This window comes from Homo sapiens, chromosome 12, assembly GCF_000001405.40.
Source record: "Homo sapiens chromosome 12, GRCh38.p14 Primary Assembly".
Taxonomy (NCBI): Eukaryota; Metazoa; Chordata; class Mammalia; order Primates; family Hominidae; genus Homo; species Homo sapiens.
Genome location: NC_000012.12, coordinates 47,064,520 through 47,337,215, shown reverse-complemented (window position 1 = coordinate 47,337,215; position 272,696 = coordinate 47,064,520). Strand labels below are relative to the sequence as shown.

Below are 272,696 nucleotides of genomic sequence, written 5' to 3'. Positions count from 1 at the left end.
CTGGAAGCAGAGGTTGCAGTGAGCTGAGATCGCACCACTGCACTCCAGCCTGGGCAACAGAATGAGATTCTGTCTCAAAAAAAAAAATTATATATTGTCTAAGTACTATAACATTACCCTAATTGTGTATAGAAAAATTACTAAGACTATTACAAGCAGGGGAGGGTAAAGGGAGGCATAATTTCTATACTTCACTCAAATTGGTAAAATGAAAACTTCAATAGACTGTGATTAGTTGTGCATATATTATGTCACACCTAAAACACCAAAAAATAAAAAGGTTATACAAATACATACACTAAAAAATGCTATAGGTAAATATAAATTGAATTCTAAAAGAGTAACTCTCAGAAAGACAGGAAAGACAAATGAAAACAAAGATCAAACAAAAAACAAAACCAAAAAAATTACAGTAAATGGAAATGGTCTAAATATATCAATTAAAAGATATTGTTACAGTGGATTATAAAACATGACCCAACTATATGCTGTCTACAAGAAACTCACTTCAAATACAATGATATAGGCAAGATGAAAGCAAAAGGATAGAAAAATATATTGTGTAAATATTAATTTTAAAAAGCAAGAGTAGACATATTATTAGGTACACTAGGCTTTAGAAAAAAAAAAATTACCAGAGACAGAGAGGGATATTATATAATGATAAAAGGGTCAGTCCACCAAAAGACATAGTAATCCTAAATGTGTATGCTCCAAACAACAGAGATTCAAAATATGTGAAGCAAAACCAATAAGACTGAAAGAAAAAATAGAGAAATCCACAATTACAGTTGGAGACTTCAACCTACCCCTCTCAACAATTGGCTTAACAACTAGAAAGAAGATCGGGAAGAATATAGGACTCAACAACACCATCAACCAACAAGATCAAATAGACATTTAGAGAACACTATACCAAACAGCAGCAGTACACAGGTTCTCTTCAATGGCCTCTGTATTAGTCCATTTTCACACTGCTGATAAAGACATACCCAAGACTGGGCGATTTATAAAGAAAAAGAAATTTAATGGATTTACAGTTCCACGTGGCTGTGGAGGCCTCACAATCATGGCAGAAGGCAAAAGGCACTTCTTTTTCTTTTTCTTTTTTTTTTTTTGAGATGGAGTCTCACTGTGTCACCCAGGCTGGAGTGCAGTGGCATGATCTTGGCTCACTGCAACCTCTGCCTCCCAGGTTCAAGCAATTCTTCTACCTTAGCCTCCCAAGTAGCTGGGATTACAGGCACCGGTCACCATACCCAGTTAATTTTTGTATTTTTAGTAGAGACGAGGTTTCACCATATTGGCCAGGCTGGTCTTGAACTCCTGACCTCAGGGGATCCACCTGCCTTGGCCTCCCAAAGTGTTGGTGGCAGCAAGAAAGAATAACAGCAGCCGGATGCAGTGGCTCATGCCTGTAATCCCAGCACTTTGTAATCCCAGCACTTTTTTTTTTCTCAAAAAAAAAAAAAAGAAAGAAGGAAATAACAGAACTTGTGCAGGGAAACTCCCCTTTATAAAACCATCAGATCTCATGAGATTTAATTCACTATCAGGAGCACAGCACAGGAAAGACCCGCCCCCATGATTCAATTACCTCTCACTGGGTCCCTCACATGACACACGGGAATTGTGGGAGCTATGATTCAAGATGATATTTGGGTGGGGACACAGCCAAACCATATCAGCCACTAAACATATATTAAGAAAAATGATATCGTGAGAAAACAATCTTAACAAATTATAAAAATTGAAAACTTTTTTTCAATTTCAATTCAACATTTTCAATTTCAAGGTGGGAGGAGTGCTTGAGCCCAAGAGTTCAAGACCTGAGTGACATAGCAAGATCCTGTCTGTATTTTTTTTAAAAAACAAACAACAGGAAAATCTCCAAACACTTGAAAACTAAATACACTTACAAATAACATGTGGGCCAGAGATAAAATATATTAAAATTTAAAAATACATTAAACTAGGCTGGGCGCAGTGACTCACACCTGTAATCCCAGCACTCTGGGAGGCTGAGGCGGGTGGATCACGAAGTCAGGAGATCGAGACCATCCTGGCTAACATGGTGAAACCCCGTCTCTACTAAAAATACAAAAATTAGCTGGGTGTGGTGGCAGGCGTCTGTAGTCCCAGCTACTCGGGAGGCTGAGGCAGGAGAATGGCGTGAACCTGGCAGGCGGAGCTTGCAGTGAGCTGAGATCATGCCACTGCACTCCAGCCTGGGCAACAGAGCAAGACTCTGTCTCAAAAAAAAAAAAATTACACTAAATAAAAATGAGCCTGCAACATATCAAAATCTGTGTGACACAAGTAAAGTAGTGCTGAGGGAGAAATTTAAGGACTAAATGCTTACGTTAGAAAAGAAGTTAAGTCTCCACTCAATAATCTAAGCTTCTACCTCAAGAACCTAAAAAAAGAAATACAAAATAAACCCAAAGCAAACATAAAGAAGAAAATAAACATAATGTGTCCGGAATTGGTGGGTTCTTGGTCTCACTGACTTCAAGAATGAAGCCACAGACCCTCCTGGTGAGTGTTACAGCTCTTAAGGTGGTGCGTCTGGAGTTTGTTCCTTCTGCTGTTCAGATGTGTTCAGAGTTTCTTCCTTCTGGTGGGTTCGTGGTCTTGCTGGCTCAGGTGTGAAGCTGCAGACCTTCGCGGTGAGTGTTACAGCTCTTAAGGCAGCGCGTCTGGAGTTGTTCATTCCTCCCGGTGGGCTCGTGGTCTCGCTGGCTCAGGAGTGAGGCTGCAGACTTTCATGGTGAGTGTTACAGCTCATAAAAGCAGTGTGGACCCAAAGAGTGAGCAGTAGCAAGATTTATTGCAAAGAGTGAAAGAACAAAGCTTTCACAGTGTGGAAGGTGACCTGAGCGGGTTGCCACTGCTGGCTCTGGCAGCCTGCTTTTATTCTCTTATCTGGCCCCACCCACATCCTGCTGATTGGTAGAGCAGAGTGGTCTGTTTTGACAGGGCGCTGATTGGTGCGTTTACAATCCCTGAGCTAGACAAAAAGGTTCTCCACCTCCCCACCAGATTAGCTAGACACAGAGTGTGGACACAAAGGTTCTCCAAGGCCCCACCAGAGTAGCTAGATACAGTGTCAACTGGTGCATTCACAAACCCTGAGCTAGACACAGGGTGCTGATTGGTGCGTTTACAAACTTTGAGCTAGATAGAGTGCCAATTGGTATATTTACAATCCCTGAGCTAGACATAAAGGTTCTCCAAGGCCCCACCAGAGTAGCTAGATACAGAGTGTCCATTGGTGCATTCACAAACCCTGAGCTAGATACCAAGTACTGATTGGGGTATTTACAATCCCTGGGCTAGACATAAAGGTTCTCCACGTCCCCACCAGACTCAGGTGCCCAGCTGGCTTCACCCAGTGGATCCCTCACCAGGACTGGAGGTGGAGCTGCCTGCCAGTCCCGTGCAGTGTGCCCACACTCCTCAGCCTTTGGGTGGTCGATGGGACTGGGTGCCATGGAGCAGGGGGCAGCGCTCATCGGGGAGGCTCGGGCCTCACGGGAGCCCATGGAGGAGGTGGGAGGCTCAGGCATGGCAGCCTGCAGGTCCCAAGCCCTGCCCCGTGGGCAGCTAAGGCCCAGTGAGAAATCGAGGGCAGCGCCGGTGGGCTGGCACTGCTGGGGGACCCAGTACACCCTCCGCAGCCACTGGCCCAGGTGCTAAGCCCCTCATTGCCCGGGGCCGACAGGGCCGGCCAGCTGCTCAGAGTGCAGGGCCCGCCAAGCCCATGCCCACCCGGAACTCCAGCTGGCCCGCAAGGGCGGTGCGCAGCCCCGGTTCCCACTGGCGTCTCTCCCTCCACACCTCCCTGCAAGCTGAGAGAGCAGGCTCCGGCCTTGGCCAGCCCAGAAAGGGGCTCCCACAGTGCAGCAGTGGGCTGAAGGGCTCCTCAAGTGCTGCCAAAGTGGTAGCCCAGGCAGAGGAGGCACAGAGAGCGAGCGAGGGCTGTGAGGACTACCAGCACGCTGTCACCTCTCAATAAGGAAGATGAGAGTAGAAATCAATGAAATTAAACACAGAAAAACAAAAATGTTAACAAAACAAAAACCTGGTTATTTCAAAAGATTAATAAAATTGACAAACCTGTAGCAAGATTTACAAAGAAAACAAGGAAAGAAAACACAAATTACTAATATCAGGAATGAAACAGGCGATATCACTAAAAATCCTGCAAACATCAAAAAATAATAAGTGAACACTACAAACAATTATATACACATTAATCTGACAACTTAGATGGTATGAACTAATTCTGCAAATAACACAAACTACCACAACTCATGCAATATGAAATAGATAATTCAAAAAACCCCATGACTCCTAAGGAAATTGAATTAGTAATTTTACAACTTTCAGAAAAGAAAGCTCCAGACCCGATGGTTTCACTGGAGAATTATACCAAATATTTAAAGAAGAGCAAACACCAATTGTATACAATCTATTGCAGAAATAGAAGAGAAAAGGGTACTTCTCTATTCATTTTATGAAGCTAATATTGCTCTGATACCAAATCCAGAATAGGACAGTCCAAAAAAGAAAAACACAGACCAATATCCCTCTTTAATATACATGTAGAAGTCCTTAACAAAATATTAACAAATAGAATTCAACAAAATAGAAAAAGAATTCTACATTATGTCCAAGTGGAGTTTATTCCAAAGATGCAAGGAGAATTCAACATTTTTTAACATTTCACAGATTTATTCATTTATTTTTATAAATTGTGTGAATTAATTTTTTTTACATGAATAAGTTTTTTAGTGGTGATTTCTGAGTTTCTGGTGCACCCATCACCAGAGCAGTGTACACTGTACCCAGTGTGTAGTCTTTTATCTCTCACCCCCGTCCCACCCTTTCCCCTGAGTCCCCAAAGTCCATTGTATCATTCTTATGCCTTTGCATCCTCATAGTTTAGCTCCCACTTATAAGTGAGAACATACAATGTTTGGTTTTCCATTCTTTTTTTTTTTTGAGATGGAGTCTCACTCTGTCGCCCAGGCTGGAGGGCAGTGGCTCCATCTCGGCTCACTGCAAGCTCCGCCTCCCGGGTTCACGCCATTCTCCTGCCTCAGCCTCCCAAGTAGCTGGGACTACAGGTGCCCGCCACCATGCCAGGCTAATTTGTTGTATTTTTAGTAGAGATGGGGTTTCACCGTGTTAGCCAGGATGGTCTTGATCTCCTGACCTTGTGATCTGCCCGCCTCGGCCTCCCAAAGTGCTGGGATTACAGGTGTAAGCCACTGGACCTGGCCTGGTTTTCCATTCTTGAGTTACTTCACTTAGAATAATGGTCTCCAGTTCCATCCAGGTTGCTGAAAATGCCATTATTTCATTCGTATTTATGCCTGAGTAGTGCAAAGTCAACATCTGAAAGTCAATCAGTGTAATCCATCATATTAACAAGCTAACAAAGAAAAAATTATCTGCTCGTATCAACTGATGCAGAAAAAAAATTTGACAAAATTCAACGCCCATTTATTGTAAAAACAAATACCGAAAGCGCTTAGAAAACCAGGAATGGTGGAGACTTCCTCAACTTAATAAAGAGCATCCACAAAACCCCTGCAGCTAACATCATACTTAATAATCAAAGTTTGAATGCATTCCTTCTAAGATTGGGAACAAGGCAAATATGTCCACTCTCACCACTCTTATTTGGCATAGTGCTGGAAGTTCTAGACTGTGCAATTAGGTAAGAAAAGAAGATAAAAACACGCAAATTGGAACAGAATAAATAAAATTGTTTATATTTGAAGACAACATAATTATTTACATAGAAAATCCCAAGGAATATATAAAAACATTCATAGAACTAATAAATGAGTTCAGTGACATCTCAGGATACAAGATAAACATACAAATAGTAACCATTGTATTTCTATGCACTACCAAAGAACACATGTACACCAAAATTTAAAATAAAATAACATTGGTTGGGCACAGTGGCTCATGCCTCTAATCCCAGCACTTTGGGAGACCAAGGTGGGCAGATCACCATGTCAGGAGATCAAGACTGTCTGGCCAACATGGTGAAACCCCATCTCTACTAAAAATACAAAAATTAGTTGGGCGTGGTGGCACGTGCCTGTAGTCCCAGCTACTCGGGAGGCTGAGGCAGGAGAATTGCTTGAATTCAGAAGGGGAAGGCTGCAGTGAGCCAAGATCACACCACCGCACTCCAGCCTGGGTAACAGAGTGAGACTCTGTCTCAAAAAACACAAAACAAACAAACAAACAAAACATTTATAGTAGTTCAGAAAAAAATAAAATACCTAGGCGTAAACCTAGTAACTCATGTATAGGAAACTTGCAAATGAAAAGTTATGTAATAGTGCTGAAAGAAATCAAAGATCTATATAAATAGAAAGATGTACCATGCTCCTGGAAAACTCAATGTAGTAAAGACGTCAGTTTTCTCCAAATTTATGTATAGGTTTAATCTGATTTCTATCAAAATCTCAGGACAATTTTTTACAGATATAGAGAAGATAAGTCTAAAATTTATATAAAAAGGCAAAGGAACCATGATAGTTCAAATATTTTGAAAAAATAGAATGAAGTGGGAATAATCAGTCTTCCTGTTTTCAAGAATTATTATGTAGCTACATTAATCAAGACTGTGTGGCATTGATGGAAGGATAGACACATAGATCATGAAAAAGGAATAGACCCACACAAATATGCCCAACTGATTTTCAACAAAGTGCGAAAGCAATTCAATGGAGGAAATACAGCCTTTTTAACAGATGGTGCTGGAGTAATTAGATAATCCAAAGGCAAAAACATAAACCTTGACCTAACTGTCACATCTTAATAAAAAGGTAATTCAAAATGGATCACTTGCCTTAAATGTAAAACCTGAAACTGTAAAAAATTTTGAAAACAAAAACATATCAAATATTCGGGATCTTGGACTAGGCAAAAGTTCATAGACTTGACACAAAAACATAATCAATACAAGGGAAAACTGATAAATTAGAATTCATCACAATTAAAAACTTTCCGGTCGGGCGTGGTGGCTCACACCTGTAATCCCAGCACCTTGGGAGGCTGAGGCGGGCAGATCACAAGGTCAGGAGTTTGAGACTAGCCTGACCAACATGGTGAAACGCTGTCTCTACTAAAAATACAAAAATTAGGCAGGTGTGGTGGTGCGCGCCTGTAATCCCAACTACTCAGGAGGCTAGGCAGGAGAATCGCTTGAACCCCGGAGGCAGAGGATGCAGTGAGCCGAGATAATACCACTGCACTCCAGCCTGGGTGACAGAGTGAGACTCCGTCTCCAAAAAAAACAACTTTCTATGCAAAAGATCCAGTTAAAAAGTTGATAAGACAGGCGACTGGAGAAAACCTTTGCAAAACCACACAGTCCTAATATTAGCATTAATGTCTACACTATTAAGAAATCTTACAACTCTACATTAAAAAAACAAACAATCCAATTAGAAAGCAGGCAAAAGACATGAAGAGGCATTTCATTGAAGAGGATACACACATGGCAAATAAGCAAATGAAATGATGTTCAACATCATTAGCCACCAAGGAAATGCAAATTAAAACCATAATGAGATACCACTATGTACCTGTTAGAACGGCTAAAATTAAAAAATCATGATAGCAGCAATTGCTGGAGAGGATGAAGAGAAACTAGATTATTCATACTTCGCTGTTTGGAATGTAAAATGGTAGAGTCCAGAAAACATTTTGGCAGCTTCTTAAAAAACTAGACATGCAACTACTATATGACTCAGAAATTACACTGTCAGGCATTTTTTCCAGAGTAATGAAAACTTGTGTTCACACAAAGACCTGTGCATTAATGTTTATAGCAATTTTATTCACAATGGCCCCAAGCTAGAAGCAATCTATCAGATGGCCTTCAACTGTACATGTTTAAACAAACTGTAGGACATTCATACCAAGAAATACTGCTCAGCAACAAAAAAGAACAAACTATTGACACATGCAACAACCTAGATGAATCTCAGAGAATTATGCTGAGTGATTAGAGCCAATCTCAAAATTACATATTGTATGATTCCATTTGCATGACATTCTTAAAATAACAAAATTATAGAATAAGGAGCAGATTAGTAGCTGCCAGGGGTTAAGGAGGGGATGTAGGTGAGAGGCAAGAGGATGTGGTTATAAAAGAGCAACATAAAAGATCTCCATGGAAAGGCAGGACTGGTGGTTCATGCCTGTGGTCCTAGCTACTGAGGAGGCTGAGGTGAGAGGATCACTTGAACCTGGGAGGTTGAGGTTGCAGTGAGTCATCATTGTGCCTCTGCACTCCAGCCTGGGCAACAGAGGGAGACCCTGTCTCAGAAAAACCTTAATTAAAAAATTCTCTGTAATATATAAATAATTCACAATAAAGTGCATTATTTAAATATTATAGTGTACACCATGGACTACTATGCAGCCATAAAAAGGAATGAGATCGTGTCCTTTGCAGGCACATGGTTGGAGTTGGAAATCATTATCTTCAGCATACTAACACAGGAAGGGTAAACCAAACACCATGTGTTCTCACTTACAAGCGGGAGTTGAATTATGAGAACACATGGAAGGGAACGACACATTCTGGGGCCTCTCAGAGCAGGGTGTGGTTGGAGGAGCATCAGGAAAAATAGCTAATGGATGTTGGGCTTAATACCCAGGTGATGGGATGATCTGTGCAGCAAACCACCATGGCATACATTTACCTGTGTAACAAACCTGCACATCCTGCACGTGTACCCCTGAACTTAAAATACAAGTTGAAGAAAAAAAATATTATGGTGATATGCTTTGTGCCAGGCCATACTCCTGGGCTCAATCCTTAACATTTTAATACTCCTCACCATCAGCTGGGGATGCAGCCTGGACTATGACTGTTACAATGAGAAGGAGCAAAATCTGAGCAATTCTGGGAAGCCAAATCACCCAGGATTTGGGGAATAATGGAAGTGAGGGGAGTGGAAAACAGAAGTGCTGACTCTCTAGTTTCAAGTTAGCATGTCTAGAATAATAGAGATCCATTCAACAGCCTTGATGTAGTTGGGAGGTCTTTTTTAGGAAGGAGAATAAGAAGAAATTAGGTCCCCATGTGCTGATTTTTTCTTATTTTTTTCCTCCTTTGACAACTTTCTGAAATAATGCATCCAGTGTGCCCTGAACATAATGGTAAGAGTTTCTTTAAACCCATTAGCCAATTCTCTTAGCAACTTAGGATGTATGTTATAGAGGTGCCATTTTAAAGATATTTCAATGTTTCCAATATATTTGCTTTTTAAAATATCAATAACTTATTTCACACAATTTCCCTTGCTTATTTTCCTGATATTTTTAAAGCCAAGGGCAGATTTTAACCACAATGTTGTACCTCTGAGGTTTCCAATCATAGCATCATGCTGTTCACCTGTTTCTTTTTGGGGGGCTGTTATCTCTTCTCATGTAGATGAATTAGGAAGAACTCTTCTTTTAAGAATTTTTGGCCATTATTAACAATCTCCCTTTTTCCTTTATTTTTTTAAATTAATTAATTAGGTTTTTTGTTTTGTTTTGTTTTGTTTTTTTGAGATGGAGTCTCTCTCTGTCACCCAGGCTGGAGTGCAGTGGCATGATCTTGGTTCACTGCAACCTCCACTTCCTGAGTTCAAGCGATTCTCCTGCCTCAGCCTCTTGAGTAACTGGGATTATAGGTGTGTGCCATCTCACCCGGCTAATTTTTGTATTTTTAGTAGAGACAGGGTTTTGTCATGTTGGCCAGGCTGGTCTCAAACTCCTGACCTCAGGTGACATACCCACCTTGGCTTCCCAAAGTCCTGGGATTACAGGCGTGAGCGACCATGCCTGGTCTATTTTTTATTTTGAAATGCTCTCACTCCATTCCCCAGGCTGGAGTGCAGTGGTGTGATCATGGCTTACTGCACCTTGACCTCCTGGACTCAAGCAATCCTCCCACCTTGACCTTCCAAGTAACTGGATCTACAGGCAAGGGCCATCGCATCCAGCTAATTTTTTAAATTATTTTTTAGAGATGGAGTCCTGCTATGTTGCCCGGCTGGTCTTGAATTCCTGGCCTCAAGCAATCCTCTTGCTTTGGCCTCCCAAAAGGCTGGGATTACAGGCATGAGCCACTACACCTGGGCAGCTTCTGGTTTTATATCTTTCTTCCACATTTCTGTCAAACTATAATCTTGCTTTGCCTCTCCTTTATTTTTTATTTCAACAATGAAAGATTTTGCTGATTCCTTCTATTTCCACACTGAAAAAGTATTAGTATTTATTATTATTTTTACTTCTTGCCCTTGAGAATAACATGCATACATATGTGTGTGGTGAATATATCCATATAATATATAATATACATTATATGTACATCTTATATATGCATTTTATATATACAAAGTGCACTATGTAAAATATATATAATATATACATATTGCACTTTTCTCTTTTTCTAAATCTCCTTAGAACTAGATGTTTCATATTAAATATCTTGTACAAAACAAATCTCAAAATCATTTTTTCACTAAAATGAAGGATGCCAGAGTGATTATATAGAGCTTTCATTCCTATTCTCAAGTGCTTAGAGAGAGGCCTCTTCTGAACAGCAATGAAATTCAGAAATCTTTGGGATTAAGATGAGGTTTCTGCACAGTCCTGTAGCTGGACCACAGACTCTGCTGTGTACTGAGAGTCTTGTATCTTAATTGTCTGCCCAACCAGTACCCGTCATTAGCACTGATGTGTGTTGGGGCAGTGCCTGTTACAGCTGAAGTGCTCTTGTCCTTTTTCCTAATGAGGCAACCTCAGCATGAAATAGTCTTGCATCACCATCTCTCAAGCTGTAGGAACTCTGACGTATTCATGAGATCTGACTTTGTTTCCACAGAGCTGACCACTGATACAGAGACCAAAATCCCACTCAAATCAACGTAAGTATAGAGCTTATTTTATTTTTAATTACAGAGACAGGGTCTCGCTGTCGCCCAGGCTGGAGTGCAGTGGCGCACTCACAGTTCACTGTAGCCTCAAAATCCTGAGCTTCAGTGATCCTCCCTCTCCGGCTTCCCAAGTAGCTGGGACCACAGGCACACACCACCATACCTGGCTAATGTTTTTTATTTTTGGTACAGAGTCTCGCTGTGTTGGCCAGGCTGGTCTTGAACTCCTGGGCTCAAGTAATCCTCCTGCCTCAGCCTCCTAAAGCACTGGGATTACAGGCATGAGCCACCGTACCCAGCCTAAAGAGCTTATTTTAGAATCCAGAAAGCTTCTGGAATCCAAGGTAAGCAGGGCCCCATGACAGGAACTGGAAACCAGAAAGGTTGCAGCTAAGGTGCTCTCCAGGGTGTCCTCTCTCCTTTGCTTTTTCTGTCCCTTTCTCTCTGGAAACACAAGGCCCTCATATGCATTTTCTCTTGTGCATTCTTTCTCTCTCTCCCTATCTCATTCTCATTCTCTTTCTCTGTAGGCCTATAGTTCAAAATGTCCGCCAGATCACTTGAGGTCAGGAGTTTAAGACCAGCCTGGCCAACATGGTGAAACCCTGTTTCTATTAAAAATACAAAAATTGGCGGGGTGTGGTGGTGTGTGCATGTAATCCCAGCTGCTCGGGAGGCTGAGGCAGGAGAATCACTTGAACCCGGAAGGCGGAGGTTGCAGTGAGCCGAGAACCCAGAAAGCAGAGGATGCACTGCACTCCAGCCTGGGCAACAGAGCAAGAATCCGTCTAAAAAAAAAAGTCCGCCAGCCACATTTCATCATTGCCTTTCTGAACATTTTTCTTCATTTCTTGGAGTTTCAATTCCAAATCCCTGATACCCAAAGAAATTTAGGCCTGAGACTCACATTTCTGGGAAACCTATAGGTAGGCCCCTTCCCTGGGTCTCATGAATGATCCGCTGGGATCTAGGGCTCCTTACTTACCTACAACGGGGAGGGGGTGGGGGGTAAGATAAGATTCTCTGAAGAAAGATGGGTTGATTATTTAAAATATATGTATACTCTCTAAGGATATTTGTTTGTTTATCACATCCTAGTAATACTTTTCAATAAAGCTCAACATTTACTGTGGAGGGAGAAGTTGCTTCCTCACAATTCGGCCTGAGTCAGATGGCGACCCATTACTCCCCCATGCAGCCAAGTCTGTGGGAGCTGCTATGTAACTGCGAGGATTACAGTATTTGGGGAGTTAAGGTACTGGAAAGAGGAATGGGTTGATGGTTGAGAATTCGATCCTTACATCTGAGTGCTGATAAGATCCTAACCCACTGTATGACCTTGGACAAAACAAATAACTTTCTGAGCTTATTTTTTTCTAATTTGTTCAATGTGGAGGCTGGTGTAAATCAGTGGTTCCCAGTTTTTTAGAGTATGAAAACTCTTCTTAATTTCAAAAAATCATGAATACCACATTATAATGGTGTCAATTTCATTGCCCACTGAAAGGAAAAATACCTATAAATACATACGGGTTCTAAGGCTCTTCTAATAACTCCAGAGTCTCTGTGAAATGCTACAGGCTAGAATCATTGATCTAGCTGACATTGAACCCCTTCTGGTGATGATAATCTGGGGCTCAAGTCAGGGGAATTGGGACTCCTTAGAAAACATTCACTTATTCAAAAGGAAAGCTAAATATCGGATCCAAGAACAGCGCTAGAAGTTTTCAAAAGAGATGAAGTAAGGCAGATTCAAGGATCTAAGAATCTGAGCTGAGAAAGAACAGAAGGAAGAATGAACACTAACAACAGTGGAAGGCTGTGGGGCAGCGTGTCGGGAAGCAGAGTTATACAGTGCGGCTCATGCCAGCAAGAGGGTCAGATGCCATGATAACTAAGAAAAGGAAGGCAGAGGGGGAGGTGATTTTGACTCTCAGGCAGGGTGGGCCACCTCTTCTTGACCTAAATATGTTATATAGCAGCATATTAAATATAAAATACTAATATAATATAATTAATAATACACGTTATATTGAATAATACTCACATATAAAACTACCAAGACAGTGTATGTGCATGGTTCATAGTAGGCTAGTTTTTCTCTCCCCTCCTTTGTTACCTTAACATTGAAGTGTTACTTAAAGCCTTCTATTTAAAATTCTGTAAAGATTAGTACCATCTGAGTTGACATCAAGAAGATAGTAGCAATGATTTAGGGTAATTTCCGTGATGTACATACAAGAGTTATGCCCACAGAAAAATTTATTTTTATGACTCATTCAAGCACTGTCCCTTTTGTGTTTTTCAATACTTTGTTTGCTTCATATCAAAAAAAGAGACTGATTCTCAAAGACATTCTGTCTTATAGCATTCTTCCTAAAGTTTTTAGGAGATCTTAACCTGACAGTTTATATTTCCCAGAGTTAAACACATATTCGAGAATTAGGTTGAGAATATAAGGTCAAATTTCGACTCAACATTCATCAAGCTGCACTAAGAAGCAAGACAGGAAAATAAGAAAAATACCTGAAAAATTTTACAGGTTATTAATTGTGTTAGTTTATTTTGCTTTTCTATAAAGGAATACCTGAGACTGGGTAATTTATAAAGAAAAGTGGTAGGAGTTGCCACACTCTTTTTTTTTTTTTTTTTTGAAATGAAATCTCTCTCTTGTCCCCCAGTCTGGAGTGCAATGGGGCAATCTCTGCTCACTGCAACCTCCGCCTAGGGTTCAAGCAATTCTCCTGCCTCAGCCTCCTGAGTAGCTGGGATTACAGGTGTGCACCACCACACACACCTAATTTTTTGTATTTTAAGTAGAGACGGAGGTTTCACCATGTTGGCCAGGCTGGTCTCGAACTCCTGACCTCAGGTGATACGCCCGCCTCAGCCTCCCAAAGTGTTGGGATTACAGGTGTGAGCCACCGCACTCAGCACCACACTCTTTTAAACAACCAGATCTTGTGTGAACTCAGAGTGAGAACTCACTCATTACCATGGGGAGAGCACCAAGCCATTTATGAAGGATCCACCCCCATGACTCAAACAGCTCCCACCAGGCCACACCTCCAGCATTGGGGATTACATTTCAACATGAGATTTGAGGGAACAAAACTTCGAAATTATACCATTAATTCTCAGAATCTTTTTATTATTACTATTTTGATTTCTATATTCTAGCAAACATATCCTTTGGAGAATAGAAACTCCCTCCACTCCTCCAATAAATTCAACTGTAGAAGCTTTAAGAAAAACAGAAATCTTATAAGAAAGTATTGGTCCAAATATAAATCAAACTAAAATGTTGCAGTGTTTCTAGCAATTTATAGTGTGTAAGAAAAAATAGACCCTTCAAGTGTGTTGACAGAGAAATTATATTTCATTTTTTAACGAATCAAATAGTATTATTTGATTCTTCAGTGAATAATGTTCATATATTCATAGCCTGTGAATAATATTAACACATTCTGTTTTTAGTTTTCAGAATCAATCTATAGACAAAGTATGTTTAAGGGACAGAATGTAAATGTTTTAAATCTAAACATTGAAAATTTATTATTATTTTTAATTTTCACTTAATAATTTTACATATTTATGGGGTACACTGTGATTTTCCATACAAGTATAAAATATGTAATAATAAAATCAGGGTAATTAGCATATCTATCACCTCAAACATTAATCATTTCTTTGTGTTGAGAACATTTAAAATCTACTCTTCTAGCTACTTGAAAATATATAGTAAATTGTTGTGATTATAGTCCTGCTATAATGGTATAGAAAACTAGAACTTATTCCTTCTAGCTGTACTTTTGCATCCATCAACTAACCTCTAGCTATTCTCCACTCATTCTACCCTTTCCAGCCTCTAGTAACCACTAATCTACTCTATACTTCCATGAGATCAACTTTTTTAGCTTCTGTATATGAGTGAGAACATGTTGTATTTATGTGCCTGTTCCTGGCTTGTTTCACTTAACATAATATCCTCCAGGCTCATCCATGTTTCCTCAAATGACAGAACTTTGTTCTTTTTTTATAGCTTTGTTCTTTTTTATATTCCATTGTGTATATATACTGCATTTTCTTTTTTCTTTTTGAGATGGAGTCTCGCTCTGTCTCCAGGCTGGAGTGCAGTGGCATGATCTCGGCTCACTGCAACCTCCGCCTCTCGGGTTCGAGTGATTCTTCTGCCTCAGCCTCCCGAGTAGCTGGGACTACAGACGTGCACCACCATGCCCAGCTAATTTTTGTATTTTTAGTAGAGACGGGGTTTCACCATGTTGGTCAGGATGGTCTTGATCTCTTGACCTCATGATCTGCCCGCCTTGGCCTCCCAAAGTGCTAGGATTACAGGCGTGAGCCATGCATTTTCTTTATTCACTCATTTGTTGCTGGGCACTGAGGTTGATTCCATATCTTGGTTATTGTGAATAATGCTGTAATAAACATGGGAGTGCCTATCTCTTTGACATACTGATTTCCTTTCCTTTGGATAAATACCCAGTAGTGGGATTGCTGGATCATATGGTAGTTCTATTTGTAGTTTTTTGAGGAACCTCTATACTGTTTTCCGTAATGGCTGTCTAGAAGGCAGAAGTCAGCTCTTTTGTGGAGGTTCCTCAAATGTCAGTATCTGTAGGTCTTTACCGTGGGATGGTTCTATTTTTCTAGAAAAGGATCTTCTAATATTTTGCCTAAAGGATTTAAGCCAGGTATTGCCAGTGTTCTATAACAAGGGATAAAGATTTGGAATTGGAACTCCAAGAGATGAAGAAAAGTGGTCAGGAGGGTGATATGATGTAATGTTGGGGCTGGCAGACATTGGTTGGTGAACCATGTTCAAGCATGCAGTCAGCATAGAACCATCCAAAATTCAAGAAAACTCTCCAACAGCAAAAAGCAGGAGAAAATAAATAAGTCAGAAAGCTAAAAAATATTAGGGAAATTTTCTAGAATGTAGAGCAATAGTCTTTTTGTCCTACCAAAAGATGTACATAAGAGAGCAAAAATACAGGAGCTCAACATCTGAATAATAGAAGTTCCAGAGAGAATGAACAGAGAAAATAGTGGGGGAAATTGATTAAAGAAACAATTAAGGAAAATTTCCCAAAATAAAGGAAATGTCTCTAGATGAATGAAAAATGAGTCCATCTACCCGGATGTGGTAGCTCATGCCTGTGATCCCAGCCCTTTGGAAGGCCGAGGTGGGTGGGTCACCTGAGGACGGGAGTCCGAGACCAGCCTGGCCAACAAAACCCCATCTCTACAAAAAAATAAAAAAGGTAACCTGGCATGATGGTGTGCACCTGTAGTCCCAGCTACTCGGGAGGCTGAGGCAGGAGAAACTTTTTTTTTTTTGAGACAGAGTCTTGCTCTGTGGCCCAGGCTGAAGTACAATGGCATGATCTTGGCTCACTGCAACCTCCCACTCCTGGGTTCCAGTGATTCTCCTGCCTCAGCCTCCCAAGTAGCTGGGATTACAGGCGTGCACCACCATGCCTAGCTAAATTTTTTTTGTATTTTCAGTAGGGACGAGGTTTCACCATGCTGGCCAGACTGGTCTCAAACTCCTGACCTCAGGTGATCCACTCATCTCAGCCAAAGTGCTGGGATTACAGGTGTGAGCCACTGTGCCTGGACCAGGAGAAACTCTTGAACCCAGGAGGCGGAGGTTGCAGTGAGCTGAGATCGCACCCCTGCACTCCAGCCTGGGCAACAGAGCGAGACTCCATCTCAAAATAATAATAATAATAAATAAATAAATGAAAAACATGTCCATCAAAAAGCCAAATCATTTTGAAATTTCAAAACCCCAGATATAAAGAAAAGATCCCGAAAGCTTCTAGAGAGAAAAAGAAAACCAATTTATGTACAAAGCGCTGGTTCCAAGAATGGCAACATTTGTAGTCCTAACTCTCACAGAGAGTTTTCCTTCTATTTAAGCCTATATTGTTGTTAAACCCCTTTTGCTGAGGGCTCGTCTTCTGAGTTTTATTTCTGAATTCTCCCCTTCACTACCCATTTGCTCTCCTCATTAAAAAATACTCTTACAGAGTTCTATCACATACTCAAAACAGTCTTTTCTCCCCTTACCCTATTTCCAGATCTGACGCTGTGACAGACTAAGTGTATACTGGCCTGGATCTTTCTCCCTTTGCTGGGAGAGCCATTTCTTTAGTCATCATCTGTACTGAGCAGTGGTCAACTGTGAATTTCCTCAGCACATGCCAGCTGAGCTCAGTTACCAGGGTCTCTGCAGAGACTGGCTCCACCTGCCTTTCTGCACCAAGTTGTTGACAACTTCTCTCTTACTCCTTCTTGGAGCCATCTCAGTCCTCTTTGGTGGTCAGAAGGAGATGAAGCTGTCAGTCAGGCAGCAGCTGCCACAACCCACATAATACCAATTCAACCTACAAACACAATCATGAGATTTCTCTTTGCTGGTAACCAGACAATAGGCCCATCCACACTGCAATTCTGTCCAGTTGAGAAGGTGAGGCAACAAAAATCTGCTTAGATTGACAGCAAACACATAAGTATTGTGCCTGAGAAGTTTTTAAGCAGGAAGGCTTGAATTTACATGTTTGTACAAAACCAAAACCCCTTCCTTACTTTGTCTCTCTCTACTCTCTCCATCTTCCCTTTTATTTCCTTAATGATGGTCTTCTAGTTCTACCTACCCTAGGTTCATGTTAGGCTCATAGTACAGGTTCTCTCCTTTATCATTTCATTATTCTATGGAGTTATAGCTGTTCTTGTGTCCTTATGGTCTGCAAATGCCAGAAATTGTTCAAATGGTCACCTCTTGTATCATTTAGCTTCTGCTGCATAACAAATTACCCCAAAACTTAGTGGCTTAATATAACAACCTTTTTTTTTTTTTTATCTCATGATTCTTCAGTCCATTAAGTTAGGCTGGGTTCATCCAAGCAGTTCTGGCCAGGTTGGCTGGGGTTTGGCTGGTTGAGGGGTCTCAACTGAGATCCCTCATCTGTACTTTATGTGGTTTCTCACCTTCCAGCAGGCAATCCTGGGCGTGGTCACATGGTGACGGCATTATTCAAAGAGTGTGCTCTTTGAACACAATATAGGAAGCTGCAAGGCCTCTTGGGGCCTACGCTTGGAACTCATTCAATGCCAGTTCTGTGGTATTCTATTGACCAAAGCATGTGGCAAGGCCATCCCAGATTCAAGGTGACTCTACCCTTTTTTTTTTTTTTTTTTTGGTGAGAAGAAGTCTTGCTCTGTGGCCCAGGCTGGAGTGCAGTGGCAAATCTCGGCTCACTGCAACCTCCACCTCCCGGGTTCCAGCGATTCTCCTGCCTCAGCCTCCTGAGTAGCTGGGACTACAGGTGCATGCCACCTCACCTAACTAATTTTTGTATTTTTTAGTAGAGACAGGGTTTCTCCATGTTGGCCAGGTTGGTCTCGAACTCCTGACCTCAGGTGATCCACCCAGCTGGACTTCCCAAAGTGCTGGTATTACAGGTGTGAGCCACAGCACCCGGCCAACTCTACCTCTTAATGGGAGAAACTACAGAATATTATGGCCATTTTTACAATGTACTGTATTTCAGTAGAGAAAAACTGGGAGTAGGGAAGGAAAAAGATGGACAACTTTTACTTTTCACTTACGGAATTACGTTTTGTTTAAATTTTAAAAATTATGGATGCATATACACTACTTCTACAATAACAATAATGATAACACATTAAAATATGACTCCAAATATTTCTTGTATTATCTTAGTTACACGAGGATAATAATCTAATCCACTGATATTTTGAAGGACCCATGATTTTGAATCAAAACACCTAATTCAGGCTTTGTCTTTGAACCACCTCTAATTATAAGGCTAAATAATGGTAAATTTAATATGAAATCCTCCAGCATGGAGCTTGACACATAGCAAATGTTGGGTAAATCTGAATCTGAATGAGAAGATAGGGGCAAAAAAGATGTATGAATAATATAAAAATAACTTTAAAATCTGTTCTATTTATTTTTTGTTTTGTTTTCTGAGACAAGGTCTTGCTCTGTTACCCAGGCTGGAGTGCAGTGGTGCAATCATAGCTCACTGCAACTCCTGGGCTCAAGGGATCCTCCCACCTCAGCCTCCCAAGTAGCTGGGACCACAGGCACACACCACCAAGCCAGGCTAGTTGTCTTTATTTTTATTTTTAATAGAGACGAGGTCTCCCTGTGATGCCCAGGCTGGTCTTGAACTCCTGAACTTGAGTGATCCTCCTGTATCAGCCTCCCAAAGTGCTGGGATTACAGGCATGAGTCACTGTGCCCAGCCAAAATCTGTTCTATTAATTTAGTGTTTATAAAAACAACTTGCCAGCTTTTATTATGGCAACTTGAACTTTAATGGACAAGAAAAGAGATTTGATTTAACTTCATATACTTGCAGTTTGGACTGTTGGAGAAAATATTAACAGCATGTCCATTGCTGTAATGCAAGCTGGGAATTATAACCTAAGGCAGCATGAAGAGTGTTCTTAAATTCTAGTCCTGCAAGTCACCCATCTAATTAAGAAACCATATATCTTATGATACATGCCAGGAATTCTCCTTAGCTATATCAAGTGGAGCCTTGGGGAGACATCCACAGGAGCTATTTTTCAAAAAACCTTCTTTCTGGCTGGGTGCGGTGGCTCACGCCTGTAATCCCAGCACTTCGGGAGGCCAAGGCGGGCAGGTCACCTGAGGACAGGAGTTCAAGACCAGCCTGGCCAACGTGGTGAAACCCCGTCTGTACTAAAAATACAAAAATTAGCCAGGCATGGTGGCACCTGCCAATAATCCCAGCCACTTGGGAGGCTGAGGCAGGAGAATCAATTGAACCCGGGAGGAGGAGGTGGCAGTGAGGCGAGATCACGCCATTGCACTCCAGCCTGGGCAAAAGAGCGAAACTCCGTCTCAAAACCAAAACCAAAACCAAAACAAACAAACAACAAAACTTCCTTTTTTTAGCAGCTGCAGCACATATTAGCAAGTGGCAGAAAAGTGACCTCTTAATTTTGTTCAATAGACCCCATATTCAGTTTGTTCTTGTGCTTTTACCAGTACTTACTATTTCTCCAAATTAAAAATGGATAAATAGAAGCAATAAAAATATGTTAGAGAAATTCTTGCAGATCTTTTTTGGCTGATTTTCAATCCAGAATATGTTTTCCTAAAGTCTCACAAAGTATTTACAAGAACAGGCCTGCTATTTATTTAATGACCATTCGATGCCATCCTGACCTTTCCCAGGAAGGTCAAAGAGTAGCCTGTTATTTGAATGCCTAATTTAACTGGACAAAGGAAATTGCTTTCATAATTTCTACTTTGGCCTTCCTGATTGAACCAAATGTCAACTTTCCACACAATGTTCCCCAACAAACATTCTTATTCCTAATGCAACCAGATTAGATCAATCTGCATCTGTCTCCATTGTACCCTGGGATTGCATAAACTCTGGATACATATTTATTTTGTGGATTCATTTCCATGTTAATTGGAACGCAGTTTCCTGGAATTTCTTTTCTGAGTATGATAATCTTCTTACAGTCAGCATGATGGAAACAGCTGTGTGCTGTTTACTTTAAGGAGGATGGTGTTCCTTGCTCAGATGATCATTGGATATCCACTTTCTAGATCAAATATTGTATCTCCATTCTTTCTTATAGAATTATTAGAACATGTTAATTTATGGAGGACTTTCAAACTCAATTTTATTAGGCTACTGGTTTGGGGAGAGCATAGTACACAACAAAAATTATTGAAAAGCCATAATATTTAATTAAATCTCTGCTTTCTAAGTAGATTTTTAAAATCAACCTTATTTATTTATTTATTTATTTATTTTTGAAACAGTGTCTTGCTCTGTCACCCAGGCTGGAGTGCAGTGGCACAATCTCGGCTCACTGCAACCTCTGCCTCCTGGGTTCAAGCGATTCTCCTGCCTCAGCCTCCCAAGTAGCTGGGATTATAGGCTCGTGCCACCACGTCCTGCTATTTTTTGTATTTTTAGTAGAGACGGGGGTTCAGCATGTTGGCCAGGCTGGAAATCAACTATTTTTTAATTACAAAAGTTATATATGTAAAGTGCAGAAAATCTGGAAGTTTGACAATCCCACTATTGTTAACATTTTGATGGCTTTCTTTCATAAACACATAATAGATTTTTGTAAGATATTTTTATTCTGAGCAGATAAATACAGTATCAGTCCAAACACTTTTTCACCAGCCATCCGTCTAATCTAACTAAGGAGTTATTAGATGATAAAATAAAGCAGATTATTCAATCCAACATCAAACATGTTCTGAAGATTTACTATGTGCTCCACACTTTCTCCTCTCTGGGATGGGTGAGAAGAGCACAAAAATAAATAAGACACATCCTTGCTTTGTCAACATGATTAGCAACCAAGATAGAGTTGCTTTAGCCTCCACAGGTATATTGCCATTCCAAACACAGTCAGGCTTAATAAATAAAAATAGAATACATATTAGGTAGACAACTCAGTCTCTACCATGTCACCTGAGTTTAGCCATGCATGTCTCTTTAGGGCAACCATTTTATATATAAGAGATGTCTCAGCTTCCCTCCCTGGAAACTCTTCTCTTCCCTCTCTAGGATCAGACACATGCTCTCATCAGTACAGTTAAGGATCAGATGAGAGATGAATTGGGCTTTGTCAATTCCCATTCCCATTGTTGCTTACTATCTTATCAACAAAACTAAAACAAGCTTAAGGAAAAATGTTTCATCTATGTTAATTTTCTCTACTCCTTTTTGTCATAAAAATAAAATAAATTATTTTTCATATTGTCCCTTTCCTGTGTCCTCTTAATCTTTGTTTTTTGCACAAAATTGCAGTATGGTTTACTTTACTTTTGGGGTCCAATCCCAGGCTGAGGTCCTGACCCTTGAAATTCTTGAAAGCAGAGACACTCAACTACTGGCTGTTGTCAGATGCTGTGAGGACCTGAGCAGTTCTGGGTGAAAACCCAGATAGGGAAGTTGTTTCTCCAGTTGATGAACACACTGTAATTCTTATTTGGGACAGAAAAAAAGGTGTAGGAAGATGTTATGACTATGTAACAAATAGAAGCCTGGGCAACACAGGGAGACCACTTCTCTACAAAAATTTTTTAAAAACTCAACTGGGCACGGTGGCTCATGCCTGTAGTCCCAGCTACTCAGGAGGTTGAGTTGGGAGGATTACTTGAGCCTGGGAGGTTGAGGCTGCAGTGATCATGTCACTGTGTCACTGCACTCCAGTCTGGGTGACACAGCAAGAAGACCCTGTCCCCCAAAACAAAACAAAACAAAAACAAACAAACAAACAAAAAACTCAAATAGACCTAGAATGTATTTAAAAGGAAAAGTAGCACCAGTTGGAACTCTGATGGTCAAAAACAAAAACAAAACCCTCATCTGCCTAGGTATACACCCAAAAGAATGAAAACAGAGATTTTAATAGATACTTGAACATCAGTGTTGATAGCAGCATTACTCACCGTAGGCAAAAGATGGGAAACAACCTCACTGCTCTTTGACAGATGAATGGATAAACAAAATGTCATGTAAATATTCATCCTTAAAAATGATGAATTTTTAAAATGATGAATAGTCAGACATGTGCTATAACATGGATGAACCTTGAAAACATCATGCTAAGTGAAATAAGCCAGGCAAGAAGGGACAAATATATGGTTCCACTTATATGGGGTACCTAGAATAGACAAGTTCATAGAGATAGAAAGTTTGATAGAGGTTACCGGGGACTGAGGGACAGGGTGAATGGAAAGTTACTGTATAATGAGCACGGAGTTTGGAATGATGGAAGAGTCCCGGAAATGGATAGTGGTAATGGTTGCATACATTTTGAATGTACTTAATGTCACTGAATTGTGCACTTAAAAGTGGTTACAATGGTTTTATATTATGAATGTTCTCCATCTTAGTACCTATCAACTCTTCCTGCTTGCTACAGGCTTTCCCTTTCTACCCTTAGGCAGGCATGGCTCTCCCTGAGTCAACAATATGCAGCCCCTAGGGTGGCCACAAGCCCAGGATCCCTCCCAGCCTGAAGGAACTGTACTCATATTGCCCTGGGTTGGCAGCCTGGGTTCTCTGCTGAGTTACCCCAAAGTGGTTTCAGGACAGCACAATTATTTATTAAGTAGCTCTGGTGCTGACCTTAAGAAAAAACAGAACAACGAAAGTATTAAGCGTAAAACCTTTCTCTTTTAATGAATGAGTAAATATTCATGTTATTATTCCTAGAAATAAGAACTCTGTCCGCCTGGGTAACATAGTGAGACACCATCTCTACAAAAAAATTAAAAAGCTAGCCAGGCGTGGTGGCATGCGCCTGTAGTCCCAGCTACTTGGGAGGCCTAAGGCAGGAGGATTGCTTGAGCCTGGGAGGTTGAGGCTGCAGTGAGTCATGGTCATGCCACTGCCCTCCAGCCTGGGTGATGCAGCAAGACCTTGTCTCAAAAAAGAAAAAAAAAAAGGAAGAAAGAAAAGAAAAGAAAAAAGAACTCTGAAGACCTTGGGAAAGAATGGTACTTAGTAGTTAGAGTTCTGTATATAAGGAAAATATTTCCAAATGCTCTATGAGGTCTGGAAAGTTATTTCACTAAGTACATTCAAAGTTGCAACAGGAGATCATTTTTTGCTGGATGGTTTTAATAATAATATACAGTGCCCCATGTATAAAGAGCTGTAGCTAATGGCAGCCATAAGGTATGTAAGCACAAAAGGGACATGTGTTTATGCTGAAGGTTTTGATTTCAAAAATAAGGCCATGTTTTAAGTTATTAGAGAGCACGATTCTTATACTATCAAGGTATTACAATGCTTTGGAGATGTCCATTAATTTATGGGCTTTTGGATTCCTGTAAGTGCTTACTTCATAATTCCTGGGTCTATATTTGCCTTGAATATCCATCAATATTCCACAAGTACTTGCTGCAACCCTATCCTCCCTACAAGCTCCCCCAGTACAAACATACAAAATTGATAAGACTCAAGGTCCTCTCTTGCCACAATCAGATCATTAACCTGCGCTGCCAACCAGAGTTTCATGGTTCTTTATTTATTTATTCATTTATAATATCTAGGATTATAGTCTAAGAAGCAGGATTCTCCAAGGAAAATGGTCACACACACACACACACACACACTCTTACATTATCACTGGCTCAGCCGGCTGGGATTAGACTTTAACTCAGGCCCTTTATTAAAATGAAGTTGCAAAAGGCCAATTTCACTTCCTCTTTCCAAGAGGTGTGAGATTCTTGCCACATCCCCAGGCCCCTACATGTTCTGTAGGTAGAAAGAAGCAAAATAATCTCCAATATGTGCAAAGTTCAGAAATCAGGGCTGCCAGAAGACAGACTGGCTATGATGGACTGTCATTTGGTATTACTAAAAAAAAAATCATGGGTCATTTACCAAAATCTCACTTTATATTCAGCTATTTTAGTATCACATTGACAAAGTACAGGGTTAGAAATACAAACAAATTTAGAAATGAGGAGGTAAAGCTAGGGGAAAACTAAAAGGCTAGAGGGTGGTTCATATAAAACCTAATTTAAAAATCTATGAGATTTTAAAATACGTGGGGAGTTTACAATCTAGTCTCCTATATTAACACTTCTGAACATTACACATAGTTAGCCATCAAATATTTATTGAGTTCTTCTAATGTGCCAGCCAATGCTCTAGGTGCTGAATATAGTGAACACACCAGAAAAAGTCCTGCCCTTAAGGAGGTTATAAGGCGGAGATGACAATGAACAAATAAACATACAAGGTGAATAACACATAAAATATATAATAAATGTTAAATAATATAGACTATGAAATATGAACATATATTAATAAACTTTTATTGTTCATTATATATTAATAAAATATATAAATATATTAAATGTTATATAAAATAATGAAAATATACAATAAATCAGGCAAGTATTATGACAAAAATTAAGTAGGATAAAGGGCAGTGGTGTACCTAGTGCATCTGACACCCTGAGCAGATCAATTTTTAAATATCTGCCTCCTTTATATGACAAATTATTATATGAAAAATTATATTAAATAATCGTGAAATGAAACATGCAGCAGAGTCTAAGAGGGCCCCCATGATGCCCACTGGTATGATTTGGGTCTGTGGCCTGCCCAAATCTCATCTTGAATTGTAATCCTCAGTGTTGGAGAAGGGGCCAGGTGGGAGGTGATTGGATCGTGGGGGTGGATTACCCCCTTGCTGTTCTCATGATAGTGAGTGATTTCTTGCAAGATTTGGTTGTTTAAAACTGTGTGGCACCTCCCCGCTCTCTCTTTGTCCTGCTCCTGTCATGTAAGACTTGCCAGTTTCCCCTTCACCTTCTGCCATGATTGAAAGTTTCCTGAAGCTTCTTCAGCCTTGCTTCTTGTACAGCCCGTGGCACTGTGAGCCAATTAAACATCTTTTCTTTACAAATTTCCCAGTCTTAGGCAATCCTTTACAGCCGTGTAAGAACAGACTAATACACCCACCTTATGCTATTCATGTCTTGTGTAAATCCCCTCCCCTTGAGTGTGGGTGAGACTTGTTAATTGCTTCTAACCAGTAGAATATGGCAAAGCTGATGGGATACGATTGTGCAACATAAAATTGTACCCCATCTTGCTTGGAGATGCTCACTCTTGCTAGCTTTTCTGGGTAGTGGGAGGGAGATGGTCTTGATCTCTTGTCCAGGCTGGAGTGCAGTGGCATGATCACAGCTCACTGTAGTCTTGACCCCTTGGGCCCAAGCAATTCTTCCACCTCAGCCTCCCAAGTAGCTGGGACCACAGGTGTGTGCCCCTGGCTATTTTTTTCTATTTTTTGTAGAGTCTCATTATGTTACTTAGGCTGGTATCAAACTCCTGGGCTCAAGTGATCCTCTCACTTTGTCCTCCCAAAGTTTTGGAATTACAGGCATGAGCCACCACACATGGCCTCTTGCTTACTTTAAGAAAGCAAAGGTCATGTTGAGAAAGCCCCATGGCAAGGAGCAGAGGGCAGTCCAAGACCAATATCCAGCAAGAGACTGAGGCCCTCAGTCCAATATCCCATGAGTTACTGAATCTTGTTAACTACTACCTGAGCTTGGAAGTGGATCCTTGCTCAGTCTAACCTCAGCTGACACCTTGATTGCATCCTTGTGAGACCCTGAAGTGGAGGACACAGTCAAGCCATGCCCTGATTCCTGACCCACTAAAACTGTGATTTTGTTTATCTTTTCCAAAAACCAACTTTTTATTTCTTTGATATTCTGTATTTTTTAGTCTCAAGTTCATTTATTTCTGCTCTGATCTTTTTTACTTTCCTTCTGTGTATTTTGGGTCTGTTTTGTTTTTGCTTTCCTAATTCCTTTATGTTTATTTGAAGTATTTCTACTTTTTTGAATAAAAATTATTTATATTTAATTTTATATTTCTTTCTGCTTTTTGATATAGGCATTTATTGCTATAAATTTCCCTCTTACTACTGCTTTTGCTGTATCCCATAGATTTTGGTATATTGTATTTCCATTTTTATTCTTTTCAAGAAATTTTAAAATTTTCTTCTTAATTTCTTCATTGACCCATTGGTGGTTCAGGAGCATGTTGTTTAATTTCCATGTGTTTGGGAAGATTTAGAGGTTCCTCTTGTTATTGATCTCTAGGTTTATTCCACTGTGGTCAGAAAAAACCATTTGATACATGATGTAATTTCTACTTTTTTGAATGTATTCAGACCTTTTTTGTGGCCTAAGATATAATCTATTCAGGAGAATGTTCCATATACTAATGAAAAGAATGTGTATTCTGCAGGATTTGAGTGAAATGTTCTGTAATTGTCATACCTATCCGGTCTACTGTGCTGTGTAGTTCAACTCCAAAGTTTCTTTGTTAATTTTCTGTCAGGATAATCTGTCGGTTTCCTGAGAGTAGAGTGTTAAAGTCCCTTGCTATTAGTGTATTTCAATCCATCTTTTCCTTTAGCTCTATTAATGTTTGCTTTATATACTTAGGGGCCCTAGTGTTGCGTGCATAGATATTTATAATTGTTATATTTTCTTGCTGAATTCACCCCTTTATTATTATTTAGTGACCTTCTTTGTCTCTTTTTGCAGTCTTTGATTTGTAGTCTATTTTATCTAAGTACGGCTACTCCTGCTTTGTTTTGGCTTCCAGTGGTATGAAATATCTTTTCACCCCTTCACTTTCAGTCTGTATGTTTTTGTTTTTGTTTTGAGACAGGGTCTTGCACTGTTGTCCGGGCTGGAGTACAGTGGCATGATCTTGACTCACTGCAACCTCCACCCCCCAGGTTCAAGCGATTCTCCTGCCTCAGCCTCCCTAGTAGCTGGGATTGCAGGCTCCTGCCACCACACCCAGCTAATTTTGTATTTTTTTAGTAGAGACAGGGCTTCACCGTGTTGGCCAGGCTGGTCTCGAACTCCTGACCTCAAGGGATCTACCCATCTCGGCCTCCCAAAGTGCTGGGATTACAGGCCTGAGCCAGCATGCCCAGCCAGTCTGTATGTCTTTTTAGGTGGAATGGGTTTCCTGTAGGCATTATATAGTTGAGTCTCGTTTCTTTATTCATTCATCCACTCTATGCCTTTTAATTGGAGAATTCAGTGAATTTACATTCAGTGTTATTGATAAGGACTCACTGCTGCTATTTTGTTGTTTTCTGATTATTTTGTAATTCCTCCCTTCCTTCTTGCTTTTTTACTGTCTCTCTTTGTGGTTAAGTGACTTTCTCTGGTAGTAAGTTTTAATTTGTTGCTTTTAACTTTTAGTGAATCTATTATAGGTTTTTGCATTGGGGTTACCATGAGGCTTATGAAAAACATTTTATAGATAAAACAAATTATTTTAAGGAGATAACAACTTATCTTAGACCACAAAGAAAAGAATGGAAACACACAAAGCAAAAGCAAAAAAAAAAAAATCTACAACTTCCTTACTCTCACATTTTGACTTTTGTCTTAATTTGCCTCTGTTTATATTGCCTATATTTTAACAGGTTAATGTAGCTATTATTGTTTTGGTAGATGCATCTTTTGGGCTTCATACTAGAGTTATGAGTGGATTGCACTCCACAATTACAGTGTAAGAGTATTCTGGGTTTGTCTACTTACTTAATTTTACCAGTGGGTTTTACACCTTCAAATATTTTATTTCTTCTTTTTTTCTTTCTTTAGTTTTTCTTTCTTTTTTCTTTTCTTTTTTCTCTTTTTATTGCACATTTTGCTTTTAGATTGATTGAAGAACTCCCTTTAGCATTTTTTGTATGACAGGTCTGGTGGTGGTGAATTCTCTTCCCTTTTGCTTATCTGGGAACGACTTTATCTCTCCTTCACAGGTGAAGAATACCCTTGCTGGACACTATTCTTGAATGGTAGTTTTTTTCTTTCAGTACTTCTTTGAAAATGTTATCCTACTCCCTCCTGGCCTGTATGGTTTCCATTGAGAAGTTTATTGCCAGATGAATTGGAAATCCTTTATATGTTACTTGCTTTTCTCTTGCTGCCTTTAGGATCCTCTTTGTCCTTCACCTTTGGGAGTTTATTATATGCCTTGGAGCAGTCTTATTTGAGTCAAATCTTATTTTGTGTTCTCTGACCTTCCAGTACCTGGATATTTATATTTTTCTCAAGTTTGGAAAGTTTTATGTTATTATTTCTTTGATTAAACTTTCTACCCCTTCCCCTTGCTCGACTTTCTCTTAAACACCAATAATTTTTAGATGTGGTCTTTTGAGTTAATTTTATAGGCAATCATCATTCCTTTTCATTCTTTTTTTTCTTTTTTCTCCTCTTACTATATGTTTTCAAATAGCCTGTCTTCTCTGCTATTGAGAGCCTCTAATGAATTTTTCAGTTCACCAAATATTTTTCTAAGTTCCAAAATTTTTGTTTTTCTAAATTATTTAGATTTCTTTGTTAAATTGCTCTGATAAATTTCTGAAATTTGTTTTCCGTGTTATCTTGGCGATCACTGAGTTTCCTTAAAACTGCCGTTTAGGGTCAGTCACTGGTTTCTTGTTTTGTCCATTTGGGGAGACCTTGGTTTCCTGTTTGCTGTTGTTTCTTGTGGATGTATGTCTATGTCTTTACATTGAAGGATTAATTATTTATTCCAGTCTTCTCTGTCTGGCTTGTTTTGATTTTTATTGGCTACAATTGCTTAAAGGTTCTTTATTGCTATGGACTGTCTTCTTTTCAGCTCTAGGTGGCGTCTTTACGCCAGGTTCACCTCAGCTCTAGTAAATGATCAGAGCATGCCCTTTCTGAGTGGCAGAGGTCCCTAAGGGGATATCCTGGCAGTGTAGGAAGGTTGGCTAGAAGTTCGTCCCCAGGAGACCTGTGGAACAAACCTTCTGCAGTATGGTGCTGCTGAACAGTCACTCTGATTTGGTGTCTTGTTTGGCTGATTTACAAAGCAGTTCCCAGGGCAGGGGATGGTAGTCTTCCCTCCCCACCGGTTCTGACTGTTCTCAGGGATATTTCTCTTTTCAGGCACTCACAGTGCTTCCTGTGGCTCTAAGGTAGGGATGGGTCTCTTGCCATGGAACCCAGGATGATGAAGTTGGTTATCCACCTCAACCTCATTTTTTCCAGTGAGAAACTGAGTTGGGGGAAATTATTTCTTGTGCTTGATACCAGTCAGAATGAGGGGAGAGACGTCACAAATGTGGAAGTGTGTCCAGAATTGGTGGGTTCTTGGACTCGCTTACTTCAAGAATGAAGCCGCGGATCCTCGCAGTGAGTGTTGCAGTTCTTAAAGATGGTGTGTCCGGAGTTTGTTCCTTCAGATGTTCAGATGGGTCCGGAGTTTCTTCCTTCTGGTGGGTTCGTGGCTGACATCAGGAGTGAAGCTGCATCCCTTTGTGGTGAGTGTTACAGCTCTTAAAGGCGATGCGTCTGGAGTTATTCCTTCCTCCCGGTGGGTTCATGGTCTTGCTGGCCTCAGGAGTGAAGCTGCAGACCTTCGCGGTGAGTGTTACAGTTCATAAAGGTGGCGTGTCCGGAGTTGTTTGTTCCTCCCATCTGGAATTGTTCGTCCCTCCTGGTGAGTTCGTGGTCTCGCTGGCTTCAGGAGTGAAGCTGCAGACCTTCGTGGTTAGTGTTACAGTTCATAAAGGCAGTGCCAACCCAAAGAGTGAGCAGCAGCAAGATTTATTGCAAAGAGCTAAACCCTCCACAGCGTGCAACGGTACCCGCGTTGTGGCTGCTGGCTTGGGTGACCTGCTTTTATTCCCTTGTATGGCCCCACCCACATCCTGCTGGTTGTTCCATTTTACAGAGAGCTGATTGGTCCATTTTGACAGAGTGCTGATTGGTGCGTTTACAAACCTTTAGCTAGACACAGAGTGCTGATTGTGCTGATTGGTGCGTTTACAGTCCTTTAGCTAGACACAAAAGTTCTCCAAGTCCCCACCCAATTAGCTAGACACAGAGCACTGATTGGTGTGTTTATAAACCTTTAGCTAGACACAGAGTGCTGATTGGTGCATTTACAATCCTTTAGCTAGACACAAAAGTTCTCCAAGTCCCCACCCATCCCAGAAGCCCAGCAGGCTTCACCTTTCACTGGCACTGGCTTGACTTTGCGGCACCTATCCTGGACACTCCGGCAACCCAGAAGGAGCTCGTCCCAGACAACCAAGAGGAAAAGGGGAAGCCAGAAAGAGACAGAGACCCGCCATCGTTGCCAACAACTCGGTGAAGAGGGAATGGCGATCCAAGCAGGGGACCCAGCCTCTGATCAAGCCCAGCAGGCACCAGCCTGCTGCCCGGAGTGCGGGGCCCTCCGAGCCCGTGCCCACCCAGAACCCATGCCGGACTGCAAGCACCGCGCAGCCCCAGCTCTCGTCTGCGCCTCTCCCTCCACACCTCCCTGGAGCAGAGGGAGCCGGCTCCAGCCTCCGCCAGCCCCAGAAAGGGGACCCCACAGCGCAGTGGTGGGCTGAAGGGCTCTTCAAGCACGGCCAGAGCGGACGCCGAGGCCGAGGAGGCCCCGAGAGCTAGCAAGGGCTGCTAGCACATTGTCACCTCTCAGAAGTCCAATTCTCTTACCATCTGCTTAGAGTTTTTCACTTCTTTGTGGCCCTGGGAACTCTTTTTCATATATGAGTTCTGGAATATTTCTGGTGATAATCTTGACATTGTACATTTGGTTTTGGTTTATTGTGGAGGGAGTGAAGTCAGCATGCTTCTATGCTGCCATTTTGGAACTGGAAGTCCTCCTGACCCACAGAAACAGAAATAATAAATGTGTATTCCTTCAGGCTAGTAAGTTTGTAGCACTATTATTACACAGATAAGTAATGATACCGGAGTGCTGGGAAGGGAAGAGGGTGGTCCCTGGCTGGGCCTCTACCCCCAAGGACCTAGGTGAGGACGGTACTCCTGTCTTGGTGCTCAAATGTTGCATTTCCCAAAACTACCCTGGCCTGCCATGCCCCCATCCTGTGCCTATAGAAACCTCCCAGACCTAGCAGGCAGACACAGAAGTGGCTAGACGTCCACAGGAGCACATGGGCGGAGGCACACACAGGCGGCTGGGTGTCAAGTGGAATGCACTGGCACAGGCAATCCAGCAGGCACCCCGATCCGCAGAACAATACGGAGTTTGGCTGGGGCAGTTGGAGGAGAGCCTCGTTGATGAGCGGCCCAACTCCGGGGGAGAACCGTCTCCCTTCTGGATCCCCCATTTGCTGAGAGCCACTTCCACTCAATAAAACCTTGCTCTCATTCTCCAAGTCCACGTGTGATCCAATTCTTCTGGTGCACCAAGGCAAGAAACCCCGGGATACAGAAACCCCGGGATACAGAAATCCCTCTGTCCTTGTGATAACGAAGGGGGTCGAATTGAGCTGATGAACACAAGTCACCTATAGACGGGAAACTAAAAGAGCACCCTATAACACATGCCCGCTGGGGCTTCAGAAGCTGTAAACAATCACTCCTAGACACTGCCCTGGGGTCGGAGCTCTATATAGCCTTCCCATCTCCATTCTCCCTTAGAGGTTTGAGCAGCGGGGCATTGAAGAAGCGAGGCACTCCCCCGTCACACACCCTGTGAGGGGGACGAGGGAACCTTTCCCGTTTCGGTAATACAGAGCACATATTAATAATGGCCAGAAAAGAAAAGCAGACAGTGAAAATTTTGTTTTGTTGGACTTCATATTTATTATCATGCCAGTAAAAAAATTAATAATAAAAAAAGAATAAATAAATAAAGGCCAGGTGCGGTTCCTCATGCCTGTAATCCCAGCACTTTGGGAGGCTGAGATGGGTGGATCACCTGAGGTCAGGAGTTTGAGACCAGCCTGGCCAGCATAGTGAAATCCTGTCTCTACTAAAAATACAAAAAAAAATTAGCTGGGCCTGGTGGCAGGCACCTGTAATCTCAGCTACTTGGGAGGCTGAAGCAGGAGAATGGCTTGAACCCAGGAGACAGAGGTTGCAGTGAGCCGAGATTGTGCCATTGCACTCCAGCCTGGGCAACAAGAGCAAAACTCCGTGTCAAAAAATAATAATAATAATTAATAAATAAATAAGAGATCAAAAAGGAAAAAATTGATTAAATTTTTAAAGCATTAATTTTTTTAAAAAAGAAAAACATATCTATATATTGCTCTGTCACAGGCATGAATAATACTGTAGTTTCTGTTTTTAAGCCTTCTTCAAATTTGTCATTGGCTCTATCAATGGCTTGTTCCTTCTTGCGTGTTCATGTTAAATTCAGAGCATAGCAAGATTTGTCAATTTATATTTGCCTACAGTTGATCCTTACATAGGGATATGTCATACCATGGGGCTTGAGCCTGCCAACTGTACCCAAAACTTGAATGACTCTCAACTATAACAAATTTACTTTTGAAACAAACATGTATAGTCATGTCCACTTGTGTCAGGGCCAGCTGTATAGCTAAAGTTCCCTGAATTAACTTCCAAGTAGAATGCCATCATTTTTCTTAAGGGTTAAGCAATAAAATGTGCTAATTTAAAATGTGCATATTCATGTTTAAAGCTCAAAAGTGACTGTGGCAACTGTTTAGAACTTAGACCAATAGAAAATTTGTTTTTGTTTTTTTCCTTGGGGAAGAGTATTCCATCACTGATGTTGTTTAGAATTCCTGCTGCATAGTGATAATAAAAAGTAGCCTGAATATTAGTCTGAATGTTTTATTATTGTTGGTCTGTACCTGGGGCACACTCCATGAATCCTTGGTGCACTGTGGTGAAAGAGACAGAATAATGAGGGGTGCTGAATGTGCAGGGTGCCCAGACACGGTGTCTCTGATGAGGTCATGTTTGAACAGAGACCTAAAGGGACACAAGGAAGGAACCGTGAATCTACCTGGAGAGAATGATTCCAGCAAGCACAAAGGTTCTGCCTCCAGAATGTGGGTGGTGTGTTTGAGAAACAGCAAGCATCCCTGTGACTGGAGTAGAAGGACTGAGAAGGATATAGGAGGAGGTTAGAGAAGTAACAAGTTAAGTCAGGCATGGTGGCTTATGCCTGTAATTCCAGCACGTTAGGAGGCCATGGCATGAGAATCACTTGAGGCCAGGAGTTTGACACCAGCTTGGGCAACGAAGCAAGACCTTGTCTTTACAAAAAGAGAAAAAGATAATGTTAGCCGGGTATAGTGGCATGTGCCTGTAGATGGAGTGGGAAGACATGAATGTCTGAGCCATGTGGCTCCTGTTCCCATCACATTCCTTTACGCTGGGTGATGCAGGCTCTGGCCTGGTGAAATTACGTTGGATGTCTAGTTGGAAAACCTTGTTTAAGCCAAGTATTTCCTACTTAATAGACTTCATTCCCCAACGTGGAAAATAAGGATAATATAACCTATCTCACGGGGCTATCATGCTTATTAAATGAGATAATGTTTATGGGAGTGCTTTGTAATCTGTGAAGCATCCTGTCAAGGCGTACTCTTATTATTGTTGCTATTGTAGGTTAGGAAAAACATTCTTCTACCCTCTTAGATCTGTAGCTGGCCTAAGAATGAAACGGACATAAGACAGATTAACAGGAGAAAAGCATACAGACTTCATATTTTCGCATTTACACAGGAGTCTTTAAAAAGAAAACAACAGCCCAAAGAAGCTGTTAGGCCCAAAAGCTTCTATACCTTTTTACAAAAAGAATGACAAATTGTGGGGATATGACGAGGCAAGGAGCTTGAATAAGGGGCAATAAATTGTGGGACAGTGACTAGGAAATATATGGGGGAAACTAATGCAAGATATGGATTATTTTAGTAAGTTTGTTTGTGCATGTCCATTTCTGTGTTGATTCCAAGTCTCTGAAAATAAGAACGTTCTTTTCTCTTGATACAGGGAAGGCATCCTTTCCATGATAAATTTGATCACCTGCTTTTAGGTGGAAAGGAGGGCAGAGATCCCTTTCTGCATCTGCTGTTTCTCAATTTCCTTCAGCTCAAAATAATCAATATGCCAAAGCAGCATATTTTGGGGTGGCATATTCTGAATTCCTTCACTATTATGAGAGGCTGATGTTTAAGTGCTCAAGAATCAGGAAAAACTGAGACATTCAAGAGAAGTGCCCTGGATCCTGCAGCCCTCTTCCCATTGATTTCCAGTTCCTTTCCCACACAACCTCTCCTTCAGCAGGAGGCCTTGGTGAAGGTTGGCAGGCAGGGGCTGCTTCTCATCAGCGTGACAGGAGGTGCATCACCACCCACGGTTAACGGTTAACCAAGCTAAACAGTATAAGATAACCTTCATTTGCAAATCTAATGAGCAAAATTACAGGATTCAACTCTAATAGAGGGGGGAAATGAAGCTGAAGATCATTATTTCCACATCTAAGATTAGCAGCTGGAAAATACAGTACATCTGTAAAATGACGGTGTCAGATACCACAGCTTTGCATGACACCAGCACACACACAAAAGAAGAATCACTTCAGAGAGTAGAAGTAGAGGCGGAGTACTCTAGAGGTCACGACAGATGGACACATCTGAGCATCTGCCACATACCAAACCAGGTTACCATGACATTATGTGTTGAAACTACTGATAAAGGTCTTTGGAAAAAAGTCTACTAATACCCCAAAAAACATGAGCTGTCTTTCCATTCTTTTTCTCTTTCATAGGTCAGGAGGATGTGTTCTGTGCCTGAAGAAATACTCCCTTATATAAATCAAGTTGGAAGGATGGAGATGGAAGGAACAAATGTGGGAATAAAAAATTGGGAAGGAATTCACCTCATGGTTTGACTCTGAAACAAAATTGATAAGAGCCTTTCCCCAAAAGACCCCCTTCTTGCCTGGGAACCAGTCTGCCTTTGCAGGACTAACAAATTAGCTACAAAATTAGAAATTATGGTTTAGGGTTCATGAAGCCTCTGACTCCAGAAGTCTGAACCTTCTCAAATTGCTGCTAAAGATAATATCACTATTGTAAAACCTAAGCTTAGTGCTTAAGATATTTTGCAGACTTTGCACTTGATGGATCAGCTGACACCACCCAGACTAGTAATCTGGCTCAGCTAGTTCTACCATCCCACCCAGGAACAGAAGACGGAAAGAAAAACTCACTTCGACCCCCATGATTCCATCTTCAACCTGACCAATCAGCACTCCCCACTTCCCAAGCCCCCACCCACCAAATTATGTTTAAAAACTCTGATCTTCGAAAGCTCTGGGAGACTGCTTTGAGTAATAATACAACTCCTGGCCGGGCGAGGTGGCTCACGCTTTTAATCCCAGCACTTTGGGAGGCCGAGGCGGGCAGATCACCTGAGGTCGGAAGTTTGAGACCAGTCGGACAAACATGGAAAAACCCTGTCTCTACTAAAAATACAAAATTAGCCAGGCGTTGTGGCTCATGCCTGTAATCCCAGCTACTCGGGAAGCTGAGGCAGGAGAATGACTTGAAGCCAGGAGGTGGAGGTTGTGGTGAGCTGAGATCAAACCGTTGCACTCCAGCCTGGACAAGAGTGAAACTCCGTCTCAAAAAAAGAGAGAGAATTAGTAGTTTGCCTAAAATCATACAAGTTGTAAATAGTAGAGATGAAATCCAAACTAGGTAGAATTCATGCTTTTACCACAAAACCATACCAATTCCATTTTTATGTAGTAAAATCAATATATTATTATTTTTAAATGTAATTTAATTCTTTTTTTTGAGACGGAGTCTCGCTCTGTCACCCAGGCTGGAGTGCAGTGGCACAATCTCGGCTCACTGCAAGCTCCACCTCCTGGGTTCATGCCATTTTCCTGCCTCAGCCTCCCGAGTAGCTGGGAATACAGGTGCCCGCCACCACACCCGGCTAATTTTTGTATTTTTAGTAGAGACAGGGGTTTCACCATGTTAGCCAGGATGGTCTCGATCTCGTGACCTCGTGATCCACCCACCTCGGCCTCCTGAAGTGCTGGGATTACAGGCGTGAGCCACTGGGCCTGGCCAAAATCAATATATTTTCATAGAAAATATCTGTCAGGTTGTAGATGCCAAATGTCTACAGTGGATCTGGGTGTGGTGGCACACACCTGTAGTCTCAGCTACTCAAGAGGCTGAATTGAGAGGATCACTTGAGCCCCCAGGAGTTTAAGTCCAGCCTGGGCAATATATAGTAAGACCCCATTTCTTTAAAAAAAAAAAAAAAGTTCACAATGGTTCTAGGGTAGTGAATTTCCAACATTCTTTCTCATCTATTTTTTGATTAAATAAATTTTCTAATTTTGTACTTTTTTTTCTAGACAGTCTCACTCTCTTGCCCAGGCTGGAGTGCAGCAGCATGACCTCTGCTTACTGTAACCTCTGCCCCCAGGGTTCAAGTGATTCTCCTGCCTCAGCCTCCCCAGTAGCAGGGATTACAGATACCTGCCACCACACCTGGCTAATTTTTGTACTTTTTTTTTTTTTAGTAGAGATGAGATTTCACCATATTGGGCTAGGCTGGCCTTGGAACTCCTGACCTCAGGTGATCCACCTGCCTTGGCCTCCCAAGTGCTGGGATACAGGTGTGAGCCACCACACCTGGCCTGATTTTGTACTTTTTAAATAAAAATATTTTATTCTGGTTCTGGGTAAGATGAAATGAGCATACTCCATCCTGTGTCTTCACTAAATGCAGCTGTAAAACCTAGACAGAATGCATGATGTAGGTATGTGATAACTGAAAAGTAAACACTGGCAGGAGGATCTGAAAAGACAAGAATTCAAAGGGCCACTAAATAAGCAATAAGTTTCCCATTTAACCCCGATATCCCTTGAACTCAAATAAGCCTGGAAGGGCATAAACAGAAAGAGTGCAAGAAGACTTTTAGCTCTGCTTAAACAGCAAGAATAAGAATTTCTAATGCTCAGAGAGAAGGGGAAATCTCTGTGTTTTGTTTTTCTTTCCTCTTCCTTTCTCCTCCCTCCTTTTCCTCCTTCTTTCTTCCTTCCTCCTCTTCATCTTCTTCCTCCTCCTCTTCCTCTTCCTCCTCTTCTTCTTCTCTCTTTCTTTTTGTTTTTCTTCCCAGTCCCCCAGCAATGCTGCAGCAGTGATGGGGAGAGGGGCCTAAAACTCTGAAGAAGGGGAAACTTTTCCTTCAGTTGAAGGAGCTAAGATCTCAAGAGAAGGAGACAAACCCCTGTTGTTTTTCCCTTTTTCTCCCTTACCACTACCCTCCCATCTGCACCAAACGCAGGTGCAGTTATGAGAAGTACACAGAAGACAGGAGTAACTGAAGTTCCAGGTTTCTGACCTAAAGACGGAAAGAGTGAAGCCCAGGGAACTTAAAAGTAACAGAGAGATGACATAGAGACAGGAGGTTTAGAACATAACCCCATAAAAATTCCTTATGAACTCCTAGGTTCACTCCTGAACATGGATCTGATTCTAAGCATCATGTCAGTCCTTGGGAATGGAACTAAGTGAGATACCACTATCCAGGTCCCAGAGAGGCCACTAAACAGTGCATACACAGGACATATCTGAATAACACAGCAAAGGGTTTGGAAAGAGAACTGACTCTGAAACTATAACCAACAAAACATGCAACCTTAACCCATTCAAGTCAATTTTTCTGCTAAAACAAAATATCAGCATTATCCATAAGATTTTAAGAAGACCCATAGTCCCATAGCCAACACTCAAAATTTCCAGCATAAAATCCAAAATTACTTAGCATATGAAGAACTAGGAAAATCTCGACTCACATGGGAGAAAACAGTCAACAGATGTCAAAGCCAAGATGACACAGATGTTGAAATTTTCTGACAAAAACTTTAAAGCAGATATTTTTAAATGCTCTAAGAAGTAAAGGAAAATACTATTGAAATGAATAGAACAGTAGAAAATCTCACCAAAGGACTAGAAGATATTTTTAATAACCAAATGGAAATTATAGAACTGAAAAAATACAATAGCTGGGGAAAAAGTTGCAGTGAATGGACTTAACAGAACAGAGATGAAAGAGGAAAGAGTCAAATACATTTGAAATTGGATCAATAGAATTATTCTATCTGAACAACAGAGAAAAAAAAGGAAAGAAACAAACAAACAAAAGAACAGAGACTAGGGACTTCATTGTCCTCAGAGCCAATACTAAAAGGCCTACATTTATATCATTGGTGTTTCAGGAAAAGAGGAGAAAGAGTATAGTGTAAAAAAATTTGAAGAATTAATGGCTGAAAACTCTCCAAATTTGGCAAAAGATGTAAACCTACAGATGCAGGAAGCTCAGTGAATCTGAAACAAGATAAATCCAAAGAAATCTATGCTCAGACACAGCATATCAAATGGCTAAAAATTAAAGACAATAAAAAAAGGCTTGAAAATGGACATAGAAAAATGATACATGATTTACAGAGAAACAATAACTTGAATAACACATTTTTTATCTGAAGCCATAGAAGCCAAAAGGAAGTGGTAGAACATTTTTTAAATGTTGAATTAAAAATAAATTACCTAGAATTCTATATATAGAGAAAATAGTCTCTGGAAATGAAGATGAAATAAAGACATTCTCAGATGAAAGAAAACTAAGAATTTATGGCTGGCAGACCTACTCTGAAATACAGGAAGGAAATGACACCTGAAAAAAGTTTAGAACATCAGGACTAAAAACAAGAGTAACATAAATGGTAAATATCTGGGTAAATATAATAGACTTGAGTTCTTTAAAATATGTTTGATAGTTGAAAGCAAAGATTTAAAAAAATCTAATTGGTCTTAAGCATATATAGATATATTTCATAAAACAGCTACAACACGAAAAGGGAACATAAAAAAATAAGGTGATGAAATTTCTACATTCTACATGAAGTGGTAAAATATAATTTTAAAAAGACTGTTGAGGCTGGGTGCAGTGGCTCATGTCTGTAATCCCAGCACTTTGGGAGGCCAAGGCAGGTGGATCACTTGAGGTCAGGAGTTTGAGATCAGCCTGGCCAACATGGTAAAACCCTGTCTCTACTAAAAATACAACAGTTAGCTGGGTGTGGTGGTGCTTGCCTGTAATCTCAGCTACTTGGGAGGCTGAGGCAGGAGAATTGCTTGAACCTGAGAGGCGGAGGTTGCAGTGAGTCAAGATCACATCACTTGTGCTCCAGCCTGGGTGACAGAGTGAGACTCTGTCTCAAAAATAAATAAATAAGGTCAGGCACGATGACTCACGCCGTAATCCCAGCATTTTGGGAGGCTGAGGCAGGTGAATCATGAGGCCAGCAGTTTGAAACCAGCCTGGCCAACATGGTGAAACCCCGCCTCTACTAAAAATACAAAAAATTAGCTGGGTGTAGTGGCGGGTGCCTGTAATCCCAGCTACTCAGGAGGCTGAGGCAGGAGAATCACTTCAACTTGGGAGGCAGAGGTTGCAGTGAGCCGAGATCGCGCCGCTGCACTCCAGCTTGAGTGACAGAGAGAAACCCTGTCTCAAAAAATAATAATAAATAAATAAATAAAATTTTAAAAAATAAAAAAACTGTTGAAAGTTAGTTATTTATATGTAAGCCCTAGGACAGCTGCTTTAAAAGCTATACAAAGAAATGTAGAAAAAAAATGGTAGATAAATTTAAATGGAATATTATAAAATGTTCAAACAACCCAAGAGAAGGCAGAAGAGAAGAAAGACTCAAAAACAGAGGGAATGAACAGTAAATAAATTAAATGCTAGCCCTAAACCAAAATGTATCTATAGTTACATTAAATGTAAATGGTCTAAACAAAGGCTTGGCAAATTTCTTCTGTAAAAGGCTAAAGAGTAAATTAGGCTTTGTGAGTATACAGGCTTTTACAACCATTCAACTCTGCCACTGTAGCACAAAAGCAGCCATTGGCTATAATGCATAAGTGGATGAGTGCAGCTGTGATCCAATAAAACCTTATTTACAAAAAGAGGTAATGGGCTGGATATGGCTTATAGCTGTAGCTTGCTGACCTCTGTCTAAACATACCAATTAAAAGACAGAGATTTCCAGAATATATGAATAACCATAAACTGTATACTGTCTACAAAAAACTCACTTCAAACATAATGCCATAGGTAGGCTAAAAGTAAAAGGATGGGAAAAGATATACTTTCACTCGCGTCCCTGTGAAGAGACCACCAAATAGGCTTTGTGTGAGCAACAAGGCTGTTTATTTTACCTGGGTACAGGCGGGCTGAGTCCGAAAAGAGAGTCAGTGAAGGGAGATAGGGGTGGGGCCGTTTTATAGGATTTGGGTAGGTAGTGGAAAATTACAGTCCAAGGGGGTTGTTCTCTGGCTGGCAGGGGTGGGGGTCACAAGGTGCTCAGTGGGGGAGCTTTTGATCCAGGATGAGCCAGGAGAAGGAATTTCACAAGGTAATGTCATCAGTTAAGGTAGGAACAGGCCATTTTCACTTCTTTTGTGATTCTTCAGTTACTTCAGGCCATCTAGATGTATACGTGCAGGTCACAGGGGATATGATGGCTTAGCTTGGGCTCAGAGGCCTGACATATACCATGAAAATATTAATCAAAAGAAAGCTGGAAGAAAAAAAAGAAAGCTGGTGTGGATATATTAATATCAGACAAAGCAAACTTCTGAGCAAAATATTACAAATAATAAATAAGAATATTACATAATGATAAAAGGATCAATTCACCAAGAAGACATAATCTTAAATGTGTATGCACCTAACAAGAGTTTCAAAATACATTAAGCAAAAATGGAAAGAACTGAAAGGACAAATATATAAATACACAGTTACATTTAGAGACTTAAATGTTTCTTTCACAGTATAGAGAAAATTAGCAAAAATATGGAAGAGCTAAACAACATTACCAACAAACTGAATATATTTGACATTTATGGAAACTACCCAACAACAAATATTAGTAAAATCAACAAATAGAATTCAGCAAAAGATATTGTGAGGGGAAAATATCTTGGGCCCCCAAAATCACTAAGCTAAAAGGGAAATTCAAGCTGGAAACTGCTCAGGGCAAACCTGCCTCCCATTCTATTCAAGGTCATCCCTTTGCTCACTGAGATAGATGCATATCCTGATTGCCTCCTTCAGAAAGCTTATCAGAAACTCAAAATAATGCAACCATTTGTGTCTCACCTACCTGTGACCTGGAAGCCCCCTCCCTGCTTTGAGTTGTCCCTGACTTTCTGGAGGGAACCAGTGTACTTCTTACATATATTGACTGATGTTTCCTGTCTCCCTAAAACGTGTAAAACCAAGCTGTACCCTGTCCACCTTGGACACATGTTCGTCAGGACTTCCTCAGGCTGTGTCATGGGCACATATCCTCAACCTTGGCAAAATAAACTTTCTAAATTAACTGAGACCTGTCTCAAGTTTGGGGTGTTCACAATGCTAAGAATAATACTTCATGACCAAGTGAATTTTATCTCAGGAATCCAAAGCTGGCTCAATATTCATAATTCAATCAATATACTCCGCCTTATTACATTTTTTTCAACTGCATATGGAACAATAAACAAGATAGACCATATCCTAGGTAATAAAACAAACCTTAACAACTTTAAAAGAATTGAAATCACAAAAAGTATGTTCTATGACCACAGTGGAACAGAACTAGAAATAGATAACAGGAAAATCTTCAAACACTTGGACATAAAAACACTTCTAAGTAGCCCATGAGTCAAAAGAAAATCTTGAGGAAAATTAGAAAAGATCTTAAATGGAACAAAGAAACATATATAACATTAAAATTTGTGAGACTCAAAAATAAAGACTATTTAAAAGGAAACAATGGTGGGATGCAGGTCAAGCAGTGCTTAGAGTGAAATTGTGTCATTAAATGCTTACATTCAAAAAGAATGTGGCCATTAAAAAGAACAAAATCATGTCCTTTGCAGCAACATGGTTGCAGCTGGAGGCCATTATCCTAAGCAAATTAATAATGTAGGAATAGAAAACCAAATACCTCATGTTCTCAGTTATAAGTAGGAGCTGAACATTCAATACACATGGACAGTAGACACTGGGATTTTTAGCAGGGGAAAGGAGGGAGGAATGGGCTTAAAAAACTACCTATTGGGCCCTATACTCAGTACCTGAGGGATGGGACTATTGGTACCCCAAACCTCAGCATCATGTAAACATGTAACAAACCTGCACATGCACCCCTTGAATCCAAAAATTAAAAAAAAATTTTTTTTAAAGAAATTGTTTAAAAAGCAAAAACCCAGAATATTTTTATGATCTCAATTTTATAAAATAAAAGATTTACATGCAAACATGCATGTACACACACTGAGTAAATGGAACAAGCCATCATGTTAACAGTGGTTGTCACTGAAAAAAAAAAAGGTCTTAAATCAGTGATTTAAGCTTCCACCTAAGAAACTAAACACAAAAAGAGCAAGATAAACCCAAAGCAAGTGAAAGAAAGGAAATAATGAAGACGAAAGAAGAAATCAATAAAATTGAAACAGGAAAAAAAAAAACCATAAAGCTGTCTCTTTGGAAACATCAACAAAATAAATAAATTTATTTATTTATTTATTTATTTATTTATTTATTTATTATTTTTTTGAGACAGAGTCTCACTCTGTCACCCAGGCTGGAGTGCAGTGGCGCAGTCTCGGCTGATCGCAACCTCTGCCTCCCAAGCTGAAGTGATTCTCCTCCCTCAGCCTCCTGAGTAGCTGGGATTACAGGCGCCCGCCACTACACCCAGCTAATTTTTTGTATTTTTAGTAGAGGCGGGGTTTCACCATGTTGGCCAGGCTGGTTTCAAACTGCTGGCCTCATGATACCAATATTGACCAAAAGACAGTGAAGGAGAAAGAGAGAAGACACACATTACCAGTGACAAGAATGAAAGAAAGAAGATCATTACAGGCGTCACAGACATTAAAAGGATAGTAAGGAAATACCCGAATGGCTCTGTGTACATGTATGCAGTCATTTAAATAAAAAGGAACAATTCTTTGAAGATCACAGACTACCAAAACTTACTCAAGATGAAATTATAACATAAATTCTCATATATATAAATTGTCATAAATAATATATAATACAAATATAGTGTAGCAGGACAAGCCGCAGACAAAACCCCTTAGACACTGAGTTAAAGGAAGGGCTTTATTTGGCCGGGAGCTTCCGCTTCCGCGAGACTCAGGTTTCCAACAACTGAGCTCCCAGAGTGAGCAATTCCTGTCCCTTTTAAGGGCTCACACCTCTAAGGGGGTCCGCGTGAGAGGATCGTGGTTGATTGAGCAAGCAGGGGGTACGTGACTGGGGGCTGCATGCGCCGGTAATTAGAACGGAACAGAACGGGACAGGGATTTTCACAGTGCTTTTCTATACAATGTCTATAATCTATAGATAACATAACTGATTAGGTCAGGGATCGATCTTTAACTACCAGGCCCAGGGTGTGGCGCCGGGCTGTCTGCTTGTGGATTTCATTTCTGCCTTTTAGCTTTTACTTCTTTCTTTGGAGGCAGAAACTGGGCATAAGACAATATGAGGGGTGGTCTCCTCCCTTAATAGTAAGTTTATATTTATTATGAGAAATTGGCTCATGCAATTACAGAGGCTAAGTACCACCATCAGCCACCTGCGATTTTAAGACTCAGGAAATTTGGTGGAAAATACTGAATTTTTTTCCCTAAGGTCATGACTAAGACAAACATATTCTTTTTTTTTTTTTTTTTTTTTTTTTTGAGACGGAGTTTTGCCTTGTCGCCCAGACTGGAGCGTAACTGAAAGCTCCACCTCCCAGGTTCACGCCATTCTCCTGCCTCAACCTCCTGAGTAGCTGGGACTACTGGCGCCGGGCTAATTTATTTTTATTTTTTATTTTTAGTAGCGACGAGGTTTCACCATGTTAGCCAGGACGGTCTCGATCTCCTGATCTCGTGATCCGCCTGCCTCGGCCTCCCAAAGTGTTGGGATTACAGGCATGAGCCACCGCGCCCGGCCAACCAGCATGTTCTTTAGGAGTGCATATTTAGGTGGCAAAACTCTAAAGCAAAACAACAGTTGATTATTATCCAAGCCGGGATAGCTGTTACCTCTAGGAAAGGTAAGGAAGGGAGGACCTCTGGGGTGTTAAAAATAACTTATTTCTTAACCTAATGGTGGCTTTGTAGGTGCCCATATCACAATTTGTTAAGTTGTACATTTATTTTATGCATTTTTCTGTATTTGATTGTATTTCTCAAAAAAAGTTGAAGAAAAGTGAATTTTTAAAAAACGTTTAATGTTAGTTTTATTAGGAAGAATAATTTAGCACCTTATTCCTCTTAACATTCATATATGCGTATATATATATATATATTTTTTTTTTCTTTCTTTCTTTTTTTTGAGACAGAGTCTCTCTCTGTTGCCCAGGCTGGAGTGCAGTGGTGCAATCTCGGCTCACTGCAACCTCCACCTCCCCGGTTCAAGCGATTCTCCTGCCTCAGCCTCCCAAGTAGCTAGGACTACAGGCGCTTGCCACCATGCCCGGCTAATTTTTTTGCATTTTTAGTAGAGATGGGTTTTCACTTTGTTAGCCAGGATGGTCTCGATCTCCTGACCTTGTGATCTGCCCACCTCAGCTTCCCAAAGTGCTGGGATTACAGGCGTCAGCCACTGCGCCCAGCCACTATATTTTTAATATTAACACAATTAGTAAAGAGTTGAAGTAATGAATTGCCCTCAAGAGCTTTCATTTTATTCAAATCAAGATCATGATTTAGCTACTCAGCATGGAAGAGGAGTCTCAGTTTCCTCGTCTGCACAGTGACGGGCAGGCTAGAAAGTGATGCTGACTGGCTGAGTGGGGCTACAGGACACTGAACATACAATCCCAGTCAGGAAGCTCAGTCTGTTTTCTGCTTCAATCAAAACCCTTTCTGATTAAAGAAAAAGTGTCAAAAATTGGCTTTAATTACCTAAAAGCTTTTTATGTAAGTTCCTTAGAAGATTATTTATAGCAAAGCCATTTAATATCATTAAGATAATTCCATGTGCATTTAAAAAACGTATTTTAAATTCCAGTGATGGCTCAAATTCTCTTTCCTAAGTTTTAAGGTTTGACTTGCTTAAAACAGTGCTTAAAACAAAAATTTGTATTAAGGGGCTAATAGAAATTTTGAAAGGCAAGGATGGATAACAAACTAAGAGTGGCAAAAAATCCTATAATTAATCCTAATTTACATTGGTTCTATGCAGAAAATACAAAACCATGTAGGTAGACTTCAGCAGAAGTGCTCATAAAAACACTTTTTTCTTTCACAGTTGGAAAAATGACTTAAAATTTGAGTTTTATAAATATTTGTTCATTTTAAATTTTTAAAAAGACCTTATTTCGGGGGAGAGTTGAGGGCTTTCTAAAATATATACTATAGCAGACTATCTTTGTGTTTTGTTATGCATGCTCAAGTTTTAAATTTGTATGTAGTAAAATCCAGAATTTGGGGGAAGTGGGGAGGGTTATATGGGTACAAAAACATAGACAGAATGAATAAGACCTAGTATTTGCTAGCACAACAGAGTGACTGCAGCCAAAAATAATTTAATCGTACACTTTAAAATAACTAAGAGTGTAATTGGATTGTTTGTAACACAAAGTATAAATGCTTGAGGTGATGGATACTCCCATTTACCCTGATGCGACTATTACACATTGCATTGCATGCCTGTGTCAAAATATCTCATGGAACCCATAAATGTTAAAGGTAAATACACCTACTATGTACCCACAAAAATTTTTAAGCCTGCAATAAATTGGGTTCCACTTTTTAAAAATCTACAATTCCCAGCCCAGCGCAGTGGCTCACGCCTGTAATCCCAGCACTTTGGGAGGCCGAGGCGGGCGGATCACGAGGTCAGGAGATCAAGACCATCCTGGCTAACACGGTGAAACCCCGTCTCTACTAAAAATATAAAAAAATTAGCCGGGCGTGGTGGCGGGCGCCTGTAGTCCCAGCTACTCGGGAGGCTGCAGCAGAAGAATGGCCTGAACCCGAAGGCAGAGCTTGCAGTGAGCCGAGATCGCACCACTGCACTCCAGCCTGGGCAACAGAGCCAGACTCTGTCTCAAAAAATGAAAAATAAAATAAATAAATCTACAATTCCCTTCTTTGTGATTTTTAAAAAAATCTTTTCTATGCCTAGAAAGTAGTTCCCCATACACATCTCATTCATTGAATTAATCTCATTCATTTACTTAATGAATATTAAGCATCTACTTTGGGGGGCTGAGGCAGGAGGATCACTTGAGGCCAGGAGTTGAAGATGAGCCTGGGCTATTATAGCAAGACCCTGTCTCTACAAAACATTTAAAAATTAGCTAAGCATTGTGGCACATGCCTGTAGTCCTAGCTATTCAGGAGGCTGAAATGGGAGGACTGCTTGAGCCCAGGAGGTTAAGGCTGCAGTGAACCATGATCATGCCACTGCACTCCAGACTGGGCAACAGAGCAAGATGCTGTCTCTTAAAAGAAAAAAAGTGTGTATGTGTGTGTGTGCGTAGATACACTCTCTCTCTCTCTATATATATATATACACATATATACTCTCTCCGTGTTTATATATTTAAAACGTGTGTGTATATATACATTTAAAAATATATATACATTGTAAATATATAGAGACTATATATATATAGAGAGAGAGTGTGTGTGTATATATGTATATATAGAGAGAGAACATCTACTATGTGCAGACACTGTTCTAGGTACATATCAGAAAACAAAACAGACAAAATATCCTGCCTTTGCGGAACTTACTTCAAGAGGAAAGAGACAAAAAACATAATACTCACACCTATATTATATCATATATTAAAAGGTAATAAGGGCTATGTGCAAAATCTAGCACAGGGGGGCTGGGCACAGTGGCTCATGCCTGTAATCCTAGCACTTTGGGGGGCTGAAGTGTGTGAATCGCTTGAGTCCAGGAGTTCGAGACCAGTTTGGGCAACATGGCAAAACCCCGTCTCTACAGAAAAATACAAAAATTAGCCTGGTATGGAAGTGCATGCCTGTGGTTCCAGCTACTTGGGAGGTTGAAGTGTGAGGATCGCTTGAACCCAGCGGGCAGAGGTTGCAGTGAGCTGAGATTGAGCCACTGCACCCCAGCCTGGGGAGACAGAATGAGAGTCCATCTCAAAAGAAACAACCCCCCCCAAAAAAAACTAGTGCAGGGTTATGGACATCACCAGTGCCAGGACAGGAGCGGAGAGGTGGTGGCTTGTTGCAATTATGAACAAAGTGGTGCTCCAATATGGGGTTCACTATATAAAAAAAAAGGGGGCAAGAGTCAACCTCATTTACCTAATTTGAGGAGATGGCATTTGAAGAAGGTTTAAAGGAGATGAGAGAGTAAGCCACATAATTACTTTGGGGAAGAGCATTCTAGGAAAAGGGAACAATATGTGCAAAGCCTTTGAGTACGGAGAGTATCTTTGGAATGTTCAAGAAAAAGCATGGAATCCCCCCTATGTCTGGAGCAGAGTCAACAAAGGGGAGAGTAATCAGAGATGTGGTCAGAAAGATAAGACAGGTCTTTTGTATTACATTGTAAGGAGTCTGACATTCACTCTGAGTAAAATGAGAGCCATTGGAGTGCTCAATTATGTCACTCAGATTTTGACAGGATCACTCTGGCTACTCTTTTGAAGATACAATGTAGCGTTGGGCAAGGTGGGCAAGGTGGCTTACACCAGTAATTCCAGCACCTTGGGAGGCCAGGGCAGGAGGATAGCTTGAGGCCAGGAATTCGAGGCCAGGGATTTTGTAGAGACATAGCGAGTCCTCATCTCTACAAAACTATTTTTAAAATTGGCCAGGCCCGGTGGCAAGTGCCTGTAGCCCTAGCTATTCAGGAGGCTGAGGCAGGAGGATCACTTGAGCCCTGGAGTTCCAGGCTGCGGTGAACTAAGATTGTACCACTGCAGTCCAGCCTGGGCAACAGAGCAACACCTTGTCTTAAAAAAAAAAAAAAAAAGAAAAGAAGAGAAAAGAAAGTAGAATGTAGGAAAACAAGGGTAGAGTGACCTGTTAAGAGGCTATTACAATAATCCATGTGAGATATGATGGTGGGTACCACTGTGCAACTGTGGAGGTGGTGGGAAGTGGTCAGATTTCACGTATATGTTGAAGGGAGAGACAACAGAATTTCCTGATGGAAGGATGGAGTTGTCATCAGCTAAATACTGAAATGAAGAAGAAAATGAGTACAGAGGAGATGAATTAGATTAGATCAGTTTTTGACCTGTTAAGTTGAGATGCCTATTTGACAGTTAAATACAATGTTGAGTAGTGTACTAAGTTAAATAGTGTTGTCCCAAAATTCATATCCACTTAGGTCTTTGCAGATGTAATAGGTTAAAATAAGAAGTCATACCAGATTAGTCCCTAAATCCAATGATTTGTCTTTTTTTTTTTGAGACAGAGTTTTGCTCTTGTCGACCAGGCTGGAGTACAGTGGCGCGATCTAGGCTCACTGCAACCTCTGCTTCCTGGGTTCAAGCGATTCTCCTGCCTCAGCCTCCCAAGTACCTGGGATTACAGGCGTCCGCCACCACACCAGCTAATTTTTCGTATTTTTAGTATGGATGGGGTTTCACCATGTTGGTCAGGCTGGTCTTGAACTCCTGACCTCAGGTGATCCACCTGCCTTGGCCTCCCAAAGTGCTGGGAATACAGGCATGAGCCACTGCGCTCAGCCCATTTGTGTCCTTATAAGAAGACTATGTGAATCCACAGAGACACACAGGGGAGAACTCCATGTAAGGATGAAGGCAGAAATTGGAGTCATGAGTTCTCTAATCAAGCAATGCCAAAGATTGCTAGCAACCACCAGAAACTAGAGGGGAGGTATGGGATAGCTTCTCTCTCAGAGCCTCTGTAAATAACCAGCCCTGATGACACCCTGATTTTTGGATTTCTGGACTTCTGCACTGTAAAAGAGCAAATCTCTGTTTTAAGCCACCAAGTTTGTGGTAATTTGTTATGGTGGCCCTAGGAAACTGACATAAGTAAACAATTGAAAATATGAGGGTGAGGTTTGGGCAAAAGTTCTGGCTGGATTGGAGATATAAATTTGTGAATTGGAACCTTATAAATAGTATTTAAAGCCATGAAATTAAATCTCAAGCAAATTTTTAAAATTTGGAAGAAGAGGAATAGGGAAGGGAAGAGAACCAAGAACTGAACCCTGGAGCCCTCTGTATTAAGATTTTGGGAAGGGCCGGGCACGGTGGCTCGCGCCTGTAATCCCAGCACTTTGGGAGGCCGAGGTGGGCGAATCACGAGGTCAGGAGATCGAGGCCATCCTGGCTAACACGGTGAAACCCTGTCTGTACTAAAAATACACAAAAATTAGCCGGGCATGCTGGCGGGTGCCTGTAGTCCCAGCTACTCAGGAGGCCGAGGCAGGAGAATGGCGTGAACCTGAGAGACAGAGATTGCAGTAAGCCGAGATCTCGCCATTGCACTCCAGCCTGGGTGACAGATAGAGACTCCATCTTAAAAAAAAAAAAAAAAAAAAAAAAAAAGAGTCTGGGAAGATGAGGAGGAACCAGTAAGAAAAGTCACCAATGAGGCAGGAGGATAAAGCACAAGACATGATATCCTAGAAGTCAAATGAAAAAAGTCTTTTTAGACAAAATGCACAAATAAAGCAATTAAATAATGAAGCAACAAAAGAAGCAACAAAAGCGCAGATTTATTGAAGCGAAAGTACACTTCACAGAATGGGAGTGGGCTCAAGCAGGCAGTTCAAGAGCCCCAATTACAATGTTCTTTAGGGTTCTTATTAAGTTAAAAGACTTTGGTAACACCCCTAGGTGCCCTTTAGAGGCCTTCAATTGGATACACGCTATGAAGGATTAGTCCATGACCAATCAAAGGCTGAAGTGAAAACTTCTGTCTTGTTATCACAGGAGTGAAAATGTGCCCTTTGTGCTGCTTAATCTTGCCTAGAACTGGCTGCACCTGCTGTTCTTTTGATTATTCCTTAACCGTTGGTTAGCCTAATTCCCTATTCTCCTGCCCCATGAAGAAAGGAATTGTAAACAGTGACTGTGGCAAAACAATATGATTTTGCTTTAAAAAAGAGCAAACTAGAGTTTCTGGAGGAATTAGTGGAGTCAAGAGAGGGTGATTTTAAAGTGGAAAAAATAACAGCATATTTTTTTGAAAAAGGGACTGAGTTAGGAGAGAGGTGAAAATTGATCCCTGTAGAAGGTACAGGAAATAAGTGATGTCCCATGTAGGAAAGAAGGCATAGGATCTGGGGCTGTGCTGTCCAATATGGAAGTGAGGAACCACGTATGGGTTCTAAGCCTTGAAATGTGGTGAGTCCAAATTGAGACGTGCTGCAAGTATAAAACACAGACCAGATTTAAAAAAGTATGAGGAAAAAAAGTGTGTAAAATATCTTATGAATAATTTTTGTTAATTACATGTTGAAATGATAATATTTTTGATACGTTGAGTTAAACAAAAGATATTAAAATTATTTTTACCTGTTTCTTTTTACCTTTTTTAATATGGATACTAGAATTATTATTTTTTTAATCTTTTTTTTTTTTTTTAAAGACAGAATCCACTCTGTCACCCAGGCTGGAGTGCAGTGGTGCAATCTCAGCTCACTGCAACCTCCACCTCCCAGGTTCAACTGATTCTTGTGCCTCAGCCTCCCCAAGTAGCTGGGATTACAGCTACTTTTGCACCACCACGCCCAGCTAAGTTTTGTATTTTTAGTAGAGACAGGGTTTCACCATGTTGGCCAGGCTGGTCTTGAACTCCTGACCTCAGGTGATCTGCCCTCCTTGGCCTCCTAAAGTGCTGGCATTACAGGTATGAGCCACTGTGCCCAGTCGAATTTTTTTTTTTTTTCTTTTTTGAGGCAGAGTCTCACTTTTTCACCCAGGCTGTGGTGCAGTGGCACTATCTCGGCTCACTGCAACCTCTGCCTCCTGGGATCAAGCTTTCCTCCCACCTGATCCTCCCAACTCAGCCTCCAGAGTAGTTGGGAGTACAGGCAGGCGCTTCCATGCTTGGCTAAATTTTTTTTTTTTTTTTTTTTTGGAGAGACAAGAAGTTTCACCATGTTGCCTATGCTGGCCTTGAACTCCTGGCTCAAGCATCTGCCCACCTTGGCCTCCCAAAGTGCTAAGATTACAGGAGTGAGCCACCGCTGGGTACTAGAAAATGTAAGGCTCCATTTGTGACTCATGTTCTGCTTCTATTGCGCAGAGGTGCTTGAGGGATGATATGAAGGAATTGGCCTTAGGAGCAAAAACAGTTTGTCTAAAATAATGAGAAGGAAGGCAGAATGTAGGGGCATAAACGCTGTTTGCTAAGTAGAGAGGGTGGTGGGTGTTTGAAAATTGCTTCAGTTTTCTCAGTGAATGAGGAAGCAAGGTTTTCCATAAGTTGAATTAAATTCATTTATGTAGAACTTATTTTGGTGTAGAGCATAAGGTAAGGATCTAAATATTTTTCCCTCAAATAATTTACCATTTATCCCAGCACCATTTATTGAGTAAGGTTTCTCCCCCTTTGATGTGTGATGCCTCCTTTTTCCTAGAACAAATTCTGTGATCTGTTTCTGAGCTGTCTGCTCCATCTATGTGACTAGGCTTGCACTTGCCCCTTGTTGATTTAATTATTGCAGCTATATAATACGCTGTGTGTGTTACGACCATCCCTACCATTCCTTCCCTTTCCCTGATACTTCCCGTATATTTGCTCGATACAAGCACAGACAAAATTTTGAGATATTCTGCCAAGTTTTAAAAGTTTAAGATAGATGTATTAATCTAAACTTTCCACATGGACTTTTTAAATACAATTTCAACCTTTATTTTAGATTCAGAGGGTACATGTACAGATTTGTTGCATAATGCTAAGGCTTTTGGGGTGCTGTTGATCCCAGAACCCAGGTAGTAAGCATATTATCCAATAGTTTCTCAAGCTTTCCCACTTCCATCTCCACCCCCTCTAGTAGTCCCTAGTGTGTATTGCTGCCATCTTTATGCCCATGAGTACTTAATGTTTAGCTCCTACTTATAGAACATGTAGTATTTGGTTTTCTGTTTCTGTGTTAATTTGCTTAGGATAATGGCCTCCAGCTGCAACAAAAGAATATAATTTTGTTCTTTTTGTGGCTGCATAGTATTCAATGGTATACGTGTACCACATTTTCTTTATTCAGTCCACTGTTGATGGGCACCTAGGTTGATTCCATGTCTTTGTTATTGTGAATAGTGCTGCAATGAACATATGCATGCATGTATCTTTTTGATAGAACAATGTATTTTCTTTTGGGTGTTGATGAAAAGAGTGAAACTTCATAAAATAGTTGAAGAGATTTATTCTGAGCCACATATAAGTGACCAATGGCCCATGACACAGCCCTCAGGAGATCCTGAGAACATGTGCTCAAAGTGGCTGGGTTATAGCTTGGTTTTATACATTTCAAGGAGACATAGGACATTAATCAATACAAGTAAGATGTATATTGGTTCTGTCCATAAATGCAGGACAACTGCAATTTTAGAGGGTTCCCAAAATCACTCTTTGATTTGGTATTCCCTAGAAACATGGGACTCACCAAAAGCTGTTATAGTCACATTTATGGTTTATTATAAGGAAAGGTTACAGGTTAAGCTTAGCCAAAAAGAGACACATAGGGCAGAGTCCAGAAGGGTTCCAAATGCAGAGCTCCTGTTGTCTTTTCCCCACAAAGTAAGGATACACGGTGGCATCCATGTGTGACAATACAGCAACCAAGAGAGAATCACCAACCAAGAGAGCTCACCTAAGCCTCAGGGTTCAGTTTTTGTTGGAGCTCCATTTCGTGGGCATAAATGATTGACTGGCCACATGGTTGATCTTAGTCTCCAGGCCACCGATACTGGGTGACCCAAAGCCTCCACCCAAAGTCACATTGTTGGTCTTTCAGCTCCAACCCTATGGCTACATGGGAGTGGCCAGTCCCCACCTTAAATTGCACTGACAATCCACTGTGACCCCCATCCCTCGGGCTAAGAAAGACAGTAGAGATTACGTTCCAGAAGCCAAGGACAAAAGGCGGGCTTATTTTGAAGAAGGTTAATTCTTCACCACATAGTAACATTTCTTTGCTTCCTGCATAATTAGAAAGAGAAAAGGGCTTCAGCTCAGAGGCTTTTTTGTTGTTTTTTGAGACTGAGTCTCACTGTGTCGCCCGGGCTGGAGTGCAGTGGTGCAATCTTGGCTCACTGCAACCTCTGCTTCCCAGGTTCAAGTGATTCTCCTGCCTCAACCTCCCGAGTAGCTGGGATTACAGGCACCCGCCACCACACCTGGCTAATTTTTGTATTTTCAGTACAGATGGGGTTTCACCATGTTAGCCAGGCTGGTCTCGAACTCCTAACCTCAGGTGGTCTGCCTGCCTCGGACTCCCAACATGCTGAGATTACAGGCATGAGCCACCACGCCTGGCCAGGCTTAGACTTTTTGAAGAGAGTTCACTTTGGCTGTGCCTGAAGGGTGCTGCTCTTTAATTCTCCAGGGGAAAACGGAACTCACCCCACACTTGGGAAACAGCCCTTAACCAATCAGTAACACAAACAGAATACTCCAGGAGGCCTTGATTCTCTAATCAGCAATCCAAATCACGCTGGGGAAATTACCCTTAATGTGTCATCCAAATTTCATGTAGACCCATTTAAATGTAAAACAAAGATAACAGAGTGTATCCTAGTGAAATGTGCCTCTCTTCCAATCATGCTGCTCTTTCCCTAGCACTCAAAATTTACACCCTGCTGAGAAGTTACCCTACATCACCTTCCCAGTTAGCAAAACTCCCGTCAGAGAAAGTCAACTATTTTTGAAATGCTTTTTCAGTGTGTTTTCAATACAAAGTCTGTTGGTCAATTAATAAGCAGGGAAGACCTGGTTAGTGGCAGGCACTGGACTAACATTGTGGTGAATGCAAAGGCAACAATGTGATCTCCATTCAGGGAGCTGGCAATCTAGAAGGGTGAAGAAAATACACAGACAGATAACCCAAGGGCAGAAGTTGAGAGATGGCACACAGACTTGCAAGCAAAGGAAATGAGACGTTTCTCTCTCAGAGCCTGGGACGCGGGCCTATGCCTTGTCTTCTTCAAGGCTGAGAAGCTTTTCTTTGTGACCTAGTCTTGGAACATTTATTTTACTTTGAAATCAGTCCTTCTTTTGGACATCCCAACCCAAAGTCCAGTGATCCAATGTGAATCAGTTCTACTCATTGGAAGGCGTTTCCATCAGGGTCGGGTTTTCTTAGCCAGTCCTTCCACTGCACATCTTGGAGTTTCAACAGTGCCTGCGGTGGGCAGCTGTGTGCAGAAATGCAACAGGAATTGTGTTGAGTCATGGAGCTTTCTGTGGGAGCTCTGGGGAATAGTGAAGGATAGAGGAGTTCATGTTCCTGGGAAAACAAGACTGAGCACTGAAAACTTAGCAAAGACACTACATTCTCTGCTTATTTAATGGATGATAAAATTCAATTCAAAAGTAGAGAGCGAATCATTTTATTTATTAAATTTCTCATGGGAATTTTCATATTTAATGATTTTTAAGCCAATAAATGGCTTTATTTTTCTAGTAATACAACATGTGGTTAGGGCGGGAGGGGGAGGAGGTTGACTAGGAGCTACTACTACATTAGAAACGAGAGTCTCAGAAGCCTTATCTTAGTCAATATGCAGATCTTGGCAGTCACTGAGCTGCTACTTCAGTTTTTTCATCTGTAAAAAAGCAGCCAAGAGTCCAGGGCACCCACCCCATGGACACATTAACTGTGAACACTGCCAGAACCATTTTTCAATACTGTAATTCTCCTCCTGGTCAGTTTTTGCTCCTAGACAGCTGACAACACGTTTCCTTCCATGGCCTCAGTGTAACTTTTAGATGATTCGCTCAAGCTCATAAACTGACTCAGTCTTACCACCCAACCTCATTTCTCTCCACCCATTGCCAGGATGAATTCTCACCTGTGGTAATGCTCTCCAGCTGGAGGCCACCAGGAACACACTGTATAGGTTGAGTTTACTACTCACAGCCAGGGCAAGCACACACCATGGGGAGCCCTGGGGTGTCTCAGCAAAAGGGTGTTAAAAAAAAAAAGATTTTTTTTTGAGACAGGGTCTTGCTCTGTTGCCCAGGGTGGAGTGCAGTGGCACAATCGTGGCTCACTGCAGCCTTGCCCTCCCAGGTTCAAGTGATCCTCCCACCTCAGCCTCCCAAGTAGCTGAGATTACAAGGTACATACCACCACACCCAGCTAATTTTTGTATTTTTTGTAGAGATGGGGTTTCACCATGTTGCCCAGGATGGTCTCAAACTCCTGGGCTGAAGCGATCCACTCTCCTCGGCCTCCCACAGTGCTGGGCCACTATTTTGGGTCTAAAAAGGATTTGAGGGAGAGTCCAAGGAAGCCAGGCTTTGCTCTGCATTGACTACTATTAGGAAGCTGGGGTAATTCTATGATCAGTATGTTATTTATAGGGAGGGCAGACTAGAGGGAAGCTAAAGCTGCAATTAGTAAATAAGCAACTACCATTCATATTAGCTGAGAGGGAGGATGTTTAGTATTTTGTGGCTTGGACAAGGCTCATGTTTTGTCAGGTTCAGGCAGGAATGCCAAGTGGTCTTGCCTTTATCTTGATCCATCGTAGTCACGGTGTGGCCTTGTCTGATATTGATGTTCTGTGAATTGTTTCCCTTCCACAGAGAACACCAAAGTCTAGCTGTTGGTTCCAGGCCAGCTCAGGGCAACACTGAGGGCTACTGATAGTACCAGGCCAGCTCCTGGATGTCAGGCCTACTTTTCTCCTTAGCAGAGAGGGTCTCCTTGCTATCCTCTGACCATGCTACCTCACGCCAATCCCCAAAGCCAGGAATAGGTGAGGTAAGTAGGGCAAAACACTTGGGAAGAATTCACACTTGGGCACCAGCCCTGTGCAGGCATGGCCCTGAGAGGGAGTGGCTCTGCAAGTTTTGTGCATAACTCCCTTCGCTTGCCTCACCTCTGTCCCACTCTACACAATCCTTTAGTCTGGTCTCTGCCCTTCCTTCTTCATTCTCCCACCCTAAATCCTACCCAACTTCCTCCCAAGATCAGACACAGCTTTCCCTTCTCTTACTGGAAATGCTGCTCTCGTGATCACCATAAGAAGAGAGGTTCAGGCCGGGCATGGTGGCTCACGCCTGTAATCCCAGCACTTTGGGAGGCCAAAGTGAGTGAATCACCTGAGGTCAGGAGTTCGAGACCAGCCTGAGAACAACATGGTGAAACCCTGTCTCTACTAAAAATAAAAATTAGTCAGGCATGGTGGCACGTCCTGTAGTCCCAGATACTTGGGAGGCTGAGGCAGGAGAATTGCTTGAACCTGAGAGGCGGAGTTTGCAGTGAACCAAGATTGTGCCACTGCACTCCAGCCTGGGCAACAGAGTGAGACTCCGTCTCAAAAAAAAAAAAAAAAAAAGAAAAGAAAAAAAGAGCCTCTAAAAAAAAGAAGTGAGTTTATCCAACTCACTATAGATCTTAGCCTGGCTGGTTCTTTTTCAACATTCACATGTATTAAATGTGCCCCTGAGATAGGACTTCCCAGCGCACCATAGCTAAAATACTGGACACCCACCCTCAGTCATTCTCTCTCTTTACCTGGTTTTATTTTTTTCACCCATTGATAACTATCTGAACAATTTTTATTTGTTTACATGTTATTTCATTTCTTTCTTTCTTCTTTTTGAGAGAGAGTCTCGCTCTGTCACCCAGGCTGGAGTGCAGTGACGCAATCTCAGCTCACTGCAAACTCCGCCTCCCGATCTCAAGTGATTCTCATGCCTCAGCCTCCTGAGTAACTGGGATTACAGGTATGTGCCACCACGCTTGGCTAATTTTTGTATTTTTAGTAGAGACAGAGTTTTGCTATGTTGGCCAGGCTGGTCTCGAACTCCTGACCTCAAGTGATCCTCCCGCCTTGGCTTCCCAAAGTGCTGGAATTACAGGCATGAGCCACCACACCCAGCCTGTTTACGTGCTATTTCTTTGTCTCTACCAGCACCCCAATGTTAGTTCTGTGACATAGGCAAGTATTTGCCTGTCTTTTCTGCCCCTGCATCTCCAAGGCTTTGTTGTGTATATGTTTTCAATAGCCAATATGCACTTATTGCAATTATATAAGATATACTAAGTGTATGAGATATACATGTATGAGATATAGTTAATGTTCTCAGTGCATGTGTGGGGGGACAGAGGAGGGATGTTGGAATAGAATAGCAGAATCCTGGCCTCATATATGGTTTATAATCCAAGTTTAATCAGTGCTTGAATGATTTTGGATTAAGCAAATAGGTTTTAGCAGATTAAAAACATGGCCTCACATATAAATACTACTAATTGATGCCTTGATTGCCAATCCCTTGAAAAGATCTAATAACCCCAATTAGACTAATTCAAGTTGCCATATACAATTAGCAATGACACTGTACTTTAGGAAATAGAATTTTTAAAATCAGAAATTTTTCCCTAATTATTTCAAATTCATAAAGTTTTAAAATTATAAATTGATGAGGACTTTATGCAGAATTGAATTTCTGATTCAAGCCTTTCTGAAGAGCTTTAGATGATGAGGCTGGAATGGAAAGAACAATTTTGTGGGGAGGGAGGAGTGTTGAATAAGCTCTCCTTTGTCTGCTTAGGTCCTCCCTTACCCATTGTCATCTTCTGGGACTTTTTACAGTTGTTTGTAGTAAGAGAACTCCCATTTTCATCAGTGGAACTGGACAACTACACTGGTCCAATTCAGGCAAATGGATAGAGTTCACAGCACCAAACCAGGTAGGAGTCAAGCCACAGACTGTCTGTCTTTACTCAGAGATAAGTGGCCATTATCATCCTTGTGCCTCTTTGTACTTTACTTTGACCAAATGATCCCTTTGGCTTTCGACTTACCTGGAATCTGCTGCTTAAACTGGCTAGCCTTTATTGGCATTCAGGATCTGTGGGTGGAAATTGGTTGCTGGTATTTCTGAGATGTGAAAATCCTTACCCACCTACTTTGGTTGAAGTGGTTCTAGATTGCAAAGTATTGAATACGGCCGTTTACTTATATAAAAAATACAATAGAACCTTGTATATACATAGACTACCCTCTGGGGAAGAAGAGGTAGGCTTTGGGAAACAGAGTCAAGGTAGACTTTGACTTATCTCTACTATTTGAATTTTTCATAGTGAGAATATATTTGTATGTTATTTATATAATTAAAATATCTTTAAAAAATAAGTTTAGTTGAGAGACAAAAATAATTAATGTCACGTTCTCAATTCTATATCAAGGCTGGAAATAAGAGAAAAATCCCAATTCTCAGTAAGATTGCACACATTTTAATGAAACAACAAAAGGAGAGACAGGAAGCATTCCTAGAGGTCTCTGGTGAAGAAACCTTCATATTCTTATGAAGGAATGACTCATGGATGACTCATGGTCTGTAGCTCCTTCCCCAGTCACTCCCAATTCTTGACTAAAAATATTTGCATTTCTTCCTAGTGCCATCTTCCTCCCACTCTATGCAGTGCCAGCTTGTGCCACTACCATTTTGTGACCTCCCCTTTCTGCTGCTGACCTGATGTTTATGGGAGATCAATTTTCATTCTCATCCATCACTACCAGTATGTCAGTCACTGTGCCTTCCCAGTCCCTAGCCACTTCTAAAGGAACTAGGTGCACCCACAACTTTCCTGGGGTGACTAAACCTGGCTGGACCCCTAACTCAGGGCAGCCCAGACCTCTAGGCTTGTTAGAAGCCCATGAGATATTCCAGCATGAAAAGCCTTTCCAAACAAGGTAAAGCTGGCTTCAGCAGTCTAATTCTCAGGAACTAGAATTAAGAAACACTGAGAAAATGGAGCAGTATATACTGAGAGTTGTTGAGATACTGCAAAAGAAAGAAGCCTTGAAGAAGAGTGGAGACCATGAGGGGTCATAAGTCACTTAAAGTAGAGAGGGAGCACAATCAAGGGGCGGATAGGCGTTAAGAGAAAGATTGTGAGAAAAAGGTGGGAAAGCCAGTCAATGATGAAAGAGAACCAGAGATGCCCCAAAAAACAAACTTGCAGAGGGTCAGTGGGTCATGTTAATGGTGAGTGGCCTTCCAGAAGACCCAGAAGATCCCACACTCGCACTCCCAGAATTGTCTTGGCATCTAAACAACTTTCTCATTCGTCGCCTTGAGACCTGGCTCTGACAACATTCCTACCCTTTCTGAAAGCTGGTGGTTCTGCTTTTCCTGGGTTTCCTGAGACTTTGTCATGAGCCTGAGATCACTGGCTCCTCTTTTCTAAAGGAATGGACATAGCACATTCTTCATTACTTGAGGTGACCTAAGTCTTATTCTTAAAACCAAGAGAACCTAATTCAAATGGTCAGTCCTCTTACTACAAAAGGCAGAATGGAAACAGCTGAGCAGAGTGGGAAAGCTGTGGCCTTCAAAGCAGACTGGTCTGAGTTTCAATCCAGAACCTGCCAAATGTGAGCTGTGAGACTTTTTGGGCAAGTTATCTAACTATAACACTTCTAAGAGTCGTCCTTTTTATCTTTAAATGGCTCCAGTTCAGAATGGCAGAGTGATCCAACAATGGTTTATATAAGCTGCTGGCCTGATGCCTGACACAGACTTAACACTCAATACAAGTTCATACCTTTCCTTCTTCTCTCTGGATACTTCCTGTCTTGCACAATAAAGCCCAAACTACCCCACCCCTCCAGTGGCAGTAGCTATGGTTAAAATTGTCTGCTTCCTGTCTCACTGGGTTCTGCTGTTTTGTGTTCACACACTTCAAGAGTGAAACTCAATCTGTTCAAAGCTGTAAACATGAACTTTGGGTCAGAGTTCGGTCCCCTTTCATTTAGTATCTACCAAAAGTTAATTAGAAGCACCATAATGCAATCAGTTTTTCAGGGCAGGGTGGTGGTGGGGATTACTTTCTTCATATCTACACTCATTCAGCCTGCCATCAACAAACATTTATTGAGTCACCATTGTGTGTAAAGGTACTATAAAGATAGAAGGATCACAGCATTACACACAACGAAATTGAGGTACACAGTGACCCACAGTAAGTTTATTTCCGGTTTCATTTATTTAAGATTTGCAAATGTGTGTTGTATATTTGAACAATGTAGTAAACATTGTGTGGTAGTGCTTAACTCTATTAACCAGATCTTAACTAGGATTAACTAGGATTTCATCTAAAAGTCTCTTGCAGGCCGGGTATGGTGGCTCACGCCTATAATTCCAGCACTTTGGGAGGCCGAGGCTGGTGGGGTCACTTGAGCCCAGGAGTTTGTGACCAGCCTGGGCAGCCTGACGAAACCCTGTGTCTACTAAAAATACAAAAATTAGCTGGGCATTGTCATGCACACCTATAGTCCCAGCTACTCAGGAGATGGAGGTGGAGGTTGCAGTAAGCCGAGACTGCATCACTGCACTTAAGCCTAAGTGACACAATTAGACTCTGTCTCCAAAAAAAAAAAAAAGTCTCCTGCGTATTGCCATAATGTCTTGCTCCTAGACAGGGCTCATTAAATATCGGTAGGTGAATGACTTAATACCTGTTTCAGATGCTTCAGGAATTAGCAAACATCTGTAACTCTTGCTGAGCTAAACCGGAGTATCATGTAGAAAAATATATAGTAGTAGTATAATTATAGTGGTATTAGATTATCCTAAAATCATAAATTTAAGAGGCATCCAAACACATGTTCTTCCTGAGAAACTAATTCTGCCTATTTTCCCTGCTTGGAGCTTTTTTACCTGCAAGTCTACAGACTATAATTTTTGAAAATAGATCCATATAAATCTTTCTGGAACTATTTATGTAAATGCTTTATTTTCCAGTAATCTCAGAGAATTGGCTTTCTGTACCCTGCTAATCTCCTTCTCTCAAAACAAACCAAACAAAAAGAAAACATGCTCCAGGAAACTGAGCATTCTCTATGATCTAATTAAGCAACACAGAAATATTGACATTCCACAAGTACTGACAATTATTTTTTAGCCTAAAAGACAAGAGTAAGTGTAATTATGTTGCCAGTTTAAGATCTACCTTGGAAAAATACAAACTACACCATCAAGAACTCTGTATCCTGCCTGTAATCCTAGCACTTTGGGAGGTTGAGGAGGGTGGATCACTTGAGCTCAAGTGTTCGAGACCAGCCTATCCAATATGGTGAAACCCTATCCCCACTAAAAATACAAAAATTAGCCAGGCATGGTAGTGGGCATCTATAATCCCAGCTACTCAGGGAGGCTGAGGCAGAAGAATTGCTTTAACCCAGGAAGCAGAGGTTACAGTGAACTGAGATCGTACTAGGCAACAGAGTGAGACTCCATCTCAAAAAAAAACGAAAAACAAAAAACAAAATTAAAAAAAATTATCAAAAATCAATGAGAAAACTTGATTAGTAATTAACTCTTTCTGCCACCAAAATGTCAGGGGTATAGTCTATGTCCCATTGCTCGCTACACAGAAAGCCAATCACTGATACAATGAGTATTGCCAGGGAAGAAAGGTTTTATTTAGGTGACGTGAGCCAGGGAGATGGGAAATAAGTCTCAAATCCGTCTCTCCAACTGACTAAAGTTGGGGATTTATATATCAGGGAAGGAATGTAACTATGAGCAGGAAAACAGAAATCAGGGAGGAGTAAGGAAGAGGTGATGGTCAATAGGAAGCACGCAGTCAGTTTGGGAATCATGATGGGTGAGGGATCTGGCATCTCATTGTCTGGATGCAGTGATCTGGTGAGTTTCAGTTCCTTGATACTATCTGAGAAGGCCTGATGATGATTTCCTGAGAAAGGAACTCAGATTGTAAGTTTCAAGCTTTAAGACCAGGAGGGTCAATTTCTATGTTTATTTTAAAAGACTGAAAACATCAGTTCTATGGGAAAATTAGACTGGTTTCATTTCTACTGCACACAAATGTTTCTCCCAGATACATATGTTAGGAAAGTCAGTATAAATCCCAACTTGTGTATGAAGTAATATACCTTCTGCAAGAAAGTCTCTCCTTTAAGTAATGGAAACTTAGACAATGTAGAAACCTAAGCCTAAAATAGCATTTATATTCTTTGGAAGCACTTGTCATCTGTGATGTGATATACAATATATTTCCGTACCTTTGCCTAGAAAGTTGGCCAGAACCCATTTAAATGTTGTTGGTTTAAAAAACGAAATGACAGGCTGGGTGTGGTGGCTCACGCCTATAATCCCGGAACTTTGGGAGGCCGAGGCAGGCAGTTCACCTGAGATTGGGACTTCGAGACCAGCCTGACCAACATGGAGAAACTCCATCTCTACTAAAAATACAAAATTAGCTGGGCGTGGTGATGCATGCCTATAATCCCAGCTACTAGGGAGGCTGAGGCAGGAGAATTGCTTGAACCCAGGAGGCAGAGGTTGCGGTGAGCCGAGATCACACCATTGCACTCCAGCCTGGACAGCAAGAGCGAAACTGCGTCTCAAAAAAAAAAAAAAAAAAAAAAAAAAAAAGATAGACTTATTTTTCACATTGAAACCCTTCAAGTTCTGCAGCAAGGAGAAATCCAAAATAGCTTGCCTAGGGGGCATCGAAATGCCAATACCCAATGGAAGAAAATATCTCATCAAGAAAAAGGTCAAGTTAAACCAGGAAAATGGGAGATGGAATCTAATTACCGTCTCCTAACTCAACATTTAATCATTAGGTAAGTACCATAAGAGAAGATAATGGATGAAAAGGAACATCATAAAGAGAAAGAATCAAAATTACCAAAAATTGTTTAAGAAAGAGAATGACTAGAATCATCCTTTAGGATCCACACCACGAATCAGGTGGCATCATAGTGCACATTATAATGAAATGCAGTTACTTCTCATGATTAAAGGACTTGGAGTGGGGACCCAGACATACTACTTTCTCCAACTTCATTTCATTTTAAGACACAATTTTCTTCCATCATCATTAAACATTTAAGAAATTATTGTGTGTTTTATAATAAGAGAGGTCAGAATGTCTACCTGCTGGCACACTGAGGCTTTTCCTTCTACTTCGGCTGCTATTGTTCTTTTCTTTTCTTTGAAAAAAGACCTGTTCTGTTTCCTTTGGCAATCATTCCTGTACTGTCCTAGGTTTGGCATGCTTCCTGTGACTCCGGCCTGTCTAAAGCGATTCCAGAGGGCAGATCAGTCTTACACTCTCTTCCCCACTTTTCTCAGCTCCTCGAGGACAGCCTGAGTATGTTATGGCTTTCGACAGACAGAGATGTCAATCAAACAGCTCAGCCACCTAGGCTCTCCTCTCATTATTAGGGATGTTTTCCCTCCAGAATCCTCACTCTTATCTTGCTGTGTCTCAGGCAACAGTGATGCCATCTTTTCCACCAAGAAGTCATACACTGAACCTTGAGTTTTTCCCTGAAGTCTCTTTTTTTCTCAGAATTGTTTTATGTTCTTTTGAGTAGCCTTGAATAACAGCAGCATGTGTACCTGTTGATTGTGCTGTCTTTATGGGGCTTCTCCTTGGAGCTCCTTTTGAGCTTAACAGAGAGTCTCTATATAGAAAGAATCACTGTGCACAGAAAGATACACTGGCTGGCACCATGAAGAGCTCTGTGAAAAAGCAGCCTTTATTTTTGTTCAGTGAGATTAATCTGATTAATTCTAACGCTATTATGTTTAAAAACAGCTCATCAAGAAGACAAGCAGAATGATGTACGTTTGATGGCATTTTGGAGTTGCAAAACATATTCACAACACTCCCAGGAAACTGAAGCTCAGAAAGCAGTCCTATCTCCAAATTGCTAGATTTTTCACTACATTGGACCATATAGAGGTCCTTTCCTCCTCAGAGAGTTCTCAGTGAGCACTCTTGTTTATTTCTCTCTGCCTAGGTGTGGTTATTAATTAATTAATTAGTTCAATGATTTGCTAATTTATTCATTCAATACCAGCTCCCAAAGCCCCCTGTTCATTCCCAAAAGGATTTAGGGTGGACGGTTATTATTCATGAAGAAAAACAAAAGGACAATCTTGTTACTCAGCATTTTCTTCACAGAATCCTCTGTCTCAGTGCTGGGTATCTGCTCCTTATCTCTGCCAGCCAAAGAGCAGAGCCTGTTCTTTGGCAATTGCCTTTGCCTTTCTCTTCTGGGCAGCTTTGAAGTATCTGGTTAGAACAGTGCCTGGATGCCTCTCCCACTTCTACTGCTTCACTCTGAAGATAAATGGTTTGTAAGTATCTCCTTTGAGCTGAAAGCCCCCATGTGCAAAACATCTTATAAAGAAAAAGAAATTTCAAGCAGCTTCCCACTGGCTTTCCCTAGAAACGATTAAGTGTCCGTGCATTTAAAATGAATCTACATGATGGCAGGATGTGACACTGGCTGGGTCCATCAGAGCTTGTTCACAGAAACGACTGATACGTAGAAATTTCTCCATACATTCCCCACGAAGCACGCACTTGTTTTTCATGTATACTAACCCTGGAATGACTGCTTTTACAGAAATATATGGCCTTCTTTACCCAGCCTCTTTCAATTGCCATTGTGAGTTCTAAATTCCTCCTGCCTGAGATCTAACTGTGCCATACAGCTTTTTTTCATTTCCCTCATCTGCTCAGGAAAATGCTCCTAGTGTTTCTAGGGAACTTTTCTGATTAGAAGGATTCAAACAAAGAAAATGGCTCAGTTGATAAACATGACCATCTTCCACTTCAAAATGGACATACTCTTTGCCATATGTCGGGAATTATGGAGAGATTCTTTATCATCCCATTATACTCAGCTGTTGTTTACTTTTTGTGAATCGAATGTTGACAATTATAGTCTGAGGTTTTTTTTAACAGCATATGCTGAACATGATAAAATATTTAGAACAACTTACTTTGGACTTATAATTATGCTACATCTTTCAGCCCTTTTATGACTAAATTAGAACATTTAGTAATGTTTGGTGACAACTCCCACACTTTGTAAGCACCACAGAAAAAATATAATTTATTTAATTGGTTTTCATTTGGAAGGGAAATAACCCCATTTCAAGCATCTCAGTGTTAGAAAAGACACTGTATATTCCCCACAAAAATACACAGATGCTCATACATTTGGGGAATTAACATATATCTTCCACAAGGAAACTTAGGAAGGTTATTTCATCATTAATTTACAGCCATTCCTTTTACCTACATATTTTTGCAGAATCACTATTAGTCACCTCCTCTTTCCATCACGTATTCTTTACAGAAGCCCTGAACTTCAGACAGAGACGAGGCTGTTAAATTCTTGTGGGTTTCCAGTGCCACCACAGACAGACTAAATGGCATAATTCATTCAGTAAGTATTTAAGGAGTGCCTACCCTATGCCAGGTCTGTGCTGGGCACTGGGATTCTGAGATGAACTAAATATGGTCCTTTCTTCAAAGTGTTCATAACTTAAAGGCAGAGACAAAGAAGAAAATGCACAATTAAAATTCTGTAGAGAAGAGGGGACTCAGAAGGGCATCTAACTTGGCCAGGATGAGAGAATAGGGGTGAAGCAGGGCAACTGAGAAATATTACCAAGAGTAAGTGACTCTTGAGTGGGTAAAGGGGAGAGAGGAGCTTCATGCAGCGATACCCCCCATTCAAAGGCATGAAGGCAGGAGAAGGCTCCCCTGAGTCAGTGGTAGCCATTAGTTCGGGGTTGGGGAAAAGAGGTGAAGAGATTCAGACTAAGAAGTTAGGTACAGAATAGATGGTGCTGGGCTTTGCACTTGAGCTTCACACTGAAGGCAGTAGGGAGCCCATGAAAGATTCTGCATTTTCTCTGGTTTGTGATCCAGGAGGGGTAGACAGGAGCTGGACAGAGGGCAGTCTATGCCAGATAAACCTGGACCAGGATCAAGGCAGAGCATTGCAGAGGAAAGGACAGATATGAGTAGCCATTTAAGGTGAATCAAATATGTTTTGTTTTGTTTGTTTGTTTGTTTGAGACGGAGTCTCGCTCTGTCGCCCAGGCTGGAGTGCAGTGCGTGATCTTGGCTCATTGCAAGCTCTGCCTCCCGGGTTCACGCCATTCTCCCTCCTCAGCCTCCCGAGTAGCTGGGATTACAGGCACCCGCCACCACGCTTGGCTAATTTTGTTTTTGTATTTTTAGTAGAAATGGGGTTTCACTGTGTTAGCCAGGATGTTCTCGATCTCCTGACCTCGTGATCTGCCCGCCTGGGCCTCCCAAAGTGCTGGGATTACAGGCGTGAGCCACCGCGCCTGGCCGATCAAATATGTTTTAAATGTAGATAATCTTACTTGCAGGGAAGCCCAGGCAGAAAAACTGGAGAAAAGAAAAACATGCCTCATTCCCTTCCTATGACATCCTGTTGTGTCTGAGCTTTATTACTACAAGGTGGGGACACAGACTTTTCTAATGATAGTGGGCTATTTAGCACTTAACTTTAATCAGACCTGGTGCTGAGGCACTTTACATGGAAGGGGATCAGAATATGCCACCCCAAAATATGCCACTTTAGTGTAAGGATTATTTTCAGCTGGAAGCAATTGAGAATCAACAGATGCAGAAAGAGTTCTTTCCTCTCCCCTTATCTGACTAAAAGCAGGGCACAAATTTGCCTTTGTGAAGGTGTTTCCTCTGTGCCAGTAAGGGAAGAACAACCCATCACCAGAGTCTAACCACTTCTTTGAGTTTCACTCCTTTTTTGTGAACTCCTGTGCATGTAAATATTAATAAAAATTTTGTGTCTGCTCTTTTGTTAGTCTGTCTTTTGTTAGGTTAATTTGCACGCCCCCAGCAAAAGAAGAGAGTAGAGGAAAAATTTTTCCTCCCCAACAACATACATCATCTCACTGAACCCTTATCCCTCTTAGTGCGGAAGGTACATACCCCATTTTTTAGATCCAAAAACAAAACTAAGGGATGTTAAGGGGCTGGTCCAAGGTCACGTAGCTAACAGGTGGCAGAGCTGGGATTTGTACCCATGCCTACACGACCACACAGCCTGAACATCCAGCAACTATCCTGCAATTCCAGTGTGTAGGAAACACAGTCTAACAGAGTTAGCAGACAGGGATTGGAGCAGCGTAAAATCCATATTCTAATTCTAGCCCCATTACTATCAACAAAATATTAATCATGTAAATATTTGTGTTGTTCTTTATAGTTCTGATAATAAAGTCATTGCTTCAGTGGTATGACCTTGAGTAAATCGTGTAACCCATCTGTGTCTTAATGTTTTCCCATGAATCAGCACATGGCTTTTAAATTCTTACTATGTTTTAAGTCCTATTCTAATTGGAAGACTGTAATCTTTTATTTTGTTTGAAATAAAATAGCAATGATTTTCACCCTCTTTGTGAGCCCACAAACAAAACAGTAGATATTTAAATTCTGTGGTTACAAGAAAATAAAACAGAAAGAAGTCCTTTCAGTTCTGCTAAATGCAAAATGAACATATATGCAGGCCAGGTGGGGAAGAGATGGGCTGCATTTTTGTCTTGGGCATTAACCAATGTAACTAAGTGGTCAATTGCTATAATTTGAAACAGGAAGGGAAGCAGAAGAACTCCTGTTGATGCTGTTATTTTAAGTAGGTGCATGGTCTATCCTTATCTGGGTAACTTGACTGTCTCAGGCTTGACTAAGCTGCAAGTTCCAAGTTGGTCATATTAACACTGTTTACCTAATCTCAAAGCTCTGAGTGGTCACCGAGGGAGTCCCTAGGAGAGTCATTGTTGATAGAGAGGGTGAGGAGGGAGTAAACTGTAGTTCCCCAGGCTTTTGGACAAGGCTTTTGTTGAGGGGATTCAGAGAATGGTGGGAGCAGAAGAGAGCCAGTGGAATGGAGACAGAGCTGAGGTGGGGAAGAAAGATGGAGCAAGACATAGCAGCTGCTGGCCAGGCACGGTAGCTCATGACTGTAATCCCAGCACTTTGCGAGGCCAAGGCAGGTGGATCACCTGAGATCAGCAGTCCGAGACCAGCCTGGCCAACATGGTGAAACCCCGTATCTACTAAAAATACAAAAAAACTAGCTGGGCGTGGCGGCGGGCGCCTGTAAACCCAGCTACTTGGGAGGCTGAGACAGGAAGAGGTTGCAGTGAGCCAAGATTGCGCCATTGCACTCCAGCTTGGGCGACAAGAGTGAAACTCCATCGCAAAAAAATAAAACAAACAAACAAAACGACATAGCAGCTGCTGCAGGAGAGAAATTTCAAAAAGTGGTGATGAGACATTTAGAAAGGTTTGGGTGTATGATATGTAAATTTCTCTTTCGTCTACAAACAAAATTGCAACAAAACTCTGCCTGGTTAAATGTTGTGCTGGTTATTTGACTGTTTGCCTCCAGATCCATCCTTTGTGTCTGCTCTGTATGTCTGACTGTTGCAAGCTATGATACCCAGGCTCTCTTGACCACCTGTTTTAGCCTCACTTAACCAGCGAGAGGTACTGTTGGAGATTGGAGGTTGGGAGGAAAGGGGAAGCCAAAGTATTTCTTGTCCTCTTTTTCTGCCATGGGAGGCATATCTGGCAGTAGCTGCCCTCCTCTGTGGCTCCAGCTCTTGCCTGAATATTTCTGTTATAATGCTAGTGTCTATCAAGGGACCCCCAGATCCTTCCTTTGTCTCTCCAGTCTTAAGGGTGGGTGGTGGCTTCCCACTTGCTAATCTTTGGGATGCCTCATCTACCCTAGTGACTATTTTAGCTCCTCTAACACCTTTATAATTAATTCTTCGTATTTAATATCTTCTATTTAATAACCTGATGGGACCCTGATCAATACAGAGGAGACGTACCTTTTTTCCTCTCCTGGTTTCTATAACGAGGGAGTTCTCCAAGCACATGTTTTGTTTCCCTTAGCCCTTTTATTCATCCCACCCCTAGGGCTCTGGAGTGAGTAATTGGATGGTAATTTTGGAAGAATCGCTGAGCATGTTGGGTCAGCTTTGCTGCTTCCTATTAGGAGTGGGCATTCCAAGAATGCACAGTATCTCTCTGTATTGCAAGTCTTGCCTGGGCAGGCCTGCTCTAGCCTAGCAAATGCCTGACTATGGGCAAGTCTGTCTGATTTTAGCCCACTTGACCACCAGACCTAAAACCTAGTCTTCTAGCCTGGCCTCTGCCGGTAACAAAGGTGATCCCCATTTGCTCTACCTTTGTTTTATTTCTTCAACTTGTTCAGGATGCAAGTGAGCAAGAAGAGTGCCATTTATTGTGGCTCCCTCCTTCAGAGACTTTAACATTATTCATCAATTCTTTCGGAACTGGATTTATGATTTTTTAAATATGCTATAGTAACAGAGAAGGCCTAAAGGTAGGGGTGTGTGGACTGAGCTGGTGAGACAATGCTTCCCTCCTTAGCAATTTCTGGGACTCGCCAGTTGATCCCACATGTGTCCATGGATCAGCCCTGCTTATTGCTTACTTCCCAACTGCACTCTGTCTCACCTAACAGGACTACAGTGGTGCCATTGAGCTAGAATATTATTCTCAATGGCCAGATGCTTTAACCAAAATTAATGTCTGCTCATGCAGTTGGAATCCTACCATATGATGTTGCTGTTGGAAGTAAAGGCCTGCTGTACTTCAGTGTCAGTAAGATTGACTTCCAGTTGTTTCCTTATGATTCCTGAAACCACTGTCATCCCTAGCTCCCAAGGCAAGACCTTCCTCCCTCGTGCAGAATTCTTCCATGGTCATCCCCATCATTCTTCCTGTAATCTGGCTGCTTTGGAACCACCTGGCATGATTTGAACACAAGCATACATGTCTAGTCCCCTCAGATGTATGTGGTTCAGATTTTTTCTCCCTAGGAGCGCCTCAGATTCTATATAACTCAGGGGCTCAACGTATATACCAGGGGAGGGTTGTCCCTACACTGCGCTCTCCAGAAGCATCAAGTCTCAGCTATAACCTCGTGTCTATATATATATATATATATAGTATATATATTTTGTTTTTTTGAGACAGAGTTTCACTCTTGTTGCCCAAGCTGGAGTGCGATGGCGCAATCTCAGCTCACTGCAACCTCCACCTCCCAGGTTCAAGCGATTCTCCTGCATCAGCCTCCCAAGTAGCTGGGATTACAGGCACGTGCCACCATGCCCAGCTAATTTTTTTGTATTTTTAGTAGAAATGGAGTTTCACCATGTTAGCCAGGTGGCCAAGATCACGCCATTGCACTCCAGCCTGAGCAACAAAAGTGAAACTCTGTCTCAAAAAAAAAAAAAGGCATATTTCTTCAGTTGTATTTGAATACCACGATGGGGTCAGGATTCTGGGACAAGAAGTAGCCAAACTGAGAAACAGATTAGGACCCTGCTGCCGAGGATGTACTTCAGCCCCAAGCATGATGGAATTGATGGAATTGAGGTCATTTATAACAATCCTACACAGAAGCACTGCAGGTTGACTTAGAGCCACTTGCATTTATAATGAAATTTCAGTGATAGGGAACCACTGAGAATGTGGTGGACTCTTTCTTCCTTCTTTATTGTATCCTTGTGGAGCACCAGTGCGTGGCACCCAATATGGGAGTAACCAGTGACGAAGGAATGAATGAAGTTTTAGAGAATTTCTAAGCAGATCATATAGCTCTCATAAAGAAGACAACCATGTTTGGTGCAGCAGTCTAAGACCATTTATTTTTAAAATGCCGATTTAGCCCTTTTCTTCTTGTTTCTAAAACCCTAATTTTTCTTCTGCCATTTTAAATATTTGTCCTGTTATGTTTACCACCTTTCTCCCTCTTATCTATGGGCAACAAACTCCTTGTTATGTGACATGATTAAAGAACATGGATTTTCTTTTGGTTAATGGATTCCAGAAAGAATGGAGCAACTCCTTCTGCTACTATCATCCTCCCTGTTCTTAGGCAAGTTGTTTAACCTCTCCGGGACTTATATTTCTCACTCTTAAGTGACATTAGTAAGAGGAATTCTATGGATCTCCTGCAAGGCATGAGTGGAAGACAAAAAAACAGTTGGAAACGCTTTCTTATTAGCTGGTTGTTGTGGCACACACGTGCAGCCTCAGCTACTCACTCAGGAGGCTGAGGTGGGAGGATTGCTTGAGCCTGGGGAGTTGAGGCTTCAGCGAGCTGTAATAGTGCCACTGCACTCTAGCCTGGGCAACAGAGTGAGACCCCATCTGAATGAAGGAAGGAAGGGAGGAAAGAAACACTTTCTTGAAAGTTAAGCCAGGTGCAGGGGCTCACACTTGTGATCCCAGAACTTCGGGAAGTGGAGGCAGGGAGATGGCTTGAGGCCAGGAGTCCCAGACCAGCCTGGAAAACATAGCAAGTTGCTCCATCTCTACACAATAAAGTCAGCAGAGTGTGGTGGTATGTCTGTGTAGTCCTAGCTACTCAGGAGGCTGAGGCAGGAGGGTCGCTTGAGCTCAGGAGTTCTAGGCTGCAGTGAGCTAGGATCGCACCATTGCACTCCAGCTTGGGCAACACAGGGAGACCCTGTCTCTAAAACAAAACAAAAAGAAAGAAAAAAGAAAGTTAAAGGCCCTGTATTTTATATGCAGATCATTATCACCAATGTAACCACAAAGGGACAAGTGTGATCACCAGTACAGTGAGAGCCAGATATAATATGGTTTTCTTCTTTGAGGTCCGTAGGCCCCCAGAGTTCCTGTGTATATACCTTGGTCATCAGAATCTCCTTTGAATGAGAGACACAGAAAAACATATTCAAGAGAGAAATAGAGATGAAAAAAGGTGCGATTCTGATAATGGTTCAGGAAGGAAACACCTTTCTTTGGATGTAAATTGGGGTTACCTGGGAGCTGAGGAGAGAGTTTCCTGTGTGACTCCCAAGATCTTTTGGGCAGGTTTGTGTGATGTGGCCTTGTCCTTATAGTAAGGAGGATAAGAACAACTGGGAAAGAAACATTAAAGATATGTGTGAGGGTGGGGAAATTGATGGTGTGATAATGATAATGACAGCTACTATTTATCTAATGGCTACCAAATGCCAGGCACTTTATTCAGTTTTGTACTACATTTATCTCTCATCTTCCCACTGCACTATGAGTTAGGTGTTATGATTCTTCGCAGATCAGGGTATAGGTTGAGACAGGGTTCTTAACTTGCCCAAAGTCATAAAACTACTAAATGGCAGAACCATGATGAACCCAGACAAATTTAACTGTTTTTGTTTTTGTTTTTTGCTTAGCTAGACTAATGTTTGCAAGTTCCAAGGGAAGGTGAGAGCCACTAGTCTTTGAAAGGAAGATAGAGGAGAAAAGAATGACAGGATGGCGAGGACTCCGAGACGTGTTCTAATGGCCTCCAGGCCTCCAGAGGGAAGGAGCTGAGTCTGTCTTTCCACTGTCATATCCTCAGCACCCAGTCCAGTTCTGACAAAAGTTAAGTGTTCAATAAACATGTGTTGAGTGAGTGAGTAAATAAGTGAAGGAAAAAATAAATACATTGTCACAGAGACTTTTTGAAGGGTAGAGAAGAGAAAATGAGAAAGTTTGGGTTGATTTTGTATGTTGCATGTCTTTAGAAGAGATATGAAGGGGTGAGAAAAAGTAGGTAAGATTCTGAAAAGCCATATGGGGAATGCAATAGAGAAGTCAACTAAAGATGAAAGCAAGAAGAGATGAGCAGTGACAATAACCCTCTAGAAGTTTGCATGAATTTGTCAATTGTTTCTGAGTAGGACTCTCTTCATCATGGGGCTATAGAAAGGGATTTAGAGTTTCTTTCTATTTCATATAATAATCTGTTATCACTACCATTAATTTTTTTTTTTTTTTTGAGACCAGGTCTCTCACTCTATCTCCCAGACTGGAGTGCAGTGGCGTGGTCTCGGCTCACCTCAACCTCTGCCTCCCAGGCTCAAGTGGTTCTTCTGCCTCAGCCTCCTTCTACCATTAGCTTATTTTTTTTTTTTTTGAGATGGAGTCTCACTCTGTTGCCCATGCTGGAGTACAGTGACACGATCTTGGCTCACTGCAGCCTCCTGCCTCGGCTTCCCGAGTAGCTGGGATTACAGGCTCCAGCCACCACTCCCAGCTAATTTTTGTATTTTTAGTAGAGATGGGGTTGCGCCATGTTGGCCAGGTAGGTCTCAAACCACTGAACTCAAGTGATCCTCCTGCCCTGGCCTCCCAAAGTGCTGGGATTATAGGCGTGGGCTACTGCGCCAGGCCCGAACTACCATTAATTTTTTAAAAACTCACTAATTAAAAATCTGTCATGGCTAGGCACAGTGGCTCAGGCCTGTAATCCTAGCCCTTTGGGAGGCTGAGGCAGGGGGATCACCTGAGGTCAGGGGTTCGAGACCAGCCTGGCGAACATGGTGAAACCCCCATCTCTACTAAAAATACAAAAATTAGCCGGGTGTGGTGGTGCGCACCTGTAATCCCAGCTACTTGGGAGGCTGAGGTAGGAGAATTGCTTGAACCCGGGAGGCGGAGATTGCACTGAGCCGAGATCATGCCACTGCACTCAGCTTGGGTAACAGAGCAAGACCCTGTCTCAAAACAACAACAACAACAACAACAAACCTGTCACATGCAACATAATTCAACATATTTTATAAAATGAGGATGTTGAGATTACAGTCTCAGTTAAGTGGTTGAAGAAACTCACGAGTAGTGCCCCAGAGTTCTAGGAGTCAAATTAGGTGTGCTTTAACTGCACATCTTTAAATGTCTATTTAAATAATAATTATTGCTATATATATTTTCAATTTCACCCATAAATATTTCAGTATATGTCTATAAATGGTAGAGACTCTTTTTAAAAACATAACTATTATATAATTTTCACACCAAAAAGAAATTAAGGCTGGGCACGGTGGCTCACACCTGTAATCCCAATGACTTGGGAGGCTGAGGTGGGAGGATCATTTGAGCCCAGGAGTTTAAGACCAGCCTGGGCAAGATGGTGAGACTGTGTCTTGACAAAAAGTTTTTAAAAATTAGCCAGGTATGGTGGTATGTGCTTGTGGTCCCAGCTACTCAGGAGGCTGAGATGGGAGGATTGCTTGAACCCAGGAATTTGGGGCTGCAGTGAGCTATGATTGTGTCACTACACTCCAGCCTGGACAATGGAATGAGACCCTGTCTCTAAAAACAAATGAAGAAACAAACAAAAAACACAAAGAAACAAGAAATTTAAATGACTTTAATGACATCAAGCATCCAGTGAATGTTCAAATTTCCCCAATGTTTATTTTTTTAACAGATATGCTATCAAATCGGAATCCAAATATGATGTACACATACATTGTAATTAGTTTATATGAATCTTTTGATCTATAAGTCCTCTCTCTCATTGTCTCTATTTATGTGTGATGGAAATGAAGTCTTCTGTCTGTTGAGTTCCCCAGTCTGGATTTTGCTGATTACATCCCCAGGTGTCATATAACATGTTCCTCTGGTCTCTTGTGTTATCTGAAAATGGAATTTGATTCTAGAAGCTTGAAGAGATTTGACTTTTCTAGCAAGAAGCCTTCATAAGCTCCAGGAGCGGTGGCTCATACCTGTAGTTCCAGCACTTTGGGAGGCTGAGGTAGGCGGATTACTTGAGGTTAGGAGTTTGAGACCAGCCTGACCAACATGGTGAAACCCCGTCTCTACTGAAAACACAAAAATTAGCCGGGCATAATGGCAGGTGCCTGCAATCCCAGCTACTCGTGAGGCTGAGGCAGGAGAATCACTCACACCTGGGAGGCGGAGGTTGCAGTGAACCAAGATCGCGCCACTGCACTCCAGCCTGGGTGACAGAGCAAGTCTCCATCTCACACACACACAAAAAAAAAAAGAAAGAAAGAAAGAAAAAATAATCCTTCATAAGAGGTAATGTATGCTTCTATCAGGAAGAACGTAAAGCCTGGACATCTCTTTTTTGAGAAGTTGGCATCCACTGATGGTCATGGTCTAGGTTTATTATTTCATCAGAGGCTGCAAAATGATAATATTCTAATTCTATCACTCATTCATTTATTAGCTAAAATTCTGTTCAAGAGAGAGATTCTTCTCATCTACTAGTTAACCTGAGGTATAGTTTATATATGTAAACACAGGACAAATGTTTTACTCTTCCTTTTTGACTTTTTTTTTTAAGTAGGTTGGCTCTCTAGCATCTGCCAGAGGTTACCAGCAACAAGTACAGATTCTGTACACAGCCAAACTTCCTGGGATCAGAATCCCAGTTTGGCCAGTTGCTAGCCAGATAATTGTGAGCTAGGCTTTTTTTTTTTTTTTTTTTTTTTTTGCATGTCTCTTGAATCATATGAGCTAGGCTTTTAAATCTTCTGAGTCTCACCTTCCCCATTTGTAAATTGGTGATACTCAATGGTATCTTCATCCAAGGTTTATTTTGAGGATTAAATGAGAATATATTGAGAGACACCCTCATTTGAATATATGTATATGTTAGTGTTATATATATTAGAGAGAATATATGTGTGCATGTGTGTGTCCATATATGTTAAAGAAAGCCTTGGCACATAGTAACACTTATATTGAGCACAGAGTAAGCCCAATGTAATGTTGGCTGTCATTAGCGTTGTTATTATTGTTCTTTTTAAGTAGTCGTGGGTGGATTCTAGGCAATGGTATTTTGTAAAAAGACCCCAAATGATTCTACCATGAAGCCAGGGTGGAGAATCCCAATATTGTGAGGTTAAAAAAAATAATGTTTACAAAGTAGGAGAATGAGATGACTCTATCTGTGTTTTTTTTAAAGCCAGCGTGGAGATTGACTCTCTGCTCCTTCGCTCACTAATCGTGTGAGCTTCTACAAGTGAATTAACCTCTCTAAGCCTCAGTTTCTCCATCAGAAATAAGTCTAATAGTGCACATCTCATAGAGTGGCTGTGAGGATTATCAGTTCTGCACAACGCCTGACACAGGGTCAGTGCTCAGTAAGTGTTAGCTGCAATGTGTTAAAAACTGCAGCACAAGGGGGCCGCGCACGGTGGCTCACACCTGTAATCCCAGCACTTTGGGAAGCTGAGGTGGGAAGATCACAAGGTCAGGAGATCAAGACCATCCTGGCTAACACGGTGAAACCCTGTTTCTACTAAAGATACAAAAAATTAGCTGGACGTGGTGGTGGGTGCCTGTAGTCCCAGCTACTTGGGAGGCTGAGGCAGGAGAATGGTGTGAACCCGGGAGGTGAAGCTCGCAGTGAGCCGAGATCGCACCACTGCCCTCCAACCTGGGCGACAAGACTCCGTCTCAAAAAAGAAAAAAAGAAAGAAAGAAAGAAAAACTGCAGCACAGGCCAGAGTCTGTGTTCAAATGACACTTCTCTCTGTGCCTAAGTTTTTCTCTCCACATAACTGGTTTGTTCTGTCTTTTCACCCTTTCTTTATTTAAAACAGAAAGGTAAGCACTAGGAGTTTGAGAAAAATATATTCCATACAAACACCTAAAATGGAAAGGTATCTGTGCTGGGTGTGGTTAACAGCTGGGTGAACTTATGCTCCAGTAGTTCATGGTAGAACATTTTAATTGAAATGGTATTTTAAAGGGAGAATCTTCAAATTGGCTAAGCAAATAAATAAAGGCCATCTGAACAGCTCAGTGCCCAAGTCCAGATGGATTTTCTGTTATATTATTTGTACTTCCTGCTTTATCAAATATTTCATCCCTCTTCCTGTTTCGCGGCTTTAAGTCATTTTTTTGTTGTTATCTACACACTATAAATTCTGGGCATTTCATTTGAGATGCTGTGCTTTAAAAAGAATGTATTTTGTTCTCCCAATATCATAATTCATCATTCATAAAGACAACAGACAAGATAGTCTTTAAGACACAGATGCTAAGGAATGAATTATTGATCAAACCATAAACAAGTTGAAAGATAAAACATATTCGACAAAGCAATTTTAAAAAGTCTTTTCCAAATCTTTCATACTCCAACCCTAGAGATCTATCAGTAATAGAGAAAAATGCCATATATACAAGTAAGACCAACTGGAATAATCAGAGGCCATATTTTTTAAGGCAGTGGTTCCCAATCTTTCCAGCACTGAGATCCCCTTTTATGGTTTTCCCTCCCAAAAGGCCCTGTGTTTTGAAAAGCTGAATGCACCGAACTACATTTATCAATATTTAATTTCTTTCCCCATGTTTTATTAATCAAAGGCATCTAGAACTGTCAAGCAGAACACCCAATCAGTATGAGACAATCTGGGCTACTAGACTGAATTGCTATAATTCTAGCTAAAAGCAAGAAAATATTTGAACTGAAACCATCTTTAATCTGAAAATAGACGTTGTATTTTCTGTCCTGGATGAAGAATGTGGATGACAATCCTGACATTCAGGGCCTTTCCATTTTTGGTTCCAATCTAAAATTGAAACAAAAATTTTGGTAGCAGAATAATGTATCCCCAAAGATGTCTATGTCGTAATCTCAGGAGCCTATCAATATGTTGTTTCCTGGCAAAAGGGAATAAAGATTGCAGGTGGAATTACAGTTGCTAATGTAAAATGAGGAGATTACCCTGGATCATCGGCGGACCCAACGTAATTTACAAGTGTCCTTAAACGTGGAAGCAGGGGGCAGAAGATGTGATGTGATGTGAGAAAGACTCCACCAGCCATTGCTGGCTTTGAAAATGAAAGGGAGTTACAAGCCAAGGAATGTGAGCAGCTTTCACCTGGAAAAGGCAGGAAAATGAATTCTCCTGTAGGGCCTGCAGGAAGGAACACAGCTCTGCTGATGCCTTGATTTTAGCCCAGGGAGGCCCTTAGAGTTCTGACCTCCAGAACTGTAAAATGATAAATTTGTGTTGTCTTAAGCCACTCAGCTTGTGGCAATTTGGTTTTTTGTTTTATTTAATTAATTAATTAATTTATTTATTTTATTAGATGGAGTTTCACTCTTGTTGCCCAGCCTGGAGTGCAATGGTGCAATCTCGGCTCACTGCAACTTCCACTTCCCGGGTTCAGGCGATTCTCCTGCCTCAGCCTCCCAAGTAGCTGGGATTACAGGTGGCTGCCACCATGCCCAGCTAATTTTTTGTATTTTTTGTAGAGACAGGGTTTCCCCATGTTGGCCAGGCTGGTCTTGAACTTCTTACCTCAAGTGATCCACCCAGCTTGGCCTCCCAAAGTGTTGAGATTACAGGCGTGAGCCACTGCACCCAGCTTTTTTGTTTGTTTGTTTGTTTGTTTGTTTGAGATGGTCTTGCTCTGTCATCCAGGCTGGAGTGCAGTGGCACATCATAGCTTACTGCAGCCTCAACCTCCCAGGCCCAAGTGATCCTCCGGCCTCAGCCTCTCAAGTAGCTGGGACCACAGGTATGTGCCACAATGCTTGGCTAGTTTTTTTAAAATTTTTGTAGAGATGGGGTTTCCCTGTGTTGCCCAGGTTGATCTTGAGCTGGGCTCAAGCAATCTGCATGCCTCGGCCTCCCAAAGTGCTAGGATTATAGACATGAGCCACCATGCCCAGCCAGCAATTTGTTATAGCAACCAAGAAAACTAATACATACCCTCTTTCCCCAAATCAATTGACCTTTACTCCCCTCCATGGGCCCCTTGTTCTGGCCCAAGTAATGTCTTCAGTGGTCCCTAGACATGCCTTTTTACCTACTTCTGGATCTTTATGTGTGCCCTCTGTCATTTGGATATCCCACCTCCTCATGTTGGCAGAGGCAAATTCGGTCCATCTTTCAGGATGCAGCTCAGATGCCTCCTCTGCCACTGTCTCCACTCTTCCTGCAACTATCGGAGGCATGCATGCAATCTCTCCCTCCTTTGAAACTCCAGTAGTGCTGTAGCTGTCTCTTTGTCCTGGCCCTTATTACATTTTCTCCTGGATTAGAGTTATTTGTGAACATGCTATGTCTTCTCTGTCAGATTTAAGCTCCTTGACTATAAACCAAGTGTTGATTCATGTCTAAATCTTCTATAATGCTAAGCCTAATACATTATGTCCTACCAACTTAACATATAATCTGAGTCCTTTATATGTGTTCATATGTACCTATATGTGTGTATGTATATAAGTGTATGCGTATATGCAAATGACATTCTAGAAGAAGCATACGCCTTCGCAGGAAGGAATAGGAGGAAAAAAAACCTTAAGGTTTTCCACCAGCTGCCACACAAACGTTAAGCATACCAGACACATCATTATTTGGGACCAGCTTGTGCACTTGTCTGTTCATAAAACTGAGGTGGAACCATGAATGAGTAGAGGGAGTTTATTTCTTGTTGAAGAGTTCCTTATTAAAAACGGGGAGCTGGATCAGAAACGCTCCGTGGACATGCACAGGATCTGAAGAAAGAGAGGAATTGAAGCACATGAGAAACAGGAAGGAGTTCTTGGGCCTAAGTTTTCATTTTGTTTGCGATCCAGCTGCCAAAAATGAATGTGAACCATTTTTTTTAATGCAGATATTGAAAATCTTTCTTTTTCGAAAGAAACTAAACAAACAACAACATCCAAATGACTGATGGCTACCTGACTTATTTTTTTCATGTTTCTCTTTTTTATTATTTTATTTTACTTTTTCCTTTTCTATGTTTAGATTTTTTTTTTTATTTTTTCATAAGTTATTGGAGTACGGGTGGTATTTGGTTACATGAGTATGTTCTTTAGTGGCGATTTATGAGATTTTGGTGCACCTATCACCTGAGCAGTATACAGTGCGCCATATTTGTAGTCTTTTATCCCTCGCCCCCTCCCACTCTTCCCCACAAGTCCCCAAAGTCCATTGTATCATTCTTATGCCTTTGTGTCCTCATAGCTTAGCTCCCACATGTCAGTGAGAACATACGATGTTTGGTTTTCCATTCCTGAGTTACTTCACTTAGAATAATATTCTCCATTCTCATCCAGGTCACTGCAAATGCTATTAATTCATTCCTTTTTATGGCTGCAAAGTATTCCATCAGATATATATATATACACTTATATACCTACACACACATATATATGCACCACCGTTTCTTTATCCACTCATTGGCTGATGGGCATTTGGGTTGGTTCCACGATTTTGCAATTGTGAATTGTGCTGCTATAAACATGCATGTGCAAGTACCTTTTTCGAATAATGACTTTTTTTCCTCTAGGTAGATACCCAGTAGTGGGATAGCTGGATCAAATGGTAGTTCTACTTTTGGTTCTTTAAGAAATTTTTACACTATTTTCCATAGCAGCTGTACTAGTTTACATTCCCACCAGCAGTGTAGAAGTGTTCCCCGTTCACTGCATCCATGCCACCATCTACTGTTTTTAGATTATGTCCATTTTTGCAGGAGTAAGGTGGCATTGCATTGTGGTTTTGACTTGCATTTCCCTGATCATTAGTGATGTGGAGCATTTTTTCATGTTTGTTGTCCATTTGTATATCTTCTTTTGAGAATTATCTATTCATGTCCTTAGCCCACTTTTTGATGAGATTGTTTGTTTTCTTCTTACTGATTTGTTCAAGTTCGTTGTAGATTCTGGAAATTAGTCTTTTGTCAGATGTATAGATTGTGAAGATTTTCTCCCACTCTGTGATTTGTCTCTTTACTCTGCTGACTGTTCCTTTTGCCATGAAAAAGCTCTTTAATTAATTAGGTCCCAGCTATTTATCTTTGTTTTTGTTGCATTTGCTTTGGATTCTTGGTCATGAAATCCTTGCCTAACCCAATGTCTAGAGAGTTTTTCCAACGCTATCTTCTAGAATTTTTAAAATTTCGGGTCTTAGGTTTAAGTCCTTAATCGATCTTGAGTTGATTTTTGTATAAGGTGAGAGATGAGCGTCCAGTTTCATTCTCCTACAGGTGGCTTGCCAATTATCCCAGCACCATTTGTTGAACAGGGTGTCCTTTCCCCACTTTATGTTTTTGTTTGCTTTGTCAACGATCAGTTGGCTGTAAGTATTTGGGTTTATTTCTGGGTTCTCTATTCTGTTCCATTGGTCTATATGCCTATTTTTATACCAGTACCACACTGTTTTGGTGACTATAGCCTTAGAGTGTGGTTTGAAATCAGGTGGTGTGATACCCCCAGATTTGTTCCTTTTGCTTAGTCTTGCTTTGGCTATGCAAGACTTTTGGTTCCATATGAATTTTATAATTGTTTTTTCTAATTCTGTGAAAAATGATGGTGCTATTTTGATGGGGATTGCATTGAATTTGTAGTTTGCTTTTGGCAGTATGGTCATTTTCACAATGTTGATTCTACCCATCCATGAGCATGGGATGTGTTTCAATTTGTTTGATGCCATCTATGATTTCTTTGAGCAGTGTTTTGTAGTTTTGCTTGTAGAGGTCTTTTGACTCCTTTGTTAGGTATATTCCTAAGTATTTTATTTGTTTATTTATTTGCAGCTATTGCAAAAGGGGTTGAGTTCTTGATTTGATTCTCCACTTGGTTGCTGTTGGTGTATAAAAGAGCTACTGATTTGTGTACATTAATCTTGTATCCAGAAACCTTGCTGAATTCTTTTATCAGTTCTAGGAGCTTTTTGGAGGAGTACTTAGGGTTTTCAAGGTAAATGATCATATCGTCAGCAAACAGTGACAGTTTGACTTCCTCTTTGATGATTTGGATGCCCTTTATTTCTTTCTCTCATCTGATTGCTCTGGCTAGGACTTCCAGGACTATGCTGAAGAAGAGTGGTGAGAGTGGGCATCCTTATCTTGTTCCCAGTCTCAGGGGAAATGCTTTCAACTTTTCCCCTTTCAGTATTATGATGGCTGTGGGTTAGCACAGATGGCTTTTATTACATTAAGGTATGTCCCTTGTATGCCGATTTTGCTGAGAGTTTTAATCATAAAGGGATGATAAGGCTGGGCACAGTGGCTCATGTGTGTAATCCCAGCACTTTTGGAGGCTGAGGCAGGCGGATTACCTGAGGTTGGGAGTTCGAGACCAGCCTGGCCAACACGGTGAAAGACAAAAAGACATCTGTACTAAAAGACAAAAATTAGCTAGGCGTGGTGGCACACATCTGTAATCCCAGCTACTCGAGAGGCTGAGGCACAAGAATCACTTGAACCCAGGAGGCAGAGGTTTCAGTGAGCTGAGATCGTGCCACTGCACTCCAGCCTGGGCGACAGAGTGAGAGTCTGTCTCAAAGAAAAAAAAAAAAGGATGATGGATTTTGTTGAATGCTTTTTCTGCATCTATTAAAATGATTATGTGATTTTTGTTTTAATTCTGTTTATGTGGTGTATCACATTTATTGACTTGCATATGTTAAACCATCCCTGCATCCCTGGTATGAAACCCACTTGATCATGGTGCATTATCTTTTAGATATGTTGTTGGATTTGGTTAGCCAGTATTTCGTTCAGGATTTTAGCACTATGTTCATCAAGAATATTGGTCTGTAGTTTTCTTTTTTGGTTATATCCTTTTCTGGTTTTTGGTATTAGGGTGATGCTGCCTTCATAAAATGAATTAGGGAGGTTTCCTTCTTTCCTATCTTGTAGAATAGTGTCAAAAGGATTGATACCAATTCTTCTTTGAATGTCTGGTAGAATTCTGTTGTGAGTCTGTCTAGTCCTGGACTTTTTTTGTTGGAAATTTTTAAATTGCCCTTTCAATCTCGCTGCTTGTTAGAGGTCTGTTCAGGGTATCTAATTTCTCCTGACTTAAGCTAGGAGGGTTGTATTTTTCCAGGAATTTAACCATCTCTTCTAGATTTACTAGTTTATGTGCGTAAAGGTGTGCATAGTAGCCTTGAATGATCTTTTGCATTTCAGTGGTGTCAGTTGTAAAATCTCCTGCATCATTTCTTAGTGAGGTTATTTGGATTTTACCTCTTCTTTTCTTGGTTAATCTTCTAATGGTCTATCGATTTTATTTATATTTTCAAAGAATCAGATGTTTGTTTCATTTATCTTTTGTATGATTTCTTTTTGTTTCAATTTCATTTAGTTCTGCTCTGATCTTGGTTATTTCTTTTCTTCTGCTGGATTTGGGTTTGGTTTGTTGTTTCTCTAGTTCCTTGAGGTGTGACCTTAGATTGTCTGTCTGTGCTCTTTCATACTTTTTGATGTAGGCGTTTAGGGCTGTGAACTTTCCTCTTAGCACCGCCTTTGCTGTATCCCAGAGGTTTTGATAGGCTGTGCCATTATTGTCATTCAGTTCAAGAATGTTTTAATTTCCATCTTGATTTTGTTTTTGACCCAGTGCTCATTCAGGAGCAGGTTATTTAATTTCCATGTATTTGCATGGTTTTGAAGTTTCCCTTTGGAGTTGATTTCCAGTTTTATTCCACTGTGGTCTGAGAGAATGCTTGATATAATTTCAATTTTCTTAAATTTATTGAGGCTCGTTTTGAGAGATAGGACTAGCTGGATTTCCTAGGCCAACTAAGAATCCCTAAGCCTAGATGGGAAGGTGACCGCTTCCACCTTTAAACATGGGACTTGCAACTTAGCTCACACCCGACCAATCAGGTAGTAGAGAGAGCTCACTAAAATGCTAATTAGGCAAAAACAAGAGGTAAAGAAATAGGCAATCATCTACTGCCTGAGAGCACAGTGGGAGGGACAATGATCGGGATCTAAACCCAAGTATTCGAGCCGGCAATGGCTACCCTCTTTGGGTCCCCTCCCTTTGTATGGGAGCTCTGTTTTCACTCTATTAAATCTTGCAACTGCACTCTCTTCTGGTCCATGTTTGTTACTGCTCGAGCTGAGCTTTCGATCACCATCCACCACTGCTGTCTGCCACCGTCGCAGACCTGCCGCTGACTTCCATCCCTCCAGATCAGGCAGGGTGTCCACTGTGCTTCTGATCCAGCGAGGTGCCTATTGCCGCCCCCGATCGGGCTAAAGGCTTGCCATTGTTCCTGCACAGCTAAGTGCCCAGGTTCATCCTAATCGAGCTGAACACTAGTCACTGGGTTCCACAGTTCTCTTCCATGACCCAAGGCTTCTAATAGAGCTATAACACTCACTGCATGGCCCCAGATTCCGTTCCTTGGAATCTGTGAGGCCAAGAACCCCACGTCAGAGAACACGAGGCTTGCCACCATCTTGGAAACGGCCCCCCACCATCTTGGGAGCTCTGGGAGCAAGGACTCCCCAGTAACAGTTTTATGGCCTATCATATGGTCTATGCTGGAGTAAGTTCCATGTGCTGTTGAATAGAATGTGTATTCTGCAGTTGTTGGATGAAATGTTCTGTATATATCTGTTAAGTCCATTTGTTCCAAGGTATAGTTTAAATCTATTGTTTCTTTGTTGACTCTCTCTCTTGATGAACTGTCTAGTGCTGTCAGTGGAGTGCTGAAGTCCCCCACTATTATTGTGTTGCTGTCTATCTCATTTCTTAGGTCTAGTAGAAATTGTTTTATAAATGTGGGAGCTCCAGTGTTAGGTGAATATATGTTCAGGATTGTGATATTTTCCTGTTGGACAAGGCCTTTTACCATTATAGAATGTCCCTCTTTGTCTCTTTTAACCGCTGTTGCTTTAAAGTTTGTTTTGCATGATATAAGAATAGCTACCTCTGCTCACTTTTAGTGTCCATTTGCATGAAATGCCTTTTTCCACCCCTTTACTTTAAGTTTATGTGAGTCTTTACGTGTTAGGTGAGTCTCCTGAAGGCAATAGATGGTTGGTGAGTTCTTACGCATTCTGAGGTTCTGTATCTTTTAAGTGGAGAATTTAGGCCATTTACATTCAATGTTAGTATTGAAATATGAGGTACTGTGCATTCATCGTACTCTTTGTTGCCTGTGTACTTTGTTTTTTTGTTGCTGTTTTTGCTTTTTAACTTGTATTTTTGTTTTATAGGTCCTGTGTGACTTATCCTTTAAAGAGGTTCTGTTTTGATGTATTTCTAGGATTTGTTTTAAGATTTAGAACTCCTTTTAGCAGTTCTTATAGTGGTGGCCTGGTAATGGCGAATTCTCTCAGTATTTGTTTTTCTGAAAACAACTGTATCTTTCCTTCATATATGATGCTTAGTTTCTCTGGATACAAAATTCTTAGTTGATAATTGTTTTGTTTGAGGAGGCTGAAGATAGGGCCCCAATCCCTCCTAGCTTGTAGAGTTTCTGCTGAGAAATCTCCAGTTAATCTGATAGGTTTTCCTTTATAGGTTACCTGGTGCTTCTGTCTCACAGATCTTAAAATTCTTTCCTTCATCTTAGCTTTGGATAACCTGATGACAAGGTGCCTAGGAGAAGATCTTTTTGTGATGAATTTCTGATGTGTTCTATGTGCTTCTTGTATTTGGATGTCTAGGTCTCTAGCAATGCTGGGGATGTTTTCCTCAATTATTCTCCCAAATATATTTTCTAAGCTTTTAGAATTCTCTTCTTCCTTGGGAACACTGATTGTTCTTAGGTTTGGTCGTTTAACATAATCTCAGACCTCTTGGAGGCTTTGTTCATATTTTCTTATTCTTTTTTCTTTGTCTTTGTTGGATTGGTTTAATTTGAAGAACTTGTCATTGGGCACGGCCCAGCACTTTGGGAGGCTGAGGTGGGTGGATCACCTGAAGTCAGGAGTTTGAGGCCGCATGTCCAACATGGAGAAACCCTGTCTCTACTAAAAATATAAAATTAGCTGGGCATGGTGTAATCCCAGCTACTTGGGAGGCTGAGGCAGGAGAATCGCTTGAACCCGGGAGGTGGAGGTTGCGGTGAGCGGAGATCGCACCATTGCACTCCAGCCTGGGCAGCAAGAGTGAAACTCCATCTCAAAAAAAAAAAAAAAAAAAAAAAGGCCTTGTCTTTGAGCTCTGAATTTCTTTCTTCTACTTATTCAATTCTATTGCTGAGACTTTCCAGAGCATTTCACATTTCTAAAAGTGTGTCCAAAGTTTCCTGAATTTTGTATTGTTTTTTCTTTAAGCTATCTATTTCCTTGAATATTTCTCCCTTCACTTCTTGTATCATTTTTTGGATTTCCTTGCATTGCGCTTCACTTTTCTCTGGTCTCTCCCTGATTAGCTTAATAACTAACCTCCTGAATTCTTTTTCAGGTAAATTAGGGATTTCTTCTTGGTTTGGATCCATTGTTGGTGAACTAGTGTGATTTTTGGGGGGTGTTGAAGGGCCTTGTTTTGTCATATTACAAGGATTGGTTTTCTGGCTCCTTCTCATTTGGGTAGGCTCTGTCAAAGGGAAGGTCTAGGGCTGAAGGCTGTCGTTCAGATTCTTTTGTCCCACAGGGTCTTCCCTTGATGTAGTACTCTCCCCCTTTTCCTATGGATGTGGCTTCCTGTGAGCTGAACTGCAGTGATTGTTGTCTCTCTTCTGGGTCTAGCCACCCAGCAAGTCTACCAGGCTCTAGGCTGCTACTGGGGGTTGTCTGCACAGAGTCCTGTGATGTGAACTGTCTACGGGTCTCTCAGCCGTGGATACCAGCGCTTGTTCTGGTGGAGGTGGCAGAAGGTGCAATAGACTTTCTGAAGGTCTGTAGCTTTGGTGGTTTAATGCTCTATTTTTGTGCCGGTTGGCCTCCTGCCAGGAGGTGGCATTTTCCAGAAAACATCAGCTGTAGTAATGTGGAGAGGGACCAGTAGTGGGTGGGACCCTAGAACTCCCAAGATTATATGCCGTTTATCTTCCACTACCAGGGTGGATAGGGAAGGACCATCAGGTGGGGGCAGGGCTAGGCATACGCTCAGACTGTTCAGGAGGCTCAGACTCTCCTTGGGCAAGTCTTGCTGTGGCTGCTGTGGGAGATGGGAGTGAGATTCCCAGGTCACTGGAGTTGTGTACCTAGGAGGATTAGGGCTGCCTCTGCTGAGTCATGCAGGTTATCAGGGAAGTGGAGGAAAGCTGGCAGTCAGAGCCCTCACCCAGCTCTCATGCAAACGGAAGGGCTGGTCTCACTCCCACCATGTCCCACCAACAGCCCTGAGTCTGTTTCCAGGAAGAGGGAGAGATAGGCTTGAAAACTTGCCCAAGGCTATCTGCCTCACAGCTGTGAAAGAAAAGGGCTTTAGTTCTTCCCCTACGAGTGAAGTCTGCATACTGGATTCACGCCCTCCCCTGAGTTCTGGCCAGGAGGTTTCTCACCCTGTTCAAATTGGTACAAATTTCGGCTAGAGCATTCCTTCTCCCTGTGGAGTTTTACCCCCTGCATCTCTGGCCACCCTCTCAGTGGATCCCTGTGGTGCCAGGCAGGAATGGGCTGCAGGGGCACCCAGCGAGCTTCCAGGGCCTTTCTGCCGCTTCCTCTACCCCTGTTTTTCGCTTGGCTCTCTAACTTGACTCAGCTTCAGGTAAAGTCAGAAACTTCTCCCACAAACAGATCTTCGGCTTCTCCAGTGGGGGTGTGTGTTCGGGAGAGGAGGGTCTCCCTTTCCCACTTCTGCAGTTGTGGCACTGCAGTTGGGGCACTCACAGTATTTGGGGGTCTCCTGGGTCCTGCAGGAGCAGTCTGCTTCCTTCAGAGAGTCTGTGGATCCTCTCAGGATTGCTGGTTTGTTCTTGCAGTCGATCTGGAGCTAAAATTCACAAGGCAAGCCTCTGCATGCCGCTCTGTCTGGAGCTGTAATCTAATCCTGCCTCCCATCCGATATGATCCCAGGAGTGGCATACCTGACTTATGTATCTGCCATACGAGGCCATTTTTTAAAATTGAAATGTTTTGGCTCTAAGATAAGCAGGTATTTTTGTAGCACCATAATTTCTGGTTCTGTGAAAATTAAAAAAAAAGTTTTTGTAAATATGTTGCCCATTAAAGCAATTATTTCAGCTATTTTTTCACTTCCGTCTTTCTAAAATAAACATTAGTCACAAGAATATACATCCTTCCAAAAACCGTTTTAATCCTAGTACATTTTTAGTTCCTTTCCTCTCTGAATCAGGAAATGATAGATCGTGGATGCATTTTTAATTGTTTGTATTTATTGACTATTTACTAAGCGCCAAACATTATGCCAAGTGCCTTACAGATATTATGGCATTTAAAACTAACAGTCCTATGAGGTGTGTGTTTTTATTTTCATTTTAAAGTTTAGGTATCTGAGCCATAAAGAGTTTAAGATTCTCGCAAAAGTTCCCATCACCAATAAAGGGCATACACTCAATTTTCTCCAAGATGTGTGCACCCCCAAGCCCATGTTCTTAACCTCGATACCATCCATACCCTCTCTGTGGGCTACATACTAGACAGCAGAGGCAGTTATATCACTCCTATAGGCAGACATCACCTTCTAACCTTAGATATTCAAATTTTAAGGAAACTCCAGAGCAGGATTTTTCAATTTTTTTTTAACAACAATCCATAATAATAATGACATTTTACTTCTAGTCAGAATACACACATAAACACACACACACACAAACACACATACATGCCATGGAATAGTATCATTATTACTTGATTTGTACTCTGATTTTTTTATTCTGTTCCAAATAAATTCTGGTCAGGATGCACTAAATTTATTTTTACAATTTACTAATGAAGCATTACTTTAATTTTGAAAAATACTGTACTAGTGCATAGCCAGTCTGTGTTACAGTTACCTGTTTGAAGAGAGCTCTACCATCTTAGGCAAGTTATTTAATTTCTGAGTCCTCAGTTTTCTCATCTGCCAAATGAAAAGGCTGAACCAGGTTAGTGATTCTTTTTTTTTTTTTTTTTCTGAGGCAAAGTCTCCCTCTATTGCCCAGCCTGGAGTGCAGTGGCGAAATCTCGGCTCACTGCAACCTCCGCCTCCTGGGTTCAAGTGATTCTCCTGCCTCAGCCTCCCGAGTAGCTGGGACTATAGGCACACACCACCACGCCCGGCTAGTTTTTGTATTTTTAGTAGAGACAGGGTTTCACAATATTGGCCAGGCTGGTCTCGACCTCCTGACCTCGTGATCCACCCGCCTCGGCCTCCCAAAGTGCTGGGATTACAGGGATGAGCCACTGCACCTGGCATTAGTGATTCTTAATCCTGGTTGCACATTAGAAATACCTGGAGAACTTTTAGATACACTTGTCTCCAGGTTTTTGCCCTCAGAATTTCTGATTCTGATTCTGATTTAATGGTTTTAGGGTGGGGCCTATGCCCTGGTATTGTTTTTTTAACAAACATCTTAGTGATTCTGAGGGAAATGGTCTAAGAAATACTGCATCACATCATCTCAGCAACTGCTTTTATGGTTTCCACAGTCTGTAGTGCCTGGCACTGGGCCTGTGGTCAGTGCTCTGAAATGTGTGTTAAGTGACTGCACCAACCAGCCTGGCCACTCTGGCTACCCTCTGCCAACACCCTGGGCTTCATGCCATTTCCATCCGTTCTTTGATCCCTTTTCTAACTTAGCTCAAATAAAGAATCACAATCTCCCCTCTCTTCTGCTCAATCCATAATTATCTCCTTAAATATTAAAATCACATTCAAACTGGATTCCTAATACTCTGAGAGGCAATTACATGGTAGTAGCTAAAACAATAGCATGAACTTGGAACAATCTTTAATTTTATTTGACAAATATTTTATTTTTTTATTTTTATTTATTTATTTATTTGAGATGGAGTTTCACTCTTGTTGCCCATGCTGGAGTGCAGTGGTGTGATCTCAGCTCACCACAACCTCTGCCTCCTGGGTTCAAGCAATTCTCCCACCTCAGCCTCCTGAGTAGCTGGGATTACAGGCATGTGCCACCACGCCTGGCTAATTTTGTATTTTTAGTAGAGAGGGGGTTTCTCCATGTTGGTCAGGCTGGTCTCGAACTCCCAACCTCAGGTGATTCACCCACCTCGGCCTCCCAAAGTGCTGGGATTACAGGCATGAACCACTGCGCCAGGCCCTATTTTTTGAGAGAGTCTCTATTGCCCACGTTGGAATGCAGTGATGTGATCATAGCTCACTGTGGCCTTGATCTCTTGGGCTCAAGGGATCCTGATTAAAAAAAAGTCTTCTGTAGAGATGGGATCTTACTGTGTTGCCCAGGTTGGTCATGTACTCCTGGCCTCAAGCAATCCTCCCACCTGGGCCTCCCAAAGTGCTGGGATTAACAGCATCAGCCATTGCACCTGATGGACAAATATTTTTAAAGTAGTAACTATGTGCCAGTCACAATTCTAAGGGCTTTATAAATACAATTTTAGTTGTCCATAATAATCTTATAAGAGATGCTATCATCCCCCTATTTTATGGATTAGGACCCTAAATCCCACTGCATTTTTGCTCAATGTTTTGCACTGATTTTATTCAATGTTTTGAAGGGCGTTATGATTATTATTATTTATAAAACAAAGGATACCGCATGAAGTGAACAGAGAATTTCAGTTAATATTTTATATGATGCTTGAAATTAATTTAATCCTTGGAGTAGCTGCAGCAGGCAGACCTCCTGTATATATGGGTTTCATCTCCACCATTACAGGTATTTCAGTGGAACGGTTTGAGAACCTGGTATTAAGGAATTACTCAGTAAAGCACTTTTAATTTAATACCCTCTGCTAAGGCCCGGCTTGGTGGCTCACGCCTGTAATCACAGCACTTTGGGAGGCCGAGGCGGGCGGATCACCTGAGGTCAGGAGTTCAAGACCAGCCTGGGCAACATGGCAAAACCCTGTCTCTACTAAAAATACAAAAATTAGCCAGGTGTGGTGGCATGTGCCTGTAGTCCCAGCTACTTGGGAGGCTGAGGCAGGAGAATGGCTTGAACCCGGGAGGTGGAGGTTGCAGTGAGCTGAGATCATACCATTGCCCTCCAGCCTGGGTGACAGAGTGAGACTCCCATCTCAAAAAGAAAAATACACTCTGACAACAATTTTCTTGAATACTCTTATAATATGGTTTTCTTATTCAATCTTTTTCTCTAGCCATGAACGTTTTATGAAGTTCCTCATACAAAATCAACACTTTTTATTGAGTTAACAAATATGTACTTGCCAATAAACAAATAAGAGACCAATATATCATTTGCCAACTCACAGATACATAAATAACTTTACCTTGATGTGTAAACATTTATTTATTGGTTGATTAAAAAAGATACAATCCCAAAGTGAAGATGACTCAGCATACAAACGAGTGTTTTTACCTTTTGCCTTTACTAACTGGCACAATGGGCTAGGTTTATAAAGCATAGGGAGGCTAAAGATCACCTCTATCTGTCTTAGTTCTTAAGAGGGATCTTCAGCTGCATCTAGGAATCAAATTGACACAAGGCAGATTAACAGAAGAAAAACATACAAGTTTTCTTCTTCTTTTTCTTCTTATTTTGAGACAGAGTCTTAATGTGTCACCCAGGCTGGAGTGCAATGGCACGATCTTGGCTCACCGCAACCTCTGCCTCCCGGGTTCAAGCCATTCATTCTTGTCTCAGCCTCCTGAGTAGCTGGGACTACAGGCATGTGCCACCAGCCCAGCTAATTCTTTGTATTTTTTTAGTAGAGACGGGGTTTCACCATGTTGGCCAGGCTGGTCTCAAACTCCTTACCTCAGGTGATCCACCCACCTCGGCCTCCCAAAATGCCCAAGTACAGGCATGAGCCACTGCGCCTGGCCCAGTTTTATTATTTTTACATGTGTACTTGGGGACCCTCATGAGAGTGAAGATCTGAAGAAATGGCCAAAGCAGAAAGCTTTTATATGTTTTAGAAAAAGAATCATAAATTGTGAAGAGATGGGCCAGGGGCAGTGAATTCAAGGGGAATCATTAGGAGACCTACGGGAGTGTGTAAAGCTAATGGAAGATAAAGGTTTCTTCAGTAGGTTTATTTGTACAGATCCATTGCAGCAACAATTCCTGGTCTTTGGAGATAAGGGTTATTTTCTTGCCACAGTATGAGGAAGGCATCCTCCTCAAAGGAATTTTTATGGCTTGCCACACGAAGGAAAGGACAGGTCAGATAACTCTTTCTGCAATTACAGTTTCTCAAGTGCTTGTAGCTTGAAATAATCAAAGTATCAAATTGGCATATGTCTGGAGTGGATAGTCCTTAACTCCTTCAAATGCCATACCTAATTCCCAATCTTTGGCTTCTTTCCATCCTTGAAGCCAAGACCAATTATCCTCTATCTGCAGATTCACCTCCACCGGATCTATGTCGTTGCTGTCTGTCCAGCTATGAGCTTATTTCCCCATGCTGATAGTCGGGCTCTTGGGTTATTTCAAAGACCGGCTTCTAAATAAAACCTCATTTCAGATGAGTGTCATGTCTTTTTCCCATGCCTGGGTCATAGTCAGTAGAGCCCCAACTAACTGGGAGGGGCAGTCTGAGGGTAGAGTCTTGTTATACCCACTGTCATACTTCATGGTAGCCAGGCTTTCTGTAAGAAGTGTGTCTTGGGGTAAACAAATAGCCCCAGTTGAAGACAAAAAGAATCTCTCTCTCTCTTTTTTTCTTTCAAGATAGAGTCTCACTCTGCTTCCCAGGCTGCAGTGCAATGGCGTGATCTCCGCTCACTGCAACCTCTGCCTCCTGGGTTCAAGGGATTCTTGTGCCTCAGCCCCCTGAGTAGCTGGGATTATAGGCGCCCATAATCATGCCCGGCTAATATTTGTATGTTTAGTAGAGATAGGGTTTCGCCATGTCAGCCAGACTGGACTTGAACTCCTGGCCTCAGGTTATCTGACTGCCTTGGCCTCCCAAAATGCTGGGATTACAGGCGTGAGCCACCGCGCCAGGCCAAAAATCTCTTTACAAGAGAATGCCAGCTAAGAAATGTATAAGGAATGGTAAAATGAGAAAAATGACCATTTTCCCACCCCTAATGAAGTCATTGTTTCAAACAAGAATGATCAATGGATGCTAAAACAGTTACGTGAAAGATTAGGAAGACAGGCATGTTAGCTCGTGCCTACAATTCCAGTTACTCGGGAGGTTGAGACGGGAGGATCACTTGAGCCCAGGTATTTAAGACTAGCCTGGGCAACATGGCAAGACCCTGTCTCTACTTTTTTTTTTTTTTTTTAAAGATTGATGAAGAATTGAAATATGTATATGGTACCAGTGTATCACCCCACAAGATACTTGCTGGGCACACCCCACAAGTTGTAATTGGACAAACAAAACTTTTAAGTAGAGGCTTCTGGCTGTTTTCCTTTTTACTTGGTGATCAATCTTAGCATCTAATTCTGGGAAAACCGTTCATGTGTCTCTGGTTGTGGTGCAATACGAAGTACACTGTCTTGCCTATGAAATAACCTAGCAAAAATGTTTCACTTGAATCTAATCAAGACTTAAGATCTAACATTCACTTTATAAGAAATACAGGGGATAGGCCAGATGCCGTGGCTCACTCCTGTAATCCCAGCACTTTGGGAGGCTGAGGCAGATGGATCACAAGGTCAGGAGTTCAAGATTAGCCTGGCCAAGATGGCGAAACCCCTTCTCTACTAAAAATACAAAAATTAGCCAGGTATGGTGGCAGGCACCTATAATCCCAGCTACTTGGGAGGCTGAGGCAGAGAATTGCTTGAACCCAGGGGGCAGAGGTTGCAGGGAGCCAAGATCGCACCACTGCATTCCAACCTGGGCAACAGAGTGAGACTCCATTTCAAAAAAAAAGAAATACAGAGGATAAAGTAAAGTTTAAATAGCACCATGAAGAAATCATTAGACAAACCCAGAAAGTGGAATATTCTACAGGATAAGTCTTTTCAACAAGTTAATGTCTTAGAAAAAAGAAAAAAGACACTGTGTGTTGGGTTCTATTTAGCTTAAAAGAGATTTGAGAGACATAAAAGTCAATGCAATGAGTGATTCTTTAGTGGATCCCAGTTTGAATAGATGCAGAAAACATTTCTGGGACTGAGTATCAGATAATAACAGCAACTTATGTCAATTTTGTTAAATATGATACTAATCCTGCAGTTATGTGGGAAAATGTCCTCATTTCCAACATATGAAATATTTATAGATGAAATATGAACTAATTTACTTTAAAATACTTCAGAAAAAATATGAACTGGCAAAACATTAACAATGGTTAAATCTAGGTTATAGCTATATGATTCTATGTTTTGTTTCTTTGGAAGAATAAAAAAAGTGGTGGTTTTCAAAGTGTGGTCCTCCTCATCTGAGAACTTACTGGAAATGCAACTTCTAGGGCTCTACTCTAGACTGAGTCAGAAACTTGGGAAGACGGGTGGTTGGGGGACAGCAACAGTGTCCTAACAAGTCCACCGGGAGATTCTGATGCACAGTAAATAGTTTGAGAGCCACTGCCTTAGGGCTGGTGCAGGTAGGGAAGAGTGGATGGTAGGGAAAGGATCAAGCTGGTGGTGAGACATCACTATCAGGAGGAAATACAAGACTACTTGTGAAAAATTAGCCCATGCTATGTAGACATGGGAGTAGGAAGTAAAGACAAGCCCAGCTCAAGAAGCCAGGAAACAGTCTAGTCAAAGAGGTATCATGATTACAGGGCCAAAGAGGGTACCTGCCCAGAGCCTAGACGAGACTTGTCAGGTCACATGGTCTGGTTATGTCTTTTCTTCCAAGGATGTCCAGCTCATCTACAGGAGCTCCTGCTGGTGCTCTCATTCTTCTAAGATAGGCCCTTTCCTAGGGACTGGAGTCTGCTCCTAACAACATTGTTAAGTGTTGATAGAGTGAGCTGCTGTTGAATGACTCTCTGCTCAGCTTCAGAATACTGTTTATTCTCTACTTCCCAATTACCACGTTCCACTGGGATATGTCTTGGGATATTCTGTGACCCTGTGCCAAGCATTGAATACCTGGGCTGGAACACTTCTGCTGCACATCATACTCCACAGGCTGGACTGGTTGTGGCCCAGAGCTTATTATTAAGGTTGGCTGTCTCAGTCTCCCATTTTAGAGGAAGAAGAGGGCAATCATTTTTGGTCCAGTTTATCTTACTTCAGCTAACCAGCCGTTCCCACACTTGTCCCAAGCTTACCTAACAAATATTAGCTCTTGTTTGGGCACTGCTTATTACAATGCTACATCACAAAAGGGCTTCGTATATAAAATATCACTCACAAACCTTCTTTTCTCTTCACTTACCCTTACCATTTTATTTGGCATTCTCTAGAATATTATTTCCCAAAATACGTTTTTAACAAGATGCTAAGGGTGGGCACGGTGGCTCATACCCATAATCTCAGCACTTTGGGAGGCCAAGAAAGGAAGATCACTTAAGGCCAGGAGTTCAAGACCAGCTTGGGTAACATAATGAGACCCCATTTCTAGAAAAATTAAAACAAGCCGGGCGCAGTGGCTCACGCCTGTAATCCCAGCACTTTGGGAGGCTGAGGTGGGTGGATCACGAGGTCAGTAGATTGAGACAAGCCTGACCAACATGGTGAAACGCTGTCTCAACTAAAAATACAAAAATTAGCCAGGCCTGGTGGCGGGTGCCTGTAATCCCAGCTACTCCGGAGGCTGAGGAAGGAGAATCGCTTGAACCCGGGAGGCAAAGATAGCAGAGAGTCGAGATCGCACCACTGCACTCCAGCCTGGGTGACAGAGCAAGACTCTGTCTCAAAAAAAAGAAAAAGAAAAATTAAAATAAACAAAAAAATAGCTGGGAGTGGTGGCATGTGCCTATAGTCCCAGTTACTTGGGAGGCTAAGGCAGAAGGATCACTTGAGCTAGGAGTTGGTGGCTGCAGTTAGCTATGATCATGCCACTGCACCTAGCCTGGCGACAAAGTGAGATCTTATCTCTAAAAATAATAAATAAATAAATAAAAGACGCTACTTATGAAAATGGTTCTGGGTTAAACACATCTTGGGAATACTAAGTTAAACACACTTAGTCAAGTTTATTTCATGCAGAACTTCTCAGAGCCTCTAATCTATTAAAGGTCATTGTGAATTTCCGCATGAAGCAATTTTACAAACATCCTTTTACAAACATCCTTGCCTATAGAATGCATATGGAGTAAAACCTATGGGTCAAAGGGACATGTTTTAGGAAACGTTTCTTTAAAGTTAAATGGGTAAAGTCTTGTGACAGAAACTACAGATGCTCCTTAACTTACAAAGGGGTTAAGTCTTCCGATAAAAACTACAGATGCTCCTCAACTTACAAAGAGGTTATGACCCATCATAAGCTGAAAATATTGTAAATCAAAAATGCACTTAATTCCCCTAAACTTCTGAACATCATAGCTTAGTCTACCCTACCTTAAATGTGCTCAGAACACTTGTATTAGCCTCCAATTGGGCAAAATCATCTGGCAACACAGGACGCTGTAGAATATCTATCAGTTGTTGCCTTCGTGGTGGCATGGCTGACCAGGAGCTGCTGCGGCTGTACTGCTCAGCATTGAGAGAGATTATTGGACTGTTTTGTTTTGTTTTGTTTTGTTTTTTCAGAGAGGGTCTCACTCTGTTGCCCAGGCTGGAGTGCAGTGGTATGATCATAGCTCACTGCAGTCTTGAACTCCTGGGCTCAAGCCTCAGCTCCTACCTCAGCCTCCTGAGTATCTGGGACTACAGGCACTTGCCACCATGCCTGGCTAATTTAAAAAAATTTTTTATATAGAGATGGGGGTGTCACTGTGTTGACTAAGCTGGTCTCAAACCTGGGCTGAAGCCTGCCAAGGTGCTGGGATTACAGACGTGAGCCACCACACTCGCCCTTTAGACCACTTTTTAATGAATGCATATTGCCTTCCCACCATCGTAAAGTTGAAGAATCGTACATTGAAACTTTGTAAGTCAGAGACTGTCTGTGTATCTATAAAATTAAGCATGCCATGATAGAGCTCTTTCTTGAGTTATGAGAACGAGAATATTATTCCTGGAGTTACCTCTATGGTAACAAACATACAATAGTTTAAAACAACAGTAATTTCTTTCTCTCGCATGCATCTTTTTTTTTTTTTTTTTTTGAGACGGAGTCTCGCTCTGTCGCCCGGGCTGGAGTGGCGCGATCTCTGCTCACTGCAAGCTCCGCCTCCCGGGTTCACGCCGTTCTCCCGCCTCAGCCTCCCGAGTAGCTGGGACTACAGGCGCCCGCCACCACGCCCAGCTAATTTTTTGTATTTTTAGTAGAGACGGGGTTTCACCGTGTTAGCCAGGATGGTCTCGATCTCCTGACCTCGTGATCTGCCCGCCTTGGCCTCCCAAAGTGCTGGGATCACAGGCATGAGCCACCGCGCCTGGCTTCACATGCATCTTAACGATTTAAGTTTTTGAAACAACTTACTTTTGCAGAAGTCGTGAACATAAAATTGTCGAAGAGACGGGCGGCCGCTTTGTACAACTCCAGATTTAACCGTAAATGTTGCCTCCTGGCAGCAAGAGCAAGAGCTCTGTGGCTGACCGTGAAGGGCTGTTGTTGGTCCTACTCTGGGAGGGAAGGTTTGGTTTGTTTTCAAATGCCGGACCTTGCTTTCTTTGCGCATATGGAAAAATATTGCTACAGCTTTAAAATCTGGCCTTTGGTATATTAGTATAAAATCTTGTGAGAAACATGCTGCTTCGATGATGTCAATGTAATCATTAATTTTACTTTTCCAGGAAATTTAAGACAAGAATCAAGTATGTAAATCTGTGAGTGCTGTCGTTTCTTGAGGATGGAAAATAGGCCAAATGAATCCTGCATTCTAAACCTCAACAGTGGAGCAATAATTTCTCTCACAAATGCTGAATATTTTTGGTTCTTTTTACCAGACAATAGCTTGATTGCACTGCTAGGTCTCCTCATTTAAGGAGCAAGGTGAAAATAGCAAATATGGGCAAAGAAGAAAGCCCTAGGCTGGAAGATAAAGGCCAGGATATGTATGAAATTAAAGGCAAGCATTCACTGAATGTGCTGTCTGAGTCTTACTCCCAGTGGGTGGAGGGGTGGGGTGAGAGGAAGAGGGCTAGCCACCCAGCATAATTTAGGTAAAGTTATGGGAATGTTCTGCAGACATTTTCTAAGTAATCAAATGCTGCTCAATTTTTATTTTTTCACAATAGCTGTTTGGGCTGATGTTGCTCAATCTTAATACAAACTGCATTCTTAGTTGAGTACTGAATGTGAGTGAATTATGTGCTTGAACATTTAACTAAAGCATAAATACTTGAAAACCTCTTTATCAGGCACTGTGCTAGTAGGCCTTGGGAAGTCCAGAGTAAACAAGACTCATGGAACTTTCATTCTAGTAGGGAGGCTAACAAGCAACTACTGAAGCCATTGCAGAGTGAGGTAAGCCATACAAAGGAAATAAAGAGTGCTATGACAGATCATCACAGAAATGGTCCTGAAAGGCCTCTTAGGAGGGAACTTGCAAGGTGAGAATGGAAGGATGAGTTAGGAATTAAAAGACCTAGGAAGTATGGGATATAGAACAATGCGGTAAAGGAAATAGCAAGTGCAAAGGCCCAAGTTATAAAAGAGCTTGTTGTGCTGTATCAACAGAAAGAAGTCCTGTGTGGTTGAAAGAATAAAGAGCAATAAAGAGAGTTCCAGAAGATGACATTGCCAGGGCAGGTAGAAGCCTGATCATGTTAGACAGTTAGACATAGTAAAGGTTTTATTTTGGAGTGATGGATTTCAGACTTCTGACTTCCAGAATTAGGAGATAAATGTGTGTTATTTTAAGTCACCAAGTTTGTGGTGTTTTTTTACAGCAGCCACAGGAAATTAATATAACTGCGAAGGAAAAGATTTCCCCTGCTCGAGTCTCCCTGCACTCCTACCCATCTGAGAGAAACAGAACTGTTGAGTAGCTGATGCAATTTCATCCATAATATTGTGGATTCACCATTGATTCAGCATCTGATCCTCAGCACTGTATATCTAAGAACTCATTCTCCTTGGTTCATCAGGCATGATCAGATTAAGGATTCATACACACTGACCTAACTCACAGGAGAGAGTTATAAATCAGAACACCAATTTATTGCCTTGTTCATGGAAATAGAAACACTACATGTGTCAGCTTACTCAGATCAGCAGCTAAACACTGTTCAGTGTTGATTGGGAAATATAAAGCCAGAATGAAGGCAGCTGGTTCATCTTGATAGCAAATGTTACCAAATCTCATAGTCTGGTGCCCTAATCTCCATGGGATTAGAACATGTACATCGACCAGAGAGGTTCTCTTTCTCCTGACTATGCTGGGACATTCTGGCAAATTCTGACTCATCACTCCCTTTCTAGAATCCTTAAAGACCATCATCACGCTATTTCAAGAATATTCCTTCAGATGTGTTACAAAGATTAAATGTTGATTTATGGTATCTCTAAAGATTTGGATTGTAGTCTCATCAGAAATATTTATTTATAAGCCATCTCTTCATTCACTCGTTGATTCATCCAGAAATGCTATTCAGTATTTATTAAGTGCCAGGCGTTGTGCTAAGATTTGAGACACAGAGATAAGATAAAGGTCCCATTCTCCAAGACTCTTGTTTTTTTAGTGGATTAAAAGCTGCTAATGTATTCCTTCTGTAGATATACATAATTTCACCAATTTCTTGTGACTTCATGAACCTTATTTTTGCAAGACAACATGTCCTAATTCTTGTCAAATTTAGGGATGGTGGTATTGGGGAGCTACAAACCAGTCAAATCAATTCAATGAAAAATCCTATTATTTGAACAATTTTAATCACATCTGATTTTGACTATTTTATCTAAGTGTTAACATTTCACTAGTTGAGTGTTACAATGAGCCTAGCATTTAAACAGTCTTAGTTATGTTAACATTCTTAAAAACAGAGAAGTGGCAGCCAGGCACGGTGGCTCATGCCTGTAATCCCAGCACTTTGGGAGGCCGAGGCGGGCGGACGCCTGAGGTCAGGAGTTCAAGACCAGCCTGACCAACACGGAGAAACCTCGTCTCTACTAAAAATACAAAATTAGCCAGGCGTGGTGGTGCATGCCTGTAATCCCAGCTACTCGGGAGGCTGAGGCAGGGGAATCGCTTGAACCTGTGAGGAGGAGGTTGCAGTGATCCGAGATCATGCCATTGCACTCCAGCCAGAGCAACAAGAGCAAAACTCCGCCTCAAAAAAAAAAAACAAACAAAAAAAACCCATCAGATCTTGTGAGACTCACTCATTATCATGAGAACAGCATAGGGGAAACTACCCCCATGATTCAATTACCTGCACATGGTCCCTCCCTTGACACATGGGGATTATTACAATTCAAGATGAGATTTGGGTGGGGACACAGAGACAAACCATATTAAGAACTAATCATTTAATGGAGAGGCATCCATTAAATATAGACACATGCAAAACCCACAACTACTTCTGTGCAACTTGTTTATTTCCATTTTATTTTTACACAAAGGCAAAGAGAATAGGAGTGAGGAGGCAGGAATAACGCTGGGTCACTCCCAGGAAGTGGGGAAGAGGCTGCAGCCAAGAAGAATGAGTCAGGCTGCTCTTCCTTGGCTTTCTTGGTAACAGCAATGAACAAAAGGAAGACGAGGCATGGACTCCAGGCTTAAGTTAACAAGGTCAGTCTGTTCAGGCCAAGCAATGGAAAGGAAGTGTCAGATCTGTCCAATCCATGTTCATAAAGAGGAAATAAGGCCTAGGTCCGTCTATTGAGGCCTTGGCTCAGGATTGGCTGGGGCCCTTCTCTTTGAAGGTCGAGGCCGCTGTCCCCAGGGCGTATAGGGGCCACGGGGACGATACCTGCCAAAACCCCTATGTACCACTGGGGCAGGCCGCTGATAACGGGGTGTGGGGAAGAAGGGCATAGGCAGCTGAGGACCAACCATAAAATTGTCTTCGACGAAGAAACCTGCATGGGCTGATGAGGGGACATCTGAATGGCAATAGAATTGATCCGACTGGAAAGTATGGTCTGAGGAAAAACAGGCATCTGGGGGACCCTGTGGGAACCGGGGCATTCCCTGGTGATGGAGAATGGGAGGAGGAGGCTGTGGGGACAGGAGCGGGAGCAGCGGCAAGCGCTGGGGTGGGAACCCAAGCAGGGGGCGGTATGTGGGGGAAGGTAAGGGTGGGGACAGAGGTAAGGCCGGGTGATTTCTGTTGGCCTGGGGCGGCCCTTCGACTCTCGGGCCAGGTTTTTTCTTCTTGATCCACTCGCCCACGGGGTGGCGGTGGGGCAGCTCCACACCCCAGGCGTCGGCCACGTGGGCCAGCAGCAGCTGGGAGAGGCAGCGGTGCACACGTCCATTCCAGTGCACCCCGTCCCAGTGCAGGTTCTCCCTCGCGTGGCGGAAGTGGAAATGCAAGTCCAGTACATCGAAGTTATGTTTACGTGCCTCGGTGGCGCTGTGGAAGTTGGCTTTGACCACTTCGTTTTTCAGGAAGGTGGCCTTCTGCCGCCGGAGCTTGGGCGGAAGAAAACCCCCGGTGACTTCCTCGCCCACAGGCATGGCCGTGTTCCACACCAGGAGGCAAGACTCGGGCAGCACCTGGCCCAGGCACTGGAACAGGTTCTCCAGGTTCTCCAGGTAGCTTCTCCAGGAGTTCGGACCATACCTGGAGATGTCCCAGAGGCAGGAATTCATGATGACCAGGTCGGGGGCGTGCTCGCCCGACTGCAGCTCTTTCAAGATGGTCTGGAGGTAATCGGAGTACACGCGGGTGAGGAAGTAAAAACGTACCAGATGGTGGTCGGAGCGGAACTCGCGGACCTCACGGTAGTTAAGGCCGTTGTGCATGTGGCCCCGCTGGCCTCCGTCCACCAGCTCATCTTGTTCGAAGTTCAGCTCCCCCCTTGCTCTAAGCTGCCCGGGAGTGAGCAGGCGGTCCTTCTGCAGCAGAAGCACCAGGTCCTTGTATACTGCCCTATGCACAGAGTCCCCCAGGATGACCACGAACTTATTGTGAAGCAGCTGCCGCACTTCGGAGGCCCGCAGAAGGATCATGACGCCCAGGGCGCACAGCCTAGCTCCTTCCTTTGCACAGGATGGCTCTGCGGATGGCTAGGACAGAAGGAGAGAAGGGCTGGGAGGGACTCACCTCTGGGCGGAGCGCCCAGTGCAGGTTGGGGGTAGGGAGACCATGGGGAAGGGGATGGCGCTGTGGCCTCTGCCCTGAGGGAGTGGACCTGGAGTGCCCGCATAACAGGCTCCACCAAGCCCGGACCTGGGAGATTGGCGAGAGGGCAGGAAGGGAGCCAAAAGCCTTGTCTAGTGGCAGTTCAGGCCTGGGGCTTGACCTATGAATGACCTGAGGCTGCTGTTGGAGGCTCAGGTTCCACCTGGTGGGGAGGAGCCAAGTATGATCCACCCTCCCCAGGGATGAGAGTGCTAGCAGAATGCCTAGCCAAGAGCCTGGAGGCAGCCCAGAAGCCTAAGTGGATTTGGTTAGCGCTATGCCACTGTTAGATAATGAGGACCCCAAGTAAGCAAGGACATGGAGAATGTTTGTGATATAATGTTAAGTGGAATAAGTTACATCCCATACTGAATGCCCCATCACTTAAACTATATAAAAGAGATATGCATAGATAACATTGAAAGGAAATATGTAAAAACATATCTTCATAGAATAGGATTATGGTTGACTTCTCTCCCCTTTTATTTTTGTAAATATTCTTTACAGTCTTATATCGCTTGTTATAACTTTAAAAGAATTAAATGAAATGCAACAGGTAACACAAAGAAAGAGTACCTGTGCTAGCTCAAGAGCATAAAAACAGGCCGGGTGCGGTGGGATTACGCCTGTAATCCCAGCACTTTGGGAGGCCGAGGAGGGTGGATCACCCGAGGTCGGGAGTCCGAGACCAGCCTGACCAACACGGAGAAACCCCGTCTCTACTAAAAATTCAAAATTAGCCGGGCGTGGTGGCGCATGCCTGTAATCCCAGCTACTTGGGAGGCTGAGGCAGGAGAATTGCTTGGACCCAGGAGGCAAAGGTTGCCAGTGAGCTGAGATCGCGCCATTGCACTTTAGCCTGGGCAAGAGAGAAACTCCGTCTCAGAAAACAAACAAAAACAAAAAACAAAACAAAAAAAACCCCTAAAAACAGATTTCTTTTACAAGGAAGTAGCTGTTTCTCATCAATAGGACTGAAAAAAATCAAGATAAAACTGGAAATAATTTGAATACATTTCAGCTGTAATATTCTTTGCTTTACATTTGAAGAGAACCGGAATATGCCACCCCAAAATGTGCACTTTAACATGAGGATTATTTTGAGCAGAAAGCAACTGAAAATCGACAGATGCAGGAAGAGTTATCTGCCCTCCTCTTATCTGCCCTAGAATCAGGGCATATATTTCCTTCAGGAAGGTAAACACCCTTCCCCCAACCAGGGAAAGAGGAGCAACTCTTATCAATCAGACAGGTTATCATCCTTTTCACCGAAGACAGGGAATGGACACCAAGATGATTTTTCATAAATAGACCTTACTACAATAGCCCTTATCTTCCATGAGCTCCCCCCATTTATTTCCCAGTCACTTCCCCACAATTCATCATCCCTTAAAGCCCAAAGCCCCTTGAGTTTCACTGTTTTCCGGTGCACTCCCTGCCTGCAAATATTAATTTAAAAATTGTGGCGGCTCACGCCTGTAATCCCAGCACTTTGGGAGGCCAAGGCGGGTGGATCACGAGGTCAGATCGAGACCTTTCTGGCTACCACGGTGAAACCCCGTCTCTACTAAAAATACAAAAAATTAGCCGGGCGTGGTGGCGGACACCTGAACAGACTGAGGCAGGAGAATGGCGTGAGCCCAGGAGGCGGAGCTTGCAGTGAGCCAAGATCGTGCCAAAAATTGTGGTGGGCGCGGCAGCTCACGCCTGCAAACCCAGCACTTTGGAAGGCCAAGGTGGAAGGGATCACTTGAGCTCAGGAGTTCGAGACCAGCCTGGGCAACATGGCAAAACCCCATCTTTATACAAAAATTAACTGGGCATGGTGGCGCACGACTGAGGCGGGAGGATGGCTTGGGCTCAGGATGTTGAGGCTGCAGTAAGCAGTGTTCCAGCTACTTCACTCCCGCCTGGGCCACAAAGTGAGACCCCATCTCTAAATAAATTAAATAAATAAATAAATAAATAAATAAATAAATAAATAAAATTTCTAGGTCTGTATCTTGGCAACACACACACAACATAAATAAATAAAAGTATGTGCTTTTTCTCCTGTTAATCTGTCTTTTGTTAGTTTAATCTATACGCCCCCAAGTACTGATGCTAAAAGAGTAGAGAAAAAGTTTTTTCTCTCCAACACATTGGATGCAATGTTAAAAACTGTGAAACTCATCTTCAAAACTTCAGATTATTTCAAGTTGCCATTTACAACTCATATCCACAGATGACTAAATAGTAGAAACACTAAAATACTGCTAACAGATTGCAAATGGGAGGAACATGGCATCCACTTCATCTACTTACACAAAAGCCTTGAAAATCCGGTGCGGCTTGAAATTTGTAAGATTTTACGCATTAGTAAACATTTTAATAGATGTAGGAACATTTTAATAGGTATGGGTGGATAGCTATTATTAAATTACACATTCAAGTTTTAAAAGCTATATATCCTATTTGTAGTTTTAAATGGGTATAAATACAAAAATGAAAATATTAAAACAGATAGAATATTAAGTTTCATAAGAGAACAGTTGAAAATATTGACATCTTCCCCACAAAGAATTTTCATTAAAATATTTTTGCTATCAGAATAAAAGTTTTGGCTGGGTGCAGTGGCTTATGTTTGTAATCCCAGCACTTTGGAAGACTGAGGCAGGAGGACTGCTTGAGACCAGGAGTTTGAAACAAAGAAAAACAAAACAAAACTGAAGCAAACTCCAAATCCCTTTGGGACTCAAGCATGTTCATTTGTTTAGATTCATTTATTTCTCCAACTCACACTTAATAAGTGCCTACTATATGCTCCACATAGGGAGTATAAAAATAAGTAAAATATGGTCTTGCGCTCTAAAAGCAGATCAGAAATACTAGTTGATAATTGTACTATCATGTAGAAAGTGGTAAGGGCCATAAACTGTGAAAGTCTAGGGGTCTTTGGGAATAGTATTCCTTCCCACTCTAGACTCAAGTCTCCAAAGTGCAAAATGTGAAGACGGAAACCCTTTCCTATTGTGTTTTCAGGGCTCCCATGCTGCCCCAGCTCGATGTGCCTTCCCTGGGCCAGCACTCTGGCCGTAATCTGTGCCCTAATACACCTTCCCCTGTTAATACAGTTCTGTCCCGGAAGCTGGCAGATCTAATAATTTAGTGCTGTCTCTGCTACAGTGTTACTTCTGGAATGCTCTAATGCATTCTTTCTCTGGGAGTGAAGTGCCCTAGACTTGGAAAGATATAAGTTCAAGTCCAAAATATGCCTCTCTGATACAGATATTTTTGAGCGAAGATGCTTGTGAAGCAGCGGTGGCAGAAAGGGCCTCCAGATCTGCCCTTTCTTATCAAGCCATAAAAATTCCTGTGAAAAAGCGGCCTTCTCTGCACCAACACGAGAAGATAACCCTTGTTTCCAGTGACTTAAGAAGTGATGCTGCAATGGAGCTGTATAAATAAACTTACTGAAAAAACCCTTATCCTCCACTAGCTTTAGCACCCTCTCCAATTATCTCCTAGCGACTCCCCTGGAATTTACTACCCCCAGCTTATACCCCTTTGTCCTGTCATTTCTTCACAAAATGTGTAGTTCTTTGTCTAAAAGGTATAAAAGCTTTCTGCTTTGGCCATTTCTTGGGGTCTTCACTCTCTTATGAGGGTCCCCATGTACATGTAAAAAAATAATAAAACATACGCGCTTCTCTTCTGTTAATCTGTCTTGCATTAATTTGGTTCCAAGCCCACCCGAAGATCCCACTTAAGAACTAAGATGGGCAGAGGATATCCATCGGCCCCTCTACAGAGTATTAGCAAAGAGCATTGCGTTTGGAATCATACTACCTGGGTTTGAATCCTAACTCTTCTGTTTGCTAGCATTTTGAACTTGGGCAAGTTATTTAGTCTTTCTATGACTTAATTTTCCAGATCTGTAAAATGCACCTATTAGTACACTTCATATATCTGATGTGAGGATTAAACGTAAACTGTTTGTAATAATGCCTAACAAGTAGGAAGTGCTGCTAAATTAGTTATTATTATTAAAAGTTGAGCATCCCTAATTCAAAATTCCAAAATTCTTCCAAACCCAAAACTTTTTGAGAGCCAACATGATGCTCCAAGTTACACTGAACACATTACTTTTTCACTATATTAATGGTATGTTGGCCAGGCGAGGAGGCTCACGCCTGTAATCACAGCACTTTGAGAGGCCGAGGCAGGTGGATCACTTGAGATCAGGAGTTCAAGACCAGCCTGGCCAAAATGGTGAAATCCTGTCTCTACGAAAAATACAAAAATTAGCCAGGCATGGTGGCACATGCCTGTAATCCCAGCTACTCGGAGGCTGAGGCGGGAGATCCCCTGAACCTGGGAGGCGGAGGTTGCAGTGAGCTGAGATCGCACCACTGCACTCCAGCCTGGGCAACAGAGTGAGGCTGTGTGTCAAAAAAAAGGGAAAAGTGTGTCATATTTTCTACTATGAAGTACTTACGTGTGAATAAGTGTAAGAAAATGATTACTTTGGCCAGGCGTGGTGGCTTATGCCTGTGATCCCAGCACTTTGGGAGGCCAAGGCAGGAGGATCACGAGGTCACGAGATGGAGACCATCCTGGCAAACATTGTGAAACCCCGTCTCTACTAAAAGTACAAAAAATTAGCAGGGCGTGGTGGCTGGGGCCTGTAGTCCCAGCTACTCGGGAGGCTGAGGCAGGAGAAAGGTGTGAACCTGGGAGGCGGAACTTGTAGTGAGCCGAGATCCTGCCACTGCACTCCAGCCTGGGGACAGAGTGAGACTCCGTCTCAAAAAAAAAAAAAAAAAGAAAATGATTACTTGCTGAGTGCAGTGGCTCACGCCTGTAATCCCAGCACTTTAGGAGGCTGAGGCGGGCAGATCACGAGGTCAGGAGATTGAGACCATCCTGGCTAACACGGTGAAACCCCGTCTCTACTAAAAGTACAAAAAAAAATATTAGCCGGGTGTGGTGGCGGGTGCCTGTAGTCCCAGCTACTCGGGAGGCTGAGGCAGGAGAATGGCAGGAACCCGGGAGGCAGAGCTTGCAATGAGCCAAGATCGCGCCACTGCACTCCAGCCTGGGTGACAGAGAGAGACTCCATCTCAAAAAAAAAAAGAAAAGAAATGATTACTTGTTGGTTGCCTCTAAACATATAAGCTGAGTCAGAAATGATGGTGATGTCATACAACCACAGTCCACATGAGTGGTTAAGATTGTGACACCTTTGCTTTCTGATGGTTCAATGCACACAAACTTTGTTTCATGCACAAAATTTAAAGTATTGTATAAAATTACCTTCAGGCTATGTGTATATGCTGTATATGAAACATAAATGAATTTTGTGTTTCCACTTGGGCCCAATCCCAGCCTACGTATGGGCATCCCCACGTACATGCAAATATTCTGAAATCACCCAAAAATCTGAAATCCGAAACACTTTTGAGTGTTTTTTATTTTCTTATCTTTTTTTTTTTTTTGAGAAGCAGTTTTGCTCTTGGTGCCCAGGCTGAAGTACAGTGGTGCAATCTCAGTTCACTGCAAACTCTGCCTCTTGGGTTCAAGCGATTCTCCTGTCTTGGCCTCCCGAGTAGCTAGGACTACAGACGTGCACCACCACGCCCAGCTAAGTTTTTATATTTTTAGTAGAGATGGGGTTTCACCATGTTGGCCAGCTGGTCTCGAACTCCTGACCTCAGGTGATCCACCCTCCTCAGCCTCCCACAGTGCTGGGATGACAGGTGTAAGCCACCGTGCCCGGCCTGAAACACTTTTTATTCCAAGCATTTTGGATAAAGGATGTTCAACCCATACTTAAGAAGTTTCAAAATACCAGGTTAATCATCAATAAAGAAGAGATTACAATATTTGTTCTGCTTGTTTGTCAGGGTTCTATGAAGATCAAATTAGATGATGCAAGTGAAATATTTTGGCTAAAACAAAATTAATGTTTATTGAACAGCTACTAGATCCCAGGTGCTTTACCAACATTACCTCTTCATGAGGTAACTTTTTTTTTTTGAGACGGAGTTTCACTCTGGTTGCCCAGGCTGGAGTGCAGTGGTGCAATCTCAGCTCACTGCAACCTCCGCCTCCCAGGTTCAAGCGATTCTCCTGCCTCAGCCTCCTGAGTAGCTGGGATTACAGGTGTGCATCACCATGCCCGGCTAATTTTTGTAGTTTTTTTAGTAGAGACGGGGTTTCACCATTTTGGCCAGGCTGGTCTTGAACTCCTGACCTCAGATGATCTGCCCGCCTTGGCCTCCCAAAATGCTGGGATTACAAGTGTGAGCCACTGCACCTGGCCCTTTATGAGGTAACTCTTATTCCCATTTTATAAGGAAAGATATTGATGTGATAGAGCTAAGATTTAGTCCAAAGTCTATCTCTAATAGAAGAAGGATCTTCTCTTATCTTTTGCTTATTCATAGTCAGGCAACCCTCTCCTCTGCCCAGGAGAGATGGTCATGAAGGGAGGGGATGGGTGGTGAATGAGTATAATCCCATATCCTAATCTCAAGCAAGAGACATAAAAACACATAAAGACCTTGAATTCAGAAGAACCCAGGCAGGGCACGGTGGATCATGCCTGTAATCTCTACACTTTGGGAGGCCAAGAAGGGCAGATCACCTGAGGTCAGGACCAGCCTGGGCAACTTGGTGAAACCCTGTCTCTACAAGAAATACTAAAAATTAGCTGGGTGTAGTGGCACACGCCTGTAATCCCAGCTACTTAGGAGGCTGAGGCACGAGAATTGCTTGAGTCCAGAAAGGAGGAGGTTGCAGCGAGCTGAGATCGCATCACTGAACTCCAGCCTGGGCAACAGAGTGTGACTTTGTCTCAAAAAAAAAAAAAGGAAAAGAAAAAACAAAGAAGAAGAGCCAAAACACAGTTCTGCAGACTGACAACCTCACAGTGTCTGAGGACTTCTGGAGGTCCTATATCCTAACCAGTTCACTTAACCCACCCAAATGTTGCTCCAAGAGCTCAGGGCCAATATCTGACAAAAATGTTTACCTAAGAATGTCTTCTTTTTTTTTTGAGTCAGAGTCTTGCTCTGTCACCCAGGCTGGAGTGCAGTGGCGAGATCTCAGCTCACTGAAACTTTTGCCTCCAGGGTTCAAGCAATTGTCGTGCCTTGGTCTCCAGATACCTGCAATTACAGGCACTTGCCACCATGCCCAGCTAATTTTTGTATTTTTAGTAGAGACGGGGTTTCACCATGTTGGCCAGGCTGGTCTCGAACTCCTGGTCTCAAGTGATCCACTCACCTCGCCCTCCCAAAGTGCTGGGATTACAGGCGTGAACCACTGTGCCTGGCCTTATTATTCTTCTCTAATGGAACATGCAGCTATGACTGTGAGAAGGAAAGAGAGGGGAAAATGACTGGGAAGAAGCATTCCAGTTAGAACCCGAAATGGGGCCGGGCACGGTGGCTCTCGCCTGTAAGCCCAGCACTTTGGAAGGCCGAGGTGGGTGGATCACCTGGGGTCAGGAGTTCAAGACCAATCTGGCCAACATGCTGAAAGCCCCCCTCTCTACAAGACTACAAAAATTATGTGGGCATCATGGCAGGTGCCTGTAATCCCAGCCACTCATGAGGCTGAGGCGGGAGAATCGCTTGAACCCGGGAGGTGGAGATTGCAGTGAGCCGAGATCTTGCCATCTTGCTGCTGCACTCCAGACTGGGTGACAGAGCGAGACTCTGCCTCAAAAACAAAAACAAAAACAAAACAAAACAAACAAACAAACAAACAGAAAAACCTGAAATGGAAATGAAGTTCTTGATAAAGAGGAGCACTGTAACTGTAACAGGATTAATGAAATCTGACACCCTCAAGACTATCATTTTGGGAAAGAATCCTAAGCTAAGAGACCAAGCATTAAAAATAAAACTTAACAAAACCAAAATGACTCTTTTAGGGGAGTGAATAGAAAAGAATAATTTGGAGACATAAACCTTCTCTAATTTAAAAAAAATGTCGATAGCATCCATTTTCAGAGCTCTTTTTATTTATAAAAAATAAAACAAAAAAAGGATTCGAAAATGGCCAGATCAGCGATCATTTTAGCCTAGGCATCTTTCTTTGCTGCAGATTTGATAAGTACACTTATTCATTTTGGTAGCTATTTTATCGATTCACTCATTCACTTAATAAAGATCATGGAGAGCCAAATAGTGCACTGGGTGCAAGGACTAGGTATGAAAAGGCAATTTTGGCCAGGTGCAGTGGCTCACGCCTGTAATCTCAGCACCTTAGGAGGCCAAGGCGGGCGGATAACTTGAGATCAGGAGTTCAAGACCAGCCTGGCCAACATGTTGAAACCCCGTGTCTACCAAAAATATAAAAAATTAGCCGGGTGTGGTGGCATGCGCCTGTAATCCGAGCTACTCAGGAGGCTGAGGCAGGAGAATTGCCTGAACCCAGGAGGCGGAGGTTGCAGTGAGCCGAGATCCCACCAATGCACTCCAGGCTGGGCGACAGAGCGAGACTCACTCCATCTCAAAAAGAGAGGCAATCTCTTCTCTCAAGAGGAGGGGTAAGAAAATGGGCACTTAAAGAGCTGGCTGCTAAAACGGATGTATGTAAATTAAGTACCTGAGACTGTTGGAAGAATCAAGCCAGAGGAGGGAGGTTTATGAACAATCATTGCAACCTGATTCCAACTTCGAATTAAAACAGAATTTTTTTAAAGTTTCATGGTAATTTTAAAAATCATAGTTATAAGTAGTTCCATGTTTTTTTCTGTTTTCAAAGTAAATTTTGGGCTTAGGCTAAAGCTGTCACAGATATATGTATTAATAATGTCTACTGCCACAATAAATTACTTTCCAGCATCTTGTTTATATTTCCCTGTTTGGGGATAATTAATTTTTTAATAGCTTCATAAGCTATGAATTACAACTCATTGACTATTGCTTTACAATGATCACAACCCAAACACATAACATTTATCTTTCATTAATGTTTTGTAATAATTATGTTGATTTTTCTTTTCTTTTTGATCTTTAGTTACAAGAAGAGGTACACTGAAATAAGCCAGTTGCTTTAGAGATACTGTAGAGAAGTTTTAAACCACAGAGATAGTCACTAAAAATTAGGATGTTTTGATTCATTGTGGGAAGTACTTGTAACTAATTTATAAGTTTCTTGCATATGACTATCTTAATACAATATTGTACTGGGAATATAAATGGTTCATTTCCTTATAACCGCATTTTGGGGGATCTAACCAATAGTTTGAACTTTCCAAGATTCTCTTAAATTTTAGTGGAATGGATGGTACAGATAAAGAATTATTTTTAATGAGCTCACCTGTATAATTTATCTATGTCAGCATTTGCTTAGTTTTCTAAGTGAATTTAAACTTGCCAAAAATTATATTACATGCCATATACAGTTTTGAAAGAAAAAAGAAAAGCAAACAATTCGAACTTTTCTTTGGGAAAACTTAGTGACTTGTGGACTGGGGATTCTCTAGAGACTCATATTTTGATTTGAGGCAAGTCAGTTAACATCCAGTGACCTATACAACACCAAAGTGGAAGAAGCAATGCAGGCCTATTTTTAAAAGTGGCTTTAGGATCAAATAAAAAAATACAGAAAAGTACTGAGAGATGCTATGCTGTGGTAAATAATGCAATAGAAAAATAATTGCCAGGCTGGGTGCAGTGGCTTAATTCTGTAATCCCAGCACTTTGGGAGGCCGAGACGGGTGGATCACTTGAGATCAGGAGTTCGAGACCAACGTGGCCAACATGGCAAAACCCCGTCTGTACCAAAAATACAAAAATCAGCTGGGCATGGTGGCACGTGCCTGTAATCCGAGCTACTTGGGAGGCTGAGGCAGGAGAATCATTTGAACCTGGGAGGTGGAGGTTGCAGTGAGCCAAGATTGTGTCACTGCACTCCAGCCTGGGCGACAGCGTGAGACTCTGTGTCAAAAAAAGAAAACGAAAAAGAAAAAGAATTGCCAAATAACCACTGGAAAGACTGTTAACTGATTCGAATCACCTACCTACATTGACCTCACTTCCTACGTAGGTCTCGGATCTGCAGTCCATTAATTAATTCAGTAAAAATTTAGAGAGCCCTGCGTCTATCTACGGCTATGACAGCTGTTACTGCACATTTGGCTCACATCCCTCAACAACAACCATGATTCCCCTGTGAATCCCCGCATCATGAAACCACGCCATATAGCCTGTATTTCTAAGTTGGTTATCCAGGTAGTCTTTAAACACATCTAAAATCATGCGAGATAAGCGAAAAACGGAAACTAGAATAAAGATCTTCAAACTGGGCTCCGTGTAATCACAGGTTTACTTTGTGGAGGAAGGAATCACTGTGGGTATATTCAGTTTGTATTTGTATCATCCCTACCAGGCCACAATCTGAAATTTGTAATTCTTTTTAAATAAACTATCAGCAGAAGAATCTCAAACACTTTGAGTCTGAAAATTACCAAGTTTAAAAATTCTTAAAGCAGTGTATTTTCCCATAATAATAGTCTAATATAAACAACGCCTATGAATTACAGAAAGAAATGCAGAGAGCATTTTTATGAATGAAGTGGTGGTTCTTAGTAACTGAAATGCAGGTAACTTCTGTAAAAACCAAAGATAAAACTATGGACCATTAATTCCAGTGACCTCACTTTTTTAAACTTTTGTTTTACAGCCTTTTGTAAATATTCCCTAAAATAAATAATCAAAGCATTTCATAAACACAAAAGTATGATTTCAATCATGTACAGTCTATAGTAAACCTCTACATGATGGTCTTGCATCATTATTCAAAGTATATTTGCTAACTTCCTACCTATTACCCCTTTAACACAAATGAAAGATACCAGAAGGTGGTGATCTGGCTTTCAACTCCAGACAAAGAAGCCAGACGTGGACTCTGCCCCTGGACAGCTGCGTGCTCTTGGGCTGGCTGCCCACAGTTCTGAACCAGTTTCCTCTTCTGTAAAAAGGGAATAATATTACCTACCTCGTCAAATAATAGTGAAAATGAAAAGAGATCTCGTACATCAGGGGCCTAATAATACAAGGCCTGCCAGACAGTAGGCCCCTCTAATCCTTTGGCTCAGCAAGCCCTCCCACAATGATTCCAGAGAAAACACAGGCCTGCAGACAGAACCCTGTTTGGACTCCCTCCTCAAACCTTCAAATCCTCACCCCGCTTCCCACCCTCCTGCAAAGGCAGAGAGGTACCTCCTTAGGCGTAAAGCTTCCTCAGCAGCTCAGGGACTTCGCTCCCGGATATCCCCCAGTGAGGGGATAATTTGCATTCTGCATTTTCTTTACCCTCCTTGGCCTGGATCCTTCTTTTTAGCATTAAACACATTCTAGTTTCTTGCTTTGAAAAAGAAAGGAAACATCTTTGACTCCACCTCCAGGACAGTCCTATCTTTTGCCTCCACTCCAAGGCCACATTTAAAAAAAAAAACTTGCTTGCACTGACTGGGTCTGGGTCTGGGCCCCACCTCCCACTCACTCCTCCGTTTACTTTAATTTGGCTCTGACTGGATCAAAGCCAAGGAATGTTTGTTAGTAAATCACCGATGATTTCCCTGTTGCTCCTTTCAGTGGCCACTTTTTGGTTCTTACAGTATGAGGGGTAGGGGCACTACTGACTGCTCCCTCTGAGAAACCCAGCCCTCAAGTCCACGTATTTGTGACACCCTTGTATCCTGTCTTTCCCTAGTATCTTTTGAGGGTTTCTCTTTCTCTGGCAGTTCCCCAAATGTTGGTCTTTCTCTCTCTCTCTCTCTTTTTCTTATTTCTCCCTCCCTTCCAGGTCTTTCTCAAGGCCCACTGAAGGGCTCTTTTCTTCTCTTCTTCAACATTCTTATCCTCGTGTGTCCACCCATTTTCAGAGTGTCAGGAAATGAGGTAACCCTATGTCCCTATTTGCCCCAAACAGTTCTGGTTTCTGCCTGTTTCCCCAGAATGATTAGTAGCACCCCAAACCCTTAAGAGTCCTGGTTTGGATGGTTACAACGGACCATCCCCTTATCAATTCCCATTTGTATGCAGATGACTGAGAATTGGGGCAATAAAGCACACTGGCTGAGAGGGAGGGGCTCTGGGGTTGGCCCCCTGGGTTTGATCCTGCTCCACTGCTTACTAGCCCTTGAGTCCCTGGGCCTATTAAGCAACCCCTCTGCCCTGAAGAAACCTCATCAATAAAATGGGAACAATATTACTGCAGTTTTCCTAACAAGTGAGGGTTAAATGAACACATGTAAAGTTATTAGCATGACACCGCCACATTTCTAAGTGCTCAGTGAATGTAGCTATTATCTTTGTCTCTAGCCCAGACCTGTCTCCTGAGTTTCAGACATATTCAGGTAGAGAGAATAAAGTTATCTGGGGTTGGAGGGGTAGGAGGTAGGAAAAGCAGTCTATGCAGGCCCCTATCACTTCCCAATTCTCTCTCTTTTTTTTTTTTTTTTTTTTTTGAGATGGAGTTTTGCTCTTGTTGCCCAGGCTGGAGTGCAATGGCGTGATCTCAGCTCACCGCAACATCTGCCTCCCAGGTTCAAGCGATTCTCCTGCCTCAGCCTCCCAAGTAGCTGGAATTACAGGCACGTGCTACCACGCCCGGCTAATTTTTTTGTATTTTTAGTAGAGACGGGGATTCTCCATGTTGGTCAGGCTGGTCTCGAACTCCTGACCTCAGGTGATCCACCCTCCTCGGCCTCCCAAAGTGCTGGGATTACAGGCGTGAGCCACCACGCCCGGGCGTTTTTTTTTTTTTTTTTTTTAATTTTTTTTTTAAGAGATAGAGTCTCACTCTGTCACCCAGGCTGGAGTGCCATGGTGCGATCATGGCTCACTGCAGCCTTTATCTCCCAGGTTTAAGAGATCCTTCTGCCTCAGCCTGCCAAGTAGTTGGGACCACAAGTGTGCATCCCATGCCCAGCTAATTTTTTAAAATTTTTTGTGGAGACAGGCTCTTGCTTTGTGGCCCAGTCTGGTCTTGAACTCCTGGTTTCAAGTAAACCTCCTGCCTTGGCCTCCCAAAGTGCTGGGATTACAGCCATAAGCCACCATGCCCAGCCACTTCCCACTTCTCTAGACACTCATTTATCTTCCCATCAAACTGTGGCTGAATTTCTCAAATAATTGTCTTGTGACCTTTGAACAGTCTCCCTAAATGTAAATATTGCATTGACCAACAATGGGAATGATGGCAGCACATTCTCACCAGGCAATTTCAGAGAGCTGCTGTATAATTTTTCTTGAAGCACTGGCTGGGAATACATAATTGGGTGGAAATATACTTTGCTTCTGAAATGTGTGGATAAAGTCATTTTTATTTTTGATGACTGGTTTTGTTTTAATTGTGAAGAAATCCTTAGGTTGATCTGTATCCTGGCAATCATTTAAAAATTTTCATGTTGGCGGGGCGTGGTGGCTCACCACCTGTAATCCCAGCACTCTGGGAAGCTTAGGCAGGAGGATCACTTGGCCCAGGAATTCAAGACCAACCTGGACAACATGGTGATATCCCTTTCTTAAAAAAAAAAAAAAAAAAAAAAAGAATTTTGATGTCTAACAAATATTGGAAACAATATATATATTTTGAAGATATAGCTTAGGGAGGAGGGGAATGTTGCAATATATATTTTGGGAAGCTGAGCACAGTGATCAATGTCACATTTGTTTTCAGTTTTATGGTTAAATATTTTACTTTCCCCCAATTTTTCTTAGTCCTTAAAAAGTGTGTCTTTGATTAAAACATTATTTTTTAATTGGTATAGTTTTAATTTTATATGTTTTCTTACATAAAACTTCATCATCTAGGTTTTAAAGTTTCAAATTCATTTAATATGTTAGAATAATTCCAACATTTTGCATTCTGTAAACTTTTTATGTCTTGGGATATGATCCTTTCTTCTTGGGATCTTCTGAAAGCCCGCAGGGAACCATAGGGTTTGTATAAGCCCAGAGGGCCTTTTCTCATGTCTTTATGTTTGTCTCTGTGACTCACCTTTGAATGTTCCCCAACCCTTTCCTGTTACTGAAATTCTGCTCCTTCATTAAGACTCACGTTAAAAGACAATTTTGTCAGAGAGCCTTCCCTACTCTCCTAGATAGAAAAATCTCTCCTTCCTCTGAGGGATGCCTCTACTTAACCTTTGGTTCTGTTTTGTTCTATAATTAACTGCCCATGTGCCATTCTATCCCACTCTATGCTAGTTCTGGATGGCAGAAGTGGGTCTCACCCATCCTTGTACCCCTCAGGGCCCAGTGCCTGTGCCTAGTAATCATCGGCACTCACTGAGCACTCACTTTGTGCCAGGCCTATTCCATTCTCACAACCCGGTGAAGGAGGAAGTATTATTATCTCCATTTTATAGATAAGTAAACTGAGGCATGGAGAGGTTATATAAATTGCCTAAGGTTGGCTGGGCATAGTGGCTCACGCCTGTAATCCCAGCACTTTGGGAGGCCGAGGTGGGTGGATCACCTGAGGTCAGGAGTTTGAGACCAGCCTGATCAACATGGTGAAACCCAGTCTCTACTAAAAATACAAAAATTAGCCTGGTGTCATGGCACACACCTGTAATCCCAGCTATTCAGGAGGCCGAGGCAAGAGAATTGCTTGAACCCGGGAGGCAGAGGTTGCAGTGAGCCAAGATCGCGCCACTGCACTCCAGCTTGGACAATAGAATGAGACTCTGTCTCAAAAAATAAATTAAAAATAAATAAATAAATTGCCTAAGGTTGCCCAGCTAGTAAATGGCAGAACTATTCTTTTGACAATGTATCTTCTTCTTCTTCTTCTTTTTTTTTTTTTTTTTTTTTTGAGGCAGTGTCTCCCTTGGTCACCTGGGAGTACAGGGGCATGATCACGGCTCACTGCAGCTTCAACCTCCCAGGCTCAATCAATCCTCCCTCCTCAGCCTCCTAGGTAGTTGGGACTTTAGGCTCATGCCACCACACCCATTATTGACAGTGAATCTTCTGAATAATTAGATAAGCTTAAGGTTTCCTTTTGTTTCTTTAGGAAGAAGTATGGCTCCAAAGCCTGAGCTTTTAATCTCAGCTATAAATACTTGTTTAAATTAAGAAGAAAAAAAATCATATTATCTAGAAAGAAATATTTGCATGTAGCTTTCCTTGTTATTCTCTGTTGAAAAACAAAACAATATTTTGTGCACAGCTTTAAATTTTTCCATGAGAAAACAAAGCAGGTGTGAAATAACTTAGTTCGATTTTCATCACTCTGTTAGCTAGTCTTCTTAAAAGCCGATGGAAAACCCAGTGCTGCACTAAAGCTATATTTGTGTTTCAAATGTTTAGGCTTATGCTGACTACTCTAGATTCCAACCAGTGGCTGAATTAAAAGTTCCCATGGATGAAAAACAAGGGCGATTGGAGAGCTAATAATGACGAGTGCTTTCAACTGATGAACAGGTTGGATTGTGACAATTCTGCTCCAGGACTAGCTACAAAAGTCCATTTACTCAGTAACAGGAATCTAGGGTTGAGTCAGCAGGCCTGGATTTCTTCCACCTCTAATGCTTACTTTATCTTTGTGCTACTTAGTTTTTTACTTCTTAAATGGGGGAAATAGCACCTATGCTCCTCTGAAGGGATTACCCAAAAGAGTTTTAAAAATGGACATTATTTTATTATTGTTGCTATCATTATTGTTACCATTTTTGTAGTATTTAAATTCTATGTGTAATAGTGTTTCTATGGAAAAAGAAACTTTTTTATTTTTGTTTTTTGAGATAGAGTCTCACTCTGTTGCCCAGGCTGGAGTGCAGTGGTGCAATCTTGGCTCGCTACATCCCCTGTCTCATGGGCTAAAGTGATTCTCCTGCCTCAGTCTCCGGAATAGCTGGGATCACAGGCATTTGCCACCATGCCCAGATAATTGTTCTATTTTTAGTAGAGGCGGAGTTTCACCGTGTTGGCCAGGCTGGTCTCGAACTCCTGACCTCAGGTGATCCACCCACCTAGGCCTCCCAAAGTGCTGGGATTACAGGCCTGAGTCACCTTTTTCCACAGGCGGCCGATCTATGGAAAACATTTTTTGAATTTAAAAATGAGAGCAAGTCTCAGCCAGGTAGAGTGGCTCACACCTGAAATCCCAACACTTTGGGAGGCCAAGGAGGGACGATTGCTTGAGACCAGGAGTTCAAGCCCACCCTGGGCAATAAAGCTACACCTCTGTCTCTAAAAAAAAAAAAAAAAAAGAAAAAAAATTAAAAATGATCAGGATGTGGTGGCGCATGTCTGTAGTCCCAGCTACTCAGGAGGAGGCTGAGGTGGAAGGATACCTTGCACCCAGGAGTTTGTGGCTGCAGTGAGTCGTGATGGCACCACTGCGCTCCAGCCTGGATGACAGAGCAAGACACTGTCTCTGCCTTGGCTTTTACTCACACTATGTTGTAGAGGATTCTGGAAACTTGAGTTCCCACTGCTTTGCCTGTTGGCAGTGCAACTGAGGACTTGCCAGTTTCAAGCTCTACGGCTTGGAGCGGAAGAAAGGACAAGCAAGGTCCAGGGACTAAGGAAGCTGAGGAACAAGAATCTTGTGCTGGTGAAATGAATGTCATACTGCCTATGCACACCGACTAACTTCTCACATTAGGCCTTTCCCCAGGCCATGGTTTTCCCCACTTCAGTGCCAACAACGGACCTAGGGGTTTTTCTCCCTGCTGCCGTGTCCAGCCGAGCTCTCGCTTCTCTCTTCTCCTCCAGCTCCAAAAATAAGTCAACAGCTCTGCACTGCCTACCTTAGAGTTAATTGTGGAAATCAAATGAAATGCTGTGTAAACTCTACAGATGTTCGCTGCTATTGTTATTCTGAGCCACCTTAGCATATCTGGAAAGTGGGCTTAGTGGTTAAGGGAGATTTCCAGTTAAATGAAGCATTTAACTTATTATTTAGCAACATTAATTATTTAGTGGCATTATTTAGCATACCCTCCAAAAAGTATTTACATGTTTTACCAGTTTATCTCTTTATTCTTCTTAAGAACTCTAAGAAGGGCGCGGTAGCTCATGCCTGTAATCCCAACACTTTGGGAGGCCAAGACGGTCGGATCACCTGAGGTCTGGAGTTCAAGATCAGCCTGGCCAACATGGTGAAACCCTGTCTCTAGTAAAAATATAAAAATTAGCTGGGAGTGGTGTCGCGTGCCTGTAATCCCAGCTACTTGGGAGGCTGAGGCACAAGAATTGCTTGAACTTGGGAGGCGGAGGTTGCGGTGAGCAGAGATAGCACCACTGCACTCCAGCCTGAGCAGCAGAGTGAGACTCCATCACAAAAAAACAAAAACAAAAACAACCTAAGAAATTATTTTCTTTCTTTCTTTCCTTTTCTTTTCTCTCTTTCTCTTTCTTCTTTCTTTCTTTCTTTCTTTCTTTCTTTCTTTCTTTCTTTCTTTCTCTTTCTTTCTTTTTCTTTCTTTCTTTCTTTCTTTTTTTTTCTTCTTTCTCTGTCTCTCTCTCTCTCTCTGTTTCTTTCTTGTCTCACTCTGTTGCCCAAGTTGGAATTCAGTGGCGAAATCATGGCTCACTGCAGCAACTCTGCAGGCTCAATCAATCCTCCCACTTCAGCCTCCCTAGTAGCTGGGACTACAGGCCTGTGCCACCATGCCTGGCTAATTTTTATAGTTTTTTTTAGAGACAGGGTTTCATCATGTTGTCCAGGCTGGTCTTGAACTTAGACTCAAATAATCCACCTGCCTCAGCCTTCCAAAGTGCTTGGATTACGGGTGTGGGCCACCGCACCTGGACTACATATTCTAATTTTCTCCATTTTATACTTTTAAAAATTAAGGCTAAAAGATTGAGTAATCTGCCCAAGGTCATCCATTTTATAAGAAGTAGTGCTGGAAGTAAAACCTGATGCCAAGCCTTTGTGGTCAACCACAACATACAAGATTGCAGACAACAGATGCCTCACGTCCCTTCTCCAGTTCACAACTAAATTGGCTGTTTTCTTTCACTGTCCATTTTAATAAATTTACAAGTTTATCAATCACTAATATTTTTGTTATTGCCAAGCACCAGTTGTCTCTTTAGTGTTACATGGGGTGGGCTGAAGGAGGCTAGGGTGCTGATTCCTGTCTACAGTAAGTGCCCAAAAAATGATGGTCTCAAGAAAGGCTGGTCAGAAATGCCAACTTAAAGTTTCAGATAAAATGGAAAAACTGAAAAGTACTTACTCATTAAAGTAACTGGTGATTTTTAAGCATCTCTCTCAGTTGATTCTAGATCTCGTCCCTAGATAGCTTTCTTCCTCTCCTGTAGATCATTGTGACCAGACGGGAGATCTCAGAGCTTGGGCTATAGGGGAAATAGGTTAGCCTCTGGGTGCTGCTGTGCTTGCAAGCCAGCGTCTGGGGAGAAGATGACATTTCCGGTGGCATCTGGGGCAAACGACACAAGTCAGCATTTAGTTTCTTGCTTTAGGAAGCGGAAGACTAATGACCGAAGCTTCAAGACTTTGACATGTGTGAAAACATGAAATGGTAAGTCAATACAAAGACAGCATCTTCCTGGAATTTGGTTTTGAGCTTGTTTTCATTTCACCTTTCTCAGTAATCTGGGTGTAGCTTATTTTGACTCTTCCTTTGATTAAACAATTCAGACCCTTGGCTCTTATTGTTCTTGCTGGTGTGGTATGTTCACGGCTGAAAAGATGGTCAGAAGGGGAAAGGAGGAAGTGAGAAGAAAGAAACAGGGAAATGGTAAGAAGAACTCTACTTTTCTAAATAATATTTAATAGTAGTAATCTTGTGTTTCTGTGCAAGGTGTTACAGTTTACAAACCGCTTTTATTTTTATTTATTTATTTTTTTTGAGACGGAGTTTTGGTCTTGTTGCCCAGGCTGGAGTGCAGTGGCATGGTCTCGGCTCATTGCAACCTCTGCCTCCCAGGTTCAAGCGATTCTCCTGCTTCAGGCTCCGAGTAGCTGTGACTACATGCACCCACCACCACACCCGGCTGATTTTGTATTTTTAGTAGAGATGGTGTTTCACCATGTTGGCCAGTCTGGTCTCGAACTCCTTACCTCAGGTGATCCACCCGCCTTGGCCTCCCAAAGTGCTGGGATTATAGGGGTGAGCCACCATGGCAGGCCACAAACCGCTTTTAAATCCTTTCACTTCATCTCTCCACTGACGTCTTGATGGAAAAATGGCTCAGTCCACACTACAGGAAACCACAGGCCTGAGCCCCAGCCTCAGCTAGATCCAGTATGTGGCAGAGCAAGATAAGAACTTTCTGCTTCCTCCCTTAGTGTTCCACTTGAAACCAGCAGGTAACTCAAGGGGACAGCGTGCTTAAAAGGGAGATGGTTCGTCTGGCGCTGTGGCTCATGCCTGTAATCCCAGCACTTTGGGAGGCCGAGGCGGGTGGATCACCTGAGGTCAGGAGTTCGAGACCAGCCTGGCCAACATGGTGCAACTCCGTCTCTACTGAAAATACAAAAATTAGCTGGGCGTGGTGGTGGGCCCCTGTAATCCCAGCTACTCGGGGGGCTGAGGCAGGAGAATCGCTTGAACCCAGGAGGCGGAGGTTGCAGTGAGCCAAAATCGTCCCATTGCACTCCAGTCAGGGTGACAAGAGCAAGACTCCATCTTTAAAAAAAAAAAAAGGGTGGGGGAGATGGTCTTCTGATTGATTAGATAAGTGTAGGCATTTGTTTTCTTTTGTCTGGAATAATATGATTTCGGGGAGAGGAATATCACTTTCCCTACAAATACCAAGATGAAAAAGAAAAGGAAATAATGAATCAGAAAAAAAAGAGAGAGAGAAAATGCATGACTACAGAAGGTCCCAGTGCATGACTACAGAAGATCAGAATATACCACCCCCAGGTTCCCGTAATCCCAGGTCCTTGGGAGGCTGAGGCAGGAGAATCGCTTCAACCCAGGAGGCGTAGGTTGCAGCAAGCCGAGATTGCGCCACTGCACCTCAGCCTGGGCAACAGCGAGACTCCATCTCAAAAATAAAAAATATGCCACCCCAAAATATAGTTATTTGGCATATTTCGAGCTGATTATTCTGAGCAACTGCAGACACAAGAGTATCTCTGAAAAGCTGTCCTTTTGTAAAATAAATTTATATTTATAAAAGAAATCTACATTAGTCAAAGTATCTGTATCAGGAAGAGTCCTGCTCTCAGACAACTTTTATTACCTGGGGGATTCCAGTGTGTGTGCATATAATTAAAAATGTTTTTTCCTTTTCTTTTCTTTTTTTTTGAATTGAGATTTGGTCTCAATATGTTGCCCAGGCTGGTCTTGAACTCGTGGGCTCAAGTGATCCTCCCACCTCAGCTTCCCAAAGTGCTGGGATCACAGGCATGAGCCACCGAGCCTGGCCAAAAATGTTTTTTTCTCCTGTTAATCTGTTTTATGTCAATTTAATTTGTATCCCAGCCAAAGAACCTAGAAGTAGGGAGGAAGCCATTTTCCCTCCCTTACAGCACAAAATAACTAACCAACAAGAGTAAGAGGTTTCACAACAGTCCTGAATTACATGCTCTGAAGACTTAGCTTTTTTTAATAGTATGCTATTTATGTAAACTGGATTATAATGTGACATAATTGTCTTTCCTTGAAAAATATCATTTTACTTTACATCACTGTCTATTCAGTGTGTGGCTTAAAATTAATTCCATACCTTATGCATTGTTTTCATCCTCTATGGCCATCAATAAAGTTATCTTGCAGTTCCCCATGAGTTTTAGTACAGTCATTACCGGGAAATTTAATAGAATCAAGGCAGAACCCAACTGATAGCTTTAGTATTTTATAATCCAGAGTAGTCTATTACATAACTTTGAAAAATCTGCCATTATTTAGTTCTAGCAATTCTATAAATGAATTGCAAATCTTTCTAGTTCTGTAGATTTCAGCTAGTCTGTGCACTGTGAGAATAAAAGGACAATCTCTGTAATCATCCCAAGACCAGAGAACAGAAGAGCTGTAATAATGCAAATGATAATCACACTTATACTCTTTAAACTTAAAATAAAGTTGAGATCAACAGATTTTCAACTGATTTTCTTGCTTTCAAGAACTTATTATGCTCTATGTAGACAGCTACTATTGCTATTCTGGCCCTATCTCATGTTTCAAAGCTCAGTGAGCCATCTTTTATTTTTTACCCACCAAACTTGGCTTTTTCTTAAACAGTAATGACAACTTATGCACATATAATGTTTTACCCTGTGAATGTGCTTTCACACACAGATATCCTTTACTATTAGCAGCTCATTAGTAGTTATAGCCACAGAGAAATTTAAACTTTGCTTTATGCAAGCCATTACCATTTTATCCACATTTTCTATCTTAAGGAACGCAATTATTTTTCTTATCTTCTTGGGAATCCTATAAGAGGGCCAGAAATCAGCCCATTAAATATATACATATATATACATTAATTTCAGCTGGCTCGTGTGTGTATGTGTTTAAATCTATTCCTGGGCTGCCTTAAACGAATGGGCCAAATTTGGCAAATCACAAAACTATGTTTTTTTCTTTGGTTGTCTGACTTAAACAGTCCACATATTTTTGATAATTTCTCTTCAAAGCACTCACAATTAGTACTTTCAAGCACATATGAATAATGAATAATTTGTTTCTATTAGGGTACGAAATCTTCTCTGATAACATATTAGGAACTTTGAGATTCTGGATTAAAACTTCTCATGAGTTCGATTTAGTAACAGAACTAAATTTTGCACGAAGTATGTGCAAACTTTGTGTTGATGAACAAGGCAATACTTATTGGGATTTGGGATGTTACAGATTGAGAAAAGCCAAATCAGTGATTTCACTATTCAGGATGGATGGAATGAGAAATGTGAATTTATAAAAGATCCCATTCTGTCAGGATTTCTTAAACATTTCCACAAAATTCTTAGAATTCTTATGTTTTATGCAAGTTCTGTATTCTGTTCCAATGCAGCCTAGTGGTTCAGAACATGGCCTTTGCAGGCAGAAAAGCCTGAGTTCAGAGTCCCAAATTAATAATCCACAAGCTGTGTGACTTTGGGAAAGGTACTCAACTCCTCTGGCCCACTTCCAGTTGTGAAGTTTAAACCTGCAAAGTGCTAAGCAGACTGCTTGGTACTTAGTAAATGCTCATTTTTGTTCCAGGGATTAGTATACATGCATCCATGCTTTAGTAATGCAAAATAATTCTTTAAATGACTAACCACTGGAAAAAAACGTAAATACTGACAAGTACCTTGTTTGATGGGCACTGTTCCATGGGCTGGTATGACACCATCACTGCAGGAATAGACTGCGCAAGTGGAGGGGAGATGACAGAAATCATCGTTAGGTCAAGTTGAAGCTCGGGGAGATTGAGCAACTGTCTGAATCACACAGGTTAACTACTGAGCTTGGACTAAAGACCAGGCTTCCTGGGTCCTGGACTCATAGTTCCAGAGCTATAGTTCATGAATTTTTTTCTCTAAGGCTGTAAGCTCTTTTTACAGAGAATAATTTAATGCCCTGCAAGAACTGGGTCTTACATTATTTAGCAATGTCCCTTACCTTTAAACCACAGGCTTAGTTTTCCAATTCCGGTCCTCTCTCCTTTTTTCTTTTTGTTTTTTGAGACAGAGTCTCTTGCTCTGTCACCTATGCTGGAGTGCAGTGGCATGATCTCAGCTCACTGAAACCTCCACCTCCGGGCTCAAGTGATCCTCACACCTCAGTCTCCCACCTACCCCCAGTAGCTGGGACCACAGGAGTGAGCCACCATGCCCTGCTAGTTTTTTGTATTTTTGGTAGAGATTGGGTTTTTTTTTTTTTTTTTTTTGAGACGGAGTCTCGCTCTGTCTCCCAGGCTGGAGTACAGTGGCACGATCTCGGCTCACTGCAAGCTCCGCCTCCCGGGTTCACGCCATTCTCCTGCCTCAGCCTCCCAAGTAGCTGGGACTACAGGCGCCCGCCACTACGCCCGGCTAATTTTTTGTATTTTTAGTAGAGACGGGGTTTCACCGTTTTAGCCGGGATGGTCTCGATCTCCTGACCTCGTGATCCGCCCGCCTCGGCCTCCCAAAGTGCTGGGATTACAGGCGTGAGCCACCGTGCCCAGCCGAGAGATTGGGTTTTACCTTGTTGCCCAGGCTGGCTTTGAACTTCTGGGCTCAAGTGATCCACCCGCCTCAGCCTCCCAAAGTGCTGGAATTACAGGCCTGAGCCACTGCGCCCAGTTTTTTTTTTTTTTTTTTTTTTTTGAGACAGAGTCTCACTCTGTTGCCCATAGTAGAGTGCAGTGGTGCGATCTTGGCTCATTGCAACCTCTGCCTCCCAGGTTCAAGCAGTTCTCCTGCCTCAGCCTCCTGAGTAGCTGGGATTATAGCCATGTGCCACTACACCTGGCTCCTTTTTTTTTTTTTAAAGTAGAGTTGGGGTTTCACCATGTTGGCCAGGCTGGTCTTGAACTCCTGGCCTCAAGTGATCCACATGCCTCAGCCTCCCAAAGTGCTGGGATTACAGGCGTGAGTCACCGCACCTGGCCATAAGGTTGTTTTGTCAAGGAAGATAGAAACAGCTTAATATTTTTGGATGTGTGCTGTTCTTCCTTTCTTACTTTATTAGATAAACATCCATCGAGTGCTCCTTCGGTCAGGCACAGTGCTTAGCACCTGAGATATGAGGTTGAGTAGGATATGGTCTTCTCTATGTTCTGTAGCTCACAGTGCAGGGAGGGAAAAACACAGAAGCAGATAACTAGAATTCAATGTTGGGAGTGCATTTATGGCTTTATGTTAGAGTATCACTTCTATTACTGAAAAGGGATTTTTAAAATTCTACTGAAAACATGAAAATGAAAATAGCGCCATGAAAAGTAGCTTCTAGTCATATTCTTTTATGATGAATATTTGCTTTGCATATACGATTGGCCCATATTGCATCATTTGTTTTATAAATTAATCGTATATCACTATTCCATTTTACCGGTAAAATAGTAGGCTTTTAAGTATTTTTCCCAATTATCACTTACAAAAATATTGTTACAGCTTACTTTTTTTGACCTTCCTTTTTCTTTTAGGGTGCTCTTTTCCTTAACATAGTTTGTTGTTGTGTCTCTGAAATATATTTATTTATTATTATTACTTTTTTCAGACAGAGTGTTGCTCAGTTACCCAGGCTGGAGTGCAATGGCATGATCTTGGCTCACTGCAGCCTCCACCTCCTGGGTTCAAGCGGTTCTCGTGCCTCAGTCTCCCAAGTAGCTGGGATTACAGGTATGCACCACCATGCCCAGCCAATTTTGTATTTTTAGTAGAGGCAGGGTTTCACCATGTTGGCTAAGCTGGTCTTGAACTCCTGACCTCAGGTGATCTACCTGCTTCAGCCTCTCAGAGTGCTGGGATTACAGGCATGAGCCACCAAGCCCGGCCTGAAATACATTTAAATAAATGAAGATGGAGAATCAGACATTACTTTCATTTATCTGAATCTGGTGTAGTTTAATTAATCTGTAATTGTAAGTCTTTGAATCATATGTCAATATTCTATTTTGTTAGTCATGATTTCTAAGTGTTACATAACTGTGGCCCCAGCCACTTTATATTTTGGTATCATGACAGAAGACTCTGATTGTGGTTATTTTCTACCTATGCATTTATTCTTAGTGATATATGTTGGTTAAATTATGGCATAGTTTTAAAATACATGACAAAAATAGCTAACAGTAAAGAAATGTCTTTGTTTCTGGTTGAATAAACTGACCACGCAAGGTTCCAATTTAAAATAAATTCTAAACGAATCATGTTATTTTCCAAAACTGTTCCTCCTCTCAGTAAATGAAATCAATATCCACCCGGTTACCCCAAGACAGAAATCTCAAGATCATCTGTGACTCCTTCCTCTTCATCTGCCACAAGAAGAGTAGCTTCTATCTCCAAAGCTAGTCTCTGATCAGTCTACTTCTCTTCCTATAGCCTCTGCTTTAGTTCAAATCTAGAATCCTGCTGTGGTGGTGCTGTGGCTTCCAAGTTCATCTTCTTCCAATCCGTTCTCTAAACTACAGTCTTGCTCTTTCTAAGACTCAGATCTTATAATTTTACTTCCCTTCATAGGTTGAATTTAACCTGCTAAATCACATAAAATTTTTCTGAAGATACCAGCCTTTCTGCCTTAATCAAACACATTAGCCAAATCCATAGCATTACTGGGATAAAGCCTGAAGATCCCAAATTGATAAGGCATCTGGATTCCCTTTGATAACAGTATTCAATAACAATGAACACCTACTGAGTATACTATTCCAAGCATTTAAAGTGTATCAACTCTTTTCACAAAATCAACAATAATTATTATTGCTACCATTTATTGAGAGTCTACTTTAATCCAGGTGTTACATATTCATGTATTCATTATTATTACCTTTTTTTTTGAGACGAAATCTTGCTCTGTTGCCCAGGCTGGAGTGCGATGGCATGATCTTGGCTCACGGCAAACTCCGCCTCCCTGGTTCAAGTGATTCTCCTGCCTCAGCCTCCCGAGTAGCCGGGATTACAGGCATGTGCCACCATGCCCCGTTGGCCAGGCTGGTCTCGAACACCTTACCTCAGGTGATCCTCCCACCTTTGGGATTACAGGTGAGCCCAGCCTATTGTTACCTTTAAAACCACCCTGCAGGGTAGCTCTTACTGTCTCCATGAGGAATATCAGAAAAGGGAAAGGACTTCCTGGAGGGCTGGTTCTGCCTCAAGCCAATCAGCTGACACTAAGCAGTGAAGCCGGAATCTGAGGTCCCTCTGCCTGCCCTGGTCTTTGCTCACCCTGACAACCAGACACCTCACTGTGTCCTGAGCAGCATAGATGCCACACGCACAGTGCCACATAGAGAAGGGTGATGTAAATGAAAATTAAAACACTGTGACAAAGTCAAGCAGGGCATTTGTTTTTGTTGTTGTTAAGTTATTTTTGGTAGATACAGGGTCTCACTATGTTGACCAGGCTGGTCTTGAACTCCTGGGCTCAAGCAATCTGCCTGCCTCAGCCTCTCAGAATGTTGGGATTATAGACATGAACCACTGCACCCGGCCAGTGTCAGTCTTTGTTCCCTACAAGTGAAATCAAAACAGCCTCACGCCTGTAAACCCAGCAGTTTAGGAGCCCAAGGTGGAAGGATCGCTTGAGCCCAGGAGTTTGAAACCAGTCTAGGCAACATAGTGAGACCCTATCTATACAAAAATAAAAATAGCCTGGGCAGGGTGACTCATGCCTATAATCCCAGTACTTTGGGAGGCCAAGGTGGGTGCATCACTTGAGGTCAGGAGTTCGAGACCAGCCTGGCTAACATGGAGAAACCCTGTCTCTATTAAAAATACGCCTGTAGTCCCAGTTACTCGGGACGCTGAGGCAGGACTGCTTGAACCTGGGAGGTAGAGGTTGCAGTGAGCCGAGATCGCGATACTGCACTCTAGAGCCTGAGTGACAGAGTGAGACTCCGTCTCAAAAAAATAAAAATAAAAAATTAGCTGAGGGTGGTGGTGCGTGCTATACTCAGCTACTCAGGAGGCTGAGGTGGGAGGATCACCTGAGCCCAGAAAGTCAAGTCTGCAGTGAGCTATGATCGTGCCACTGCACTCCAGCCTGGGAGATGAGACCCTGTCTGAAAACAAACAAACAAACAAAAACCAAAATGGCTAAGTTTACAGCACCAAGTCTATCCCTTAACAGTATGACTGCTTTGAGTTCAGGCACGTGTCTAAGGGCAGCCGGTTCAGAGACCTTGACACCTGGTGGAGTCACAGAATCAAGACCCTGGGAAAACTTCTTATAGCTTATTTATTTAAAGCTTTACAATTGTTTACACTGCTCAGGAAAAAAAGAAAAAAAAAACCCAACAAATTATGGGTGTTCAGAGAGCTGTGTTAGCCCACAAAGTTCGAGGGAGAAACTGTCATTCACAGAGCTTGATTAACCACAGACTTAAATTTCAGGAGGAAGTAAGCTATGAAAAATCTGTAACCTCTGCCTGTCATATGCTTAGTTTGTTAAAGAAAACTAGAGAAGGAGCTTGTTATTCTTTAAATAGAAAAGCTCCAAAAAGCCCTAAAATGTTTTATCTGAATAAGTTCTCTCAGTAGGTATCTTAAGAATAATAGATTATAGTCAGGGGTTAGGGGCCAGCTCACAAGACTGATGCAAGTTCTTTAAGTTGTGATTGTGTCTGATGAAGAGGAATGCATACTTACATATTTGTGTAAGGAAGATTTCCTTATTGTCATTTCCTTCCATCGCTTGGTCCATAAAAGCAAAGAGGAAGGAAGGGAGGTCTGTGGTCATACACACTGTCACCCATGCTAAGAGAAAAGGTAGTTGAGAGCTCTGCCTGCCCACGTGCCCATCTGCTGGGTCATCCTTGTCCTATCAGGAGAGAAAGAGCACTTCCTTTCCTCAGTGGGACTGGGAGGAGGCAGCAGCCTCAGGCAGCTGGAAGGTGTGCCCCTGGGCCTCACACAGCTCTGGGGAGGTGGCACAGGGCTTCCTCTTTCATAGAGCTAATTAGGTTCTTATCTGTGCTACCAGATGAGCCCAGCTGCCAGCTCCTTACTTCATCTCAACCAATCCAACAGGCTATTCAAACCAACACTGATATTATTCTAGCAATATGTTTATGTATTTTGGACAAAAGTTTAAAGTAATTTAGTCCTCCATCTGTCACCTTCAGGCTAAAGTCCTTTATTTTCTTGGTGCATTGACCATGGGGCTCCATCTAGGCTCTGAAAGGATATTCCCTCAAGGCCCTGAGCTAGAGACCACAGGGTAACTCTACATGCTGTTCTCCTAATAAGATTTTGGTAACATCTGATTGTTTGCTAAAATCCCATTCAAAGCTCCTTCTACCTGGGCAGAGCCTGCCAAGTTGAGTTCAGCTTCAGTTGGATGAGTATGTCAAAGTCCCTGGCCATTCGAATAGCCATTTACCTAAGGCAAGAGCAAATGCTGGCTAAAGCATCTAATCACCATTTATTTATGTTGGTGATGTTGGGATTTGAGAGCACAGAGTGGAAGGTAGAAACAGGGTAGTGTCTGTAACTACCGTCAGATCTACTTCTTCACTTTCATTTTTAACATACAAGGTCCTTAAAAAAACCTTGGATTTTTTTTTTGTTGCGGGGGCGGGGTAGAGATGAGGTTTCGCTATATTGACCAGGCTGGTCTTGAACTCCTGGCCTCAAGTGATCCTTCTGCCTCAGTCCCCCAAAGAAAACCTAGCAGTTGAAAAATGATCAATTCATATAAAGAGAAACTGAAAAAAGACTTTTGCCTTGTCCCCAGCAGGCTGAGGAATTACCAAGGAGGCAGGAGGTGGAGCAAAACACACCAAGCCTGGTGCCAATCATTGACAATATTATGGTTAGTACTTACTGAGGGCTGACTATGGTTGAAACTGCCTTTGCAAAATTATGACTGAGACGGTGAAAGAGATCTAACTTAACCAACGCTAGCTATCTTGCCTCTAACCTCCAAGCTGTCCTTGTTCATTCCTGGGCATAGGCTGAACTAACTTTGGGAGAAATTTAGTTTATAGTTTGAAACAAAGATGATAACAGCCCTTTGCCAAAGCAGACCTCCTTCTTGTCTGGGGACTAGATGGCCTTTGTAGGACTAACATGAGCCACAAGATTAGAAATTATGGATAGGAGTCATGCAGCTGGAGTCTCCAAGATTCTGACCCTCCCTAAACTGCTCCCAAGATCAATGCTTGAGATATTTTGCAGACCCTGCATGTGATGGATCAGCTGACACCATCCAGATCGGTAAACTGGTTCATCTGATCTTGTGCCCTCCACCCAGGAACTGACTCAGCGCAAGAAGACAGCTTCGACTCCTTGTGATTTCATCCCTAACCAATCAGCACTCCTGGCTCACTGGCTTCCCCCAACCCACCAAATTGTCCTTAAAAACTCTGCTCTCCAAACGCTGGGGGAGACTGATTTGAGTAATAATAAAACCCTGGTCTCCTGCACAGTTGGCTCTGCGTGAATTACTCTTTCTCTATTCCAATTCCCTTATTTTGGTGAATTGGCTCTGTCTACGCAGTGGGCAAGGTGAACCCCTTAGGCGGTTACATGGTTATTGCCCCTTTTTTTTCCTTCCTTCCTTCCTTCCTCTCTCTCTCCCTCTTTTCCTCCCTCCTCTTCTCCCTCTTTCCCTCTCTTTCTTTCCTCCTATTCATAAAAACCTATTGAAACTGACTTTGCAAAAATTACAACTAAGAAAATTATGTCAGTGAAAGAAATCTGACCTAACTGACTCCACCTTGCTTCTAATTTCCAAGCTGTTACACCATTCCTGGGTATAGGCTGAACTAACTTTGGCAGGAACTTAGTTTATAGTATAACTTTGAAACAAAGACGGTAACAGCCCTTTGCCAAAACAAACCACCTTCCTACCTGAAGACTACACTGTCTTTGCAAGACTACCACCTTAGGTACCAGATTATAAATTATGGTTTAGGAGTCATGCAGCTGGAGGCTGCAGGATTCTGAACCTTTCCAAATTGCTCCTGGGGATAACGTCACTATAATAAAACCTAAGATCAGTGCTTGAGGTATTTTGTAGACCCTGTACTCCATGGATCAGCTGGTACCACCCAGATCGATAAACTGGCTCATCTGATCTTGTAGCCTCCATCCAGGAATTGATTCAGTGCAAGAGGACAACTTAGACTTTTTATGATTTCATCTCTGACCTGATCTATCAGCACGCCCCACTTTCCAACCCCCTACCCATCAAATTATCCTTAAAAACTCTGATCCCTGAACTCTGGAGAGGCTGATTTGAGTAATAATAAAACTCCAGTCTCCCATACTGTGGCTCTGCACGAGTTACACTTTCTCTGTTGCAATTCCCCTGTCTTAATAAACTGGCTCTCTCTAGGCAGTGGGCAAGGAGAACCTGTTAGGTGGTTACACTATTGGCTACATTAGTTTATGGTTACAGTATTTACATATAACCTCAATTACAAGGAAAATTAAATGATTACGGAGGCAACTGAACTAGAGTATCCAGATTCTTTTATACTAGGAGTCACTAAGTATATAGTATTTATTGCTAAATTAGAAATAAATGTTATGGCCCATCTGTAGACAATAAGGCAAATTCAGAGGAGCAATTAAGAGCCACCCAGAACCTTGACTTTTAGATGCATGACCTGCCTCCCCTGGTCTGTAGGCAGTGGAGGATTAAGGAAACAAAGTGCAAGGTAGCCCTGGGAGTAAATTAACAGCATAATACACACTTCAAGAACACCCAGAGATCTGTGAGTGAGACCAGGAGTTGCAAAGTTAAATGGCTGTAGGGACCAGACATGAGATACAAATGAATAAATGAGCAGGGTTTGTTCTTTGTATATAGATTCACTTTGCATATTAAACATGGAAGAGTATCAGGAAGTGAAGGACCTCTTCAAGGAGAACTACAAACCACTGCTCAAAGAAATCAGAGAGGACATAAACAAATGGAAAAGCATTCCATGCTCATGGATAGGAAGAATCAATATCATGAAAATGACCATACTGCCCAAAGCAATTTATAGATTCAATGCTATTCCCATTAAACTACCATTGACATTCTTCACATAATTAGAAAAAAAAAATTTTAAATTCATATGGGGGTTGGGCGTGGTGGCTCACACTTGTAATCCCAGCACTTTGGGATGCCGAAGCGGGCAGATCATTTAAGATCAGGAGTTCGAGACCAGCTTGACCAACATAGCGAATGAAACCCTGTCTCTACTAAAAATACAAAAATTAGCCAGGCATGATGGCACATGCCTGTAGTCCCAGCTACTTGGGAGGCTGAGGTAGAGGATCGTTTGAGCCTGGGAGGCGGAGGCTACTTTTAAAAAGTCAAAAAACAACAGATGCTGGCGAGGTTGTGGGGAAAAAGAATGCTTTTACACAAAAGAATGCTTTTACACTGTTGGTGGGCATATAAATTAGTTCAACCATTTGAACTTGTGGCAATTGACAGTGTGGCAATTCCTCAAAGACCTAGAGGCAGAAATACCATTAGACCCAGCAATCCCATTACCGGGTATATACCCAAAGGAATATAAATCATTTTGTTATAAAGACACATGCATATGTATGTCCATTGGAGCACTAGTAGCAACAGCAATAAATGAAATCAACCTAAATGCCCATCAGTAATAGACTGGATAATGAAAATGTGGTTCATATACACTGCAGAATACTATGCAGCCATAAAAGGAATGAGATCATGTCTTTTGCAGGGACAGAGATGGAGTTGGAAGCCATTATTCTTAGCAAACTAATGCAGGAACAGAAAACCAAATATTGCATGTTCTCACTTATAAGTGGGAGCTAAATGTTAAGAACACATGGACACCAAGGGTAGGGAACAACACACACTAGGGCCTGTCGGAGGGTGAGAGTTGGGAGGAGGGAGAGAATCAGGAAGAATTGCTAGTGGATGCTGGGCTTAATACCTGGGTGATGGGATGATCTGTGCAGCCAATGACAATGGCACATGTTTACCTATGTAACGAAACTGCACAACCTGCACATGTACCCCTAAACTTAAAAGTTGGAAATAAAAAATTTTAAAAAATTAAAAAAAGAAAAGAGAAGGCTGGGCACGGTGGCTCATGCCTGTAATCCCAGCACTTTGGGAGGCCGAGGCAGGTGGATCATCTGAGGTCAGGAGTTTGAGACCAGCCTGGCCAACATGGTGAAACTCCATCTCTACTAAAAATACAAAAATTAGCCGGGCATGGTGGCGGCTGCCTGTAGTCCCAGTTACTTGGGGGGCTGAGGCAGGAGAATCTTTTGAATCTAAGAGACAGAGGTTGCAGTGAGCTGAGATCATGCCACTTCACTCCAGCCTGGGCAACAGAGCCAGACTGTCTCAGGAAAAAAAAAAAAAAGAAAGAAAAGAGAAGTAATTCTTTACCATAAAGAATATACAGAGGTGAAAGTATAGTGGTAAATGAAAATTAATAGCCTCAGTATTGGGAACAATTGGGATTAGTGAGGATTCTGGCAAACTGGAGACCACATGTGTCATTTAAGAGCACAGTGGCCACTCTGCTCTAGTAGATTACTTCATGAGGGAATATGGCTTTAACTTGCTAAAATTCCAATTTTTCAAAAATAAAAAAACTGTAAATATATATTTTTATGAGCTGTATCCTGATTTTTAAACATTTCCTCAAATAAAAAGTTACTGCATAGGTAAAACCAAACAGTTTTGCAGCGTTGCAATTTTTTTTCTTTTTTCTTTTTTTTTTTTTTTTTTTTTTTTTACTAATGTCTAGACGTGAAGGAGTCAAATTCAGGCAAATATCTGGGAATCAGGGACCACATAGAATCAGATCAAACTGGGGCTGTGGGTAGAAGACATGTGAGCAGTGAGGACTGCAGAAGCTATGAAAGAACTAGAGATACAAAGTTCTGAAACTATCTTCGCCTTAGGAACAGACTTTCTCTTCTAGCTGTAGCAAAAGCCAGTAATGGTTTCCCAGGCAACATCCAGTCTGGCATAACCTGGAAGCTCATGTGCTTCTGCAATGCGGTATCATCTTTTGATGGGCAAATTTTGACATAATTTTCCAGACTTTTAACCAATCCAGGAATGGAAGCTTAGAATGTTCTATTGAATATCAACTCCCTGTCATTGCAAATATTAACCCTTCTATTATGTGCAAATAACTCTTAATGAATTCTCATTATCTTAGTAGCACATTAGAATCAGGTTCTCGAAGCCTGAATGCTTCATAAGTATCCTCTAGGTGATATTTATATTTTATTTGTGGTGCTTACAATGAATATAGATAACTGTATATTTGTAACATCAATATACTAACTAATATAGTACTTGATCTAAATGGCTTTAAATATTTCTTCATAATTGGGCAGAGCTTAGTGGCCTGTTTTCAGATAGATGCTCAGGTTTACACATACCACTCCTCAAAGACAAACTTAAAAATATTTGCTTCCAGGCCTGGTGCATTGGCTCATGCCTGTAATTCCAGCACTTCGAGAGGCCGAGGTGGGCAGAACACTTGAGCTCAGGAGTTCAAGACCAGCCTGGGCAACATGGTGAGACCCCCATCTCTACAAAAATACAAAAAATTAGCTCTGTGTGGTTGTGCACACCTGTAGTCTCAGCTATTCAGGAGGCTGAGGTGGGAGGATCACCTAAGCCCGGGAGGTTGAGGCTGCAGCGAGCCAAGATCGCACCATTGCATTCCAGCCTGAATGATACAGTGAGACCTTGTCTTAAAAAAAAAAAGAAAAAAAAATTTCTTCCTTTGTTAAGGAATAACAATAAAATACTGCTGGGCAGTATTGTAACGCCCAACCTTGTTTTTACTAACCCTGTTTTTAGAATCTCCCTTTTCCTTTAATCACCTAGCCTTGCTTCCACCTGAATTGACTCTCCCTTAGCTAAGAGAGCCAGACAGACTCCATCTTGGCTCTTTCACTGGCAGCCCCTTCCTCAAGGACTTAACTTGTGCAAGCTGACTCCCAGCACATCCAAGAATGCAATTAACTGATATGAAACTGTGGCAAGCTATATTCGCAATTCCAAGGAATTCGTCTGATTGATAACGCCCAAAGCCCCGAGTCTATCACCTTGTAATAGACTGAAAGCCCCTGCACCTGGAACCGTTTACTTTCCTGTAACCATTTATCCTTTTAACTTTTTGCCTACTTTATTTCTGTAAAATTCTTTTAACTAGACTCCCCCCCTCCCCTTTTCTAAACGAAAGTATAAAAGAAAATCTAGCCCCTTCTTCGGGGCCGAGAGAATTTGGAGCGTTAGCCGTCTCTTGGCCGCCGGCTAAATAAAGGGACTCTTAACTCGTCTCAAAGTGTGGCGTTTTCTCTAACTCACTCAGGTACAACAGTATCAATAACCACACTATCTGAAACTTTTTAAAAGCCTTTCAAATAACTTCAAACAAATGTCTATATTGTTTTTTAGAACACTGGGGAAACAGAATTTAAATGAACAACTGTGTCTTTTAATCCACATCGCATATGTCTGTTATTGTTTAAGTCTCATTATTATTTTTTCCACTTACTCTGCAGTGATCTGAACTGACATGGCCTAGCGTTACTGGTCCAGCAGAGCAGTGGAATTCTGTAGGCACACTGCACTAATATCAGCAAGGCATTTGGTGAGGGCATTTGCTGCCAAGTTTTGGAAATTATGATAGAGCTGCTACAAACATTCAAATGCAGGATTTGGGGTGGTCATAAGTCTTTAGCTCATTTGGATAAATGCCAACTCACTTGGGTAAATGGGAGTACGATTGCTGGATTCTATGTTAAGACTATGTTTAACTTTGTAAAAGCTGCCAATCTGCCTTGTGAAGTGGCTGTGGCATTTTGCATTCCTACCAGCAACAAATGAAAATTCTTGTTGCTCCACATCCTCACCAGCATTTGGTGTTGTCAGTGTTCTGATTTTCTAACCACTCTAATAGGGGTGTAATAGTATCTCATTGTTTTAGTTCGTAATTCCCTAATGATATATGGTATTGAGCATTTTTCCATGTGCTTATTTGCCATCTGTATGTCTTCTTTTGGTGCGGTGTCTATTCAGGTCTTTTGCCCGTGTTTTTACTTGGGTTGTTTGCTTTCATACTGTTGAATATTAACACTTTACATATTTTGGATAGAATTTTTTTTTTTTTGAGGCAAGATCTGTCTTTATAGCCCAGGCTGGAGTGCAGTGGTGTGAACTTGGTTCACTACAACCTCCCAGGGTTCAAGCCATCCTCCCACCTCAGCCTCCTGAGTAGCTGGGACTATAGGCTTGTGCCACCATACCTGGCTAATTTTCATATTTTTTTGTATTGTAGTGATGTGGTTTCACCATGTTGCCCAGGCTGACATTTTGGATAATACTTCTTAATCAGATATATTTGCAAATATTTTCTCCCTGTCTGTGGCTTGCCCTTTTATTTTCTTAACAGTATCTTTTGCCAAGCCGAAGTTCTTAGTTTTATTGAAGTCTCACTTATCAATTTTTCTTTCATGGATTGTGCTTTTGGTGTTGAAGCTACAAATTCACAACTAAACACAAGGTCACCTAGAGTTTCTTCTGTTATCTTCTAGAAGTTTTGCAGTTTTATATTTTACATTTAAGTCTATGATCCACTTTGAGTTAATTTTTGTGAAAGGTGCAAAGTCTGTGTTAGATTAACTTTTTTCTTATTTTGCATGTGGATGTCCTGTTGTTCTAGAACCATTTGTTGAAAAGATTAGTCTTTCTCTATTGAATTGCCTTTGCTCCTTTGTCAAAGATCAATTGACTGTATTTATATAGGTTTATTTTTCTATTTGTCTTTTCCTTCACAAATGCCACACTGTCTTGATCATTATAGCTTTATAGTAACACTCGATGCCAGATAGTGTCAGTCTTTCACTTCTGTTTTTTACAATATTATGTTGGCTATTCTGGGTCTTTTGCATTTTCTTATAAACTTTAAAATAAAATTATTAATATTCATAAAATAACTTGCTGATATTTGAATGTGGATTGTGTTGAATCTATAGATCAAGTTATCAGGAATAACTGGTAGCATGAGGAATTTGAGTCTTCCTATCCATGAGCATGAAATACCTCTTCATTTATTTAGTCATTTGATTTCTTTCATCACAGTTTTGTAGTTTTCCTTATATAGGTCCTTAGATTTATACCTAAGTAATTTTTTGGTGCAAATGTGAATGGTCTATTTTTTATTTCAAATTCCAGTTGTTCATTTCTGATATATAGGAAAGCAATTACATTTGTATACTAACTTTGTGTTATGTGACCTTGCTATAATTACTTACTATAATAGTTCCAGGATGGTTTTTTGCTGTTGTTGATTCTTTGGGATTTTCCTTCTTTTCTTTTTTCTTTTTCTTTTTTTTTTTGAGATGGAGTTTAGCTCTTGTTGCCCAGGCTGGAGTGCAATGGCACAATCTCAGCTCACTGCAACCTCTGCCTCCTGGGTTCAAGAGATTATCCTGTCTCAGTCTCCCAAGTAGCTGGGATTACAGGCATGTGCAACCATGTCTGGCTAATTTTTTGTATTTTTAGTAGAGACAGGGTTTCACCATGTTAGCCGGGCTGGTCTCAAACTCCTGACCTCAGGTGATCCGCCTGCCTTGGCCACCCAAAGTGCTGGGATTACAGGTGTGAGCCACCACACCTGCCTTCTTTGGGATTTTCTGCATAATCACGTCATCTGTGAACAAAGTTTTATTTCTTTCTTCCTTCTCAATCCGTTTACCTTGCTTTTTTTTTTGTTTGTTTGTTTTTTGTTTTTTTGGTCTTACTGCATTAGTTAGGGCTTCCAGTACAATGCTGAATAGGAGTAGTGAGAGGGAGGGGACACCCTTGCCTTGTTCTTGATCGTAGGGAGAAAGAATCTAGTTTCCTAAGATTAAGCATGATGTTAGGTGTAGTTATTTTGCAGTTATCCTTTATGAAGTTGAGATCCAGTTCCCCTCTACTCCTAGTTTGTTGAGAGATTTTTCTCTAAACTATGAATGAGTGCTGGATTTTGTCAAGTGCTTTTCTGCGCCTGTTAATATGAGCATATACATTTTTCTTCTTTAGCCTATTGATACGATAAATTACATTAATGATTTTCAAATCAATTGAACCACCCTGTATACCTCGAAAAAAAAGCATTTTGTTGTGGTGCATAATTCTTCTTATACATTGTTAGATTTCATTTGTTAATATTTTGTTGAGAATTTCTGGATTTATGATTGTGAAAGATATGAGTCTGTAGTTTTCCTTTCTTTTAACGTCTTTGTCTGGTTTTGATATAGGATTAATGCTGGCCTCATAGAATGAGTGAAGAAATGTTTCCTTCACTTCTATTTTCTGGAAGAAACAGTAGAGAATTGGTATCACTTCTTCCTTAAATGTTCAGTAGAATTAGCCAGTGAACCCATCTGGGCCTGGTGCTTTCTGTTTTAGATGGTTATTAATTATCAGTTAAATTTCTTTAATATATATTGGCTAATTCAGATTATCTATTTCTCTTTGTGTGGGTTTCAGTAGACTGTGTCCTTCTAGGAAATGGTCTATTTTCATATAAATGATCATATTTGTGGGCATAGAGTTGTGACTAATATTCCTTTAATATTCTTTTAATGTCCATGGAGTCAGTAACAATGGCCCCTTTTTCATTTCTGATTATTAGTAATTTATGTCTTCTCCCTTTTTTTGTATATCATTGTATTTTATTTTATTTTATTATTTATTTATTTATTTTTTTGAGACAGAGTTTCACTCTTGTTGCCCAGGCTGGAGTGCAATGGCGCGATCTGGACTCACTACAACCTCCGCCTTTTGGGTTTAAGCGATTCTCCTGCCTCAGCCTCCCGAGTAGCTGGGATTACAGGCACCCAGCACAATGCCCAGCTAATTTTTTGTATTTTTAGTAGAGATGGGGTTTCACCATGTTGGCCAGGCTGGTCTCAAACTCCTGACCTCAGGTGATCCACCTTCCTCGGCCTCCCAAAGTGCTGGGATTACAGGCGTGAGCCACTGCACCGGGCTATCATTGTATTTTAATATGCAATGACTTTTTTTTACAAGCGAGGGCAGATATGTTTTTATATCTTTTTTTTTTTTTTTTTTTTTTTGAGACAGAGTCTCACTCTGTCACCCAGGCTGGAGTGCAGTGGTGCAACCTCAGCTCACTGCAACCTCCGCCTCCCAAGTTCAAGTGATTCTCCTGCCTCAACCTCCTGAGTAGCTGGGATTACAGGTGCCCGCCACCATGTCTGGCTAATTTTTATATTTTTAGTAGAGATGGGGTTTCACCATGTTGGTCAGGCTGGTCTATCATCTGTTTTTTTTTTTAAATAAACTGCCAATTTGTGTACTTTGCCTACTTTTCTATTTTATCTAAGGATTATTACATATTAAGTGTATTAACACTTTGGCCTGCCATCCATGCTGCAAATGTTTTCATTTCAGCTTATTATTTTTCTGTTAATTTTATGTTCATATTTTTTCATATATAAAGTTTATTTTTTATATATTTTTTAATTTTTAAGATGGAGTCTTGCTCTTTTGCCCAGGCTGGAGTGCAGTGGCACGATCTTGGCTCACTGCAACCTCCGTCTCCTGGGTTCAAGCAATTCTACCTCAAACTCCTGAGTAGCTGGGATTACAGGCGCCCGCCACCACGCCCAGATAATTTTTGCAATTTTAGTAGAGACGGGGTTTTACCGTGTTGGCCAGGCTGGTCTCGAACTCCTGGCCTCAGGTGATCTGCCTGCCTCGGCCTCCCAAAGTGCTGGGATTACAGGCGTGAGCCACGGTGCCCAGCCCATATATAAACTTTAGATGAAGTTTTTCAGTGTTTTTAAATTGTTTCTTCCTTTGCTACTGTGCTAAATAATACCTAAAACTTACTGAGCATTTACTGTATGTCAGGCAACATATAGTGATTTATATGTATTACTTAAGTTAAGCTTGAACAATCCTTGAGTTAGGTACTATTATCTCCATTTTATGGATCAGAAAACTGAGGCACAAATAGGTTGAGTATCTTGTTTCTGGTAGGCACATCTAGTAAGTGGCAGAGCCAGGATTTGAAGCTAGTTGCTCTAATGCCAGACACTTAGCTACTAAGTTCTACTGCCTCCTAGCAAAGCACTATTAAGTTGAAGTTGATATTATTTACCTACTTTTTTATGGTTACATATTTTTAAAAAGTTACACACATAAACACTCTACTTTAAAAATGTCAATATATTCAAATTTTGTAACATAGTGTTATATGTAATAGTCTTTGCAAAGTTAAAAGAATTCATTTATTTTGGAACTGAAATTAATGCATCACCTAGTTTGACTAATCTTTGGAAAATTGGGCTAATAGAATATTGGAAGGTGTGGGAAGAATTGTAATAGAGACCAGAAAACTAAGCAGTTTTTAAAAAATGTAATTATTAAGTTCAAGAAAAAAGCAAATGGTTAATAAAACATAACCATAGCCCGTATATTATAACATTAAGTTCTGACTGCTATCTGCATGGGCATAATAAAATGAATAATGAATATTTAACTATACATAAAATGTGAATAGAGGGTGAGGAAATGAAGAATGAAAAAAGTGGGAACAGACAACTCTGGTAGACTCAGGTATGATTTTCTTAGATCTTCCTGACTCACTTCAATATCTGATATTAAACTCTACTGGGGCTGCTGTGAGCAACCTTCTTGTTTCTGGCCCTTACTGTAGCATGTTACTTACAGGGGCTATACCTTCCTTAATACAACACCCATCCCTCCTCTACTCTACTATGGTGGGGTTTTTTTTTGGGTAGTTGCTGCCTCTAAGTGAATTTAGAAAGATAATCAGAGGAAGGAGGGTGGGTAGAGGGAAAATGAATAAATTTGTAGTCACCAGCTATCAGATAGGTTTGGATTGTACACATAATTAATATGGAGAAAAATTGTTTCATTTTCTCATGATCCTCATTTTCTCCCTCGAGACATTAGCTGTCACCTTCAGAAATATTTCTTTTTTTCTTTTTTTTTTTTTGAGACAGAGACTCGCTCCATCGCCCAGGCTGGAGTGCAGTGGCATGATCTCGGCTCACTGCAACCTCCGCCTTTTGGGTTTAAGTGATTCTCCTGTCTCAGCTTCCCGAGTAGCTGGGACTACAGGTGTGTACCACCATGCTCGGCTGATTTTTGTATTTTTAGAAGAGACGGAATTTCGCCTTGTTGGTCAGGCTGGTCTCGAACTCCTGACCTCATGATCCACCCGCCTCCGCCTCCCAAATGCTGGGATTATAGGCGTGAGCCACCGCGCCCGGCCTACTTTTAGAAATATTTCTAAAGATGAATTCCAAAAGACTAAAACAGGCTTTTCTTCCCCCCTCTCATACAAGAACACATTTCTTCATTTAACAAGTTAAATATATAATACTAATAAATAATTCACAATACTCAAAATGAAGATAATAACTTTAAAGAAGAGGAATTATGAAACAGGATAAGTGGCCAGTGCTGTTTCTGAACACAACAATGCCATTTACTCTCGAATTTAGCCACACGGCACCTTTCTCTTCCTCATTAAAACCCTGGCCACATATTGCTGCTTCTGCCATCTAAGGTCTGTTCTTTAAATAGCACATGGAACTCCGACCGGTATGACCTTTCTTGTTGGCAGGTCATCTGAGGATATTAACTGGAGTACTTTGTCCCACAGTTCCCAGAAGAGCAGGAGACCTCAATATTCTAAGAAGCTTCACTGTTGAAAGTCTAAGTAGTTTGCCAAAAATGATTGATTTTCTTTACACTAAGGAAATTTCTCTTGTGTTTGCAATAAGTAGCTATCAAAGGGACATTTGTGGTTCTAAATTAGTTCCAGTACCTGTAAAGAGACCCATCCCAGCAAGGTGCGGTGGCTCACGCCTGTAATCCCAGCACTTTGGAAGGCCTAGGCAGGTGGATCACGAGGTCAGGAGTTCGAGACCAGCCTGACCAACATGGTGAAAGCCCATCTCTATTAAAAATACAAAAATTAGCTGGGCGTGGTGCTGCGCGCCTGTAATCCCAGCTATTCAGGAGGCTGAGGCAGGAGAATCACTTGAACCCAGCAGGTGGAGGTTGCAGTGAGCTGAGATCGTGCCACTGCACTCCAGCCTGGGCGACAGAGTGAGACTCCATCTCAAAATAAAAAAAGACCTATTCCTGAGAGGAGGCAGGCAGTGGGGAGACAGATGTGTTTCAGGAGCATGGAGGGAAGTTATCTGAAAAATGCTGGCTGCAAAGGGCAAGCGGCCACTCCTGCAAGGAGGTCTCAACACAGTATGACCAAGGGCCCTGCAGGTGGCAGAGCACAGCAAAAGCACAGCAAGAGCATGTGGTATTTATTCAAAGCCAAGGGAGGTAGGCAGGAAACCAGAATGCAGCTTAGTGAGGGCAAGAGCAAGGCAGGGCCCCAGCCCCAGCAAGACTGAGCAATGAAATGGCTTTAAAATAACAACAATCTGCAGTTATCAAAACTGGGGCCAAAATGGCAGACACCCTGAAATAAACTGGTGAAATGCAATCTTAAAACAGATGAACAGCAAATGAGCTAGAATCTTGGAGACTATTTGGTTGCCTCATATGATTTATAGGACTGGAGCAATGTTGCTGATCCTTATACTGAAATTTATGTCACGGGGAGAAAATATAATTCTAACTTACTAGAGAACCATGATTGAAGCTACTCAGGGCTGAGTGGGCAGAAGTATATCTTTGTCTCTGAGGGAAATTGTAAGACTTGCTTGTAGTTTATAAAAGTCATCCATAATTTTTAATCTTTTGTTTTGGGGGTCAGCCAAAATCCTACACCCTAACTATTGTAATCCAGGCGAGTGAAGGCAGTAATCTGAATTACCATGGTGATTGAGGGTTGGGGAGAAGGTGATGGGCTGAAACAATGACTGGAGTGGAAAGGGGGAAGGGGGCAGGAATTCAGGAATTGTGAGCAGGGAATTATTATAAAGAATGGTTCCCTGGTTTCTGCATTGGCTTGAACAACTCTGAGTGGACAGTGATGCTCATAGGAAGTGGGGACGGTCAGATGCCGGAATGCAAAATCCGGTCTCACTTTGTACTTCCTGTGTGAACCTGAGTCAGTTACTCAACCTCTCTGAGGATACAACAAATTTGAGAGTTCATATTTTGGTACATATGAGAGTCTATTAATTGTTAAGCCCTACAGTAAGTGATGAGAGTAATAAGACAAATAGAATACAGCTCTTGAATTCATTTTTTGCAGTCAGCTAGGAGAGACATGCAAAAACAATTAGCAAAATACAATGGGAGAAGCGCTAAAATATCTGTGTGCATAAAGCATTCAGTAAGCCCAGAATAATGTACTCTGCTTGCAAATATGGGGATAAGGAAGGTCTCATGTAGACGTGAGGAAAGAAGAATGGACATTGGAGCTAGGCTTGAATGAATAGTTTCACCAAAATACATTTTCTTTGTGATCTTAGACAAATTAATCTCTCCGAGCCTTAGTTTCCTCAGTTGGGGTTAATGATAGTACTTGTCTCAAGGAATGATGGTTAAATGAAATAATGCATGAAAAATCCTCAGCACAGTGCCTGTTACACAGCAAGAACTCCATGAATGTTTGCTATTTTTATTACCATTATTGCTATGGAGAGCCCTGGGAGTCAGTCAGCTCTGATGGACTCAATGATGTATCAAAGTCACAGCTAGTTAGTACCAGAGACTGGACCAGGATCCAGGCTGCCACTTTTATTCTCTAAAATGAAAGGAGAGCTCTGCCCTCGTCCAATTCCACTTTTTCCACTGAAGATTAAATTGGATTCTTTTATGTAAAGTGGACTCTCCAAGTGACTTTTCCCAAAGGAAAGTTTTGAATGAAATCATTTACCATTTGAATGAGCTCATATCCAAAAGGAGCACCCATTTGGATAGAGCCGATCAGTCTGCAGTATATACAATTTCACTTTGCTTACTGGTCATCTCCATTTTTTTTCCAGGCTACATATTTTTCTTATTTCAGCCTTCTAAACTCCCTGTTCTCTGCAGCCTATTTAATTGACTTTCATATCAAAGGAAAGTGAAAGCAAAAATAGGTTTTACTTATAATCAACATGCATTTACTGTTTGTCGTGATTTAGAAGCTCTTTGCTGGCACTATGGAAAGAGGCAAAAAAAAAAAAACAAAAAAAAAAAGCGTAGCCTCCATTTTTGAAATAGTTAAAGCAAGCCAGATCCACATAAAATAAGAAAACAGTAATTCTAGAACAATGTATAGATATTCTACAGTGATACGGGGTGGATTGAATACATTTATACAAAGGAGGCAAATTAAATTGGTGTTCTATTGAGTTGGAGTTAATGAGGATGTACAGAGAGAAAACAGTCAATCATTTCTGTGGCAAGCGCCATGTTAGGTGCTCCTATAGAGTATCTAAAGAAAATGATGTCTGAGTTAGCTCAAGAAAATGGTAATGGACTCAGATTGGCAAAGAGAAAGGCAGGCAAGTGGTTCTCATCAGAATCACCAGGTCCTTAAAAAAAAAAGCACAACACAACAAAACAAAAAAACCAAAAAAACCCCAAAACTTTTGTGTCCAGGCCGCACCCTCAGCGATTCTGCCTCAATTCCTCAGGGTGAGCAGCCCAGGTGTCCAGCTTTATGAAGGTTCCCAGGGCAATCTATTTTGCAACCTGGGCTGAAAACCTCTGCTTTAGGGCAAAGGCTGGATGATGACTATGCCCAAGTCCTGGGTGGAGAGAGGCAGGCCTGCGGTATTTCTTCTTCCGGATTGCAATGGAAACATGACTTCCCCCAATTTGCCTAGGATGAGAGTAAAGTGAATGCATTGGGTTGTGAACATGTGAACGTTTGCCTGGGGAGGGTCAAGGTGAGGATTTGGGAGAAATAATCTTTTGAGATCTTATAGAACTGCTGAATGCTGACACTGGGGTATAGAATTAGGAAGAAACTTAGAGATTTTAAACAAAAATAGTGGTCTCTGAGGAATTAAATGTATGGAGTCGTAAAGCTGGCAGAAGATAAAGGAGTGAAAAAAGTCTGGAAACAGACAGCTCAGGGCTTTAGGGTCAGTGGTGTCCCTTTGTAAAAACTGCTTCAATTCAACCTCATTTGTAAATGGGCATACTCATAGTAGCCCTGTGTGTCTGTTGGGAAGGTGATGTCACCAAGCCTATATTATAAAAATCGTAAGATGTTCATTTTACTTCTTCCTCTTTCTTTGTCCTTGTCTTCCTCCATGCATGTTTGCTTGCACATAGTCATTTCGTTAGAGGGTAGTCATTAATAAGTGATTAACTTCATATCCTGACCCCCAGGGGCTGTCTGCAAGATTAATGAACTGGTTTTTCTTTTAAAGAACAATGATCCTTAGGTCATGGAGACCTCCTTGATGGCATCCAGAAGTTCGATTGGCTGAGGGACACAAGCAGCTTTCATCATCAGAGAATCTCACCTCCCACATATCTACCTTACTCGTAAAAGCCCCCCAGTTATGTTCAAAGACAGGTGGGGTTTGAGAGGTGCCTCTCGCACCCTCATGCTGTAGCCAATTTGAATAACCTTTCTGTGCTCCTAAGCACTGATGTGTCAGTGTTTGGCTTACTGGCATCAGGTACTCAACCTAAATCTGCAACAGTATGAGATAACATGCAGAGAGCACAGAGTGCCATGCCTGCCACGCAGAAACCAGTAAGCATGAGTTAGTGTTACTATTGTTGTTTGAAAGGATCAAGATTCTGTGTAAATGAGTCACAGGTATCCCAGATGCAGGATTTGCATAGCTGCTATAAAGAGGGTTTCCCACTGAAACTGGTGTAGGCATAAAGAACCCTGTGTTTCTCGTACAAAGGGAATTGAGAGAAACCACTTCATCCTTAACCTGCAGGGAGCTGGAGGAAGAAAGACCTGGAAGAGGCGACCAAAGTGAATGCATGGGTGCCAAAGGTTGGAGACCAGGACAAGGAGGAAGTGGGTTAGAACAGATGGAACTTGGGTGAGGTCTGTATCTATTTTGGAAACTGAAGCCCAGAACTGGGGCCACAATGGGGCAGGCTTTCACTTGCTCCCATTTATGAACCAACCAGCACCATGGGAAGAACGGGGTGGGATAGACTGAGAGACAACTGAATTGTATGCATTTTTGCTTTTTGGCTGATTATTCCAACTCAGGATTACACGAACTAATGCATGTGAAAGCATTTCCTAAATAACAAAACACTATGCAAATAGAGTATTAACATTTTTCTTCTGTGTAGAATTTATACCTAGAGATTCCCTCAAGTGATACTGAAGTAGTTTCTGCACTTCAAGCAGGTGTCTGAGCACAGTGCATAGAGGAGGGTCTGTGGGACTGGGAGTGGCCAAGGGAGGAGCCGAGCAGGGCTGGAAGAGCTGACCCAAGAGGCAGCTCTTCTGTGGATCCCAAGCCTGGAGCAGCAGAAGTTATGCTGAGGTTTTGCCAAACATCCCCAGAGTCTTCTGTTTGGAAGTTTCAAGGATATGCATTTTGTTAGTAGGGTTAGATGAGGTGAAAATGCGAAGCTGGTGATAAACGAAAGTTGTGCTTCAAGAGTTTGGCTCCTAGTCCATGTTTATTAATTGTTTGCTGAAATGAAGACAAGTGTGAGATGGTAATATAACACTAAAGTGTGCTAATAAGTCCATGGTGCTATGCTGAAAGTGCAAATAAGACCTTGCAAGTAAGTCCATGGTGTTTTGGATTTGATGTTAGCGGTAGCAGAAAGCCACTAATATAAGCCTTGAATGGTGTTCAGGGATCTTGTAAACTACTGAAAAGTGAGGAAATAAATGTATGTCCAAGGTCATTCATTTATTTAGCGGCCTTTAAAGAGGAACATTTTCACTGTGAGATAATAGTTGCTGTAGTGACTTATTTAAGCAAGATTACAGGCTCTTCTCTAAACAGGGCTGCACCTCTCCATTCACGGCACAAGAATGCACAATAGACTGGATTTTGAAATCAGTCTGCCTTCTGCTAACCAAGCCATGCACCCTAGTGTAGGGCTGCATCTCCTCAGAGAAAAGGACACATTTTTCCACTTTGCACAAAGGCATCCAATGGGGTAATGGCGGCCCTGTCTTGAACAATCTAAAAACACAATGCATGCTTTTCTGCTTAGACAACTTCTCAGGGTCACTTTCAGACACTGGGCTAAGAACCAATGAAACAAGCAATAAAGCTGAAGAAAAAGAAGATAAAAAACAATCAAAATGTAAGATAGAGGAAATGAAAAAGAACAGCAAAGTGAGCTGAATCATGAACAGCAGGAAATCTCGAGATAAGTGGAGGCTGTCCCTACATATTTCTGGTACTTTGAGTAAACATGGAGAGAAAGTTCACAGTGACCTAATCAGAAGCAGAAATGAAAATGGGGCAAAATGCCATGTGGGGGCATTTTGCAATAAGAAGCAACAGGAGTCTGGCACCTAAATCCAGCAACTGTGTAGCCAGGGTTGGAAAAAGTCCAGGTTACCAGCAACATGCCTGTTTTTTACGGAGAATGAGTGAAATGAATATGCTCCCAATGGTCCTCTGAGTTCTTCACATTCATCCCAACTCCCTTGCTCCTCTGCTCCAGCACTGCAGTGGAACTGGATGGCTACAGCTTACATTGCACGTTTCAATTTGGGCGATGGATGAGAACTTCTGTACTATGTTTGCATCTGCAAGACTCTGCTACTCTTGTTTTTAACTTCTGGATGTTCAGGTACACATTGAAAAAAGGAAGTCCTTAACTCTGAGAAGCAGTATCGTCCTGAAACTACCTAAGAAATGGCTCAAATCCTTTCAATTTCCAAGGAAAGCAAAAGTTACACATTAGAAACTGAGATGACAATACCTAAGCATATAATTTCATTGAGATAGATTAGATTAGCTTCAGGGACATATATGGCTCACAGTATATTCCATGCTTCTCCATAGGCCAGGAAGATTTGCAGCTAACACCCTTCCTGAATTCTTGTCCCTATAGGGCTTTTGTGTGGGACATCATTGATCCCTATGAGTTCCAGCTGAGGAATTTATGACATATTCTATTCCCCCCTGAGATTAGCCTTTAATAATTTATTTATTCATCCAACATTTAAGAGACCCCAATGGTGTTAGATGCTGGGAACCCAAAGACAACTAAGGCAAGATCACTGTCCCCAAAGTCCTTAGTAAGGGGAGATAAGACATGTAATTTTTAAAAGCCACAAAATGCTATGGTGCCATGACAGAGGTATGTCTGGGGAACAGAAGGGACTCCAAGAAGGAAGAGGTGCTTCCAGGTAAGACAAACTGTGGAAATAAAGCAGCTATAGGGCAAAGAACTTGTTGCAGTCAGGAAGATGCAGGTAGATCAGGTGACCAATTACAATCCTGTTCTTGGAGCTGGTAGGATAAAGGACAGACCCAGGTGGAAGAGGCGCAGGTGAAAGTTTTGCTCCTTCTGGGGTCTTCCTCTACATTTTGACCCAGGCCCGTCTAGGTGGAAATGTAGAGGAAGACCCCAGGAGAAGCATAACTTTCCTTTAACCCATATATCACAAGACTTGGCTGCCTTATGATGAAGCTATAGTTCCCAAATATGTCTTCAATGAAGAAAATTTAATGTTTAGGAATTCTAGAACTTGCAGAGTTGGGAGTTGCCTGGGAGATGAAATGTTCTCTCCATCACCTCCAGCCCTTGGTGCTGAGTTCATTAGCATGTTTAGTTCTAATTTTAGCTATGAAAAAATATATTTTAAAATATTGACACATTTATTATTTAGTGCTGGATTTAACTGTTTACACTTTCACTGATAAAAGATTAAAAATATGTCTTACTATATACTGCTGCCTATAGTTAAAACAGCATCCCTGTTTCTCTTTTTCTCTCTTGTTCTCTATTTTTGAAACTGAGTTAATAATCCCCTTGATGTAGAGATGGGGGATTTTCATCAGTACCAGATCATTTCACCTGCCTTTTCTCCTCCCTGAGATTTCCAATTTCCTGGTGCTTCCTTTTCACTACATTTACCACCCATTTCTTGGTTTTAGGTAAGATCCCATGGTCTCTCCCTATGAACACTATCTCTCACATAGTGTCAGCATTTCTAACTTCTTACCCTGGAGCTATCCACCTGGATCTTTCACCTAAACTCCTGAGTGCTTCTGGAGAAGGTAAAGATCTGTTTTGAGATGAATCTCAAACACTGTTAAGTAGGGCAGCATTTCTAAAGTCCACAGAGCAGCACAGTGGTCCACCTTCAAGTGTGATAGGCACTACCCACTACCTCCCCAAGAGCCATTTTCCCTTCTTTCAGTGTGTTCAGGTGGTAAGGAGAGATCTTTGCTTCCAAGGAGAGTGGTCCCCGACTCCAGGATAGGCCTAACCAGTCATGGAAATCTCCTTCCCTTTATCAATTGGTTGTTCTTGGTTTGGGCATTTGACCTTGTTCTGGCCAATAGGATATAAAAAGAAATCAGCTGGAGATATCCTAAGTAAAGACAAGATTTTGTGCTGTGTTAATTTCCTTGGGCTGCCATCACGAAGTATCACAAACTGGGTAGATTACAACAGAAATGTAGTATCTCACAATTCTGAAGGCCCTCAGACTGAAATAAGGTGTCAGCAGGGCCATGCTCCTTCTGAAAGCTGTAGGGGAAAAAACCTTTTCTTGTCTCTTCCTGGCTTCTGATGCTTGCCAATGAAGGGGTTTGGATTATGCCACCCCACAATATGCCACTCTGGCATATGGATTATTTTGACTTGAAGGCAACTGAGAAAAAGCAGACCCAGGATGAGATCTCTGTCCGCCTCCTATCTGCCTGAAAACAGAACATAAGCTCCCCTTGTGAAAGTGCCCCCCTCTACCCCCCTACCAGTAAAGGGATAACATAAAGGGACAACACCTTATCACTGGAGACAAGATGTCATCCAGAGGAATCTACAAAAACAAAACGTATTAACTAGCCCTCATCTACCATAAGTTTCCCCATATATTTGCCTTCCCACAATTTGCTGCCCCTAGAAGCTCAAAGTCATTTTCCTTTGTCTTGCCACTTCTCTACAAAATTATTGTTCTTTGCTCAATTCTATGTAAGTTCAAGTTCTTTTTTTTTTTCTTTTTTTTTAGACGGAGTCTCACTCTGTCACCCAGGCTGGAGTGCAGGGGCGCGATCTTGGCTCACTGCAACCCCTGCCCCCTGGGTTCAAGCAGTTCTCCTGCCTCAGTCTCCTGAGTAGCTGGGATTACAGGGGCGTGCCACCACATCTGGCTAATTTTGTTATTTTTAGTAGAGATGGGGTTTCACCATGTTGGTCAGGCTGGTCTCAAACTCTTGACCTCGTGATCCGCCCACCTTGGCCTCCCAAAGTGCTGGGATTACAGGTGTGAGCCACTGCACCAGACTAAGTTCAAGTTCTAACCACTCCTTTGAATTACTTATTACTGAATACTCCTATGTGTATGTGCAATGCATATTTCAATAAACTTGTTTGTTTTTCTCTTGTTAATCTGTCTTTTGTCAGTCTAATATACAGTCTTTTTTTTTTTTTGAGACTGAGTCTAGCTCTGCTGTTGCCCAAGCTGGAGTAGTAGTACCACGATTTCAGCTCACTGCAACCTCCACCTCCCAGGTTCAAGCAGTTCTGCTGCCTCAGCCTCCTGCATAGTTGGGATTACAGGTGCCTGCCACCAAGCCCAGCTAATCTTTGTATTTTCAGTAGAGATGGGGTTTCAACATGTTGGCCAGGCTGGTCTCGAACTGCTGGCCTTAAGTGATCCACCCCCGTCAGCCTTCCAAAGTGCTGGGATTACAGGTGTGAGCCACCGTGCCGGGCCACTCTAATATGCAGTCTAATTTTCCCTAGCTGGAGAACCTAGGATGGGTACAGAAAAGGTAATTATTTTCCTCTCCTACACCAGCAATACTTGGCATTCCTCGGCTTGCAGCTTCAATACTTCAACTTCTGCCTCCTTCTTCACAGGGCTGTCTTCCCTCTGTGTGTGTCTCTGCCTTCACATAGCGTTCTCTTCTTGTGTCTGTCTCTGTTTTTTCTTTTTGTAAGGACATCAGTTATTGGATTAGGGCCCACCCTGGTTCAATATGACCTCATCTTAACTAATTACATTTGCATTCCAAATAAGGCCACATTTGCAGGTATCTGGGTTAGGATATCAACATATCTTTTTTGGGGACACAGTTCAATCCATATAAAGGCCTTTTGCTCCTGCCTTTCATCTACCTGGAGATGCAGCAACATCTTGTGACTATGAGGCTACAAACATGAGGAAACAAGTTTACAAGCTAAAGCTGGTGGAAAGGAAAGCTAGGGAAAAAGAAGGAGTCTGACAGCATTACTACACAGTTGAACTACTGCCAGCAACCACTCACCTCTAGACCTCTTGCTAGGTAAGAAAAATAACTCCAGGTTACTTAACCTCTGCCAGGTTTCTTTCACCTGTAGCCAAAAACATTCCAATGCATACACAAAACTTTCCCTAGTTCATAATAAAATTAGAAAAATAAGTAAGGTAATAAAATTTTCATAGATCTGGATTCATTAAATTTAAAGGACTAATCTTTGTTCTGAAATTATGTTATTCCCACTTTTAAAAAATTAAAATATCCTTTCTTTTATGAAATGACGGTATTTGTAGATTGTAATTTTTTTTTTTTTTTAGTGTCTTTGGTAAAAGAAGGAAGGAAAAAGGGAAGGGAAAAAGGAAGGAAGGAAGGGAAGAAAAAAGATTTCAGAAAGTCTTTCTCTAATTTTTAAAAATTCTTTTACTTAGCTTGTGAAACTCAAAAGTCTGTGATGAGAAGAATGCTAGCTAAACTTGCTTTGAAGGGCTAGAACCAGTGGTGTGTGCTGGAGCTGCTGGCAGCAGTTACCGAGAGCAGATGGTTAAATTTCCAGGAAGCTACTTGGCATCACCTGGATGGTTTGAAATCCAATGTGGCGGGAGTATTTGCATCATGGAAATCTGCAAATGCTATAAATCAAACCACCTCCCCTTCCCCAGCTGGTCGTTTACCAGCACACCACTGTCTCCAGCCTGCCTCTTGCAAGTAGCCAGAGGGTAAGCATGCAAGGTACAGCTCACACCAACTAAAACACACATGGGATTGAGGTAAACTTCATTTACTAATTTATACATTTACAATGGAAAATATTCTTGGCCTGGTGCGGTGCAATCCCAGCACTTTGGGAGGGCCAAGGTGGGAGAATCGCTTTAGCCCAGGAGTTCAAGACCAGCCTAGGCAACATAGGGAGACCCTTTCTCTACAAAAAAGAAAAAGAAAAGAAGAAAAAGAAAAATATTCTCTCTATTGCTGGTTTAAGTACCTAATGGTCTATTTTCCTCAATAAAATGTCAGCTCTGCCTCAGCAGGAACCATATCTGTTCTGTTCATGCAGTATCCCCACTGCCTAGCATAGCACCAACTGGTGCGGGGGCCCTTGTCTTCCTTGGAGTCATGATCAGAGATTCTGTAGTTATCAGAACACTGAAGGAATCAAAGTCTATTAAAACATAAAAAAAAGTTTACGAGTGCAGGAAGTCTGTATACAGATGAGTCCCTGTCCTCACGTGGCACACAATTCTAAGATGGCTGAGCAAAAATATGCAATTAACAAAAGCACTTTGTAATTTCAAGTAGTGAAAGTTACCAGGATGTGAGTTTTAAACAGTCTACTGTACTGTGTTCAGTAAAATACCCGTTCAATGGGTGATATATAGGTGTTAAAAAAAAAAGAAATGGTTCTGTAGCTAGTATATTTGGGAAGTGCTGGTTAACCCAAGTTAAATCGATTTCTTTATTGTTAAACTTCTCTGAGCCTTTAATATGATGTTGATATGTGGGACTCTATTTTGAACATGCATATTTTGAGATACATTGCCTATTTAAGTGTCCCACAGAGCACATGTTAGGAAACACTAGCACATTGCTATCTTAGATTTCTCAAAAGGTCTCTACTTCCTTGAGGTAATTTTCTATCAGGCACTAGAGCAAAATATATTTAGAAATTCCATCCCTAGACAGCAAGAGATAGACAGTTCAGAAGTTTTCTATGTACATTCTGCCCACCTCTTTACCTATATATAATCACTATGATATAAATGTTTACCTATTATAATTTGTGAGTACCTGAATTGTAGCACTCTATTTTTCCCTAATTGGCAAAAGTTCATTCCCTAATTGGGTAGCTAACACTCCCAAGATATCAGATATGTTATTTGATTAGGATGTTAATCCTCTTTATGTCACCTGTTTTCCAAATGGTATAAAGAATAAAAATCATCCTTTGAATCATTGCCAAAAAAAAAAAGAGAGACCCCTGAAGCCATTCTAATTTAGCTTTTAGCTGTTGGGTGGAACTAAACTCTGTCTATCCCAGTAAGACACTCCATTTGCATTTATAATCTCTGGGGTGATGAGTTTCAAAATATTGTTTGTTTATATGTCCTCATTTTTGCGTATCCTTATGGGCAGTTGGATGTTTCTGCTCTTAAGGCAGTATGGTGTGGCGAGTGAGAGCTAGGGTTCTGGAGTCAGCCTGAGTTCAAGTTGCAGCTCAACTGTTACTAGCTATGTGGTCTTGTGCAAATTACTTAAGCCACAGTTTTCGTCAACTGTGCAATGGGAGTAATAGCACTAATAATCTGCCTCCTGAGTTACTGGAAGGCTGTTAAAAAGATAATAGGTATAAAGCACTCAACATAGTAGTATTCTTTTTTTTTCTTTTTTTTTTTGAGATGGAGTCTCGCTCTGTCACCCAGGTTGGAGTGCAGTGGCGTGATCTCGGCTCACTGCAATCTCCACCTCCCAGATTCAAGTGATTCTCATGCCTCAGCCTCCTGAGTAGCTAGGATTACAGGCACGTGCCACCACGCCCAGCTAATTTTTGTATTTTTAGTAGACATGGTGTTTCACCATGTTGTTTGGCTGGTCTCAAAGGCCTGACCTTGTGATCCGCCTGCCTCAGCCTCCCAACGTGCTGGGATTACAGGCTGAGCAACCGTGCCAGGGCAGTAGTATTCTTATCACTCTAGCTCTCTCAATACTGTAGGTCTATTGCTTACAGTGACTCACAGTGAATTCTTCTAGGTCCTCTCTCTTTCTTATCTAACCAAATCAGGTAAATACATTTGGTTCCTCTAGCACCCCCTCACTAGAAGGATCTCCCAGGCTTTCAGTCATTTCAGCTGTTCTTTTCTGAACCATCTTCAAGTTTCACTGGTGCTCTTCAGTTTTAGGATTTCTAACTGGACGCAGTCCTCTGAAAAATGCCTGCTTAGAGAAACAGAACTGTTTGTGACTTCAAAATTACATCAAAGTGCTCTTTGAAAAGGTTTGTGAAGCCTTCAGCCTTTCCATTAGTAATAGGAGTGGACTATTATTAGAATGCACTTCTGCACTGATCTTGTTGGGTTTAGTTCTGATTTTGAAGGAGGAAATTACAGGATGTTTCTTTTGACAGGATTGGAATCACAGAAGGTTGTGATGGTTGGTAATGATGTGTTGTCCTCTGTTTAGTACTGACAAAAAGTTGAATTGTTTTACTTTTTTTTTTTCAGTAGAGGAGATAAATTAGACTGAGAAGAAAAATGTTCTGAATTTAAAATAATTTAGAAAGCCAGTATTCTTTCTAATATATATTAGAAAGAATCTATCTCGGCCAGGTGGGGTCACTCATGCCTGTAATCCCAGCACTTTGGGAGGCCAAGGCAGGCAGATCACCTGAGGTTGGGAGTTCAAGACCTGCCTGGCCAACATGGTGAAACTCTGTCTCTACTAAAAATAAAAAGAAAATTAGCCAGGCATGGTGGTGCACACTTGTAATCCCAGCTAGTCGGGAGGCTGAGGCAGGAGAATCACTTGAACCTGGGAGGTTGCAGTGAGCTAAGATTGCACCATTGCACTCCAGCCTGGGCAACAAGAGTGAAAATCCATCTCAAAAAAAAAAAAATAATGAAAGAATCTATCTCATTCTAATATTCTTTCTAATATATATTAGAAAATAATGCACTGAAATATGTATCAAGAAAATACTGTTAAGGCCAAGCGCAGTGGCTAATGTGTATAGTGCCAGCATTTTGAGAGACTGAGGTGGGAGGATTGCTTGAGGCCAGGAGTTCAAGACCAGCCTGGGCAATATGGTGAAACCCCATCTCTACAAAAAATACAAATAATGAGCCAGGCGTGGCAGCAAGCACCTGTAGTCCCAGCTACCCAGGAGGCTGAGGTGGGGGATCACCTGAGTCCGGGAGGTTGAGGCTGTAGTGAGCCATGATTGTGCCACTGCACTTACAGAGTGAGACTTTGTCTCAAAAAAAAAAAAAGAAAGAAAAAGAGAATACAGTTGAAAATACCTTCACTAACCAGAACCTAACTCCCTGGAACCACTACATACATATATGTATGTATGTATATGTATACTTTCTCATGAAAGTATAGAATAAAAAACCAGTTGACCTCAGTGGTTAATAAAAAATCAACTGCTTTTTTCCCCAGATGTTTGTTGGCTGCATGAATGTCTTCTTCTGAGAAGTGTCTGTTCATGTCCTTTGCCCACGTTTTAATTTTTTTTTCTCATAAATTTGTTTAAGTTCCTTGTAGACTCTGGATATTAGACATTTGTCAGATGGGTAGATTGCAAAAATGTTCTCCCATTCTATAGGTTGTCTGTTCACTCTAATGATGGTTTCTTTTGCGGTGCAGAAGCTCTTTATTTAACTAGATTCCATTTGTCTATTTTTGTTTTTGTTGCTCTTGCTTTTGGCATTTTTGTCATGAAATCTTTGCCCATGCCTATGTCCCAAATGGTTTTTATAGTTTTGGGTTTTATATTGAAGTCTTTAATCCATCTTGAGTTAATTTTTGTATAAGGTGTAAGGAAGGAGTCTAGTTTCAATTTTCTGCACATGGCTAGCCAGCTCTCCCAGCACTATTTAGTAAATAGGGAATCCTTTCTCCATTGCTTGTTTTTGTCAGGTTTGCCAAAGATCAGATGGTTGTAGGTGTGCAGGCATATACACCATGGAATACTATGCAGTCATAAAAAGGAATGAGATCATGTCCTTTGCAAGGGCATGGATGGAGCTGGAAGCCATTATCCTCAGCAAACTAACACGGGAACAGAAAACCAAACACTGCATGTTCTCACTTACAAGTGGGAGGTGAACGATGAGAACACATAGACACATAGTGAGGAACACCACACACTGGGGCCTGTTGGGGGGTGTGAGGAGAGAGAAGATCAGGAAGAACAGCTAATGAATGCTGGGCTTAATACCTGGGTGATGGGTTGATCTGTGTAGCAAACCACCATGGTACATGTTTGCATATGTAACAAACCTGCACATCCTGCACATGTACCCTGGAACTTAAAATAAAAGTTGAAGAAAAAAATTAACTGCTAGTATAAGTCAACCCAATGTCTTATTTCACATATATATGACACTGACATATTGATATATACATGTCAATATATATATAATATTGACCTAAAATTTAATCTCAGTAGAAGAAGAGATTATGGTCTGTTTTGCCTCTGCTGTACCCTCAGTCTCTAGAAGAGTACCTGACAAAGGGTAGGCATTCAGTCAAGATTTCTTAAATGGATTGATGAATAAATAAATGAATGAAAATACTATGTTTGGTACTGGAAAAATGAGAAGTGATGTTCAGAATTATGAAGCAGAGGCATCGTGAGGTCTGTAATCATCAACATAATATTAGTTGTGTCACAATGAAACTGTACCTCTTAAACCAGAGCAGTTGTTTTTTAAAGTATTTAGAAATATGCTGACAAAATACTGCATTTTAAAAGGAAAGTTGATTAACTGGAAATATTATTTCGCCAGAATGGTCCACATTTCCAATTAATTGAGGCTTCAAATTTAAAGAAGAAAGAAGCAGACTCTGAGAGGATGAATGATTATATTGGTGCAATTTTTGCATTTGATAGAAAAGCTTTATGAAAATCTCCCCCTCAGCTAGTATGTCCAGATGTTCTGATGAGCTTTGATGTTCCCTTGTGTCATCTTTGAGAACAGACCTCCGTAGTTTAAGCTCCATATTAGTTTTCTTAATTGAAACTAAATAACATTGGCACAGAAGGTCTTGTATGAGCCTTTCAGAGATGTAGAAGATCAGAAGCAGAGAAGGGGAAGGTGGAGATTAGTTGCTAGTTCTAAATTGTGGTTGCAACCTCACAGTAGATAATTGGGCTTTTTACAAAGCAAATTAAGGCAAATTATGGTAATGCTCCAATTCGCAATTTGTATAATCTAGACACAAATTTATGTAATTACTTTTCAAAGTTAAAAATGATAGACAATTGCCTCAGGGCCTGTTGTAAACAATAGTAATGCATTTTTATACATTCAGCATGAAGATAATCAATCTTACGTTCATGACACTGGTACATTTGGAGTCTCATCCCAATTTTCTTTTCTTTTTTTTTTTTTTTTTGAGATGGAGTCTCACTCTGTCGCCCAGGCTGGAGTGCAGTGGCGTGATCACGGCTCACTGCAACCTCCACCTCCTGAGTTCAAGCAGTTCTCCTGCCTCAGCCTCCTGAGTAGCTGGGATTACAGGTGCTCACCACCATGCCCAGCTAATTTTTGTATTTTTAGTAGAGACAGGGTTTCACCATGTTGGTCAGGCTGGTCTCGAACTCCTGACCTTGTGATTTGCCCACCTCAGCCTCCCAAAGTGCTGGGATTACAGGCATGAACCACCGCGCCTGGCCTCATCCCAATTTTCTATGCTTTTTTTCCCTTTATTTTTTGAGATGGAGGCAAGAGCTACATAGGCTACCTGGGCTGTTGCCATTCCATTGTTTGAAAGCATAAGCCTGATGTTATCTGTCCTCACCAGCCCATGAAATTTCCTGAGGCAGCACTCCACCTGCTTAAGTAGTAACTTAGCACTGCCCCCCAACAATGTGTCCCACTTATGCTGGGGACTTTCTACAAGTGGGTGCTTTGCACTTGTCCACATACTAGTCTGTCAAATGCAGTCAGCACATGGCATCCACCGGGTCCTCCTCCCGCTGCACTTCCTGATGCCTGTCTGCCATCTAATCCCTACCACAGCCAACCACCACTGTCTGAGGTGAGGATGCTGGTGTCTACGCCAAAGGTGCTGTATTCTCAGGGTATGAGTGTGGTGTGGGGTTTTGTATAGAGGAAGGGAGAAAGTCTCTCTTTCTAATTCTCTGCTACTCTTGGTCATGTGGGCCCTTAAGCAGATCTGATTACATTTAGAGTCCTTTCTATTCTTCCAGCTTCTGGCCTTTACCCTCTCCTAGAACCTTAAAGTCTCCCAAGAAAATAGATCTGTCAGCATCTGGCACTAATTCCATGGCCAGAATCTCAAACTTTTTTTTTGAGACAGGGTCTTGCTCTATCACCCAGGCTGGAGTGCAGTGACACGATCTCGGCTCACCGCAACCTCCACCTACCGAGTTCAAGCGATTCTCCTGCCCCAGCCTCCTGAGTAGTACAGGTGTGTGCCACCATACCGGGTTAATTTTTGTATTTTTAGTAGAGACAGGGTTTCACCATGTTGGCCAGGCTTGTCTCAAACTCCTGACTTCAGGTGGTCTGCCCACCTTGGCCTCCCAAAGTGCTGGGATTATAGGCATGAGCTACTGCACCTGGCCCAGAACCTCAAACATTCTTTTGGGAACATTCCTCCAGTTTCTAGTTGCCACCCCCCACCCCACCACCAGGCTGGACTAAGGCATCAGTACAACATAGGTGCTATAATCATCATCTCTCCCGTCTCCTTTGAGACATTCTGTCAACCAAACTCATGTCCTCTAATCAGTCACGAAGCAGAAGACTCCAAGTACATCAAAGGTTACATATGGGTTTAGTGTGAGGGTGATTGGAACCACAGTGAGGAATGGGGTGAATGTGTCAGTCACCCCATTAGCAGTCAGTCAGCCAAAATGCTCTCTTATATGAGGAGATATTTCTCTCCAATTTCGCCAATGATGAAATAAAACCTGACAACCTTATTCTCCACACACAACATACTTTCCCTCAGTGAATCATTTAGGTAGGCACTGCCAGTCCTTCCAGTGCTTGGGATTAGTTATCCCTTTGTGGCATTTCCTCATATGCCCCCAGATGAGTACTTGTGTTTATTGGGCACTTTATGACTGGATAGCATCCCCTTCCCTGTCCTCCAGAGCCAGGATGAACACAGCCTAAGCTACTCACTCCTGCTCTGAGGCATCTCAGAGTTCACAGCTGGTGCTTCATATGGGACTGCTCAGTTTATTCCAAGGAGACAGTCCTTTTGTTTTCTCTCTGCTACTTCTTTCTTTACTCAGTCATAATTGTATCTTCCTGCCATCCCCACTGGAGATAGTTTTGACTTCTGGTTTAGTGAAAAATCTGTTTTTCTTCCTATCGTACTCTCAACATTCAATGCTTCTGTGAACAATACATTAGTGGGTTTTTTTTTTTCTCCCCACACTGACCAATATTCCGACACCAGTTGACATTGGAAATAGCGTCAGATCCCAAAGGTTAAGGGCTCAGTCCCATGAGGCTATCCACCACTTCAGATGCCAATTGCAAGTAGTAGGTCCCCAGGTTACCATAACTTCTACTGGACTTGGCTACAAATTGGAGGCTCCTATGACTCCCTTCTCAGGTTCGATAATTTACTAGAATGGCTCATAGAACCCAGGAAAACAGTTTACTTGTTATTGCCAACTTATTAGAAAGGATATTTTAAGAGATACAAATGAACAGCCAGATGGAAGAGATGCATAGGACAAGGTACGGGGCATGCGGCGTGGTCATGCCACCCTCCCAGCACCTCCATGTGTTCAGCAACCCGAAGGTCTCTGAACCCCAGAGGATGGGGAATGGGTCTGAAGTTTCCAAGCTTCTAATCATGGCTTGGTTTTTCTGGTGTCCAGCCTTCATCCAAGAACCTACTGAGGGTTGCCTCATGAGAACAAAAGACACTGTTGTCACCCAGGGATTTCCAAGGGATTAGGAGCTCTGCATCAGGAACTGGGGGAAAAAAACAAATATTAGAAACAAAGATGCACCTAGCACCTCTATTGCTTAGGAAATTACAAGGGTTTTAGGAGCTCTGTGCCAGGAATTGAGGATAAAGACCAAAATATGTATTCCTTATTATAAATCACAATATCGTACTTCTCTTCCTTATGTTTTCCTGATTTTAGTCAGTATGAAATCCAGCCACTTTTTAAGAAGGAAAATATTGAGCAATAATATTATTTAAAGAATCATTGGCTAGGGCATGCCAGTATTAAAAGGAGCAAGCTGGGTGGGATGCCTTCTGCTTGTAATCTCAGTAACTTGGGAGGCTGAGGTGGGAAGATGGCTTAAGCCCAGGAGTTCGAGACCAGTCTGGGCAATGTAGCGACACCCTGTCTCTAAAAAAAAAAAGAAATAAAATTAAAAATAAATAAATAGGCCGGGCACAGTGACTCACGCCTGTAAACCCAGGACTTTGGGAGGCTGAGGCAGGCAGATCACCTGAGGTCAGGAGTTCGAGATCAGCCTGACCAACATGGTGAAACCCTATCTCTACTAATATACAAAATTAGCTGGGCATGGTGGCGGATGCCTGTAATCCTAGCTACTTGGGAGGCTGAGGCAGGAGAATTGCTTAAACCTGGGAGGCTGAGGTTGCAGTGAGCCGAGATTGCACCATTGCACTCCAGCCTGGGCAACAAGAGTGAAACTCCATCTCAAAATAAATACATACATACATACATACATACATACATACTGAAAGAAGTAAACCAAAAGGTTTCTGAATTCTGAAGTGGGATTTCTGTATACTAGAAATTTCTATAACCTGACATTTAGAAATTGTTACAACATTCTAGATAACAACCAAATAAAATTATTAATGAGGTGTGGCTCCCTTGGAAAAAAGCCCTGAATTAATTTAATTCATGGATATAAAGATACTGTGCAAGTTAATATCAATTTGCCACCCCAAATTAACATGAGTCCAAAAGTGAATAAATACTTTTACATTCAACTAGTTTTTGTTGTCCAGATATTATGAGCACTTTTGCACTTTGCATCTAGGATAATGTACATCTCTAGATTATAATTCTAAGATAAAGCCAGCACCATATTTTAACTGTAAATATTCTACTCAACTAGCAATTCTACCTCTTTTACGATTTGTGATTCACTTTTTCTATTCTAAATATCAAAAATGCAGAATTATAGGAATTTGAAGAGGGATATTATAAGGGTGTTTAAAAATAATTATAGATGTATATTATCTAGATATATATGGTATATAGTTATTACATGTTATACATGTTATAAGTCACAATACTCAGCATTACTTATCAAGGCTTACTATCCATCTGACACCTTGCCACGTCTTTACCTACATTATCTCATTTGAAGTACAGAGAGTTTTAATTCCCATTTTACAGATGAGGAAACTAATGCTCAGTGATGCTAAGTAACTTGCTCAAGTTAATAGTCTAAGTGGGAGACCCAGGATTTGAACTTGCATCTCTCTGACCCCAGGAGTTATGCACTTAACCTCTATGCTCTGATGTAGAAAAGGCAGAGAACCACTTAAAAAAAATTAAATTCCAGATGTGCAAAAGTATATATAAATTACTTTTGTATCCTTTTACAAAACTGTCATATTCATTAATTTTAGGCATGGGAATAAAAAAGGTAAATGCTGGAATAGATGAGGCGCTAAGAGCAAGAGGACCTGAGGCATACCAGGACCAGTGGGTAGAGTATGCCAATGCACAGCCAAAAGAAGCAGAAGTCTTGATGGTACTTCAGATTAAATTTGGGTTAAAGAGCTTAATTTGATTCCCCTAACATTTTATTTATTTATTTATTTATTTATTTTGTTTGTTTGTTTGTTTTGTTTGTTTTTTTTTTTTGGATTGAGTCTCACTCTATAGCCTAGGCTGGAGTGCGGTAGCGCAATCTCCGCTAACTGCAACCTCCACCTCCCAGGTTCAAGCGATTCTTCTGCCTCAGCCTCCCGAGTAGCTGGAATTACAAGCATGCGCCACCATGCCTGGCTAATTTTTGTATTTTTCCTAGAGCCAGGTTTTCTCCATGTTGGCCAGGCTGGTCTTGAATTCTTGGCCTCAAGTGATCCACCCTCCTCCGACTTCCAAAGTGCTGGGATTACAGGCGTGAGCCACCTCAGCCGGCCATATTTTTTTATAGAGACAGAGTCTCACTATGTTTCCCAGGCTGATCTCAAATTCCTGGGCTCAAGTGATGGGCCTGCCTCGGCTTTCCAAAGTGCTGGGATTACAGGTGTGAGCCACCATGCCTGGCCCCTCCCTAACATTTATTAAACTTGTTTGCTGGCCACCATGCTAGACACTTTTGCATACATATTTATTTTAATTGATCTGAATAAGAATAGTCTTCAAAGCATCCGCAGCATTTACCACAGACATTTTCCTCAGCCTTTTAAAACATATGAAACACCTGAGAAATATTTATGAGCCTCGTATAATCATTTTTTTAAAGATCTGAAATCTCTCCTTTTAGATTAATACTTAAACAATTGATGAAGATAATCTCTCTTATCTGGGCATTACATTTTTCTTCTGGTACTTCAAAGATTAATCATAATCATCCTAAAATTAGTGACTACGAATCTTTGGCAGGATGGCCCAACTTCCGTTATAAATATCATAGACATTTTGCTTTTTTATCCCACCATGTTTAAGAAAAAAAAAAAAGTATGTGTTTATGTACAGAATTAAGGAGCTAACAGGCCGGGCATGGTGGCTCACACCTGTAATCCCAGCACTTTGGGAGGCTAAGGCGGGCAGATCACGAGGTCAAGAGATCGAGACCATCCTGACTAACACGGAGAAACCCTGTCTCTACTAAAAATACAAAAATTAGCTGGGCGTGGTGGCGGGCGCTTCTAGTCCCAGCTACTCGAGAGGCTGAGGCAGGAGAATCGCTTGAACCCAGGAGGTGGAGGTTGTAGTGAGCCAAGATTGTGCCACTGCACTCCAGTCTGGCAATAGAGGGAGACTCTGTCAAAACAAAGAAACATACAGGAGATAAATGATTCTGAACTTCGAAAAAGTTACTTTAAGTTACATATCAGGTTTTGAAGGAATCTACAACTTTTCTGGTGGTTGGTTTTTTCCTTCTACTACCCGCCATAGTTTAATCATCCGATTTAATGCCTGATAGGTCATTCTGTGACACTTTCTATGTCTCCTACATGGCTGCTCTGAGTCAAAAGTGTGAAGGAAATCTTGAGTTTCTTCTTCATTGTCTCAGTTGATTTTCTCCTCTTTATTGTCCTGTCTTCCCCATTGCCTTTTTCAACAACTTGTCTCTCAAAAAATGGCCCTCACAAACACACAAAAACATTTTGGTACCTTCTCAGCCTTGTCTGTTTCAAAATGATTTCTCCTTGTCACATTCTTAACCTCTTTCCCTCAACAACATTGCTGTTTCCTCTAGGCTAGGCAGCTGATCTGAGCAGGATCTCAGGAGACAGTTCCTTCCCAACACAATACCACTAGGAAAGGAAGAGAGGTTCTGTCCTGTGCCAGTTCTTATCTTTTACACATATGATCTCCTAATAAGAGATCTGGAGGAAGGCATAGCTATCTCCATTTTACAGGATCAGGGTCAGAAAATTAAGCAGTTTGCCCAAGTTCATAAAGCTAGGAAATGCCCAGTTGGCATTAGTTCATGCTAATTCACTTTGAGCCACAAAATTCATGCTATTTCACTATGTCATCTTGCTTTCTACCACATTCAGAATCAAACTCAAAATTTATCAGTCTAGCAATCATAGATTTCCTTGATCAGAATTTCTTTTTGAGATAGGGTCTCACCCTGTCACCCAGGCTGGAGTGCCATGTGCCATGGTGCAATCTCGGCTCAGTGCAGCCTCTGCTTCCAAACAACAATAACAAAAGAACTGAAAAATAACCAAAAAAAAAAAAAAAAAAAAAGCAACCCACGACTTTTTAACTGAACAAGCAAGTGGGTGAACTGAAGAAGATGATTTATGCTGGGTTCAAATTAGTAGCCTGAAAGAACAATTGGAAGAAGTATCTCAAAATAAGGAGCAATAATTCAAAGAGGCAGAAATCATGAGCAAAAAGATAGCAGACTTGGAAGAAAGATCCAGGAGACCTACATGCAAATATCAGAAAAACATAAGAGCACAGATCAAGGAGAGGCAAAGTTAGTTAAAATTAGATTTATTCAAGTCAGCAGATGGAAATGTATTACCAAGGTCCACACACTTAGACATATTCTGGTAAGATTTCTGAACTCCAAGGATTAAGACAAATCTTATAAATACAGAGACAGAAAGATCAACTATGCAAATATCTATCTATAGACACATACATATACATATAGAAGAGGAAGAAGAAGAAGAGGAAGAAGAGGAAGAAGAAGAAGAAGAAAAGAAGAAGAAGGAGAAGAAGAAGAAGAAAGAAGCAGCAGCAGAAGAAGAAGAAGAAGAGGAAGAAAAAAAGAAGAAGAAGAAGAAGAAACGTTAGACTGATACAGGACTGTGTCATCTACAACTCAGGAGCTAATAAAAATTACTAATATCAGAGAGAAAAGAACTACAATCCAAGAATTTTATATCTGAGGCAAGATATTATCTTTCTTTTATCAGGAGAAAAACTATATTTGTGGCTATGCAAGAATTCATAGAAAATATCATCCTCCTATTCCATCTTAGGGAAACCAGGTCAGAGTAGAAGATGAAGAGAGGAAACAAAAATGGCAAGCAGTATAGCTTGCAGTAAGTAAAGTTAGATGCAAATAGGTGTTAACAAAGTGAGATTAATATAATAGCTAAATAAGCAATCTTTAAAAAGAAGAATTTACTGCAAGAGAAATCTAATAATAGCTTAGAACCCAAAGTATTAAGCCATATCAGCAAAAAAAGTATTTGAAAGTAGAATAGGGCCAGGCACGGTGGCTCACGCCTGTAATCCCAGCACTTTGGGAGGGCAAGGTGGGCGGATCACCTGAGGTCTGGAGTTCTAGACCAGCCTGACTAATATGGAGAAACCCCATCTCTACTAAAAATACAAAATTAGCCGGGCGTGGTGGTGCATACCTGTAATCCTAGCTACTCAGGAGGCTGAGGCAGAGCAATCGCTTGAACCCGGGAGGCGGAGGTTGCAGTGAGTCGAGATGGTGCCATTGCACTCCAGCCTGGGCAATAAGAGCAAAACTCCGTCTCAAAAAAAAAAAAAAAAAAAGGTAACCTGGCAGGAAGAATGGAGAAGTAAAGGTATTCAAAAGTCTCATTTATTGGTGGGAACAGTGAAAAAAAGAGTGATTTGGTTGAAAGGAAAAAGCATGTGGATTTCATATGATAGTCCAGAAACTTGTGTGTGATGATAAGGGAAGATAATTAATAAGAAAATGAGAATGTAGAGCAACCTGAACAAATCAGCAAAAATGAAGAAAGAAAAAAGAGGAAATGCAAAGTAAGACCAAAGATAAATATTAAATAAGATAGAATGAATAAAACAGTTGTTATACTTAACATGAATGGGCTAAATTTTCTATTGAAAAACAGAGACTGGCAGGTTGGGTTAAATAACAAAATTAAGCAATACACTGTTTATTGGTTTTTTAATGCTTAAAACAAAGTGAGTTTTTTAAAGACTGAAAAATGAAATGGACAAAGAGATATCACAAAGAGAAAGGAGAAGTTCATATTAATACCAGGTGGGCAGAATTTAAGCTTAAAACCACCAATGAAATTAAAGATGAGTAATATCCGGGAGGGAGGTGGGGGGCGCCTCCGCCCGGCCGCCGCCCCATCCGGGAGGTGGGGGGCGCCTCTGCCCGGTTGCCCTGTCCGGGAAGTGAGGAGCCCCTCTGCCCAGCCGCCACCCCGTCTGGGAGGTGTACCCAACAGCTCATTGAGAACGGGCCATGATGACGATGGCGGTTTTGCCGAATAGCAAAGGGGGAAATGTGGGGAAAAGAGAGATCAGATTGTTACTGTGTCTGTGTAGAAAGAAGTAGACATAGGAGACTCCATTTTGTTCTGTACTAAGAAAAATTCTTCTGCCTTGGGATGCTGTTAATCTATAACCTTACCCCCAACCCCGTGCTCTCTGAAACATGTGCTGTGTCCACTCAGGGTTAAATGGATTAAGGGCAGTGCAAGATGTGCTTTGTTAAACAGATGCTTGAAGGCAGCATGCTCCTTAAGAGTCATCACCACTCCCTAATCTCAAGTACCCAGGGACACAAACGCTGTGGAAGGCGGCAGGGCCCTCCGCCTAGGAAAACCAGAGACCCTTGTTCACGTGTTTATCTGCTGACCTTCCCTCCACTATTGTCCTATGACCTTGCCAAATCCCCCTCTCCGAGAAACACCCAAGAATGATACTAAAAAAAAAAAAAAAAAAAGATGAGTAATATACAATGATAAAAAGAACTTTTTTTTTTTTTTGAGACAGGGTCTCACTTTGTTGCCCAAGCTGAAATACAGCGGCATGATAATAGTTCACTGCAGCCTTGAACTCCTGGGCTCAAGCGATCTTCCTATCTTGGCCTCCCAAAACACTAGGATTACAGGCATCAGTCACCATGCTGGGCCAAAAAGTACAATTTAGGTAAAAGATATACTAGTAATTACTTTGTATGTATTAGATACAGCAGCTAAATATATAAAGTGTTAGAAATGCAAGGAGAACTTCATTTAGAAATATATACGATATATGTCTTTCAGAATTCTCCAAATCCAATGGGGCAAAAAATAGTAATAATGACAAACAGAAATTAAACAGTAAAACTATTGAAATGATGGGGTTTAGGACATACTACCCCAAAATATGGCAGCTTGCCATATTGAATATTTTAAGCTGAAGGAATCTGAAAAATGGCAGGTACAGAAAGGACACTCTGACACTTTCTTCTCCCCTGAAATACGACATAAGACCCTCACATGAGAGGTACCTTCCTGATACTCAGAGAGAAGGACACCTTTATCACCGAAGATGGGAAGATGGAGGGATGTTGAGAGGAATTCAAACAAATAGGCCTTGCTAAGTTTCCTCCAGTTTGCTATCCTAGCTCAAACCCTCTCTGCCCTATCATATTTTTCCACAACTTTCTACTCTTTGTCAAACCTAGTATAAAAATACTCAGGGTTAACTGTTTCTTTAGGTCTTCATTTCCACTTCTGTGTTATGTAAAACAGATTTTAAATAAATTTGTATTCTTTTCTCTTGTTAATCTGTATCTTACAGCCCCAGCAAACAACCTAGAAGTGAGAAGATATTTTTCCTCCCCTACAATATTAAACCATATATCCTTTGAGTAGAAAGTATTAAGTAGAAAATATTCATATTTTTGCATGTTCATGGAGTATTTATGACATTTGGTCATACTCTTGGTTGAAAAAACTTAACTTTTTTTTAAAGGTCAATTTTACAGGTTATATTCTCTAATAAAACTCAGAAATAAGAAAAAAAGAATGACAAAAATTCTAAATACTTATGAAAAAACAACAACACTTCAATAAAGTAACAACACTTTAATAGCTCTGGGTCAAAAAGAAAATAAAAACCAAAATTCAAAATTATTTCAAAGCAATGGCAAGAACTACTATTTATGTCAAACCAAGAAGACATATGGAAATCTATGAGAGGAATATTTGTAGCTTTAAGTGCCTTTGCCATTAAAGATTAAGAGCTGAAAAGTAAAGAACAATACTCATCTTTAGGAAATTAGAAAAAGAAAACAAAACCAAGTGGAAAGATTAAAATAGTGAAGAAGGAAAATAATGAACAAGAAAGCAAAATAATAAGTAAAAGAGCAGAAAGGATAAATAGACCTAAAAAGGAAAATCAATAGAAGCCTGACTAAGAGAAACATACACAAGATAAGAAATAAGAGAGAGACAATCAAATATAAGACACTGAAAACATTATAAGAGAATATTAGATTCAACGGCAACATTTCAAAAAACCTACAGGGAATAAATGATGTTCTTGCAAAATATAAGCTAACACAATTGACCCAAGAAGAAACATAAAACTTGGGTAGATCAAATGCTACAGAAGAGACAGAAGGAGGCTTAAAAGACCTACTCTCTAAAAAATCACCAGGACCAGATAGATTGTGATAAGTTCTAGCTGATCTTTAAAAACACACAAGTAAACCAGGTAATTCATATGGAACTGGTACTTTTCCAGAATATAGAAAAAGCAATCTCTGGCCTCTCCTTTTTTCTCTTCATCATTTTTCCTGTCTTTAATGTTAGTGTCCCCATCTACCTCACCCAAATATTTTGGCTCATTTAACTGTCTTCACAGACTTGCTGGTTTCAACATCGCTACTCCTTGCCCCTTTCCCGACCACCTTCCCTCATCAAAATGTCTGCCTCCTCTGGCAGCTGGTCAAGCTGGGCCTTAGGAGAGCAATGTTGGCCTGCCCAGGTACTGCTCGAGAGTTTTACTCTGGAGGTGCTCTTTTGAGCTAGAAGGCCCATCTTCCCTCCATGGAGAACACTGACTCCCTCTCTGGGCTCTGCTGTTTTTAGCCTTCCTATAACAGAATACCAACTCAAAATGTCCTAAACAATAAGAGAATTTATTATCTTAAGTAATTCGATCGATTCCATGGTTCAGCAATATCATCTAGAATCCAGCTTCGTTCTCTGTGCTGCTATTTATGACACTCACTTCATTGTAGGGTTGCTTTTCCTCATTGTCATAATATGGCTACCAGCACAACTGGGTACACGTGTGTCCTTGTCCATGTGCAGGATTCAAAGACAACTGGCTCTTTCCCCTGACAACTCTGGTGAAACACACCTCACATTTCTTTAGCCCAATCACAGGTAGGTGACACAGTTGGCTTTGAGTGATCATCTGAGGAAAGACTGTTGGAGAGACAGCCACAATGCCCTTTTCAGTTCCCACTTCATTTTCCTAGTTGGTCAGCAGGGAAATCCAGCACTGACCCCTAGGAATGCCCAACAGATATGGAATTTGTCACCACAAAGGGTACCAAGATATGCTACACCCCCCAAAATATGCCTTTTTGTTACGTTGAATATTTTAGCTAAAGGCCATCGAGACCAACAGACACAGAAAAAGCTCTAAAAATAGGGCACAAATTTTCCTTTAATAAAGAAAATTTAGAACATTTCCATCTTTAAAGATATCTCCTTTTCCCTTATGGAGAAGAGGACTCAATAACTCTTATCAATGGAGAAAGCACTAAACAATCCTTGTTTACCATACTTTTCTTGGTCACCTTCCTGTAACTTGCCTCCTGACCTAGAAGTCCCAAATCCCTTTTCCTTTATTTTGCTAAAAATGGAATACCGTAAAAGCCTTAACCATCTGGCTGCCTCCTTGAGGAACATTTTTCTTTATAAACTCTGGTGTTACGTATGTAGCTATGTACATAATTAAAACTGTTTTTTTCTCTTGTTAATCTGTCTGTTATTTGTTTGATTCATGGACTCCAAGCCAATGAACCTAAGAGGGGTAAATAAAAAAAATATTTTTTTCTACTCTGATAACCAATAGAAAAATTAATGCTTTGACACAGGAGATGCTTTTATTATTATTATTATTTTTACCACACCTCATCTTGATTAGTTACTTGTTTGTAGAAAGACTTCCCTCTTTGATTCTTTTGTTTTACAGCAGGAATGATTGAGATGAGCAGAGCATCATTTCAAATTCTCTCATAAGACTGGATTGTAAATCACTTACTGTCAAGACGGTGGCCAGTTGCCATTCAACTATAATTAATTCATACACTATTGCTATTGACATGTTTCTCAGGTGAGTGAAAAGTTTCTATGCCTCTGTATTTTAATTGGTTTAGCTCAAGTTTTTGGCTAAATGTGTTAAAGAAAAACAAAGCCAGTTAAAGCTAGTTAAAGATTATAAAGACAAACCAGTATGGAACTGAGCTCAACTCCAATCCATATAGAGGCTACTGGGCATTTTAAAGGGAGAATGAGGGAGTGAAGAGAGAGAAACTGCCCGGCTCAACCAAAGTCATGGAAGTGAAAAATTACAATTATTGGGTAAAAGGGTTTGGCCAATGTGATTAGACCGTCTGGGTTTGTTAACTAGTGCTTATCAAAGTTAAGCTCTTACCCTCCCACAGAGCCTGGGAGACAGGGGCCAAGTCTTCAGATGTTGGCTAGAACAAACAGTAAATTTTTCAACAACCTTGAGATTTCCCAGACAGGAACTTGAGGAGGGCTGGGTTGACCCCGGGTCAGGGCTTGAGCTATGCTAGCGTTTAATCAAGTCTCGTGGTGGGGGAGTGGGCATGACAAAATCATTTGTGATGAGAGGAAAGAACAGTTCTCAGATGTAGCCTAAAGAAATCACACTACAGTAATGATTTTAATATTATAGCTGTTGACATATGATTCTGCTTGGTCACTAAATTTATAATTTCACCTACTAATATAAAGTCAAATTAATACTGTGTATTGAACTTTTAATTGAATAGAGGACTAATGTGCACATTATGCCTCTGTCATCCCTGAATACATTCTTATGTAACAGAATAACAAAACCGGCTCCAAAGACAGCCTTAAATCCACTATTTGGAAAAACTTTTTTAAATGGAAGAACAAGATTTTGTGTCAAATAGTCAACATTTGTCCATTAGCTTTAAGTGATCGTAGAAAATCATGGAGTTAGTAATAAAAGCCTATATAGACATTTGAACAAGTAAATTAAATACAGAATAGAACTTTTTAGCCTTGTGAATTCTTTCATTGTAGAAACATTATTAAAACAACTGACAATAAATAATATATGTTCTCTCTGGAGTTGTTAAAATAATATGTGCCAAATTAGCTCTCAGAATCTTTCCCCATGCACATTCACTCTTTAGGAACATATAAGTGAAAATGTAAAAATTTTTATAAAGCTGACAAAAATGAAAAGCAATTCTAGTAAAACTGCCCATCATTCATTCATTATTGGCTGTAAAATAGTGGTGTCTTTGCAACCACAGGCAGTACTATGTGGAATAATTTGCTATAGGGAAATGGAGTAAATGTTTTGCTAACTCAGATATGCCTCTGGTGGGTTTGTTCTATACTGCATGCTGAAAGTCCAAAAGGAGAAAAATGTTGTCTTATTACAAACCACAGTTTGGACTTAGAAGATGACAGTAGAAAATTGAGCAAAATAATCCCAGTTGGGAATTTGCAAACCCTAGCTCAAAGGAGCCCCTCCAGGGTAAAACTCTCAAGCAGTACCTGGGCAGGCCAACATTGGTCTCCTAAGGCCCAGCTTGACCAGCTACCAGAGGAAGCCAGAGGAAGCCTAGGAGATCAGAATGGTTTCAGGGGACAGTTCCAACTATTCCCCATAGGCACACTGCCCAGGGTTTCCTCAGGACCTGCTCACTACATCCTGGCTATTTCAGCCAATTCATTGTGACTCAACTAGCCACATAAACAGCTTGGGCTGCTGCTTCAAAGGATACAAGCCATAAGCCTTGGCAGCATCGAGGTCCACATGGCATTAATTCTGCAGGCATGCAAAATGCCGGAGTGATGGAGGTGTGGAGGCTTCCACCTAGATTTCAGAGGATGTAATGGAAAGCCTGGGAGCCCAGGCAGAAACCTGCCACAAGGGTGGAGCCACCAGAGGAGCTCCCACAGGGGCAATGCCTAGTGGATCTGTGGGAACATGGCCACTGTCAAGACCACAGAATTGTACAGCTACTGGCAGTGTGAAACACTTACCTGGGAAAGCTACAGGCACCAGACTCCAAGCCATGCAGCAAGGCCATTGAGGTGGGGCTTTCTGAGGCCTTGGGGACCCAGTCCCCATACCAGTGTGTCCAGGAGGCAGCACATGGAGTGAAAGATTATTTTGGAGCACTAAGATTTAATTGTCTGCCCTGCTGGTTTTAGATTTGTATAGGGCCTGTTCTTCCCTTCTCTTGGCCTATTTTTCCCTTTTGGAGTGGGAATGTTTACCCAATGTCTGTCTCACCATTGTATCTTGAAAGTAAATAAGTTTTAAAAAAAAATTTCACAGGCTCTCAGATGAGACTTTGGACTTTTGATTTGGTGATGGAGCACATTAAGACTTTTGAAACTATTGGGAACAAGTGTTTCTATTTTGTATGTGAGAAGAACATGACTTTTGGGGCATGGGACAAAATGCTATGGTTTAGATGTGGTTTATTACTCTCAAAACTCTTGTTGAAATTTGATCCCCAGTTTGGCATTGTAGGGGGGTGAGGCCTAGTGGGAGGTGCTTGGGTCACAAGGATTAATCCCTCATAAGTAGATTAATTCCCTTCCATAGGAGTGGGTGAGTTGTTGCTCTCACAGAATGGAATTATTTACCAGAAAGCATGTTGTTACAGTAGAGGGTTTTGCTTCCTAGACTCTCTTGTTTCCTCCCTCATCATGTGATCTCTTTGTACATGCCTGCTCACTTTTCTGCTTCTCCACCATGTTTTTAGCCAGAATGTAGCCTCACCAGAAGTTGGGTGCTATGTTGTTGAACCTCACAACCTACATAATTGTGAGCTAAATAAATCTCTTTTCTTTATAAACTATCCAGCCATAGGTATTCTGGTATAGCAACACCAAATGGACTAAGACAAGGGGGAAGAAAACACATGATTATCTCAATTGATATAGAAAAAGCATTTGACAAAATTCAACAGCCTTTCATAATTAAAAAACAAGTCAACAAACTAGAAATAGAAGGAAACTGCCTCAGTATAATAAAAGCCATATGTGAAAAAACTCACTATTAACATAAAACTAAATGGTGAAAGACTGAAAGCTTTTTCTCTAAAATCAGGCACAAAGCAATGATGCCTACTTTTGCTACTTCTATTCAACATAGAACTGGAAGTTGTAAACACAGTATTTAGGCAAGAAAAAGACATAAAAGACATCCAAATCAGAAAGAAAAAAGTAGAATTGTCTCTGTTCACAGATGATATAATCTTATATGTTGAAAACCCTAATTCATCAAAAAACTGTTAGAAGTAATAAATAAATTCAGCAAAGTAGCAGGATACAAAGTCAATGCACAAAATTCAGTTGCATTTCTATACACTAAAAATGAACCATCTGAAAAGAAAATTCTAAAAACAATTTCATAGCATCAAAAAGAATTAAATACTTACATACTAACAAGTGAGAAAAAATGTAAATATTGAAAACTACAAAACATTGCTAAAAGAAATTAAAGAAGACATCAATAAATAGAAGACATCCCATGTTCATGGATTGAAAGACTTAATATTGTTGAGATGTCAGTGCTTCCCCAAGTCATCAACAGATTCAATGCAATCCCTATTAAAATTCCAAAGATAGATATTCAGAAATAGAAAAACCCATCCTAAAATTCATAGGCAATCTTAGGTGGTCCCTGAATAGCCAAAGCGATCTTGCAAAAAAACAAAGCTGGGTGTAATACAATTTGGATATTTGTCCCTTGCAAATCTCATGTTGAAATGTGATCCCCAATATTGGAGGTAGGGCCTAGTGGAAGGTATTAGGGTCATGGTCGTAGATGCCTTATTAATGGCTTGGTGCCATCCTTGCAGTAATGAGTGCGTTCTTGTTCTATGAGTTACCATAAGATCTGCTTGTTAAAAAGAGTCTGGCCTCTCCCTCCTCTCTCTCTTTCTTGTTGCCTCTCTCACCATGTAGCATGCCTGCTCCCTCTTTGCCTTCCATCATGATTTTAGGCTTCCTGAGGCCCTCACCAGAAGCAGATATTGGCACTATGCTTCTTGTATACTCCGCAGAATTGTGAGCCAAAATAAACCTCATTTCTTTATAAATCACCCAACCTCTGGTATTTCTTTACAGAAATGCAAAGTAAACTTCTTGTACACACTGCAGAACTGTGAGCCAAAATACACTTCGTTTCTTTATAAATTCACCCAATCTCAGGTATTTCTTTATAGAAATGCAAAACAGATTTCTTGTACACTCTGCAGAACTGTGAGCCAAAATACACCTCATTTCCTTGTAAGTCACCCAACCTCAGGTATTTCTTTTATTTTTTTTTTAAGTATACTTTAAGTTTTAGGGTACATGTGCACAATGTGCAGGTTTGTTACATATGTATACATCTGCGATGTTGGTGTGCTGCACCCATTAATTCATCATTTACATTAGGTATATCTCCTAATGCTATCCTTCCCCCCCCCACCACCCCACAACAGGCCCCAGTGTGTGATGTTCCCCTTCCTGTGTCCATGTGTTCTCATTGTTCAATTCCAACCTATGAGTGAGAACATGCGGTGTTTGGTTTTCTGTCCTTGCAATAGTTTGCTGAGAATGATGGTTTCCAGCTTCATCCATGTCCCTACAAAGGACATGAATTCATCCTTTTTTATGGCTGCATAGCATTCCATAGTGTATATGTGCCACATTTTCTTACTCCAGTCTATCATTGTTGGACATATGGGTTGGTTCCAAGTCTTTGCTATTGTGAATAGTGCCGCAATAAACATATGTGTGCATGTGTCTTTACAGCAGCATGATTTATAACCCTTTGGGTATATACCCAGTAATGGGATGGCTGGGTCAAATGGTATTTCTAGTTCTAGATCCTTGAGGAATCGCCACACTGTCTTCCACAATGGTTGAACTAGCTTATAGTCCCACCAATGGTGTAAAAGTGTTCCTATTTCTCCACATCCTCTCCAGCACCTGTTGTTCCCTGACTTTTTCGTGATTGCCATTCTAACTGGTGTGAGAAGGTATCTCAACCTCAGGTATTTCTTTATAGAAATGCAAAACAGACTAATATAAAAGGATTCACACTTCCTGATTTCAAAACTTACTATACAGTTATAGTAATCAAAACACTGTGGTACTAGCATAAAGTCACACATATCCACCAATGAAATAAAAGAGAGAGCCCAGAAACATACCCTCACATATGTGGTGAAATGATTTTCAATAACGGTACTAAGATAATTCAATGGGGAAAACACCATTTTTTTAACAAATTGTGCTAGAAAAGTGGATATTCACATACAAAAGAATACCCAGTTTTCTGACACCATATGTCGCCTTATCTAACACCATATATAAAAATTAACTAAAAATGGATCAAAGATTGTCTTTGACTGCTTTGTGTTGCTATAACAGAATAACTGAGACTGAGTGATTTATAAAGAAAAGTTGACTTAGCTCATGGTTCTGCAAGCTGGTAAGTTCAAGAAAGATAGTGCCAGCATTCATCTGGCTTCTGGTGAAGGCTTTTGTTGCATGTGTTGCAATGCAACCTGGTGGAAGGTCAAAGGGGAAGTGGAAACATGTCAAGAGGCAAAACCTGAGGGGCATTCTGGCTTTATAACAACTCACTCTTGTAGGAACTAATCCATTCCTGCTAGAAGCAATTCAGTATTGTCAGAATGAGAGCACACTCACTACTGCAAGAACAGAACCGAACCACACACAAGGGCAGAGTCCTCATGACCCAGATACCTCCCATTAGGCTCCACCTCTTAGAGGTTTCACTTCCCAACATTGCCACAAAGGGAATTAAGGTTTCAATATGAGTTTTAGTGGGGAAAAACCATATTCAAACATAGCAAATAACTAAATGTAAAATCTAAAACTGTAAAAGTCTTAGAAGAAAATATGAAAATAGCATCAAAACATTGGATTTGTCACTGATTTCTTGGATAAGACATGAAAGATGCTGGCTGGGTATTGTGGCTCATACATACTCCCAAAGTGGCTCAGCACTTTGGGAGGTTGAAACATTGAAGATTGCTTGAGCCCAGGAGTTCAAACCAGCCTGAGCAATGAGTAAGACCCTATCTCTACAAAAATATTTGTTTAAAAAATTAGCTGGACATGGTGGTGCATTCCTATAATCCTAGCTACTCAGGAGGCTGAGACAAGAGGATTGTGCTTGAGGCCAAGTGTTCGAGGCTTCAGTGGGCTGTGATTGCACCACTGTACTCCAACCTGGGTGACAGAGAGTGATCCCATCTCAAAAAAAAAAAAAAAAAAAAAAAAGAAAAAGAAAAAGAAAAAGAAAGAAAAGAAAAGAAAAACAGCCAACAACAACAAAATAAACAAATTGGACTTCATGAACATTTAAAAATTTTGCAAGCAAAAAGAACAATGCTGGAGGCACCACACTACCTGACTTCAAGATATATTTCAAGGCTGTAGTAAACAAAATATCATGATATTGGTATACAGACAGACACACAGGCCAATGGAACAGAGTAGAGAACCCAGAAATAAATCCACGTATTTGCAGCCAACTGATTTTTGACAAAGGTGCCAAAAACATACACTGAGGAAAGGACATTGTCTTCAATAAATGGTGCTAGAAAAATTTGATATCTATATGTGGAAGAATGAAACTAGACCCCTATCTCTCACCACATACAAAAGTCAACTCAAGATGGATTATAGACTTAAACATAAGATCCGAAACTATAAAACTACTAGAAGAAAACATAGGAGAAACATTTTAGGACGTTGGTTTTGACAAATATTTTATGATTAAGACCTCAAAAGTACAGGCAACTGAAACCAAAAATAGACAAATGTGACTATACTAAACTAAATAGCTTCTGTACAGCAAAGGAAACAATCTACAGAGTGAAGAGACAATCCACAGAATGGGAGAAAATATTTGCAAAATGTTCATTCAATAAAGGACTAATATCCAGAATATACAAGGAAAACCGAGAGCTCAACAGTAAAAAAAAAGAAAATCCTATTAAAAAGTGGGCAAAAACCATGAATAGACATTTCTCAAAAGAAGACACACAAATGGCCAACAAAATGCTCTACATCACTAATCATCAGAGAAATGCAAACAAAAACCACAATGAGATATCATCTCATCCCAATTAGAATAGTTATTATCAAAAGACAAAAAATAACTAATGCTGGCAAGGATGAAGAGAAAAGGGAACTCTTATACACTGTAGGTAGGAATATCAATTAGTACAGCCATTACGGAAAACAGTAGGGAGATTTCTCAAAAAAACTAAAAATAGAACAACTACCATACAATCCAGCAGTCCCACTACTTGGTATTTATCCAGAGGAAAAGAAATCAGTATATTAAACGGATACCTGCACTCCCATGTTTACTGCAGTATTCACAATAGCAAGAATGTGGAATCAACCTAAGTGTCCATCAGTGGATAAATGGATAAATAAAATGTGGCATATATACATAATGGAATACTATTCAGCTGTAAAAAAATAATAAAATCATGTCATTTGCAGCAATATGAATGGAATGGGACTTATGTTAAGTGAGATAAACCAGGTTCAGAAAGACAAATATTGCATGTTCTTACTCATACGGGAGAGCTAAAAAAGTTCATGGAGATAGAGAGTAGAAAGATAACAGAGGCTATGTGTGGGTGGGGGCAGGAGATAAAGAGAGGTTGGCTAATGAGTACAAACACAGAAGGAATAAGTTTTAATGTTCAATAGCAGAGTAGGGTTACTATAGTTAATAACAATGTATTGCATATTTCAAAATAGCTAGAAGACTTGAAATGTTCCCAACACATAGAAGTGATAAATACTTGAGGTGATGGACACCCCAGTACCCTGACTTGATTATTACAGTCTATGCATGTAACAAAATATCACCTGTACCTCATAAATATGTACCAATATTGTCTATCAATAAAAATTGTGCATCAAAAGACAGTATCAACAGAGTAAAATACAACCCACAGAATGGAAGAAAATATTTGCAAATGATATATCTGATAAGGGATTGATATCTGAAATATAAATGGAACTCATAAAACTGAACAACAAAAAAGCAAACAACCCAATTCAAAAATGGGCAAAAGACTTTATAGGCATTTCTTCAAAAATATGCAAATGGCCAGTAAGGACATAAAAAGATGCTCAACCTCACTAATCATCAGGGAGATGCAAATCGAAAACTGGAAAGGGAGACCACCTCGCACCCATTAGGATGGCTACTGTAAAAAACAAAACAAAACAATTCCAGAAAATAACAAATGTTAAGCAAGGATATGGAGAAATTGGAACCCTTGTGCATTGTTGGTGGAAATGTAAAATGGTATGGTTGCTGTGGAAAACAGTCACAAACTGAAGAATTACCATGATCTAGCGATTCCACTTCTGGGAACACACACAAAAAAATTGAAAGCAGAGATTCAAAGAAATGTTTGTATAGCCATGTTCATAGCAGCATAATTCATAACAGGTAAAATGTGGAAGTAACCCTATTATTCATCAACAAATATATTCATCAACAAATAAATAGATAAGTGAAATGTGGTACATACATACAATTGAAAATTATTCAACCTTTAAAGGAAGGAAATCCTGACACATGCTACAACATGGATGAACTTGAGGATATTGTGTTAAGTAAAACAAGCCAGCTACCAAAAGACAAATACTGATTCCATTTATTTGAGATACTTATAAGTCAAAATCATAGAGACAGAAAGTGGTATACTGGTTGTCAGGAACTAGCAGAAGTGGGGAATGGAGAGTTATTCTGTAACAGGTACAGAGTTTCAGTTTTACAAGATTAAAATAGTTACAGAGATGGATCCTGGTGATAGTAGCACATTATGGGTGTATTTAACACACCTTTACACTGATCTATACATTAAAAAATGGTTAAGATGATACATTTTATGTTACATATATTTCCACAATGAAAAAAATTAGAAAAAAATTTAAATTGGAATATTTCAATATAATATTTTGAAGAGACAGGGCCTTGCTCTGTCGCCTAGGCTGAAGTACAGTGGCTTTATCATGGCTCACTGCAGCCACGTGACCTTCCTGCCTCAACCTCCCCAGTAGGTAGGATTGCAGGCACACACAACCATGCCTGGCCAATTTTTAAAGTTTCTTACAGAGACAGGGTCTCATTATGTTGACCAGACTACTCTTGACCTCTTAGTGTCAAGCCATCTTCCTGCCTTGGTCTCCCAAAGTACTGAGATTACAGGTGTGAGCCATCCCACCCAACCACAGATGGTTTCTGTCTTTATAATTCTGTATATTCCAAATTTTCACCAATGAATGTGAATTAATTTTGTAATTAATATAATTAACAAGATGGGATTTTTTATGTGTTCAGGGGTAAGCTCTACCTACAGGAAAAATTATATAGAGAAACCCATTCCTAACACAGTCTAACCATACTGTGTTAGACAATGAGGAAATGCTCTCTGTGTACCTGATGTTTGTTAGGTCCTGAATGTGCAAAAATAAAAGACATGGTCTCTGTCCTCATGGAGCTTAGACTCTAGAAGGAGACAAGTTTTACTATAATATTTATTGAGAACTCATTAGCATTAGGCATTTTACTTAGATCATCTCACTTAATCTTCACAGTAATTCTGTGAAGTAGATATTATTTTTGTCCTTTTACATAGGGGGAAGCTGAGGCTTAGAGAGGTCAAATGACTTGGCCAAGATCACAGCTAGTAAGTAACGAAGGAGAGCTTCAAACTCAGGCAGACCAGCTCCAGATGTTCTTTACCAAAATTGTCGCAGACAACTATGATCAAGGTAACATGTGCTAAGATAGAGGTAAATACAGAGTGTTATCGGAGCACTCAGAATGTGTGTCTAACCCATACTGAATGGAGGAAAGGATGCTTAAGGCTTCCTGGAGGAGGTGGTATGGTCACAGAACAGAACAGAAGTAGGAGTTGGGGCTAGAATAGGTTCTAAAGGGTGTTCCAAGCAGAAGCAGCCCTGTGTGCCCTGAGCCCAAGGGCATAGACTGTGGCACACTTAAGAATGCAAGTGGTTCAGTGTGGATGGAGCAAGGGTGCAAGGGAATGTGATGGCTTGAGAAGCAGGGAGCAAGACTGGAACCTTGTGAGAAAAGGACACATTTGCCTCATCCAATAGTATCGTGCAAAATGAAAATCTTTCTATCAGCTTTGCAGTGCTTGGTAAGAAAAAGGGTTGAGCAGGCTTGCAAAATCCTGTTCCTGTTTGACTGATTACTGCCATGGCAACCCAGCAGCAGCCAACATTGTCAAGGCCTCTTCTTTGGATACAATAATAAATAGTGATAAAACACTACCTCAAGGCTTTATATTTTTGCCATCAGTTAAAATTTTGTTCTTGGCTATGGTGAAGATGTTTTCAAATTACAGAAAAAAGGAAAAAGAAAAAGTATATTTTGAATAAAGTACTAGAAATTATGCATGTGCTTTAAGAACTTGAAGCCCTAACATTTCAGGAGTTCTGAAGGGGCTTTCTCCCTGCTATGAATAAGCACTTGGCAGAAGATAAACAATGATGCAGCACTTTGCAGTTTCACAAAGCATTAGCCCCATTATGTCTGTCATGATTTCTGGGGAGATGAATAGCCACCCCTTCTCCCCTCCTTTCACTTTTAACTCTAGCTGAAAGAGAGGAGCCAGTCTCACTATTATTGCTGGGTGACAACTGTGTGATGGGTGGGAACTTGTTTCTAAAACAATCCACAAATATTTAGATACAGTACCATTCTCAAAGACATTCCCAAATCAGGCAGCTTCTTCAAAAAGAGCAATTCCGTAGAGTAACCGAAGGCATCTCAGCTTTGAAGGGAGACCTAGCTGGGTTCCAATCTCAGCTCTCACTCCTGGCAGCTTCACCTTCATACTTTACCTAACCTCTAGGAGCTCAACTTCCTGCCTTGTAAAGTGGTACTTATACCTGTTTCCTTGCAATGTAGTTGAAAGGATTGGAAATAATGAATGTATATGTGGCAAGCAACATATTATTTGTTCAACAATTGGTCATAGCTATTGTTATGTATTCAGGGTCACAGACTCAGATGATAATTCAAATCATAAAACACCATGAAATGGCTTCGGCAAAAAGTTTGGAACCCTTGATTTACATATCATATTTCATCAATTCTACAACACAAGGTAACTTCACGTTTTCACATCTCTAAAACTGGGATGTCTCTCACAACATACAATGTGTCATATTTAATTGGCAGTGACTTTTCTTTCTTAGTTGATCATAAAATAATAGAGTGTCTTACAATGGAGAAAATCTTAGATTAGATGAAATAGGGTAGCTCCTTTCAGTATATGGAACATTTTACTTTGGTTATAAGCCAACAAATAAAAGAAGGAGCCAAATACAATTTCTATGCAATAAATCTCTGACAGAAAAGATAAGATTCATGGCAAGTACTCATCTCATCTTTCCGAACTATTGCAACCTGGCAACACATCTGTTCCTAAGAGAAGACATGTCAGAATCATCCATCCACTCAGTCTCCTATGTGATCCATACCATCTGGTGCCCTCGTTCTGCATCTCCTCACCCTTCTTCTCCCCACCCCATGGATTCCTGCTAAAACAAAACAAAACAAAAAATACTTAGTTTGAGATTTTCAAAGTTGTTTCTAAATGGAACCAGGCAAGAAAGTAATGAATATAATTTTACAGGCTTGCAGAAACAGGCTAATTACAGTCTTATTGTTGGGGGAGGCAGTAGGAAGATGCACACACACACACACACACACACACACACACATGCACACACACACCCCTCTGTCCTACACTACATATTTCTGCCTTGAGACTTCACATGATGATCCCCAGAACTAGAGCTCTAAGGGATTATGAGTAGTTGGGACTCCAGAGTTGCTGTTGTCACCTGCTTGGAAACAGGAGATCCACACACATACATTTACTCTTTTAGGTAGCAGAACCAGATTATAAGTAGGTTAGGAGGCACTTGACTGGGGAATCAATCTATGGAAGTGTTAAAATGTCATTGGCGAAAATTAGGACTATGATACCAACTAAGATTTTTAAAAGCAAAAACGCTTGAGGTTTTTGAAAGGGACTCTACGTGGTGGCTGAAACATAAAGTTGGTTCTGTTACCTGGAAAGGAGACACTGACCTCTAGAAGAAATGGTTAAAAACAAAACAAAACAAAACAAAACCCCAGCTCCCTCAGGTGCTAAGCATGATTCAAATGAGTGTTTTCGTAGTGCTCATAAGGAAGTCATAGAGTACACTTATGGGATGAGCTCCTGAAATTCTGTGCCTGAAATAAATACTTGTGGTAACTTAAAAGGACTACCAGAAACTGCCAAGGACCTACCATGTCACTCTCCTTACAAGCTAACAAATTAGCCTGCTACTGTTTCATGGATGCTGGTAGAAGATACGCGTTTCCTGGGTCAAATGGTTTGGAACAAAGGGCAGTCAGCGCCTTGCTTGCAAGTTGTGTAGAGACCCTGGAGAACTGTCTCCCATCAATGATGTAATACGTTAAATGCATGTGACATAGTGGAATATAGCATAGTAGGTCCCACCTCACTAAACAAATACATATTGAAACACATAGAGAAAGAATATCGGTGGAAAGGGGCAGAGATTGTAGACTATCTAGAAAGTCCACATGGTCCAGCTCTAGCCTGGAGCACAGCAGGTTTAGTCTTCCCATGGAAACAAACTTGAATGAAAAGGTCAGTTCATGGAGAAGGAAATAGGACAAGGGAAACAGAATTGTTCTTTTATTCTTTGTTCAGAGACATACATATTATTTATTTCATAATTCAGAGGAAAGAATAGAATAAAACTGATTATTTAAAAGTAGAGTAATTGGAAAAATCTTTCCCTAAAGGCAATGCAAAGGTTCAAAGTTTAGCTATGGAGAGCTAATAGGTTCAAAGTTTAGTTATGGAGAGCTAATTTTTTTCCTCTTTCTGTACAGATGACTTTTCCTTTCCTTTGATGATATTTAACAGTTCACAGTTCTTTGTCCTTATATTCAAAGGACTTGAATTGGGAGATAAAGTTGCCAGATTTAAGATGTATTGAACTTGAATTATTTTAAATATGTATATCAAATCAATTGGAACATTTTGTATGATTTTAAACTGTGTAATTCAGTACAACTTGAATTTCTAAATTTCTATATTCTCTTTTTTTTTTTTTTTTTTTTTGAGAAGGAGTCTTGCTCTGTCACCCAGGCTGGAGTTGGAGTGCAGTGGTGCAATCTCTGCTCACTGTAAGCTCCACCTCCTGGGTTCATGCCATTCTCCTGCCTCAGCCTCCCAAGTAGCTGGGACTACAGGCGCCCGCCACCACACCCAGCTAATTTTTTTGTATTTTCAGTAGAGACAGGGTTTCACCGTGTTAGCCAGGATGGTCTTGATCTCCTGACCTCGTGATCTGCCCACCTCAGCCTCCCAAAGTGCTGGGATTACAGGCGTGAGCCACTGTGCCCGGCCTGAATTTCTATATTCTAAGCATTTTCTCCTTTTCCTAGAATCATTACATTTCCTTATAGTATTCTATGTAATAATCGTTTTCTAAATAACTTTTACTAACTGTCAGCCTAATGTTATTTTATTTTATTTTTTTGATACGGAGTCTCACTCTGTTGCCCAGGCTGGAGTGGAGTGGCACAATCTAGGCTTACTGCAACCTCCACCTCCCAGGTTCAAGCGATTCTTCTGCCTCAGCCTCCCAAGTAGCTGGGACTATAGGTGTGCGCCACCACACCCGGCTAATGTTTTTTTGTATTTTTAGTAGAGACAGGGTTTTGCCATGTTGGCCAGGCTTGTCTTGAACTCCTGACCTCAGGTGATCCACCTGCCTCGGACTCCCAAAGTGCTGGGATTATAGGCCTGAGCCACCGTGCCCAGCCCTAATGTTATTTTAGAAGATAACATTGATGCAATACTATTACCTAATCTGTGGAACTTAATCAAATTTCTCCAATTATCCTTTTTATGCTCTAAAATTTAATTCAGGATCCCACATTGTGTGTAATTTTCATGTCTCCTAATTCTCCTCTATCTGGATCAATTCCTTTATCTTTACTCTCTATGACCTTGATATTATGAAGAGTCTTTCAATTTGGGTTTGTTTGATGTTTTCTCGTGATTCAACAGAGGTTACCCATTTTTGGCAAGAAGACTCCAGAAGCAATATTGTGCCCTTCTCAGTGTATATCTCAGGAGGTGTGTGATGTCAATAAACCTCATATTACAAATGGTAATATTGACTTTGGTTAATGTGGTCTTGGCCAGGTTTCTCCACCTGGAATTTATGATTTTTTCCCTGTTGTAACTAAAAAGTATCTTGTGGGGAGATAATCTGAGACTCTGCAAATATCCTATTTCTCATCACATTTTTGTTTACTAATTTTTAACATCCATCAACATTGCTAGCCTATAACAGTTATTACTATAGTGTTTACCAAAGAATGATTTTCTATTTCTATCATCTATCTGCATTTATAAATTGGAATTCTACTGTAAAGAAGAATTGAATAAATAATTTATTCAGTTATCTATGTATATCAGTTGTCTTTGTTTTGCAGTATATGATGTTGATTTTATGTGTCAACTTGACTGGGCCACAGGGTGCCCAGATATTCAATTAAGCCTTACTTCCGGTGTGTCTGTAAGACTGTTTCTGGGTGGGATTAACATTTGAGTGGCCAGACTGAGTGAAGTAGATAACCCTCTTCAGTGTGGGTGGATCTCATCTCATTTGGGTGAAGGCCTGAATAGAATAAAAGACTAAGTAGGAAAGAATTCTTTCTCTCTATGTGATGGTCCTCTAGCTGGGACCTTGGTCCTCTCTGGCCTTCAGATTCGAATTTAGACTGGAATTTACACCATCAGCTTTCCTGCTTCTCAGGCCTTCAAACTCAGACAGGAATTATACCATTGGCTCTCCTGAGACTCCAGCTTGTCAGTGGTAAATCTTGGAACTTCCTGGCCTCCATAACCACATGAGCTAACTCGTTATAATAGATCTCTTTATATATACAGTCACACATTGCTTGATGACAGGATAAGCTTTGAGAAATGTGTCATTAGGTGATTTTGTCTTAGTGTGAACATTGTAGACTGCACATACACAATCTAGACGTTATAGCCTACCACACACCTAGGCTATATGGTATAGCCTTTTGCTCCTAGGCTGCAAACCTGTACAGCATGTTACTATTCTGAATACTGTAGGCAAGTGTAATACAATGGTAAAGTACTTTCGTATCTAAATATATTTAAATGTAGAAAAGGTACAGTAAAATACAATTTAATCTTATGGGATCACTGTTGTATATACAGTCCATCATTGACTAAAATGTTGTTATGCAGCCTATGACTGTATATTTATAAATATATGTGTATGTGTGTGTGTGTGTATATATTATATATAGAGTATATATATATAAAATAATATCCTATTGGTTTTGCTTTTCTGGGGAACTCAGAATAAAATACAGTATACAGTCAAAATACTATTTTTCAAAGTTACTTATGTTAGTTCTTTTCCTCTGTGTTCCCTTTATGTCATGTTGTTCATTTGTAATTGTTCGCTTGTTACCATTTATATTAATTTAAAAAATTAAGTCCTATCCTATCTGGCCAAAATTCTCCAGGACTTTCTACCTCACTCAGAGTCAAATTAGAAGTCCTTTCCACATGGCCTAAGCCTACATGATCTGGCCCTCTTATGCCTCTCTAGCCCCATCTCCTTACCAGACTCTTGCGGACCCCAGTCAGTTCACACTGGCCTCCTTGCTGCTCCATAAGCTCCTCGCTGCTCAACACACCCCATGAGCTCCTACCTCAGTGCCTTTGTACTTGCTCTTCCCTCTGCTTGAAATGCTCTCCCCCATGTATCAACATGGGTGAGTCCCCCACTTCCTTCAGGCTTCTGTTCAAGAGGTATCTTACATAGTTATTTCTTTTTTTTTTTTTGAGATGGAGTCTCACTCTGTTGCCCAGACTGCAGTGCAGTGGCACGATCTTGGCTTGCTGCAACCTCTGCTTCCCGGGTTCAAGCAGTTCTCCTGCCTCAGCCTCCCTAGTAGCTGGGACTACAGGCACGCACCACTGTGCCCAGCTAATTTTTGTATTTTTTTTTAGTAGAGACAGGGTTTCACCATGTTGGCCAGGTTGGTCTCGAACTCCTGACCTCATGATCCTCCTGCCTTGACCTCCCAAAGTGCTGGGATTACAGGCTTGAGCCACCGCGCCCGGCCTATTTCTTTGGCTGCCTTAGTTACAGGAATATGAGCTCCACCAGGGCTTTGTTTTATTTACTGTCATACTCCCTGATCTAGAGCAGTACCTGGAACTGTTCTAGTAGCAGAAACTAAATACATATGTATATATTTGTTACTGAACACTTTTCCCCTCCAACTTTGTTAAAATATGATTGACAAATAAAAATAGTACACATTTAAGATGTACAATATGATGATTTGATACATAGGTATATTGTGAAATTATTATTACAATCAAGCTAATTAATACCAAACATTTGTTGACTTAATCTAATTCATATTTCATTAAGAAATATCTTATAAATGCTTGAGGGGATGGGTTAAAAAAAGAAATATCTTAAGATGTTTTAGCTGTTGATAATAAGTGTCAATTGATAAACTGCCAGCATAAGGACTGGCAATCTGTATTTCTGCCCTGAATCCATATTACTGTAACTGTGTGAGTACAGAATGTGATTTAGTCTATTCATTAGAATGTTTGCCTTCAATATACTCCTCTGCATCTCTTCTAACAGCTGCCTGTCCTTATATAAATGAAACATGTTTTCTCCTAAATTCTCCACAATGAATAAGTATTATTTTTGTGATCAGAGAAAAAGAAAAAGCTATTAAAACAAAGAGCTCACACGTTAAAGCATAAATCTTTGCCATAAAATGATTGTGATACTCCTCCTAACTCTTCACTCTTCAGGTTGACGGGCTCCAGAGTCAACTTTTAAAGGATCTGTCTGAAAAAGTTACCCTGAAACATAAGTGCACCTATAGGTAGGCCATTTACTAATGTGTAAGCCAGTCTGAAAAAGACAGTTATCTCAAATCACTTAACAGGGAGAGGCAGAATAAGGAACTAATAACAGGTAGCAGAAAGTGTGAGGCAACTATTGCGCTGCTTCTCAGGGAATTTGACGAAGGGAGAGAGAATGGAGCCATAATTGGGGTGAGGATGTCAATGTTTCTTCCTGTAGTTTAAACACAATGAAGCGGGGATAACTCTGGAGGGAAAGCACTTAAGGTGAGTGAAGTGTATTGTCAGCTCTGGGTTAGAGTATTTGGAAGCTAGATACAAAATACCAAATTTATGAAAGTAATTGAGTGATGTCTAAACTGAGAAATAATAGCTATAAAGCTGTTTCCATTCGTTGAGAGCACAGATTTATTTCTGTAAATTGAAAAGACTGGAAATAGCCAAAGGGATTGTTAGGCTAATGGTATCCTCCACTGAGTTTTCTGGGGAAGATTCTCAGCAGTGCCATTTCCCTTAGAATGTTACCAAGCCTAAAGGAATGAGGACAGTGGAAAATGAAATGGGGATGGGGAAGGAGAAAAAAACGGGACAGAAGGTGCTAATTTTGTAAAATCCCATGAAATACAGAAAAGATTTTTAAGAGTGACAAATGTTGAAAACAGCTGTGATCCCTCTGGTAACAGAGATACTCAAACAATTTAAGAGACTCTAGTCAGCTGCACCAAAATCTGGAGGATAGAGTAGTCACATCTGAATTAATGATGAATAAATTTGTAAAACTAAGGGTGCATTTCCTTCCTAGAGTAGAAGGCTTTCCTTTGTGGTGAACAACTGGACAAAGTATTGAAAAATAAAGTCTGTATGAACATCAAACATGGCTCTCTGGGCCTTTGTTTTTTTCTCCTAGGAGTCATTTAACTCCAGAAAAGTGAAGCAACACAAATAAACCCTGGATCCCCCATTAAGACTGGGAGTTTCAGGGGCTGTGGTGAATTGCTGCTTATGTTGTGCTACTCTGCCTGTAAATTTGCTATAGCAGATACCTTTGGTTTCCTGCCCTATAGCTAGCCCCTACTCACTCTCTTCTAACAGAATTCTAAATTTTTTTCTAGTATCCACACTTTTCCAAGAAACCATGGGCATTAGGAATAGCTGGTCCCATTCTCATTTCTGAGTGTCATAATTTGATTGTACTAACTGCTGTGGATTTAATGTCCCCTCTAAAATCATAATAAAATTTAATTATCATTGGGATGGTATTAAGAAATGGGACCATTAAAAGGTTATTAGGCCATGAAGGCTCCCTCATGAATAGGTTAATGTCATTATTGTGGAAGTGGTTCATTATTGTGAAAATGGGTTGTTATAAAAGTGAGTTTGGTCCCGTCTGTTTGTTGCTCTTGCCCTCATTTGCTCTTCTGCCTTCCACCATGCGATGGCATAGCATGAAGGCTTTCACAACATGCCAGCACCTTAACATCAAACTCTCCAGCCTCCAGAACTATGAGAAATAAATTTCCTTTATTTATAAATTACTGGGCCTGTGGTATTCTGTTATAGCAACACAAAAGGAATGAAGAAAATTGGTATCCAGAAGTGGGGCTGTTATTATAACAAATAATGGATAACATGGACGTGGTTTTGGAACTGGATAATGAGTACAGGCTGTAAGAATTTGGAAGGGCAGGCCAGAAAAAGCCTAGTTTGGCATGAATAAAGCATTAAGGGCAATTCTGGTGAGGGCTTAGAAGACTCCAGAACTAGGGAGAGCCTAGATGTTCTCAGGGATTACTTAAGTGATCAGATTATCAATAGAAATATGGATGGGTAAATAAATATCAGTGGAAATACTGACAGTAAATAGTAAATAGATATCAATAGAAATAGAACATGGATGGTAGACAGATAGAATATGGATGGTAAATAGAATATGGATAGACAAATAGAAATAAAATATGGATGGTAAATAGATATCAATAGAAATATGGAGAGTAAATAGATATCAGTAGAAATAGAATATGGATGGTAAACAGACATCAGTGGAAATATGGATGGTAAAAGCCATTCTGAGGAGATCTCAGATGGAATTGAGGAACAAGGAATTGGAAACTGAAGTAAAGCCCATGCTTGTTATACAACTGCAAAGAATAGGGCCGAATTGTGTTTATGGCTGAGGGCTTTATGGAAGGTGACATTTAAGAGCAATGAGGCCAGGCACAGTGGCTCACACCTATAATCCCAGTACTTTGGGAGGCCGAGGCAAGTGGATCACTTGAGGTCAGAAGTTTGAGACCAGCCTGGCCAATATGGTGAAACCCTGTCTCTACTGAAAAAACAAACAAACAAATAAACAAAAATAAGCTGGGCATGGTGACACATGCCTGTAGTCCCAGCTACTCAGGAGGCTGAGGCAGGAGAATTGCTTGAGCCCAGGAGGTGGAAATTGCAGTGAGCCGAGATTGCACCACTGCACTCCTGCCTGGGCAACAGAGCAAGACTCCATCTCAAAAAAAAAAAAAAAAAAAAGAGCAATGAACTAGGATATCTAAAGAAATTTCTAAACAAAATATTGTAGAAGCTATAAGGCTACTTTAAACTGCATACAGTAAGATGCAAGAGGAAAGAAATGACTCAGAGATGGAATTTATAATTACAGTCATGTTTTAATCAACAATCACATACAGGCATATCTGAGAAGTATTGTGGCTTTGGTTTCTGACCACTGCAATAAAGCAAATATCACAATAAAGTAAATCGTATGAATTTTTGGGTTTCCCAGCACATGCAAAAGTTATGTTTACACTATACTTTATTAAGTGTGCAATATCATTGTATCTAAAAAAAAGTACATACCTTAATTAAAAATACTTTATTGCTAAAAATGCTAATAATCATCTGAGCCATTGGCAAGCTGTAATCTTTTTGCCGGTATAGGGTCTTGCCTCAATCTGATCAGGGTGGTAGTTGTTGAAGATTGGGGTGGTTGTGGCAATTTCTTAAAATAAGACAAAAATGAAATTTGACTCATCAATTAACTCTTCCTTTCATGAAAGATTTTTTTCTGTAGCATGCGATGCTGTTTGATAGCATTTTACCCACAGTAGGACTTATTTCAAAATTGGAGTCAATCCCCTCAAACCCTGCCACTGCTTTATCAACTAAGTTTATTAAATATTCTAAATCCTTTGTTGTCATTTCAACAACGTTCACAGCATCTTCACCAGGAGTAGATTCCATCTCAAGAAACCACTTTCTTTGGTTATCCATAAGAAGCAACTCCTCATTTGTTCAAGTTTTATCATGAGATTGCAGCAATCAATCACATCTTCAGTCTCCGCTTCTATTTCTAGTTGCATTGCTATTTGCGCTACATCTGCAGTTACTTCCTCCACTGAAGTCCTGAATCCTTAAAGTCACCCATGAGAACTGGAATCAACTTCTTCCAAACTCTGTTAATGTTGATATTTTGACTTCCTCCTATGAATCATGAATGTTCTCACTACCATCTAGAATGGTAAGTTTTTTCCAGAAAGTTTTCAATTTTCTTTGCCCAGATCAATCAGAGGAATCACTGTCTATAGCAGCTGTAGCCTTATGAAAAGTATTTCTTAAATGACAAGACTTGAAAGTTGAAATTACTCCTTGATCCATGGGCTGCAGAATGAATGTTGTATTAGCAGGCATGAAACAACATTTATCTCCTTGCACATCTCCATCAGAGCTTTTGAGTGAGTAGGTGAATTGTCAATAAGCAGTAATATTGTAAAAGGAATTTATATTTCTGAGTAATAGGTCTCAATAGTGGACTTGAAAATATTCAGTAAACCTTGTTGTAAATAGATATGTTGTTATCCAGGGTTTGTTCCATTTCTACAGCACAGGCAGAGTTAATTTAGCATTATTCCTAAGAGCCCTAGGATTTTCAGAATGCTAAATGAGCATTAGCTTCAACTTAAAGTCACCAGTTGCATCGGTACCTAAAAAGACAGCCTGTCCTTTGAAGCTTTGAAGTTAGGCACTGACTTCTCTCTAGCTATGCAAGTCCTAGACGGGATTTTCTTCCAATAGCGGCTGTTTTGTCTACACTGAAAATCTTGTTTAGTGTAGCTGCCTTCATCCATTATCTTAGCAAGATCTTCTAAATAACATCCTGCAGCTTCTACATCAGCACTTGTTGCTTCACCTTGCACTTTTATGTAATGGAAACGGCTTCTTTCCTTAAATCTCATGAACCAATCTCTCTGCTGGCTTCAACCTTTTCTTCTGCAGCTTCCTCACCTTTTTCAGTCTTCATAGAATTAAAGAAATTTAGGGTCTTGTTCTGGATTAGGCTTTGGCTTGAGGGAATGCTGTGGTTGGTTTGATCATCTATCCAGACCTCTAAAATATTTTCCATATCAGCAATAAGGCTGTTTTGCTTTCTTATCGTTTGTATGTTCACTGAAGTAGCACTTTTAATTTGCTTCAAGAATTTTTCTTTTGCATTTACAACCTGGTTAACTATTTGGCACAAGAGGCCTTGCAGCCTATCTCAGCTTTTGACATGGGTTCCTCAGTAAGCTTAATCATTCCTAGCTTTTGTTTTGAAGTAAGAGAATTGTGACTTTTTCTTTCACTTAGAGACCATTGTAGAATTATTAATTGACCTAATTTCAATATTGTTATGTCTCAGGGAATAGGAAGGCCCAAGGGATTTTGAGACAGGGGAATGGCCACTCAGTGGAGCAGACAGAACACACACAACGTTTGTTGATTAAGTTTGCTGTTGGTGGTCCTGTAGGATGATAATACCATATTTTCACTGTACCTCTTTTATATTTAGATATGTTTAGATACACAAATAGTTACCATTGTGTTCCCTTGGGTCCATCACATAGCCTAGCTGTGTAGTAGGCCATACCATGTAGGTTTGTGTAAGTACACTCTGTGATATTCAGATGATGACAAAATTGCCTGACAATGCCCTTTTTAGAAATGCAATGTATGACTATAAAGGAGAAGCAGAATGGAAAAATTTTGAAAATTTTCAACCTGGCCATGTGAAGAATAAAAAAGCCTATTCAGGAGAGCAAACCAAGTGTGTGACCAAGATACTGTTAAGGAGATTAGTATGGACAGAAAGAATCATCAAGACAATAGGAGAATGACCTCAAAGTCATTTAGAGATCCTTGAGGCTGTCCCTCCTGTTACAGGACCAGAGCTCTAGGAGGGCAGGATAGTTTCAAAGGATGATCCTGAGAACCCTCTGTGGGCTCACTATCCAGAGCCTCCTAGATTTCTCCTTCCCACATTTCAGTGCATTGCTCCTCGGCTGCCTTAGCTGTGGCTAAGGCACAGTGGGACCAGGTGTGGCTCAACCCACCACTCTACAAGGTATAAGCCATAAACCTTGGTGGCATTCATGTGGTGCTAGTTCTTTAGGCGTGAGAAATGCAAGAGCTGTGGGGGCATGGTTTCTTTCACCTAGATTTCAAAGGATGTCATAAACAGCCTGGGGTCCCTGATAAAAATTTTTTGCAGGGGTGGAGTAACTACAGAGAGCCCCAACTAGGGCAATGCTAAATGGAAATGTAGGGTCAGAGCTGCCACAGAGAGTTTCCACTAGAGCAATGCCTAGTAAAGTTTATTTCTGGGCTCTCTATTCTGTTTTGTTTATCTATGTGTCTATTTTTACACCAGTACCATACTATTTTGATTACTATAGCTTTGTAACATAATTTGAAGTCTAGCTTTGTTCTTCCTGTTCAAGATTGTTTTAACTATTCAGGGTCTTTTGTGTTTACAAGTAAATTTTACGGTTTTTCTTTTTCAGTGAAAAATGCCATGGGAATTTTGATAGGGATTACACTGAGCTTGTAGCTTGCTTCAAATAAAATGGAAATTTTGGCAATATGATTTTTCTGATTCCATGACCATGGGATATCTTTCCATTTACTTGTGTCTTCCTTATTTCTTTCATCAATGTCTTATAGTTTTCTGTGTACAGATCTTTCATCTCCTTGGTTAAATTTATTCCTAAATATTTTAATTTTTGATGCTATTATAAATGGAATTGTTTTCTAAGTTTCTTTTATGAATAGTTTTTTATTCATGTAAGCTTGTCATTCATGTATAGTAACACAGCTGAGTTTTGTATGTTAATTTTGTTTCTTGTAACTTTACTAAATTCATTTATTAGTTGTAATAGTTTGTTGGTCAAGTCTTTAGGACTGGCTACGTACAAGATCATGTCATCTGTAAACAGAAACAACTTACCTTTTATCATTCCAATTTAGATGCATTTTATTTCTTTTTCTTGCCTAACTGCTCTGGCTAGGACTTCCAATACTATACTGAATAGAATTGGCAAGGATGGGTGTCCATCCTTGCCTTGTTCCTGATCTTAGAGGTAAAGCTTTCAGTGTTTCACAGCTGGGTATGATGTTAGCTGTGGGCTTATCATATATGACCTCTATTATGTTGAGGTAAATTGTTTCTATACCTAATAAGTTGAGAGTTTCATCATAAAGGATGTTGAATTTTGTCAATGCATTTCTGCTTCTATTGAAATGATCATACAGTTTTTATTTTTATTTTTGTTAACATCATGTATCACATGTATTGATTTGTGTATGAATTTCTTAAAATTAGTTTTTTGCCTCTTTCTCTCTTCTTCTGTTACCATAATTTGTAAATTCATTTGCTTGATAGTATCGCATGGCTTCTTTATTATGCTTTCTTAATTCTTTTAATTTCTTCTTTTGTTTTGGTTCCTCTAATTGGCTAATTTCAAATAATCTGTTTTTGATTTGCTGATTTTTTTCTTCTGCGCGATCAAGTCTGTTGTTGAAGCTCTCTACTGATTTTTTTTCATTCTGTCATTATATTCCTCAGCTCTAAGATTTTGTTTGGTTCTTTTCTATGTTTTTTATTTCTTTATTACACTTCTCATTTTGTTTATGGATTGTTTCCATGATTGCATTTGTTTGTGTTCTCTTGCATCTCATTGAGCTTTTTTAAGATAATAATTTTGAATAATTTGTCAGGCAATTCATAGATATCCAATTCTTGGGGGTTGGTTACTGGAGCTTTATTAGTTTCCTTTGGTGTCATGTTTGCCTGATTCTTCATGATTTGTGTAGCTTTGCATTGGTGTCTGTGCATTTGAAGGAGCAAACACCTTTTCCAGTATTTATAGATTGATTTCAGCAGGTAAAGACCTCTTGTTAGGTCCATGGGCTGATGGAATTGCCACCAGGATTGCAGTTGAGTGGGGTTGGAGTTGGGCAATGTGACTGCTGCTGGGTCCAGTGTGAGGTCTGCAGTTGGTGGGCCTGTTACCAGAGGCTCAAGTGAGCACGGATCCTCTCTGGTCCTTGAGTGAAATCAACTGTCTCTAAGTTTTTGGTCAGTAGGCCTGGTTCTGGGACAAGGGTCCACTTCAGGGTTCGAAGCTTGGTCTACAGCTGGCAGGCCTGTTGCCAGATGCATGGATGGGTGTAGTTCCCTGAGGGTCTCTGCAAGGGTTCCCACTGGTTCACTGGGCAGAAGAGAGGGACTAAAACTGAGTCACAGGACTGCTTCAGGGTCCACACACAAGCTCAAGGACTGCCTCCTGGGTCATGGATGAAGGTGCCTCCTCCTGGGTCCTTTGGTGGGAAGGACTGCCCTGGGACTGCAGCTGGGTGGTGCTGAAGCTGGGTCACAGGGCTGCTTCAAGATCTGCAGCTGAACTTAGGCCAGTGAGTCTGCCTCTAGTGACATAAAGGGGCATGTCTTCTGGTACATCCCTGGGATGGGAGGACTGCAGCCAGGTTGCAGCTTAGAGGGCCTGGAGTCAAGTTACAGGGCTCTTTGAAGGTATGCTGTGGAATGTAGGTAAGCAGATGGGCCTCTCAAGGCATGGATGGGCATGTTTCCCAGCAGGTTCCTGTGTGAGCAGGACTTCTCTCAGACCATGGCCAAGAGAGCTTGGAGCTGGGTCCCAAGCTGCTTCAGGATCCACAGCCAGGATTGTGGTCAGCAGGCCTGTTGCCTGAAGCACAGGTGGGTGTGAGTCCTCCCAGGTCCCTTGATAGATGGCTCTGGTGGCAGGATCAAAGCCAAATGGGGCTGTAGCTGAGTCCACAGAGGAACAGAATGTTTCTGATACTGTCACAGGACCACAGTTGGTGAGCCTACCACCTAGCTGTGAGTCTGCCCTTTCAAAGGAGCCATCTTTGGTCTTAGGCTGTGCTTGGGTTTTGCAACCTGGGGTCCACAGCTCCCACAAAGGCACTTTTGTCCATGGATGGCTACCAAGTTCTTGTTGCTGTGGGGAAATATGATCAAGGGACCTCCTATTCCATCACTTTTTCCTCCTTGTTATATCTTAAACAGACACTTAGTGAGGAGCAAATTAAGCGGACTTCTCAAGGCTCTATACCTAGTAAAGAGCAAAGCCAGGACTCAAATCATGGTCTGCTGCTTGCACAGCTGAAATGATCAACCATTATACAGTCTCATCCTTTTAAGTACCTCCAGTGAATTCAGTCTCTTAAGTATGAAACAGCTTAGAGGCATGTAGTCTGTCAGCTGAAAGTACCAAGAATGTTTTAGAAATGATCCCTAGTTGAAGGCCACTTCAGTGAATACACTCATCTTACCTAAGAAGGTTTTGTTTTGTTTTGCTCAGGGTATTCAGCAGGTAAACATATCTTGGTACACATGGGGACAAATTAGTCAACTATATTAAATAGAGAAGGGAGATTCACTTCCTTTGCACTCTTTCCCTGCTTATTCATTGTATTTTGGATATATTTTCTTTTTTTGCATGCAGCCACTACAATTATGATTAAAGGAAAATTCTGTCATATCTTTTGTCAAGACATGAAGCATTTTCACTGTCTTCTGAGATAACTGAATTCTCAATAGTGAAGCAAATCATTAGTATTTCAATCTTGGTTGTGTTTTCTATGTGGGTCAAAATGGAGACAGTATATCATCTCATTCCGTTGATCGAATGAGGAGAGAGGTTTTAGGTACAAACATTAATTAATAAAACAGAGTTAAAAGTGACAACATATTTTGCTGTCCCTGACACTTTGATATATGTATTTCTTGGCAGCTCAAGATGCCAGGGGCATAAAAATCTAGATAATATAGGTCAAGAATCCCTGGGTTTTCAAACCCACATTTTACATCAAAACTATAAACAAATGAATCTTAAAACTCTGTACTTATTTAAATTATGGATTTATTTTAGAATCTGTGCTTTGCTGCATTATATATTTACAAAGTTGAAAAAGATTAGATTTCAGTGATCAGGATGATGTAGCAAAAGCAAAACAATGTTCTTTTTCAGAAAGCATCAACCCATTATTAAAAATCTAGATTATTTGATAAGCAAAATTCCTCATTAATGTGCAGTAACATATGCAAGGTAGTCTTTTAATCCTGGAGAAGCTTGTTCAGAAGGAAGCACCAAAAAATAGAATGCTTATTTTATTTTCAAGCTGGAGTTTTCAATCACCCTGGCAGGATGAGTTTTAATCAGCTTTTGTTGTAACATGAGTAGTAACTTCAATATATACCACACACACACATCATCTAATATTTTATACCCTACTCACACGAAACACACATGTACACACTATATACTATACACCTACCACACCACACAGATACATACACACATACCATACTGCATATATACACTCTACTCTCCACCAAGCACAGAAAAATACGCTATACACATGCCACATCATAGCACACACACCATAGCATATGCACACATATCTCTCACATCAAACCCATGTACACAAAATACCATACAGCACACATATACATACTATATGCACATACACCACACAAGCACAAGACTTTGCCACACATGCACTACACATACCATACCACACATACATTCCCTTTCATACCCAGCACACATACACATACATCCCACATGATCTGGCCACTGGCTGCCTTCCTGACCTTATTTCCAACTCTCTCTCCCCTTTTCACTGTACTTGAGCTACGCCTTCCTCTTTGCCTTGTCTTGAGCACACCAAACACACTTCTGTCTTAGCCCATTGGCATTTGCAGTTCCCTCTGCCTGAAAAACTTCTCTTTTCCTGGATGTGCACATGGTGTACTCCCTTTTCCTTAGAGATCCTTTCCCTGACCCTCCCCCAGTGCAGGATAGCACCCAGATCACTTGCTCTCTGCAACTGTCTGCTGCTCCCCATTACTGTCCTGACTGGCCTTAGCTACCTGTATTCTGAACTCCAACCATAAAATGTAAGTTGTTCTTAGAAATCATCTAATTTAGTCTAACATCCTCATTTTGCACACAACAGGAGGGAAGCTTCAAAAAGAGAAGTAACTTGTCTAAGGTTACAAAAATCATTCATTCATCCATTCAGCATATATTTCGTAAGTACCTATTATGTCACTATTCTCAGTACTAGGTATCAGAGGGGTACAAAAAGGGCAAGGACTTTGAACTCATGAAACTTACAGTCTATTCAAGGAGACAGATAATAAGCAAATAAATACATAAAATAATGTCAGGTAGTGATTAATGCTTAAAGAAAAAAAGCAAGGAGGTAAAAGGAGGTAGAAGCAAGAAAGAGCCAAGAATAGTTGAAAAACATTATCCCAAAGGCACAAGGACATACAGTCTATTGGAAATTTTTCAGAAGTTAAAGCATCTGTTTATTCAAGATGGTAAACAAGTGGCAGCCTGGTTTGCAAATGCAGAAGGCTTAGCTAGGGGGTCATTTGGACTTGAAAAGGAGGCATGGTTTCTGAGTCTTGGCTCAAGGCAAGGATGGTGTAGACCCCTATATGTTATAATGACATTCACATTGATAATAATTGCAGTTAAGATAATGGTGAAATACGTACTGGATCCATTCAAGGCATTGTACACAATGAGGCACCATAGAGTTTAGATACTCCTGTTAATTTCAGGTACTGATAGTGGATAGAGCTAATCTGAGAGCCAGGAACATATAGAATCTTCTAAGAAAATAATTAATAGTCTAAAAATGTGAGCCAGGCTACTGAAAGTTAGGAAGTCAAAAGTAGTCATGCATAAGGCAAGACCAAAATCAGATTACTTGCTTAGTAATGTCCAGTTCTATGCTTATTCTGGAAAGGTCGAAGTCTACTACTGCCATCATGAGAAGAGGCCAAGCAATACAAAGGCTAAGAAGGGCAGATCTGATCTGATCTGAGCCAAGAAGCAATGGCTCCTAAGAAAATAACCTACCAGCATCTCAGAAACTCCCTTTGTCTTCCCATGTTTGAGGTTCTACCCAGGAAGCAGGCACCAAATGGAAATATCTGAGTATGTGTACGTGTGTTTGTATGCATGCGTGTGTGAAAGAGGAAAGAACAGACATGTTTTGGAGGCATTGCTACCTATTGAACAGTATGTTCTGTTTACCATGTCTGGTACAATTATCCCAACTCATCATCTTTTTAAGAAAATTTTTTTAAGAAACAGTAATGTGGGTTTGTATGCTATGTGAAACTCCAGAATGAGGTCTGCTTCTCAGATAATTCGAACTGTTCATAGGCAATTTCAAAAATATTGACCATTTGCACTTAACTAATAATGTCCTTTTCAATGACAAGAAGTTATTCTGAATAAAGTTTCAAATCCCTAAAATGGCTCACACCTCTTAGCTTCAATGTAAACATCTCTGGAAGCGATGTAGATTTTGGGACTACCTAAGCCTTGTAAACTTTAAGTATTTAAATTATATCTTTTTTGTTTGTTTTTTGTTTTTTGGGTTGTTTTTTTTTTTCTTTTTTTCTTTTTTTTTTTTTAGACAGGGCCTCACTCACCCTGTCACCCAGGCTGGAGTGCAGTGGCATGATTTCAGCTCAATGCAGCCTCAACCTCCAGGCTCAAGTGATCCTCCTACCTCAGCTTCCCAAGTAGCTGAGACTACAGGAGTGCACCACCGTGCCCAGCTAATTTTTGTGTTTGTCGTAGAGATGGGGTTTTGCCATGCTGCCCAGGCTGAAATGATTCCTTTTTTGAAAGACAGAATAGCTTTCCCTAAATGTTTAGAAATTAGGATAGAAACATCTTAGAAAAACGTATACAAGAATCTAATAGCATTCTTTTAGGTCTTACATTATATAGCTTAAATATTTTGTCTCCAATAACAGATAAATTATTTTTGCAAAGGATTGCCTTGGATTTGTTGATGATTCCACTCTAATCACATCTATATTTGAAGACATATTTTGGACATGATCAAATAAGAAGCTAGCATGTTTAATCAAAATATGCCATTAATTGTTTAAATGTGAAGGAAATAAAAAATGAAATTAAGACTTTGTTTATATTCATATCATGGGAAATTTTCAAAATAGATTTTGTAATCAGTACCAGAACCTTTCACAACCTGGAGAATGGCAATAAGACATTGCTGAAAGTAGTCTACAGATATGTTACTTCCCAACAATTACAGTAATCGAGAGTGTTGCATAGTTTGCAAAATACTTCATGAGTTCTTTTAATTAGCAAAACAAGGTATTGGCTAGGAAGAAAAGTTATTATTATTTTCATTTTATAGATGAGAAAACAGAACCACAGAAACTGAGGGAGTTACCCAAGGTTACGTGGCAAAGGAGTGACGGTGGCACATCTAGAATCCAAGTCCACTGACTCTCATCATAATGGCCTTTTTATATCATGCTTCTCTTGAACTATGACTTGTCTTCTAGTATATGTAGATATCGTTTATACTTAAAAATTTGCCTAATACTATCTCATAATGATGCTAAGATTATTAAAATGGAAATTAAAGTTTGTAGATATCGTTTATACTTAAATATTTGCCTAATACTATCTCATAATGATGCTAAGATTATTAAAATGGAAATTAAAGTTTGTCAACAGTGTTACTTAAAATTGGGAAGATTAAGGAGTATGAAAGACACTGAAGAACTACTTTCAAAGAGTCATCTTTTAAAGTTCTGGTGTGCAAGTTTTGTGCAGTGCATAAAGGCATGAATATTTGGTTTCTTTCCCAGCTAAGATCACTCAAATTTCCCTTGGGTACATCATGCTGCCTTCTTATTATTCACTTATCCTTTAAAGTAGGTGACAATTTGGCTTTTGTTATCACCTATATCTCATTTTAAAGTGAAATCAGCCTGAAATTCTTTGCATAAGAGGGCTTAAGAAGTCTATCTGTTAAGATAAAGGGAAGAAAATAATTTATTTCAATCATTAGAAACTTTTGACAGGTGGACAGGCTAATTTTCTTGATTTACAAAGCGCTCATTCAAATGAATTGAAAGGTGAGCAAATCAATAGAAAAATGGGCAAAAGATAAGATCATGCATCTTACAGAGCAAAAGTACAAATGGGCAAGAAGTATGTGAAAGATGATTATAATAAAGGAAATGAATACCAAAACATGATATATCTATCAAATTGGCCAAAAAAAAAAAAAAAGAAAGAAATTGAATGGTGAGTACTGGTGAAAGTATGGAGGAAAAAAGGCTACTGTACCCTTTTGGTGGAAGTGTAACTTTGAATGCTCTCCTGGAGAGTAACTTGTTCTTATCTATAAAAATCTTTTTTTTTTTTTGGAGAACCATCCCAGCAACCCAACCACAGCTGGTTCTCCCTGGAGACCATGAACCACACTGTCCAAACCCTCTTCACTCCTGCCAACACCGGCCGCTCCACCAACCATGAGATGCTCAAGGAGAAGCATGAGGTGGCTGTGCTGGGGGCACCCCACAACCCTGTGCCTCCAGCGTTCACCATGATCCACATCTGCAGTGAGACCTCCGTGCCCGACCATGTCGTCTGGTCCCTATTCAACACCCTCTTCAAGAATTCCTGCTGCCCGGACTTCATAGCATTCATCTACTCTGTGAAGTCTAGGACAGGAAGTCTATGGACAGGAAGATGGTTGGTGACCTGACTGGGGCCCAGGCCTGTGTCTCCACTGCCAAGTGCCTGAACATCTGGGCCCTGGCTCTGGGCATCCTCCTGACCATTCTGCTCATCATCATCTCAGTGCTGATCTTCCAAGTCTCTCGATAGAACAGGAGACAGCATCCGGGCCAGGAGCTCTGCCCACAACCTGTCTCCCATGCACTCCGCCTTCCATTCCTTGCCCTGCCCCCAAAGCTGAGTCCTGTATCAGCCCTTTATCCTCACACACTTTTCTACAATGTCATTCAATAAAGTGCATGTGTTCGTGGTGCAAAAAAATAAAAATAAAAATAAAAATAAAAAAATTAACTTTCTTTAACATATTAGCTGGTACTTTGAATAAAAATCTTAATTGCATATATCCTTTGAAGGAGCAAGCCCATTGTATGAAATTTACTATAGGAATATAGTGATGGAAGTTCACCTAGATCTATGGACATGGACACCAAACTCATTAATTAAAGCATTATTTGTAATGGCAACAAACTAAATGACCAATTCCTATCAGTAGAGATTGGTGAAATAAAGTTAAATCCATCGGTGCAAATACTGGTTCCTAAAAGATACTGTAATGTATGTATATGAAATGATTCTCAATATTTGGTAATAAGTTAAAAAATGAGTGAAGGGGTATATATAGTGTGAGCTCTGTTCTGTGGATTAGGAAAGAAGAAAAATAGATTGAAAATATATGTGAAAACATGTATATGCATGTATATATCTTTTTGAGATAGAGTCTCACTCTGTCACCAGGCTGTAGTGCAGTGGCACAATCTCAGCTCACTGCAAGCTCTGCCTCTGGGGTTCAAGCAATTCTCCTGCCTCAGCTTCCCGAGTAGCTGGGACTACAGGCGCCCGCCACCACGCCCAGCTAATTTTTGTATTTTTAGTAGAGATGGGGTTTCACCTTGTTGGCCAGGATGGTCTCGATCTGTTGACCTCGTGATCCGCCTTCCTCAGCCTCCCAAAGTGCTGGGATTACAGGCATGAGCCACTGCACCAGACCTAAGACTTTGTTAAATAGCAATTTTCTTTGAGGTGAAAGATTAGATGGAAGGGGTCAATGCAGGTGGGGAGAGGTAGCTTGAATTTCTGTTTTGTATGTTCTTGCCCTGTTTAAAGTTAATATTTTCTAGCCAGATACATGTATTTTGTGTTTGTTTGTTTTAAATATTAATAAGGGATATCTTCTCTGTATTTCACTGAATTGAAGAAAAATAATTGAAGGAAGAAAGGAAGGAAGGACAAAAGGAAGAAAAGAAGAAAGGAAAAAGTTTCATGTTGATAAGGGAAAACAAACACACAACTATATCTACAAAGTAAATTTTGAAATCTCCTGTACTAATTTCGTAAAGGCCTTGCACTTTCCAAATCTCCTTTTCATTCTCTGAGTGTGACACAAAATGCCCATGATGTCATGGAATGTACCCTCGGGCATCTGAAGATGCTGTTACATCTGGATTGATTATTCACATCATAATACAGTCAGGGACTATCTTAGTTCATTTGGGCCACTTTAACAAAGTGCCATAGACTGGGTGGCTTATAAACAACAGAAATTCATTTATTACAGTTCCGGAAGCCCAAAATCAGACGCCAGCATTGTTGGGTTCTAGTGAGGGTTTTCTTCTAGGTTGCAACCTGCCATCTTCTCGTATCCTCACATGGCAGAAAGAGAGGGAGAGAGCTCCCTGGAGTCTCCTTTATAAGGGCACTAATCCCATTCATGAGGCTAGAGCCTAAATCACCTCCTAAAGGTTCCACTTCATAATACCATCGTATCAGGGGTTAGGATTTCAATATATAAACTTTTTAGGGGACAGAAACATTCAGTCCATAACAAGGACCTTGGTTGCTGGAAATAGTATTTTAAAAGTCATCACTAGGATTCCCTTCTTTCCCTTGCCCTGACAAGTAATATATCTGGGTATAATTTTTGCTCATACTGTGATATTAAACACAGTTTGAGCTGTGGCTTATTTAATGCACACCAGGATTTTATTAGTGCAAACTCTGAGCAGGTTTCAGTGAGTATGAGATTATCAGGCTTGAACCCACATCTCACACAGTCATTCTTTCAAGTCTCACGGGCATGATGTACCCCCCATCCCTACCTTGCTCCACTCCTATAATTAAACCGAAATCATTATTGCTGACCTGAACATTACATGCCTACTTTTGGTCCAAACATGTATCGATTTTATTTCTGTTTTTTCAGGGCCCTGGACAAGGGATGCCACATCAGAGGATCCATCACATCAAATCCTTCTAGGATAGGGACAGAATTATCTTTAGTCTCTGAGTACAATCCCTACCACAGAAATCATGGACCTTGAAATACTTGGAAAATGTGTTTGCAGACATCATGTTGTCTCTTTTAATTTAGCTTATCAAGGGTTGAATTCCAAATTGTTTTGCACAAATTTACAAATATATGAAAATAAAGGGTCAGGAAATAATGTTTGTTTTCATGATTTAAATTAACTTTGCATCATTTTATGGAACTACATGTAAAGAAAATACAGTCCCCTTTGTAAGAAACAGGGGAAAATTATCTTATATATTGTATTTTGAAGCTTTACATATGAAAAATGTTAAGCATATTAAAGTAGAATAGTATATTGAACTATGTATCAGTGTTATGAGATCACCATTATCACCATTTCCCCCCTTGAATGTACTGTATTTTGAATGATAATCTTTAACAAAAAGACTCTTAACTTTCAAAAATTCCACAGACATTGGCTAGATATTTGTACCAGTTAGATTTTGGTTCTCCTTTCACAGCAATGCTGATATTTAGGGGACATTACTCTCCTGCCTCAGAAGCTCATGGCTTAGGTTTTACTGCAGTACCAGTGCTGCACTTGGGCTGAGTCACATATATAGTATCCCTCCAGTTTTCCTTCTAACTGACAACACAGGTTCTGGGGCATTTGGGTAGGGTTGTGTTTAGTTAGGGTTGTCTGGAAATTGACTTACACATAGTACAATGGCTAAACTGACTTCACTGTCAGATGGAGCCCATTCCTCAGCCTGATGACTTCAAATAAACCATCCTGGGTGAGATGGATTGCTTTCCTGATAATGTAAAGACTGCATTCAAACTTTCAATTATAAACCCAAGTGCAAGCCGTTTAATTCCCCCATAGTATTGGGCCATTTACACAGGGGTATTTGTTGCAGAGGAAAAAATTTTATTAGAACCTTACTTTTAATTTGGATATACTAGATCAAAGCTCCAGATTGCCAAGCTTAAGTACACATGGAAATAAAAATTAATCAATATAATGGTTTTGTGGTGCTATTACTTTTCCCCATAACTGTGTTTATGTACACCCACTTCAGTAAATCAAAGCTCTATCTCAACTGACTTGTTTAGAAGAAGCTCACATGCAAATGAGAGAGTTCACAAAAAGGGACAGGTAATTTACTATGTATTAACATGACTACTGGCAGCCAGTTAGTGTTTTTTTAAAAAACAAAAAGCACTGGGAAAATCACAATGTTTCCACTCGATGCTAATGACTTTCCACGCAAAGTTCATTACTGGCCAGGTCATCTGCCTTTCACTTCAACTTCCCTATTTTTTATGTAAGTATAACTAAATAGAAGTAAAACATGACAGGCTGGGCACGGTGGCTCACGCCTGTAATCCCAGCACTTTGGGAGGTGGAGGTGGGCGGATCACGAGGTCAGGAGATCAAGACCACCCTGGCCAACATGGTGAAACCCCATCTCTACTAAAAATACAAAAATTAGCCGGATGTGGTGGCGCATGCCTGTAATCCCAGCTACTCGGGAGGCTGAGGCAGGGGAATTGCTTGAACCAGGGAGTCGAAGGTTGCAGTGAGACGAGATTGCGCCACTGCACTACAGCCTGGCAGCAGAGTGAGACTCCTTCTCAAAAAAAAAAAAAAGAAGTAAAACATGACAATAGTGTCAGCACAATCAAGATGCAGGATAAAACTGGAAATGATCCATGGAGAAAACCCTTTCCTACCCATGTTGCTCCTTCCAACCTTTCTCCCCTTTCCATTTTGTGCTCTGTGGTGTCAACAGTGAGAATTATCTGGAACAATTCCAGCCACTACTGATGAAGGACAATGGTGTACACACCTGGATGCTCTGCCAGATGAGGAGCTGCAACTTTTTACACATTTATCCTAACAAGTTTTCTATGAAAATAGAACGAATTGAATAATTTTCTGCTTAAGCCATAGATACACTGAGTTTCTGAGAGGAGGCAAAGGTTCTTGTATTGATTAAGGAGGGCGTTTTGGGGGCATTCTGAGGTCAAGGATTGGAGTGGGCGGGTGAAGTATCTTTCCTTAGCCTAAGGAGTGGAATGCCTAGGAGTTTCAGATAGTTTTATTTTCTATGCCAGCAAGTGACAATGGCTTGACATTTTTATTGGATGAATCACCTTTTAAGTAAGTGATAGATATTGGAATGCCTCAAGTGATAGAATAAGGATATGTTTTCTCAATTATAAAAGTAACTCAAATTCATAAATATGATCGAGATATCTTCAGTTTTTAAAAACTGTTTTTGGCGGATGACTGAACATACTGAATATGATTATTATATTAAAATACAAGTATGCACTGACTTAACATTTAAGTAATGTATGTAATTGCTTGACACATCTCAATCATCTTCGTTAATTGTAAATAGCTGATTAATATAACTTTTACTCTGATGTGAGAATAATAATCTGTATCTGTAAACAAAACAAAACATAACAGCACTAATAACATGTATCTTAACCCTTAAGAATGTATAATCTGATCATTGCTATAAAAATGTTCATCCTACTGACCACACACTTCTTTTCTTTTTTTTCTTTAATGCTAAAGTTAATTGTTCTGATAAAGACATGAAATTTTTCTGTTTTATTTTCTAGAGGCAGGATCTTACTTTGTTATCCAGGTTGGAGTAGGGTAGCATAATCACAGCTCACTGCAGCCTTGAATTCCTGAGCTCAAGCAATCCTCCTGCCTTAGCCTCCTAAGTAGCTGGGACTACAGATGTGCACCAACACATCTGGCTAATTGTAAAATTATTTTATTTTATTTTTGTAGGGATGGGATTTCACTATGTTGCCCAGGCTGGTCTCAAACTCCTAACCTTAAGTGATCCTCTTACTTTGGCCTCTCAAAGTGGTGGGATTACAGGTGTGAGCCACCACATTTAGCCTCAAACATATAGTGAAAATCACAATTAAACAATTTTCATTAATAACATCCAAGACACAAAAACAATTGTGATTAAGAATATAATGTTGTGAAATAACCAATTTCAATTTTCCTATCTACCCTACCCTTTTTTTGTTTTACAAAAAATTGTGTAAAATATATTAAGTGACTTTTTATTTTATTGTGTGTATTAACTACTAACCTTTTAAAATAAAGCCTTACCACTTAAAAAAATTAGCCAAACAAAAGTTTTTTGTGTTCCTACAACTCAATGGCTCTCAAACTACTTTTGAACAGTAGCATGTTAACTTCAAGTGAAATTTTATTTTTAAAAAACCCATATATGAAACTGAATAATATGAAAGTGCTCTAGATGAAAAGGGAACAAGGAAGTCAGAGTCTTACCTACTAAGTCTCTTCTTTGGGCAGAACTCAAGACATTTTGCCAAGCACAGTTTGAAAACCACTGCTTTTGCTCATTATAAGAAAATTTTTCTTCATTTGAAGCCATGCAAGTCCAATCAGTGTGTACACTACACTATTGATGGTTGTAATGGACAGATGCCTACTAGGCACACCACTCCCCACTGGGGTCCCTCGGAGTTCCTGCCAGACGCATGGTCTCCTCTCCATCCTTTGTACCTTGTGATTCCGCCACTATAGTCACAGGTGATTGGACTAGGAATGGGCATCTGATTTCAGGAGCTCTCTTTAGACTGCCCAGTGGTATTTATATAACCTGGCATGAGAATCCCACCCAAGGGGGCATGCCACTCTTTTTTTTCTTTAAAAAAATTTTTTTTTTAATTGGCTAGGACTAGGATAAGAGGGGCATGCCATTCTGAAGGGTTGACCTATTACTCTCTGTGGGGAATATTTTTAAAATTTTATTATTTTATTTTATTTTGAGACAGGGTCTCGCTCTGCCACCCAGGCTGGAGTACAGTGGTGTGATTATGGCTCACTGCAACCTCTGCCTCCTGAGCTCAAGCGATCCTCCTACCTCAGCCTCTTAAGTAGCTGGAACCACAGGTAGCTAAGACCACAGGCTCAAGCCACCACACCTGGCTAATTTTTATATTTTTCATGGAGACAGGGTTTCACCATGTTGCCCAGGTTGATCTCAAACTCCTGAGCTCAAGAGATCCACCTGCCTCAGCCTCCCAAAGTGTTGGGATTACAGGTGTTAGCCACTGTGCCCTCCCTTAAGGGAATTTTAACTTGAGATGTACAGATAGGAATATGGCAGGGAAATAGAGTACCAAAGGAAGGCAGAAAGCAGAAGGCTGGTAGGCAAAGAGAATTTGAATTAGTTTGTTAAGGCAGGAACAATGAAAGGAAAGAAGAGAGCAGCTGAGTTTTAATGATAGCAGAGATGGAGAAAGGAGCTGTGGATGCCAGCTTCCCAGTTTCTTTGCCAGACCACCCAGGACTATTTGAAGGAAATTCAGAGATGGCTTTCTGCACTTCCGCACTTTCCCAAGTGTCCTTATAAAAACCTCTACCTTGCTAAGCATTCCCTGTTGTTTTCTGTGCAGAAAAGCCTCACTAACCCCATTGCATGGTTTGTCTAATTTTCCAAACATATAATTCAACTCAGAAGATATCATGTAAAGCCAGCTTTGAACATCAGATTTGTCTGTATCTCAAGACTAGGAATCTCAAATGCATGACAGTTCCTCTTCCAGTTACCACACCTGCATCCTTTGCAGACATCAATAATTAAACATGTTCTTTTATTTTACTGCTGAGACAGAAATCAACTTCAGACATTTTTTTCAAACTGTTCTCTAGACAGCTTGCCAATCTATATTATTGATACAAGAGTTGAAATCTGTTTACCATTTTACTTCAGTAAATATTTGCAATGGGATCTTTCTTTTCTTGCTTAGCAGAATATTTGGGTAGATCTCTGGTTTTCAGCGCTCTCCATGACACCTTAACACTTCAGCTGAGGTACCTCATGGGTTACCTCTAAGGGAAGAGTAAGGCGGCCCAGAGTGAGGCTGAAGAGTTGGAGTCTAGATAAAGAAGGTGCCTTCTCCATTTTTTGTTCCTCAAACACTTTTAAATAGATAAGACACTTTTATCTGTTGTATGTATTTAAGTTCCTAGTAAAATTTTATTTGAGGAATCATTTCTACAACTGAAAAAAAAAGTTAAGTTGAAATCACCAAATTGCCATAATCAGCCCTTGAACCACAGTGCTCATACCACTATATTATTTCATAAATTTGACCTGACTCAAATTGGCATAATCAGCCAACAATTTCGTTTTTTTATTTACAGATCTAAATTTACAGAATAACTTTTCTAAGTATTGTTTTTGTGTTGCTTTATTAATGAAGGATGCAACCATGCATCAATGATTCCAAGATCTATCAGAAGACATGACAGCACTGTTCTCCTACAAAACTGTAATGAAGCATAAAGCGGTATCATAATGCAAAAATGAATGTGCACTCTCAACAGTTGAAACATATAGACAGGAAATCAGTGAGTATATCGAAGACTTGAACAACACTATCAATCAATTTGACCTGACTGGAACTTATGGAACACTCCATCCAACAACAGCAGAATTCCCATTCCTTTCAGATACACATGGAACATTTACCATGATAGGCAACATTCTAAGCCATAAAACATATCTAAATAAATGTTAAAGAATTTAAGTTTTATAAAGTATACTATTTTACCAAAATCGAATTAAATTAGAAATAAAAAGCAGAGGCCGGGTGTGGTGGCTCACACCTGTAATCCTAGCACTTTGGGAGGTCTAGGTGGGCAGATCACGAGGTCAGGAGATCGAGACCATCCTGGCTAACACGGTGAGACCCTGTTTCTACTAAAAAATACAAAAAATTAACCGGGTGGCACATGCCTGTAGTCCCAGCTACTCGGGAGGGTGAGGCAGGAGAATCGCTTGAACCTGGGAGGCAGAGGTTGCACTGAGCCAAGATCGTACTGCTGCACTCCAGCCTGGGCTACAAAGCGAGACTTCTTCTCAAAAAAAAAAAAAAAAAGAAATAAAAAACAGAAAGATAGCTAGAAAGTTCTCAAGTATTTGGAAACTAAATAACACACTCTAAACATCCCCTGGGTAATAGAAGAAATCAAACGGAAATTATAAAAGATTTCAATCTGTATGTAAATGTAAACAAAATATTATAAAATATTTCAGTCTGAATGTAAATGTGTATCAAAATTTATGGGATGCAGCTGATGCAGTTCATAAAGGACAGTTTATAGTGCTAAAATGACTACATTCAAAAAGAAGAAGGATCTGAAGTCAATGACTTTAGCTTCCACCTCAAGTATTAGAAAATAAAGAGCAAATATAACCCCAAATCAGCAGAAGAAATGAAATAATAAAGATCAGAGTGAGTATGCGTGAAACAGAAAACTGAAAAACAACAGAGAAAATAAATGAAACAAAAAACAGATTCTTTGAGAAAAATCAACTACATTGAATAAACCTCTAGCCAAAACAACGAAAAAGAAGAGTGAGAGAAGAAACAAGTGACCAACATCAGGAATGGAAAAGCTAACAGCACTATGGACTCAACAGAGTGTAAAAAGAATAATTAGGGAATATTATGAAGAATTTTATGCAAATAAATTTGACAACTTAGATGACATAGATGAATTCCTTGAAAGACACAGACTATGAAAGCTAATTTAAGAAGAAATAAACAACCTAAATAATTCTATATCAATTAAATAATTTGAAATTGAAATTAAAACTTTTCCACAAAGAAAATTCCAGGCTCAGATGGCTTCTTTGGTAAATCTGACCAAATATTTAAGGAAGAAATAATACTAATTTTACAAAAGTTTGCAGAGGAATTACTGGGGAATAAATACTTCCCAACTCATAGCAGGCCAGCGTTATGTTGATACCAAAACCAAAGATGTTGTAAGAAAAGAAATGTACACACCAATATCCCTCATGAAACTTAATGCAGAAGTGCTTAACAAAAGTTTAGCAAATTGCATGTGACATTACATAAATAGGATAATAGTTCATAACAAGTGGGTTTACTCCAGGAATACAAGGTAGTTTTAACAATAGAAAACCATCAATATAATTCATATTAACAGACTAAAATGAAAAACATGTGATCATCTCAATAGATACAAAGAAAGCATTTGGCAAAATCCTACATGCATTCCTTATAAAAACTCACATTAAGCTAGGAATAGACGGGAAAGTCCTCAACCTGAAAAAAAATTTTTTTTCTTTACAGAAAAGCCTTACAGTTATCATCATACCTAATGACGAAAGGCAGACTGAATGTTTTCTTTGTAAGATTGACAAGGCAAGACAGTTCACTCTTACCACTTCTATTGAACATTATACTAGAGTATCAAGCAATGCAATAAGAAAAAAATGTGATTTTTGAAAGAAATTTTTGAAATGATTGGAAAGGAAGAAATAAAATTGAGTTTATTTCTAGATATCTTTATATGTAGAAAATCCTATGAAACATTTTAAAAAACGATTTGAACTAGTAAATGAGTTAAGCAAAATTGTGGGATACAAGAACAAAATGTAAACTCAATTGTATTTCTATGCACTGGCAGTGAACAATCAGAAATTAAAATTAAAAACATAATTCCCTTTATAATAGCATCAAAATACAAAATACTTAGGAACGAATCTGACAAAAGCTGTCCAAGGCTTGTACACTGAAAACTACAAAACACTGCTTAGAAAAGTTAAAGATCTAAATAAGTGTAAAGATATACCACGTTTATGGTTCAGAAGATTCAGTACTATTAAGATGTCTATTATCCTCAAATTGATGTATAGATTGAACACAATCTCAATCATGTACCCAGCAGACCTCTTGTCAAAATCGACAAGCTAATCATAAACTTCATACGAAAATTCAAAAGACCTAAAGTAGTCAAGAAATGCAAAAGAACAAAAGTGGAGGGCTAATACCACCTGATATTAAGACGTATTAAAAAGCAACAGTAGTCAAAATAGTACGGTATTGCCATCAGATAGGCAAATAAATCAATAGAACAGAATAGCAAGACCAGAAAGTCTGGATCTCCACACATATATGGTCAATTGATTTTTGCAGGGGTACAAAGGGAATTTACTAGAGAAAGGGCAGTTTTTTCAACAAATGGTAATGGAACAATTTGCAATCAATACACAAACAAAAAATGACTCTCCATACCTTGGGCAGTGTAAGAAAATTAACACAAAATGAATCATTGACCAAAATGTAAAACAAAGGGCTAAAAAATTTCTAAAAGAAAACATGGGAGAAATCCTTTATGAACTTGAGTTAGGCAAAGATTTCTCAGGTTTGACACCAAAAATACCCTCCACACAACAAAACTTGGTATGTTGGACTTCACCAAAATTAAGAATATCTGCTATTTAGAAAGCACTGTTCAGAGACTGAAAATTCAAGCACAGATTGGGAGAGAATATTTGCTCATCACTTACCTGTTAAGAACCTGTATTGAGAATATATAAAGAACTCCCACAACTCTATCATACAAACCCATTCAATTTTTTAAAAAAGGGAAACAGATTTGGACAGCCACATCACCAAAGATAAATACAGATGGCAAATAAGGACATGACAGTTTGCTTATAATCATTAGTAAAATGCAAATTAAAAACACAATATGATATTACCACACTCTATTTAGAATGCCTAAATTTAAAGACTGATCATAACAAGTGCTGGTTAGCATGTTGAGCAACTGGAATGCTCATATACTGCTGATTCATTTCTTAAAAAGTCATACAACTCTCACATGACCCAGCCATTCCACTCGTACTTATCTTCCCCAGAGAAATAAAAGCAGGATACAAGAACAAAGTGTAAACTCAATTGTATACAAAAAAAAAAAAACCTCATGTATATACAAAGACTTACAGATGAATGTTTATAGGAACTTTATTTGTAATAGCAAAAAAACAGAAAAACACAAATGCTTGTCAACAGGTGAATGAATAAACACATTTTGGTATATCCATGCAATGGAATAGTGTTCAGCAATAAAAAGGAGTAACTATTGATACATAAAACAACATGCATGAATCTTAAAGTAATTATGCTGAGTGAAAAAACTAGACAAAAGAGTACATATTATATGATTCCATTATGTAAAATTATAAAAAATTAAAACTAATCTATAGTGGTAAAAAGCAGTTAATGATTTCCTAGAGATGAGGGTGAAAAGCAAGGAGGGACTGTTAGGGACATGAGAGAACTTTTTGGGATGTTAGATATGTTCATTATTGTGATTGTAGTGTTAGCCTTGTGGGCAGTATACATGTGTGAAAACTTGTCAAGTTAGATATTTTATGTGCAGTTGATTGTATGTCAATTATACATCAATGAAGTTGTTAAAAATGTAAGTACAAAGATGTTCATTGCACTGTTTTTATAGTAGCCCAAAATAGGAACAACAAAATTTCTAAAAATAGGGAGTGGATAAATAAACAATGATGCATTCATAAAATATCAAGTAGCCACTAAAGTGTTTTCAGAGGATACTTAATAACATGAGAGAAAGGCCAAGTTACAACGAAAATTTGAATGAAAGAGAGAATTCAAAATTGTAGATAAGCATGATACTGATTTTGTAAAATGAAAGTATAATAGATACAAAAAGAGAAGAAAGAAGTTACTTAAGGCTTGTGATGCCCTGGCTCTATCATCTGTGTTTAGAACACTCATTGTAACAAATATGCATATTCAACTTTTGTTCTTGCCTTCTTATATCCACTGAGTTTTTACTTGAATATAAAATACATTAAGGGAAAAGAAACTGTTATTAATTTTTTTTGATATACTGGTGGCCTTACTATAGAATTTTGGTACATTGTTTTGTTGATTCTATGAAACTGTGTATATCTTAACCATATATCAAATTTTTAAAGGGAAATGTTTGTGCAATCTCTATTCTCTATAGATAATTGATGTCATAAAAAAATTAAGCACCTTTGTTTGAACTCTGCATGGATAAAATACAACTATGCTTGGGTAGAGTTGGAGTTATATGAGGCTATGTTCACACACTGGCTAGAAGGAGCAATTAGAGCTCAAGTAATGTCTGTTATATCTTACAAAACAATTTTTAGTGTTCGGTAACATGAAAGCACTTTTTTACCTAACAAAAGTTGTTAAGAAAGGTTTTTTGACCACTAGCTGTAACTGAATGCGGATCTCTTCAATGTGACTGCTATCAAAGACATTACCTTGTTTTGTGGAAAACTAACAATCTCCTTATTTTGTCTCAACTGTGACATAACCATGTAATTATGCTAGAAAGTAGGATTTCTACATAAGGCAGATGACAAATAATTCTTCGTTCTAACCTAAAAGGCTTATTTTCTGCATTCTGCTTCTTACCCTATGGTACGCTTCCCATGAAACTCAGATATCTCCACTACAATGAGAAAGTAGCAAAAGAAAATGAGCTGATGGTTTTTGTTTTTGATTTAGAGGATTATAATCTCCAGGAGGTCAGTGACATTCTTTAGTGAGTTCTCTAAAACAGATAGGACATTGCAGAGTGCTTAATAAATCTAATCATTGAACAGATTTTTGACAAGATTTGCATTGTACAGCCAAGCTCTGCACATGAGAGCAAGACAGACTTGTAAATCACCTATCATCAGTGCCAAGGTTTGTATCCATCTTCAAATTCTTATTTTCCAGATTTGAAAGACTCAACTATAGCCTACAGAAAAGATGCTCAATGCCTTAGGAAAATGTTTATTTTTTAAAAAAGAATGATACTGGCTAAGAGTAAAGAGTTGAAAGGAGAAAGCCTCCATTACTCTAGTTTTCCATACTAAATATCTTGACTAAAAGATTAAGCAGCTGCAAGATGTTTAATGATTTTCTATTACTGAGGACATAAGGAAGACATTTATTTTTCACACATAACAAAATATAGTTTGAGCAATTATGATGTAAGTCACATCCAGACAATGTGAAATGTAAAGTTCTGGATCAAGGGAGTATATGGATCCAGTTGGCTTTCTGCCCATCAGGGAGACACATTGGCTGCAATTACAAATGAAGCAAATTTTCTGTGGTGTAAACCTGTATGTCAGTGGTAAATCTGCTGTGGTGCTTAAAAAAGGCCAGAGTGAATCACTAGATTGTATACACATTCTCCAACAATATGTGTAATTAGGCCAAGAGATGAACGCCTAATTTAAAATAACAATGGCAAACATTTAGAGTGATTACTGTGTATTAAATGTCCATTTTATTATTTCAATTAATGTTTTTTATAACTTCATGAGGACCAAACTATAATTATACCCATTTTAGAGAAAAAAAAAGGGAAGTTCAGAGCATCTTTTTTTTTTTTTTTTTGAGATGGAGTCTCGCTCTGTCACCCAGACTGGAGTGCAGTGGCATGATTTCAGCTCACTGCAACCTCCCTAGGTTTAAGCGATTCTCCTGCCTCAGCCTCCCGAGTAGCTGGGATTACAGGCGCCCACCACCATACCCGGCTAATTTTTGTATTTTTAGTAGAGACGGGGTTTCACCATGTTAGCCAGGCTGGTCTCGAACTGCTGACCTCAAGTGATCTGCCCACCTTGCCTTCCAAAGTGTTGGGATTACAGGCGTGAGCTCCACCACACCCGGCTCAGAGCATCTTTTATCACTTATTTTGACAGAGACAGGAAAGAAGCTTAAGTCCATGGTGCTCTTAATTACTTCTCTACTACTCCCATCAGCAGGAACTTCCTAAGGCAGAGCAGCCAACTTAAGTCAACATCTAGAAAATTCTCTTTGGACATTTAATTAGATTAAATTATTGTTCTACTAAAAAATGTATTAGAACATGTAAAACATGCATTCTTATTTCTACGTATTGGAGAAAAATGGCAAAGGAGATTTCTTTAAAAAAAGAAAGCCTCCAACATTTTAAATTAATTAAAATACTCAGTTTGCTTTGGGCTTCATTTTAGTTTTCATTTTTTTAAGATCTGAAGTGGTTTGGTTTTGAATGAGTCAGTGTTTTCAGAGCAGATTCTCTCCTTCAGGGCAATGAGTACCCACTAACGATTCATAACTTTGTAGCCATGAAAGGAACCATGCAAAAACAAGTGAGAAGCCCCTGCCTTCTGCCAAAGTCTCATTTATAAACCGTCGCCTACAATGTATCACCGGGATTGTTTCTTTCCTTGTGTTTAAAGAATAAGATTTTTTCACTCATTTTTAATGCTTTATGGAGAAATAATTCACATAACATACACTTTATCCATTTAAAATGTACAATTCAATGGTTTTTAGTATTTTCATAGACATGTGGAACCATCACCACAATTTTAGAACATTTTTCATCACCTCTGAAAGCAGCCACATACCCTTTAGCTATGTCCCTTTTCTATACCGCCATTTTTTCCACCCCTAGGCAGCCACGAATCTACCTTCTGTCTTTATAGATTTTCCTGTTAAGAACATTTCACATAAATTGAATCATATAATGTGTGATCTTTTATGACTGGCTTCTTCCACTTAGCATAATGTTTTCAAGCTTCATCCACGTTGTAGCATGTATTGTACTTCATTATTATTATTATTATTTTTTGAGATGGAATTTCACTCTGTCACCCAGACTGAAAGGCAGTGACATGATCTCAGCTCACTGCAACCTCTGCCTCCCGGGTTCAAGTGATTCTCCTGCCTCAGCCTCTCGAGTAGCTGGAATTACAGGTACTGACCACCATGCCTAGCTAATTTTTGTATTTTTAGTAGAAACGGGATTTCATCATGTTGGCCTGGCTGGTCTTGAACTCCTGACCCCAGGTGATCCTCCCACCTCAGCCTCCCAAAGTGCTGGGATTACAGGCATGAGCCACTGCGTCTGGCCTGTACTGCATTCTTTTTTATGGCCATAACATATTCCACTATGTAGATATGCCTCATTTTCTTAATCCATTCATCAGTTGATGGACATTTGAGTTGTTTCCACCTTTTTTTCTATTATAAATAATACTGCTATAATCATTTGCATACAAAATTTTGTGTGGGCAAATGCTTTCACTTCTCTTGAGTATATACCTAGAAGTAGAATTGCTGGACCATATGGTTACTCCTTGTTTAACTGCTTGAAAAACAGACTATTTTCCAAAGTGGCTGCATCATTTTACATTTCCACTAGCAGCACAGGAGGATTCCAATTTCTCCACACCCTTGTCAACATTTGTTATCTGAATTTTTGTTTTTAGCTATCTTAGTGGGTGTGAAGTGGTATCTCATTGTAGCTTTCATTTGCATTTCTCTGATGACTAATAACGTTGAGCATCTTTTCATGTACTTATTGACCATTTGTGTATCTTCCTTGGAGAAATATCTATGAATATCATTTTTCTATTTTTTAATTGGGCAATTAATCATTTTATTATTATTATTATTATTATTATGGAGACAGAGTCTCACTCTGTCCCCCAGGCTGGAGTGCAGTGGTGTGATCTTGGTTCATGTAACCTCCGCCCCCTGGGTTCAAACAATTCTCATGCCTCAGCCTCCCCCAAGTAGCTGGGATTACAGGCACCTGCCACCATGCCTGGCTAATTTTTGTATTTTTAGTGGAGATGGGGTTTTCCCATATTGACCAGGCTGACCTCAGATGATCCACACGCCTCAACCTCCCAAAGTGCTGGGATTATAGGTGTGAGCCACCACGCCCGGCCTAATCTTTTTATTATTGAGGTGTAGGAGTTCATATATATTCTGGACATAAGTCTCTTGCCAGATTGCAAACACTGTCTCCCATTTTATGAGTTGTCTTTTCACTTCCCTGATAGTGTTTTTTGAAGCACAAAAGTTTTTAATAGTTTTCTTTCTTTCTTTTTTTTAAGAGATGCAGTTTCACTATGTTGTCCAGGCTGGTCTTGAACTTCTGAGCTCAAGCAATCCTCTCATCTCCCTATAATCCCAATACTTTGGGATTATAGGTGTGAGCCACCATGCCCAGTCAAAAAGCTTTTAGTTTTGATGAAGTCCAATTTATCTATTTTTTCTTTTGTTGCTTGTTGTCATACCTAACAAATTATTACCAAATCTAAGGTCACAAGTATTTACGACTCTGTTTTCTTCTAGGAATTTTGTAGTTTTAGCTCTTAAGTTTAGGCCTTTGATCTATTTAGGATTAATTTTTATATTTGGTGTGAGGTAAATATATTTATTTATTTTATTCTTTTGCATGTGGTTATGCAGTTGTCCCAGCACTATTTGTTGAAAAGACTATTCTTCCCTCATTGAACGTTTTTGCATCACTGTTGAAAATCAGCTGGCTATAGGCATGTGGATTTATTTCTAGACTCTCAATTCTATTCCACTGATCTATATGACTATCCTTATGCCAGTACCAATACAGTTGTTTTGTAAAAATAAGGTTTTAAAAACACTCATGATTGTGAACTCCTATTCACAATTGCTTCAAAGAGAATAAAATACCTAGGAATCTAACTTACAAGGGATGTGAAGGACCTCTTCAAGGACAACTACAAACCACTGCTCAAGGAAATAAAAGAGGACACAAACAAATGGAAGAACATTCCATGCTCACGGATAGGAAGAATCAATATCGTGAAAATGGCCATACTGCCCAAGGTAATTTATAGATTCAATGCCATCCCCATCAAGCTACCAATGACTTTCTTCACAGAATTGGAAAAAACTAATTTAAAGTTCATATGGAACCAAAAAAGAGCCCACATTCCCAAGACAATCCTAAGCCAAAAGAACAAAGCTGGGGGCATCATGCTACCTGACTTCAAACTATACTACAAGGTTACAGTAACCAAAACAACATGGTACTGGTGCCAAAACAGAGATATAGACCAATGGAACAGAACAGAGCCCTCAGAAATAATACCACACATCTACAACCATCTGATCTTTGACAAACCTGACAAAAACAAGCAATGGGGAAAGGATTCCTTATTTAATAAATGGTGCTGGGAAAACTGGCTAGCCATATGTAGAAAGCTGAAACTAGATCCCTTCCTTACATCTTATACAAAAATTAGTTCAAGATGGATTAAAGACTTACATGTTAGACTTATAACCATAAAAACCCTACAAGAAAACCTAGGCAATACCATTCAGGACATAGGCATGGGCAAGGACTTCATGTCTATAACACCAAAAGCAATGGCAACAAAAGCCAAAATTGACAAATGGGATCTAATTAAACTAAAGAGCTTCTGCACAGCAAAAGAAATTACCATCAGAGTGAACAGGCAATTTACAGAATGGGAGAAAATTTTTGCAATCTACAAATGGCTAATATCCAGAATGTACAAAGAACTTAAACAAATTTACAACAAAAAATCAAACAACCCCATCAAAAAGTGGGCAAAGGATATGAACAGACACTTCTCAAAAGAAGACATTTATGCAGCCAACAGACACATGAAAAAAATGCTCATCATCACAAGCCATCAGAGAAATGCAAATCAAAACCACAATGAGATACCATCTCACACCAGTTAGAATGGTGATCATTAAAAAGTCAGGAAACAACAGGTGCTGGAGAGGATGTGGAGAAATAGGAACACTTTTACACTGTTGGTGGGACTATAAGCTAGTTCAATCATTGTGGAAGACAGTGTGGCGATTCCTCAAGGATCTAGAACTAGAAATGCCATTTGACCCAGCCATCCCATTACTGGGTATATACCCAAAGGATTATAAATCATGCTGCTATAAAGACACATGCACACGTATGTTTATTGCGGCACTATTCACAATAGCAAAGACTTGGAACCAACCCAAATGTCCAACAATGATAGACTGGATTAAGAAAATGTGGCACATATACACCATGGAATACTATGCAGCCATAAAGAAGGATGAGTTCATGTCCTTTGTAGGGACATGGATGAAGCTGGAAACCAACATTCTGAGCAAACTGTCGCATGGACAGAAAACCAAACACTGCATGTTCTCACTCATAGGTGGGAATTGAACAATGAGAACACTTGGACACAGGATGGGGAACATCACACACTGGGGCCTGTCATGGGGTGGAGGTAGGGGGGAGGGATAGCATTAGGAGATACACCTAATGTAAATGACGAGTTAATGGGTGCAGCACACCAACATGGCACATGTATACATATGTAACAAACCTGCACATTGTGCACATGTACCCTAGAACTTAAAGTATAATAAAAAAAATGAATGAAGTACTGCTACATGTTACAACAGGGATGAACCTTGAAAACATTATGCTGGCCAGGCACAGTGACGCCTTTCTGTAATCCCAGCATTCTGGGAGTCCATGGTGGGAGGATCACTTCAGCCCAGGAGCTCAAGATCAGCTCAAACAGTCCTCCCATCTCAGCCTCCCAAGTAGCTAGGACTACAGGCATGCACCACCATATCTGGTTAATTTATCAATGTTTCTTTCTGAGGTGATGAAAATATTCCCAAATTGACTGTGACAATGGCTGTACCTATTTGTGAATATACTAAAAACCATTGAATTGTGCATTTTAAGTGAGTAAATTGTTGATATATGAATTATGTCTCAGTAAAGCTGTTTTTAAAAAGTGCTAAAATATAAAGCTTTTTCCTTTCTTCTGAAATCTTCCTAGACTTGCAGTGGTATTTTTTATTTGCTACTTAATGTTGTTCTGAATAAAGAAAAAATTAAATTTAAAAAACACTCATGATTAACACAGTCCAGGATCTCACAACTTTGACATTTTCAATAAATGAATAATTAATATTTAGATTGGCAAATAATTTGGCTCAAATGATCTAACTACCTATTAAAACCTTATACTATACTAGTAATGAATTATTATAAAGTTGGGACAAAATGTATATGACAAAGACTCATTTTCTTATCTGATGGTGTTTTTTGAAAATTAACATCTCAAAATAAAATGTTCAATTTTGTGACTAGAAAAAAACTCTATGCCAATCTATTTTTTTCAGCAGATCAAAAAACAGACCTTCACTCTTTCCATAATAAAAATGTCACCTTTCCCATACTGTGACCTAGAAAGTATTTGCTCCATTAAATTTATTTGCAGACTAGAAATAATTCAGTTGCTTTGACAGACTATGTACCTTTCCAAAAGGAACAAATAATTATTGGTGAGGACAGAGCTTATCAACATCTTTTTTGTAATCAAGGCTCATCACACTCAGGGTGTGTCTGCAAATATTTATATGAATTTTGTATTTGCCTTCCAATTACTTGACACCATGTAGATACGTTGATAGTAAAGGTCATTTTAAAATAGAAACATGTTGAGAAAGTAACCATCATATTTTGAAACAAAACATTAATGTGATATGCTAATAGAAATCATGAAACAATTGAATCAGGAATATTTTCTTGTTCTATATACCTTATTTATTTCAAGTTTTCATTATTCTAACTAGCATAGATTTCTAGTGAGCTAATTTAAAAGAATATAGTTTCACTAATGTGAAGTAAAAGCTAAAGTGCCCTTAGATGCCAAAAACCAATCCATACAATATCTTTGGATCAGAGCCTGGCATAGCAGTTCACTTTGTCGTATACAATTATTTTTCATTGTGCATATTAAATAATTTACACATAAAATAATTATAGGAAGATGTAAGACATGTTAATTTTACAGGGTGTCTCCAATCTGCTATAGACCATCATCATGTCATTACCTCACTTAGAGAATAAATGGTTGTACATTAGGTGAACACAGAACTTAATCTCTAAGATAAGGAGACTACATATCACCTTTTTAAAACAGCAAAGTAACAAATTATTTTCTAATCTGAAACATTTCTAGAATAAGCAGGGGAAGAAGAAAAAGATGAGGGGAAGGAGAAGAGGGAGGAGGGCAAGGAGAATGGAGGGAGGGGAGGAGGTATCAAAGTGTTCATATTGCCTTCCTTTATTGAAGCAGTTTCTGGTTGTACCTCATGAGTGTGGCTACAGCTTTAAGACAAAACCTTCTGTGTTTGTCCACCAAAAAAGTACAAAATGAAGGGTCCAGATAGTCCACAGACATTGCGGGAGGGGCAGGGGAGCAAGGAGGAAAGAAACCACAATAGCAGGAGTGAGAACCGAGTGAAGATACCATGCAAAGGTGGTTTAATGTCGTTTGGGCAGAAAATAAAGGAGCAGCAGACCCCTTCAACTGTTTACCACCGTAATTCCCCCACCATTAGTATCAGGATTGAAAATTAGGCCTAACTCAAAGAAGGCTGACACTCTTGGTTTTGGTAAGATCCTAAAATCACCATACATTTATTCATTTATATAAGTATTTATTGATAACCTGTGTCCAGGCTTTATTATATACCTTTTTATACACTTAGATAAACAGGTAACATCCTGTTTTACTCAGACCCTACTGAATAATTTGCTGTATTTGTTCTTTATTATTTTTGAAAAAGATACCAACTTTGGAGTAATTCAAACAAGTTATAGTTTTAATTTGCATATAGTCCAACTTCCCAAATCTACTTCCCACCTGTATTTCCAGACTATGTTATTAAACCTTCTTTAATGGACAGCAGGAAAAATGAAAGTGTAATTTCCTAAAAACGTGCTGTGTCATGAAGTAAGATGATCACGATGGAAAGCCAGATGCTGCCATTAGCTAACTCTTCAAGGCTTACTCTGAGGCCTGTACGTTGTTGGCAGTCTCTGGTGTTGGGGACCTTCATTCCTGCTCCAGCTGGAGGGCTTGGTGCAGCAACCTCAAGGCTTCTGGGCTAGGAACATCTGCTTTATCTTAAGAAAGCTCTACAGATCAAGCAGTAGCAGAAGTAGTGGGGAGGCAGCCTCCTCTAAACAACGGCAATGTAATTTTGAACCAGAATTGAGGCATGTGCTTATGTGCTAAGAGCCAGACACTGGGCTGTTCCCAGGGGTAACGTTCTCTGTCTCTGGTGCAGGGGTTCTAAGGCGACAGAGCAGAGTGTGGAGAAAGCTGCATGTCCAGCTTTGACAGGCCAGATTTTAATGAACTGAAAAGCCTCTTTCCAGACTTCAAATATTTCTGCTTTTAAGTCATAAGTTGGACTTGAGGCAGAGGGCCTGAGTTTGAATCTAAACTCTATCACTTACTTTCTATGTGGGCTCAGTTTCCTCATGTGTCAAATGGGAGAGATTAGCATCCAACTTGCAGGTTTGGTGTGAAGATAAAAGTGTAAAAGATAAGCCTCTAAGTGGCACATAGTGGATACTCATGAAGGTGTGCTGAATCTGAATTCTGATAGCTGCTCTCTCTGTACAAGTGTGCTCCTGTGTTATGGCTTTGCATCTTTCCCCAAGCCCAGTAAATCTGTAGTCAATTATCTAAGTCCTAGATTCCCATCTGGAATCACAAGAGGAAGAAAGAACTATGCAGACATACAAAGGGTTTCCCCATTGTGTACCTCTAAATAAATTATGTGTGTGTGTGTGTGTGTTTTTTTTTTCTTTTTTAGATGGAGTCATGCTCTGTCACTCAGGCTGGAGTGCAGGGGCGCAATCTCGTCTCACTACAAACTCTGCCCGCCACCACACCCAGCTAATTTTTGTATTTTTAGTAGAGACGGGGTTTCGTCATGTTGGCCAGGCTGGTTTCGAACTCCTGACCTCAGGTGTTCCACCTGCTTTGGCCTCCCAAAGTGTTGGGATTACAGGCGTGAGCCACTGTGCCCAGCCATGCAATTCTTAAAATTACATTCTTAAAAAAAAAAAATTGCATTTTGGCTACACTTTGGACATATATGGTTCTCTGCATACAGGTCCCACAGATTTCTGATGCAAACTAAAAAGCAGTACAAATCTGGTAAAATCTGATTGTCTGAAGCCTCTCAATCTTTCTGCTCCTTTTGGGAGGTGGGGGTAGAACAGGGGAATAGGATTTGAAGCAGGAGCGTCATCAGTATGGAACAATGCAGTATAAAGCATGAAAGCTGAGCAAACAGTCAGATCTGGACAAGCTTCTTTCTCTTTGTTGCCAAATTTGGAGTAAAAAATGCCTCATCATGTCATGGTTGTGAAGATTGAACTAAATCATGTATGTAAGCTGCCTAACACCGTGCCTGATACATAGTATATGTTCAAGAAAAGTGAGGTATTTTCATTCCCCTTCTGTGATTCCTAAATTCAGAGATTTTCCCATCTTCTGAATTTCCATAGCCGTCTCTGATACCATATATTATGTCCTCACTTGTACAGTATTATGTAATTGAGTATAAATCCTCTCCCCTACTTCTTTAGAACAGGGACTCTGTCTGAGCATCTTAGTATATCCCAGAGACCAAACCCAGTGCCCAGCTTTACAGAATGAATAAGACATCCCCAAGTCATTGGGAGGGGATTGTGTATGTTTTTAAATAATGCTAGTTCTGTTGTCCAGTTTTTGGTAATAGATTGTAAAGGCAAACCTAACAAGAGTGAAGGAATATCAGTTAAGAGGAAAGGAAAGGAAATTCCATTTGCTTTTGCACACAGCAGGGCAGTCGTATGTGCAAGGGCTGACATGCCCAAGAAGCTGTTACCGCTCTCTGCAGGCTGAGGCTCTTTACTGTAAAAATGAAACTTTAGTCTCTTAGCTGAAGGAAGGAAGCACTTGAATAATCCCAGTACTCCCTGGAGCCCAGGGAAGAATTGAAGAGTCTTCCAAAAGGCATAAGAGAAAGGCAGGTACTATGTCTATTACAAACACTGGCTAATAATGTGACCTTACAGAGTTTTTAAGAGACCACACATTGGAAGGCATCATGGTAAAATAATGTACCCTGGAAGTAGCTTTTTACGACAAACACTCAAATTTCTAATTACTGAGGTCCAACATATAGATTGTGATTAAAATCACAAACAAAGCTTCAGCTAAAATCACCGTTTTGTTAAATAGAAACAGCCAGGGAAATAGTGAGTGGAAGTGGTTGCTTCATTTCCTCCACTAACATCATGGAATATGGAGAGATATATTTTCCTCCAGGATAGAAACTTAATGAAGTATAGAGAAATTTGCTAAGAGAATCTTATTAAAATGGATCTTACTTAAAATTCTAAAGCATAGCTTTTAGTCTTTAAACAATCAAGACTCTGTATTTGGAAGTCATTAGGAAATAAAGTCACTTTTCAGTGGACTGAGAGGAATCCCCTGATGCAAGTTTGGCAGAAGTTTCCCTTGGATAATAGATAGGGAGTGTATCAAGTAATTCCAGATTTTATGCTGTGCTTGGTGCAGTATTGGCCATAGAACAAGTGTTAAATAAAATAATAGCAACATATGACATGGAAAGCCTGATTGATTCTCCTATTCTTACTGCTAAACCCACATACCAGATGGTAATACACACCCATAATCAAGCACAGAGCTCGCGTGGGCTGGGGGTTGGCAGCTCTGAGTCAGGTGGGCTGCCTTTTCTCTGGCCATCTTATGGAGGGGCTACACGACCCCCACCAACAGCTTATGAGGGGCAGTGCCGGTGCCTTTGAGCGATCAGAGAACCCATGAATGGATAATCCATGAATGATACTGAATTCCTTCAAAGATGTACAAAATGACATCGGCTCCCTTTACCATGAGAAGAAGTGACTTTCTAATAAGATCTGTAAATAAACCGAGGTACCTCAGCTAGAACAAGCACAGCTGGTTGCTTATGAGACACTTGGAAGTATTTATTGGCTCTTTAAAAAAAATTTACCTTGAAGACATTATGCTGAGTGAAATAAGCCAACCAAAAGAACAAACACAGAACAATTCCACTTAAAAGGGGTATCTACAGGAGACAAACTCACAGGCAGAAAGTAGAAATGTGGTTGCCAGGGGTTGAGGGTAGGGAAGAATTAGGAGGTTTTTTTTTAATGTGTTTGGAGTTTCGATTTTGCAAGACGGAAAGAGTCTTGTGGGTGGATGGTGGTGACAGTGGCACAATAAAGTGAATGTACTTAAGGCCCCTAACTGTAAATTTGAGAATGGTGAAGATGGCAAATTTTGTGTTATGTGTATTCTACCACAATTTCAAAATATGTAAATAATATAGACATAAAAATCTAATAAGTACTTATTTCTTCTGATGATCAGTGAAAACCATGGTGATCTTTCTCCCATCCTAAAATAATAGCAGATGCATTTTGAAGCATTTAAAGGCAGTCTTCCAACACTCTAATACAGGTGTTGGTTCCCCTAGAAAGTGAACTCATCTAGGGCAGAGTGATGTTGTTCTGATCTTTATGTCCTTGTGGCTTTGTGATCTTTATGTCCTTGTGGCACAGGTCCTTGAAACATGAGAGTCATAGCATCCTTGGGCTTCTATTATTAAGGCAACCCAAATGTTAAATAGACTCTTCAGTTGTACCAAAAATCAATTTTTCAGAAATCAGACCACTTACAAAGCAATTGAATTCAGTGGGAGGAGAAATGTATTTCTCTTTGAGATTTGAAGTTACATACATCAAACTTCAAAGAACACCAGAGCATTCTTTCATGCTGCATATGGTTTTTGAACTGAAGAGCTCAAACCTCTGGTGCTATGACCTCATGTTTCCCTGCAACTGTGATGCGGGACATCAAACTTCACGTTGGACCAAGCTTTGTGTGTGTTTGTCATTGACTCAGCAGAGAAGAACCTGATCAATAATCACCTGAAAGAAGACACTAGTTACATCTAAAAATGAAGCTCATGTTTGCATGATCAAAGCAGCTTCTCAGGGAACCTCATACCTTTCATTGATTATATTTCTGATTAGTGACACAGACGGCTCCCAAAACATTTCTTACTTGAAATTCAAGATGAGGCTGCTTCTCTTGCATTTATAGATTCTGCCATGCAATTAAAGTTTTATGGAGTATCTTTGTGTATTAAGGGTTTTGTCTCCCCAGTAATGTCTCCTAAGTCACTTTTGCAGTAAAAAGATCATATTTTATTAGTAAATTTGGGCTAGATCCTATGTTGAACACATTGTCTTTGTTAACCACAAACTGTTACCAAACACTTCCTGGGTGAAATATGTTTGCAATTCATAATTAATTGATTGGCTGAATCCTATGGATTGCGTAAAAATTATTTATTGAAGTGGAACCCTATTGCGCTTTCCTCTTTGTTGACAAAAGCTCACATTATGGCCTCCAAACACAGCATTTTTGTTTTTAACCTCAAAGTGGGGACAGAAGAAGTGGTTGCTGGCTGTCCTCTGGATTAGTGATTTACAGGACTAATTGTCCATTCATTTTACCCCTCACTTCATCCAGTTTTCAGCTCAACAAAAGCACATATTGTTTCATTTAGAGACATGATCCCCATAGGAGGAGAGGAAAAAGCAAGAAGATTCATGAATGATTCTGGCCACTAACAAACATCTTCCAAGCCAACCATTCAGGCCAATTCTAAACTCCATTGCTGTGTGTGGCAACATGAAGTAGAATCTCCATTTTACTAACTTAAAAATCACTAAAGAGTTTGATATACTGCCCAAATTTCAACATGGTTTAGAATCATAGAGGTGTTTACTACAAGGGATACCAGAGATCATCATGTTCAGTGATTCCCATTCTTGGTTCCATATGAAAATCACCCGAGGCACTTTTTAAAAGTGCTGATGCATAGATCCTACTCCCAGAGATTCTTATTTAACTGACCTTAGGATGCAGTATTTAAAAGTTTTAATAGCCTTTTAAAAAAGTTTTTCAGGTAATTCTATTGCACCCCCTTCTCTCCTTGCACAGGCCTGGCACATAACTAGTTTTCAATGAATATGTTATAAATGCATGACTGAATAGAGATAAATATGAGGGAACACATTATTTCCACATATGGAATTTTATAGAGATGGAATAAAACAAAGAGCCAGAAACAACCATTACATTTTTTGAATTTTGAAAATTTCTGAAATTCCAGAAACTTGCCATTTTCTTCCTAAAATGTCAAATCTCCTCATCATCACTCTAAGTCTCTTTTTCCCAGAATCCTCAACTAAAACCACCAGGCAGGTGTAAGATAGAGACAAAGAGGGATGGCTTTGCCTGTGAAGACTTTTAAAGACAATAATAAACCAATTAAAACTAAAAAAAAAAAAAAAAGTTTTTCAAGTACTTGTAATGTGTAGCCAGGGTTGAGAATCACTGATATAGCTCAACTTGCCACCTGCCTCCATTTACAGAGAGAGGAAGGAAAGTGGTTTGCTGAAAGTTGCAAGAAGACTGGCAGCAGTATGCAAGCAGGGACTTCTACATCCTAAATCTAGTACTTGAATCTTCTTGAAAATTTCTTCTACAGTATTCTGCCTCCAATTCTGTTCTTTGGAAAGTGCAAAAACATAAGTAGAGTACTATCAAGTAGGTGATTTTCATTCAACCTAGAATAATTCCAAATTGAGATTAAAGGCCAACTGGAAAGTTTATTTTAGTTTTCATTTCAAGACCTGAATCATGATTAATCCAAAAGATGAAAGAATTCCATCTGTGGTGAGGACTCTGCCAAAGGAAGACAAACAAAAGTTGGTGTGTGCCCCGAAGTATTACATACTTGTAAAATTATTACTATTATTTTTTGTAGAGACAGGGTCTCACTATATTGCCCAGACTGCTCTCAAGTAATCTTGCCTTGGCTTCCCAAACTGCTAGAAGTACAGGTGTGAGCTGCCATGCCTAGCCATTAAAATTAAACAGATTAATCAGAGGCATGAAGTTTAAAGAAGAGAAGAAAACAAAATGAAATAATAAGAGTGGTTGTAATGAAAGCTGGCCTTGGACTGATTCTAAAGATGATGCCATTCTGTTGTAAAACTCAAGTAATGAAAGCCTAAGAGAAAATGCAAAGGGCCAATAAATATGTGAAAAGATGGTAGGTCTCACCAGTGGTCAGAAAAATAAAAATTAAATTGCAATTTAATCGAAAAGATTAGGAAAAGTACAAAGATGATCATACAAGCCTGGCGAAGATGTGGGGAAAAACACAATCTGATGTACATTTGGGAACTGTTTTGCTTCCAGACAGAATCTGAACAACAGGAACGTGTAGGGTGCAGAAGATTCTGGGAGAGGAAGTCATTGGGAAACAGCTGTCATCAACTGTCATTGCCATTTAGATAGCTGAGCCAGTATGTTTAGGTCCTTGTGTGTGGTGAGCATGGGCAGCTTCTAAATCAGCACCTGAGAAGCTCATCAGCACTCAGGCTACTTTCCCTGTGTTTTGCCTCCTGCTCACATCCTAAGTCCACTCTAGCAGCAGATCTCAGGGTTATCCAACTGGAAAAAGCAATGCTTACTCACCTGTGTCTATCTGGAAATCCTCATCATCTTGCAAGTCAACAATTTGCATCCTCCTGGATAGGAGGCTTCCCACCAGCTTGGTTGCTGCCTACTGTTTACTGAGGGCTCTCACTGGTACTAGGCATACCATTTTACTTGCTCATACTGTCATTTTGTACTCCAACAATCCTACAAAATAATAATTATTTACATCCTTATTTTATATATGAGAAAACTGAGGTCCAGAAAATTTAAATGTCTCTCCTAAGGACACCCAGCATGTAATTAGCAATAAAGATCCTCATTTTTCTGGTTTAGGAGTCTTACCTGATGTAAAAGAGAAGTTTTGGGAATTAAGACATATTTACTTTTCTACCACTTTCCTCCTTAGGGGGACATTGTATCTGTTGTGGAACTGGCTAGTGGGTGGGAGGCTAGCCCAGGTCTAGTGACACCTGCACCTGAGCCTGAGTCCCCAGCTGGCATTCTCTCATCCCTGAGGCACTGCATCCTTCCCTGCCAGGGTCACTGCCAGCCCCGTCTGCCTGTTGGTGCCTGTGCCACCTCCACTGCCACTGCTGCTGCCTGCTGGAGTCTGGCCTCTCTGCCCAAGTTGGTGTCGGGGGCCATACCAAGGCCCTTCTAGTGCTCTAACTTCGATGCATTATACTTTCTGCTTCTTCTGGGAAAATGGTCACAATCTCAACATGTTCACCCCACTTTACTCTCTTAAATTTGGGCCCTTCGGCCTGCCATCTATCAGCTCCCTCCCTGTGTCCCATGGAGAACAAGAGAGAAGCCTTCCTCCTCCTATGGCAGAGTTTATGCTGTCCCTTCTCTCACAGACATGCCGGGAGAGGCAATACAATGGTTCATGGATACAGGAGAGACTTTGACCCCACCAAGATTCCCAGCCTCTTGATATGGATGTGGCACAGTGCACCTAGGCTTACGGTGTTTGGCCCCGGCATTCACCAATCAAACTTTAGGAGAATCTTTCATGAACATGAATCAACAATGAAGAATATCAAGGTTGACACTCGCCCACCCCTAACTCTGAACAAAGAATCAGGGCACTTGGTATCATGAAGAATTGCTTCAAGGAGATTAACCAAGAAAATCAGAACTTCAGGACTTCCTATGCTTGAGCCCTGGCCGGGTAACTGAGATGGGGGTAGGGGACGATCTGCAGGAGCCCTCTGCCATTATTGGGGCATCCCCTGTCCAGAGTGGGTTCCTAGGAGGCAGAAAGGAACAGGACTTGGGGAAAAGGTGCCACAAAGGGAAGGCTGCGGGCCCCGGAAGCAGAGGAAGCAAGGCCCTAATGTATGTTTGCCAGAGGTGGAGGAAAGCAATTTCACCTGGATGAGAGGCAGAGACTGACAAAGAAAAAAAAAGCTGGAGGAAAAAGAAAAAGAACATGCTCTAACAGGAGAGATTTATTTTTTCTTTTAAACATTTTACAGAAAAGATAGAGAAGCGGGGAGGAGGGAAAACAGAGAAGTGAGGCTGATGGGTCCCTTGTGGGGAGGGGCCCCATAAAGGAGATGGGCGCCCAGGGACCCTATGAGGAGGCTCGACGCCTACAGTCTGGGGCCTGGGATGACAGACATCATGGGCAAGGCAGGTTGAGAGGCGCGTTTGCTGATGCTTTTCCATGACTTCACCTTATCCTGAGCACCAGGTCAGAGGGCTGTTCCGAGGGAGCTGGGGAACTCCTAGAAGTCTATACTTTCTCATAGGCACCCACTTTTCTTCCCATTACGCAACTCGCACCCCTAGGCTAAGGTGTCTTCAACACAAAGATTACCTCAAGGTTAATTATTTAATTCTACAAACAAGAAAAATAATGCAGTAAAGGGAAATGTGAATAATTTATCTGAGAAAACAGCTCTTGACTTTAAAAAGAGAAAATGGAAAACACCAAGTCTTTTACTTCAGCTATAAAAATGGTCCTTTTTTGATAAAAATGTGTATTTTGAAAAATAAATAAATAAAATGGTCTTTGTGGACTCTTGTGGCCAAGCAGAAAGGGCACCGGGCCAGGAGCAAAGCATTTACCTTCTGGCAATGGACCTGTCACACACCTGCTGGGTGACTGTGGGTGAGTTGTTTACTCTCTAGTCTTGTTAGCTCCTCTGTAAAATGATGAAAGGATATTGAAGTTCTCCTCCAGATTTAAGTTTCTATTTGTGTTATAAGCTTTTTAATTAAAAATTGTACAATGCTAACGGCATCATTATTAGAATATCTAGAAAGTATTTCCCAACACTCACAAGAAAATGAAGTCACTGTAAGATCGTGTTTGTCATAATACGTGTCAATTCGCCTGTGCTCTTTTGAAAGCCATTGTCACTTTCCATCACTCCTTTAATCATGCACTGTATTCACTCTTTCTCCTTGTAACTTTTTCCTTCCACAAACAGCATTAAAGCTGCTTCTTACTAGAACCTTTTTAAAAGGGACAAAATATTTTCTCCAAAAAAATCCAACTAGGGTCGACTATTTTGGGTAAAGCAATGACAAAACAAATTTTAAGATTCAGTTTTGAGCAACAGTTTCCACCCCCTCTGCACATAATCATATAGCCACCCTCATGCATTTTATTTTCCTTTTCATAGGTCCCCATGACCTCAGGCCCTAGTCCGCTAAGTAATTTTCCTCCCATCAAGCCCATTTCTACCAATGCTGCATGCACAGCACTACACACTTTTTCTTTTCTGAAACACTGCTTCCACCCTTCACCATCTGTATTTATGCAGAATAAAGTCCAATATCTTCATGAACCCTCAGAACTTTCTTTCCGCACTGGTCTGTGTCTCTCTGAGCAGCTTTAGCCACCTGCACTCCCTTACACAGCCTGTTTCAGCCTGTCAGAAGATTCCCTGTTCTAGGCACATTCCAGACCCTCTTCACTTGAAACATCTCCCCCGCCGCCCCCCACCGCGTTCACTCTGTCAATCAAACCCCAGTCATCTTTCCAAACTCAGCGGAGACTCCCACTCCCCTCTGTATAGGAGCTTTCCCTGAACTCTGCATCTTGAAGGGTGCTGTCTCTGCTTTGTAAGGTCCACAGCCTGAAGCGGCAAAAGAAATGACCAAATTAGACTCAGAGATATTTCCCAATGGGGCTTGGATTTCCTTAGCAGAGTGAGTCCATTTTTAGTCGGCATGAGCGTAAGGTCTGCCTAAAATATGGTCAGATGAGACAGAAGTCAGAGTACAAAAGGAGGTCCCTGCCCAGTCTCCATGGTACAGGGCTGGGGAAGCCCGGGGCGAGCCGGCTTCCTGGGAGTTGGAGAACATGAGGAAGGGGCAGAAGCTGTGGGGCCTGGGATTGGAGGCAGGAATTCAGATTGCACCAGTGGAGGCTGCTGTGGGTGGCTTCACCTTCACTCACCAAGTGTGGTCATCTGGGTCCCGACTATTGTGGCTCTCTACCTTCTACCACCTCCACCCTCCAAAAAATCTTTTTAGAGTAATTAGAAGAGGTTTGGTGAAAGTTGAATTCCCTAAGGCCCTAGAGGTATGACTACTTGGGTTTTTTCCCTCCAGGGTACAACATAATTTACTCTTAATCCTTATTCCAATAGGCCAAAGGGAACTTTGTGATAACCTGCAAGTGGTTGTTTGGCTGTGGCCTGATACCCACAGCATTCAGGTGACTTGCCTGGGTGATAATGAAAATGATAATATAATTAACACATTACAGAGCTCTTACCATGTGGTAGACACTGTTGTAAGTATTGTCACTCATTCATGTTTTTAATGCTCATAACATTTCAATACAATGGTTACCATTATCATTCCAGTTATATAATTGAGAAAACTTTTAGTGTCAAAAGGTTAGCTGCTTTGCCCCAAGTCACACAGCTACTAAGTGTCAGAGTACAGCCCAATAACTAAGGTTTTCATTTTGTTTTGTTTCAATTTAGAGGAAGAGCCTTCGCCAAACCTTTTCTACCATGAAGCCAGGGGAGAAAAACTCACATATTTGTAGGAGGCAGAGTCTTCAACACTCCCCTGACTTTTCCTCTTATGGCATCCTCTGGGATCTTAGGGCCTCTCATTACCTGAAATGTGAAAATGGCATGTTTAATTATTCATTTTCCATCACCCCTAATGAGGGGATTAACTGTCTAGTGAAACAAAAGGAAATAGTCTGACCTTCAGGCTGCATGGATGTGATAATCACTAAAACCTCAAGTCAGTTTAAGCAGACAAATGAAAGGATTTTACTCATCTGGATGCACAGGGGCCATCGGGGTCACTAATTAAAGTCACATAATGGAGCAATGACAATGAGAAAATAAACGTGCTAAAAATTATGTTTCCTTAATTATGTGCACAGGTGCTCTACAGGAGTTTCCAAAGCTCCTTTAACTTACCTGATGTCTTACGGCTTTGAGCTTGGGTGGAGAAAGGGTAACAGGGCTGTGGCTTGCCGGGAAGACAGAGGAGGAGAGTCTGTGGGCATGGGGCAGGAGTCAATTCTGTCTCAGGTATGGAAGAGCATGAGGAAAGTAGAGGCTAACTTAGAGATCTATTAGTCACAACCTCAAGAACAACCGGTTCATTTTTCATTACTTGGTTGATTGGTTTGACCAAACGTTACTGTGGGAATGATTCGTGAACTATTCTGCTACATGGCATGTAAACACAGCCTTCTAATCTAGACCTTTGCTATTAAAATGGTCATAAATAGCTGCGAATTACTACTGTTGTGCAACTCGTGACTTCATCATGGCTTCTGGCAGTGCAGATGGGAGCCACATTCCAGGCCCTGCTGCAGTGCGCATCTTTCCCGTAACATTTAATGAGCACAGGGTGATTGGTGCTGCACAGATGACAAAATGGCATCCTCCTTGCCCTGTTCTCTTCCAAGATAAGACATTTTTAAAAGGCCATAAAGCCTTGAAAGTCTCCCCACACAGATATTGCGTGACCTATAAATATGCATCTGCTCAAAATATGGCAAAATGCATCACTATTAATAACTCCAAAGAGTCATGGAGATTCAGACAGTCCAATTCCTCTGCCAAAAGTTCAGAATGTTTGCTTAGTGCTTTGATTTTTTTTTTAAAACTCTGTTCTTGGTTTGCTTCAGTACATTTTCTATTTAGATACTCCACCGAGTATGTGTCAAACTTTATCTGTGCCCTTACTTGGACATAAGAGAGCATACAAGACAGGAATGGAAGGCCTTTAACGTTATTGGGGTTTTAAAAATTGTGCTTGCTTCACAAATATTTTCCATTTCTCTCTACCATAGCAACCATTACCTTCACCATATATGCAAAAATGGCTAAAGGAAAAGTGAGGAAACTCTTCTACGTTACTTATACTGATAATTATATTGTATTATTACCTATTTCTTGAACAATAACTGTTTCTAGGCACGGTGCTCCTATACGTCATTGCTAAGCCTCAATGTTGAGTTAATAATCAATCCTATAAAGTGGGTGTTATTACCATTTCACACACCAAGACTCAGCAATTAAGTAACTGGCCCATTGGACACACAAGCGACTCTCAGGACTGTAACTCAAACCCAAGGAAGGCTCTTTAGCTTGTGCCATATGAAACTACCAGTGGTAAATCATTCCTGACCAAAAATGGCAGTTTTATGGCTCAACCTAATAGCAAAATGTGTTGCCCTGGAAGGAAATCTAGACTCTCTTCCTGATGTCACAAAGACCCTTTGCAGACTGACATCATGTTGCAGGGAAAACTGTATAACACAGTACTGGGGTAGAGGGATAGGCGAATGGGAATGTAGTTTATTATCTTTGCAGCAATTATTGATATTATTACAAGTAAAGACATGATGTGAAACTGCAAAAAAGTAGCAAAGCCTGACAATATGTCTACATTTTTGGATATCTGAAATATATTTACATTTTTAATACACTTACTTTTTTGGATACATTGTATCTGAAAGTTTCCACATGTAATCATGCTCACCAGACTTTTCTAAGGGTTGAAATGACTTCTAGTATTTAAAAGCTAATGATGTTAAGATATAATTTTGGTAGGCCATGTGTTTTAATGAACAGGTAGTTGATGAGTCTATAACATGGATGTATTAAAAGGATAATTTGGTAAAAGCAATTTAGTTTCTTGGGAACTACTTGGGAGTCAATAGATAGAAGCTATTGTTTAGGACAAATGATTTCTCTGAGTTCTCTCTTAGAAATAATGCATAATAAATTCAAATCTTCCCCCTCCTTTTTTTTTTTGAGATGGAGTTTTGCTCTTGTTGCCCAGGCTGGAGTGCAATGGTGCCATCTCGGCTCACTGCAACCTCCGCCTCCTGGGTTCAAATGACACTCCTGCCTCAGCTTCCCCGGTAGCTGGGATTACAGGCATGCACCACCACGCCCAGCTAATTTTGTATTTTTAGTTGAGAAGGGGTTTCTCCCTGTTAATCAGGCTGGCCTCGAGCTCCCAATCTCAACTGATCCGGCCGTCTCAGCCTCCCAAAGTGCTGGGATTACAGGTGTGAGCCACCGTGCCCGGACCAAATCTTCCTTTTAATTCAGTTTTTTCCCTGTGATCCATATTATAGTTTTCCCCATATAATCTCCATATAGTCAGAATGGGAAAGGGGGCTCATGATGATAATTGCATGTAATGTAGAATGGCTACTGAACAGTGGATTGTTAAGTGCATAAAAATTGGGGAGACTTTGTGTTACAAGTTTTGGGGCAAGAGATAAACAATAGGAAAAGGCTCAGTCATTGAGTCTTAGAAAGAGATTTCAGGCACTGAAGGAAATTCATTTTACTGAAAAAGAAACGAACGAACAAGAAAGCCCAGTAAGTGACAGCTTCACTCACTGGTGGTATCACAGTGACTAACATTTAGTTCTCTTGACTCCTGGACCAGTGCTCTTGCCCACTCCCCAGCCCCACCTCAAACCATAGGTTGGTTCCAAGTAAATATGTCTTCTCCTTGAAACCATCTGGTATAGATAATAATAATAAAAGATGTGCCTAACAAGTAATTATATTACAATATCAAGTATCCTAGGTGATATATTTAAGATGGAATGGAATAAACTAGATTCTTCATATTTGAAACAAGATGATCAAATAACTTTTTTTTTTCTTTTTTTGAGATGGACCTCACTCTGTCGCCCAGGCTGGAGTGCAGAGGCACGATCTCGGCTCACTGCAACCTCCACCTCCCGGGTTCAAGTGATTCTCCTGCCTCGACCTCCTGAGTAGCTGGGACTATAAGGCATGCATCACCATGCCCGGCTAATTTTTTTTATTTTTAATAGACACAGTGTTTCACCATACTGGCCAGGCTGGTCTCGAACTCCTGATCTCAGATGATCTGCCCCCCTCGGCCTCCTAAAGTGCTGGGATGACAACCATAAGCCACCATGCCTGGCCAATCAAATAACTTTTAGTCAACTCTTAAAGGCTAAGTGAAGAAGACATAGACTTATTACCACAATCCAGTCTGTTTGGTCTTTCTTAAGGCCAGAAAGTGTGAAAATATTTCTTTTCTATTCTCCTTTTTCTAGACTTTATATTTACCTCCTGTATGGAAGACATCAGATTTCAGATACTTAAGAGTACACTTGATTTGAGTTTCTGACTCAATATTTTGAATGGAAATCTGAACCAAAACAAAGTTAATGATAGCTTTACTGTATTACCTGTAAAACAAACAAAATAAGTGAAAGGGAGAAGAAGTGCTTTAAATGCAAGAATTCCTAATATCTTTTTTAGTATAAAGATAAGCACATATAAGGAAAAAGAAGACAAGAATATTCATTGATGGATGGATGGATGATTCAGTTGGTTTCTACATTAGCAATGACTCATGCTGTAAAATTGGAATGTTTAGAAAATAAATCCTACAATTGTACCAGAAAAGACAAGAACATAATATGATAGAGATCCAAGCATGCCAAAAACATCATTTTCTTTTCTTTCCATATATGACTTTTGAGTGTTCTGAATACTACCCTTGCGTTTAATGATATAGAAAAAGGAAATAAAACGGTAATCACAGTCTGTCAGAAACTGTGTTCCTTTCTGAATGAAAATACATTCTTCTAAAACAGTATTTATGAATAGTTCTAGATTCAAGAATTTCTATTAATATTTCCACATTGGTCTTAAATAGAATCTGTGAGAATGGTCCTTTTTCCAAGTATGTAAACATTGCTCAGTGTAGCCGCTTGGAGTCACTGAGTTTATACACCTGTACCTGCATTGATGCAAATGTGCTCTCTGCCTTGTGTCTTCATTGGAAAGTCAGCTTTATGACTGGCATGGAATGGATTGGAGCCTGAGAAACTGTGGGCTGATGCTGGAGGTGCCCAGATGGAATGGGAGGCAGGGCTGAACTAGAAAGTCCTTTTCAATTGCTAATAGTGGCTTCTTTAAGCAACACTTTATGAATATGACTGGGCCACCTCTCAGTCTTTTTTTCCTGGACTAAGGAAAAGCTAATAGTAATTTCCTGTTTTCCTCATGCTCTTCAGTTTTAGGAGATCTCACAGAAGTACAAGGGCGCATGGTAGTGCAGAGGGAGTGGCAAAAGGGAAAAGGAAGGTTTTTGAGGGGGTCTTATCTGAATATTAGGCCCAGAAGTTCTCAAACTATTCATTCTGAGAGAGGGAGAAGGAATATCCATTAAAATTATATGTAGAACATGTATTCATTCAAATGGATGTTGTCACTGCTAGTGTGAGAGCAGTGAGTATAAAACCACAGTGGAGACGATCCCCGCTTTCAAGGCATTTACAATGGACAGAAGAGCTTATGTAGTATGTGGTGTGCGGAGTGTGGCAGGAAGGAAAAGCTTTATGTGTGATGGTAAGTAGCCCTCAAAAAGGGGATAGTAAGTGATCTGCTACTGAGGTAATAGCCGGTGTTCCGGTGCTCCTCCTGAAATAGATTACAACTGATGCCCAAAATGGTATGTGAATTGTTATCCCTTACTGTCTCATGTGGCCTTCTCACTGCTGTGCTCTTCTAAAATGTTACTGGAAAAGTCAGCAAACTCAGTATTTGACAGTGTGAAAGTTTTTCAGATCCCATTCTTTCTTGATAGGAGCGAGAAGGGCCAAACTGAAGCACCTGGTTCGCAGGGGAGAAGGGGACGGGGAAGTCCATTGGTCAGAGATGAGTGGTGGCTGGGAATCGAATCTCACTCAAATTAACTCAAATTAAAAACAGGAGTTAACTGTAAAGATTAAGCCAACAATTTTGCACACATCCACCAGCAGGAAACAAAGTCCAGCTAGACTTCATAGCCACCAAAGCTGGGAAAGAGAGAGACTGAAACTCAAGTTGATTGGTCTGTAGTCTCCCACTCTTTCTTTCTCTCTTTTGTTTTTTGACTCTCTCTTTTGAGTCTCTTTGCTTTTAAAAAAATATTATGGCCAGGCGCGGTGGCTCACGCCTGTAATCCCAGCACTTTGGGAGGCGGAGGCGGGCGGATCACGAGGTCAGGAGATCAAGACCATCCTGGCTTACACAATGAAACCCCATCTCTACTAAAAATAGAAAAAATTAGCCGGGCGTGGTGGCGGGCGCCTGTAGTCCCAGCTACTCGGGATGCTGAGGCAGGAGAATGGGGTGAACCCGGAAGGCGGAGCTTGCAGTGAGCCCAGATTGTGCCACTGCACTCCAGCCTGGGCGACAGACTCCATCTCAAAACATAAATAAAATAAATAAATTAATAAATAATATTGTTATTAATTCCCTGTGAGTGTTGCATACTCTTTGCTTTTTAAAAGCATGTCTGATTTCCTTTGTTCATAGACTTTGGCTTTGTCTATTTATAATCTTGCTCTTAAGTAGCTTTAGTTGTCCTTGACTTTGGCTTGCACTGGCACCAACCTCAGCCCTCGCTGGTTGGGAGCTCTCAGCTGCAGTCCATAGTCACTGACCGTAGTTTCTGTAACCCGGCTCAGAATCGTAAGAGAGAGTCTGATTGTTGTGGTCCACGAGTCTACCCCTGGTCTCATTGGAGTGGGGCAAGGCAGACATGGAGTGGGGATAGGGCCACTTAAGCCTGTCCTTTCCAGCAGCGACTGTGAATAGCAGGAATTCTCTGAGATGGGAGCTGGGGAGGCAGCATAAATGCCCCAAAGCATGTCAACTACTACCCAAAAGCAAATGCCTCCTTTTCACAGACTGGCATGTGGCTAGCCTTACTTGGAAATGGTAAGACCTTATTTGCTATGGCATAAAACCAAGAATAGTCTTTGGAGCATGGATAACAATTTGGAGCATGGGTAACAATTTGGTTTCTGGTTCTTCTTCTACAAATTGCACAGAAAATAAACTGCTGCTGTAATGGTGGCACGGCCATCACAGGGAATCTTTGGGTGAACTGAGGAGACAGTGCTGGGGACTAAGGTACTTTTCATTCATTCATCCGAAAACTGTAGCAAGCACCTACTCCGTGCCTTGTGCTAGAAGAGCAGAAGAGTCGTATAGCCTCCAAAAGTGTACTGTGCCAACTGCTCTTTGCAGTTTGTGTTTGTCGGCTCTTCACTGAACCACAGTTTAGATTTCACCACTGAGAAGTTCCCAAAATACTCTTGGAATCCATTGTACATAAAAATTTCTAAAAGCAGAGTATTAACAAATTTAGATACACAAACAATGATAATTTCTGGCTCTGAAAACTAAGTTCAGTCCAGTGCCTGCAAACAAAAACTAAGCAGAAGGACTAAAATAAACAAAATATTATCAGCCCTGCCTTCCCTTCTTCCCTTAGGCGTGGCTTTAATGTGGGCTTCCAGTCATGAGGAAACTCCCTATGTTTGCTCTAGGGAGATGTTTATGTGTGTTTTGATTCTTTAAACTCTAGGGATAAAGAGCTGTAAGAAAAAGGAAGAGGGTGCTCGTTTAAGAAGTTGTAATTAAATGTGTGTTTTGAGGGATGTATTTTCTACAGGTACATTTATCTTTATAGACATATGAGTTATTTTAGGTATTTCTGGTTGATACAGATAGAAGATCAAATTAGGCCTCAGGAGACTTCAGTTCAAGTCCTGACTCTGCCAATATAAATGTAAATGTGGGTAAATCCCTTGCTCTCCATGATCCTCTTCTTCTTTGCTTTTTTGCCTAATTTATCAAGTTATTAAGGGAATCAACTGAGGGGCTAAATGTTAGGGCTTTTTGAAAATTGCAAAATATCATTTAGTAAGTGTTTGAATTCGACTGGGTATATTTAGTACTTAATTTAAAAAATCAATATTGCTGCCTGATCTTGCTACTAAAGCAATCTTATACAGTCTTACATATCTACTTTTGGTAATTATTTAATCAAATTCCATCTCAAATATATTTTAAACCAGCAGAGTTAACTTACATAGTGGCACTATTCCAAGTTTGTTTTCTAATATATGTAATAGAAGCTCATTAAAGCACTCATTAAAAATGCAAACACATCTCCAAAGCAGATAATTATTAAACAAAGCAAGTAATATCTGTAATATCCTTTTAACGAAAAGTCTACTTTTAAATATTGGTTTCTCTTAAAGCAATGGATAGATTTTGCAAGTGAATCCAATCCACAGACTTGCTAAGCCCAGATTATGTTTATGAAAGGTATTGTGTTAGGTGCTGTAGAGTGACAAGATACAAGAAAACTGCCTCTGCCCTCAATGTGCTTAAGAGGACAGGATACAGGGGAAGCTAAATATAGGTGAATTAATTTATGTGAACAGCTGTACACATTACATTACTATTATATCTATCCATATATAATATATAATATATAATGTGTATTATATATAAAGAAGATAAATAATCCTTTAGTCCTAAAATAAAGCTGCATCAGTTTTAAAGATGAACAATTATTGAAATCAAAGTTTATCTAATTAGCTCAAATAACATTTATATTATCAGAGCATGTTTAGCTAATGTGTAATATAAGATACAGATAATCTCTAAATAGCAATGACACTAAAATATTCCTAAAAAATCTAAAAGTATGATTAACTATGGGATATGATACTGTACAGAAATGGGTTTTCCATGGGGCTGGAACACTGAAGCACAGACGTAGTGCTCAGGAATGCTTAGACAATGACTCTCCTCGCTCTTCTCCCCGAGATGAGGATGTGGTCTTCTGATATAAAACTTGGTTCAGAAACAAGGAGACCTCAATTATTGTAAGCATTTTCTTAAACTGAGTCATTAAATATAGAGAGTGTTTACATAAATGCTTCTCTGGCTAGGAATGTAAACACTAAATATAAAGTACCTGAGACAGAGTAAAAAAAAACCAAGCTTCTCAGATCTGTCTGACCCACAAATGAGCCAAAAGTTGGAGTTACCAGAAAAGGAATTTATAATACTTATGATTAACATGAAAAATAAATAGTGAAATGATGAATAAAAGGAGAATTTCACTAGAAGGTTGGAATCTGTGAAAAAATCACATGTATATTTTAGAACTCTAAACACTGAAAAAATATTTGAAATTAGGAATTCAAATGGATAAGTTTACAGCAGATGACACACAGCATAATTAGTGAATAATGGGCTGGATCAGTGAGCTGGAACCCAGATAAATAGAAAGTATCTACTCCTGAAGCAGGAAGAGAAAAAAGAATGGAAACAATGGCAAGAACAAGATACACATGAAACTTTTCACATATATATAATTGGAGTTCCAAAAAGGAGAGAGAGAATAGAGGAGAAGCAATATTCAAAGAGATAATGGATAAGAATATCTATGTATTGATGTAAGAACAAGGAGCAAGATAAAGAAAACTGTAGCTAACCACATCATAGTCAAACTGTTGAAAACCAAAGATAAAGAGAAAAATCATAAAAGCAGCCAGAAGAAAAAAAAGAAATTAGCTTCAAAGAAGCAACAATAAGATTCACAGTTGATTTATCAACATAAATTATAGATGCGAGAAGACAATATTGTCAACTTTAAGAGCTTAAAGAAAATAATTGCCAGACTAGAATTATATCTTGCAATCATATCCTTCAAATATGAAAGTAGAATAAAGATGTTTTCAGGAAAACTAAAGGATGTTCTTCAGGCAGAAGGAAAATAATCTCAGCCTAGGCAACAAAGCAAGACCTTGTCTCTACAAAAAAAAAAAAAAAAAAAATTGTGGGCACAGTGGCACACACCAGTAGTCCCAGCTACTCAGGAAGCCGAGGTGGGAGGATTGCTTGAGCCCAGGAGGTTGAGGCCGCAGTGAGCCATGATCACGCCACTGCATTCCAGCTTGTGTGACAAAACGTGAGACACCTGCCTCAAAAAAGAAAAAAAAAAAAAAGAAAGAGAGAGAGAAAGAAAAGAGAATTCCAGACAGAAAAACATGGAAATGAAGGAAGGAATAAAAAACACTGGTGAGGGTAAACATGGATATTTGTAAGTCACTATTGATTATAAAAGACAGTAATTATAACGTCGTTTGTAGTATAAAATATATGTAGAACTAAGATGTGTGGCAAAAAGAACAAAATCAGGAGGGATAAATCATTTAAAAGGTCAAAGGGTCTAACAGTATCAGAGGAGTGGCAAAGATAATTTGTATAATTCTGTAATAAATCAAGGATATATATTGCAATCTCTAGGATAGTTACTATTAGAATTAAAGAAGTAAAACTTGCAAGTTTTTAGAATGAAATCCTTGAATAATTAAAAAAATAGAGGAAAGAGAGGGCGAAAAAAAGAACATAAAATGACAACAAAAGGAATATAAAAGAAAAGAGCACAATAGAAAATGAAAAATAAGATGGTAGCTATAAGCCCAATGATGTCAGTGATTACACTGAATGTAAATAAGCTAAATTTGAAGTAAAATACTGTCAGATTAGATAAAAAACAAACCCAAATCTTCAAATCTAATAAAAAGAAATGTTTAATGTGAAAGGAAAGCCAAATATACCATGCAAACACAAACCTGCCCCTGCTCCTAAAGCTGTCTAGCTATACTAATATCAGACAATGTGAACTGTAAGGCAAGAAACATTATTAGAGATAAAGTGAGACAGTTCATAATTATAAATAAATAAGTCCAATAGGAAATGAGCACAATCCTAAATCTCTGTGCACCTAATAATATAGCTTCAAAATAAACTAAACAAAAATGGACAGAACAATGAGAAAAAAATGTACAAATCAGCACTCACAGTGGGAGGCATTAGTGCATCTCTTTCAAACACATAGCAGAAAAAGTGAAAAATAAAAAAATCAGTAAGGATATAGAAGATATAAACAGCACAGTTAACATATGTAATCTAATGTCATGTATGCAAAATGGTACCTAATGACCACTTCATATTCACTTCAAGTATACAAAGAACATAAGAACATTTATTACAATCAATATATCATAACAAGAAAAAAGTCTCAACAATTTCAAAATATTGACATCTTTCAGAATGTCTTCTCTGACCACAGTGGAAGTTAAGCTAAAGATCAATAACAACAACAGGAAAAACCCAAGTGCTCAAAATTAAACAATATACTCTAAATAATCCATGGGATAAAGAAAAAAAACAGAAATTAGTTCTTAAACTTAAATAATAAAAATCACATTTGAAAAATCATGTGAAAAAACTAAAATGGTGCTTAGAAGGAAATATATAGTCTTATATTCCATATTAGAAAGGAAAAAGCCTGAAAATCAATGATTTAAGTGTTAATTTCAAGAAAGTAGAGAGAGAGCAGGAATCAAACTTACAAAAAGAAATGATAAAGATAAAAGCAAAAACCAAGGAACATATAAGAAAGACAATAAAGCCAAAGTCAGTTGTTTAAAAACATCAAAATCTAAAGAAGACTGATCAAAAGAAAAAAAAATAGACAAAACAAATTCGCAACAACAGCAATGAAAAAGGAGATATCACTATAGATCATACAAGCATCAAAAGGACAATAAAAGGAAACTTAAAACAAATTTATGCTGATAAATTTGACAATTTGGATGAAATAAACAAACTCTTTGAAAATACAATTTACCAAGACTGACAGGAGAAGAGATGAAAATATCAATAATTTAGGATGTATTTTTTTTTAAAATTAAGCCCATTATTTTAAAAAAGAAAAGCCTGGGCTCAGATAGTTTATCAGTGAATTCTTCCAAACACTTAAGGAAAAATTAACAGCTGTCTTGTATAATTCTTCCAGAACACAGAAAGAGAAGGTGAGCTTTCCAGACTTAAAAAAAATTGTAATAGCATAAACTTGATTTTTAAACCCTGACAAGATTGTGAGAAAGAAAACTGCAAGCCCATCTTTCTCATAAACATTACTTAAAAATTCTTAACAAAATATTAGGAAGCCAAATCCATTGATACAGTAAATGGAGTGCAAGTTCAGTCCAAGTGTACAAGTGTGGCTTACCATTCAAAAATCATAAACATAATTCACCACATTAACAGAAAAAGGAGTAAAATCATACAATCATCTCAAATGCAGAAAAAGCATTTGATAAATTCAACATCCATTTGTGATGAAAACACGTAATCAATTAAGAACAGAACTTTCTTAATCTCATAAAGAATATCTACAAAATATCCGTAGCAAACATCATTCTCAATGGTAGTATGTTGAAAACTTCCCCCTAAGACTGGAACTGGGTCAAGAATGACCACTGTCATCATTTCAGTCTAACATTGTAGAAGGAGGTCTAGCCAATGCAAAAGGTCAGAGAAAGAAATAAATGTCATGGAGATTGGAAAGCAAGAAATAAAATTGTCATTTCCAGACAATAAGATCATGCACATTCAAAATTTCTAGAGAATCTAAGGACAAATTCTTAGAATTAATAAGAGAATATAGGAAGGGAACCGGATATACAGTCAACATATAAAAACTAGTTGCATTTGTATATATTGGCAATAAACAAATAGAAAATAAAACATATTTACAATAGCATCAAAAAACTCAAACACCTAGAAATAAATCTAATTAAAGATGTGCAAGATCTCTAACTGAAAACTAAAATATTATTGAGAAAAATTAAAGGAGAGCTAAATAAATGGAAGTATATGCATCATTATAATTGGAAGACTCAATATTGTAAAGATGTTAGTTCTCTCCAAATTAATACATTCATCTATGCAATTTTGGTCAAAATCTAAGCTACAGGTTCTTCTTTTTCCAGAAATTGACAAGTTTTCCTAAAATTCATATCAAATGTAAAAGTTGGAAATCATCAAGTTATTCTTGAAGAATAAATATACAGGACTTACACTGTGAGATATCAGAAACTATTATTATAAAGTTATGACAATCAAAACTGTGTGGTACTAGTGCAAGAACAGATAACTGTCCAATGAAACACAACAGGGAATCCAGAAGTAGACCTGCACATATATGGTGGCATGATTTATGATAAAGGTGATCCTGCAATGCAGTAGGGAAAAGGATAATCTTTCAGATAAATTGTGCTGTGTCAATTCAACATTCAAGTGGAAAAAAAGGTATTCTAATGTTTATTTCACATTACACACAAGAGTCAATACCAGACAGATTGCAGAAATAATTGAAAGATGAAACAATAAAACTTCTAGAGTAGAACATCTTCATGACCTTGGAGTCAGCAATCCTTTGTTAAATAGAAAATAAGCAAATGAAAAAGCATTAATCATAAAAGGAAAAAATGTGATAAACTTGGCTACATTGAAACTAAAAACTTCTGTTCCCCCAAATTGAGTGAAAAGGCAACCCACAAGGTGAGAGAAAAATATTAACATATATTAATTTATATCCAATGCAAACACACATATATATGATTAAAAAACACAAATCTAGAATGTATAAAGAACACCTGCAAGTCAATAAGAAAAAGTTGAACAACTCAACAGCATAATGGGCAAAAGTCTCATAAAAGAGATGTGTAAATAAACATACAGAAAATTGTTTATTAATTCTCAGGGAAATGCATAATAAAATAACATAAAACCATAATAAAATAACACTTGCTATCCACGAAAATGGCTAAGATGAAAAAGATGGAAAATAATAAGTGTTGACAAGGACGTGAAGGAATAAGAATTATCATATACCACTTGTGGGATAATAAATTGGTACAACCACTTTGGAGAAGTGGGAGTTACTACTAGAGTTGAACATATGCATAACCTGTAACCCATCAAACAGATTTCAAGGCATACACCTACTAGAAATGTATGCACATGTTCACCAAAAGAATTAGAATCGGGGGGAATTTGGGGGAACAGAATGTTCATGGCAACAGTACTTGTTAGTAGACAAAAATTGGAACAACCATTTGTTGGATGGTTGGAACAAATGGTTGTTCCAATTTTTGGAACAATGTTCCAAATATTCCAATGTTGTTCCAACAAACCGGCCCATGAACAACAAAATAGTTAAACCAATTGTGATATAGCCACAGAATTTGGGCTATATCAGTAGCAGTAAGAATGATTTACAACTACATACAAAAGTATGGATGAATCTCTCCAACATAAAGATGAGCAGTAGAAACCAGACACAAAAAAGCATATATTCCATTTATACAAAGTATAAAAACAGGTGAGCTAATCTATGTTGTTAGATGTCAGCAGAGTGGTTACCACTGGGAAATTAGTGACTAGAAGGGAACAGAGGGAATTTTTGGAGAGCTGGTAATGTCCTGTTTCTTGATTTGGGTGATGGTTACAAGGGTGTGGTTGCCTTTACTCTGGTACTCCGGTTCTATGCATGGTACATGATTCTTGCCTCATGATTGTCTTTGTTGGAATTTTGCATTCCATCAGAAGGATTGGACAGAACTTAACTTCTGCTTATGTAATTGTTTAGTTCACATTCGATATACATATTTATATTGATTTTATTGAGGCTCTGCAAAATGCCTGCATCTCATGACATTCTTCTGGGCACTGGCTTTTTTCTCCACGTGGCTCCTCAGCTGTCTGATAATGTCTTTCTGATATGAGTTCTCTGTTCGTTGTCCATTTGCCTCTCTTGTGTGTGATCATCATTCTACCATATTTATGATGTATTGTCTTTGCATTCTCCGTTATTGGGCTGATAAAGGAATAGGGAGAGATCATCTTTAATAGAAAGGGCAATTTTCTGATTTGAGCAGAATCATGAGGCCATGGTATTTCCTGTATATTAAGACTTCAGGCCCACTGCTGTGGCTCACGCCTGTAATCCCAGCACTTTGGGAAGCCGAGGTGGGTGGATCACTTGAGGTCAGGGGTTTGAGACCAGCCTGGCCAACATGGTGAAACCCTGTCTCTGCTGAAAATACAAAAATCAGCTGGGCATGGTGTGTGTGCCTGTAATCCCAGCTACTCGGGAGGTTGAGGCAGGAGAATCACTTGAACCCGGGAGGCAGAGGTTGCAGTGAGCCAAGATCATGCCACTGCACTCCAGCCTGGGTGACACAGCAAGGCTCTGTCTCAAAAAAAGAGAGAGACTTCACTGATTAACTGCTTCATGCCTTCTGCCTGGGGATGACAGTGTCTTATCCAGCCCATCTAAATATTTGGTCTTATTGGCAAACGTATCTCTCTTGTGACAATGGATTTGTCATGCACAATAGCTTGATACCACTAAACATTCAAGTCATCAAATGAATTACTCTTCTTTATTATTTCACACTCACCAAACATATTTATGATTATAAACTTGGCTTCCCAAAGCTCTCTTGCAGCCAGAGAATAAATGCCAGATAGGTAGGTATGTTTTTTGGTATATACATATATATATATATATATATATATATATATATGTATTTTTTTTTTTTGAGATGGAGTCTTGCTCTGTCACCCAGGCTGGAGTTCAGTGGCATGATCTCAGCTCACTGCAAGCCCCGCCACCCGGGTTCATGCCATTCTTCTGCCTCAGCCTCCCAAGTAGCTGGGACTACAGGTGCCCGTCACCACGCCCTGTTAATTTTTTGTTTTCATATTTTTAGTAGAGATCGGTTTCACCGTGTTAGCCAGGATGGTCTCGATCTCCTGACCTCATGATCCGCCTGCCTTGGCCTCCCAAAGTGCTGGGATTACAGGCGTGAGCCACCACGCCTGGCCTTTTGGTTTATATTTTAAGTCCCTCTCCATGTGTAAAATTAGCCCTGGGACACCAAAAATATCAAGTTTCTGGACCTGTCAAGCTGGGCTAAGTCAATGTTATAAAGACGGCCCTGTCTGAAGACCCTATTGCCTATCTTGCACCCAGGTACCCCTACAAACAAACATATTAATGTTCACTGTGGCAATGCATATTCTGTTTCTAAAAATACAGCCAAGGAGCCAAGGTTCTTAGAGCCTTCCCAGGAAAGGAAATTGAGACAAAAGGAATTTAGGCATCCAGTAGTTCTAATAAATATTGAGTGAATGGAAAATTTTACTTTGAGATAAATATGAACAATCGTCATGTTAAGCATGTTTTCTATCATCTGGCTGTTTCCATGAAGTAGGAAACGCCTGTGAGCAGACTCATCCTTCAGCAACTTGTTCAGATTTGCACCTGACCTCTTCTATACAACAGCTGCCAAGGAAACCTACATTGATTTCCTACCACGTATTTTTATCACAATGCAAGAGGCAAGTAGCAGCATGTCAAAACTGCTCTCTGGAGAAAGTGATTATTATTATTTTTTATTTATTTTGCTTTCCATGCAGTTCAGAACCCCTTTGGGTACTCTCCAGTGTGTTTTGAGATTGCTGACCCTCACTCTCTACTAAAGGTCACTGAGGTTGCTCCCCACAACATGCCACCTTCGAGTCCCCAGGGGTTTTGAGAAGCCTAGGCATGCAGACCAGTGGACTCATTCCAGTCTGCAGCAGCTGAGAGAGAGCACCATGGAGAGTAAGGCAGAGCTGAGTGAAATGAGGACCTGCTGGACTCTGGTACAGCCAGGCTCGGGGGAGCCACATAATTAGTACAAACATCATTGTGTTGAGACACCTCTCCAGCTCTGTTTATTTTGCACATAAACCTAGCCATTAGGTTCAGCAAACATTTGTTAAACATCTGTGCTGCGTCAGACCACATCCAAGGCACAAGGGCAATAAGGCAAGTACTCTTTTACAGCTTTATAGTTCACCAAAGCACTTTTTACATGTTTCATCTCAGTCAACTTTGTGAAATTAAACAGTGCACATATTAGTACTGCGTTTCCATCTTACAAAGGGGAAGCTGAGAATCCAAAAGGTTGAGTCATTTACCTAGAGTTATATAGTTAATAAATGGATGTTCTGGAACAAAATCCAGGGATTTGATTCTTTATTCAATACTCTATTTGGCATTTAATTAGAAGGTGTTTCAGTTCCTTGGTATGTGCAGGAGAGAGACACTACTTTCCTTGCTTATAATTCTTTATTGCGAGTGCCACAGATAAGATGACCAATAGGGATTCATGTTAGTACTCTTAATTCTAAGAGAAAATTTTCATCTCTGACCGTTTAATGGTTTTCCCCAGATTATATTTTTATTTGCATACAATTTACTTTGTTGAATCAGATACTTTTCCAACAAAATGAGTAAGATCTAAAATTCTGAATTGGAATATTTGGAATTTTTGAATGCCCCAAGTATATATTTTCTGTTGCAAATACTTTGGCTCATGGTTTTATCCAATTTGGAATTGAATTCTATACCACCTTATATCCTATAATTATTTCTAATAATACTACAAATTCCTAGAGGAGAGCAACCATATCACGGCTCTGGGAGTGTAGCCAGGACTAACAATATTTGCTGAATGGAATTTAAATTATGGCTGACCTTGCTACTCCCTAAATGGGAAGCATTAGAACTAATTGTTAAGCATCAATCCAGAGCAAGGCAGATTTCTGTGAGAAATCTGCTTCTACCACTAATATTGGGCAGGTTATATAAACCAACAAAGCCCCATGGCCCTCATTAGAAAATGGGGATGCTAATGCCCATCTCTGAAGCCCTTTATAAGAATTAAATGAGAAGCCTGGTATATGGTGAGAATATAATAAGTGGTAGGTATTATTATCAAGACCACTTTCTTGGGTCTTTCGAGAGGTCCTTCTATCTTCTCCTATATTAATGTGATGTTTCTTTTCACTGTCACAAACTGAAAGGTCAGAGTTCCAGAGCAAATTACCCATGGAGCAGCCACCACAGAGGGCCTTGTGTTTGCTGAAAGTAATTGAATAAGTATTTGCAATAGTGCTGACTGTATAATGGAGAGAGCTGATTCTTTTCTCTCTCAATTTTATTTTGTTTAGTGTTAACGTTGGTTGGTGAATAATGGCTGCTTCAAATTAGATATTACTTTGAATAATTAGATTCCCTTTATAAAGCTATGATAAATTAGTTACTGCTACAGGAAATCCAATTTTTTAAAGGGCATAAAATAGGACTCTGAATGCTTCATATAGTTCTCTAAACTGGGTTTGTTAAATATTATCCATATTTATCAGAGAGGCAAAATTAACCCCAGTTTTGAGGGATATAATAGCGTTTAAGAATTCAATCAGATGACCTCTTCAGGCTAACAATGAGCAAAATAAAAACTAGAGCACCTGCCATTTATGACCAAAATCTCAAGAGATAACGATAATTCTAGATGCATAGTTTTGACACACTGAGTTTTTTAAAGCTAATTTTCATCTGCTTATTTTATTCCTAAAGCTGAGAATGTTAAAGTATTTAAAAAGAGGTTTGCTTGTTTCTCTCATTATATAATTATGACAAAGAAAAAAGATCATCCTTTTGCAAACTTCTCAGGTTCCTCACTTCAATGGATTTATTCTTTGAGCAGAAATTGTAACCTTCCAGTGAGATTGTAAATGGCATTCATTCTTTGATTCTTTTTCCTGTAACTTCCTTTTTTTTTTTTTTTTTTTTTTTACCATAAGCACATAGTACAGTACTTTAAGAATTAGGAAAAATCTTTTTAGTTGTTATTTTTATTTTTATTTCTCATTGAAAAACAAAAAGCAGTGTGGGCAGGGGACCATGCCACCTTCACCAAGGCTGGACTAAGAATGTGCCATCGGGGAGGACTCATAGCTATTGTGAGTTGATCACACCCAAGTTTGTTGAACCCTGAACGCTGAGAATATGGACAATTGGGCAATAAGAAATATTTAAATGTCTATTATGTGCCTAATTTTAGTCAGACTTGTATGGCTATTGCAGCATTTATGCATGGCTATAATTCTCAGACTAAAGAATAGCGCCTAGCACACAGTGGGCGCTCAGTAAATATCCGCCGAATAAACAATGCAGAGCTAAAGCAGGACAGCAATTATCATGCCTCAAACAGGGGAGGTCTGAGTCACTTCCTGCCTGAGAAGCCAGAAGAGGGTTTTTCTCTCTGAAAGTACAGTAGTTGATTCTGAAGTAGGAACCAAATTAAGCAGAAACATTGATGCACATGACTTTAAAAACTATTAAGTTTTCATTGTACTTTTTCTTCTCACAAAGGACTCTAGAATAATAGGATGTACAGATAAGGAAAAAGAAGAAATATGTTAAAAGAAACACTGTTATGGCACAGGTACATAATTTTTCATTTGATTATCTATGCATACCATATAATTAACATACATATATATTTTTTCTTTTACAAAAACTGGAACCATACCATTTTGTAATTTTTTTGCTTTGTCACCAGATAGTCCCCTGCCACATTATTTCAGTAAGAATGTATATCATACCAGATGGATGTACCCGAATTTATTTGCCCACATCCCTGTTGCACATTAAGAAAATACTGCAATGAACATGTGATACCCATCACAATAGAATACTTAATAGATTAAAGTGACCTCTCAACTATAAAGAACTTGCCTTAAGTTACTTTTCCTGAAGTAGCAATGGGACTGACGTCATTCACTGGAGAGAGAAGAGGAGTCTGTGTCTGCCCAGGGCAGTGCTAACTGGCAGGTGAAGAAACAAAACCCAGGGTTCCCGGGACTTGGGCAACAGAGGACACATTGTTATCAGAAAATCAAGTGAATTTTTTGAAGCTGAAAGGAACTTTAGAAATAGTCAATTGTTACATCCTCAATTAACTCTTGAGGTTCCTGGAGAGGTTAAATGGGTTTTTTGTTTCGTGTTTTGAGACGGAGTCTTGCTCTGTCACCCAGGCTGGAGTGCAATAATGTGATCTCTGCTCACTGCAACCTCTGTCTCCCAGGTTCAAGCGATTCTCGTGCCTTAGCCTCCTGAGTAACTGGGATTATAGGTGTGTGCTGCCATGCCTGGCTAATTTTTGTAACTTTAGTAGAGACGGGGATTTGCCAGAAGAGATGTTGGCCAGGCTGGTCTCCCAACTCCTGACCTCAAGTGATTCACTAGCCTCGGCCTCCCAAAGTGCTGGGATTACAGGCATGAGCCACCGATCCCAGCCTAAATGTTTTCTGCTGAAGCTAAATTTTATATCACCTCTTAAATCTCCTCACCTTGTAATTTTGGTAGGTTTCTGCAATCACACAGAGTTTTAATACTTTTATAATTCAAGACTCTGGGTAAGTGGAACTTTGGTCCCCACAACCACATTCTAAGTTAAAGTGCAGCTAACCTATGCAGGTCTTTCAACAGCGTGATCCTAACAGATTCTGTGCAACCCTTAGCTAAAAATCCCAGTCCAAACCTAGAAAACATGCTAAGTGAAAGAAGCCAGACACAAAAAAACACATATTGAATGATTCCATTTATATAAAATGTCCAGAATAGGCAAATCCATAGAAACAGAAAGTACATTAGTGGTTGCCAGGGGCTGAGAGAAAGGGAAATAGGAGTAACTGCTTAATGGGCATAGGACCTCTTTTTGGGGTGATGAAAATACAGACAGTCTCTGACTTATGATGGTTCAGTTTGCCTTAGGATGTTTCAACTTTACAATGGTGCAAAAGTGATACACATTCAGTAGAAACCATACTTCAAGTACCCATACAATCATTCTGTTTTTCACTTTCAGTATAGTATTCAATGAATTCCATGAGCAATTCAACACTTTTTTAAATATAATATAGACTTTGTGTTAGACGATTTTGCTCAACTGTAGGCTAGTGTAAGTGTTCTGTGCACATTTAAGGCAGGCTAGGCTAAACTATGATGTTCAGTAGATTTGGTGTAATAAATGCACTTTTAACTTATTTATTGAGTTTTTTTTGGAATGTAATCCCATTGTAAATTGAGGAGCATCTGTATTCTGTAATTAAGATAGTGGTGATGGTTGCACAGTATTGTGAATATATTAAACAATCACTGAACTGCGCACTTTAAAATTGTTACAATGGTGAATTTTATGTCATGTGGATTTTATCTCAAGTGAATTAAAAAACAAAAAACTGTCCGGCCTATGTCAATGAAGATAAGAGACAGACCAACCAGATGAGTGAGTGGAGACTGCTTAAAGAGTAGCCCCATTGTGAGCTCTTCCTGGGGAGGACATGCAGTACCTCCTGCAGAATACTGAATACTCCCATTCTATCCCCCCATTTCCAGCCAAGTAAAGGGAGCGTCCAGAGAAACATGCCATAAGCTGACCCATGCCTCCTGGAGTTCAGAAAGCACAGGAGCTGGAGTCTGAGTTTTCCCAGAAAATGTATCTCCATATAATGAAAGACACAGGATGGGGTGAGAGATCTGGTTCTATAAAAAATCTTAGGCAATTTACAAAAACCAACTGGAGCAGGCCAAGAGAAGAACAGGATGCTGTAGGAGCTGAGTGCACTTCCATAGTTGTTGGGCAAAGGTATGTTTTTCTTGTGGGTTCAAGCTAAGTTACACTGTAAAAATCCTATTAAGAGTGCTGCCCGCCAGAGTGATGAAACTCCACAGGAAGCTCCTGCATGCAGCAATCAGTGACCCCAGTGAGCTCCATCTCCAAAGAACACCCAGTGTGCCTCACGCCGAAAAAAGAGGCAACAAGATATCTGCCAGTGTATAAATTCCACCTGACTACAGGACGCGTGGTAGAGTCAAAGGAGATAAAGAATGTGAAAGCCCTTCTTAGGACATAAAGTGCTATTGAAGTGTTAATTATTAGTAAAAATGACTTAGAATCATCAAACATGTGCTATTAATTTCTTGTCTCATATCTCTAATTACTTAAATCTTTGATTACAACCTGAGAAATTGTGGAAATTACAGGGCTAGAACTCCTGTGATTTCATCACCTCAAATTACTGCCTCAGGCAGATAGTATTTCCAAACCCAGCTAGACACTCACATGACCACACCCCCTTCTCAGCATACTAGATTCAGAATTATGTCAAGTGTCAAGCCACATTCTACTATCCCTTGGAGTCATTACTGAATGGTCAAAAATTCCAATGTATTATGTCATGTGGAAGAGGCCAGAGGAATATCTATCGCATCCTATTTTAAACTCCTGAGAAGGCAACTCAACCATCTGTCTTGGCAACCCATTCCAGGTTGGAACCACCCTGGCAGAAACGTCTCTCTTCTGTTTAATCTAAATCCTTCAAATAGAACCTTGAGATAATTGCATCCCATTTCATTTTCAAATAATTTGGAACACAGTTGTTTACCATCTGGGTTATAGGATTATATAATGTCACAGGGCTGTGGTGAGCAATAAATGAAATAATGCATGTAAAACGCATAGCTCAGTGTCTGGCATATAATAAAGGCTCAGTACATATTTATTATCACCATCATTACATGTGTTAGTACTCTGTCCGTCACAAGTGACATGCAACTCAAAATAATTTAAGCTAAAAAAGGGGGTGGGGTGGAAAATATAATTAAAAAGGAAGTAAAAGTATGCAGTGGCCTTCAGGTACTACCAGATCCAGGACTCAAATAACATTTACAGGACTCCTCTTTCTCTTTCTTCTCCTTTTTTTTAAGACAAGCTTTCAAAGCATAAAAGGCAGGACAGCAACCAGCAGATTCAGTTGGGGTAAACCGTTATCTTAACCACTTTGAATAGGTTCCCTGTTCATCAGTTCATTTATCAAAAATTTATTGAATGTGTTAAGCAGGGTTCTGAGAGCTGAGAATACAGCAATACACAAAACAGATAAAACTGCTATCCTCTTGGAATTTACCTTCTAGTGGAAAGAGGGAATCTGTTAGAAGGAGAAGGGATGCTAGAAAGATAAAAATGTTATCCTCCACAAAATAAGGTCACGTCTTATACCTTAAGATCAACTCTTATCTTTCTTTCCTCCCAGCTAGTAAACTCAATCCTTTTACAACGTTCTTCCCTTTCACAAACATGTGAAATCCCCCAAATCAGGTCTTCAAATGGATAAATAGCCTTGTCTATGGATTTTGAGTGCATTTAGTTTACTTTTGCTGTGTAATCTCTGCATAATGTTTCTACAATATGCCTGTAGTTATAATAATATAACCTTCCTGTTTCCATTTTTTTGAATCACTTATTCTTTTTAGACTATTTTTGCATTAAATACAGGTCTTTCTTCTGCCTTCATGGTTTCCTTAAAATACGATGTTAATTAGTAAAATCCTGCAAAAACCTGGTCATTTATTAGTCATTTAAAAAATATTCCTCTGAGCGATTTTAATTCTATTCCTCTGTATTAACTATTCTAACTCTATAAAATTGAAGTCCTGGAGACCAAGCTTTTGAGAATCCCAGGAAGTGTGGCCTAATACTAGAAAATCTCAACTTCTGCCTCTCCCCTTTAAGTACACAGTAAGAAATGCTTGCATGAAGCATTTTAGGCTGTGTTCTTATGATAAAATTCAACTTTCATGAAATAAATTAATCTGAATCAAGTTGTCCTCATCTGAAAATGCCTAGATTTATTAGTGCTAGCCCGGCTTTATTCCACAAACAATTCTATTTAAATTAGGTGTTGGTCTAACAAATCTGCCTGACCACAGCAATGACTCACGGACCATGTAGGAAACAACTTTCACTAAATTCAAGATTGCTCAAGTGAAAAGGTGCGCGGGGGAGGGGAGGAAGAGTTGGTTGTCCTCATCATTTTTATTTTTAAGTAATATTACAAGTTATCTATCCTGCCCCAACTGTTTCCTCAATTTGGTTGCTTTTCATTCCACTGTGGTTGGCATCTTTTGTCAAGGCAGTAATTTATTTCTTTTAATCCGGATATAATGGCCAAATGGGCGATCTGACTCACTCAAATCCCATCGTTAAAACTTATCTTGGAATTAAACAAAAATGGATTTTTAATCGTAGAGCTCATCAGCCTCATAGTCTCCACCTCATTTCTGAATGGCCTTGTTCGGCTTGCACCTTCTGTGCTTGCTGAACCAAAGCGCGCTGGTCGGCCGCGGCATCTCCGGAAGGGATGAAGAGCCTCCGCGCACACGCCCCTTACTTCCCTGTCCCGCACGCGCCACGAGCACGCTTGCAAAAGACGGGGAGGTGGCGGGGACAGAGACAGAGGAAATGAGAGAGAGAGAACGAAAGAGAAAGGAGAGAGAGGGAGAGAGAGAGGGAGAGAGAAGAGGGGAAGGAGAAGAGAGAAAAAAGAAAAAAAGGTCTGCTCTGGGATTATTATTATTATTTGGGTTAATACTCTTATCTTTGCATTCCAGCCGGAAGGTCGGCTCCAAGCCTTCTTTCCTGCCCTCCTCCTTCTTGAATTGGACACCATCCCTGTTGCCGCCTCCTGAGTCAGGAAAGGGATAGAACTTTCCCAGGGAGGTGAGGGGTGTCCCCGTGGCGATTTCCCGGTTACTTCCTCCCAGCAGATATCCCTGTGGAGAGGAAACGTTCCCGACTTCCCTCCCCGCGACCTCCTCCCTAGAAACGAGCGGAGACGTCAGGCTGCTTCTGGGTTTATTTTGTAAACCCAGACAGTCAACTGCACTTGGCGCAGGCAAAGCCTCCTTGGCCCTTGCCCCAAAGCAAAGCTCTAAGAGGTCCGGGGATTCCTTGGCCTGGGTGGGGAGAGAGACGTGACCTGTGCGGCCGCCGCGAAGTGGGTCTCCAAGGGTGAGACCCCTCCCTCGGTGGCTGGGCGTGTCCCCTTTAGCCTTCCTGGACCCCATTACCGCCCGGCTTGGAGCTGGACGAAGGGACGTAATTGGTAGGCGAGTGGGTTGGGCATCTTGACTCAAGGACCAGAGTCTGGGCCTCTGGTGTGGACCCCTGCCCCCTCCCCGCTCTGCGCGGCCGTTCTAGAGGTCCGGGTGGGAGCTGGAGGAGGAAAGCGGGAGGAGGCGGCGAGGCCGCGGGGCGGTATGAGGGGGCGCCGGCCGCCTCTCGGATTGGCTGCGCCGCCGCCCCCTCCGCATCGCGCGCCCCCCACCACGCGCCCAGCCTGCTCCCTCCCGCAGGCTCCGAGCTGCTGCCCGCAGGAGGCAGGACGCGCAGGGGTGGGACCGGCGCCCCAGCCCGTCTCCCGGCCCCGGGCGCGCGGGAACCCCGGGTCCTGCAGCCTCCCGAGTGCGGAGAGGCGGGGCCGCCCGCTGCCGCCCGGCTGCCTGCGCCCCCTCCCGCGGCCCCGGCTCTGGGAGCGGGGCGCCCCGCGCGCGGGCACACGGCGGCCAGAGCGCCGAGGCGGTACCTTCAGCCTGCAATGAGAGGAACCCGGGAGAGCCCCCGGGAGCCAGCGAAGAGCTTGGCTGCTGCGTCCAGGGCTGCTGCTGCCGCCGCGGCTGCTTGAAACTCCTCAAAGTTGAGAGCCGGCTAGAGGGTGCCGCCCGCCGGGAGCCGGAGGGAAAGGAAGTCGGAAGGTGCAAGAGTGACAGACACGGACAGACGGACGCGCAGACCTTCGGAAGGCACTGCGTAGGCAGCCTCCCCGGAGCCCACGAGGCTCCCCAGCACCGTGAGTTTTTTCCTGGATGGGTGGTTGCTAAGTATTTCCGTTTAATTGTTTGTAGCGTACGTTTGCGTATAGTTGTGTCTGTTGGAGGGAGTTTAAAACAACAACAACAACAACAACAACGCAGGATGCACCTTAGGAAAAAATTGAGTTTCTGATGGTGGGTGAGACGGTGGGTTGTATGGAGAGAATGTGACTGTACATTTTTATAAGCAGGACTAACCCAGGAAAGAGGAAAAAATACATTTAACAGTGAAGAGGCAACACAGAGCTCCCTATTGTGAAATAAAACCCATTTCAAAAGTTATTGGAAAGAAAGTAAGGTATGGCTCTTATGGGTTAACTAGTGGTAGTCAGTTTCTGCTTTTTACTCCCTCTGAATTATTAATTGTTTGCCAGGTTCACTGGTGGGAGGCTGAGCCGGTGGAAAAGACACCGGGAAGAGACTCAGAGGCGACCATAATGTCGTTACGTGTACACACTCTGCCCACCCTGCTTGGAGCCGTCGTCAGACCGGGCTGCAGGGAGCTGCTGTGTTTGCTGATGATCACAGTGACTGTGGGCCCTGGTGCCTCTGGGGTGTGCCCCACCGCTTGCATCTGTGCCACTGACATCGTCAGCTGCACCAACAAAAACCTGTCCAAGGTGCCTGGGAACCTTTTCAGACTGATTAAGAGACTGGACCTGAGTTATAACAGAATTGGGCTTCTGGATTCTGAGTGGATTCCAGTATCGTTTGCAAAGCTGAACACCCTAATTCTTCGTCATAACAACATCACCAGCATTTCCACGGGCAGTTTTTCCACAACTCCAAATTTGAAGTGTCTTGACTTATCGTCCAATAAGCTGAAGACGGTGAAAAATGCTGTATTCCAAGAGTTGAAGGTTCTGGAAGTGCTTCTGCTTTACAACAATCACATATCCTATCTCGATCCTTCAGCGTTTGGAGGGCTCTCCCAGTTGCAGAAACTCTACTTAAGTGGAAATTTTCTCACACAGTTTCCGATGGATTTGTATGTTGGAAGGTTCAAGCTGGCAGAACTGATGTTTTTAGATGTTTCTTATAACCGAATTCCTTCCATGCCAATGCACCACATAAATTTAGTGCCAGGAAAACAGCTGAGAGGCATCTACCTTCATGGAAACCCATTTGTCTGTGACTGTTCCCTGTACTCCTTGCTGGTCTTTTGGTATCGTAGGCACTTTAGCTCAGTGATGGATTTTAAGAACGATTACACCTGTCGCCTGTGGTCTGACTCCAGGCACTCGCGTCAGGTACTTCTGCTCCAGGATAGCTTTATGAATTGCTCTGACAGCATCATCAATGGTTCCTTTCGTGCGCTTGGCTTTATTCATGAGGCTCAGGTCGGGGAAAGACTGATGGTCCACTGTGACAGCAAGACAGGTAATGCAAATACGGATTTCATCTGGGTGGGTCCAGATAACAGACTGCTAGAGCCGGATAAAGAGATGGAAAACTTTTACGTGTTTCACAATGGAAGTCTGGTTATAGAAAGCCCTCGTTTTGAGGATGCTGGAGTGTATTCTTGTATCGCAATGAATAAGCAACGCCTGTTAAATGAAACTGTGGACGTCACAATAAATGTGAGCAATTTCACTGTAAGCAGATCCCATGCTCATGAGGCATTTAACACAGCTTTTACCACTCTTGCTGCTTGCGTGGCCAGTATCGTTTTGGTACTTTTGTACCTCTATCTGACTCCATGCCCCTGCAAGTGTAAAACCAAGAGACAGAAAAATATGCTACACCAAAGCAATGCCCATTCATCGATTCTCAGTCCTGGCCCCGCTAGTGATGCCTCCGCTGATGAACGGAAGGCAGGTGCAGGTAAAAGAGTGGTGTTTTTGGAACCCCTGAAGGATACTGCAGCAGGGCAGAACGGGAAAGTCAGGCTCTTTCCCAGCGAGGCAGTGATAGCTGAGGGCATCCTAAAGTCCACGAGGGGGAAATCTGACTCAGATTCAGTCAATTCAGTGTTTTCTGACACACCTTTTGTGGCGTCCACTTAATTTGTGCCTATATTTGTATGATGTCATAATTTAATCTGTTCATATTTAACTTTGTGTGTGGTCTGCAAAATAAACAGCAGGACAGAAATTGTGTTGTTTTGTTCTTTGAAATACAACCAAATTCTCTTAAAATGATTGGTAGGAAATGAGGTAAAGTACTTCAGTTCCTCAATGTGCCATAGAAAGATGGGGTTGTTTTCCAAAGTTTAAGTTCTAGATCACAATATCTTAGCTTTTAGCACTATTGGTAATTTCAGAGTAGGCCCAAAGGTGATATGACTCCCATTGTCCCTTTATTTAGGATATTGAAAGAAAAAATAAACTTTATGTATTAGTGTCCTTTAAAAATAGACTTTGCTAACTTACTAGTACCAGAGTTATTTTAAAGAAAAACACTAGTGTCCAATTTCATTTTTAAAAGATGTAGAAAGAAGAATCAAGCATCAATTAATTATAAAGCCTAAAGCAAAGTTAGATTTGGGGGTTATTCAGCCAAAATTACCGTTTTAGACCAGAATGAATAGACTACACTGATAAAATGTACTGGATAATGCCACATCCTATATGGTGTTATAGAAATAGTGCAAGGAAAGTACATTTGTTTGCCTGTCTTTTCATTTTGTACATTCTTCCCATTCTGTATTCTTGTACAAAAGATCTCATTGAAAATTTAAAGTCATCATAATTTGTTGCCATAAATATGTAAGTGTCAATACCAAAATGTCTGAGTAACTTCTTAAATCCCTGTTCTAGCAAACTAATATTGGTTCATGTGCTTGTGTATATGTAAATCTTAAATTATGTGAACTATTAAATAGACCCTACTGTACTGTGCTTTGGACATTTGAATTAATGTAAATATATGTAATCTGTGACTTGATATTTTGTTTTATTTGGCTATTTAAAAACATAAATCTAAAATGTCTTATGTTATCAGATTATGCTATTTTGTATAAAGCACCACTGATAGCAAATCTCTCTCCAAAATTCTTAAAGTTGATTTTTTTAAAGGGGGAGGGGAAGGCTTTAATGTGTTCTAGATCAATTTATACCTTCCGTATGACGTTTTACTCTGATATCATTGTGCACTTTAGCCAGATCCAGAAAACACTCAAATTTATTTTGCAACAAGTGAGAGCCCAGGAGACCTCCTTATTATCCTGTCTCTGCTTTGAGGCAATCAAGTACCCTCTCTGAACCTAGGTTCCCTCATCTGTAAAACAAAGGTTTCAGACCAGATGGTGTTTAAGGTTTCTCCCCATACTGGAATGAATGATTTCTTGGTGGTATTAGCATCATCACAGACCTATACTTGCTTTCTGAAACTCTACCACATACTGAAGGAATACAGGAATGGGATTAAGATGACTAGCATAGCAGTGTACAGCTTGAAGAGATGTTCCACATCATCACTCCAGCTCCTTCTCTTTTCTCAGGGACAAATGAGGCCCAGAGAGAATACGACCTGTGTAAGGTCAAACAGTGGCAGGGAAAGAAGGAGAGCTGGGGTTTAGCATTCTCCCTGGTGAAGATTGGAGGTCCAAAGAAATGACTCCTTTTTAAGGGATGGGCATAAAAAAGTGATCAAAACATTGCAAAGGAGAATCAAAGATTGATTGTCCTGGGGCTAAGAAAGAAGATAATTTTTAAAGAATGGGAGTGGGCAACAGTGAAAAATATTGCAGATAAGTAGATAAGGATAGAAGATCAACCACTGACTGGTAGTAATGGTTTTCTGTGAACAAATCAGAATAGTAATAGTAATAACGATAATCAGGGATGCATGGTGAGAGCTCCCTAAGTGCCATGTGGGGCTTTCAGTGGCAGACTGGGCAGCGGGAAGTTAAGGAACAAGTAGCCAGGAGGTGTCCTTTTAGGGAACAGTATGTAGATCCGCTGCTCGGTAGCATTGAAAAGTCCCTATTGGATGGTGTTAAAAATTACTGTCCCTGCCCCTTAAACACCAACCTCACCCTTTGGACAATATCCTTCAGAGCCAAAGATGTTACAAGCAAGCATTTTATTCTGCTTACTGCCATTAAAATAATTAGGAAGAATTCTGTGACTTGTATGACCTTGGAAATCATCACCTCTTCTTGCTTTATAGAAACGCAGACTCAAGAGATGCTGTGATTTGTTTAGGATCATACAGCTAGTCTGGACACAAGGGAAACCTCTTGATCCATGAAAGCTCTCCAGCAATGTGATATTCCGGGAATGTTTAATAGAGCTAGGACCATCCTCTGACAAGGAAGTTGGAGAGAGGATTCCTAAATTAAATCTTTTTCGGAAGGGACCGCTAAGGTTCTTCCATTCCTCAAATCCTTGATCCTATGAAAGTAAGTGTTGCATTTGCCAGGGAAATATGGACAGTGCTAGGAGTAAGGAATGGCTTTCTGGCAAAAGGATAGGATGAGCTGAGATAGAAACTAAGATACTTATAACCAAAACAAACAAACAAACAAAAGCAGAAAGAAAATCCCAAATACTGAAAAGCAAAGCTGTGTTTTGAGCAAAAGTAGGAAGGGCTGTTGATCAAAAAAGTATGAAACTGAATGTTATGATGTAGAATTTTAAGTTCTTGGATGTACCAATTTTTTTATAGGAGCCTGATCACATATATTTTAAATATAAGAACAAAAGTAACTTACCCTTTTAAAATTTATCTCACTGAGACCTTTTATATAATTTTCTTTCCAAGTAATAATCTATGTAACTGATTTTTTTTAAGCCACTTAGTATTTTTTATTATATAGTTGCGAGAAGTGGAAACTCACTGGAGAAATCAATCAAAGTTCATAAAAGTGAAATTTTCCAAGGCTTAGAGTATTTTTTATTATAATAAAGATACTGGGTCCACTATTCCCTATATACATATGATAATATATTCTATAGTTGTGAGTTAAAATTTTAAAGACACTTTCAAGATCTAGAATCTGAAAGAAGGACCTAAAAGATTTTCTTATTTATAATTAACTTCTGCATTAGTCCTCACTGTTCAGTCTAGAGACACTAAAATATATTCATTTTTTAGCTTTAATTGCTTGAATTATTTGCACGGAAAAATGTTTTTTATATTTTAAAATAAACATTTTCCTAACAATCACAAGGGACGTAGATTAAACTTAGGGGGGTGGAAACATCAGAGGAACAGGAAGAGACATTACCAGTTCAAATTCTGAAAAGATATTTGATTTGGGATCCTCTGGCGAAGCACTATTAAAACAGGATACAGCCTAAGCATCCTACAGCATCATTGCTTTTCCTTTGCCATAACTGCTGCTAGCTTGGTGTCACCTTCCAGTGTCATCTAGTTTACCAAATGATCTAGCAGTAGGTTCAAAACTAGGTTTCTCAATAGACTCGTAGGGGAAAGCTAAACAAGCAAGGGTTTCCAGCAGCTACCCCCTGCACACTTCTCAACCAGAGATTCCTATTCAAGATGTTTGGGGTAAGGCCTGCCCAACTTTTTTTTTTTTTTAAATTTACTGTGCCATTCTGATTCTACCTATTCTGATTCTACCTATTTTGATGAAACACATCCTGAAATGGGACCATAGCAAATTGTGTATTTGAGGCTATGTCAAAATACATTCCTTTTACTTGCTAATACATTTATTAATAAAAAGAAGAATTTTAGCCCTCTAAAAATATTCTCATATATTAGAAAAACAGAAGAGTTTGATTCACGGACACTAAATGAAACATAGAGTAAATTGGCTGTAACTTATGACTTATATTTTTCTAAACTGGGGAACATGGAATAATTACTTTGAGATGACTATATCCCTGATTCTTTCATTTGTTAAAACTATTTCTAGTTTGAAGCAGCTACAACAGATTGGGTTCCTAGCAATGAGCTTTGGAGCTTTCAAATTTGATTAGATTATAATAAAGTGAGGACATATTCCAAGGATGTTTGAGTGCAGATTTCGTCTACGGAGAAGCAAACTCTTTGCTTCTCCAATATATTAGAAGAATAGTTTTTAAAGAAAGCACAAGATTTTTTTCATGGTTCTCTCATTCATCCCTGCCCAAGAGCCAGCCCCCTGATTCATGATTTATTATAATATGAAAGTTAGTGTGGAAAGATGATGATTAATTTGCCCTTGCAAGTAATATTGGATGGTAATATATAAAAAGTAGAACTAAAAAGTCTTATAACTATCTCTTGAATAATTTAGAGGACTGCTTAAGCGGCCATTGTTGCTTGTGGATAGATGCCAGGGAAGGAAGCTCTTTTACAATAAGGACCAGAGTATATAAAAATAGATACTTTGTCAATTGTAAAATGTGCATATGGCATTTATACTGGTTTTAACTTATTAAGCACCTACTAAATACCAGGGACACTGTGTGAGATAGTTTTTATTTATTATCATTCCTTGTTATAGCAGCCTTAAATGACAGGAAATATTACTCTGTTACAGATGGTAAAAAGCAAAAGATGGGAAAGGATAAATCATTTTCCCAGGTGACCGAGTTAATAAGCTGTTTTTATCATGATAATTATTTTAAAAAATATCTCTCCACAGTACTCGCATAGACGTTTAACCAATAGAATGACTTTGTAAAGCATGAGTGAGAAGCAAGCTCTCTATAAATGTAAGAGTTGAATGAACTAATGCTCGCAGCAAGTCTGGGGAGAACAGAAATGGAAGGTCAGGGGATTATAAATCATAATAAAGGTGAACATGTTTTTTTCCCTATAAAATACAATGTGTTACTAAGTAGCAAAATTTGAAATCTACCTAAGAAGATAAGAGGTTTATAAACTATTGGCTCCAGTCTATTGGCTCTTTTTAGTCCAGTTGCACTTCACACATGAAATTGCCTAATATGCAAAATAAATATCTGCTTTATCGTTATAAACTATATATCAAAATATTGAAATGAATAAGTGATTACATTCAATATTTTTAAATTAAAAAATGACCCAAATGTATGGGTAAACATTCTATTTGAGGGAATATCAGAGAATTTGTTTTAAATTTCTAGGAAAGTGGCAGAGACAAGTCAGACCCCATGGGAGATTCTTCCAACTAATTTTAAAAATAGATTTCTCAAGATAATTTTAAAATTATTTAACAGGGTAGTCTCACTAGCTTACTTGATTAAACTTCCCTATGAGGTTAGCAGAGTGTCAAATGTATTTGTAGAAAATTTTTGTAGTGTCCACAGGATCTTAGAGTCATGGAGTCAAGAATCTAGGATTGAGGGTGATCACTTTGGTGATGAATGGCTAGTAGTAACCCAAAGAAGATTATTGGGCATTGCTAGACACAGCCATAAATGATGTATAATAACCACTTTCTCCTCTTAAAGGAGATTACAGTACAACTGAGAGAGCAAACAAATAAACCCATTCAAAAGAAATGAGGTAATCTATTTGTAACTATAATGGCCAGTAGGAGGTGAGAAGGGAATATACTCAGAGATCTTGTTTTAACCAACTAGGCCAATGTGGTACAGGTTTAAATACTACATAACCATCCCACAAATGCCGCAAATATTACCTTAGCTAGGATCTTGACCTGCAGCTAGCTGATGTTTTAGGGTTATACATTATCATTCTTAATCAAATCTAGAGGAGTCAGGGACCTTAAAATTTTGCACTGGTCCTCTATCTATATGCACAGCCCTCACCTCCATACAGTTAGGCTGAAGCCTTTTAAATGTGTGTGTCCTAGCCATGCCATACAGAATGTGAATAAAAACAATAATAACATTTCTTATATGTAAGCTCCTTGCTAATGGCTTTATATATTTTATCTCATATCTGTGAGGGGGATATTATTTTCGTGTCCATTTGACAGATGGAGATACTGAGGCTTAGGAATATTACGTGATTTGCCCAGAGAGCATGTAGTAAAGGAGTCAGGATTTAAACCCAGTTGTCTGGATTCAGAACCCAGTCTTTCAATGTCTGTCATCTAATAAATTAAACTGTAATTCTTCTCAGCTCCATAAGAGGGCGTTGCTCATCATGTCCCCTTTGCCCTCCTGCCTCCTTTTGTCTGGCTTGAGGCTACCTTTCCTTCAGTGTGCTGGCTGTTTCCAGGATTCTACTCTGTCTTTCCATGCTGCGGCTGCCTTAGTCCTAGCAGCTCACTGCTTTGGTCCTTAAGAAATGCCGGCTTATATTCTTCTGCCTCTCTTTATATTCCCCCCTTCCTGACCCAGATCTTCAACTTCTAGAGGATATGCCTTCTATCTCTTTATCCAGTACCTAGCACATGGGATATGTTTCCATGTCTTAGCTTTTTAATTCTATTCATTCGTTCATTCATTCATGCATTCCATAAATAGTATTGAATACCTAATATATGCCAGTCCTTGTGCTTGACCCAGACATCAATGATGATCAAGCTGCTCCCAGGTTTCAAAGAGAGGCAGAAATATAGTTTTATCATGAGGCCAGTGCCATGATACAGAAATGCCCAAAGACAGGGAAGTCAGGGAAAGATTCCTGGAAGAAATAATGCCCAAGTGGGGGCTTCAAGGAAGACTATGTTTAGAGAATCTGCACAGCTGAAAATGCAGGAGATGGAAGGCAAGACTGTGAATTCCCAGGTCCATGGGAATTCAACTAAAGTGGCTGTCAGGAGGCCAGAGTGCCAGCATCCCAGGAACGGTCTTATAATGAGGCCCTTCGATAGTTTGATTACTAGACATTCCTCTCTCTACACTGAAAATTTAGCTGCCATGTATTCCTATTTCATAGCTCTTCAAGGAGGAAACATACTAAATTGGCTCATGTAAATGCTTATAGCATATTTTGCTAAGCTGAAAAGAGTTAGAAATATTAGCTTCTCTTGTGTAACATTGTGGGCTTAATACTGTAATGATGAAATAATCCTACTTAATTCAGTTATCACTCTATAGACCAAGAAATGTCTTAGAGCTAATGTTTACCCAGGCCTCACCATGATTAAATTTACATTGCTAGCTCAGATATTGATCTGACTAAGCTAGTTTTATAAGAGTGAATGATTTGGATGGGAAGAGGCAGAAAGATGTGATTTTCAAGGGGGCGGGGGGATAAACATCAGACTGTCCTGCAGAATTAAATCACAATAGTTCAGGCTGCTTTTTCAGCATTTGTGTGCATTTTTGCCCCAACTCTACCTGGTTAAATACTTCTTCAAAGCACTTTTGTTTGCACAAATCTTTCTCAAAGTCTAGGCTTGTAGAGCTATTGCAGTTTTTTTAAAGCCTATTTTTTCAACCGTATTCCTTTTCCCAGAGAAAGTATCTTGCCTGAGGTGAAAACACAATGCAAGGTCTGTGATGTGAAAGCTTAAAGCAGTTGTATTTTTTTTATTTGTTCTCAGCTTTTTAATATTCATACTTAATTATAACCTTAGGGAAGCATTCAGCTCTCAATCTGACCTACTTCAAATCAGTGGAGAAAATAGCAAATATCTCCCCTAAGCAACCGTTTATAATAACTTTGACTTTTTTCCAAAACCCAGAGGAAATACAGTGCTTGTTCCTGGGCCAAGTTTGTCAGGAGCTATTTGTGTTAATAAATCTTACTCATGTAAGGATTCAATTGAAAAAGCATATAATTGACTATTGTATATAATTTGTAATAAGGACCTTAATTAGCTATAGTACATAGTGATTTGAATGACAAATGTATTATTACATTTTTTCTTGTTTAATTGGTCAATATTAAGCATGTTAGGAATTTGGCAGGGTTGTTGAAAATGAAATTATATACAGCCCCGTAAAAGGGCTGAGGTTTTCCTAAAGAACTAGAGAAGGCACTGCTCTGTAGGTATTTTCTACATATAGTGGCAAGGTGACTGGCTAACTCCCCTGCTATTTGTCACTCAGGGTATTCAGCTTTAAGTACCACACACTGGGGGAGATGGGAGTGTCATCTACCAGTATTAAGTATATCTCATACTTTTCCTTGAATGTAGGGGCAGTTGCCAGAATTTCTGCCAGGCAATGAAGCCTCTTCCCACATTATCTAAAGATTTAGATGGAGGCAGAGACATTTATAGGGAGTTTTCCTGGCTACATCTTCATCTCCTCTACGTATCTCTGGAAAAATGCTTGGAACACTTGTTTATTATTTGCTACCAAACCACCTTAAAGATACTCAGCTGTAGATACTTGCCCTTCAGCCTCACCACACATACTGTCTTTTAAAAGCATTAGTGAATCCTTTACGTGCCAGGTACTGAGCATTTTACTATCTATGGGCATTTCCATGCAAAGTGTTCGTATATGATGTAAAAATGCCTTCTAGGTTCTTCCCATGACTTTTCTCATTTCAGTCAAATGGCAATTCCATTCTTCCAATTGCTCAGCCCCAAAACCTTGGTGTCATCTTTGACTACCTTCTGCTTTTACTCCCTATGCCTGATCTGCAGGAACATTCTCTTGGCTCTGCCTTCAAAATATACCTGGAGTCTGAGCTCTTCTCACCACCACCACTTGATCCCACATCCCAGTCACCAGCTCCCTCCCTGGATGATTGCAGCACCTGACTGGCCTCCCTGCATCCACCCGTCCCCTCCTGGGGTCTGTTCTTAAAGCTCAGGATCCCTCTGAGCAGAAGGCAGCTCATGTCCTTCCTCTGACTACTCACTGGAGGCACATGTGGAGATTTCAAAAACATCCCCAGGCCTGGGCTTCACCGCAGGAGATTCTGATTCACTTGGTTTAAAAGCTCCACAGGGGATTCTAAAGTGCAGTGGTGGTTGAGCCCTTACAAAGGTCGGCTTGTATCCACCTCCAGCCAGTTCTCTAGCCGCATTTCCCACCACGCTGTCCCACACTCCCTGTGCTCTCATCTGCCAGTCTCTGTGCACCAAGCTGGCTGCCCCTCAGGCTTCTGCCCCTCCTCTAAAACACTCCTCCTATTCCGGCCTGACTGGCTTGGCCTCCTTCAGGTCTTTGCTCAGCCTGGCCTCTGACCAGGTTAATTAAAGTCGATTCCCCAACTCTGTCCCAAGCCCACCCCATCCCACCCCACCCCACCCCACCCCACCCCATCCCATCTCCATCACATTCATCTCCATGCGACATCCTACATCTTTTATTACTATATAAGTTCCACGAGGACAGGCATTTTTTATCTGTTTTGTTTGGTGGTGTATTCCCAGTGCCCAGAACAGAACCTAGCCCAGCAATGATAAATATTTGTCAAAAGAATGAAAGCCCAGGAAGGAGCTGTAAGAGCTCCCATAGTAATAAACTGTAAGGTGTGGAAAGGCCATAATAGGCATGTACTGTTTACAATATGGTTGATTTCCATGTGGCACATTTTCTACTTTGCTCCATCGCTTGTGACATTCTTTACCTCCCCAAAAGAGCACACAAAGAGTTTTGCCATATTCAGTGATAAATAAGCTGTCTAAATACATCTAAGTACCCATTTAGCATGTATTTCCCAGTCGTTTAAGGCATCCCATTTGGTATTTATGAGAGGATGTCATGCTGAGTACAGAGAAGCAGGAAGCCTGGATGCCTGTCTCCTCTCAGCATCTGCTAACAGAGTAATGCCAATTAGCACGTGTCAAGGGCCTGAAAGAAATCAGACTGGGCTTAAAAGGTATCAGGCAGTAGGCTTGACACAAATTTAATAAGCTGTCTCTTACCTTTGGAGCAGGTTTTTTTTGTTGTTGTTGTTTTGGAATCCAGTTCTGTCAAGAGGAATTTTGACTGCTTTAGTGAGTAAATGGCAGAGATGCAGTGTTTACTCAGCCAGAGATGACCTCTGAGGAGGTTGTGTAGTCTGACAGGCCAATTAACTATTCTCCTGTCGATACTTGGAAACTTTCAGCAACTTCCATGGCAACTTTTTTTTTTAATTAATTCCTGATATGAGGGGAGACCTCCATCACTAGAGAGAAAACCAAGCAAAAAAGAAACCTGAGTGGAGTGGGGTATGCAGTATGGGGATTGGCCACTCAGCATATCCACCTACTGCAAGGGGTAGCATGGGGAGAGTAAGTGTGTGATGGTGGATATGAAGTGTTTTGTGAACTGTGAAATGCAAGGTGAAGACAACTATGAAAGATGACACTGGGCCAGTTTCAGTGGCTCAGAGGTGGCTCACCACAGCTGAGTGGCCCTCTCACTTCCATCAGTGTTTCCAGAGCAACTACTTCTCCTCTGCCCCACCTCAACTCCTCTTTGCTTTCCATTGAGAGTCCATGTAATATTAAATCCAAGAGAGCAGTGGGCAGCATACCACTTCCAGTAGGTTAATCCTCTTGGCGTGTTATGCTCTAAAGTGTTAAAGCAATTTTTTCAACTCTACGCCATTGTTATCTCATCAACCTAATTTCTGGCTATTAACAATAAAACCAATGAAGAAGAAGTGACAATGAAAAATGAGTAGCGTTATAACATTTATTGAGTACTTACCATGTGCCAGTCATTGTTTTAGGTGCATTCTCTGAGCTAACCCATGTAATCCTCCTAACAACCTCTGCGTTAGGATGACTGTGAAATCCACCTGACCTATGAGCAAACTGCAGCACCCAGAGATTTAGAAACTTGCCCAAGATCACACAGCTGGTAAATGGCACAGCCAGAATTCATACACGTTGTTTCATTTCATCTAGATGACAACACCATGAAGTAAGTACTGTTGCCCATTTTACATATGAGAAAATTGAAAGACATGAATTACTCACCCAAGGCCATGTGCCTAGTACGTAGGAAGTTAAGATTAGAAACCGATTTGTCTGGCTTCAAAACACTTGGCTGTCTTTCTTGGTTAAGACCCACTGTTTTTGATTTATTATTAACATTCTAATTTTGGAATAACCATAACTTTTGTGGGAAGAAGGCATTCAGATATCATTGGGTGTTAGGTAAAGTTCCTATAATTTTTGGCTTCATTTAAAAAAAAAACAACCAGTACATGAAAATCTGAGCAGCAACATGTTAGAGCTGCCAAAAGTGACTGCTGTCGGCCCTGGTGACTGTATTCTGTGTTTGGCACAGTGCTAAATTCTTTGCTTACATAATTGTGAAGAGGTAAGCTATCCCTGTGAAGTAGACATTATTAGACCCATTTTCAGATGGGAAAATTGCCAGAAGTTATATAACATAGCTAGTGGGTAGCCAGGATGGGACCTGACCCCACATCCCTCGATCCCAAAGCCTGTGATCATTGCATGGCCACACAGTCCTCTGTTTACCAGTGGTCAGTGCAAAGGCCATATGCTGATGGGTACCCAGACAACCTAACCACACCATTAAAAAAAATTGTAATGGAGGAATTAAGAATGCTTGTCATTGTATTGGGGAACTTTTGAGTGTGAGCTCAAGAGCCAAATCCTTATCTGAGCTTGTCTGGATTAGTTTATCAGACAGCAGACTGGTTCTGTGGTCCCCACCAGCCATCTCAGAAAAGGATGCTACTATTGGCCATGAGAAAGACCCTTTAAGATTGAAAATATTCATTACAAATCTAAAATTTCTGTTGGAAAAACAATTCCAAGAGCATATCCTACATGTACCACCTTGATACCTGTGCCAAAAAGTAGACAGTGAAGCCATTTGGTGCACGAGCTCTTCTTTACACTCACAGACATGTTAAGATTATTTTATTCATTCTTTTAAATGTTCACATTCATTCACTTTCTGGCAACTTCCAGAATGCATACTGACAGCTGGATAAAATTAACTGAATGTATACAGTAAAAATATTTCTAAAAATAGGAGCAGCATTATCATTTTGACAGCAGCCACAAAATTTATGTTCCTATGTATTATTCATGTTTATAGTTTTATGATTGTTTTTATTCTCATGGAAAAATGTCCACTGAATTTGGCACCAAGTATTGTTTGTTCTATTTAATTTTCTCTCTTCTCCTTCCATATCTCTCCTTCCTTCCTTCTTCCCTCCCTCCCTCTCTTTCTTCCTTCCTTCCTTCCTTTGTCTCTTTCTCTCCCTCTCTCTATTTCTCTCTCTCTTTTTCCTCTCTCCCTTTTCTTTCTTTTTTTTTTTAATTAAAATACTAGTTTCAAAATAATTTAGTTCTAGTCTAGAAAAGTCTAGTCCTCTCCCAGACTAGTATACTTTTTAGAATCTCACTATTTGGAGTCTACTAATACATGCCATTTGCAGTCTAAAAACACATTATGTTTTTTCATTCAGCTCAATTTCTAACATTAAGTTTAAATCATTGCTATCACCAGTATTTCTTAAATGGCATGTAACCAGGAGAGATTACCCTTCTGTGTTACTCCTAAAAGTGTTGCCATTTCAGTAAATGCCAGGTTAATGGAGGGAGGGAGATAACCATATTCAATCCACCATGAGTCCGTTTCACCTACTTTTAAATGTTACTTTAAGATGTCATAAAATATCCTATAATATTATCAAAACTGACATTCTGAATCATGATAATAACTGTTTCTGAGAAATACTTACGTAACTTTAAGTTTGCAAAATATGTATCTCATTAATGTCAAGATTTTTTTTTTAATGTTAAGACAAATTTGTTGACTGATAAAATGGGGCAACATAAAGCTCTACAATCATTGCAGGTCAAGGAATTTAATCCAGGTGTTTCTATTATCAATCTATTTTTTTTTAAAGCCTTAAAAATAGTAACAGAAGGCTAGGTGCGGTGGCTCACACCTGTAATCCTAGCACTTTGGGAGGCCAAGGTGAGTGGATCGCTTGAAGTCAGGAGTTCAAGTCCAGCCTAGCCAACATGGTGAAACCCTGTCTCTACTAAAAATACAAAAATTAGCTGGGCGTGGTGGCGCATGCTGGTAATCCCAGCTACTTGGGAGGGTGAGGCAGGAAAATTGTTTGAATCTGGGAGGCAGAGGTTGCAGTGAGCCGAGATTGCGCCATTGCATTCCAGCCTGGGGGACAAGAGCGAAACTTCATCAGAAAACAAAAATAATAGTTATAATAATAACTGAAA

General features: G+C 40.5%; 2 protein-coding genes, 3 long non-coding RNA genes, 1 other non-coding gene and 1 pseudogene across 25 annotated transcripts, besides 11 other annotated features; 5 read left to right on the top strand and 2 right to left on the bottom strand.

Annotated features, from left to right (window-relative positions):
- Positions 24,348-24,397: an enhancer, noted in NCBI's record as "active region_6255". NCBI's record gives its function as "activates an Ori minimal core promoter by ATAC-STARR-seq in GM12878 lymphoblastoid cells {active_cell/tissue: GM12878}" and the evidence as "EXISTENCE:reporter gene assay evidence [ECO:0000049][PMID:35858748]".
- Positions 29,700-30,899: an enhancer, noted in NCBI's record as "BRD4-independent group 4 enhancer chr12:47700100-47701299 (GRCh37/hg19 assembly coordinates)". NCBI's record gives its function as "activates an origin of replication core promoter dependent on BRD2, P300/CBP, MED14 and CDK7 cofactors, and independent of BRD4, by STARR-seq in HCT116 cells {active_cell/tissue: HCT116}" and the evidence as "EXISTENCE:reporter gene assay evidence [ECO:0000049][PMID:35650434]".
- On the top strand, positions 29,817-31,299 carry LOC105369747 (uncharacterized). The gene is made up of 2 exons (NR_135024.1): positions 29,817-29,897; positions 30,536-31,299. It is a non-coding gene; the product is annotated as an uncharacterized LOC105369747 (long non-coding RNA).
- Positions 40,543-41,102: an enhancer, noted in NCBI's record as "NANOG hESC enhancer chr12:47689897-47690456 (GRCh37/hg19 assembly coordinates)". NCBI's record gives its function as "activates a minimal SCP1, AML or CMV promoter by ChIP-STARR-seq in naive H9 embryonic stem cells {active_cell/tissue: H9 hESC(naive)}" and the evidence as "EXISTENCE:reporter gene assay evidence [ECO:0000049][PMID:30033119]".
- Positions 55,936-56,230: a silencer, noted in NCBI's record as "tiled region #12453; HepG2 Repressive non-DNase unmatched - State 22:ReprW". NCBI's record gives its function as "represses a minimal TATA promoter and a strong SV40 promoter by Sharpr-MPRA in HepG2 cells {active_cell/tissue: HepG2}" and the evidence as "EXISTENCE:reporter gene assay evidence [ECO:0000049][PMID:27701403]".
- Positions 65,221-66,420: an enhancer, noted in NCBI's record as "MED14-independent group 3 enhancer chr12:47664579-47665778 (GRCh37/hg19 assembly coordinates)". NCBI's record gives its function as "activates an origin of replication core promoter dependent on BRD2, BRD4, P300/CBP and CDK7 cofactors, and independent of MED14, by STARR-seq in HCT116 cells {active_cell/tissue: HCT116}" and the evidence as "EXISTENCE:reporter gene assay evidence [ECO:0000049][PMID:35650434]".
- Positions 68,761-68,810: an enhancer, noted in NCBI's record as "active region_6254". NCBI's record gives its function as "activates an Ori minimal core promoter by ATAC-STARR-seq in GM12878 lymphoblastoid cells {active_cell/tissue: GM12878}" and the evidence as "EXISTENCE:reporter gene assay evidence [ECO:0000049][PMID:35858748]".
- On the top strand, positions 86,755-99,545 carry LOC105369746 (uncharacterized). Of its 2 annotated transcripts, none has more exons than XR_007063288.1 (2): positions 86,755-86,849; positions 98,926-99,545. It is a non-coding gene; the product is annotated as an uncharacterized LOC105369746 (long non-coding RNA). The 2 variants fall into 2 exon arrangements; XR_944896.3 differs by lacking the exon at positions 86,755-86,849 and adding an exon at positions 87,502-87,665.
- Positions 99,546-100,555: 1,010 nt separating this feature from the next.
- PCED1B (PC-esterase domain containing 1B) lies at positions 100,556-257,595 on the bottom strand. Of its 16 annotated transcripts, XM_047429873.1 has the most exons (9): positions 257,491-257,595; positions 233,021-233,103; positions 231,092-232,107; positions 229,052-229,219; positions 124,563-124,619; positions 120,527-120,730; positions 113,544-113,688; positions 113,177-113,292; positions 100,556-102,209 (listed from the first exon to the last, which is right to left on the bottom strand). In XM_047429873.1, the coding sequence occupies exon 9, from the start codon at positions 102,150-102,152 to the stop codon at positions 100,854-100,856; it is 1,299 nt and encodes a 432-aa protein (XP_047285829.1). In that variant the 5' UTR covers positions 102,153-102,209; positions 113,177-113,292; positions 113,544-113,688; positions 120,527-120,730; positions 124,563-124,619; positions 229,052-229,219; positions 231,092-232,107; positions 233,021-233,103; positions 257,491-257,595; the 3' UTR covers positions 100,556-100,853. The 16 variants fall into 16 exon arrangements, with proteins under 16 accessions (XP_047285829.1, XP_047285826.1, XP_016875696.1 ...); XM_047429870.1 differs by lacking the exons at positions 113,177-113,292; positions 124,563-124,619 and having other exon boundaries at positions 231,092-231,168; XM_017020207.2 differs by lacking the exons at positions 113,177-113,292; positions 113,544-113,688; positions 231,092-232,107.
- Positions 113,585-114,315: an enhancer, noted in NCBI's record as "OCT4-NANOG-H3K27ac-H3K4me1 hESC enhancer chr12:47616684-47617414 (GRCh37/hg19 assembly coordinates)". NCBI's record gives its function as "activates a minimal SCP1, AML or CMV promoter by ChIP-STARR-seq in naive H9 embryonic stem cells {active_cell/tissue: H9 hESC(naive)}" and the evidence as "EXISTENCE:reporter gene assay evidence [ECO:0000049][PMID:30033119]".
- Positions 114,316-115,046: an enhancer, noted in NCBI's record as "OCT4-NANOG-H3K27ac-H3K4me1 hESC enhancer chr12:47615953-47616683 (GRCh37/hg19 assembly coordinates)". NCBI's record gives its function as "activates a minimal SCP1, AML or CMV promoter by ChIP-STARR-seq in naive H9 embryonic stem cells {active_cell/tissue: H9 hESC(naive)}" and the evidence as "EXISTENCE:reporter gene assay evidence [ECO:0000049][PMID:30033119]".
- Positions 115,047-115,778: an enhancer, noted in NCBI's record as "H3K27ac-H3K4me1 hESC enhancer chr12:47615221-47615952 (GRCh37/hg19 assembly coordinates)". NCBI's record gives its function as "activates a minimal SCP1, AML or CMV promoter by ChIP-STARR-seq in naive H9 embryonic stem cells {active_cell/tissue: H9 hESC(naive)}" and the evidence as "EXISTENCE:reporter gene assay evidence [ECO:0000049][PMID:30033119]".
- Positions 116,074-116,574: an enhancer, noted in NCBI's record as "H3K27ac hESC enhancer chr12:47614425-47614925 (GRCh37/hg19 assembly coordinates)". NCBI's record gives its function as "activates a minimal SCP1, AML or CMV promoter by ChIP-STARR-seq in naive H9 embryonic stem cells {active_cell/tissue: H9 hESC(naive)}" and the evidence as "EXISTENCE:reporter gene assay evidence [ECO:0000049][PMID:30033119]".
- Positions 120,773-128,796, top strand: PCED1B-AS1 (PCED1B antisense RNA 1). Its single transcript, NR_026544.1, has 3 exons — positions 120,773-120,832; positions 120,952-121,051; positions 126,455-128,796. It is a non-coding gene; the product is annotated as a PCED1B antisense RNA 1 (long non-coding RNA).
- MIR4698 (microRNA 4698) lies at positions 149,325-149,404 on the bottom strand. The gene has a single exon (NR_039847.1). It is a non-coding gene; the product is annotated as a microRNA 4698 (primary transcript).
- IFITM3P6 (IFITM3P pseudogene 6) lies at positions 201,268-201,892 on the top strand (annotated as a pseudogene).
- Positions 221,272-221,441: an enhancer, noted in NCBI's record as "experimental_28818 CRE fragment used in MPRA reporter constructs". NCBI's record gives its function as "activates a minimal promoter by MPRAs in K562 erythroleukemia cells, with activity observed for both the introgressed and non-introgressed 12:47509643 variant alleles {active_cell/tissue: K562}" and the evidence as "EXISTENCE:reporter gene assay evidence [ECO:0000049][PMID:34662402]".
- On the top strand, positions 257,257-261,509 carry AMIGO2 (adhesion molecule with Ig like domain 2). Of its 4 annotated transcripts, none has more exons than NM_001370299.1 (3): positions 257,257-257,754; positions 257,968-258,074; positions 258,151-260,769. In NM_001370299.1, the coding sequence occupies exon 3, from the start codon at positions 258,214-258,216 to the stop codon at positions 259,780-259,782; it is 1,569 nt and encodes a 522-aa protein (NP_001357228.1). In that variant the 5' UTR covers positions 257,257-257,754; positions 257,968-258,074; positions 258,151-258,213; the 3' UTR covers positions 259,783-260,769. The 4 variants fall into 4 exon arrangements, with proteins under 4 accessions (NP_001357228.1, XP_047284741.1, NP_001137140.1 ...); NM_001143668.1 differs by having other exon boundaries at positions 257,265-257,754; positions 257,968-258,069; positions 258,151-260,616; XM_047428785.1 differs by having other exon boundaries at positions 257,257-258,069; positions 258,151-261,509.
- The last annotated feature ends 11,187 nt before the right edge of the window (positions 261,510-272,696 follow it).

Excerpts from the sequence above, each read along its gene's own strand:
- PCED1B (XM_047429873.1), bottom strand. The coding sequence starts at position 102,152 with ATGATCCTTCTGCGGGCCTCCGAAGTGCGGCAGCTGCTTCACAATAAG.
- AMIGO2 (XM_047428785.1), top strand. The coding sequence starts at position 258,214 with ATGTCGTTACGTGTACACACTCTGCCCACCCTGCTTGGAGCCGTCGTC.